The sequence below is a fragment of the Dermochelys coriacea genome, chromosome 1, assembly GCF_009764565.3.
Source record: "Dermochelys coriacea isolate rDerCor1 chromosome 1, rDerCor1.pri.v4, whole genome shotgun sequence".
NCBI classification, from domain to species: Eukaryota; Metazoa; Chordata; order Testudines; family Dermochelyidae; genus Dermochelys; species Dermochelys coriacea.
Window position 1 is genome coordinate 186,795,689 of NC_050068.2, and position 207,152 is coordinate 187,002,840.

Below are 207,152 nucleotides of genomic sequence, written 5' to 3' on the forward strand. Positions count from 1 at the left end.
ATGTATATTATGTACCTATTATTTTTCCGAGTCTCCTTTCCCCTTGCCTCTGTCTCCTTGTCTGTACTTAGAGTATGAGCCCCTTGGAGAAGGGACCATCTTTTCTCCATGTTTGGAAATCCCCTCACACACGCTGGGTGATACAGTAAATAAATATTAATGATGTTAGATTCTGTTTACACTACAAAATGGAACTATGTTGTAATCTGATTTGGTGGTGATTATAGAGTAAATAGACCCTAACCATCAGAAGAAAATAACTTGGTATTCACACCATTTGGAAGATTGTACATTGGCAATGGGGGGAGGAATAGGTCAGTGGTTTGAGCAAATGGCTTGCTAAACCCAGGGTTCTGAGTTTAATCCTTGAGGGGGCCATTTAGGGAGCTGGGGCAAAAATTGGGGATTGGTCCTGCTTTGAGCAGGGGGTTGAATTAAATGATCTCCTGAGGTCCCTCCCAACCCTGATATTCTATAATCACCTTTCTTCCCCACTGTTCAAAATATTTCCAGCCATTCAGAAAAGTGCACTAACAGCAGAATGTAGCCCAATTCAAGGTCTTGAATGCTGCTGCTGAGAGCAAAAAGATTTTTTTATAGAAATCTCTAGTTCAAAAGCATCCATTTTGTCTGAGCAAAATTTCATTACAGTGTTAGAACATGACAGGGATTCTTAACAACATTTCTGACAAAACAGACGGATGTCCAATATTTTTAAAGCTACTGTCAGCAATTAAAAAAATCTAACATGTAATTTCACATATTGGAATAATAGTAGCTGCTTTATGACGCTTTCCAACATTGATTACTGAAGCTGGCAGCCCCCCTGTCTGATAGGGAAGCATGATCCCCATTTTATAGATGGAGAAACTGAGGCACAGAATTTTTTTTCTTTATTTTTTGAAAGTATGTTTCCTCTTTATCAGCAGAATTGCCACATTATACAGAGAACACACACACTATTTTCATCCTTTTGAAACCACAGGTCTTGGTCACTCTAGAATTTGGATTGTGCTTGCCAGAATTATGAGTAGTGATAGCTGTTAAATATGACTATGTAATTAACTGTGCTTGACAACCATTTTCTAATCCAGTTGTGGTTAACATAGCTGTAGCAGTTTTCCAGTGCAGAGAGGGTTTTTTTCCTATGAATTATTCAGTGCTGCCAAATTTTTCCCTGTCATGACTCCATTACATCTCTCAGACCCACTTTGGCCTCTTATATGTATTTTATAACAAATAATAATAATATAGTTTTTTATTACATTAGCATCTAAATGCTCCAACTAAGAATCAGGACCTCATTGTGCTAGGCACTATCAAACTCATTATATAAACAGTTCCACAGCCATGACAATCCACTGTGCTGTCCCAGATCTTGAAGCCAGGCCTGTGAGTTTTCCTGCAGCCATCATATCCTGACCATCACCCACTGTCTGTTGAAACCTGGTGGGCTAAGGAGACAGTGGGACTACAGCCTCAGCCAGGGCACCACCCTTGGGAGCCCTGGCTGAAGGATTGCCCAACTTCACTGACTAGTCCAGTCATGCTATTGAAGCCAGAAGGAGGCACAGGAAGTTGTCTTAGCAACTAGATGGTAGCCTATTGCTGCTGCATCAGACACTGCTTGTGCCTATTTCCTGCATTCTGCTCCCAACCCTGTTCCTGACTCCTACTCCACTCCTGAACTGCTCCTGTCTCCTGTCTGACCCCTGCCTTCACTCTTAGTTCCCACCAGGCTCTTGATCTGTGTGTTCCTTGCCTTTCCTCCGGTTCCTACCCTTACACCATGTTTCCAACCATCTGTTACCAGTCCTGGCTCTGATTTCTTACTCATGCTCTGACCACTAGGCCAAACCCCCTATGTCCTGTTCCCTAACACCCATTTTGGTAGACCAGTGACAGTTTGTACAGTAGGCCTGTAGGCCAGATCATGTCATATGCACCAGTAAGATCCAGGAACACTGTGCCTGTCTTCTGCCTGGTCTGGCATTCTCAGTGTAAGTGGTAAGTGCTAGCACTTGATTGCAGGGATTGCAGTTTAGGCTGAAACCTGCTTGAGCTACACCCAGGATATCATCAATGGTAGTGCAATTCTTTGAAGGATAAGCCTTTCAAGTAATTTGCACACCCAGTTTAGCAAAGAGATGGAGTTATAACTTGCTGCAAGTCAGTGGTCTTTCCAGGGTGAGTGTTCTAACCACCAGGCTATAGAGTCATTCTCATGCTTCTCTCTCTCTCTGGACTGATAACTCATTATCTGTCCAAAGTGGAACAGCTTCAACAGGAGAGATGTGGAAGCCCACATCAGAATATCCCATAGTTCAGTAGATAGGGCATTCATCTGAGAGGCTGTGAATCACTGTTCATTCCATTCTTCTCATAAGGTTCAGGGGGACTTGAACCAGGGGTCTCTTACATCCCAGGTGAGTACCCTAACCATTGAGCTAAAAGTTATGAAGGAGCTGCTGTGGCCTCCGCATTGGTGGTAGCAGTGGCAGTGTTTGAGCTCACCTGCAGGGCCCAATCAGCACCTACTGGATCCAGCCCTACAGACAAGTGAGGGTGAGAAATGCTTATCTTCTCCGAATTCGTGCATTGCTCTCTGATTTAGAGGCAGATAGTCATCTGGACACCTAAAGTGAGGCAGCAGTGTTTGTGTCCGGAGGAAGAAACATAAGCACCTAGGGAACTTTTACAGTGGAAATTTAGGTGCCTAGTGAGTTTAGGTACCTACAGGGTTAGGCACAGGTTTTGCGTATTGCAATGGTGCAAAAACAGGCACTTAGGCACCGACATTTGGGATTTAAGTGCCTAACTCCTTTTGTGCATTTAGCCCTTAAACTCACCAAAGCTTCAGTTCCAGTGTTAGCCACCTCATCCCCATTCTCTCAAGATTCTAAGATTCCTGGCTCTCACATTCATCAATCTTGCTTGGAGATGTTTTATTTTTTCCTCAGCTGTGAACATGGCCTCGCAGATATAGGATGGCTTTTCCGGGAGTCTGTCATGTACTTTCATTTTAATTTGGACATGTTTAATGTGAATTTCATTGTGTGTAAAAGGTACTGGACTGACAGCACAGGAAACTGAAGTGCTCTCTGAGTCCTTTGAACCACAAGCTGTATAGACAATGACTGAGCAAACTTTTCCTCACCCCACCATATCACTATATTTCAACCCTGATCTGAATGGACCACTTGTAGAGATGAAGGGAATAGGTCAGTCTCCATGGCATTTTCAATCCTGGCCTCTTTGCTGGAATTGCCAGCAATGAAGCTAGTTGGTGCCAATTATAGTGAAAGTTTTGTAATGTGGACACCTTCTAACTGGCAACTGGACTGAGGTCACCAATTCATTTCACAAAGGCAACCAAACAGCCATTAGCTGGTAATGGTTTTCATTCTATACTGTCCTACCCAGCATTTGAACCAGTGGCTAACAAAGGATTCATCTAGCATTACCGAGACGCTGAGCTATCCAGTCATGTTAGGCAAGTTTTGTTTTGTTTTTTTGGAAACATTTTGGGATGTTCTGCTAATAACCTAGTAAAAGATACCATTGAGTAGATTTAGTGTTTGAATTAATGTCAGTTTAAATGATGGGCATACACTACAGTTGCCAAGTTGAAGGGCAGTACTGGTGGGATACTGCAAGATGAGATCTTCCTCCTATGTAAAATGGTAGTGGCATCCTCTCATAAAGTTACATCATCCCTTTAGAGCGACCAGGCAGGGTAACACATTGTCATCATATCACAATGTGATATCAAGGCACGGTATTGCAGTGGCATCACATCCCAATACCAGATCGCAATGTGATGTCATAGTGTTGGCTGGAACAGGAGGCTCATGGCAACTGCAGGTGAGGTTGGCCAAGTGGCAGATGAGAGCATTGCCAGGATTGATACAGCCAGGAATGCAGAATCATCAGTACCATTGTGTGGCATGTTACAATGGGCATATGGAAAGTTTTGCTGCTTCCCTTCTCCATATCACACAGGCTGATTTACATATTGATAAAAACATATTCCTTGCCAAGAGGGAGCAGATTAAGGCTTTATTTAGTTTAAATCCAACCTTGCTTGTGAATTTTCTTTGGGGAAAAAAATAAAAATAAAATCTGTTCCTTTTCTTATTTCTTTGCTTTTGTTACTTTTACCTTTTGAGCAGCTGATTTTGGTGATCCCCCTGTCAGGAGGATATTCATTAATTTGGCCCTGGTGGGTGTGTATCATAAGCTCTTTTAACATTTCAGGGTCCGATTGTGTCTTCTAGGTACTGTCCCATGTTGGGGGGCAGTGTGGAGCTGTAATACCCCAGGGAGAGTGACCAGAGGTATTGTACCTCTGGAGGCCCAAGAGCTGTGGGGAAGGATCCTTATACCCTACCTATCTTCTTTTGCACACATATGCAGGGGCCAGCCACAAATGAGCCAGAGGAATTATAGCCATGACTTCCCACTAATTTGAGGCAGATCATCAGCTGATGTAAATTAGCATAGCTCCATTAATGATGTTAGGCTATTTCAGTTTATACCAGATGGGGATCTGGCCCTTCCTTTACACAAAATCTGTCTGCCATTTGTTGAGCTTGACTGCTTCCATTATGTGAATGTAGGTTGACTACTATCCTAATAAAATCTTCCCTGCCCCATATGTTGCCCTAGCCTCTCCTTGACTAGTGATCCCAGTGTGTTCCCTACTGCTGACGTCAGGTGCACAGCTCTGTAATTTCCTAGCAACCCTTCTCAAATACTGGCTTTTAATTAGCTTCTTTCTGTTTTACTAGCACTTCCTCCGGTTCCCAGAGAGCCTTTGAAGCAATTTGGCTGTTGGTGCTCCCGCCCCACCATCCCTTTTTGTTGTTTCCTTGCACAATTCTAGGATAGAATTTCTTATTTTTTCAGAAGGTCTAATTTCTTGCTCTGTCGTGATCCTAATTTCCTTCAGGATTTCTTCTTCCTCTCCTGGGAAATTTGTCTCCATTTCTGGCATCTGTCCCTCCAAGCCCTCCCCTCTTTTTTTTCCCAAATACAGGAGGAAAAGAATCCATTTAATATTTTTCTGTAGTAACGTCTATCTCGTCTGTCAATAAATTACCCTTTGTCTTCTCTGGGAGACCCTCTTGTCTCCTTTCACTGACCTTATTCTGTACCTTGCCTGATTTTTTTTTTAAAGGGAGGATGCAATATCCGTGGGCTGTCATTCTGTGAAGAACAGCTGTCATTCCTCCCATTGTGTGTGTGTGTGCACGCGTGCGCATGTGTTTGGGGGATGGAGAGAATATGGGAAAGACAGGGAACTGCCATTGAGGAAGATGATGATTCTACTTACAGATGTGAATATTTTTTCATTCATTATATTCAGCTGGCAGTTCCTTCTCTGTCTCTCATTGGTTTCAGTCTGTCATCTGCTGATTAAAGGGGATCTAAAATGAGTCAGTTAGTTAAAATAACATGGGCAGCTCCAGGAATATTTATTAAATATAAATACATGTATTTCTAAAAATTTTTTTTCTATATTTGTCATTCCCTCACTATCTCCGTAACTAGGAATGTCAGAGTCCTCATCTGATGTTACAGGGACATATCTGAATGGCGAGGAAAACAGATGACTTTCAAGGTCTTTCTATTGTAAGACACTCAGATGCTCACTGATAGAGTTAAGGAGTGCTGCAGACTCTTCTGTGCAGCAACCCAGACAGATTCATGATGCTACCTACTACAATCTTTTCTTGCCCCTCCCTGTTCTTTTGGGGGCAATATGCAGTCCTAGGGACATCACTAGGGAATATTCCCTGTGCTCCTGTTACTGCAGAGGCTGCAATTCTACCTGGCCCTTATTCTGGACACTCAAACAGAGGGGCAGGCTCTTTATTCCTTTCCCCCACCTCCACTGCACACTCATAAGAAGGCAAGGCAGAATCTAGCTAATATTAAAGAATAATAATGATACCATTTTATAAAGGAAATTCTACTTTTTGATTAAATTAACCAATATTTTAAAAAGACAACAGAATCTCTCTAAAGTAACCCTAGTATCATAAGATCTAAGCACCTAACAGTCTTTCATATATTTACCCGCACAATGCCCAGGTGAGGTAGGGAAGTACTATTATCCTCGTTTTACAAATGGGGAGATGAGGCACAGGGAGACTAAGACTTATACAAAGTCATACAGGAAGTCTGGGGGTGGAGGGATCAGGGAATTAAAGCCGGCTCTTCCAAATCCTAGGCTAGTGCCCTGACCACTGGATCACTTCCTCTCAAAAGACTAAAGAACTTACTTTACAACAACTGTGAAAGTTTGGTGTCTATTGTACTAATATTTTGGGCCTGATTCTTGTTTACAACGTGGGGCTTTGGTGAAAACGAGAATCAGGCCCTTTGTACCGCAATACCACCTTTCATCGGAGGATCTTGGCATGCTTTAATTAAGCAAGCCTCACATACCTCATTTTACACATGAGTTAATTGAAGTACAGAAAGGTGAAGGACTTACCCAAGATTACACAGCAAGTCGGTAGCAGAGCTGAGTGACTCCCTGTCCTCTGCTCTAGCACTTTCCCTCTTATCTTACATCTGTGAAAGCGTTAAGGTTCTAGAAAAAGTGCCATGCCTATAGGGTTTGGTCAGTCAAAGGCTCTGTCTACACTTGCAAAGTTTTCTAAACATTTCCTACCATTACTAACACCAATTCCGCATTAGCAATGTTGCCAACCCTAGTAGAGGTTGGCTGCTACCATTTTTAAGACCATGTCACACAACTCTTCAGGTCTAATCAACATATATTAAAAGCACTTCTGGCAGCTGGCAAAATACCTATGATAGGGTTCAGAACCCTGCTAACACCACTGGAGCTAAACTAGGGATAGCAATGGTGAGAAATTTTCAGAGTGTAGACAGTCAACGACTTTGCCTTGATGTAATTATTTGTAACTTGATACCCTAGTGGAGCGCTGTTGTGTGCATGAAACATCTGTAGAAAAAGACAGAACAGGAATTTTCTCTTTTCTGTTCCTGGAGTTGAATTCTTCTTTCTTAAATAAATAAATAAACTAAACTAAACTCCTAAATTGTTATTACTCTTATTCTTTTTTACTCAGTTTTACGTCAGACACGTACATTTGGCAATGAAAGTAGGACTGAAGTGGGATCTGTATTCCCTGGTTCTGAGTCTTCATCTCAGAGTGTCGAACTGGCAGTTTTCTGATTGATGGTTAATTATTCATTCAGATTAGATCATATGTTTCTGAGTACTTTGCTTTTCTTTGTGATCAGAATATATATATTACATTGACATTTTTCTTGAAATTCTCATGATTTGGACCCCTTTCCAATGCCTGCCTGCAGAGGGAGACTCATGGCAAAAACTGGTTTCAGAGTAGTAGCCATGTTAGTCTGTATTCGCAAAAAGAAAAGGAGTACTTGTGGCACCTTAGAGACTAACAAATTTATTTGAGCATAAGCTTTCATGAGCTACAGCTCACTTCATCGGAGGCATCCGATGAAGTGAGCTGTAGTTCATGAAAGCTTATGCTCAAATAAATTTGTTAGTCTCTAAGGTGCCACAAGTACTCCTTTTCTTTATGGCAAAAACTGGCTCGCTTGGGCAGCTTTTCCTTCTGTATTTTTCACAATGTTTTCCCTGATGAGGCCCCAGGATTATTGCAAACCAGTCACAGGAAGAGCTGCTGCTCAATTAGGCGAGAAGAAACTTGAAGGAAAAAAAGAATAAAGCCAGTAAATTGCTTGAGATAACAATCTCCCCCCACCAGTGTTTCTCGGTAACTAAGAGGATTAGCTGAACTTTATGTGTCACACCAAAACTGACAATAAGCAACAGTGACTTTCCCCTGCTAGCGCTTGTACCTTCACATGTTTCATTTTCCTGCTGGTACTACAGCCTTGCCTCTTGCCCACTGACAAACTTGGAGGTGAATATCATGGCTCCTTTCCTTTCCTCCTTCTTAAAGATTTATGACTAAAAAACAAAGCCCAGCTGTTGCACTGACACTATGTATTTCTCCCCCTCTTCAGAAACATGCCTCTTTTCGGAGAGTGCAAGCTGGCAAGAAGAGGTATGGGGCTGCTGTATTCTTTTTGGCTTCAGCTAAGCTTACTGCTTTATGCCAGAGAGACAAAGACAGTGGCCCCAAATCTGCTCCTATGGAAGTCAATGGCAAAGCTTCCACTGGAACACGATCAATCCAGAAAGAGAGAGAAAAAGCAGAAGCCCAGTTGACACAGGACTCAACCAAGTTAAGACCCCATTTAGACATGGTTCCATACAAAGTAATTTAAGCACAATTTGGCCCCATCCATCCTGAACAGCCAAATATTTTTAGCTGGAACTGTGTTTAAACAGAATTTTAAGTCAGTTGAGCAGACTCTTTGAAACCCACTGTAGAGTTTGCCAGAGAAAGATTGGTCTGAGAGAAAGAATTGGAACGAGAGAGGGAGTATTTTCTCTCTTCCCTTTTAGTCATAGATACTATTTCTATGAAAACAGGTTAAAGCTAAGCTTCTTACAGGGTCCAGAGGAAAGGCAGCAAAAATGTGAAAGCAAAACATTACCAGTATCTGCAGGGCAGCATAGAGGCACATGAAGAAAGTAAGCAGCTGTACCCTCTGTAGCAGGAAGAGAGGCTGAGACATAAACCCTTGTATCAGAGGCCTGGTATGAGGCAGGACCTGCTCACAGAATTTGGCAAGGACAGGGCTGATATCTAACCACACTCTCTTAAGGAGATGGAGGAAGAAATGGATATAGCATGCAAGAGGGGCTGGGAGAGGGAGAACTGAGAGCTGGGTTCAGAGATACCAGAGATCTTTTTAGATTGATGTGAAACAAATACCAACACAAAACAATTTTTTTTAAATCACTGCTCTAAACAAGTTGGGATGTGGGACTCAGGTGATCATGGGCAGGGTTTGAGGTGAAATGTTTTGAGGATTGCAAAATTTGCAAGAGATATTGGTGATGTGTGATAAAATATAGGGAATTTTCCTGTTTTTGAAAGGTGTTTTATTGAAGCTGGATTTTGTGCTGGTCACACTCACATTGCTACACAACTCCTTGAATCTAAGGGCTTATCTATACTTGAAATGCTACAGTGGTGCAGCTGCACTGCTGCAGCTGTGCTGCTGTAGCGCTGTATTGTAGACACTGCCTATGTCGACAGGAGGGGTTCTCTCATCAGCCTAGCTAATCCACCTCCCCAAGAGGTGGTAGCTAGGTCGATGGAAGAAGTATTCTGTGGGCCAAGTGCTGTTTATACTGGGGGTTAGGTTGGCTTAACTATGCCGCTAGGGATATGGATTTTTCACACTCCTGAGAGACATAGTTAAGTCAACTTAATTTTCTAGTGTAGTCAAGGCCTTAGTCATATCATTGTGATGTTACTGACACTGTAAAATGGCACAAGCAGCTACACTCTGGCAACATAAATTCAGAATAGTAGCTGGGGGTTCCTTGCATAGCTTCACAGAGAGCAAAGTGTATGTGTTGCGGAGGAGAAATGCTTACACCTAGACTTGGACTTTTAACCCCAAAATATGTAGAGACTAGGACATTGTAAAAATGTCTGCTGTGCAGCCAAGGTTTAAGATGGCTTGTTACTCCACAGCAACTTCTGTCTATGATGTGTGCATCATTAGTTTTTGTTTAAAGGGGCCCTCATCCCATCCCTTTTTCCAATAGATATGAAATGGAACGTGTCTGCCTTTGAACTGCGCCCAGCAGCGCTGCAAGATTCAGTGAATGAAGGACACCATATCCAATTGAAATTACAGAGGAATTTGAGGTAGGCAGAATATACTTACCCAATTGGAATTTAAACTGTGAAATTAAAAGGGAATATTCAAGGATGATGGGGCAGAGAGATTTCCTAATCTCTACCCAGGCCCAGCTGTGTGTCAGAAAAGTCTGAAGAGGGAATAAGCAAAGAACCTGTACTGGAATAAAGCGTAGGGAGAGAATAAAGACAATGTTTTCAACAGCGCCCAGCTTCAGCTGCGTATTTGTTTCATAGGTTCTGTCCATACTAAGAAAATGACTTGTGGTTGATAAAAGGTGTCAAATGTATGTCCCTCCTGGCCCGAAAGGTCAAAAACAATTGGGTTACTAGTGTAAACAGGACCAAAGCATTTCCAGTGCCTCTAACAGAAAGTGTGTTAGATTTCTTGTGGAATTAGGGGTTCAGAACTCTTTTTGTAATAGGTGTGAAATACATTTTGGCCCTCTCTACAGTATCTATTTGGCCTCCGTTACTGTAGTATCTGAGAATCTCACAAACATTAATGAATTAATCCTCACAACAGTGTTTTGGGTGATGTCCCTTTGGTAGCTGGAGGAACAGAATGTTGGAAGCAGAAGGTTCTATGGCAGTTGGAAATGACAGTTGTGGACGACAATTTGAACTGGGCAGCTGGAGAAAATTGAATAACGTATGGTGACAGCTGCAGGAGCCCCCTCACCAGACAGACAAGGAACACGCAGGAAGAAAAAGTTAACAGAACACAATGAACAGTATGTGTGTGGATTCTGGTGAAAGCAATGACAGGGAGCTGAAGAAACCAATAGGAGGAAGGACAATCTTTGTGGTTAGTGCACAGAAAAGGGAGTCAGGCATAACAGACTCACAATGTGACTTTGGGCAAGTCCCTGAAATCTCTTGATGCCTCAGTTTCCCCCACTATAACATTGTGATAATGATATTTCCCTACCCAGTGTGGCTGGGGAGTTGTGAAGCATTCAGAGGCTACAGTGGTGATGACCATGGAAATGCTTATATATCAACAGAGCCAGAGAGGAAGTGAGAGCAGAGAATGAGAAGCAGATTGAAAAAACCCACGTGAAAAGATGTGTGTGCTCCTGATGATTACCTCTCCCTTTTCTGAGGCTGTGTGAAGGGTCTGAATTACTACCTGAATTGCCTCATTAAATATAAAAATAAAACCTCATGTTTCTTTTCCTACATGTTCTATTCCTTATCTCCAAAATAGGAGTTAGTTGGTTATAGTGAGGGGTAAAGGGTGCAGGGGTGATCTGCTGCACTGCAGTAGTTTCATCAGTCTGAGATCCAGAGTGTCAATCACAACTATCAGAATAAGGGAGTTTAGGTCATCCTTCCTCAAATGAGGAACAAGAGAGGGATGCAGGCAGAGAGCAAAGAAAGCGATCTGGTAAAAGGGAGCTGGAGAACTTGGAAGTGTATATTGAAAGCCAGAGAGGTGAGTAGGGAACTACAATGGAGTACATATGAAATGGATATTCTTTGCCTCTCTGCTGCTATGCACACAGCAGTCCAGATGTTGGGAGTGATGTCCTTTTAACAGGAAAGGGGGAGAATGTTGGAGTCAAAAGTGTGCATGAGGGTGTCAGCTTTTTGGAACAGAGGACTCCGGCTCATCCCACCGCAGCTATAGTAAAAATTAAAGAGGCATGTGGGGATTGGTGAGGGAGAGGAATGATGGTCTTGTGGTTAAATCACTGACTTTGGGACTCAGGAGATGTGGGTTTAATTCCTAATTCTGCCACAGGCTTCCTCTTTGACCTTGGCACATTACTTATGGGTAGGCTTGGCAGAATTCAATTTTTATATTTTTATAATCTCAGCAGATAATAGTGATGTTTATTTTTTAAACATTCATTCTATTTTGATCAATTTAAATTTCCACAGTTGCAGGAAATTATGAGGCATCAAACAACAGGGAGTATTCAGACAATAATAATTTAATGACAGTAAACACTGAGGTATAAAAAGTTAAAGCTTTATAACCATTAAAACACAAATTGTCAACATCACATGTCAAAATACACAAAGTAAATATCCTTAAATCAAACTTGAATAAGTTCTCAAGCAGCATCTTGATTACTTTGCCTATTTATAAATTTTGATAATTATCGATGGAAATATTTTTGGTTGGTTTGTGTGTGTATGGTGAAACTGACATTTGCCAACAACAATCTGATCCTTCCTAGTCTACTTATGGGCTTGCTTTGCAAGCTCTCTGCTCCTTACTTCCCCATCTGTAAAATGGGGATAATAATTCCTGCTTCCTCTCATGCTTTGCCTCTCTTCTCTTTAGATTGCAGACTCTTTGGGGCAGTGACTGTCTTTTATTATGACAGGTTTCAGAGTAGCAGCCATGTTAGTCTGTATTCGCAAAAAGAAAAGGAATACTTGTGGCACCTTAGAGACTAACAGATTTATTTGAGCATAAGCTTTCGTGAGCTACAGCTCACTTTATCGGATGCATCCGATGAAGTGAGCTGTAGCTCACAAAAGCTTATGCTCAAATAAATGTGTTAGTCTCTAAGGTGCCACAAGTACTCCTTTTCTTTTTGTCTTTATTATGTGTATATACAGCATCTAGTACAGATAGTGCCACAATCTCAGCTCAGATCTTGGTAAGAAGTGTGGATACTGCCTGTGCGAACTGGTGGGAAGCCAAAGAGAGAAGTGTTCAAAATGAGCCTGAATCATGAGAGAGTCAGACAGGTGAATGGTCTGGAAGTGAGAGGGGGATGTAAGAGGAAGGGGGCTACACAGAAGTGATATTTCTTTCCTCTGCTGCTGTGGTAATGGCAAGCAGAATGTTCAAAGGCTGATGCCTCATTAAGAGGAGAAAGGACAGAATGTTGGGACCATACGTTTCCATGGTAGTTGGGCGGGGGAGGGGGACAGTTTTAAACAGTGCATGAGAAGACCTAAGAAAGCATGGTGACAGGAGCAGCATCTCCTTGAGGAAGATAGGAACAGGCTGGAAAGAAAAATTAATTGGGAGGAAGGAAAATATGTGAAAAGAACAACATCAGGGACATTAGCACAAACTGCAGAAGGGAAATTTAATGGAGCAAAAGAAGAAGCCATGGAAAAAGTTAGAGCATAGAAACTGCCGGGGGGAGGGAGGGTGAAAGGGGAATCAGCTGAGGAAGCCCCTTCCAAAAATAGGTGCATAGTGCATACTTCTTAATTTCTCCCTGAACTAGGGCTGTGTGAAGGGTCGGATTTGCTGCCCAATCTGCCTTTTGATTATATATAATTATCTGTATTTCTTTTGCCCCCCAGTACAAAAAATTATTGTCTATAAAACAGTAATAAGTTAGAGCTGGTGATGGGTAGAGGCAATACTACTAGCATTGAAGATCTGGGGTCACAGACACAACTAGCAATACAGGGGATGGTAGGGCATCTAACCTCAATGACTGGAACAACCAGAGAGATGAGGGGAATTCTGAAAAGAGGCCAAAAGTAGGGATTGCGAATTAGACATGGGTCTATACTGTTAAAAAAAAAGAAAAAAGAAAAGAAAAGAAAAAGAATATTCAAGTGAATTTTTAAAAGAATTTCCATTGACTGAATGTATGCCCTTTTTGTAAGTGTTCATTTTGAATACTGCATTAAGTGAATTCACTGGCAGGAACATTAACCCAAATGGAGATTTTTGTAGAAAATGTTTAACTTACATGTGTAAGTATTCATACCAAAAACCTGATTCTATGAGTTGCACTTATCCAGTCAGGGAACAGAAACAAACTAGGGGCTCCATCCTGCAAGGGGCTAAGCACTCTGGGCCCAGATCAGTGAAGGACTTAAGCACATGCTTACCATCAAGCATGTGAACAGTCTCATTGACTTCAATAGGACAGTTTATGGCTAAAAATTATGCAAATGCTTAACTGTTTTGAGGAATTGGAGCCAGAGAGCTCAGTACCTTACAGAATTGAGCTATGTGTCACCTATGTGTCAAATCATCTTGATTTTCAAATAATCACAACAAATTGCTTGTGAATAAGACACAGGCCAAGAAGTATTTGGCAAATAATTTCAAGAAATAAACTTGAGAAAATTATGATCTGTTTGAAGACAATTCACAACAGAAATAGAGGCAAGATTTGTCCAATAAATTATTCATTACCAATGATTTGCCAAGCTTTACTGGATATATAGCCACAGAGACCTGTGTTACGCCTTGGGGAAAGAGCCAGAAAGAGATGTGTCAAAGTAAACCTGAGAGGAGAATGCAGATAGAGATCCAGAGAAGTCTCTGGAGAGGGAGCGAGAGAGGTTATGTGGGCAGATATAATAGAGTACAGAGAAAGTGCTGTTCTTTGCTGTTTACAGCTAGTCAAACGGGAACCATATTTTGGATGATATTCTTGAAGATTGTGGAAGGTTGCATCTTGGAATCACAGTTGGGGATGATAACTTGAATCAGGTAGATGCAAGAGCAAGAAAGAAGATTAAATGTGATTAAATAGGTTGTCCTTGAGATGAGAGAGAAGCATCGTTTAGAGAGGAAGGTAATCGGAAGCCACATACAGGTATGATGAGAGTGCAGGGATGAGATGAGAAACAACGGGAGAGGAGATTAAATGCATGCAAGGGTAGAGCTGTGTAGAGTCTTAAAGGTGCAGACAAAGGACCAGTTTCTTTGGTGTGATCACTTTGGCTGTACTGCTGATGTAATCTGGCCATAAAATTGGATTGGCTGGCCCATGGAGGACCAGCTACAGGCAAAATTGAAAAGTATGAAATCCAGTATGCTTCTGTTTTCATTTTCATTCTGGAGAGTCATCCATCCTTAGTTACAAATAGGTCCTCTGAATGACAAAGTATTTAATAAGTAGCATGGAATATCATCAAATTGAATGTAGATATGGAATCAATGTGATTAGAAGGCCTTTCTTTACCATTCCATAGCACAGTCAATTTCCACCAATATATTCTGGGATATTAGGAGACTTTACAAAAATCACATACTCTGAAGAACACTCCTAGGACTGTTTTCAAGAAAAAAATATTTCTGATGCAGCCCTTATGGGGCAGTTCTGCTCTAACCTTTCCTACGCCTCTCTTTTTTATATCCTCCAGTGTCTGCCTCTGCTGCTGCTCATAACTTTTTCCAGCAGCAGCATGCAAGATATGGTTCCTCCCAGTGTCACTGTTACCCAGAATTTTGAATATTGGCAGTGAAACTGATTGGAGTTTTATGTTGTTGTTTTGCGATCTGATCCAAAAAAAGTCTATTGAAGTCAATGGAAAGTCTCGTATTGGGCTTCAGATCAGGCCCTTAGTGAAAAATATTGCATAGACTCTCCTCAGTTTCTTCTTTTTCTTTATATGGGGTATGATATTCCTGGCCTTTGTGTGTAGATGCGTGCAACAAAATATTATAAGGAATCCGATTAAAGTTATTAATCATTTTAACTTAATTCTGCTGAATTTTTAAACTCAGCAACGTGACTGACCAGCAATGTTTTGTTTCAGAGTAGCAGCCGTGTTAGTCTGTATTCGCAGAAAGAAAAGCATTTATTTGAGCCTAAGCTTTCATGAGCTACAGCTCACTTCAACGCATCATCAAGGACAATGTTTTGTCACCTCCCCTGTTTAAGATTATTGTCCACCTTTCTTTATAAGGCTATGGAAGTTTTTAACATAAAGCCAATTTTAGCTGTAGACCCCAATATACACTGTCTACTTTTGATGAGTGAGGCACAAAGTCTGACTCTCTTTTCCTTTTAGGCCAGTCAAATTTGATGCAGAGTATGGAAGAGGTTAAAGTATTTGTTTGAGAGAGATCTCCCTGGAGTTTTGTGTTGTCCAAGACTGGAGATGTATTACGATGGGTTTCTTTAAAGAGAAAATTACTTTCCTGTAATTGTTCTTCTCTGAAGATATGAAAGACCACCACTCACACACCCTGCTCTGCACAGAAGTGAAGGTTCTGCTATTTTGTTTTCTTATTATTCAATTCCCTTTTATACATAGGGGATTAATTTCTCTTTGAGCTTGGGGAGTACCTGTCTTGAACATAACAGTTGTGATGGGTATTTTCGCAGAACATCACTTGCAGATTTTGCTTTTTTTGAGATGCTTCATCGGTCTAACCATTATATTTGAAAATGTTTTCATTTAGGATTATCTATTTTATTTACTGTGATTCCCTATTTATGCTACTCCCCAGCAGCTTGCTGGCAGTAAAATAGTTAATAAAAACTAAATCAGAATGTGCCACAAGCATTTCTTCTTTTAATGTGTCCGGTGTTCTTGTCATTTTTAACCCACCTTGGCCCTTATCTTGCTGCAAGCTTTGCATGAGTAGAAGGGGTCTCCTTTGATTGTCAGTTTTATAAATATATATATATATATATATATATATATATATATATCAAAACATTGTGCAACAGCCACATGCAGGTGCCTACTCCATGGGCTCAGCCTTAGGTGATAGGGACCAGTGTGGCCCCCGCCCCCCGCCCCCGCGCTTGCCTCCTTGTCTATCTGGCCATGCACATTGGACAATTTCTGTCCTTCAGACCCACTCCCAGCTGGAAATGTAATTAGCATGGATGGTTTTAATACCCTTGGACCCCCCCCGCCCCCCAGGATGACCAGATATCTTGATTTTATAAGGGCAGTCCCGATATTTAGGACTTTTTCTTATATAGGCTCCTATTACCCCCCACCCCCGTCCCGTTTTTTCACACTTGCTGTCTGGTGACCCTACTCAGAAGCGATCAATCCCATCACACAACAATACACCAATACGCCAACGTGTCAGTGGCACAATGCACCTCTGCTGGGGCGGGGCCGGCCCTGCTGCTCTCGAGCTGGAACGAGCCCCCAGAAAGCAGACAAGGAGCAATTAACAGCGCAGTCCCAGCCAATCACTCGCCCCGCCCAAGGGCGCACTCTCTAGTGGGGTGGTGGGCAACAGGGCAGCGCGCGCAGCGAGACCGATTAGATGTTAACGAAGGCTGGGGCAGAGGTGAATGGCAGGGGAAACGGCGCATGCGCAGAGGTGCCGGCAGGGTAAACACGGGGGTGGGGGTCGGGAGTAATGGACTAGCGAGAAGGCAGGGCGGATGGCGCAAGCGCGAAGCGGTCGCCCGCGAGAGAGGGCAGGGGCAGAACGCGCACGCGCCAAGGCCGTGTGCCAGAGTCAGGGCGGGGGAGAAGGCGAGGGGAGACGGCGGCTGCGCGATCGGGGCGGGCGGGGGGCAGGGAGCGAGGGAGGGTTTATCGGGCGGCCGATTTTGGTTAAAATATTCAAAATGGCGGACGGAGGAGCAGCGAGTCAAGATGAGAGTTCGGCGGCGGCGGTGGCGGCGGCGGCAGGTAATCATTACTGCGTTTTACATATTCATATTCATACTCGCGCGCGCGGCCCCCCCGCCCCGCTTAGCATAATTTATTAGTACTCCGGATTATTATAATTAACGGCACAGGGGGAAGCGGGGGCGGCGGCAGCGGCAGCCTTCCCGTGCGGGAAACACACACAGGGGCGCGGGGGCCACGGGGGCGCCTGCCCGCCCCCAAACCCGGCCAGAGGCCGCCGGGCCGGGCCGGCCGCGGCCGCGCGCCCACCATAAAGCCGCTTTACATATTCATGGCGGAGTGGGCCCGGCTCGGGCAGGGAGCTGGGGGGCGAGCACCCCGCATCCTCCCTCCCAAGAGCGAGGTCCCCTCCGCGCTGTTGCTCCGGGCGGGGAGCGGGTTGGGGCGTGGGGATTTTTGGGCCGGGGGTTTGGCTTCTCAGTCCACCCTCCTTTGGCAGCGTTATTTCCCCAGAGCCCCAGGCCTGCCTGCAGCGGGGGGCTGGGTGCGGAGGGCCCCGGGAGGGAGGGGAGCTTGGCGGGGGCCTCCCTCCGCCCCCCCCCCCACAGCGAAGGTGTCTCAACCCCGCTCGACTCTCTGGGGGGGGGGGCTCTCCCTGGCGGTGAAGGGCTGCGGGGGGGGGAGAGTCCGTTACCCAGGGGGCTGGGCCGCCCTGACATCTCCCCGTTTCCGTAGGAGTGAGGGAGCCCGAGCAGCGCAGTGCGGGGCGCCCCGGCACAGGTCCCCGGGGGTATCCAACAGCGATGCTCTGAGCCCCCCCCAGCGAGGGGTGCGTGGGGTGGCAGCGTTGGCGGGTGGGGTGGCAGGCTGGCTGCCAGGGGTGCGGGGCCGGGCTCGCTCTCCCTCTCTGTGTGTCTTTCTCATTTGAATAATGTCTAATTCGGGGAGGTTTATATTATTGAAATGGCCGCCTGAGTTTCCCCGCCTCTCATGTTTAGTAATTCAGATCTTTAATAACAGCCACTCAGAGCCCAAAGCCGTGTTTATATTTTACATTCGCCCCATGTGCTTGTGTGGTTCAATATGATTCTTCTTTCTTGCTCTCTCGCTTTTTTTTAAATTTTCTTGGCAACCCACAGGGCCCAGAGATCAAACCCAGGCTGTGTGGGGAGGGGAGGGAGGGAGGAAGAGGTAGGCCTTGACTCCTCTGGCAGACGGCTAGGCCTCACTCTCTGCTGCTTGATTTATTTACTAATAACCGAAATGACCCCCCCATCCCACCCCCGCGAGCAAAAACAAAACTCTCCTGGGGCCTGAGCAGCATCAGAACTGCTCACAGCTTCTCACACGCTCATGTCTTTTAAATAAAGGGCTTATTTTTAATTTATAGCAACACAAGACTGTAAAGCTGCCCCTTCCATAACTGCTTTTCAGTGAGTATTGAGCATTTTTCATCCCTTTGTCCCCGATTTACTTTTTTTTTTTTTAAGGAGTTGATTTTAATTTGTACTTCATGGGGTTGTGAGAATACTTTCAAAATCTAAAAAGCCTCCCTCCTACCCTCAGATACATAGAAGCTAATCTTGAATTTTTAATTTTGTAACACACTGGATCATACAATAGTAAATAAAATAAACCTCTTTCTCATCAGTGTTTAAAATGTGGATGCTGTATAGCAGTCCTATGTGTTCGAAGCTTTTGTCAGTGTCCCTGGCACTTCTGAGTTATTTTTAATTGAATTTGGGAGTAAAAGAGAAAACAAAAACAAGATAAGTTTTCTGTTTGTGTGCCATAGTTGGCTTAGTGAAAATTGAAAAATATCCCCTCCCCCCCGTAAATTGTCAAGGCTAACTATGTGTTTTAGCCAGACACCAGGCAATTTGACAACAAGCAAAATGGACTCCTTTTTCAAAGGAGGTAATGGAGTCATTTTATTTTAATGTAGCATTAGGGTTGATAAAACTGTGTGGTTTCTCAGTAGCGATCATTGTTTTCAACTGTGGAGGAAAAGGGCCTGATCGAAGGGTATCTTACCCTTGAAAGCTGTATCAGATTAGCATGTAAACATCTTTGAAGTATGGCTAAGAAGAGTTCATGTAATAGTGCAGTCAGCTTATTTTGTAGAGTTTCCTTTGAAGGTTAATTTGTTACAAAATACTAGACTTCAATTAATGAAAAGCATTTTAATTTTAAAATAATCAGTCTCGCTGCTACCTGTTTTCCCCCTGCTCATCCTTGGTAAAGACAGGCCTTGAATACTGCAAGAAAAGATCTGTAGAAGCTATAATGAGACTGTTCAGGTGACTGACTGCTTCACAGACCAACAGCACGAGGTTGGCTGGACAAAAAGCAGTAATATGATTTCATGCCTTAAATAGCATATGTTTTTGCACTCGCTTCGCAAGATGTGGTCAAACTGATGATGTAACCGGCCAGAGGACAAGGTGCAGTTAATTTGATTTATTGACCTGGGGTGAGGTGTAGCAGTGAAACCTTCTCATAGAGAAACCATTTATCTGAGGACAATTTCCTTTATAGCAGCAATTTAACCACTGCTGAGACTGTAGATATTTTATCCAAGATGATAAAAATGTACATAACATCTTGCAAACAAAAATTTGATTCTGACAATTTAGTAATTCTTAAAGGATGGATTGCTGGACTCTGGCCTTGTACTGTCACATGCCTGACCTGGGGTTTATGAACCCAGCATTTTGCCATTTACATGCTAAAACAAATCTGTCCACCTCCATCTGATGTTGTATACTTAAGGTTATGTCTTAAAATTTTACTGAACCCTCCCACATGATTAGAATGGACGGTGGCTCCACCAGTGCAAACCAGCAGCAACATCTGGACGAGAAGCTCATTCTCCCCTCCCTCCTCCCCAGCTGCAATTGCTATCAAGGTGCTTTCGGTGGATCTTGAGTGAGGTTCCATTTTTGATATCAGTCTCTGGCTAGTAGATGTCTGATAAACTTGAAACTTTATCCTGTTTTTTTTCCATGTGATGGAAGAGACAAAGAATTTTTCTCTTATCCCTCCAGAGTTTTCTGGTTTTCAGTGGCAGCAGAGTGAAGCTGACATGATTCTTGACAGTTTCACCTACCAAGAGGACTCTGACTTTCACAGGTGAAAATGACCAAAGGCTTGTTAGTTTTACTTTGTTGGTTAGGAGAGCTGTGAAATGCTGGCAGTAACTGCTGCTCCTCCTCTCTGCAGGCTCGGGAAGACAACAGTGTATTAGTTCACATTTGGAAGGTTATATTTGCAATTACAAAATCTAGAAGCTTGCTAACTTTTTAAATGAAAGGAAATAATCTTTTGGGCCCCCACCCTTTCTAGAGAAAGCTTTTCTCTTGCCACTAGTGACTGGATTTTTTTTTAAAAAAATCCTTTCTATAGTCCTAATTCAAGCAAATCTGAAGTCTTTAGGAAGCAAATGGTTAGATTTTGACACTTTCCTTGTTGAGTAGTGATGTTTACCACTGCTTGACTTGGTGTATATTTATGGGGAAATTGATGCAGTTTTCAAATCTGATCTCTAGCTATTAACTAGTTGTAGTTCTTATCTGACACAAGTTTAAATGTTCAGAAAAGCTTGATTGAATGGGGTGTCTAAATTTACATTTTTGTTATGATCTATCATTGTACCTTTTTTCCTGTAAAAGAAGTGGAATATTGTTCATCCTTTCCATAGGCCTTTCATTCTTCTTTGATTCTCCCCCCCCCCCCCCATCTCCTTGCCCAGTTTTGTGAAAAATTTGCAGTAATTAGTTGCCCTATTCAGTGGGTTGACCTTGATGTGCATAGCCATAACAAAATTTGGCATGCCCAGTGGAGTATGGCTGAGTTGTAGAGTTTGTGGGAAGTGGTAATTTTTCACTCACTTTCAGCAAGTCCTGATTCCTTTGTGAACTTCAAGGACTTTAAAAAAGAATTTACACTACTTAACATGCAAGTTTAAGTGAGGAGTTACTCTATACTCAATTACTTGAACATAGCTAAAACTGCATACCATCTTGAGAGAAGCAGTCACAGTTCTGGTCCTTGTAGATGACAAAGGTTTGTATGAGATGCATATTTCTAATCCGTGTAATACAAGTAAGTGCCATTTACATAGTTAATAAAAGCAGGATTGAACCTTTAAGCAAAATTAAGTTTAAAATGATTGCTCCAAACTTGATATTACTTGCTCTGTGTACAGAGCTGGTGTCCTGTGAATGCAGGACTCTTATGTCATTGTATAGACTTACATTACTGACTGGCTGCTTGATACTGCAGAGATTCTCTTCTGCATTAACAATTTTTATCACCATGTTCCTATTGTGATGTGTTGCAATACATTGCAGCCCAAGTGTGGCTTGCCTCACATTGAGTACAGCAGTAAAAATGGGGAGGGAATCACATAAATTTAATTTTATCCTGTAAGCTTTCCCTTTATGTTCCTGCATTAGTTATACTTCACTTGGAACCTGTCTAAATTCCACAGCTGCTAATTAAAGGAAGTTCTATAAATGTGACTATTTTTCCTTTTCACAGTTGGGTGCATTAACTTTATTAAGCCTTGAGGATAAGAGCCTCACAGACTCTAACACTTCATCATTTCTATTCCTAGAGAGAAAATACTTTAAAATTTCTGTGTTAATTCCTTTTCCTACCTTTGGTAGACTGCACAACTGTCTAGCAGAACTGGAGTTAGCTAATGTCCAAATTTGTTAGGTTATTTTTCAGTAGGTCTTCATTAGCATACTACAGATTTCTTGTGGGAAAGAGAATGTTAATGAATTGATAGTGGCTACTTGTATTAATGCATTTGACTGAGGCTACTGAGCATTATTGTTTAGTGATTAAGCAGTAGGTTGGGATCCAGGAGTTCCTGAGTTCCATTCCTGGCTTTGTCACTGAGTTGACTTGCTATGTGACCTTAGGCTACATCTGTAAAATGGGGATAATAAATACCAGTCTCTCAGAGGTGTTGTGGAATCAGAGAGGAGATAATTAGTTAATGTTTTGTACAGTGTTTTGAAGATTGAAGTGCTGTGTAAGTGCCAAGTTTTATTAATAGATGTTTGTAGCAGAGTTTTTGCCTTTCTACTTGAAGGGAGACCATCAAATTAGAAATTATATTTGTGTGGAAGTTTTTTGGCCGTTTTAACATTTCAATCCTCCCCTAAGATATATCTGTGAAGTTCAAGAAAAATCTTGCTCTGTTTTTTTCAGTTTGTTTACTTTGTGTATCTGACTACATTTTCTGTATAATCCGCTTCACCGTATCCCTTGTATATTCAGTTAAACTATATAGAAACTAAACTTTTTTCTTAAAAAGTCTCACCATTAATATCCCCTGTGCATCTCCACCAATGGTAGCAATAATGAGAGTGCTAGTATGAATAAGGTGCTGGTGGCTGTCAGAATTTTTAACTACAGTGTAATATGTGCACCTGTTTTAAGTAGGGTTAGACAAAACAGATATTCAAAGACAAATCTTTAGTGGCATCTTGGTTGCACTACAGCTACTAGTGGCAGGAATCTTTATGAAAAAAGGTCTGATGTAGACAAGGCTCTAATTGGCTTCCTGTGTGTGAACATCTTTCACACAGCAAATTGGAGAGAGAAATATTTTTTAATAAAAAAGGAAAATGAGCTTGCAAAAACCACAGGTGGGAAGTGGGGCTTAGACAGGTGTAGTTAGAATCTATTTCTTTAAAATGATTAGACAAAGTTGCTAGCTAGCTTGCTGCATTTAACCTATTTCAGAGGGTGATCTTGTTAATCTATAAATCATGCATCACCATTAAAGCTTTCACTCATGTGCTTTAGTTGGAATTTGAATTTACCTACTTGTACTGTATGTGAAGTAGCTCAGATTTTTTAAAAATTTTATTTTGAAATCACAAAATTTACACTGTAGGACTTAGAACAATGTTTTGGAGAAGAAAGATGTGTACAGATAATACCTTGAAATGGTAAGCATTGTAATATTCAGACTTCTTTTGAATGGACAAAATGCTGTTCATTGAGGTTGGAGCCCAATTTTGCTTGTCTTTCTCAGGTTAAAAGACTAGTATGAGGCACTGTCCTCCTTGCATCAAACTGCCTCACTATTTGTTCCTCCTCTGATTATTTTATTTCAAATAACATGTGATTTACTAATTTGTGCCTGACCATGCTAATGCAAAGTAGCAGGTTTGTACAACTTGGATTTTGTCAAGGGGAGGAGGATGTGATAATGGTAGAAATGACTAAAACGTCATGAATTAGTCATTTCTGTATTATTAGCTAATCATCTCTTGAATAAAAAAGGTGACTTAAGCTTATTCCAGGAATCCAATTGCAGCTGTGCCTTGCAAAGTGTATTTTAGTCACAATTCTGTTTCTTACCCTGCTGATCTCTAGCACCAATAAGGTTAAAAAGAAAAGGAGTACTTGTGGCACCTTAGAGACTTAACAAATTTATTTGAGCATAAGCTTTCATGAGCTACAGCTCACTTCATCGGATGAGCTGTAGCTCACGAAAGCTTATGCTCAAATAAATTTGTTAGTCTCTAAGGTGCCACAAGTCCTCCTTTTCTTTTTGCGAATACAGACTAACACGGCTGCTACTCTGAAACCAATAAGGGTATCATTTTCATTTTCATTTGTCTATTTCTTATGGAAGCTGAAACTATTAAAAAAACAACCTTGAATTCTATTTTTTAAGGCGATTTGGGGTATCTGAGGAGCCGCTACCACAGCTTGGTGGTGCCAGCAAACAACTTCACTGCAAATACTGTTCGCGCTGTCCCCCCTCCCCCACCTTTTTTTTCCTTTCTTTCCTCCTCCTACTTGTGTATTTCTTACGCTTACTCTTCCTGGTCTGGAAAGAAGGATAGACCATTTAAAAATGTGGGACTAGTCTACGGTACACCTTATTTCAAGACCAATGTAAAATTCACTAAGATGGAGCTGAAGTGCACAACTTAAACATTTATAACTGTTTGAATAGCTCAAGGGAATATAAATGAACAAATGGAGTTTACCAGTAGGTTTAGGTCATCCTTATATTGAAGTTTGGGCCTCTGCTATCATTGACTTATCATACTACTTCAGAGTGTTTTAGACCGCTGGTGGTGTGGGGGGAGGGATAGCTCAGTGGTTTGAGCATTGGCCTGATAAACCCAGGGTTGTGAGTTCAATCCTTGAGGGGGCCATTTAGGGATCCGGGGCAAAAATTGGGGATTGGTCCTACTTTGAGCAGTGGGTTGGACTAGATGACCTCCTGAGGTCCCTTCCAACCATGGTATTCTATTCTATGAGAAACCTTGGAATTCTGAGGCTTCAGGGCCATCTTTCAAGATTCTTCAGAATCTAAGCTCCAGTGTTCTTAACGCTGGGTTGGGAGCCAGGAGCTTCCAAATTTCATTGCCATTTCCACACACCATCTCCCTTTATGGCTCTGGGAAGTTGAGTATACACAAGCCCTTAAAAAACCCCAAAGCAAACAAGCCTCCCACTATTGCAGTACTGTTTGGTGCAGCTCCACCTATATTAGAGTGGATGTACTACAGCAGGGGTTCTCAGCCTTTTTCTTTCTGAGGTCCCCCTCAATCAACATGCTATCAAAACTCCAGTGCCCAGTGGGGATGGGGTGGGGGAGGACGACTCAGGGCTGGGGGTGGGCCCTCAGGCATAGGCATAGTTTGGCTTCTATTGGCGGAGGGGAGGCCGGTGCGGCTTGGATCAGCTCCGTACAGCAGGGTCCAGGAAGGCAGCACCATCTCCACCCCCAGACTCGCCTCAGGAGGCCATCCAGCCTGTCTGGGGGGGGGGTGTGTGTGTGTGTGGTTCAGCTCAAAACATTTGAAAACTGCTAGGGGCTGGGTGCGGGCAGGCGAGTAGCTCAGGGTGCAGGATGGGGTATACTAGGGGCTGTGTGCCAGGAAGGCTCCCCTGTGGTTACTGCTCCACAAGGGCTCTGCTGGCCACAGTATGGGGTCCCCCTGCCTAGGCCACTCTTACCTGCTGTGTGAGCTGAGGAGCAGCTGCAACCCTGGGCACCAGCAGCAGACGGGGGAATGCTGTGGCTGCCTGCTCCATGACACCAGCCAGAGCAGCAGCTGCCTGCACTGCCTGACTCCGAGTTTTCCACCTCCGATGTGCCCAGGGGGTAGGGCCTCGGAGCTGCCACCCCCTGCTCTGGCACTGCAGTGGGAGGAGGGCACTGGGGCTCTGGCTTTTGGCCTTGCAGCAGCGGGCGCTGGGGCTTGGGCTCTAGGTTTCAGCCGTGGGATCTCTTGGCCACCCAGGGGGTCGCGGATTCCCAGTTGAGACCTGCTGTATTAGAGTAAACAAGATTCCAATAGCTGCTATATTAAACCACCACATGTCATCTAGACCTTCTCTGGGCAGGATCTGATGTGATGGTAAAACAGTCTGTGGCCTGGCTGCGGAGGTGTTAGTGCAGAGCTTCCCCTCTCCAAAACAAGCTAGAGGGGAGACAGCATAAGGAACACAGTCAACCTGAAGTCTCTGCAGTTTTCATCAAACTAAATAAGAGCAATCTTGAAAAATATGCTTCCAAGTCCCCCACCAAATTAATTTTTTTGACCATGTCTTCCTGGCTTCTCAACGCACACAAATAGGAGCAACATACAGGGTTGGTAGGAGTCATTGTAGGTTGTGCACATTTTCCCCCGCCCCTTGAAACTGGATAACAGAAATTCTGTTCTGTTTAGGTTCTTATACTACGCTTATCCCTGAAATATCTGAGAATGTTCCAGTAGTGCATTAAGCAGTGTGATACATGTTTGTCACATGTTTGTATTCCTCTCTTCCCTAGGAATGCAGTGGAATGTCTTGTTTTGGTAGGGTTTTGTAAATATATATGGTTTGTTAGAGAAGACAAGGTCAAGGAAATGTGCCTTGCACTTGAAGCAGAAGGTGGCATTTCTCCCACTTATGCCTCCACTTCCAGCCAATTCCCAGGGCTCTCTTGGCCCTTTGTATAGGTCCTGGGATGTCACTCTTCATCGTCTACTGCCTAGTGTTCATCGGCTCTTATGTTGGGGTCCAAGGACGAAGACATCCATCCTCCACCCTGCCCATCTCCAGCTCCACTGAGGAATTGCAAGGTTTCCCTTCCCCCACCAACTGCTTCTTACCTACTTTGAAAAGGTGGTTAAAGGGGTGGAAACTCCATTTCCTGCTTTGGAAAGTTCTCCAGCCCTATGAAGAGGTGGGGGGGGGAGGGTTCAACCACCATTGCTGCTTCTGTCCCTATAGAAGAGACTTGTGGTGGAGACTCCAGACCCTGCTACATCTAGCTCCATGAAAGGACTCTGGGTTTTAAAAAAAGAAAAGGAGTACTTGTGGCACCTTAGAGACTAACAAATTTATTAGAGCATAAACTTTCGTGAGCTGCAGCTCACTTCATCGGATGCATTTGGTGGAAAAAACAGAGGGGAGATTTTTTCCACCAAATGCATCCGATGAAGTGAGCTGTAGCTCACGAAAGCTTATGCTCTGATAAATTTGTTAGTCTCTAAGGTGCCACAAGTACTCCTTTTCTTTTTGCGAATACAGACTAACACGGCTGCTACTCTGAAACCTGTGGGTTTTAAGTATGTATTGTGATACAATACAGTATGTCTGTAGGGCTTAGCACAATTCTAGAACACAAATATGTAAAGCTGTTTCCTCTTCTAATTGTGAGGATAACCTTGATACTGTAAAATGATGCACTTTGAGTCTGCAGATAGACTAAAATGACTCTGTCACTGAGAGGTAAGAGCTTCCTCAGTTTATCTCACTGTGATGTTGAATTTAGGTCTTAGTCTTTGTTGTGGAACCCAATTACCACATAGTAGTGCCTGTGTAGCTGGGGCTGATCTGTGTTCTGAAATTGTACTAAATCCCTGCTAAACTCCAATCTCATAACTCTATTTGTGAATCTGATTAAAACATATGTCCTCTCCATGTTGGAGAACTACAGCACTGTAACATTGTCCTCAACACGGTAGTTATAACTGCAGACTGGACCTAGCTATGGGTCTTGCAACCTGATTTAATATAAATATGTTTACACTAAAGCTTATTAGGTGTAGGTCTAAGTAAATGTTTTTTTCTGCCTGTGAACTAAGTTTTGAATAGTTATGGGAAGTAAACTTTGTAGCAACAAAAGGAATTAGTTTATGAAGCACAGAGTCACCCATCTTGTCTTACAACTCGTAGAAGGGTAGTCCTTCAGTAGTTAAGTTTTTGATTAGTGTTGTAAGCATGATTGTGAACCAATAAGCCTTTTCTAACTTGGTCAGATCTAAATCAATCTGCTTGAAACTTCTTGTGTGTGATCCTCAGTCAGCGGAAAAAATTGAGGGAAATGTTGAGGGCATCTTACCTGTGTAAAAAAATCAGTTATTTTTGGAGTAATATCTCAAAAATGACTTGACTCAGTTTACTAATCTGAAGATTGATGTTTTAAAGTATTATTTTAGGGAGATTCATTGGCTAGGTTTTGTTATTTGTAGGACCCTAACAAATTCACGGCCATGAAGAACATGTGTCAGGCCGTGAAATCTGGTATTTTGTCTGCTTTTACAGTATGCTATACACATTTCACGGGGGAGACCAGTCTTTCTCAAATTGCGGGTCCTGACCCAAAAGGGAGTTGCAGGGGAGTCACAAGGTTATTTTAGGGGGGTTGCGGTGTTGCCACCCTTACGACTATGCTGCCTTCAGAGCTGGGCAGCTGGAGAGCAGTGGCTGTTGGCCAGGTGCCCAACTCTGAAGGCAGCACCCCGCCAGCAGCAGCGCTGAAGTAAGTGTGGTAATACCATACTATGCCACCCTTACTTCTGTGCTGCTGCCTTCAGAGCTGGGCGGCCAGAGAGTGGCAGCTGCTGACTGAGGGCCCAGTTCTGCAGGCAGCAGTGCAGAAGTAAGGGTGGCAATACCATACCATGCCATCCTTCTGTTCTGCTGCTGGCTGCAGTTCTGCCTTCAGAACTGGGCTCCCGGCCAGCAGCCACCGCTCTCCAGCTGCTCAGGTCTGAAGGCAGCAGCAGCGCAGAAGTAAGGGTAGCAGTACCGCAACCCCCCATACAATAACCTGCCTCCCCCATCTCCTTTTTGGGTGAGGACCCAAACAATTACAACACTGTGAAATTTCAGATTTAAATAGCTGAAATCATGAAATTTACAATTTTAAAAATCCTATGACAGTGAAATTGACCAAAATGGACCATGCATTTGGTAGGGCCCTAGTTATTTGGTATAGTAAGCTCTACAGGGCAGGGACTGTCTCTCACTGTGTGTCTGTTCAGGTCTTAGCATGTAATGAATAATAATGATTGGTTTTGGTCAGCCTCTGAAAACATGCATGTACAAGATAGACTTCTGTCATCCTCCCCACTCCCATCATTTGTATTTGTGAAGGTGGGCACAGGTTAAATTATTTCACAATAAGACTAAATACTTAATTCATATGCAACAGGGAAGATTTACACAAGATTTGGATGCAGATTTTGGATGCAGCTTCCTTCATGTGAGATTAGTTAGATGATCCCATGAATAAGAGGGAGAAAAGTAAAGATGGTGGTTTTTATTGTAACTGGTTTCCAGGCTGTTTGTGTAGGTTTGAACTCCTGAGTTCACATCCTGAGTGCTTGACCTTCAAATGTTTGTTTTTTATTAACTGAAATGTTCAAACAGTGGTTTAAGTTGGTCTGTTTACTACCTTAACTGTATCCTGTTGGGGAGTTTTTGTTTTTGTTTTGGATGGGTGGGAAGCAAAGGATTCAAATACAAGTAGGGACAAGTACAAGAGAAAACAAAAATCTTTGTACAGCTTCTAGTTTTTTGAAGGGCTTGTGGGTGAGGGTACAGGAATACCTGCAGATCTTGCCAAAATTCATGGCAAATATTTGTAGTTCTTGCTGATACCTCTTAACCTCTGTGAAGCAGTAATTTACTCATTCTGAAGTTGAGGACTTAAAGAAAATTGTTATACCCAGAATCTTGTGAAGAGCTTCTCACTCAGCAACTACATTTTAACTTTTCTTTTACAAAGGACTCTTTTTTTAAATACTTGGTGTATGGAGGATGACTGATATATTTTCCCATGCATTGTGAGAAAAATCTCTTAATGCTTGTTGATGAGTTATTTGCCCAGTTAGTCTGTCCAACTCATTCAGATGTGAAAATGAAATGTAATATAGGCCTGGTCAAACCTTTTCACTGTCCACTTAGATGTTGATCTGAGGTTATCTGCCTGGTTCCTGGGCACAGAAATGGTGTATTGTTTTGTATACAGACACTTTAATTCTGAGAACGCCCAGGTAATGCTGTGCATATGAAATTTTTTTTGGGTGGAGGGGAGTGGGATTGGCTGTATCTCTGATATATCACATTACAGACTACATATCTGTGTAACACATAATTTACCTAAATCTTATGTATGATAGTGTATTCTCTTATTGAGAGACTATGCCAACTTCCTTTTCTTCTTTCTTGGATTATGACAGCTGCATTTTCTGCCACTTTGTCAGTATGTACAAATATACTTCAAAATGTGAGTTCTCACCACCACACAGGTCTTCCATTCCAGAGGCAGTAACTGCAGGAAAATACTTGGAAAGATATGTTTACTATTTCCCCTTCAGTGGGGGGAACCCAATTCAGACATTTCTGAATCTGTGTTCAGGTGGTTCTTAAGCACTTTTCATGTTGTGGACCACTTCTTAAATTAGAGATTTTCATGAGGACATCTTCCTTGCAGTGGCTGTAGTGCTTGATTATATGAAATATTTGGTTATGTGAAGTACTTGCAGAGTGTTGAACGTAAAAATGAAAGCAAGCTTTAAAGCAGTGGGGAACTGCTGCTGGCTACCATTTCTGTTCTCCAAATACCCCACTTACAGTTCTGTCCCAAAAATGTGTAATAGTACACCAATGAGAGGCTATAAACAGGATTTCCATTCATAAGGATAGTGTAGGCTGAGAGATCTGGTTGCTTTAGAGTTTGGTTCTGCCCTCCAGTTTTGGTGCAGTCAGTAAAGTTGATCACAGTTAAAGTGGCTGAAAACGGTATAATGTAGGGTGCTGAGAGGTGGTTTTTTTTATTTTTAAGTTTAATTGGTAAATAGCCTCTGGAAACCTGGATTGACCTGGACTGGTCACATCAGCTCAATATCTATGACCCCCTAGCAATGTTCCTTGGCCCAGCAATAATCCTTGGATCACTGTGAACCCCTGCTGTAGTAACAGTCTTGTAGTCTATCAGTAGATCTCAAAGCACATTACAAAAGAGGTGAATAAAAATATCCTGTTGTACAATGTTAAACATAGTTTTAAAAATATTTCAATTCTGTGATGCTGCTATTTAAAATACAGGAGTTACATAGGTGTAAGTAAGTGTAGGTGAAAGCCACACAGAGCTTCTGCTTCCTCACACTTGCTGAAAAATGTAGGATCTCATTTATTCAATTTTACTTTGATACACACCCTGAATTGAGCAAATGAACATCGGAATTCCTACATTTTTGTTGCTTTTCCCTTCATGAGCTGTGTAATGTGACTAGAATCAACAGACATCTGCGATTGCAATATCAAATGTGATTTTAGTTGTGTGTAAAACTAATATGTATCCTCTGATCAGAAACTTAACTGACTAGCTCTTATTCCTAAATATTATTCAGTCTAAACCAAAGCCCTAAGTATGATTCAAAAAGACTAATTCTCACTTTTACTTCAGGTGTTTGTAAATGTGAGAAATTGCTGGTAGGTATTTTACATGTGGCAAAAGAGGTGGCTGTACTTGGAAAACAGATTTTGGATGCAGATGAGAACTCTGCTTGAGCAATTCTCATAATCTTGCATATGTAATGTATTGTGCTAGGCAAGTGCTTTTTGAAAACATGTCTGCTATGTAAGGACCCTGCCATGGTCCAACTAAATAAAGGACTATGAGCTCTGAACCTTGAACATATGCTATATGGCAATCATAACTTTACATTTCATCTGTTGGATGTGTTGAAATACCCAAAAACTTGGAAAAGGTTTTTCTTTAAGTTCTTCATCTAAGATTCAAGTCTTATAAGGTACTTTTGAAAATGTGACTACGTTGACTTCCTTAGGAGCAAAGTGTAAGTAGAACTGTTCTTTTGTATTTTAATGAAAGTTGAACAGATGCACTCTTCAAAACACCTTCACTTTTGGAAAAACATCAATTTTTTTATTAGACCATTTTTCATTGTACAACAAACGTGTATATACACTTCAACAGGCCTTTTATATATGATTTGAGCATTTAAAAGGAGTCTCACGCTGGGCAAATGAAATAGGAGCTATACAAAAGGCAGCTTACCTTCAATAACATCTTATGTTCCCTGTTTTGTTGAAGATTTGTGTTTTGAATAAGAACATTTCTTCCATTGCAGCCCAGCTGCTTCTTGATTCTGCGGTGGAGACATTATATTGTGTTTGAGAATTATTAGTTGTTATGGAGACAGTTGTGATGTCACAAATTCAGTATTATGACTTCACTGCAGGGTCAAGTATTTATTTTTATTTATAGGCTTTTTTGCTGGGCTTATCACCAGAATCATATTCATTTCAACATATTTTTGTGGCTTATATATTTTAAAGGATTAAAACAGAAAACCTACCCTCAATCATCAGCCTCATTAAAAGGGAGTAAGATTATAAAATTAAAAAACAAACACAGTCATCCCATACCTTTAAACCCTCCTTGTAAGTATGAGAAAGTAGGAGTCCTGCATTGTGCCCTGAACATTAACAAGTTGGGGCTATTTCAGACCAAAGGGACATCAGAGTAGTTTACAAACGAGGAGAGAGAATACTTGGGACTCCCTTCATAATTCAAGTAGACAAGGATTGCCTGAGGTGACAGCAATCCAGGTATTGTTGAGGTTGTGAAAGAGTGCAGGGCACAGACCTGTTATCTTGCTCCTCCCAAGAGTTTCTTCACCGATATTTTGACACTCCTAATTCTGCTTTCTTCCTATCCAGTTCAAGAATCCTCCTAGTGCACCACAAGAGTTTGTATTAGTATAATTATGCCAATAAACTTCCTACATAGATAAGCCTTTAGCATTCTGTTGTTTTGTCTGTCCTCATACTTCAATTTTTTTACTGGATTTTACTCTTCCGTTTGCCATTTGCAGGCAGCAGAGCCAACTATGTAAAATGTGTCCTTTATCTTGCCGCCATCTCTGCTGCATGACGATTGTCACAGGAGAAGCATTTGCTGGACTTGTTCCCAATTTTTTTTTCTTTCAAGCTCTGGTCTAAATACAGAAGTTGTGCCTTTTTAAAAAAAAAAAAAAAAAAAAAATTAGGTTAGTTAGTACAATCCTCTGTGCTGAATGTCTCTGATAATAGCTGGGTTATTGGTTTAACTTGACCAGTGGAATTTCAGTGCGTAGACACAAGCTAAGTATATTGAAAGCCAAGAAGGGAGGAAATGCTTATTTCTTCTACAGCTAATCACTGCACAGTCTGTCTGCATGACCTGCATTGAGCAAGCATCTCCCATTTGGTGAGATTAGAACTAAATGACCTCATTCTACACACACTACCGGTTCTTATGGGGGAGGAGGACTTCCAGAAGCAACCAATACTGAATCTAAGAAGGCTATGGACAACCGGTGAATGAGATGAAATAGACTTAAGAGAAAAATTATAAAGAGTAAGGAGCTGCTTCTGTTGTGACTTCATTTGTGGAAGTAGAGAGAGAAAATGAGAGCAACTCCTTGCTTATGTTTATCTCTACTTGTCAGATATGATGAATATCCAGGAGAGAGTCAAATTCTGGCATGCTGGATCTGGAGTTAGAATATTGCAATTGAGGTTGCTCACCTGTAGAATGAGACAATATTGGTCTGCTTACAGGGCGCACTTCAAAACTCATCTATTTGGAAATGCCTTCCTGCCATATCTAAGGGCAAATCTGTTTTAGAATGTTTTGACGACATAGCTATGCCAAATAAAAAAGCCCTTGGTGTAATTATATCACTTTAAAAGTACTTATTCCAGTATATTTTATGCTGGTTGGGGAACTAGTAAATGCTATACTGATATAAGCACTCTTATACTGACACAACTGTGAGTATAGACTAGAATGGCTTTGCTGATACAGCTGTATTGGTATAGCTAAAGTGGGAGAGCCTCCTAATGGAGACATAGCTTATACTGGCATAAGGATATCTTTTGCTGGTATATGTACATCCCCTCTTTGAATGACATCATCTCTGTTGGCAAAAGGACTCTTGCTAGTATAGCTGCGTCTACTTGGAAGCGGGTGGGAGAGTTTGCCATCATAGTGACATAGCTACATTGATAAGGTTTTATAGTGTAGACCTGGTCTTACTCTATGTTAAGAGGATTTTGATGGTTTAATTATACTGGTATAGTTAAACTGGCAAAACTTGATAGTGTAGACTAGACCTTAGTGTTAAACAAACAAGTATTGCTTCCTGGCAACTAGGAAGGATGAAGAGCAGAATTCTCTATGAAGGTCGTTATAGTCTGTGTATTCAGATCTAATTTACCTTCTTAGTGTTTAGTTATGGGCATTAGAAAAAAAACAGGTGATTAAAGGTCATTAACTGTATATGCATCTCAGCATTATCAAAATTACTAAGTAAGAATTCTATTCACTATTCAATCCCACGAAGACTAAGATCTTTCAGTCACCATCAGTATTTGAATCTGGTGCTGCTGCACCTCATAAGTGACACTATGGCAGTTGGTGCAAAGACTGTTTGGGACCTGAAAGTTCTGGGCTGCATATGACTGAGCAATAAACAGTGCAGGTTGCTCCTAAGAATTCAAAAGGAGCACACAGAGGACTAGGTTATTGGAAGTATCGAGGTAGCACTGCAAGAAATTTGTAGGAAGATGGCCAGAGACATTGTGCAATGTTTGTTTGTAATAAGATGTTAGCAAAACACAAAATGAGAGGACCAAACTGGAAGAAGTGTGGAAAAAGCAGAGATTTACATTGTATGAACATGGGCTCCCACTCCATTAAAAAATAATCCCTTTTGGGAGGATTCTGTTTTAACTGCGTGTAGTTCAGAAATAGACATCACATTAGTCAGTGTTATGGGTGGGAAGGAAATATGCAGGATCAGTACAGACACAATCCCCTTTGGCTGTTAGGGGCATTTGGAAAGGAGAGTATTGAGGGCATCTGACACTTAAGCAAAGATTGCTTCCTTTCTTGATCAACAGCGCCAGCAGTAGGGAAACTAATTGATATGGTCGCGGTTTCAAACGGCTACTTGTGAAGCACAGTGTGAAGAAGTAATAGTACATCTGGAGCCTGTGGTCAGAAGAAGGGAGACGCACCTTGTTTGTGCAAGGAAAAACTAGAACCTGTATTACAGTTGCCACCAGTAGTGCAAATGCACCAATTAATAGCAATGGTTGTAAGTGCATGTCTCAGGGCTCATGCATTTTAACTGTTTTGTCAGATGAATCTAGTGGCAAATAAGATTTTCTTTACATGATGGTCAAAAATATCTGACCCCTATTGCCGATTAGTGCTAATATACCTGCATTGGTTCTACCAGCTGCTGCTTTGAAGATTCCTCCCCAGCCCCTGGAGCAGATCCACTGGAAGAGAGTGTAAGTGGAAAGAGCTGAGAGATGTCGGTGGAGATATGACTGACTTGCAATGACAGTACTTTAGAGTCCAGGATCAAGTTTGGTTGTTCTTCTCTATGTGAGCTAAAGTTGGAAACGCTGCCTGTGGGTCTCTCTCAGTCCCTGGAGGAGGGATATGTCTTGGCAGTTTTTCCACCAACTGACTGTGGAGAACTGAAGGAGCATAATTCTGAGGGAGGCAGCTCTAGCTCTCTTCAGCCACTTGAATGTATGATGTTTACCGGAGAGTGTTAAAAGGAGAAAGGCAAAGCTTGAAAAGTTACTGTATCCTACTAGCTGAAGGCCATTGTAAAGAATGATGGGATGGGAGTCATCAGTAAGGTCCAGAGGCAGTGCCTGGTGAGAATTCCCAGCCTCCAACTGAACCCTGCTCAGTGGTCTCTTCTTTCCTATCAGTCTCTTGTCCGTTTCACTGCTGACTACTAGTTTGAACATCAGCAACCAAATTGACCAGAGTCTTGTTAACTCTGCTTTGCTGCTTTTTGGGAAAGCTATGAGCAGTAACAGAGGTATTGGAGCTATCTCTGTAGGCTAGGGAGGACAATTTTTTTTGCTTTATAAGATTTAAATTTATTTTATATTTGGAAGGTTTTCACAAGCATTAAGGGTTAGAAACTGATATATTAACATTAAAGCTTAAATTCTGCACAAATTGATGCCATGTCTCTTTAGTCATCAGTGAAAGCTTCCTGTTTACCAGTGGCAATAGGTAAAACTCTAATTCAATAGTTGATTAAATTGGTAGTTGAAAAAATAGGGCACTGTATACCAAATTACCAGCAATGGTGTGAAAATAAAGATTTATTCTTTTCTCTGGTTTGACAGACAGAATAACTGACACTTATTTGATTCATAATGTTTTGTTGCCAGAATACATTTCTGACACATTTCTTGAGCTTAGCTGTCTAATGCAATGTCATAATTGTAGTGCAGCATATTACTTTTATTCTCTCATTATCTTTCACTGACCATGTCACCTAAGAGTGTTGCATGGGTACCTTGCTTATTGTCACTGTTTCAGTTTTGGTGTTGCATGAATTAGTAGTAGGGTGACCAAATATGTTTCGGTGATAAACATGAGACTAAAATTGCTACAGTCTGTTTGAATTTTGTATAAATTGAAGTCCCTATTTTAACACTAAAGCAGTACTTTGCTGCATTTCCAGATTTCCATGGAATGGAAAAGTTCATCTTGTGAGAAAAGTCAGTGATAGTTGAACACATTGATGTAGAGAGATGGTTTTTTTCCTACTGGCATTAAATGGTCCTTATTAAAACATAGCTTTATCATTTTCAATTGAAATTTAAGATGACAAATTTTCTGTATAGCAATGCATATTATACTGTTCCAAAGCACAGCAGTAGTAGAGCAGTTTCCCCTTGATGGTGTAATCTTCAAGGAAAAGCAGTGAGCTCTATACTAGAATGCCATCTATTGAAATAGAAAAGAGAGAGTTTCTGTTAAAATAAAACATGATGCACATGGAGAATGGGAGATATAACCCATGTTTGGACGAAGACTGTTTTTATGTAAGTGGGCTTTGGATAAATGAGGTTCTGTTGAGACCACAATTCCCTGAGGTACTCTGAACAAGTTTAAAAACAAATAAACTTTGCCTAAAGATAATAGAAAATATTTTTCCGCATAAATACTCAAATAGGATAATTTCTCAATTTAAAAGAAAAATCTTCCATAGTTTTCAGGAAAAAAAATGTGATAAAGCACCTACCTTACTTGAATAAATTTGAAAAATATCCCTAACTCTGATTTTCAGGACCTCTGAACACCTTTTCAACAAGAGAGCATGGCATGATTCCTTCATATCTGGATTTGGGATGAGGGAATATTTCCTAAATGGATAAAAAGTGTTCTAGTCCAGACATATCTGCTGGCCTACCCTTAATATGGTGGTGGTGCTAGTGATCAGGTTTGGCTGTATGTTACAGTTCATGTCATGCTATATTGGAATGTTTTTAGAAACTACTCTCTACTTGAAGGAATTAGATCACACTCGTTACTGAGAGAGATCATCACCATCGTCATCAGATCACCCAATGTCTGTGTTGCCAGCCTGGATCCTTCTTTCAGTGCAGTTAATCACACTGAAGCCATGTTAACAACTTGATCCTGAAATTGCCATGCACGCTACAATAGTATTCAATTTACCCGTCAGTGAAATATTCTTGAAAATTTGTATTACTGATTCAAGGCACAGTTCTCTTGCAATATTCTGTTTTCCTTGCATCCACCCCCCCCCCCCAAAAATCCATAAACTGCTTGGCCAAAGCGCATACCACAGAGTTTCCAACTTTCTTAGTTTAAAAAATAATCTGGGTGCTTGAATTCCGTTTTATGCTGCTGATGTGGCTGCAGATACCTTTTTCTTTTCAAAGTACTTCCACTCGGTTGGATCTGTATCTTTCTTCTGCAAATGAACTCCTCTTCAGTAAAATTGTTGATGATTTCTTCTCCTTGGTGTTGGCATGCAGTTCATCCAAGTATCAGTGCTATCCATAGTTGCATTTAATGTGTGATCAGAATTTTCTTATGATGGAAAAACTTCTGAAATTGATTTGAAAAGATTCACAAATCAAGCAAAAAATTATAAATTTCAGGCTTCCTTTGCCTTTTGATCATCCTGAGTGTTATACATTAAAAGGTGACCATCAAAGGAAAAAAGGGGGGATATGCTCTTCTTTCTTTCTTAAGATATAAAGGAAGCCTGACACTTTCTCCGCTCCCTCAAATTTTTTTCTTTATCACAGGAATTCCCCTTAACTTTTTTTATCTCTTGAGGACTTCCCTCTGACTCACTTAATGTACTCTGCCCATTTTCTTTATTATTTCTTAGGTTCTTTCCCATTTAAATACAATAATTTTTCTTTCAAAATCCAACCTCCATTCTAGCTGTTGTTGCTTTTGTTTGACTTTTTTGTTTTCTTTGAAAAGAAAAATAAAGATCTACATGCAATTTCTGTGAAGCTTTGGTGTAATTAACTGCCAAAAGTAAAACCATGCAATAAACATAAGACATGTAGCACAAGGTAGAGCCTATCGCAGGCCCACGTTTTTTTTTTTTCTGCTACTAAACTAATCAAGTAATGTAAAATGTGCACTAGATTTTTCCTTTCTTTGCTTCGCTTCCTTTTTCTTCATGCACTTCCAGCGATGTTATCTTTAACTTTACCTTTCACAACGTCTAAGGACTGAAACTGTTTCTACACATGGGATGAAGAAAATAAAAATGAAAACCATAAGGCTAATTAAACCAAATCTATAATGTTTACCTTGCTTGCCCAGCAAGAAAAAATACTCTAGAATCACAGGTGTTCAGAAAGTTCTCCAGCACTGTCCACTAGAGGTTGTACATGTGCCCTGCGTGCCCTCAAGCTCTCCCTCCTGAGGGCATGGCATAAAGGGCAGACTGACCTCCAATTGTCATTTGATTCTTTCTGACTGTATCTTGACAGAGCAATGGAGCAATATAGTGTCCCATCTTGTGTCTATTAGTTTATTAATGTAGTTATGGTAAATATTTTGTGTTTAGTTACTGGAGTTTTTAATGTTTTGGTTACCCATTGGTGCAAAAAAAGAATTTTTCTTAGTCTGTTAGTACCAGGGTTTAGCTGTCATACCTGAGTCTCATTCACCAAGGTTCAAGTCTTGTGCATGTGTAGAACTATTCCCCTAAAACAGTGGTTCTCAACCTTTCTTAGAGTTTGATTTGTCTTGTGTACGCCGGTTCACCTCTCTTAAACTACTTGCTTACAAAATCAAACATAAAAATACAAGTGTCACAGCACGCTATTACTGAAAAATTGCTTACTTTCTCATTTTACCATATAGTTATAAAATAAATTGATTGGAATATAAATGTTGTTGTACTTGCATTTCAGTGATATACTTCAGCCTGTTTTTTTTTTTTTTCTACTTGTGAGCTTTGTCTGAATCCAGAGCTCCGGCCGTCCAGGGCTGAAGCATGTAACTTAGTTTCATGGGGCCACGAGCAACTGCCCTGCTTGCCAGCCCTGCCCACTTGCGACCCCCTAAACCTGCCCTGCGACTTCCCTCCCCTCCCCCCCCCCCCCCCCCCCCCCGGAGTCACAATCCCTCTTGAGAAACACTGATCTAGATGAGTTGAGTACCAGCGTAAAACCTCTGTGTACCCTAAGGGGTATTGGTTGAGAACCACTGCCCTAAAGGATGAACGTGACAAGTGCTTATATTGTTTATGGGAGAGCCTTGTACCTTCTAAGTGTGTAGAAAATGCATACAGAAATGTTGAGATTCCATCAACAAAATGACTCAACCATATTGTGTATATATACACATAATACAACTAAATTCCAAAGGATGTGGATATTTTAGATGATTGGGCCAAGAGATGGGAAATGAATCTAAATGTGGACAAATATGTTAATTGGGAAGCAAAGAACAAAGGAGTATGATCTAAATTAAACAGTTCATTAAATTGATTGGGAAACAAATTAGTGACGTGACATTGGAAGACAGTGTAAGAAAATAGGTGTTAGAAGGACAGAATGCAAAAACAGTTAATGCTTTTATAAGATGCTCGTTGATTCCCCCACTAGAATACCATATTTACGCAGCATGATCTTGTGGTTGAAATCAGGGGTCTGGGAGTTAGCACTTCTGGGTTTTCTTCTAAGTTTTACCACTGCCTCCCTTTGTCATCTTGGACAAGTTTCCTAACCTCTGTATTCTTCAGTTTATCCACCTGGGTATTTTTTAAAAAAAAGTAAAATCCCTACTTCACAAGGCTATTGAGGTATAATGTTTGTAAAGTGCCTTAAGATCATTAGGTGAAAGGTGCTATGTCAATATGTAGCGATAGAAGGATAACAAAGATTATGACTAATTCTTTAAGTAATCTAATTTAAAAATGCTTGCTTGATTTCATCCCTGGTGCAACTCCAGTGACAGATTTTTTTTTTAAATTATTTTTTTTTCCTGTCCAGGAAATCAGAAATTCAACCTCTTAGACATCACCATCTTGAGATTCTACGCCTTTTTCTACACTTTTTCTGTGTATAATACAGTGCTCAATTTATATATTTCATAGAACACTATTCAGGCCGCAAGAACCTTTAGCAGCAGTTTACTTTTTTGGTGTGTCAGCTCTTCAAACTTAATTTTTTTCCTGCCTTTAGACGTTCCATAATCTAATATTTGGTTAGTATTGGATATTTCTTTATTGGACATCTTGGAGCCTATTTAAATGTGAAGGTCATGAATATTATAATCAAGCACCGTTGGTAGAGATCTAAATCTGAGTAATTTGTAGTGGAGTGTAAGATGTGGGCACTAGTGAAGAAATCTTAGTGAAAGGTGATTCAGTTCCTGTATGTTTCATTTCTGGTTCAGAATAAAGCCATGCAAAAACACCAACTCATTCTTGACCTAAAACATAGATATTATAGAAATAAATTGACAGTGCAGATTAAGCCAACAAAGATCACCCAGTGGTGAATAGGACTGGCTGACTGAGGAGTCACAGCAGTGTAGTGCCAAATATAATTGGGTCTGAGAAAGGTTTAGGGAAAGTTCATGAGTCAGCACCTGTTACTTTTTTCAGGTAGGGGATTTACAGTTTCTTCTCCCATTAAGCCATAATCCTATATTTTGACAGCACAATGATCTAGCCTTCTTTCCAGACCAGGAAGAGTAAGCGTAAGAAATACACAAGTAGGAGGAGGAAAGAAAGGAAATACCTGTGCAGATGGAAAAACCTCTCCAATTGGCATAGGTAGTGTCTCCACTGAAGCGCTATAGCAGTGCAACTACAGCAGTGCAGCTGTGCTGCTGAAGTGGTTTATGTGTAGACACACCCTAAGCCTTCCCCTACCCATCATTAAATCCAGACTATTCTCCAATCCCACCTCACTACTGAAAATTCCCATGGCAAGACCCCAGTACCTGGCTGATGGGAGGAGCGGAGAAGATGACTGGGATACAAAGTGGTTAATAGAAAAGGAGTACTTGTGGCACCTTAGAGACTAACAAATTTATTAGAGCATAAGCTTTCGTGAGCTACAGCTCACTTCATCAGATGCATTTGGTGGAAAAAACAGAGGAGAGATTTATATACACACACACAGAGAACATGAAACAATGGGTTTATCATACACACTGTAAGGAGAGTGATCACTTAAGATAAGCCATCACCAACAGCAGGGGGGGGAAGGAGGAAAACCTTTCATGGTGACAAGCAGGTAGGCTAATTCCAGCAGTTAACAAGAATATCAGAGGAACAGTGTGGGGTGGGGTGGGAGGGAGAAATACCATGGGGAAATAGTTTTACTTTGTGTAATGACTCATCCATTCCCAGTCTCTATTCAAGCCTAAGTTAATTGTATCCAGTTTGCAAATTAATTCCAATTCAGCAGTCTCTCGTTGGAGTCTGTTTTTGAAGCTTTTTTGTTGAAGTATAGCCACTCTTAGGTCTGTGATCGAGTGACCAGAGAGATTGAAGTGTTCTCCAACTGGTTTTTGAATGTTATAATTCTTGACGTCTGATTTGTGTCCATTCATTCTTTTACGTAGAGACTGTCCAGTTTGGCCAATGTACATGGCAGAGGGGCATTGCTGGCACATGATGGCATATATCACATTGGTAGATGCGCAGGTGAACGAGCCTCTGATAGTGTGGCTGATGTGATTAGGCCCTATGATGGTATCCCCTGAATAGATATGTGGACAGAGTTGGCAACGGGCTTTGTTGCAAGGATAGGTTCCTGGGTTAGTGGTTCTGTTGTGTGGTGTGTGGTTGCTGGTGAGTATTTGCTTCAGATTGGGGGGCTGTCTGGTGACAATGTATACCTTCAAATCAGCGGCACTGCGATGGGTACCCGCATGGCCCCACAGTATGCCAACATTTTTATGGCTGACTTAGAACAACGCTTCCTCAGCTCTCGTTCCCTAATGCCCCTACTCTACTTGCGCTACATTGATGACATCTTCATCATCTGGACCCATGGAAAAGAAGCTCTTGAGGAATTCCACCATGATTTCAACAATTTCCATCCCACCATCAACCTCAGCCTGGACCAGTCCACACAAGAGATCCACTTCCTGGACACTACGGTGCTAATAAGCGATGGTCACATAAACACCACCCTATATCGGAAACCTACTGACCGCTATTCCTACCTACATGCCTCTAGCTTTCATCCAGATCATACCACTCGATCCATTGTCTACAGCCAAGCGCTACGATATAACCGCATTTGCTCCAACCCCTCAGACAGAGACAAACACCTACAAGATCTCTATCATGCATTCCTACAACTACAGTACCCACCTGCTGAAGTGAAGAAACAGATTGACAGAGCCAGAAGAGTACCCAGAAGTCACCTACTACAGGACAGGCCCAACAAAGAAAACAACAGAACGCCACTAGCCATCACCTTCAGCCCCCAACTAAAACCCCTCCAACGCATCATCAAGGATCTACAACCTATCCTGAAGGACGAGCCATCGCTCTCTCAGATCTTGGGAGACAGACCAGTCCTTGCTTACAGACAGCCCCCCAATCTGAAGCAAATACTCACCAGCAACCACACACCACACAACAGAACCACTAACCCAGGAACCTATCCTTGCAACAAAGCCCGTTGCCAACTCTGTCCACATATCTATTCAGGGGATACCATCATAGGGCCTAATCACATCAGCCACACTATCAGAGGCTCGTTCACCTGCGCATCTACCAATGTGATATGTGCCAGCAATGCCCCTCTGCCATGTACATTGGCCAAACTGGACAGTCTCTACGTAAAAGAATGAATGGACACAAATCAGACGTCAAGAATTATAACATTCAAAAACCAGTTGGAGAACACTTCAATCTCTCTGGTCACTCGATCACAGACCTAAGAGTGGCTATACTTCAACAAAAAAGCTTCAAAAACAGACTCCAACGAGAGACTGCTGAATTGGAATTAATTTGCAAACTGGATACAATTAACTTAGGCTTGAATAGAGACTGGGAATGGATGAGTCATTACACAAAGTAAAACTATTTCCCCATGGTATTTCTCCCTCCCACCCCACCCCACACTGTTCCTCTGATATTCTTGTTAACTGCTGGAATTAGCCTACCTGCTTGTCACCATGAAAGGTTTTCCTCCTTCCCCCCCCCTGCTGTTGGTGATGGCTTATCTTAAGTGATCACTCTCCTTACAGTGTGTATGATAAACCCATTGTTTCATGTTCTCTGTGTGTGTGTGTGTATATAAATCTCTCCTCTGTTTTTTCCACCAAATGCATCCGATGAAGTGAGCTGTAGCTCACGAAAGCTTATGCTCTAATAAATTTGTTAGTCTCTAAGGTGCCACAAGTACTCCTTTTCTTTTTGCGAATACAGACTAACACGGCTGCTACTCTGAAAAGTGGTTAATGAAGTTTAGATGCCCCCTGTCACAATGAAAGCTGAATGAAAGCAAATTCAGAGGCGGTATTAACACAATAAACAGGTAAAATTATTTTTCACCTTCAAAATGTTTTCAATTTGAAACTATTCTTTACTGAGAAAGATCTTGCTACAGTGAATCTTTTGTGACCTGTGGGCTGCAGTAATGCAGCACACTTTATTTGGGCTGCTTTTATAAAGCATTCATAGATGGCTATTAGTGCAGAATGTTGTACATGACTACACCAAGGGTCTTTGCCCTCAAGAATCAGTGATGCCTGCACTCTGAATTGTTGCCTTTTGTTCAGCAGCACTACTTCCTTGGCTGTCTTGCATACATCATCTATACATTTGAAAATAATTTAGCATCAATCTATCTGAAGGCTCATTTTCTGACCCTATCACAGAACTCACAATCCTCAGATTTGAAACTATTTGTTCCAGTTTTATATGTTCTCTCATTGTGGCGTACCAAAGTACATAAGACATTCTTCTAGGTAGAAATAAGACTCAGATTAATTTTTAGTTTGTGATGTGTAGAATGTATTTATTATTGAGATTGTTGGCCTCTGAAGTAGAAGGGGCAGATATTTATATCAGTTGAGTTTCTGGTCATGTTACATAACAGAAATTTCATTTTTTTTTTTTTTTTTTTTTTAGTTTTGGTTTTTGAAATGTTCAAAGCTGTTTGGGTTAGAGCACCATACAAATAACTTCATCAATATGCTGCTCTACCGCTCTATTTTTACAAAATAGAATATCTTGTGAGAATTGTCAGAAACAGCTGGGTATCATCATATTCATAAACATTTGTTCATTTACTACTCCACTATTTTCCCAAGATCAAATCAGCTGTATCTATTCATAAAGGAAGAAACTGCCTCCAACGACTAGTTTTCTTCAGCTGCATGTTGAATGGGCAGTTTGTATGTGGGGAAGTAGAACCCTTTTTTTCTTACAAAGATATAATCCCTGCTTCCGCATCTGACAACCTTTTTTCATACCAAACAGAGACGGGTATTGGAGAGTGCTGATTTTAACAAGTAGGTCCCCAGAGGCTTTTAGGGATATGTGTAAATTAAAACTGGACCCTTGGGAGAAAAAAAAAAAAACCTTTTCCAGGGTATATTCATTTTTGAGGGGGAAGAGGGAACAGTTTCAGTAAAGATGGTAGAAAATTGCAGTTTAACTCATCTGCTTTTTCCCAAAGATCCGTAGATTAAAATTCATAGTAACATTCTTGAGTGCATCAAATTTCTGGTGCAATAGCTACTCATAATTAGTATTTTATAAGGACTTTAAACTGTCTGCTTAATAATAGCACTTACGTAGCACTTTCAATCTTCAAAGAGCTTTACAAACATTAATTAATCCTCAAGCACTCCTGATCAAAATACAAATAGAAAAAAACCTCTTTATTTTATCCTCAAACATTTCCTCGAACTACTCTATAGTAATCTAGGCTTTTCCTTCAAATAAATGTCTAAATACATGCGTGCACGCATACTGCTTGCAAAATTGTGGCTCATAGGTACAGTCTTCCCTTGTGCAGAATCCAACAAGAATTTTTTAGAAGTAGGGAGCCTTAGGAAAACATGGGTTTCACATGATTATGAACCAAGTTTATGATGAAGTCAAGACATCTATTTTATCCCTAATTTTTCCAGGGCATTAGATAGACCTCTGTCTAATTCAGGAGCAATTAAGGCCACATAATACAAGGCCACATAATATATTTTTGCTTTTTTCAGGATATGGTTCTCCAGTTCAGCAAAGCACTTAAGCAGATGCTTAAAGCCATTGATTTTGATGGAATTTAAGAGCATTGCATCTGTACTTTGCAGAATTGGAATGGGGGGGATATTCTGGTTGACAGGAAGGGTAGAAGTCTGATTTCAAGGAACACAGGTTCAGACAAAATATTTCATGTGTTGCCTACGTTTGTTTCTACTTTGTTTAGACATGTGGTTACTTAAAATTTGATGATGGGTGAGGGATAACTCTGTTTTAGTGCTCCAGGTCTATGAAGACATGTCTCATAAAAGTGACATTGAATGGAAGAATCTGAATAAATGCTTTCAGGTTTCAAAAGCCCTTAGCAGTTTGTATAGAGTCTAGGTAGATAACATGGACATCTGGTTTTTGGGTTCTATAGTGGATGTGGTGGCAATAGAGCAAGCAAATCTCTTTCCCGATAGAACAGGGGCATCCAAATTCTGCAACATCAGGGACTGTATTAAATAAATTTGCTGGAGGCTGAGTGTCTTCCTAATTTGCACATGAATTTGCTTATTGGTTTGCTTAATTTGCATAGCCTAATTTTGCTTTGGGTTTTTTACTAAAATGAACTTTAGTATGAACTTATTTCATTTCAGTGGTAGGTTAATCATAATACATAATTTTTAAAAGGAGATGCACTTTGTAGTGCATATTTTAAAGTATGTATGTTCCCAAAATGCATGATGATGAACATGAAAAGTGTTACAAAGTTTGAGTGCCCAATTTTTAGAAGTTTTGTGGGGATGAGGAGAACATCCTTTGTCAAGTAGAGAGCAGTAGCAAAAAAAAAAAACCAAAAAAACCCCCAAACACTGACATAGCTGAATTAAAAAAAAAAGTCACTTGACATCAAGTAGGAAAATTGTTATGTTTACATTTTCTGTACTCTGCCTGTTTTTCTGTTCTGGAAATAGCGAGGTCCTGCAGTTGAACATTCATTATTCTAGTGTAGATTATATTAATTAACCAGTAGATGGGATAATTATCTGAGGGACAACAAAAATAACCCAAGCACCCTAAGTATTAAAAAACACAAATGATTCATTATAGTAATTTGTATAAAATATTCCAAGACCCATACAATTGTATGTTTTGATACTGGTATTATGAGTATTTAAAACCTCACTTTATGCATTTCACACACAACATATTGCTGCACAATTAGTATAAAGTATATACTTAATACAGACAGATCTACATGTGTTGATGCATGGCACTGAGGTGATCTGTGGATTGTGTAAAATGAATGTGAAATGTACAGGTTGAATTCTTAGATGTCCATATCATTAACCAGATTAACAAATGCTATGGGTTATGGAATTTCTAAGAAGAGTGAGAGGGTAAATAGCATGTGAGTGAGAGAGAATGTTGAAAGTTGTGTTTTGTCTAGTTGTATGGAGCACACACAGGTATGATGCATTTTGTAGTCTTTACCAACTTGTGAGGACAAAGGTTGGGACCCTATTTCATATTCCCCACAAATTATTGAAACTGTACTATTAAGTTAGCCCATTTGAACATACACTCAAGAGTCAAACAGAAATTAATTACTTCAACTTGGTTAGAGGTTCCTAAAATTCAGAACTGGATGTTTTTCTTTTGTTAGCACTGGCAGCTTCTCTGTCACTTATCATACTAAAGTCTCATTGGATGTTTAATTTAATACTCGGTGCAAGCAAAATTTATCAGCTTTCATATTTCTGAAATTCACATTAAATACCAATAGAAAAGTTTGACTAGTGAGTTCATTTTAGTGAGTTTTAGAGAAATATACAATATTCATCCCTGAGTTCATCCTCCAGATGGCGCTGGTTATTTTGATTACAAAAAATGTAATTTTTTGTATGGGGAATCATTTGATTGATTGGACCATTCATAAAATGCATGTTTTCCAGGACGCCGCTGGAAACCAGATGTTTCACTGGTGGTATCTTAAATATTTTTATCCATACAAAATAAGAATAAATATGAAAATAAATGAAAAATACCCAGAGGTGAATAATGCTTTTGCCTGTTTTACTCCTTATTTCCCTGTTTTGCTACTGCCTTGTAGCTTCTTTAAGAGCTGGTGCAATTCATATTATTTAGTTGTGGAGATATTGTTTTCTGCCCCTTTCTGGTTCTGGAGCCTTCAGCAGCACAACTGAATTTTCAAAGGAAAACTCTTTTGAAGACCTTTTTTTTTTTCTTTTTCTTTGTCTTCCTCTCTCTCCATCCCCCCCCACCGTCTGTCAAGTTCAAGAGCAGCTCAGATGCCATGAATTAAGTGAAGCACAAAAGGGGAAAAGGAGACCCTTTTGAAGAACAAAGGCCTCCCATTAGGCTGCCGTGTTCTTTCTCTGACCAAAATCGCTCCCTACATGGTTTCTATTGCTGTCCACATGCCCTGCACATAAGGTAAATACAGTAGGACCCTCATTACCTCACACTCTTCCTCTTCCCCCTTCAGTAAATGTCTTGTCTTTGATGTTCATAGTAATTCTTAGAGATTGTTCCCACTCATAAAAACTCCAGGGGTAGCCATGGTAGTGGATAGTGTTAGATACTGTATAAATGCCTTCAGAAAAGGAGACAGCTGTGAGAAAAACTGCAGCCAAAGAACCTACTCCAGGTGGAAGAGACTAGGAGGGCAGTGCAGTTACTTTCTTTTAAATTGTTTCTAAATCCCATCTCAATTTATATTCACCAGAGAAGAATTAATTTTCCTTCCTGTTTATTCCAACAAAGTACCAGGCGAGTAGGAGTAAACTGAGGCTTTGAGGACACATTTTATAAGCTACCACGAGATGTTAAATCCATATAAATCGGCTCTCGTTCCTCTGAGTGATTTTTTTTGCCTGTGGTTTGTATGGCTAGTTTAATGTGGTGGCATTGTTTCTTTAAAAAAAAAAAAAAAGAAAAAAAAAAGAACGATTGACATATGATACAATGTAAATTGTCTTTTTCAGAGTTTGTATAAAATAATGGCTAAAATTTTCAAACATGATTGTCTAAAGTTAGATGCCTACTATAGATTTAGAAGCCTAGGTTAAAAATGGACTGATTTTTGAAAAAGTGCTGAGCATCTGCAAATCTCATTGAAGCCTACACATTCAGATTTGAAGATGTGGGCCAATGTAAAATACTATAAAGCAATTTTTAAAAGTTTAGACAAACTTTTCAAAGCTTTAGGTTGTGAACAGTATCTTTCTGGGTTTAAAATAAAATCTAGCAAAATATTGAAATAGCTTCTTTGAAAGATTGATGATTTGACAAATGTTTGGACATATGGAAGGAATTTTTGGGAAAACAAAAATTTACATGAAGAAATATGAATTGTGTCCACACTTCTTATAAGGATTGCAGATTCCAGACAGCCACTTCTTTAGTTTCCCTCTTCTTAACTTTATTCTGACTTTTTTCTTTTTTGCAATCCCTTCAATTTCAAGGACTTTCTTTTGATGTTTGTATATATCATCCCCCTCCATTGATTTTGCTGTTTGATTTACTAAATGTATATTTTTATTAATGTATATAATAGTCAAGCACTACAAAAATAAAACCACCCGTTAGTGTTATGATTCCTGCTTAAAGCCAGCAATTTATCTCGTGGAGTATGTATTTCTGTGAGCTATGAATCCTGTCAATCACAGAGAGTGAACATTGTTTTCCAAAGCCTGCTTAGGACAGTAAGAATGATTTCAATCAGCCTATGATTTTGTAAGCTATAAAGTAGGAAAAATCCACTTTGAAACCTTGATACCTTGACTGTGCTCTTTGACTCATTTTGCCTACTAATCGCCCAGGTCATAACTTTTTTTATTGGTCATAAGTGCTCTTTATAAAAGTTCTTGTCATTTTGTTTTCATTTTATGCAGAGAAATACCCATGTTATATCTCTCTCCCACTGTGAAGGGATTAATACTTATCCCCTTTGAAATTGTCCTATTTCACCTTACTTGCACTGTATTTTTACACTGGCATTTATGTACTTGCATTATTTAACTGGCTTGAGATTGGTCATTGATTAGTTTAGAGAGGCACAAGCTTGGAGTGAGGGCAAATCTTTAATATTTTATGTTATTGTACCTCAAATGTGTTTATAACACAGCCTGGTCTTCTCTGCGTAGATTGGGCCAAACTCTCTCACAGCCCTGTAAAGAATAGGGCCAAAACATGCTTAATCACTTACTGGTCCTGTCTAAAGATACGAAACCATGTTGTGGTGTTGGGGAAACATATTACAAAATTTACTGGATAGAACATTTCTAGATAACCTTTCCAACACACAAGAGTGAGGGACTATTGCAGATGATGCGGGAAAGAGAATTAACATTTTACTTTTTATCCCACCTCCCCCCCGCAAGGCATACACCATGATGCAAAAGTTGAAAATGTCCGTATTTTACCTCTTCTTCTAACCCACATACAGTTTATAGTGTATAAAAATTGCTATTGAACTTGAAGCAAAATTTCCTCTTTCAGTAGACTGACCGTATAAATCCCCACTCTTAAGAGCCCATTTGATCTCGGTGCGTGTTGGAACCTTGTGGGAAACCACACCCGTTGAAGCCAACTGCATGATCCCTTCCAGACCTCATTCACAGGGCCCAAATTCACAGTCCATTTTGGTCAATTTCACAGTCATAGGATTTTTAAAATTGTAAATTTCATGATTTCAGATATTTAAATCTGAAATTTCACAGTGTTATAACTGTGGAGGTCCTGACACAAAAGGGAGTTGTGGGGTCACAAGGTTAGTGTAGGAGAGGTCATGCTATTGCCACCTTGACTTCTGTGCTGCTACTTATGGTGGAGCCGCTTTCAGAGCTGGGTGGCCGGAGAGTGGCAGTTGCTGGCTGGGAACCCAGCTCTGAGGGCATCTCCAGCACCAGCAGAGGTAAGGATTGCATGGTAGGATATTGCCATCCTTCTGCGCTGCTGCCTTCAGAGCTGGGCCCTTGGCCAGTAGCTGCCATTCTCGTTTTTCATGGCCATGAATTTGGTAGGGTCCTACTCCTTCAGTCTCAAGGTTAAATAATGATCTAGAGCTCCAAATTAGTTTGTTTCCTATGATTATCTTTTTTCTTTTGTTATTTATTTTAAGTGTTTGTCTGGTTCTTGTTCTGGTCATCATTTTCAGGGAACCAGTCTGGTATGGATCATAAAATTTGGTGTGGGCACTTTGCCTTCAGTTACAGATGAGCATCTTTTGTTTCTTGTGCAGGCATATGCATCACAGATCTGCTCCACCTGCCTTTACCTTAAGAGTTCTTAGAGACTGTGAATACCAACATAAGGCCTCTTTGATGGAGGAAACTTTATCATAGATCTAATATTTTATGTTCAGAAGGGACCTTTATGATCACTTTCTGACCTTTTACGTAAAAAGTCATAGAAATTCATCCAGTAATTACTATATAAAACCCCATAACTTTTTACTGAACTAGAATGATTCTTTGAAAGACACCCAGTCTTGATTCTCTGTCAAGTGATAGAGAATTGTTCTAGTGGTCAATTTACCTTCACTTAAAAACGTGTACCTTATTTCCAGTACAAATTTGTTTAGCTCCAACTTCCAGGCATTAGATCTGAAGTCTTTGCTAAATTAAAGAGCCCTCTACTAGAAAATTCCTCAGACAACTCTTTTTAATCAATTGTCTATAGGTTATAAATTGATGTTGTCTTCAGAACCATATCAGGTTTCTACCTTGGCATCTGTTGCCTTTTAAGTATCTCTAAACAGGCAGGGAATCAGAGACCAGGATCCAAGTCCTGGTTTCTTACAGGATTGTAAGGACTGAGTACCTGAGTAGGATAGATGAAGAAGCACCATAGTCCTTATTGCTCCTCTGGCCTTCTCTTTGAAGCAAGGAGGTACAGTAGTCATGGAACTGCTGAGGCTTCAGAGTTGAGAGAAAATTCAGGGTTGACAGATATTGGTGTAGAGCAGTGGTTCTTAACCTTTACTGCAGCCTGCACCCTTTGGTTCTCAAAATATGTTCTTGCACACCTTATCAAAAATCGTTGAAGTAGGCAGTTATTTAAACCTAGATATGTATTATTTTGTATATTACAGTAATCGTTAAAGTATAATGTTAATACATAGGTTTTATGAAACAAAGTAGTTGTACTTGCGTGTCTATGCTTAATTTGTGTTTTCAATGATTTACCTTCTAAAAAAACTGGCGTGTCTCGCCCCCCCAAAAAGGGCATCTCGCACCCCCAGTTAAAAACCACTGGTGTAGAGGATATCTTGTGACAAAATCTCTGTGCCATTCTAGACTTCTCTTTCAGCACTGTTTGTTCCTTTATATGGTGCTTTTTGACTCTGAGCCATAGTAGCTCCCCAGGAAGAATCTTTCAGATTTGTTGGTGTTTCGCGTTACTTTATTGATAAAGAGAATGCTTTCTTTGCCCCAAGATGGATGAAAATTGATGACTTAAAACACTTTTCTTTTTTCAAAATAAACATTTAAATTTAAAACTGACAACTTATGTTAAAGCTTAAAATTATCTATTAAAATAATTTAAATTAAATAAATTATAGTCAAGCAGTACATGTTTGTTGCTGAAGTTTTAAAGAAAGCTGTACCACTGAACTGGTGGAAGTTGCTGGCTAAGCACCTAGAACTAGAGTTTGTTATAGGGGTAAACCAGTTTTTGCTGCCAGTAGCCTCTTATGCAGGTGGAGAGAATATTTGTGACTTTTATTGATGGGCAACAACTTTATACTCCTAGATATCAATAACTGTGTACAATTAGGAACTCGACATTATAGGAGAGCAGACAGCAAAATTAAACAAAACAGACTTAAAGAAATATCAATCTTCATTATTTTGCCCATTTTAAAAAATCTTGTGTACACAGAAGCATAAATGCAGTTTGAAATCTCTTAATAGCAATAAAGTTACAATCACTCATCTATATAGACTAACATTTTAACTCCAAATATTTGATCTGCCGTGTGTACTTAAGCAGTTTCTCATCACACAATTATTAAAACGTGTTTTTTTTTTTCCCCCTGTTAGGAACCAGCAACTCTGCATTTTGTACTTTTGTGCATTGTTTTGAAGCACAGAACCATTGTCTCCTGAAACACATTGGCTCATTTATCAAAAACTACTGAGGGAGCAGAGGGGTTTTTTTTAATTTAAGTAAAGATAAAACTTATTTTCACAGAAATCTACAAGTTTTGTTGCTGGTGCAGGGTTTTCTTCTAGTATGCAATTAAAGTGGGAATCAAATTCAAACCCCCTTTATCATCTTAGGATTCAGCATTAACTCAGAAATATTTTCTTTTCGTGATTCGTGAGATTCATTGCTCTTTTTGTTCATTTCAGTTTATTCAACTAGTTCAGTTCAGTGATCACTTAATTCACAGTTAAACCAGTTGGGAGGAGAGAAATCAGAAAAACTTGTTTTCCCTCTTTCAATGTGTGAATAAAAGCAAGGTGTGAGAGGATGTTCTAAAATCTTGAATAATAACAGCACTTCTATAGCCCCTTTCATCTGAAGCTCTCAAAACGCTTTACAAACACTTATGAAGTTGCACGATTCCTGCCTGAGGTAGAAAAGTAGTATTATCTTCATTTATCAGTGCTTTAAAGACATGGTGATCAGAACTATCAGTTCAATTCACTAACTATAGATAATACTACTTTTGTTTTGAATCATTTTAAAATCCAAAACATGTTTTGACAAACTTACTCTTTTTCCATTATGTATTCCACATTTTTAAGGTAGTTTTAACTGATAAAATAAATTAAAATGCTGTTTTATGCATTTAATTGAATTCAGTGTGATGGAGTACACTCACCTCTTGTGAGCGCCTCCTGTTAGTCTGGTGCAAACCTGCACTCACTCTCTCTGCTCCTGACACCCCTGGTCGGCTGTTAACCTCGTCAAACGGGTCTTCAGTGACTCAGCCCTCTGGTTCAGTCGAATGTAGTTTAATGCATAAACAAACAAACCCCTCCTGTGATAAAAGGTCCAACAGGGCCTGTCCCTTGTGCCCTTGTTACTGTTAGCCCTGTCTCTGGGCTCAGGTCTCAGTTCCTTCTGTGCCTTGTCTACCCTGGTACAGGCTTTCTCCTTGGAGACTGAAAGTCCTGCCCTTCACTTGAGCCTTCAAACAAGCCCTATCCTCTTCTAAGGGCTTAGGCCACTTCCCCATTGACCAGTGAGGGGACCCAGGCCTGCTCACTACTGTGTCCCAACCCAGGAACCCTACAAATAGCAGCCACATGCTGCTTCCTTTAATAATTGCTACTGCTATTCCCTGGGCCACCTCCCACATAGCCATTTCCTCTTCACCCTTACCTCAGGACTGAAGTTCTTCCTCATGGAATACCAGTGTCACCAGAACTCATCTTCTGGTTCTCCCTTGAGTTCCAGCAAGGAGCACCTTCTTTGCTCCTCTGGTCCCTGCCAGGAACAGACCTGCTCAGCCCCTGCAGCTCCTTTTATTTGAGCCTGCATCACTCTGATTGGCCATTTGCCTGCAGCCATTCTAGGCAGGGCTGGAGGACCCACCTTCACTGCTCCTTTAGCAGGGTAGGGTGTTAGTAAGACTGTGAGGCCTCCAAACGGGGGGACTCAAAGGGCACCCACTCGCATGCAATTTCCAAGCAAATAGAGCTTTTCCTCTCATCACAAACGTAAAAAAAAAAAAAAAAAATCCTTTGTAAATGTGAAAATCACCATTCACTATTTTCTAATATGAAAAATGTAAAAAATTAAGAAACTGAATAAAAGTTTAAGCTCTATAACTACTTAAATAAGTTTGTATAGATATATTAGATCTTCCTAGTTTGCAAAATGTACCAAATGTATTGTAAAGGCTATAAGTAGTTGCAAATGAACATTTTAATAGTTAGCAACCAATGAGACTCAACCACTCTAAGAAAATAACTAGAAACTACAAATGCAAAACCAGATTAAAATCAGTTATTTAAATTGAGGTTTCTTGCTTGCTAATTTAAATCATGATTAAAATTGGTGATTTAATCACTTTGATTTTAAATATTCCACCTGCTTTGACCATTACTTTTCCATGCTCTCAAGTTCCTAATACATCCTTGGTACCAGCCCAACTGCAGTCTTTGATGGAGCTTGAGGTCTCCACTGGGCATTATCAGCTCCAAAACCTTCCCCCTCTCTACCTTCTCTCCTAAAATCTAGAAGTAAGTCTTGTCTCCTACATCTGCAGGTAAAATTTTAGAAGGTCAGGGCTATCTCAGGGCAACTGTCTCTCCCTGGAATCCACATAGGCCAGGGAGTACAAGAGGCAATGTTCTGTGAGGTGAGTCCTCCAGAACAGAGATGACCTGAGACTCTTGATGGGGGGGGCACAATTTAAAGGTTTGAGTGGGATGTGACAGGCCCCCTCCCTCTGCACCTCCCACACCTGCTCAGAGCTGGCACCCCCTTAACTGCACAGCTCCTTCCTCACTTCTCACATCACCTTCCCATTGCTGGCACAGCGTAGGTCGGAGTGTGCTCTGGATACCTACTGCTTAGCAGGTAACTGCGGCTGTGCATGAAGAAGGGGTGGGACTCAGGGTTTCCCCGTGCTCCCTCTGGCAGGACTGTGCTGCCAGCCCCAACTCTCTTCCCTGTTCCGGGCACCTCCTAGCAGGGCTCAGTGAGAGTGCTAGGTGCTGGTACCTTTCCCAAGCACATCCCCCTCAGCCAGACTCAGCTTGACTCCCACCCTGGCAGAAATCAGGGGAGGGGCATGTTGACCCTGCACGTTTTCCCCCTCCCCATGTATTGCCTCTGCTGCAGAAGTAGGTCTCCTATGAAGACCTCAGAGAAACCTACTTCCTCAATCTCATTCTCCAGAGATTGCGGTAAGATCACTTGGCTGTATTGATGATCACATCTTCACCTTCAGTACTGATGTATTCTTACTTTCCAATGGAAGTGAGGATGACCCAGTGGAGTAGGAATGTAACCATACAGAGTCTTATTTATAGTCCCTACTCCTCTCCCACGATGCTAAATTGGAATCACCTTTCTTAAATGAATAATTTCAGGAGTTCCCAAGATGTGCTTAAAAGAGTGATGGAAGCTCTTCATATTGAACTTTTGATCATTCAGGAAGGATGCAGTTAGAGTTCTGAAACATCAAACAGGAGGGCACTATGATGATCCCAATAAATGAGTTCTCTGGGAGCCAGCTCAGGGTAAATGGCTTATTACTTCACCTGCTGTTTCCAAGAGGGCTGATGCCTTTTATCAGATCCCCATTACTGGCTTTGAGGCTCATAGTTACTCTGATATGCGCTATAGAAAACCCTAAAATAGATGAATTCTACTTTGACTTGAAGTGAATGTAGATTTCTTGCTTTTTATTCTCCGATAGGCTCCATGCACTTTGTAGCAAGCGGGGGCTAAGCTGTGTGGCAAATTCCTGGATTCTGGGGCACTGTTTTAATAGACTGGAAATTCTGCAGCAGCTTCATTTAAATTACAGTATTTTTAATGCATTAAATATGAAGGAATAATACAATAATTACCTCTATAGTTTATGCTGTTACCACAGTAAATAGCTTTTTCAAGTAGCAGCAACATGAAACTGACAAGATTCTTGGATGTTTCACAGCTGCTCAGAGAATTCTAAACTGTATCTGTGAAATTACCAGTCTTATTAATTTTACTCTGCAGCTGTGAGCAGAGCTATGATTGTCTCTTTGAAAACGCAGGATGACTGTACTGCCTGTATTCATGCTCACTTCACCTTTAGGAGCCTTTCTTTGCTAAAGGCAAAATGAAAAGTTAAGTTCTATAGAAATAGATGATTTAGTGCCATCCACCCAGCCCCACACAAATTCAACAAAGAGCTTACTACTGGTAGATGGAGTTTTCAAGCCTTGTAGTTTTGGCAGAGAACTGTATGTCACCTTCAGCATAGGCACCGACTCTGTGGGTGCTTGACAGCCAAGCTCCTCCTCCTCCCACCCTGCCCCTGAGTGCACCGCATCCATGCTCCTCCGCCTATCTCCCAGCATTTCCTGCCCAGCTGTCACCAAACAGCTGTTTGGCAGCATTAGCACACTGTGGGGGAAGGTGACATACTGCAGAGGGTGGGAGCGGGAATGTGGCATGCTCAGTGGAGGAGGCAGGGCTGAGGTGGGGATTTGGAGAATGAATTGGAATGTTGGCAGGGAGGGGGCGGAGTAGGGGCGAGGACTTTAGGGAAGGGGTTGGAATGGGGGTGGGGAAGGGGCCTCATAGAAGGGGTGGAGTGGGGGCAGGGGCAGAGGTCAAGCACCCATAGGAAAGAGTGGAAGTTAGTGCATATGACCTTCAGCATGACTGAGGGTCCCTACTGACCAGGCACTTGAAAATTACAGACTCTTAAACTTTCTGGGCAATTTGCAAGGGGGTAACTCAGTTCTTCTGTCTTTAGCCACGCTTATACCCAATGTGTTGGTATGAGCTGTGGTGTTCATATATATATCTAGAGGTCTGAAGTTAATTGGAATTCATCTAGTTTTCAAAATTTAAAATTGCACAGATTAGAGCAGAGTTATGATAAGCTTAACATGCACCACCACTGTGATACATTAGCCTTGGAGGGGACACTTTTATCCCCGACTACCATGTAAAGAGACTTTTTGGCTCTGACAGTGGGGTATTTTGAATCATATTCCTTATTAAATGGCAAAAAAATTAGTTAACACAGAGTTAAGGTTGCCTGGTGGTAGTATGTGACCTTCCAGAATATTGAGTTCAGCATCACTGAAACTTCTGAAAACCAGAAAATTGAATTATGGTAAATGCCCACACAGCCTGAACTCTGCTCCCTGGAGCTCGCTGTAGCCAATGGGAAATACCTGCTTGGTCTCCCTGCATTAGCTGTTACATATAGCTGTACTGAATACTCTAGTATCTAGGTGGGGGAGGTTGCTAGAGTTGTGTTTGTGATAGGAGGAGATCTTTGGAGTAGCTCGAGTATTCTGGGGTTGCAATTGTGATATGAGATCTGGGTCTGATTCCCCCAAACGTGTGATCAAAGGAAAGAGGTTTGTGTAACTTGAGGTTCCTGTCTGCATTATTTCAATTCAGAATTGTGTAGCTTTTGTCAATAACCAGGTACTGGGGTCTTGCCGTGGGAATTTTCAGTAGTGAGGTGGGATTGGAGAATAGACTGGATTTAATGATGGGGTAGGGGAAGGCTTAGGGTGTGTCTACACATAAACCATTTCAGCAGCACAGCTGCACTGCTGTAGTTGCACTGCTATAGCGCTTCAGTGGAGACACTACCTATGCCAATTGGAGAGGTTCTTCCATCTGCACAAGTATTCCACCTCCCCGAGAGGCAATAGTAAGGTCAACGGGAAAAATTGCCAATCAATCTAGTGCTGTCTACTCTGGGATTAGATCTGTTTAACTGCATTGATCAGGGGTGTGGATATTTCACATCAGCCGGGAGCAGGGTCCAGCTGCCCAGCTTTTGGAATCCAGCCATGAAATGGACAAGAGAGCTAACAGCCGATGTAAGTAACACAATGTCTACACAGACACTGCATCTCCTTAACTGCACCGAATAAGCCCTATGCCTCTTGTGGAGGTGGAGTTATGTCGGTATAGTAGGGCACTTACATCAGCGGGACAAGGCTGTAGTGTAGACATTGACATAATTAGGTCGATGTAAGATGCTTTACATCGGCTTAACTGTGTAGCATACACCGGGCTTCAGTGTTTTGGGGCATTATTCAAAGGGGTCAGAGTTAAGGTTGTTTGGGCATTTACCTTACTATTTCCAGAACTTTCAGAACTTTGAGTTTTGCTGAACTCAATGTTCTGGAACGGCATGAGCTATTACTGGCCAACCGTAACTCTACATTAAGTTCTAAGCTATTTAACTTCCTATCTTTTTTAAACAGACAGATACTTATTGGTAGGAATTAGTGATCATGTAGGCAGTTTTAGTTCTAACCTAGATTTGCAGTTGATACGCTATTGTGTCTAGGTAATAATCTAAAACCTAGGCTTTATAGAGTGCTTTTCTTTGGTACCTCTCAAAGAACATTACATCATTATGCCCATTTTACAGATGGGAAACTAAGACATAGAGAGATGAAGTGACTTGCCCAAAGGTCACCCAGCAGGCCAGTGGCAGAGTTAGGAATAGTCCCAGCCCAGTGGTATTTCCACTAGGCCACATGGTTGCTGTGTGATTCCTCAATGCTCCTTCCCCTCCCCCTCATACATTTTGTTGTTGTGGAATGGAAATAATGGTTGTACTTTGAAATGCTTGGAATGTAGTTAACAAGGTCAGTGAGAGAAATCTCATGCATGGTCTGTGTCCCAGAATCTTGAAAGTTTTTTAATACGTGGCACTTCCAGTAACTTTAAGCATGTGAGAGAAGACTGGTGTGTCTGTCCTCCTCCTCCATCCACACCACGCCATTCCCAGCAATATGTAGCTCCCCTGCTAACATTTCCAGCTCCTCCTCCCCTTCCTGTCCCATTAATCCATTAGTTGACATTGTAGAAGCCATGAACATGGAAGAAGTTTCTCCTTGCTGTCTCCTGCCCAGTGCTGCTGCGTACACACATTACAACCAGTAGCTTACTAGAGGGCCGCTCACTACCTAGGTTATGTAATTTCAGCCATACGCTGAGCTGGCTCCCTCACTCCTCGTACCCACCCCAAGCTGGGACTCCTGCTTTTGCTTCTGCCAGGCTTCCCTAGTCATGTCCTAGATCCAACCAGTGTGCCCGTTCTCTGAACCAGACTTCTCTTCCAAACACTCTTCCCCCACAAGTGTTGTGTGTCTTAATTATTCACGTTCTGGATTTCAAACGTTTAAATTTGTTACTTTCAGCACTCCCCCGCCTCCCCCCCCCCTCAGATATCAGCTTGCATGGAGGGACAGGAGACTGACTCAGACACAGCAGGATGAGCAGAATCCCCTAGATCCCAGAACACAGCAGGCAGGGAGAGCAATTCAGACTCCTGCTGAAGGAACCCCAGTTCCCAGCATATACAGAAGAGGCATATTCAGGACTGACAGGCCCTCCAACCCTAAAATCCCAGCTTCCTTAGCTACCCCTCACATTCTGCAACTCCTCCTGTCCTCTCCCCTGCCACCTCTTCCAATTTATCCACATTCCCCCCCCCCCCCCCTTACAAACCAAAACCCCTTTCCCTCTACTCTTTTACCCCTGGTAACACCTCCCTGCCCAGGGAGCACTTGCATATGTAATTTATTTTCTTTTCAAAAATAGTTACACCTTGACAGAGGCACACTTTTGCATTGTTTACAGTTCATTTTCGGATTTTTGCCCAGGGTTAGTTTCAAATTTCAAAGTTGCTAGAATCTGAATTTACTGAAATATTTTTTTTTAATCTCCCTCCCCTCCCCCCCGGTTGTGTATTTTGGGAACCCCTTGCTCAAATGACCCTCATTTGGATCACTCACCCCACCCTACTCTGCCATGATTCATAGCAAATTTCAAGACAATATGTGTAAGCATGTAAACAGCAAGGAGTCCGATGGCACCTTAAAGACTAACAGATTTATTTGAGCATTAGCTTTGTGGGTAAAAACCCCACTTCTTTAGATGCATGGAGTGAAAGTTACAGATGCAGCTATAAATGGGAGTGGCTGGCTCATTACAGAAGCAGCTTTGCCTCTCCTGTAATTGACACCACCTCATCTATTGTTCGGAGTGGACTACGTCCATCCTGATTGAATTGGCCCTGGTTCTCCACTTGTGAGGTAACTCCCTTCTCTTCATGTGTCAGTATATTTGTCTGCATCTGTAACTTTCACTCCATGCATCTGAAGAAGTGAGGTTTTTACCCACGGAAGCTTATGCTCGAATAAATCTGCTAGTCTTTAAGGTACCACCGGACTCCTTGTTGTTTTTGTGGATACAGACAAAACACTGCTACCCCCAATGCTTGTGTAAGGATGTGGATTTTTGAGCATTTAGAAGTCATCTGTTAAACAGGGAATGTATTCTCAATCTTGGCTAGAGCAAAACTGGCAGTCCACTATAATACTGTATGAAATTAGAGGGAGAATGAAGGGGAAGGGCTATACATATCCGTCAACTCAGAGAGGTGTTAATTGGCCTATTCATCTGAATTAGATGTTCTCAGCTGAAAGAGAATACCCAATGGGGATGAATACAGTCAGAAACAGATCTGAGATGTGTGAACTTCTGTATTCATGATATTTGTGGGTGTTCCCTCCTCCCCCACCCCAGTGTTGGAGTGTTTATGATGTGTGTCAAGAATGTGGGTCCTTGCCTCCTCACCCCACTCTTAGCAGTGTTCTCAGTGCATGTTCTGAGCATGCCTGCTCTTATGCCCACCCAGAGGGGCAGCAGAACTTTTCCCAGCTCCCATAAAAGATGCGGGGGTGGGGCTGGGGCTGGGCACCCGAGATTGTGGTGCACACCTAGGAGGGGAAAGAGGGACTGGAGTTTGCCGCTTCCCAGTGTCTCACCTCTTTCCCCATAATCCCACCTGCTCTTCTTCCCCTAATCACCCTTCCCAGTGGGCATTTGCTGTAGTTCATTTTCTTTTTTTTTTTTTTAAATAGCTTCAGTGTCTTCTGAATATTCTGCTATACTCAGATTACATTTTCCCAAAGTAAAAACAAAAACAAACAAACCTTTGACGGAGGCAGTTTGGAGCAAGATACTCCTTTTTTTATTTCAGATTTCTGCTCTGGGTTGGATTCATACTCTAAGTACCTAGTGTAGTGCTTGGATTTGATGAGCTTAACATACCCTCAGAGCCACACAGGTCCTATGATATAGAGGTATTTTTCCAGATGGTTAGACACTCTGTCTGTACATACAAAGTGTAATTAATTTGGCCTGTGAGCCCTTAGAACTTGGCATGCTTCTATCTGGATGTTTTCAAATAATATTTTAATTTGATTTTCCTCGAAGGGTTGGTGGGTACCGTGCACAGTTGAGGTGACCCTCAAGTACTAGACCATGACATGATGATCTAAACCTTGGTTTGGTCTCTATCTGTGTGCAAAAAAGCATTGTCAGAATAGGTCAACTTTAAAGAAACACTGGAGTGTGTGTGTGGGAGGGGGTGGGGTGGGGTGGGAGGAGGGTTGTATTTCAGGAATCCCTGAGCCAGAGAGTCCCAAATTTGGATCACTGGTCCTTCCTGAACCGCATCAGACACACAATTTAAAGGCAATCCAAGTAACCATATGGTTTTTAGAGCATTTAGTATAGTTACATTTTAAACAGAAAGCTGGTCTTAATCTTAAATATATATAGTAGAGCTACCACTGTGCTATAATAATGCCAGGCAAGAACAACATTTTAGCAGATTACTTGAGCCAGAGATAAAGTACTTAGTGCTCATGATGTCTGAAGGACTCCTTTGAAGGGGGAAGAACCCCCCAAATTAGATTTGTTTTCAACAAAGAGGAATGCATCCGATGAAGTGAGATGTAGCTCACGAAAGCTTATGCTCTAATAAATTTGTTAGTCTCTAAGGTGCCACAAGTACTCCTTTTCTTAAAGAGGAATGCAGTATCTTTCCTCCCATCCCCAAGGTGGTGGAGATATTAACTCCATGAGATGCCATTCTCCTGAACCAGAACAGAGGATTTTATTATGTCTTGTCTCATCACTTCTACCTCTGTTGCCAGGAGTCCTCAGGAAGATTAAACAAGACAAGCACTAGCCAGAAGACTCCTAGGTTTCTATTTCCCTCTCACTGACCTGCTATGTGACCACAGACAAATCACTTCAGCACTGTATTCCTCTTTTCTCCTTCTACCTTGTTTCTGTTGTGTGTATTGGGATTGTATACTTTTGGGGGCAGAGACTGCTTCTTTCTGTGATATAGTGCCTAGCACAATGGCTCCCCAATCTTATTTAGAGCCTGTAGGCACTACTGTAACACAAATAAGAGCTTCAGCCTGAGGCTTGTTAGGTCTGGTTCTCAGACCTCCTATCCGTTACATAAGAACCTTCACTTGCCTTTCAGATCTCTGGGTCATCATCTTTTTTTCATGTCTGAAGACCCCAAGTCTTTCAGGCTGATGGTATGTGGCTCTACCTCTAATTCAGATTTACATGAAGTCCATTGAGTCCTGAAAAATCATACATTTTCCACTAGGGAAACTTGTGTTTTAAAAAATAAGAGGTATTCACTGAGAGTCTCTTTCAAAGGATTTAATCCTTCAGCATCCACAGTTGGACTTTCTTGTTACTGAAGTGGTCTGGACAGTGCAATGATTAAAATCCATGAAGGCCTATCACACATTTGCAGCTATTTGTGAGCTGACTTCTTCCTGGCATTTGAACCAATCACTGTCTATCTTAGGCTATGTCTACAGTATCGCGTTAAGTCAACCTACCCTACGCAACTCCAGCTATGTGAATAACATAGCTGGAGTCAAGTTACTGAGGGGTCTACGCCATGGGGGGTCGACAGGAGAAAATCTGTTGACTTACCTTACTCTCTTCGTTGGAGGTAAAGTTCAGGGATCGACTGGAGAGCGATCTCTAGTCAATTTGGCGGGTCTTTACTAGACCCGCTAAATGGACTGCTGGTGGATCAATCTCAGAGCGTCAATCCCTGCCGTAGTGTAGACGTGCCCGTAGTCATTTATAAGGTCCCTCTCATTACAGTTTCTGAGTGCCTTACAATTGTTATAGTTATCATCAAAACATCCCTGTGAAGTAGGGAAGTATTATAATCCTCACTTTACTGATAGGGAAATGAGGCATGGAGCGACTGAATGACTTGCCCAGGATCACGCACAAACTTATGGTGGAGCGGGTAATTGAATCCAGGTTTTCCAAGTCCAAAGCTAGAACCTTAATCACTGGACTAGCCTTCCTCCCTTACTTGATGTACTGTTTTCAGCCTTTAAGAACGTTCTTGTACTATATCTCTATCAAGATTTCACTTCTAGAACTGAGAGCATCCGCGCACAGGATGGTGAGATCCAGGTCCTTATTTGACACTGTCCTCGCTCTTCGCCACCACACAGTACTCTGTAAGGATAAGGTGGAACTCCTCCTAACTAACCTGGATTCTGACTTACATTTTAACGAATCCATTAAGCTCCTGTTTCCATCTCAAACCTCACTTGTTACCAGGCAAGTTTGGTTACGTAGCTTGAATGTTAAGAGCTTGTAAGACCAGATTTTCAAAAGGGCTCAGTATTCATTTTCTCCCATTATTCACAATGGAAGATGTTGGGTGCTGAGCAGTCTTTAAGATCTGGTCCTATGTTATTAAGATTAAGATTTTTTCACGGTTATTTTTAGTAAACGTCAGGCAATAAACAAAAATTCACAGAAGCTTGTGACCTGTCTGCCTTTTACTAAAAATAATGGGGCAGAGCAGAGGCTGATGGGGACAACTGAAGTCTGAGCCCTGGACGGGGGGGAGAGGAGATGTGAGCCTAAGCCCCACTGCGGGAGAGAGGGGAGTCCAGGACCTGATGCTGCGGCAGCTGACAGCTCTGTAGCCCTGATGGCTTAGCGCTCCGGGAACCCCCCGCTGCCTGTAAGGTGGCTGATTGCTCTGGGGGCCTACCACCACCCGCAGGGTGGCTGATTGCTCCAGGGGCCAGCAGCTTGGGGCTCCGGGGGGCCCCTACAGCAGCTGAAGTGGAAATGTCATGCATGGCTCTGAAAGTAATGGAATCTGTGACCTCCATTACATAATCTTCTCCTTAGCTATTATCTAGAGATGAAAAATCACTTTGATGTAAACTATCTAGGTTTTCTATAGCCTGGGAAGAGACTGTTGGGTTCAGGCAAACGCTGTTTCTGCCCTGAAGTGCCCCTAACTGATCATCAAACTCTTGTATATAAATGTATTATGAACTTGCAGGTGTGTTGATGTATGATCTCCTTAGAATGTACTTTGCCAGGGTCCAAGGCATTGTTTTTAGTATACATTAGACATTCTTGAATTGTTGACATATATAGAGTTAAATGCATGCATTGATTCAACAGTACTCACCTGATTTGGCTTTCAGGACTAGTGTCCAATCTGAGGCAGCAGTTCCTTAGATGCCCCTGATTTGGAGGCATTAATGCTAATCACCCAAGAGAAGGGTACTGTGATGGTCAATACCTGAAGAGTGATTACTGAGTAAAACTATAGTTCTTTGAGTAAGTAGATCCACATTCCTCCATCTTTGAGTATTAGTACATATTCTGAATAAGCAGAAAGGAATTAGAGTTGTTTCACATCTTTGGCTCCTTATCAAGTTGTTAGGTCTGAATGCTCAGCTCTTTGAGGAAAGATGAGCCCTAATAGCCACTGTTTCCCAGAGGATTCCAATCTCTGTGCAAGAATACATGGGCTCCCAAGATTGGGAATCTGTTGTCAGTCTACTCAAATAATTATTTAATAGGTAAAGAACCCTTCTTTTGTCTTGTTACTGTTGGGAAGGCAGTTATACTGAATTTAGGATCTTGTACAGACCCAAGAGTAGTGAACTGTGTTGTCCAAATTTATTTCTGCTTTCAGGAAATATGTTTGTTTTTCTTAGTAGGTACAACATTTTGGTGGGGCTCTGGGGTTATAAGATAGCAACAGAATAAGAAGCAGAGTTTTTTGCTTTGTATTGTGTTTTGGAAATTACCCTTTCTGTTGTCTGTGCAGGTTTGTTCTAAGGATGCAGACTTGAAATCGCTGGGGAGAGAGAAAGAGACTTGCAGTTCTAATCTTTCCTTGTGTTGCCTCTGGTCAGCACTGGATTGTTTTTCTGTTTTTGATCCTCTGGGTGGCATCTGTTTTCAGGAAAAATCTCCTTGCAGCAAAGCACAGACTGCTTAACTGTGGCTGTTTCACTGTTGCTCCTTCTGGCTGTTAAGCTGAATTAATTACCTGAGCAGTTGTAGTATAGGTGCCTGAAAGGTTTGAGACTTGTTGGGGGAAGGAAGGAGGTGTTAAAAGAATTACTCCTCTTCTTCCTCATCTCTGCTTTTTCACTGGTTCCTGAATAACCTCTGTCTAATAAGATTCCATAGTTCACACATGCAGAATAGTTTTTGTGCTACTTGGCACGTGCTTTGTTTGTACTAGCATCCTCCTTTGTGGCCTTATGAGATTCATAGATTCCAAGACCAGAAGGGACTATTGTGGTCATCTAGTCTGACCTCATGTATAACACAGGACATAGAACTTCCCAGAAAATAATTCCTAGAGCATACCTTCAGGGGAGAAAACTATCTTGATTTAAAAAGTGCCAGTAATGGAGAATCCACAGTGATTCCTTGGTGCATTTTTTCCATTGGTTAATTACCCTCACTGTTATGGTGTAAATTGTTATTTCCAATCTGAATTTGTCTAGCTTCAACTTCCTGGCATTGGATCATGTTATACCTTTCTGTGCTAGATTGAAGAGCTCATTATTAAATATTTGTTACCCATGTAGGTACTTATAGACTGTAATCAAGTCACCCCTTTACCTTCTTTGTTATGCTAAATAGATTGAGCTTTGTGTTTCTCACTATAAGGCATGCTTTGTAATCCTTTAATCATTAACCTTTAACCACAAGAAGTCCACTTCCTAGACACTACAGTGCTAATAAGCGATGGTCACATAAATACCACCCTATACCTTAAACCGACTGACCTCTGTACTTACCTACATGCCTCCAGCTTTATCCAGACCACATTACATGATCCATTGTCTACAGCCAAGCTCTGAGATACATTTGCTCTGATCCCTCAGACAGAGACAAACACCTACAGAATCTCTATCAAGCATTCTTAAAACTGCAATACCGACCTGGTGAAGTGAAGAAACAGATTGACAGAGCCAGAAGGGTACTGAGAAGTCACCTACTACAAGACAGGCCCAACAAAGAAAGTAACAGAACACCACTAGCCATCACCTACAGCCCCCAACTAAAACCTCTCCAGTGCAACGTCAAGGATCTGCAACCTATCCTGAAGGACGATCCCTCACTCTCACAGACCTTGGGAAACATGCCAGTCCTTGCTTACAGACAGCCCCCCAACCTGAAGCAAATACTCACCAGCAACTACACACCACACAACAAAAACACCAATCCAGGAACCAAACCCTGCTACAAACCCCGGTGCCAGCTTTGTCCACATATCTATTCAAGGGATACCATCATAGGACCTAACCACATCAGCCACACAATCAAGGGCTCATTCACCTGCACATCTACCAATGTGATATGTCATCATGTGCCAGCAATGCCCCTCTACCATGTACATTGGCCAAACTGGACAGTCTGTACGCAAAAGAATAAATGGACACACATCTGACATCAGGAGTCATAACATTCAAAAACCAGTAGGAGAACACTCCAATCTCTCTGGTCATTCAACAACAGATCTAAAAATGGCAATTCTTCAACAAAAAAAACTTCAAAAACAGACTCCAGTGTGAAGCTGCAGAACTAGAATTAATTTGCAAACTGGATACCATCAAATTAGGCCTGAATAGAGACTGGGAGTGGTTGGGTCATTGCAAAACCTAAACTTAATTTCCCCAATACTAATTTCTCTCTACTGTTACTCACACTTTCTGGTCAACTGTCTGTAATGGGCCACTCTCTTACACTTTAAAAGTTTTTTCTCCTTTGGTATCTTCCTGTTAATTGATTTATCTTGTTAGACTGACCTCACACTTGGTAAAGCAGTCCCCATCCTTTCATGTATTTATACCTGCTCCTGTATTTTCACTCCATGCATCTGATGAAGTGGGTTCTAACCCACAAAAGCTTATGCCAAAATAAATTCGTTAGTCTCTAAAGTGCCACAAGGACTCCTCATTATTTTAGCCATTATCATGGCTCTTCTCTGAACACTTTACAATTTATTAACATCCTTCTTGAATTATGTACCTCAGAACTGTACACAGTATTCCAGCAGAGATCACACCTTATGAAATCTAGAAGTAAAATAACCTTTTTGCTCCTACTTGAGATTCCCTTGTTTATGTAGCCAAGAATCGCATTGGCCCTTTTTGGCCACAACATCGTACTGGGATCCCATGTTCAACTGACTGTCTACCATGACCCCCAAGTCACATTGTCTTTAGCATAAAAGTATTTCAAATATCTGTACACACTGAAACAAGGTTTTTCTTCAAGTCCCCAGTGGGTAGCTACCCAAGTATAATTTTACTTTCTTGTTCTATTTATCAGATGTACTTTGTTTCTTTAACTGTGTACAAAATGCTTTAAATAATATTGACCCATGTCACTTGGAGGACTCAACCTAAATTCCACTTTTAAAGGCCTCAATAAAATAACCATGCTAAACCTTGTCTAGATTAGGATAAAAGGGGTTTATTAAAAAACAAAAAGGGAGTGGGAGGTAGAGAACAGGTTTTAAAACCCTAGTGTAGACAGAGCAAGTTGTATTTCAACAAGTGCTCAGTCAATAGAAATGGCAGGTTTCAGAGTAGCAGGCGTGTTAGTCTGTATCCGCAAAAAGAAAAGGAGGACTTGTGGCACCTTAGAGACTAACAAATTTATTAGAGCATAAGCTTTTGTGAGCTACAGCTCACTTCATTGGATGCATACAGTGGAAAATATAGTGGGGAGATTTTATTTCCACAGAGAACATGAAACAGTGAGTGTTACCATTCAGAATGTAACAAGAGTGATCAGGAAAGGTGAGCTATTACTGGGGGGGAGGTGAGGTTGGGGGAGGGGGCTATTACCGGGGGGAGGGGAACCTTTTGTAGTGGTAATCAAGGTGGCCATTTCCAGCAGTTTACAAGAACAGTAGGAGAGGAAATAGAGTTTATGTAAAACTACTTCCCCTTGTTTATTACCCCTCCTACTGTTCTTGTAAACTGCTGGAAATTGCCCACCTGGATTATCACTACAAAAGGTGTCGTTGTCCCATTCTCCCCCCCCCCCCCCAGTAATAGCTCACCTTTCCTGATCACTCTTGTTACAGTCTGTATGGTAACACCCATTGTTTCATGTTCTCTGTGTATATAAAATCTCCCCACTATATTTTCCACTGTATGCATCCGATGAAGTGAGCTGTAGCTCACAAAAGCTTATGCTCTAATAAATTTGTTCGTCTCTAAGGTGCCACAAGTACTCCTTTTCTTTTTTTCAATAGAAATGAACTCTCTCTCTCAAAACAGTGGAGGGGAGTGATTTCCATGAGAAGTCCTTCACTGAGAATTCACTGCCAGCCACTCCCAACATTTGGACTATAAAGAGATTTTTGGTCAAACTCAATACCTCAAATTGCACTTGGAAACAGATTACAACCCAATATAGACTCTAGAACATGGACATCTTGTGTGAGACAATATTAAAATATGTTGCTGCACTCCATACTAGCTAAATTTTCTTTTGCTCTTCAGGTATAGTTCCATTGCAATAATCCAATCTGGAAAGAGCAGTGATGGAGGAGAGGGCTTTAAATGTTCACTTGCTTTTGGTGAATGGAAAGTTTCCCTCTCAGGTATATACACTTATGCCGTACTGTTCTGCAGAACATAAGCTTTCGTTTTAAAAAAAAAAAAATCTATCCCAGATGGTTGCAAACATAACCTTTTGAGCTATAAAATGAATGTGCACTGAAGCAGATTTGTCATGTTTTGTCTGCAGATACGCTACTTCAATGCCTCTACCACTGCTCACAACTTTGTCAGATAGTGGCAGAGTAAAGTTAATAAGACTTGTTAGTTTCATATTCAGAACCTTGTGGGGAGCAGAAAAACCATAAAGAATGTCAATTTCATTCTGCAGCCATTCTGGGCCTAGCACATTTTCAAATAACTCATAATTAGCACTGCTGGGAGCATAACAAAAGGTTGACTATGCACAGCAGAACCAAATGTTATTTTTAAAACTATAGGAAATACCTTTCAGTTTTCCTTAAGCCATAGCCATATGTTTGTATGTATGTATAGTTTATATACTGGGTAATGTAATCTGTCTTCAGTTACTAGCTACTGGAGTATTTCTCAAGGTAGGGCAAAATTAATTTGACTTACAATTGCAATGGAACAATGTCAATGGTGGAGCTTTTCTCCTTCTGGAGAATAGTGCCATTTATTAGTTTATGTAATCTGTACTGAAATCCAGACTTCATGGAAATGTGTGTTTTGAAGCTTAATACACTAATGTTTGTAATATGCTTTGAGCTCACCTGATGGAGGGTGCTTTAGAAGAGCCAACTACTATTGCTGTTTCAGATGAAAATTAAATGTCTGTATTTCAGCATGGTCCATTTAACAAGATGCATATTGCTCCAATTAAGGTTGGGGCGAGTTTCCCTGCTGGTCTATTTTGAGATTTTTTTTGCCCAAGGAAGAACTTTAAAAATTTACATTGAGTGGGGAAATTTTCGCATCTTCTCTGCAATGAAAAATACTTTCCCATGGAAGTTGGGAAAAGTCTGATTTCAAGACCTGCCTCTCAGCTGATAAAATTACTCTCCGGGTCATCAAGGCTACAGAGTGTACCATGGTGTCAAACGGACTCCATACTATAATTTTTTTTATTTTTTTTTCCTGCTCTATATAAAACTGATTCTTTGAAATTTGCCCTCCTAGTGCAGTGGTTTTCAAACTGTGGGTCATGACCCAGTACTGGGTCGCAATGGCTCTGGTCAGCACCACCAACTGGGCTGTTAAAAGTCCCATCAGCGGTGCTGCCTGGCTAAGGCAGGCTAGTCCCTACCTGTTCTGACACTGCACTGGTACCCGGAAGTGGCCAGCAGCAGGTCCAGCTCCTAGGTGATGGGGTCACAGGGCACTGTGCACTGCCCCAGCCCCGAGCACCAGCTCCGCACTCCCATTGGCCAGTTCCCGTCCATTGGGAGCTGGTGGGGTGGGATGGTGCCTGTGGGTGAGAGCCTTGCGGAGCCGCTTGCGCGCCTGTGCCTAGGAGCCAGACCTGCGGCTGGTTGCTTCTGGGGCGCAGTGCAGTCCGCAGTGTCAGGACAGACCAGAAGCCTGCCTCTGCACCCCTGCGGCACTGCTGACCGGGAGCCACCCGAGGTAAACCCATGCCCCAACCCTGTGACCCAATCTCCTACCCCAGCCCTGAGGGGCCCCCCCAAAATCTGGAGCCCCTTCCTGCACCCCAAATCCCTCATCCCCAGCCCCACCCTAGAGCCTGTACCCCCCAGCCGAGAGCCCTGAACCCCTCCCACATCCTGAACCGCTCATTCCCAGCCCTAGCCTTGAGCCCCTCCCACTCTCCAAACCCCTCATCCCCAGCTCTGTTGTGTCGTGGGCATCAACAATTTTCTTCAACTGTGTCGCGAAAGAAAAAGTTTGAAAACCACTGTCCTAGTGCATACTGTTTTAGCCCTTGTATCAAGCATTTCCGTCTGTGCTTTGTACCTCCTGTGAGCCCTAGAACTTTTTTTTTCTTTGCATTGACCTTGGTTGACTGCACATTTATGGTGCTAACAAGTTAGATTTCAGAGACACTGGGCTGTTCTTCAAGTTGAAGGTGAGATGCTGTGAAATAAGTGCCCAGTTTATTATGGGATGGCAGAGACAAGGAAAAGAGATTTGAGAGGAGGGAAATTGCTGTCTTTCCATATAGCCCTAACCAGCAAAGAAAGAAAAGAAAAAGTATGAAAAAGGCTTTGTTTGTTCTCCTTGGGAATACATTTTAGTTAATATTTCTATAGCTATTTACAAACATTAATTTAGGTAACTAGTTTTATTGCAGTATTGTGATGTACTAAACTCACTTTTTTATTAAATGCACAGTAGCTTGTCCGTATTTTTTTTTTCCTTCTGTGAAAGACAGAGTCCTGTTTCAGATTACTGCTCCTCAGAAACAGACAAATGGCATTTAAATCACTATTCTGTGATTTTTTTAAAACCATCCTATCAAGGAAATTTAAGGGATGTAATAACCACTATGTAAAACGACTGAGAGACTGAGGAAAAACAGCCTGACATTAACATGTCTTACCTGTTTTTGGCTATGAACCTTCCCCAAGTTGGTCCTGCATCAGATCTTGATCAACTTGATAGTAGGATGAGGTGGTTCTGGGAGCTGCTGAATGAGGAAAGACATTTTCGGGTATATGTGTAGGAGGAAGCTTGTACAAAAATAAAGATCTGTGGAGGAGGACCGTGATTGCTGATGGAAATAACCCAGAGATAATGGAAGGTTTTGAGTATGAAGGGGCATCTCCATCTATAGTGGGCTTATTGATAGCCACAGAAAAGGCAACTGAGTTCTATCATAGAACAGGAAGGGACCTCGAGAGGTTATCTCGTCCAGTCCCCTTCAATCAAGGCAGGACTAAGTATTGTTTAGACCATCCCTGACAGGTGTTTGTCCAACCTGCTCTTAAAAATCCCCAATGATGGAGATTCCACAAAGTTCCTAGGCAATTTAGTCCAGTGCTTAACCACTCTAACAGTTAGGAAGTTTTTCCTAATGTCCAACCTAAACCACCCTTGCTGCAATTTAAGCCCATTGCTTCTTGTCCTATCCTCAAGGTTAAGAAGAACAATTTTTCTACCTTCTCCTTGTAACAATCTTTTATGTACTTGAAAATTGTTATCATGTCCTCTCTGTCTTCTCTTCTCGAGACTAAACAAACCCAGTTTTTTAAATCTTCCCTCATAGATCATGTTTTCTAAATCTTTAATCATTTTTGTTGCTCTTCTCTGGACTTTCTCCAGTTTTGTCCACATCTTTCCTGAAATGTGGCACCCAGAACTGGACACAATACTCCAGTTGAGGGCTAATCAGCACGGAGTAGAGCGGAAGGATTACTTCTCATGTCTTGCTTACAATACTCCTGCTAATACATCCTAGAATGATGTTTGCTTTTTTTGCAACAGCATTACACTGTTGACTCATATTTATCTTGTGGTCCACTATGACTCCCAAACCCCTTCTGCAGTACTTCTTCTTAGGCAGTCATTTCCCATTTTGTATGTGTGCAATGGATTGTTCCTCAAGTACAGCAGTATATCAGCTAATGACTACTGATTTTTTTTCGTGCTGCAATTCTCTGATGGCCAGTTGCTGCATATTTCCATGGGCTAGCTGAACAGCTTTTTAAGAGCTCAGATCTATGAGAAGGAACAGTGACTGTAACTGGGTGTTCTAGCTCTTGAAGCCTTCTTAAGGGATCTCTTGGTATAGCACTACCCTATTCCAGAGTTTGCCTCTTTAAAAAATACCTTTATACCTGTGGCACAGGAGATGTTCACACTACAGGAGAAGATCTTGGGGAGATAATGTGCAGTTTGGAGAGAAACCTAGACTGCAGACTCTGGTTTTAAGGCTTGAGAACAAAGTCCCACAAGCTGTACTGATCAGGGTTGAGGATCATGGCTGGCTCAGATTAGTTCCCAGCTATTCTCTCTGTAATCCAGTGGAGCAAGATTGCTGGAAAATGTAGTTCCCTGACAGCCAGGTTGTAATCCTGGACTAGGGCAAGACATTTGGGGTAAATATGCTGGATTTGAACGCTCCCTATGCTTTCAGGTGGAGAGATCTGGAAGGAGGTAGATTGTGCAGAAACCTGAAACCTAGGGACAAATAAATCCACTTTGTTTTTGCTTTTGAATGGTTTTGAGGCAGATATCTTTTGAGGAGAATCTGAACTACTCCGTAAAAAAAAGACTTAATAGCTAGAGTTCCCATGTTTGGCAAACTTGAAACAAAGCCCTGGCTGAGGAAGTTATTTTGTATTTTTTAAATTCCATCAACATGGCTTCGGTCTTTAGCACAGGGATGCTCTTCTCACAACACACTCTGGACACTGACCTAAGTGTGTTCAAAAAGTGACTTGGTGAACTTCCTTAATTGATCCATTGTCTAGTAAAATGTAACCAGATTATTCCAACAGACAGGCATTCTTAAGCTACCTCTTCATGACAAATAACGGCTGAATGTGTCTTGGGGTGAGGTGGAAATGTCTACCTCGATTGCCCCGGATTTTGTTTTGACATCTTGCTTTTTGACAATATTTATGATAACTTGGGGAAGTTTTCTCTAGCAGAATGGGTTGAGGAGGTAGAAAGGGATACTACATTTCACAGTTTGAGATTTCTGGGATGTAGGAGTTACACTACTGTCATTACCAAGAAGGGTAATCAGGTAATGTACAATCATTGCCAGTAAAGTAGTAGCGAAGGAAAACTATTAACTGGCATCCATTGCTAACAGCTGCTGTGGCCAACAAATGTAGTGTACTAAATTACTCTAGTCACCAACTTCCCTACTTATGCATAGCATTTAACTATTATGTCATATTTTGTATGTTGGGGAACTTCGACAGTGTAATTATCAACTACTTTGTAGTACTTCCTTTTTGAAACTCTTTAATGCATTCCAGATATTATGCAGTTTCTTTAAGATGAGTAAAAATGGCCGGCTTTTCTAATGGAGACACAGTGAAGTTCAGGGAAGAAATACTGTATAAGTTAGCTGGGGTTGCTTGGTAAGGGTAGCCTATTTTGATGTGTGACGTCTGTGATTATGATGTACAGAGATCTATATTTTGCACCCTCCGATGCATGTGAGCAAAGGAAAGAGCTGCATGTGTATCTTCAGCATCAAGTATTTATAATTTCATTGTAGAATCATGTATGTTATATAATTATCAGGGTAGAAGTGTTTTATTACACAGGGTATTCTCAGGAGCAAGCTGGGTTATGAGAGCAGTCTATGCATTTATTATCTGCATGCACTGTAGGTAAAGTGAGTGGTCAGTGTGTAACTGTACTGAATGGTGGAGGCGGTAGAGGTGTGTCTGAGAGATTTGTGGATTACTTTGAGGTGTGTGTGACACATGACTGATATCTATATTTTCCACCCTTTTGTGTGAGAAAAGGGAAGAGGTGTATATGTACCTTCAGCATGCTGTATGCATCATTTCTGTATGGAGTTGTGCAGGTTATGTTAGCAGGACATAGATCTTTTAATATAAAAAGATCCTGTCTGCAATAAGGTGGAATATGAGAGGATTCTTAATTAATGATGGTTAAGTGAAAGTGAGATGGTATCCTGTCAGTAAGTGTAATGGAGTTGTAAAAGGCTGTGAAATGGTTCTTACATTGTATACATGTGGTATTCTTTCTGGGGAATTGGCAAACTGTGAGAGTGTACGCCAGGATCTGGAACCTCCTGAATCTTATAGCGCCAAGCGCCAGTGTGAGTATATGTTTGAGGCATTGCTTGAAGAGAGTAGGGGGTGACATGGGCAACTCCCCCCCCACTTTTAATGGGGTTCCCCAAGGATGTATGCTTGACCCAGTGCTTTAATAACTCTATCAGTGATCTGGAAGAAAATATAAAATCATTGCTGGTAAAGTTTGTAGATAACACACAGATTGGTGCAGTCCAGATTGCCTTGTTAGCTTGCCTTAATCTAATTTGCATTTCATTTCAGTCAAATTCAAATTTGTTTCTAGGAACAAAGAGCACAGATCCCACTTGCAGGATGGGGGATTCTATTCTAGAAAGTAACTACTCCAAAAGGATTTTGGAATTGTGTTGTATTCAGCAGGTAATTCAATCCACCCAGTTAGAGACAATGGCTGAGAGGGTTAGCATGAGTCTTGGATTATAAAGAGGGAGTATCAATTGGGATTAGAGAGTTGATTGGTGGTACAATACTACCACTGGTAAAACCATTACTGGAATACTGTGTCCAATTCTGGTATCCATACTTTAGGGAGGATGTTGACTTATTGGAGAGGTTTCAGAAAAGGCCAGAATAGTTTGGAAATCCTGCCTTACCAAGAGATAAATTTAAGAAGAGTAATCTATTTAGTTATGAAAGAACAGGTTGAGAGGTGGTTTGATCACAGTCTATAATTTCTTACACAAGGAGAAGCTTTCTGATAATGAAGAGCTATTTAATGTTGAAACAGACATTGCAAGATCCAACAGCTGGAAATCGAATTTGTGTAGTTAAAATCTGTAAATAAGGTATGCATTTTAAACAATGAGGGTAATTAACCATTAGAATCAAGGGAAATGGTTTTAAATCAAGAACCATTAGAATCAAGGTTTTAAATCAAGATTGGATTTCTTTCTGAAAGATATGCTCTAGTAAGGTTCAAACAAAGGCTAAGGCCTGTGTTATCAGGAGATGAGTCTAGATATGACCATAATGGTCACTTCTGGCCTTTAAAAATATATGAAAAATTTTCTCTTAAAATGTCACCATTGTTACGTCTTCCACCTTGTTTCTTTAGTTAATCTTTTATTGGATCAACTTCTGCTGGTGAAAGAGGCAACTACACCAAACTTTCAAACTACACAGAGCTTTTCTTCAGATCTGGGAAAGGTACTGATTGTGTCATAGCTAAAGGTGGAATGGATTCTTTATCATAAGTATTTAATGCATACTCTAAGGGACTATTAAAGGTGAAGTGGCCCATGAACTTCTCTGGAGTCGGGGGATGGGGTAAGGGGGTTAGTGCAATGGTCCCCAAACTGGGGCATGCCCCCCCTTGGGGAGTGCAGAGGAGCATTTGGAGGGGGTGCAGCGGGGCCCAGGCCAGCACCCATGGGGGGTGAGGAGGGAGTGCTACCCAGCCCTGCTTTGTCCCCAGCTCCACTCTGGCCCTGGCCTCGGGCCCCCACCACAGGTACTGCTCCCGGCCATGGCCCCAGCTGCAGCTCCAGCCTTGGCCCTCGCTCCCATCTCCACTCTCGGGGGAATAGGTGGGGAGGGGGCAGATTACATTACAGGTAAGGAGAGGCATGACCTAAAAAGTTTGGGGACCACTGGTTTAGTGGGTTACAGATTGTTGTAATAAACCATAAATCCAGTGTCTTTATTAAGACCTTGATTTTTTGTGTCAAGCAAAGTTATGAATTGAAGCTCCCAGGCACATCTTTTGAAAGTGTTGAGCTGATTTCTTTTGAGGATGAGGACTAAGAAGTCAAGTATGGATTGTTCGTCCATGGGTGATACGGCATCTTTGTCTTTTATCATTTTGCTGTGTGAGTGTTTTGTTTCACTCACATAGTTATAGGTGCATTTAGTACACTGGAGCAGTGTTAGTGGGCTACTTTACTTTGATTGGTCTGTTAGAATATGTTTACTTATGCTAAACAGTCTGTTCCACCTTGTATTTAGCTGTGACACTGAGTACCTTTCCCAGACTTGAAGAAGAGCTCTCTGTAGCTCAAAAGTTTCTTTCACCAGCAGAAGTTGGTCCAGTAAAAGATTTTTACCTCACCTACGTTGTCTCTAGTATCTGGTGACCAACATGGCTACAACAACACTACAAACAACACTGTTAAAACAACTTTTTCTTTGATATCCATGTTTTTAATACAGCTTTCATTATAGCTTAATTTGTAGTTTAATTTGATTAATTAAACAGAAACATCCCGATAATGTGATTATCTCCTGTATCTCTTCCGGTGCCTAAAGGCCCAAATGTCCTCTCTTTAGAGCCAAAATCTTCCTTTTCCATCCAACTACTACTTAAGAATTTCGTAAATGAATAGAGGTAGATATAGTGCTGGTGAAAGGTGCCAGATTAACAGCCCTGCCAAATGAAGTCCTCTCTTTGTCTACCGAATAGACCATGCATGATCACTTCCAGTGGAAGTGTCTCCATGTTGTCCACCCAGACCCATTCAATACTTGGTTCTTTTGAGACTGTCTACAAGGGAATAATTTAGTGCTATATTGATTTGTAATGGGTGGTTTGTTTTTTATCTGAACACCTGTCTACTAGGATTTGCTGAATGGAGTTTCTTCTCCTAAAACAAACCCAAAACTCACTTGATATAGGTTATTCAACACTTGGGTTGTAGTGACTTTTGATAACTATTGCCCTGGACTGTATTTGAGACAGTTACTCAGATAAAAAAGCTCCATAGTCAGTTACCACAGGTTGACATTGTAAAAAGAAAATATGATTTAGCTTTGGTAGGGTATCCAGAACCTTTTAAAAAACATTCCCATGCTTATCTTTGCTCTATTGATAAAGGAGCTCATTGTTGTATTTCTGGCTGTCTTCTGCCATTGTCTGATAGGTTAATCTTGTATGAAATCAGTCTCAACCATCTAAAGAATATGTCAGCACAATGCCATCTGTACACACCAAAGGTTTCTTTCTGAAGACTGAAGATAGTGACACACTTGTTCTTTGAAGTCCATATCTATCCACAGATCTGGAACATAGTTATGCTACCTGTTTGTTAGAAGTTTATTTTACCTCAGGTAAGTATCACATTAAAAATGTATTCTTCTTAGAGTGCTTGCTCATGTCGATTCCATTCTAGGTGTGCGTGTGCCCACGTACACAGTTGTCGGAGATTTTTGCCTTAGTGGTATCCGTAGGGTCGGCTGTGGTGCCTCCCGGAGTACTACGCTCGTGTTGGTATATCAGGTGCGACCGGCCATACGCCCCCTCAGTTCCTTCTTACTGCCGGAAACGGTAGGTTGGAGTGCCTTCCCCTAGCCTAGCTAGTGGATAGCGGTTCTTGCGTTCTTCATTTCTCAGTGCCCTGTAAATATTTTGTTTACTTATTAACTAACTAACTGTAGTTAAGTAGTGTAGCTAGGGAATTTAGAGTCCGGTCTCCAGGTTATAAGCCCTGTTTTTCCTGTAGTAGGCCTATACCTGTGAGTGACCCCCATAGAAGCTGCCTGAAGTGCTTGGGGGAATCACATGTGAAGGACAAGTGTTGGATTTGTAAAATCTTTAGTCTAAGACTCCAGAAGGAGCATGATATTCATTTGAGGGCCCTTCTAATGGAGGCTGCGCTCCGCCCGGCAACGGAGCCCTCCCAGCAGGACTCTACGCCTAGTGCCTCGGTGCATAGTGCACCCATGGCACTGCTCCCCCTTGCTGGTGCCCAAGAAGCGGTCAAAAAAGTGGGACTCCTCGGCACCGAGCAAAAAGGGTCAAGGGACACCAGGAAAAGAACCTAGTTCAGGCCGCCCACCTACCCCAGAGCTGCGTGGGGGTGCCTCTCTGATTGGACCACTAGTCCCCCCCAGGGATCCGCCACCGGCTCCCAGGATTGGCAGGGGACCCAGACTCACTATTGGGCTGCCATCTTCCTGGGCCCTACCAGGGAGCAGAGAGTCCCTCTGACGCGTTGGATCTGGCGAAGGCTCCCTATGAGGGCAAGCCAGCCGTGAGAGCCCCCCAGAGGGCTAGCGAATGCTGTAGGTCCCCAAAACTGAGGCAGAGTTCCGTGTCTCTGTGACAGACATCTCAGTCTGGACACTGGAGGTCTCCGGTTGACAGACCTAGATCACTGGAACTGCGTTCACAGTCTCAGTCAATTAGACACACGTTACCCAGAGGAAGACATTGATCACCGTATGTCCGGTGCCAGTTGTCCTGGGTGCCGACTCCACAATGCAGATCCCCGTCTCCCAGACTCCGAGAACAATCTCCGGGCAGTACTGTTCTCCTCACTACCAGCACTAATCCCCAGAAAAACAGTCCTATGTGAAGCACCGCTCACTTGCAGCGACAGTTAGCAGTCAAACTCAGTCATTGATGGCCCCACCATGGTCTCCAGAAGGAGATTCTTCCAGGTTAGATCAGAAGGCAGCAGTGGCCCATGTGGGCACAGAGACCGCATCGACCTCCGCAATGCCAACCTGGCAGCAGGATCAGTGGCCTGATTGGAATGTGTGGGGCATGCTGTTTATGCTGATACCCTTCTTGCACCACTCTTCAGTGACGCTTTGGAAAAACAGCCTCCAGCACTGATGGCACCAGGCTCGGTGTATGGAGTGGAATTGGACACTGGGTTGGAGGAGCGAATACCCACCCCTAAAGCACCTTCCCCACAAAGGAGGATGTGCCAGGCCCTCCCCTAGTTTCAGAGTAGCAGCCGTGTTAGACTGTATTTGCAAAAAGAAAAGGAGTACTTGTGGCACCTTAGAGACTAACAAATTTATTGGAGCATAAGCTTTCGTGAGCTACAGCTCACTTCATCGAATGCCCTCCCCTAGTGTTTCAGTCATCCTCTTCATCACCCGACTAGGCAATGGCTGGACCATCGCATGCAAAATCGCTGGACGATTTCCAAGAGCATCAAGCCCTGCTCCGAAGGGTGGCCACGAATTTGATCTTAGAGTGGAGGAGATGACTGAGTAGTCGGACACCTTGTTTAATGTGCTCTTGGCAGCAACCCCCCTTGAGTCATGTTGCCAGTACACGAAGGTGCCCTATAAATAGCTAAAGCCATCTGGCAAATTCCATCCTACATCCCTCCCACCTCCAAAAAGGCCGAAAAGAAGTATTTTGTCCTGGTGAAGGGGTTCTAGTACTTCTATACTCATCCGCCCCCAGATTCACGGCTGTCTCTGTGACCAACGAGGAGGACAGGCAGGGGCAGACCAGTTCTGTCCCTGCGAATAAAGCGGCCAAGAGGCTGGACCTTTTTGAAAGGAAGATTTATTCAATGGCCAGCCTTCAATTCAGGGTGGCAAACCACCAGGTGCTAGTGGGAAGATATAACTTTAATCTGTGGGATTTCCACAGAAAATTTAAGGACTCTCTACCCCAGGATTGTCCCAGGAGTTCATAGCCCTAGTAGAGGAGGGCATGACAGCAGCTAAATGTTCCCTCTAGATGGCCTGGGACACAGCTGACGCGCCGGCCAGGGTGATCGCATTGGCCATAGTTATGAGGCACAGTTCATGGGTTTAAACCGCAGGCCTGTAACAGGAGATGCAGTCCTTCTTTCAGGACCTCCCATTTGATGAGAACAGACTCTTTTTGCAGAGCAGATGGATGCGAGGCTGCATGGGCTCAGACCATGCTGTAGACGTCAAAACAATTCAGGCTGCCCTTGCCTCCTAGGCTTTGGCCAGCTTGCCAGGGCTCTGCAAGGAGAAGGGACAGACGCACAAATTTCAGTTATCGCCATCCCTCCACCTCCTGCTCACCAGCTTAACCTAGCCCAGCAAAACACCTGGGGGGCCAGAAGCGCTCTTTTTGATGGTACACTCGATGGTGCACCAGTCACTGTGGATCCACCTTACCTCTTTCTTGACCATTTACATCCCTTCCAACTGGCCTGGTCGCGAATCACATTGGACCATTGAGTGATAGAAATCATGTTTCTGGGCTACACCTTGCAGTTCATGGCTATACCCCCTTCCCACCCTCCTTCCCCATCCCTTTTCAGGGACCCTTCTTATGAGCTACTCCTTGTTCAGGAGGTCGAGAATCTCTTGCAGCTTGGGGCGGTGGAGGAGGTTCCTTGGGAAATGAGGGGGAAAGGGTTCTACTCCCACTGCTTTCTAATCCCAAAAGCCAAAGGGGGCCTAAAACCCATTCTGGACCTGCAGCAACTCAACAAATATCTCAAGAAGTTGAAGTTCTTCTTCAAGTGCCTGTTCACATCCATTCAACATTAGGTGTGCGTGCCGCGTGCACGAGTTGGAAACTTTTTCTCTTAGCGGCTCCCGGCGGGGCTCCCCAAGTGGCGCCACTGTGCCTTTCATATATACCCCTGCCGGCCCGACCTCCTCCAGTTCCTTCTTACCATCTGTGGTGGCGCTGGAACAACCTCTCTCTCTCTCTCTCTCTCTCTCTCTCTCGTAGAAGAGCCTTAGCCTTTTCCGAGTAGCTGTTATCAGTTAGTTAACATACTTTTATTGTGGACACTAAAGTGATTAGGTGCTTGGAGGCTTCCAGCCCCCGCCTCGGGCTGCGGTGCATGCCGCAGGGCCACAGCTTCAAGGCTTGCGCCATGTGCCGCAAACCTATGCCGGTTAGTGACCCCCACGACTCGTGACTACATTGCCTGGGGGGCGGACTTCAAACTGAGCGGAGTAGGATTTGCAAGACGTTTAGGCCAAGAACAAGGAAAGAAAGAGACTTTTGTTTAAAGCAGCTGTGGATGGAGGCTGCATTGCAGACAATGGGCTCAGAGTGCCCGACGTCAGCTTAGGCTTCCTCGGTGCGTAGTGCTCTGGAGCAGTTGAGAGACCCGGCACCGGTAAGCACCGTAAACTGTCGGCCCCAGAGCACCAGACTAGGCCCCAGCACCATCTGTCCTCCCTAGTGTGGCCGCCGGCTGAAAGGAAGGTTCGGTTGTTTCCCGCACAGGAGGCCAGCACCTCCCAAGGCCCCGAGCGCTGATAAGAGCAAGAAGGCCGCGGTACTGGTGCTGACACCGGCGGTCCTGACAGCACAATCCCCACCAGCCCCCCCCGAGCCCAGACCAAAGTGAGCTCAGGGCGGACGATGGGCTCGAGGGCATAACGGATCAGCCCTCCATGCCTGGCACCTTTGAGGCTGCAAAGGACCTCATCGAGCTGTTGGCGGTGAGTCCTCTCCCATATAGGGAGAACCCTTCGGCACCCCTGGCACGGGTGCTGTCAAGGGGTAAGCCAGCAATGGTGTGCCGCTCAAGGACACCATCCCGGCACCGCTCCCAGAGTTGGTCCCGGTCGATCTCCGACTCCGCGGACTCACAATTACCAGCGGCCCAGAAGGAGGTTGCGGCACCAGGAGTGGGTTGGTGCGAGAAAGCTCCGGAAAGGGCATACCGCTCTCTGGCACCAACCAGAGACCGGCATGGGAAGGAGTTGAGACGGCCCTCACCAGAGGGCTCCCGCAGATGGTCCTGGTCCAAGGAATGCCAGTCCCAGTTCCAGTCTAGATCCCGGTGCCAGGGATACTGTTACCGCTCCCGCTCAGCCAGGAGCCGCTCGTTCTCCCGCCAACGCAGATTGTTGGCACCGCCGTGGCCTTCATGATCGGCATCGCTGCAGTCCAGCACCGACTCTGGCCGCTATAACTAACTGCACCGGGCCCCAGACAGCAGGGACCCTCAGGTGGGCTGGCAACTCCAATGGGGGCCGCCAGGCCATTGGCGCTTCTTGACCCCCTGGGCCTATCAGGAGCACGTAGGGGCCCCATCCAGGGCAAGTTACTCGGTGCAGCGGTCCCGGTCCCTGCATTGATGCCAGACGGTGCCGGAGGCTACAGTATCCAGGCCTCCAGCATCCCCCCAGGATAAACTAGAGAGACAAGCACCTAGTCCGGTGCTATCCAATGGACTCCTGCCCCGGCCCTAGCCGGAGGCCCCTCCCACGGGAGAAGGGGAGCAGGAGGACCGGCCAGAGGGGGTCGAGCAGCAGCTAACCTCCTTGTCATCCCCGGATGAGGCGGTGGCGGGCACAGCGGTGTCCAGCCCTCCACCGATAGACCATAGAGCCCACCAGGAGTTGCTGTGCTGGGTCGCCCAGAACCTTGGGGTTGCAGGCCGAGGAAACGGTTGAGCAGGAGGACCCCATGGTGGACATTTTGAGCCCCGAAGGTCCATCCAGAATAGCGCTCCCACTCATTAAGACCATTCAGTCCAACTATAAGACCATATGGCAGACCCCGGCCTCCAGCGCTCCAACGGCCAAAGGACTGGAGTGTAAATACTTTGCCCCATCTAAGGGCTATGAGTTCCTGTTCTGCCATCCGAGTCCATGCTCCCTAGTGGTCTCAGCGGTAAACGAAAGGGAGCGCCATGGACAGCAGGCCCCGGCCTCTAAGGCCAAGGAGACGAAGCACCTGGACCTTTTTGGCAGAAAGGTGTACTCATCTGGGGGCCTTCAGTTGAGGATTGCGAACCAGCAGGCCATCCTCAACAGGCATAATTTCAAGTCCTGGGCGGTGGTGGGGAAGTTTAAGGACCTCCTGCAAGGTTCCTAACAGAAGGTCGCGGCCTTGGTGGATGAGGGCAAGGCAGTAGCCAAGACCTCTCTCCAGGCCTCCCTGGATTCAGCAGACGTGGCGGTTAGAACAATCGTCTCGGGTTGGTCATGAGGCACTTGGCGTGGCTCCAGGAGTCAGGCCGGCCACCTGAGGTCCAGAATACACTCCAGGATCTCCCCTTCAAAGGGTCCGGGCTCTTCTCTGACCAGACAGACACGAGGCTGCACAGCCTTAAGGACTCGTGAGCTACGCTTAAGTCGCTGGGTATGCACACCCCGGCGACCCAGAGGAAACCCTTTAAGCCACAGCCTCCCCCTCGACCCCAGTACCAGCCTCGCCATAGGCATGAGCCTTACCGTAGGCGAGGCAGGGATAACAGACAACAGCGCAACAACAGTAACAATAATGCGCCGGGCCAGAAACAAGGCCAGCACAAACCCCAGCCAGGCACTAAGCCAGGCTTTTGAAGGTGCAGTCGAGGACAACGTACCAGAACAGTCAACGGGTCCGTCCCTTTGTTTCCTGAACCGCCTGTACCGTTTCTCCTGTGCTTGGTCCAACATTACGTCAGACCGTTGGAGCTTACGCATGGTGCGGAACAGGTACTCGCTGCAATTTGCCTCCCTCCCACCCCCCTTCCCTGTCCCTCTTCAGGGACTTCTCTTACGAGCATCTCCTAGAGAAGGAAGTCTGCTCACTGCTAGAGGCGGGGGCGGTAGAGGTGGGGCCGTACAGCCTAAAGGGAAAGGGGTTTTACTCCTGGTACTTCCTCATCCCCAAGGCCAAAGGGGGCCTTCATCCCATCCTAGACCTGCGCGGGCTCAACAAGTTCCTGGTCAAGGTCCAGTTCCACTTGGTCTCTCTGGGCACCATCATCCCTTCCCTGGATCTGGGGGACTGGTGCGCTGCCCTCAACACGAAGAATGTGTACTTTCATATCGCCATCCACCCAGCAAATTGGCTGTTCCTATGCTTCACCATGGGCCAAGAACATTACCAGTTTACGGTTCTCCCATTCGGTCTAGCTGTGGCCCCATGGGTGTTCACAAAGTGCATGGCAGTAGTGGCGGCCTTCTTATGGAGGCAAAGAATCCAGGTGTACCTGTACCTTGACAACTGGCTCCTGGTGGGCTGATCTGAGGCGGAAGTGTGGGGCCACGTGGAGGTGGCCCTGAGATTGTTCCGCGAGCTGGGGCTCCTGGTCAACGTCCCCAAGTCCACGCTCGTATCCACACAGAGAGTGGAATTCATAGGGTCGGTCCTGGACGCGGTGCAGGCGAGAACAAGCCTTCCAGTATCCTGATTCCAGGCTATCCAGCAAGCGGTCACCTCCCTGCGCCAGTCTCCAGCGACAACGGCCAGGTGCTGCCTGCAGCTGCTTGGTCACATGGTGGCATGCACGCACGTGGTCAGGCATGCCAGACTGAGAGTCAGGACTCTGCAGGTGTGGCTCACTCCAGTGTACCGCCCAGGCAAGGATCCCCTGGACTTGGTAGTGACAGCCCCAAGGGATGTGCTGGACTCCCTGCGGTGGTGGCAGTCCCAGCCCATGGTTTGCAAAGGCATCCCCTTGGCCGCCCCACAGCCAGACCTGATGCTGGTGACAGATGCGTCAGACCAGGGATGGGGCTCACCTGGGGGACCTCATGACTCGGGTTGTTTTCTGGAGCAGAGCAGTCACTCCATATCAATGTGAAGAAACTCAAGGCGGTTCGTCTCGCCTGCCAGACGTTTCATGCCACTTTGAGTGATCACAGCGTGACAGTTCTGACAGACAACGCTACTGCCATGTTTTATATAAACAAACAGGGCGGGGCCCATTCCTCGAGGCTTTCCTCCTCTGGGACCTTTGCATAGCCCATGCAATTCACCTCGAGGCGTCCTATCTCATGAGGCTACGAAATGAGCTAGCAGACTCCTTCAGCAAGTCGTACCCCATGCACGAGTGGATGCTCAGGATGGATGTCGTGCTTTCGCTCTTCCACAGGTGGGGGTTTCCCCGGGTAGACCTGTTTGCCACCAGGGCCAATGCCCAGTGCCTGTGGTTCTGCTCGTTCCAGGGCCGCAGCCTGGGCTCGCTCACGGACGCGTTTGCGATCCCATGGAGAGGGGGGTTGATGTATGCCTTCCCCCCGCTTCCCTTGGTACACAATGTCCTACTCAAGGTGTGCAGGGACAGGGCGGCGGTGATCCTCATCACCCCAGCCTGGGCCCGCCAGCACTGGTACACATCGCTCCTAGAGCTGTCAGTAGAGGCCCCAGTATTCCTGCCCCTACACCAGGACCTCATTACGCAGGACGGCGGGTGGCTTCTCCACCCTGACCTACAGTCACTGCACCTGATGCCGTGGAGACTCTGTGGCTAAACGCCCTGGAGAGCCAGTGCTCCCTTCCAGTGCAGCAGATTCTGCTTGGCAGTAGAAAGCCCTCTACCAGGGCAACCTATGTGGCCAAATGGAAAAGGTTCTCGTGTTGGTGTGAACCCGACAGGTGTGGCCGTGCCAGGCCCTGGTGCAGGCCATCCTGGAGTACCTCCTGCACCTCAAGCAGCAAGGGCTAGCCCCATCCTCACTCGGTACACCTGGCAGCCATCTTCCATCCAGGGTTCTCGGGGGGCTCAGTGTTTTCCCACCCAGTGGTGGGACGGTTCCTTAAAGGGTTGGAGAGGGTGTTTCCATACTCCCTCCCCCCAGTCCCTCCATGAAACCTTAACCTGGTCCTCTTTAAACTCATGGGACCCCCTTTCGAACCCCTCGCTTCCTGTTCTCTCTTCGATCTTTCCTGGAAGGTGGCATTTCTTGTTGCCATTACCTCGGCCAGAACGGTGTCCGAACTGAGGGCCCTCACCTCTGAGCCACTGTTTACAGTATTTCACAAGGACAAGGTGCAGCTCTGGCCGCACCCCAAGTTCCTCCCTTAGGTCGTCTCCCAATTCCATTTGGGCTAGGACATTTGTCTGCCGGTGTTCTTCCGGAAACCCCATATGGACCTGAGTCACCGCAGCTTGCATGCCCTGGATGTGCGTCGAGCGCTGGCATTCTATTTGGAGCTCGCCAAGCCCTTTTGCAAATCCGCACAGCTGTTTGTGGCTGTAGCCGAGAGACTGAAAGGCCTCCCAGTGTCGGTGCAGTGGATTTTGTCTTGGATTACAAGCTGCATGCGGGCATGCTATGAGCTCGCAGGTGTTCTGGCCCCGGCGGTCACGGCCCACTCAACCATGGCACAGGCGACTTCCACGGAATTCCTGGTAGAGGTCCCGATCCAGGAGATCTGCAGAGCAGCAACCTGGTCCTTGGTGCACACCTTCACGACCCACTATGCAGTCAACCAACAGGCCAGAGAGGATGCGGCAGTTGGCAGAGCGGTCTTCCGAGCAGTTGTTCCGTGACTTCTACCCTCCTCTGGAGGTAAGCTTGTAATTCACCTAATGTGGAATGGACGTGAACAAGCACTCGAAGAAAAAATGGCTACTTACTTTCTTTTAACTGTTGTTCTTCGAGATGTGCTGTTCACGTCCATACCACCACCCACCCTCCTTATCCCTCTGTCAGAGTTGCCGGCAAGAAGGAACTGGAGGAGGTCGGGCCAGCAGAGGTATATATGCACAGCGCAGTGGCACCACTCGCGGGGGCCCCGATGGGAGCCACTAAGGGAAAAAGTTTCCAACGCTCATGCACGCAGCGTGTATACCTAATGTGGAATGGACGTGAACAACACATCTCGAAGAACAACAGTTATGAGAAAGTAACCGTTTTTTCTGCATGGTCTCCCTGGCCTCCTCCATTTTCCCCCCCTTGAGACTGGTATGCTGTTGTCTACCTCAAGGACGGTTATATTCGTATTTCCGTCTTCCACAGATATATTTCCGTCTTCCTTCATTTTTATGATGGGCCAGCGCCACTTCCAGTTTGTCACTACCCTTTAGTCTCTCATTGGTCCCACAGGTATTCACAAAATGCATGGCCCCAGTAGCTGCTTACCGGAGACATCGAGGGGTCCAGGTCTGTCTTTATCTTGACGATTGGCTCATCAAGGGCAGATCGTGGGATCAAGTGCAGAGGAATCTCTATCTGGTGCGCTTCACCTGTCTCGCTGGGCCTGTTAGTAAATGAAAAGAAATCAACCCTCATACCAGTGCAACAAATAGAATTCATAGTGGTGGTCCTGGCCATAGCCTTCCTTCCGGAGGCCCATTTTCAAGCCATGTCAGACTTGATCTTTCATATACAAGGGCACCTGTTCACCACCGTGTGGACCTGCCTGAGGTTATTAGGCCACATGGCAGCTTGCATTTATATGGTCTGTCATGCCCGGCTCAATCTCCAGCCCCTGCAATTGTGGCTGGCATCAGTCTACATCCCCAACAGGCATGATCTGGACCTGGTAGTCAGAGTACTGGTCCACATCCAGTCGTTACTGGAATGGTGGTTGGACCCCGCGTTGGTGTAGGAGTGAGTTCCCCTTGTGGCCCTGGCATCATCGCTGACCCTGGATTCTGACCTAGCCTGGAGAGCCCATCTGGGTGAGCTGAGCACACAAGGCCGCTGGTCGCGGGATGATCACTCCCTCCATATAAATGTCAGGGAGCTCAGAGTGGTTCGCTTGGCCTCCTGGGTTTCTGGTCCCACCTGGAGGGTGGTACAAGTCCTGACAGACAACACCACTGTGATGTTTTATATCAACAAGCAAGGCGGGGCCAGGTCATTGGCCCTTTTCCAGGAAGCTTTCTGGCTCTGGGACTTCTGTGTGCAGCATGCCATTCATCTCGTGACTGTGCACCTTTTGGGAACCAGGAATGTAGAAGCAGATCACCTCAGCAGAACAGTCTCATCTCACCATGAATGGTCAGTGTGATCTTCCAAAGGTGGGGATCTCCCCGAGTGGACTTGTTTGCGACTCGTCAGAACAGGAAATGCCATGTGTTCTGCTCTATTCTGGGGGCTTGACAGAGGCTCTCTTTCAGACGCTGCCTTACTCCCATGGTTGGGGGCTCTGATGTATGGCTTCCCACCAGTGCCATTAATCCACAGGGTCATCATGAAGATCAAGCAGGACAGGACGAAGGTAATCCTGATAGCCCCGGCTTGGCCTCGCCAACACTGGTTTGACACGCTGCTGGATCTTTTAGTGGCAGCCCTGTTGCAGCTGCCTCTCTGGCTGGTTCTTCTGTCCCAGAACCACGGCAGTCTCCTGCACCCGAACCTGGCAGCGGTGCACTTGACGACTTGGCTGCTGCATGGTTGAATGCGGAGGAGCGGGAGTGCTCAACCTGTACCACTAGGTCCTTTTGTGCAGCAGAAAGCCCTCCACCAGAGCAACCTGCCTGGCCAAAAGGAAACCTTTCACATGCTGGGCCTCAGACCAGGGTATTGGGCCTGAACAGACCTCTCTGCTGTCGATCCTGGACTTCCTTCTACATCTCAAACTCCAGGGTTTGTGCCTTTTTAAAGTCCACTTGGCCACGATATCGGCCTTTCACCCTCCATTCCATGGCAGGTTGATCTTCAATCATGGCATGACGGTCTGGTTTCTAAAAGTGACTCTACCCCCCGTCCCTTCTTGGGACCTGAATCTAGTGCTGACGTGGCTCATGGAGGGCCCCTTTCAAGCCATTGGCTTCCTGTTCTCTGCTTCTATTCTCCTGGAAGGTGTCTTTCCTGGTGGCGATATCGTCTGCCTGTAGGATCTCTGAGATCAGGGCACTTACCTCTGAGCCACTCTATACAGTGTTTTCCAAGGACAAGGTCCAGCTGCAACTTCACCTAGGTTTCCTCCCCAGGGTTTTTTCACAATTTCACATGAGCCAGGACATATTCTTGCCTGTCTTCTTTTCAAAGCCTCATAAGTCTGAGGAGGAGTGTAGCGTAGATTGCACTTTCTGGATGTCAGGAGAGCACTAGCCTTTTACATTGAAACGACTAAGCTGTTCCGTAAGTCAATGCAGCTGTTAGTTGCGGTGGCAGACAGAATGAAAGGTCATCCTGTGTCCACCCAGAAGATTTCATCATGGATCACCGCCTGCATCTGGTTTTTCTGTGAGCTGGCAAAAGTACCTCCACCAGCAGTTGTAACTGCCCACTTGACTAGGCCGCAAGCCTCCTTGGCAGCCTTCCTGGCCCAGGTGCCAATTCAAGATATCTGCAAGGCCGCTACCTGGTTGTCCATTCACACGTCCCACAACACACTTACCTGTCAAGCCCGACAGTATGTTGGCTTCGCTAGCACAGTACTGCAAGCCCACTTCCATGGATACCGCTTGAGTCACCTAGAATGGAATTGACATGAGCAAGCACTCAAAGAAGAAAAAATGGTTACCTACCTTTCATAACTGTTTGTTCTTCGAGATGTGTTGCTCATGTCCATTCTATTACCCTCCCTCCATACCCCTTTATTGGAGTTACCAACAAGAAGGAACTGAGACGGTCTAGGGCCGGCGGTGCTTGATATACCGACACATGAGCGCAACACTCCAGAGGGTCCCATAACCAATCCTACGGATACCACGAAGGCAAAAATCTACTACAACTGTGCACGTGGGCATGTACACACCTAGAATGAAATGGACATGACCAACACATCTCAAAGAACAACAGTTATGAAAGGTGGGTAATCATTTTTTAGTGGGGAAACCAAAATCTGAGTGAAATCCCAAAGAAAAATACGACACTCCTGAGCCTGTTGGTTGGTGATTCAGACTCCAAGTGGAATTGTTCTATTTCTTCCAACGTCCAAAAGGAGAACAAAAAGATGTTAAAACACATGTTTCCTGCCTCATATGCAAAGCTCCACGTATTTGAATAAGGTCCGTTGCAATTCCTACTGTATATAAATGTATGGCATACTGTATAGGGCACTACAGATGAGAGCCTTAATTTTTAATTTCCTGGCGGTTGTCAGTTTAAGATGTACCTTTAATGTTGTTGTAATTTGGTTCTGAGTGTTTGAATTATATCAGCCCTGTACCAAGGGGAATTAGTAATCTACTTTATCTAATGAATTGCAGAACTCTTTCTATTCAGTGGCCTTGCAGTCATCAGTTTTGACAGCATATGACATGTTTCACTTACCCAGTGGTTGTGCCCCATTAAATCTCTGTGTTTCTGGTCACTTTCTCACTAGCTCAGCTTTGAAGCGCTGCTGATTAGCCTGAAGGGAATGGAAAGAGTGAGTATAGTAGAAAATTAAAACTAAAACTCCTTTAGCAAATGTGCACCTTTCAAGGTAGTGATGGATTATGGGATTATGCCATAGGTGGGTAACAGATAAAGTGTGCCAGTTTTTAGTATTTTATTTGTATATGTGGCGATGTACAGAAAAAATTCATGGCTTATCCTAACGCATTAAATTCCTCTTATGCAAATAATTTATGCTTTTATAAATGAATAAATGCCTGTCAGTCTTTTTCTGTGTGAGTCAGGAGTTGGTGGCAGTCTTGTTTGTACAGTAACAAGTTTTGCACTGTGCATTTGCCCTACTGTTTTTGACAAGCGATCTGGCATCTGGTTAAGCCAATGATGTTCTGTGTATTCATTTTGGAAAGGAAGCTCAAGCACCACTTCCAGGTCACCAGTCCATTTTCGTTTTAATTTGTTTTAGCAGAGCGAAGTACAGTAGCTTGCTGGCTTTCACATTTGATCCATCTTGGGTTTGATTCTATAAATGTTAAAGTTAGTGTAGAAAGCAAATAGAGGGTGTCTAGTGAAAGAGTCCCTAGAACTTGACAGAATCATAGAATATCAGGGTTGGAAGGGACCCCAGAAGGTCATCTAGTCCAACCCCCTGCTCAAAGCAGGACCAAGTCCCAGTTAAATCATCCTAGCTAGGGCTTTGTCAAGCCTGACCTTAAAAACCTCCAAGGAAGGAGATTCTACCACCTCCCTAGGCAACGCATTCCAGTGTTTCACCACCCTCTTAGTGAAAAAGTTTTTCCTAATATCCAATCTAAACCTCCCCCATTGCAACTTGAGACCATTACTCCTCGTTCTGTCATCTGCTACCATTGAGAACAGTCTAGAGCCATCCTCTTTGAAACCCCCTTTCAGGTAGTTGAAAGCAGCTATCAAATCCCCCCTCATTCTTCTCTTCTGCAGACTAAACAATCCCAGCTCCCTCAGCCTCTCCTCGTAAGTCATGTGCTCTAGACCCCTAATCATTTTTGTTGCCCTTCGCTGTACTCTTTCCAATTTATCCACATCCTTCTTGTAGTGTGGGGCCCAAAACTGGACACAGTACTCCAGATGAGGCCTCACCAATGTCGAATAGAGGGGAACGATCACGTCCCTCGATCTGCTCGCTATGCCCCTACTTATACATCCCAAAATGCCATTGGCCTTCTTGGCAACAAGGGCACACTGCTGACTCATATCCAGCTTCTCGTCAACTGTCACCCCAAGGTCCTTTTCCGCAGAACTGCTGCCGAGCCATTCGGTCCCTAGTCTGTAGCGGTGCATTGGATTCTTCCATCCTAAGTGCAGGACCCTGCACTTATCCTTATTGAACCTCATTAGATTTCTTTTGGCCCAATCTTCCAATTTGTCTAGGTCCTTCTGTATCCTATCCCTCCCCTCCAGCGTATCTACCACTCCTCCCAGTTTAGTATCATCCGCAAATTTGCTGAGAGTGCAATCCACACCATCCTCCAGATCATTTATGAAGATATTGAACAAAACGGGCCCCAGGACCGACCCCTGGGGCACTCCACTTGACACCGGCTGCCAACTAGACATGGAGCCATTGATCACTACCCGTTGAGCCCGACAATCTAGCCAGCTTTCTACCCACCTTATAGTGCATTCATCCAGCCCATACTTCCTTAACTTGCTGACAAGAATGCTGTGGGAGACCGTGTCAAAAGCTTTGCTAAAGTCAAGAAACAATACATCCGCTGCTTTCCCTTCATCCACAGAACCAGTAATCTCATCATAAAAGGCGATTAGATTAGTCAGGCATGACCTTCCCTTGGTGAATCCATGCTGACTGTTCCTGATCACTTTCCTCTCCTCTAAGTGCTTCAGGATTGATTCTTTGAGGACCTGCTCCATGATTTTTCCAGGGACTGAGGTGAGGCTGACCGGCCTGTAGTTCCCAGGATCCTCCTTCTTCCCTTTTTTAAAGATGGGCACTACATTAGCCTTTTTCCAGTCATCCGGGACTTCCCCCGTTCGCCACGAGTTTTCAAAGATAATGGCCAAGGGTTCTGCAATCACAGCCGCCAATTCCCTCAGCACTCTCGGATGCAATTCGTCCGGCCCCATGGACTTGTGCACGTCCAGCTTTTCTAAATAGTCCCTAACCACCTCTATCTCTACAGAGGGCTGGCCATCTCTTCCCCATTTTGTGATGCCCAGCACAGCAGTCTGGGAGCTGACCTTGTTAGTGAAAACAGAGGCAAAAAAAGCATTGAGTACATTAGCTTTTTCCACATCCTCTGTCACTAGCTTGCCTCCCTCATTCAGTAAGGGGCCCACACTTTCCTTTCCACAGGAAATGCTAATATTAAAATACGTGGAATGCTTTGGTTTCTAACTCTCCTTCAGTCTCCTACGTAATTATGATTACATTTTATTGCTCCACAAGTATCTTCTAAACACAATAGATTCTTAAACTTCAATATTTGTATGGCACAAGTGCAAGCTACTTCTCTAGCAGCTAGTTTTCTCCTGTTCTGCTGACAAATAATCATTCTTTGTTAGACTGAGCAGTATACTCTTAGTTTTATTTTGCTATATTAGTCAAGGAAGGATGGATGGGTTTTTCATTAAATGTTTCTTTTACAAGATACTATAATTGGCATTTCACTCAGTGTTTAAACTTTCTAGCCAATCTGAGGCAGATGCAACCTCTTTCTTATCGCCAGCTGTGCATGTTGCTATGGGAACTCAGTGGGGACTATCTCCCGATTGCTGTTCTGGGGACCACACCTGGCTTATTTGCATTCAATTTAAGTTGTGGGAAATTCAAAAGAGAAAAAGGGGGAGCATAGACTAGCCATTCAGCAGCCAGAAAAGGCGTGTCATTTTGAGACTGTCGCATTGGACTTATTCATCTGAGTTCCTGTAAACCCACACGGGGGTTTGAATTTGGTAGACAGTTTGAGAAGATGTATGTGGATTTTGACCATGTGTTGACAGTGCTTTTGAGATTAAATTTGCTGCAGTTTCACATATTTCTGTACCATTCTCTCTCATTTCTTAAATCCTAGCAAACTTCATGATATGCTCTGCATTTTTAATAGGAGATTTTAGAATGGCAAGGAAGGACTGCAAAGTGAGCATGGATTACAGGTCTCTTCTTTCTTGTCTTTATGAAATTGCATTTCAGTCAACTCAGTACAACATTAGAATGTTAGTGTGATATCAAGTATTGCTTGGGAATTAAGGGGGAATCTTCTTTTATGTTTCTCTTCCCCTTTTACTGCTGAAATCCCTCCTTCCTCAATGGTGACCATTACTTCTTACTGAGAGGGCAGTGGAATGGTTCCAAGAGGTGCCAGTACCACTGCAGCCTATTTGAATGGTCAGCAGCTATGTTCAGACATTGATATTGCCTGACTCCAGACACCATACTATTTCTGTATGCAGAGAGGTGGTAGGTTGGCATCTCTGATTTGCTACTTTGATTCTTCTCCGGTCTTTCACAATCCTTTGCACGTTTGGCCTTCCAGTGCCAATTCTGGACTATATGAATTCCTTACTGACTGGTGGAGATTGGATTCAACTGAGCGTACTAACACTGTACATTGACTTGTTCTTTGTTTTTCCTGTGCTGATTTTTGTCTCTAGCGGGTGAAACTGCTGTTGCAGTCGTGCTGTAGGGTTGACAAGCTGGCTTAGTCCTTCACTGGAAGGTTGTCGTGTTGGAGACTTTTTAAAACACCAGATTCACAGGGCTGTAGGGCCTGGCGAAAGATCGGATATCCTCTCCATCTTTGCCAAACGTAAACTCCTGCTAGGCTTTGGAGGAAATTATTAGTTTGCCAGTACACGTTCTCTACCCTGCATCCTGAACTTTCTTTCTTATTGTTCTGATCAAATTTTGTTCCTGATTCCTCATAGGATTCAGACTTCAACTCTTAGTATCCCTATTGTAGAATTAAGTTGTTTTATTAGGATACATGTTCTCTGAAGACTTTTCAAGGTGATATTCCTGTCTAATTTGCTGTAGTTTGATCCATTGTGCAACTGTAGAGTTTTTAGTACCTGTTTTGAAATAATTCTATGTCATTCTTTGAATTCTCTGGAATCAGTCTCCTTTCTTAAGCCAAGTCTATGCTAGGAAAGGTTTGCTGATAATAACTATACCAGCAAACTCTCCTAACGTAGACACAGTTTATACACAAAAAAGTGCCTTTGTTGATATATTGGTTTCCCAAGCAAAAAAGGAAGATGTCAGCTAAAGCACATGTATGTTTGTATAACTGTATCAACAGTAGAGCTTTTGCTAGTTTAGAAATGTTGTTGCAGAAACATCACAATGCTAGCCAACCTTACCATATTTGTTCTGTAGCCCTGGCATGTAAATAGTGTGGAAAACTGTCCCTGAAAGAGAAGAAAACTGGGAGCTCAATGTAAAAATGACAAAAGTAGACAAGAGGAAAAGGGAAAAGGTAAACAAGTGATACCTAGGTATCTTTTATAGAAAGTTTTCTTTCATAATGTTATAAATAAAAAGGTGTGTGCATGGTGATGGGGCATGTGGTTACAACATGTTAGATCCTTGCTGTGCTGCAAAATAAAACTCTGATTTACTTCAGTCATGGGACAACTATGATCCCCTACATCAGTGTGTCAAACTCTGTTCTTTGGAGAGGTCTGAATTCCATTGTTAATTATGGTCCATAACTGGGGCATAAATTTAGGACTACGTTACCCTCAGGTTTCAGAGTAGCAGCTGTGTTAGTCTGTATTCGCAAAAAGAAAAGGGTACTTGTGGCACCTTAATACTAACAAATTTATTTGAGCATAAGCTTTCGTGAGCTACAGCTCACTTCATTGGATGCATTCGTTGGAAAATACAGTGGGGAGATTTATATACACGGACAGAGAACATGAAACAATGGGTTTTATCATAGATACTGTAGGAGAGTGATCACTTAAGATGAGCTACTACTAGCAGGAAGGAGTGCGGGAAGGAGGAAAACCTTTTGTGATAATCAAGGTGGGCCATTTCCAGCAGTTAACAAGAACATCTGAGGAACAGTGGGCAGTGGGGTGGGGGGAGAAATAACATAGGGAAATAATTTTACTTTATGTAATGACCCATCCACTCCCAGTCTCTATTCAAGCCTAAGTTAATTGTATCCAGTTTGCAAATTAATTCCAATTCAGCAGTCTCTCATTGGAGTCTGTTTTTGAAGTTTTTTTTGTTGAAGGATAGCCATTCTCAGGTCTGTAATCGTGTGACCGGAGAGATTGAAGTGTTCTCCGACTGGTTTTTGGATGTTATAATTCTTGACGTCTGATTTGTGTCCATTTATTCTTTTACGGAGAGTTTGTCCAGTCTGACCAATGTACATGGCAGAGGGGCATTGCTGGCACATGATGGCATATCTCACATTGGTAGATCTGCAGGTGAACGAGCCTCTGATAGTGTGGCTGATGTGATGAGGCCCTATGATGGTGTCCCCTGAATAAACATGCGGACAGAGTTGGCAACGGGCTTTGTTGCAAGGATAGGTTCCTGGGTTAGTGGTTCTGTTCTGTGGTGTGTGGTTGCTGGTGAGTATTTGTTTCAGGTTGGGGGGCTGTCTGTAAGCAAGGACTGGCCTGTCTCCCAAGATCTGCAAGAGTGATGGGTCGTCCTTCAGGATAGGTTGTAGATCCTTGATGATGCGTTGGAGAGGTTTTAGTTGGGGCTGAAGATGATGGCTAGTAGTGTTCTGTTATTTTTTTTTTGTCGGGCCTGTCCTGTAGTAGGTGACTTCTGGGTACTCTTCTGGCTCTGTCAATCTGTTTCTTCACTTCAGCAGATGGGTATTGTAGTTGTAAGAATGCATGATAGAGATCTTGTAGGTATTTGTCTCTGTCTGAGGGGTTGGAGCAAATGCGGTTATATCGTAGAGCTTGGCTGTAGACAATGGATCGTGTGGTGTGATCTGGATGAAAGCTAGAGGCATGTAGGTAGGAATAGCGGTCAGTAGGTTTCCGATATAGGGTGGTGTTTGTGACCATCGCTTATTAGCACCGTAGTGTCCAGGAAGTGGATCTCTTGTGTGGACTGGTCCAGGCTGAGGTTGATGGTGGGATGGAAATGGTTGAAATCCATGGTGGAATTCCTCAAGGGCTTCTTTTCCATGAGTCCAGATGATGAAGATGTCATCAATGTGGCGCAAGTAGAGTAGAGGCATTAGGGGACGAGAGCTGAGAAAGTGTTGTTCTAAGTCAGCCATAAAAACCACTTTCTACAAGCCATTACCCTCTGATCCCACTGAGAGTTACCAAAAGAAACTACAGCATTTGCTCAAGAAACTCCCTGAAAATGCACAAGAACAAATCCGCACAGACACACCCCTGGAACTCCGACCTGGGGTATTCTATCTGCTACCCAAGATCCATAAACCTGGAAATCCTGGACACCCCATCATCTCAGGCATTGGCACCCTGACAGCAGGATTGTCTGGCTATGTAGACTCCCTCCTCAGGCCCTACGCTACCAGCACTCCCAGCTATCTTTGAGACACCACTGACTTCCTGAGGAAACTACAATCCATCGGTGAGCTTCCTAAAAACACCATCCTAGCCACTATGGATATAGAAGTCCTTTACACCAACATTCCACACAAAGATGGACTACAAGCCATCAGGAACAGTATCCCCGACAATGTCACGGCTAACCTGGTGGCTGAACTTTGTGACTTTGTCCTCACCCATAACTATTTCACATTTGGGGACAATGTATACCTTCAAATCAGTGGCACTGCGATGGGTACCCACATGGCCCCACAGTATGCCAACATTTTTATAGCTGACTTAGAATAACTTCCTCAGCTCATCCCCTAATGCCCCTACTCTACTTGCGCTACATTGATGACATCTTCATCATCTGGACCCATGGAAAAGAAGCCCTTGAGGAATTCCACCATGATTTCAACAATTTCCATCCCACCATCAACCTCAGCCTGGACCAGTCCACACAAGAGATCCATTTCCTGGACACTACGGTGCTAATAAGTGATGGTCACATAAACACCACCCTATATCGCAAACCTACTGACCACTATTCCTACCTACATGCCTCTAGCTTTCATCCAGATCACACCACACGATCCATTGTCTACAGCCAAGCTCTACGATATAACCGCATTTGCTCCAACCCCTCAGACAGAGACAAATACCTACAAGATCTCTATCATGCATTCTTACAACTACAATACCCACCTGCTGAAGTGAAGAAACAGATTGACAGAGCCAGAAGAGTACCCAGAAGTCACCTACTACAGGACAGGCCCGACAAAGAAAATAACAGAACGCTACTGCCATCACATTCAGCCCCAACTAAAACCTCTCCAACGCATCATCAAGGATCTACAACCTATCCTGAAGGACGACCCATCACTCTTGCAGATCTTGGGAGACAGGCCAGTCCTTGCTTACAGACAGCCCCCCAACCTGAAACAAATACTCACCAGCAACCACACACCACAGAACAGAACCACTAACCCAGGAACCTATCCTTGCAACAAAGCGCGTTGCCAACTCTGTCCACATGTTTATTCAGGGGACACCATCATAGGGCCTCATCACATCAGCCACACTATCAGAGGCTCGTTCACCTGCGCATCTACCAATGTGATATATGCCATCATGTGCCAGCAATGCCCCTCTGCCATGTACATTGGTCAGACTGGACAGTCTCTACGTAAAAGAATAAATGGACACAAATCAGACGTCAAGAATTATAACTTTCAAAAACCAGTCAGAGAACACTTCAATCTCTCCGGTCACACGATTACAGACCTGAGAGTGGCTATCCTTCAACTAAAAAACTTCAGAAACAGACTCCAAGGAGAGACTGCTGAATTAGAATTAATTTGCAAACTGGATACAATTAACTTTAGGCTTGAATAGAGACTGGGAGTGGATGGGTCATTACACAAAGTAAAACTATTTCCCCATGTTATTTCCCCCCCCACTGTTCCTCTGACGTTCTTGTTAACTGCTGGAAATGGCCCACCTTGATTATCGCCATAAAAGGTTTTCCTCCTTCCCCCCCACCCCCCCCTCCTGCTGGTAATAGCTCATTTTAAGTGATCACTCTTCTTACAGTGTGTATGATAAAACCCATTGTTTCATGTTCTCTGTGTGTGTATATAAATCTCCCCAGTATATTTTCCACCGAATGCATCCGATGAAGTGAGCTGTAGCTCACAAAAGCTTATGCTCAAATAAATTTGTTAGTCTTTAAGGTGCCACAAGTACTCCTTTTCATGTTACCCTCAGGCCACAGTCAGTCGATCTGCTTATGTTAATGGGAGGTCTGCACAAAAATCAAGATGATAATATAGTTTAATGTAGTAACTAAATACTTTATTAGCTTTTTGGAATATCAATGTCTACTGACATTAAATAATTATCTGATACCCCCTTTTATTTTCCCACAAAGGTGAAAAATTAAATTGATAAAAATAGGAGGAAAAAAATTAAAACCATAATGTTGCCCATCTGAAAATTTAAATCAATAAAAATGTATATAAAAATATTTAAATATTCTTTGAGTGATTGCACATGTCCACTCCACTTAGGGTGTGTGTGAACCCTGTGCACTAGAGCCAGAGATGCTTTTCCCTTTGCTGTACTTGTGAGGGTGGTGCATGCACTTTTAAGAGACTCATGCTATTGACCGATGATATCAAGGGCAGAGCAGCCCCGACCCCTCTCAATTCCTTACTACCCATAACTGGTAGACTGAGATTGTGGACTTGTTTGTTCAAGTTTTTCCGCATTTATCACTGGTTTTTCTATATCTTTGTTTAGTGGTGCTCATTCTTATAGTGAGTAGTTTTTCTTTCATTCTTGGTTGTTTGGCATTGAGTCCCTTTTAATGGTGACTTGTTAATTCTTATACTGGGGCATACCTTGGTCTCCAGGCTTTAAGTCCTGTGCTGGTTCCAAGCAGTCTAGGCAGGTGTGACCTTCACTCCAGTTGTCTGACATGTCTGGATGAGAGCTATGTTCAAGACTGCTGCCAGTTCTGTAGAGAATTCCAGCCATGTACAAAAAAGGATAGGGAGGTATGTCTGTGTTTTGCTGGGCCACATGGCAGCATTGTACGTATGTCGACTGCCGTGCAAGGCTCGGAATGTGACCCTTGCAGCAGTGGCTGGCGACAATCTATTCCCAGTCCAGAGATCACCTGGACTAAGTCATTACCACCAGTGATACTTACCTCCCTGCAATGGTGGACCGACCCCAAGGCTGTCCTGGAAAGAGTTCCGTTTGACACCCCATGCCACTTGGCCGAACTGATATCAGGCACTTCAGACATCGGCTGGGGAGCGCAGCTAGGCGATCTACAGACCCAAGGGACGTGGTACCCAGAGGAGATGACGTTGCACATAAATGTCAAGGAGCTCAGAATGGTACGTTTGGCCTGCAGGGTCTTCCTACTGCATCTGTCAGGCAAAGTGGTGAGAGTGTTGACGGACAATACAGCCTCAATGTTCTAAATCAACAGGCAAGGCTCTCTCTCAATTGTGGGATTTCTGCATCAAGCATGTGATCCACCTGGAGGCCTGTAACCTCCCCGGCATCAGGAACCTGATAGTGGATCATCTCAGTAGGTCCTTTTTCTCTCACCATGAGTGGTTTTTCCATCCAGAGGTAGCCCAATAGCTTTTCCAGAGGTGGGGAACTCCCCAAGTGGACCTGTTCTCCATCAGACAGAACAGAAAATATATCCATTCTGTTCCCTGCAGAGCCTGGGCAAGGGCTCCCTCTCAGACACCTTTCTCCTTCCGGGGTCAGGGGACCTGATGTACGCGTTCCCGCTGATCCCGCTTTTCAGCAGAGTCCTGTCAAAGATCAAGAGAGACAAGGCCCAAGTCATTATGATTGCTGCGGTCTGGCCTTGCCAACATTGATTTGGCCTGTTGATGGACCTGGCGGTGACCGCTCCCTGGCCCCCTTCCCGACTGACTGGATCTGATTTCGCAAGATCACGAGTGCCTCTCACACCCCAACCTCGCCTCCCTCCATCTCACAGCATGGATGCTGCGTTGTTAAACCCGGAGGAATGGGCCTGCTGTAATGAGATCCAGCAAGTCCTCCTGGAAAGCAGGAAGTCTTCCACCAAGGCAACTTACGTGGCCAAGTGGACAAGGTTCTCCCACTGGGCATCTAAGCATAGCATCTCTCCTTTTGCGCTCCTCCTTACAATCTATTTTAGATTATCTACTTCATCTTAGGAACTAGGGGCTGGCCCTGTCTTCCATCAGGCACCTTGCAGCCATCTCTGCTTTTTACCCGTCGATCCAGCGTCAGATGGTGGTCTCACACAACATGTTGCTCAGATTCCTGAGATGCCTCGAGAGACTGTGGCTGCCAGTCCGGGCTCCTGCCCCACAGTGGGACCTTAATTTGGTTTTTTCCAAGCTCACGGGCTGCCCTTTGAACCTATGGCCGCCTGTTCCCTTTACCACCTTTCATCAGAGGTCACATTCCTTCTGGCAGTAACATCGCCGAGATGAGTGTTGGCGATTAAAGCCTTGACATTGGAACTGCTGTAAACAGTGTTCTACAAGGACAAAGTTCAACTGTGACCCCATTCGGCCTTTCTTCTAAAAACGGTGTCTTCCTTACACATCAATCAGGACATCTTCCTCCCGGTGTTTCGTCCCAAGCGGCAACCACTACTGAGGAAAGGAGGCTACATGCCATGGACGTCAGTCCTGCCCAGGCATTTTACCTGAAGCGTACCAAACCCTTCCGCAGGTCAACCCTGCTCTTCATTGTGACAGCGAACAGGATGAAGGTCCTTCTGGTATCTTCACAGAGGATTTCCAGCTGGATCACCTCCTGCATCCGGACCTGTTACAAGTTAGCACAGGTCCCACTGCTGCCAATTGAGGGCTCATTTGACCAGAACTCAGGCGTCCTCGGCGGCCTTCCTGGCTCACATTCCCATCCAGGACATTTGCAAAACCGTGACGTGATCTTCAGTTCACACATTCACTGTGCATTTTACCATCACTCAGCAGGCCAGAGACGACACTGGGCACGGCAAAGCTGTGCTGCGATCTACACGTCCATGAGCTCCTACCTGCCTACGTTGGTACTGCTTGGGAATCACCTAATATGGAATGGACATGAGCAAGCACTCGAAGAAAAGGCAGTTACCTGTTCCGTAACTGGTGTTCTTCAAGCTGTGTTGCTCATGTCCATTCCATGACCCTCCCTCCTTCCTCAATGTCGGAGTTTCCGGCAAGAAGGAATTGAGAGTGGGGGAGCTGTTGGCACCCCTTATACCGCAGCATGTGTGCGCCACTCCAGAAGGCGTCAGAGCCAGTCCTCTACAGATACCACTGAGGGGAAAACTTCCGGCACCAGTGCATGTGGCGAGCGCACACACCTAATATGGAATGGACATGAGCAACACATCTCAAAGAACACCAGCTATGGAACAGGTAACTGTCTTCTCTTAATCTTCTTGAAATATGGTATGTGCAAGAATTTTGAAGGAGATTTAACTACATGGAAAATTTGAAGTGAGTTTTGTTTGAGCTAATCGCGGGGGACAGAAAATTTAGACGCAGATAAATTTCAAATCATAGCAAGCTTGACCTGTAACTCTTAACAGATCAGTTTTATTTGACTTCTGCAGAAAACTGCTCTTTAGCCTTCAGAGTAAACTTAGGACTATGTCTATACTAAAAATGCTATGGCACTGCAGCTAAACCACTAACACTAGTGACCAATGGTCACCAACCCATATATCACGATCAACTGGTCAATCCTGGAGCTTCTGCCAGTCAACCGTGATCTCCAGCCACTAAAAGCATGGCTAAGGCAGGCTCCCTGTCTGCCCCAGCCCCACTCTGCTCCTGGAAGCGGCCAGCGCAGCCCCTGGAGGAGGAGGGGAGGGAGTTCCACGCGTGTTGGCCACTTCCAGTAGCGACATGCGGCTGGGGCAGGTAGGGAGCCCACTTAGCCCCACGGTGCCACCGCCTAGTGGGAGCCTGCACCCCATCCCTAAGCTCCCTCCGAGAGCCAGCAACCCATATCCCCCTCCTGCACCCCAACTCTCTGCCCCAGCCTGGAGACCCCTCCTGCACCCAAACTCTCCCAGAGCTTGCACCCCTCACATTCTCTTACACCCCTGCCCCAGGCTCAGCCCGGAGCCCCCTCCCACACTCCAAACTTCTTGGCCCCAAGCCAGAGTCCACACCCTCTCCCGAGCCCCAGCTCAGTGAAAGTGAGTGAGGGTAGAGAGAGCGCATGACAGAGGGAAGGGTGGGTGGAGTATGCAGGATGGAGCTTCGGGGAAGGGGTGGGGCCTGGGGAAGAGGTGGGGTAGATCCTGGGTTGCACTTAAATTCAAAAAGTGATCTTGTGCATAAAACGGTTGGAGACCATTGGTGTAGACATTTGCTGTAGCAATGGAAGGGGTTTTTCTTTCAGTGCAGGTAATTGATCCCCTCAGAGGTGGTAGCTAGGTTGACAGAAGAATTCCTAGTGGTGTCCTATGCTTAGGTCTGCTTAACTTGCGTATCTCAGGCTGAATTTTTCATGCTCCTGAGCGACGTAGCTAGGTTGACTAAGTTTTAGGTGTAGACCAGGACTTAGCAATTTTTAGATCCAACTAGTTTTGTGAACCAAAGCATGGGTTGGAGTTAAAATTAGAATGTATAATGGAACTTAGTTGTAATCTTAATTAAGAGCTAACATAAATAATGGTTTGTTTTGCTCATCAGAGTGTTCTGTTCACAATACTTTTCAAACAGAACCCCAATGTAACAGGAAATCTCATCATTTAATTTGAGGAATGGAGTTTGAGGACTCAAAATGTGGCGCTTTTTTGTATTCTGACGTGGTTTAGAGACTTGGGCAGGCTCCAACATATTACTCTTGGCTGATATGACCTACGGAAAGCATTCTTCCTCTGGCGATTTTCGGTGTTAGTTGTTGCAGTGTATACTTATCAGGGCTATTTTCAAAACTTGTGCTATCCAGTGTTTTGCATGGTTACTGAGAGATAAAACTGGGCCAGAGTTTGAGATACTAAGAAGGGAGGTATGTTATGGTTGATGCCATACTCCCTTTCACAATAGGATTCACAGTACCCTGCTCAGGAGTGAGACTAATGTACTATTAGTCTCAAGACTAATCTTTCAGTATTGGGGCAGAAAGTGTGCCTGGGAAGTTTGTAAAGGTCACACTTGTCAAATGGAGATACCTAATGGTAGAAACTTCCTAGCTGTCATTGAGGGCATGTAGTAAGTGACATTTTACTAATAGATTAAAATTTGTGTGAATAAAAATGAAGATTCTTTTCTCCCCGTAAAGCATGTGGGATGGGAGGCCTTTGATAATAACTTTGCCTTTAATTTTGCCAATAGTGTTTTGGATTTGTTCACTATAAGAACTAAAATGCCTTTTTTCTACTTTATAACAATCTTTTAAAAAAAAAAATTTACAGTGCCATTGAGGAGCGTATTGTTTTACAGTCTAAATTTGGCATAACAGATGGCAAGACAGGGTAAGGGAAGGATTAACCAGGAAAAAAATCATGATTTGTTTTGTGCAATGAAGTGAGATTGGAGAAGTTTACAGTTCTCAAGTTGAGAGAGAACCAGTCTTTGCAGCGATTATATATTGGAAATGATTTAAGGTATGTCTACACTAGGAAAAGTGGTGTACCTTTTCTCTTGGTGTAGACAAACCCTTAGAGGAAAGAGTGACAGGATTTTGCAAGGGTCATTTTATTTAGATCTAAATACCAAAGAAAAAAGAAAAGAGAAGAAAAGAAAAGGAGGAAAAAAAGGGCTATTTACAGCTCAGGACACCAGGAGAATTATTTAGAATGACAATCCATGCAGGAAGAACCACAGTATGGTGGGCAACTCAAATACAAAATTAAATGATCTTAATTGGCCCATAATTTTGAAGCAGTAAATTCTACAGTACCCCACCCCAATTCTCATCGCACTCAGGCTTTCAGTCCTCCCCCAAAACCTTAGTAAACAGAAGATTTTAGTAATGTGCCATAAAGGCAACTGATTCTGGTTATTTTGAATTAAGATTCCATTCTTGTGTGAAAGGGAAGGTTACTTTCACAGTAACAAAATTATCACTGGAGAATGGAGAGGTTTAGTAGAGACAATTTAGAAGGAAAGATGAGTTCTGTTTTTGACATGTTTAGTTTGAGGAGGAGATAACTGAGGGCTTGTTTTCACAAGTAAGTTAACACAAGGTTACAGCTCAAGTATTATTATCTTGACCCCTTGAACCTACACACAAACCCTTTGTGTGGTGGTAGTAATGCAAGTTGGCTAGCACAACTGGGAATATAGGGCAGACCTTGAGTGACCCTCCCTTGTCAACTGCCAACGTGTCATATCTGTAGCATGGATACAGTTAGCCTGTGACACAACAACTGAGGGGCACTAATCTTCCAGTGCCTTTCCACAATATGACAGGTACCCAACCCCTTGGTCTTTTCTTGTCATCTACTTATTCCCTGTTTACTGACCCTGGAGTCTTAGCATTCATTCCCCTTTTCACATGCAGCTTCCAGTATCAGCACTTGAACTCATCTGTCTCTGATACGGAACTCCATTCCTTGAGAATGGTCCCAAAGAGGGCATCTCACTGTGCTGGCTGCTGGCCAGAGGCTAGTAGGCACCAGGAATGGCTTGCTTTAATGAGTTGCTGGTGTCATGCCATTTCTGCCCAGGATCCCCAGATGGAGAATTCTCCCACAATATATGGCAAAAACATTCATAGAATAGTGCCATTTACTGAAACTCTCTGAACCATGGGATTTTCCCCCCAAAAGTCTTAGTGCTATATAGGAACAAGTAGAACACCACTGTTATAGCAATCCATCTAGCACTCAATTGTTACTTTGTAGTGTGGATGCTGTCCATTATAATTCTGAGGTGTGGGCATACCATGAGAGGTAGGCAGAGTTGTGAGCCTGAACGGAAAGAAGGAGAGGTCCAGAATGAAAATAAATTTGAGTCAATAGTACAGGAATTGGAAATCTTTTTTTTCTTTTCTCTTTGGTGTGCAGGGGTGGGATTTGAATTCCACTTCATAAAGGAGAGAGAAGAGCAACTAGTTAAAGAAGTGCCTTTCCCTCTGCAAATTCATATACATTTGTACCTTAAAGTGGTCACGACTGCATTCATCCAGTATTGACCATAGCTTCATTTATTCCTGTATAGAAAATAGGCTGCTGAGTTTTCACATCCAGGCTATGCATTTATCCCTTGAACCACGGAAACACGTACCTTGTTCTTGCTGTCTTGGAAATGGGATTTTGTATGTTTTATATCAGAGATTTTATTTAATAGAGCTGGTCTAAAATTGTGGTTCTCTGGTATGTTCATTCTGCAGACCACTTTATAAGAAATATCCTTTCATGGACCGCAACCACTCCCAATCTCCACTGCTTCTTTGCTTGGGTCTCAAAATGTTTAATTCCGTAGACTGCTGGGCAAGATTCTGCCAATCATTGGTGGTCCAAGGACCACAACCCTTATCTCAAGTATCCCCCTCCTGGAATCTGAGCTCCAGAGTAAGCTTTATTTAGCTCTCAGGTTACACTTGAAGAAGGGATTAGTAGTTTTTACTTGGAAATCATTTGAAAGTATAAAAATTATTTGCAACATCACATGGGATAGATTGATGGATGTCAAATGTTACACAATACTGGACATATACACTGCTGTTAATCTAGTGTTGCAAAGCGATTAGCAGATAATGAATCACCAGGCTTTTTTGAGCATTTAAAAAGAAGTGTGCTGATTCTCTGCCCCTAATGTTGCCTTCTGTTTTTGAGTGGGACCATCTTGTTACAGTTTGTATTAACATTTGGAAAACACCAGGTTGACATCTCTATGTTCAGCTCCTACCTTGCTAATTGTTTTCTTGGACTATTTGGATGGTATAGAAAGCTTTTTCCAAATCCCCTTTATTACTGAAGTTATTGTTGCCAGCAGGAATAAGATTAAAGGTGCTAAAGTCTGTAGAGTTGTTTCTGATTTGTATGTGTCATTTCAGTGGCATTTTAACAGAACTCTCTCCCTCCCTCCCTGCTCCATGAGTACTGTGCTTGAGTTAGGTCTGAGAAGCCAAGCTATTGGAAGAGATTTCATTTTGTTCCTTAATTATTATGCTGGCACTGGGGAGATAATTTTTCCCTTCATGCACTGCCAATTAATATGCAAATGAGCTGATAAATATTTATACCATGATTTAAATTATGCAGGGAACGCTTTCAGTGTACTCTGCAAATGAATTGTTCATGGACTTCAAAGTGCTGGCTGCTGTGCTAACGAGGGGAGATTTGCATAAGGCCCTAATCAGGCGCATACTGATTAAGCTTCATTATGGAAACTGCCAGCTGCAATCTTTGTTTCTGTTTTATTACAAAAAGGGGAACTTTTCACGCTTCAGTCGCCTTGACAATGTCAGACACAGCTAGTAGGAGAGACTAAAACTCCAAAGAGCAACTGAAGTTTCCCTGTTCAGTTGAAGATTGCTATGGTGTAACTGAAGTTGTATTTCTCCCCCTCACCCCCACTCCCTTTCTTGTTCTGTTGAGAGCAGTAGCATAAATTTGTTAGAAATAGTCTTCCTCTTTATTTCTTTCCTTGGACTATCTGAACCTGTAAAGGATTTCACAGCAATGCTCGACTGCAGTGACTACGTTTTAGGTGGGTACCAGCTCTGCTCTTTCTTATAAGCATTTAATATGGAAATAGAGGGTGAGAGATTGACTATGCATGGCGGCTTAATCATATATGCAGAATCTGCAGAAAGGATTTTAAAGGTGAAGCTCGCCAGTGAATCAACAGCAAGTGCCACCCTGCTATTCCAGTTTTTTCCTGGTTCAGGAGAATTCTGTTGTTTGGCATTGGAAAAAATAGATTTGCTCTTGGGTTTGGGTGATATTTAATACAGAACTTTTTGCTTTTGGGATTTTATTCTGAGAAGCATTTGACTTCTGACAGACTTGAATTGCAGATCCATATACTCTTTTTTTTTTTTAAATATTTTTAAAAACAAAACAACAATTTCAAACCATTTACTCATATCAACTCTTTACATAGCCTATAGATTGTGTGTGTGTATATATGTTTTTCTGACATAATAGCAAGGTTTCTTCTTGTGTAATGGAAAATCGGGTGGAGGTCACAGTTGCCATTGATGTTGATGCAGGCTATGCTTAAGGTACTGGGATAAGGTATTTACATTAGCAGCCTGTCAGTCCTGTGCTCATATTTCTTCCCTTTTCTGTATATTAAAAGTTATTTGTAATAATTGTTTGTTGGTTTTGCAATAGGTAATGTGTTTTCAGAGCTCTGAATTCCACACATGGAGCCTAAGAGTATTTCCTTTTTGGTTCTTTAATAAAAGGTATAACTGGACCATCGATAGTTTGATGTTTGTTTTTAAGCAGACATCTGAACATGCATATTTCCAGATATGCAGCAGTTACTTATGAATCTTTGACTTAAACTTGCAAGTGACCCATTTGGTGTTTTGCTGGCATTGAGGAATCCCTGTGAGCTATGTTTCCCAGGGAATTATTTATGCTGGTTCTGATAGAGTATTGGGGTGGTTTCCCTTGAATGGGTGTGAGGGGAAACAGTGTGTAAAATTCTATATTAAGATGATTTTACATGTACACATTGCTTAATTTGCAATTTAGCTATCACTCCAGTCTTGGCCATTCTCTGCTTTTTATTTTTTTCTGAATATCTTTTGAAATATCAGAGGGGCAGTGAAAGCCTGGCACAGTAGTGCCTTGTCACACTCAAACTCTGCTATCAGAGTAACAAGAATGAATGTAAAAGCTCCTCTGAGTTTGATTTCAGTCATGCACCTGCTGCTTTCGATCCTTCCTTCTGTGCTTGAGGTTTGTTTTTAGGTGCTATTGACAGAAATTTGCAGCCCAGCCTTTATTTAAAACTCAAGAGAAGTCTAAAGAGGAAAAAAGTGTTGGAGGAAAAGAAGGCGTTAACACCCTTATTTTTTTTTAATTGCAAAAGAAAATTATTTTGAGTATCTACAAAACAAATCAATTACATTATTGTAGGTCTTTGTGCCCTACAGATTTTGTTCATAATTTTGTTTTGTGCCCTACAGATTTTGTTCATAACAGTATTGTGCTTCAGATGTATGTGATATTTGCAATAGAAACACTATAAAGTGCTTGACCCTTTCTGTGCAAAATAAACATAGAACATCACTCTCCACACACACATCAAGCTGCTGAAGTAGTAATGGAGGTTTATCCTTCTTTGGGTTCAAAGCAGTTCTGACAGGAAGTTTTTACAGCGGGTTATCTGTTTACTTGTGATGGTGTTTGGGATTTGATGGAAGGCAGAACATTGCAAATATGTTGCTGCCAGAGGTGAATCTTAATAGTAAAATATTCTTACTGCAAGCACATTTTACTACCTGCCTAAATTCCCCATATACATCTAACACTAAACAACAACTAAAAACCTCTTTCTGAAACCTTGATTTCCCAGTGCAGTCTAGCAAAAACTATTCTTGTTGCTCTGTGGAATGGTATTTGCAGCTTCATTAAAGACAAACTACTGATCATCCAATAGGTGTGGAGCAAAATATTTTCAAAGGTTTGCTGCATGAGCTTTTGTCAAAAGAGAGGGAAAATGTCCACTATATTCTGCAGTGCTCTGTACCCCATTTATTTTCTTCAATAGCTTCAATAATAACAATTTATTCATAATAACATGCCATTAGAGGCCCCAATCGGGATCAGGGCCCCAGTGCTTTAGTCTCTGTAATAAAGCCCTGTGAGAAGCACAGTGCTATTTTCTTCATGCAGAGGCTCAATCCTTTTTCAAAGTGTGGACCACAGCTTAACAGAGAAATGATCTTATGGCCTCTGCCCCTTCCACTTGTGATCATGCTAACCAACTTCTTTCCCATTCATGAACTCATAACATCCCCTGTATTCAGGGCTTGAAAAACTTAACCAAAACCTACTAGCCCAAGGCTGCCACTAGGCTGAAATACACTGATATCCCAAGTCCTCTTGCTTAGTCATCTACAGGTCATGCATTCATCATTACATGGATCAAGCCTCCAGTCTCTTGCTGGCTAAAATCGGAGCCTGCAATTAATGCCAGTTGCCACTTCCAATGCTTTCCCTCAACAAATTTAGTGCTGGGTAGTGCCTCGTCCAAGTAAATCCATGTATGCTGGTCCTACACACAGATCCATCTGCGAGAGGTGGGCGGGACGGGGAGCATACAAACAGCTCTTTGCTATGGTGTCAGTGAACAGAGGTTTCCCTCTTCCAGAAACTGACACTTTTTCTCCCTGGGGAGTTACAGCCTTGAGGAACCAGGCCCCAGCCAATTTAAAGACCAGTGGCAGTAGACCCTCTCCTGGCCACCTAGCTGAGGGCTGTTTTATTGGGATGGAGACCTTGTTGACAGTACTTCCCATCCATACAGCCATCAACTTGGTGAAGGGGCTTGAAGGAACCCTCCAATCACATCCCATAGACCAGTGATGGGCGAACTTTTCGGCCTGAGGGCTACATCTGGGAATAGAAATTGTATGGCGGGTCATGAATGCTCACAAAATTGGGGTTGGGGTGCGGGATGGGTTGAGGGCTCTCGTTTGGGCTGTGGGTCAGAAATGAGGTGTTCAGGGTGCAGGAGGGGGCTCCGGGTTGGGGAGTGGACTGTGTGTGTGGGGTGGGGGGTGAGGACTCTGTGGTGGGACTGGGGATGAGGAGTTTGGGGTGTAGGAGGGTGTTCTAGGCTGGGACTGAGGGGTTTGACAGGCAGGAGGGGAATCGGGGTTGGGGTTCAGGAAGGGGTCCAGGCTCTGGCTGGGTGTGCGGGCTCTGGGGTGGGGCTGGAGATGAGGGGTTTGGGATGCAGGAGCGTGCTCCGGGCTGGGATCGAGGGGTTGGGAGGGAGGGAGGGGGATTAGTACTGGGGTGTGGGGAGAGGCTCAGGGGTGCAGGCTCTGGGCGGCGCTTACCTCAAGTGGCTCCCAGAAGCACTGGCATGTCCCTTCTCCATTGAAGCACTGGAGGGGGCTATTGGAGTGGGGCCATTGGAGCATGTATGAGCCAGAGAGGGGCCATGCCGCTACTTCCGGGAGCCAAGTGGAGTGGCCCCCGACCCTGCTCCCTGGCTGGAGCGCTGGAGGGGGGGGCCATGCTGTGGCTTCTGGGAGCTGCATGGAGCGGCCCCCGACCCTCCTCCCCCTCTGGAGTGCCAGAGCAGGGCAAGCCCCAGACTCCGCTCCCCAGCAGGAGCTCGAGGGCCAGCTTAAAACAGCTGGTGGGCTAGATCCAGCCCGCGAGCCGAAGTTTGCCCACCCCTGCCACAGACCCTTCTATTGGGATAGTTGACTAAATAGCCCTCTGCTGGAGTGTTTTCTCTCCTCGTGCCCATTACGGCAAAAGTGGGACTGACGTATTCCTGTTTCAAGAGATGGGGGATGGTGCAAGACACACTCTCACCTACTCAAGGTCCCTACTCCTTGACAGTGGCAGCCAGGCCTCTCCTGGATTCTCTAAGAGGCAGTGCCACCTCCCACACCCTTCAATGACATTGGCTGTGGATGTGTGTCGGCCAGCTCAGGCAGACATCAGCGTATCCATTACAGTTGGCTCACATTTGAAAGGTTTAATCTCAGCCATATAGGCTAGAATATTCTCTTCCCTCCTGCCCCCAACAAACAAACTGACGAACATTGAGATTCTTAAAAACTGGTGCCCCTCACTTGGGAAAGGTTCCTACTTGTTATAGGTGACAGGATTTTTCAAGCCATACATAAGTGAACTACATCTGTTATTTACATGGAAAAGTTACATCAGGAAAGTTATTGATGTATTTTTAACTGAATTCATGACTTTTGATTTAACAAACTACTCACTCACTTTTTTTTGGTCTTCACTGGACTTCCTCCTTCCTATCTCTTCCCCTCCATTCCTGCATGTGCTTCTCTGCTTCCTGGTCTGCTTGTTTTCCTTTCTTCCCACACAGGCTTTCCTGTGGCTGGTTCCCTTCTTCCCTACTTAGCTGGACATGCTGTCCGGCTCTGATCATTCTTTCTCTTGCGCCTCTTGGCATACCTTTCCTTTTGCTGGTTGTCATTTTCAGTACCAATGGTGGTTGTGGTATCTGAGGGTGGCTCCAGTTTCATCGGCTATTTAGTAGCTGATATGAGTAGAGACAGGCTGGCTTCTTTTCATTGTTTCCAGTTGCTTTTTCAGTCCACTAGGCAACAAAGATCCTGGATGCCTGGAGAAGCAACTGGAACAAGCTAGAGCAGGTAATGGCAGTGGTCAGCCCTCTGCAGACCATTGATCATTGGATCAGAGTTTTGGAACTGCTGCTTTAATGAAAACCAGTTAGAGGAGCAACCCTCTTAACACCCATCAAAAGAACACCCTGCATCAAAAGTTTTATGCTGAGCTAATGAGGATGGAAGATGTGTTTGAGGATTTGTCTGTTTTTCTCTGTACAAATTATTCTGCTTAACCACTTGACATAGTCTGTCTTGTCTTGTGTCTATGGTAATGTGAGATGCTGCGATTACCAGCAAGACATGAGAAGGCCTGAGTTAGAGTTGATACTGTGCTGACAACAGCTGTTAGATACTCGAAACTGTATTCTCTCTCTGCCACCTGGGAAGGCTCTCTGCTTTCACTATATTTAAGCTTGGCAGGATATTTATTGATAAATATCAATAAATGTAAATTTCACCATACACACAAACTGATGAAAAAATATTTCCATTGATAGTAGTTGAAATTTACAGATAGGCAAGGTAAGAAAAATGCTGCTTGAGAACTTATTTGAGCTTGATTTTAAGGATATTTACTTTTTATGTTTTGATGTGGTGATCACAAATTGTGCTTAAATAGTTATAAAGCTTTAACTTTTTCAGTCTCAATATCTACTGTCATTAAATAATTGTCTGACCACTTCTGAAAGCTCCCCCCATAATATCTGAAACTGTGAAAATTTAAATTAATAAAAATAAAAAAGCTTTATAATAAATCTGTTTGTCAAATTTATAAAATAAAATTAAAAATCAAATTCTGCCAAGCCTAGCCATATTAAACTGACAAACTTGAAAATCAGGAGAACACACTTGGAGATTGAACCACAGGGAGACCATTAAAAATAATTTAACACTGACGACATTCTTATCAAGTAAAAATGCAGGACTAGATAAATGATATTTCTCTTTGTGATGACTGAATTTCCTTATTTATGAAAAACAAAATATATTTAGACATAGCATAAACCAGCATTTTTGGTTTATTGGTTGATCATAGGATGACTGAGCTGCCAATGTGATATGACTGTGAAAAAAGCTAATGCGGTTTTGGGATGCATCAGGAGAGGCATTTCCAGTAGGGATAAGGAGGTTTTAGTACCATTATACAAGGCACTGGTGAGACCTCACCTAGAATATTGTGTGCAGTTCTGGTCTCCCATGTTTAAAAAGGATGAATTCAAACTGGAGCAGGTACAGAGAAGGGCTACTAGGATGATCCGAGGAATGGAAAACTTATCTTATGAAAGGAGACTTAAGGAGCTTGGCTTGTTTAGCCTAACTAAAAGAAGGTTGAGGGGAGATATGATTGCTCTCTATAAATATATCAGAGGGATAAATACAGGAGAGGAATTATTTCAGCTCAGCACCAATGTGGACACAAGAACAAATGGGTATAAACTGGCCACCAGGAAGTTTAGACTTGAAATTAGATGAAGGTTTTAACCATCAGAGGAGTGAAGTTTTGGAATAGCCTTCCAAGGGAAGCAGTGGGGGCAAAAGATCTATCTGGTTTTAAGATTCTACTCAATAAGTTTATGGAGGAGATGGTATGATGGGATAATGTGATTTTGGTAAGTAATTGATCTTTAAATATTCAGGGTAAATAGGACTAATTCCCTGAGATGGGATAATTAGATGGATGGGATCTGAGTTACTACAGAAAATTCTTTCCTGGGTATCTGGCTGGTGAATCTTGCCCATATGCTCAGGGTTTAGCTGATCGCCATATTTGGGGTCGGGAAGGAATTTTCCTCCAGGGCAGATTGGAGAGGCCCTGGAGGTTTTTCGCCTTCCTCTGTAGCATGGGGCACGAGTCACTTGAGGGAGGATTCTCTGCTCCTTGAAGTCTTTAAACCACGATTTGAGGACTTCAATAGCTCAGACACAGGTGAGGTTTTTTGTAGGAGTGGGTGGGTGAGATTCTGTGGCCTGCGTTGTGCAGGAGGTCGGACTAGATGATCAGAATGGTCCCTTCTGACCTTAATATCTATTAATCTATTTTTGAACCTATAAATTGCTGCTTTTTTCACCAGACCTTTTGCTTCTATAATTTTCACAGTATTGGGCACCTTTGCCCTGTTGAATACTTTCTGTTATTCTCTCAGCATTTTCTTGTTTTGTGTGTGTGGCTGCTGAGGTTTATCCTTTAAAACAATGGCCCAGTCTATGATGGGAAGACTCACCATTGCATCCTTTGGGTTCTGCCCCAGCTCAGGGACATAGCTAAGTACTTGAAGTTCCTTCCAAACCTACATTTCTGTGCTCCCATCCCTGATCATCATCATTGTATGCGAGATATATGCCATTCAGGCTTGTAATATTTTATACTTAGTTTGTTAGAAAAGACAGCATTAGTATTTTCCACTTTTATTACTTTATATCTCTTTACGTCTCTTTTAATGCAGACTCAAGAATGAACAATCCGTCAGAAACCAGTAAACCACCAATGGAGACTGGGGATGGGAACACAGGTAAGAAATGAACATTTAGCCTTTTGGGAGAATTGAATGGCTTTAAAAGGGAGAATCTCCTTTATTTGTGTATAAATACGTGGGCTGTTTTGTGTACATTTCTTACGGGTTTTTTAGTCTTAGGGTGTGTCTACACTGCAATTAGACACCGGCGGCTGGTCTGTGCCAGCTGACTCAGGCTCGCGGAGCTCAGGCTGAAGGGCTGTTTAACTGTGGTGTAGATGTGTGGGTTTGGGCTGTGGTCTGAGCTCTGGGACCCTGTGAGGTTGGAAGGGTCCCTGAGTTCGGGCAGCAGCCCAAGCCCACACATCTACACCACAGTTAAACATCCCTTTAGCCCAAGTCAGCGACATGGACCAGCCACGGGTGTCTCACTGCAGTGTAATCATATGCTTGCCATTTAATATATTAACAGTATGTTTAACTGTTCATTTATGCAGATCTTTGTCTCTTCACACACAATAATAATTTTTTTCCCATTCTTGCAACATGTCACCTCTATAGAGAGCTAGGGTTGCTGATGAGAGCTGATGTAGGCTTTGACACCTATTAGGTTCTTCTCTGTTTTCCCTAATACCACAATCCTAGGACACTTTTATATAAGAGTTCCCTAAAGAGCTGCCTGTAGGTGATGGAGAGTAAATCATTATGTATTTTAAAATTGTATTAAAAACATAATTCATGTTTTTACCTTTAGTTAGATTTTAAAAAATACTATTTTGTGCTACTAGTTCCTTTCTAGATGCCATTTAATATACTAATTCTTTTTGGAAACAAGGAGTAGAAATGAGAACTCAAATGAAAAAGTAAATAGGATGAAATAACTCAGAGTTAGCCTCTCTCTGTACATAAGTCCAGATTATGAGTTAGAGGAAATTTTAATTGTAAGAAGTCATTTCTCATTGCTTTTAGCGAAGTCTGGGTTCACTGTATGGGATAAACAATAATTCTTTCACTTCACTTTCCTCAGTAACAATAATAAGACTATTCTTCCTTTATTTCAACTCTAGAAACTGTAATGAACCTGGCAATTTGCAGCATTTTATGCTGTTGATTCGCTCCATGTTCTTTGTGCAGGGCTTTAATAACAATGCATCTAAGGACAATTGAGTGTTCCTTGTACTAATCAAAGGTTGATGGATGTTTTCCTGTCAATAGGTGGAGCCAGTCAGATTTTTTCAGCTCATTCACATCTGTTCCCTGCTACTGCCTTTTCAGTTTTTGTAACGTCTACAGTAGCGGCAATGCCAAGAGTGAGGGCTTGTCTACACTGGCAATTTACAGCGCTGCAACTTTCTCGCTCAGGAATGTGAAAAAACACTCCCCTGAGCGCAGCAAGTTTCAGCGCTGTAAAGCAGCAGTGTAAACAGTGCACCAGCGCTGGGAGCCATGCCCCTCATGGAGGTGGGGTTTTTTGGAGCGCTGGGAGAGCTCTCTCCCAGTGCTCTGCCGTGACTGCACAAGCCATGTTAAAGCACTGCCGCGACTGCGCTTTAACATTGCCAGTGTAAACTAGCTGAGTCTTAAGAGTTTTTTGTTTTTCTGTACATAAAAATAATCCATTATGAATTTAAAAGACTCTCCAGTGTGGTTTAGAAGTTCTAATCCCTTTTAGATCCTCTCAGGTTGCCCTACTTTGGAATTGTGTAGGCTTTCTCAGGAGGACAGTGGTTCTAACTCTCCCTTTCTCCTCCAGAAGCACTGAAGCTGGAGATGTGTGAAAGCCCTGAGGAAAATTTGGTTTCTACTTTAGGCACAGCAGCTTCCTTCCTATAGCACAGCCTCAGAGTAGGAACAGAACACAGAAGTGTGGTGGATAAGATACACTGAAGGGAATGCACTGCCATCTGGCAGTGTATTCAGTGTGACTTTATGCTATAAACAATTATCATGCCACTTTTTGACTAAAGTATGCAGCCAAAGAGGATGACATGGTTTGTACATGGGCTGTTCTTCCTCTCATATATAGCTGTTTCAGCAACACCCTAGCTCAGTTGTAGAACAGGCAGAGGCAAATAGGTGATCAGCTCTGGAGTGGTTAGATCTTAAGGTAACCTGCTGATTTATGGAGATGTTATGGATGTCTTTGCAACAACACAGGGCTATAATTTCTGTGACTTCCTCATTTATGTTCCCTAATGATGAGAATCACTGTATTGTATGAGGCTGAACTTTTAGATTTTGTAGTGCCATGTGTTTGGACCTTTATAAATATAATCTCTAGTAAATTAAAATATTCCCTGAGATGTTCATTTTAGGCTCTTAATTTATAAACTCAATAGGCAAGATGATGGAACCCAGAATTTTGGAGGGCTCTCTGTATTTATTGTATTAGGTCTCATTGTATTTATGCTCACAAACCAGTGAAGCTAGTAATAAGTAACATTTATGAACATTCTATGGTTCAAACACTTTACAGGCAGCTGGCAGATGTTAATCTCAGAGAATTTTATTTGTATCACTTTCAGGGCTAAAAGAAGTTACAAACTCTGCTGGTTTCCCAGTGGCGCTTGTAACTCACATGAGTCTCTCATGTATACACTGCCAGCAGATCTCTTAACCTCAATGAATCATTGCTGTTTTTCTCTCTTTGAATCATCTGTGTATCAAAATTCTATGAACTGATGGAGCTTGTAAATTTTATGACAGAAATAGCTAAGGTGTATGGAATTTACATTTGGCAGAGATTGTAACTTCAGAAAAAATGCAATCATTGTTGGTAAAGTTAACATACCTTGCAAGTTCTATGAGACTAGTAGCTAAGGTTCATGGAAGTTAGAGAAGTATTGTAGGTAGAAATTAGACAAATTGCAGTTCATGATACATTAAACCTTTGGAACTTAAGTCAGGTCCCCTGCAGAGACTATCGTCTCAACAGAATACATAAAATAGATTACAGCTTTTGGGGATCTCATGCAGGTTAGTGTCAGCAATGTGCCTGAATGGAACTGTAACTTTTAGTAGAGATCTCATACAAGTTTCTCAGGCACAAAAGGAGCTAGTTGCTGCTGAAGTCCTGGAACTTGTGATGGTCACTTGCCCTCTGACTAGGAGTCCTCCCTACCCTAAACAAAACTCTGCAAACTTTTTCTCAACTCCCACTTCTTAAACCCAGTCTTGGCCGGGAAGGCCAACTGGATGTCCCCTGGAGGCACTGAAGGATAGAAAGTATAGCAAGCCTCTGGACATCTCTCTGAACCTCTATCCAGGCACCCAATGGTAAATTGGGAGCTTCTTTTTGTCCTATAAAGAGTGAGAGTATGGCATAAAATTTACCTGATGTCTTCAGTACAATTTACTGCTTTAACTAATGCCCTTAATTCCCCAACGTCTGCTCTTTTGAAATAAAAAATCACAGTTGATAACTTGGTTTTGATTCTCCTTCCATTTAATTTAAATTGAATCAACTCCTGATCACTCATTCCAAAGCTATTTCCTATGACCAATCCTGGTGATTTTGTTTTTTGATTTGCGTTTTTTTTGCAGTGTAGACATGTGCAGTCAAGCACATTAGACCTACATTAGCATTTATGTGGCATTTTCCCCAGCCCCGTATCCGCTGCCACTTTTCACACACACTGACCAAGATGGCATGGAGTCATTGAGAGTTTGACCCCCGCACACCATAGGACTATCCTCTCTCTCCAACCACACGTAACTGCTATTGTTCAGAAGAATTGGGCCCCATGTCTGCTGTCTTTAAGTAGCATGAGTTTTCCATGTTTAGCTCCTAAGCACAATATAGGAGTTGGGACTCTCTGATCCCTTCATGCCCCTTGGTCTCTTGATCTTCAAAATCCATGCCAGCTGCAGTTTCATCTCAACAGCTCTCATGAACTTCTTGAGGTTCACAGGAGCGGAGCCCCACTTCTGAGCACCTTAGGAGCAAGGTCCTGTGTACTGTACAAACTGGATTTAAAATCTAAGGCGAGGCCCCACTCCCCCTTAACCCCCCCCACCCCAACCCTCTACGCCACCCCACCCTCTCTGTTTCTGTGGCAAATTGGAAATTCAGTAGTAGACTCAAGTAAGGTCCTAGTGTTCTTCCTGAAACCAAAACTGCATTCTAAGGGTAGGAGAAACAAAAGTCTATACCCTGGATTTAAAGAGTTCTTCCAGTTTTTATTTGAATAGGACTAAGGCATTTAGAAAGTTAGTAAGACTTTCTGTAGCCTTTTGAGGATCGCTATCAAGGAAATGCCATTTCTGCTCTGCACCTGTCTAAATGGAGTAAGCCATGTATTGAGACATGTTGTATATTAGCTAGGGAGTCAGTACCTAAGAGTCTTGGTGCTCACTCTACCAGAGCTTCAGGCAGCATTAATGGGATGCCTCCGTAATGATTTCATCTTAGAAAGCTGTAGGGTTGCTACCTGGAGTCCTGTATACACATTTACACAACAGTTCTCTCCTAACATGAAAAGAAAAGGAGTACTTGTGGCACCTTAGAGACTAACAAATCTTGATTTGATGCTTTCTTTGGGAGGGGACAGTTAATTAGAATGCCTCATCCCACCTTCCTGGGAATATATTGCCAGGTAGAGCCTCACAAGAGGGAATATGCAAGATGATACCTTAAGGAAGAAAAAATGGTTTATTTAATTACAATAGTGGTTTGTCAGGAGTGTTTCCTGTATATATTCACGCTTACCTAACCACCTTTTCCTCTTCCTTGGAGCTCTACTCTCATAGGATTGTGCGGTTTAGTGGAAAGAACTGAAACAATTGGGGATGTCTTGCATCCTTTACTGGAGGAGCCTCTATCTACCATCTGCAAAGATGGCTGCAGTCCCCCATTGTTTCCAGTGGGACTGAACCAGGTTGCCCTCAAAGTGACTGCTCACTGCTGTCATAAGGTAGGGAGGGTGACTATGGACTTTTTGTTGAGCACATGTAGACTGGTCTGTTCCCAAAGAAAAATAGAACTTGCATACAATTTGAATAATCTGTAATTCATCTTTAACCAGGATTATACATTCTAAGCAAAGCTATTTTATATATGCACACATTGACAAATCTATTAATCTTGCTTCATTATCAAGTAAGCTTAATCATTTATGCAACAGCTCACATAAAGCATAACCAGGCAGCAAAGTTGGATAACTCTGCTGGATTTCCAAATATAAGACTGAGGTCTGGTCATTTTATAACACACTTTTAATAAGTTATATTTATGAAGCTTTAGAACAGAGGAGTCAGCGAGATTGGTTGTTTTTCTAAAAAATATATGCTATAGTATTTATTTTCGGGAAGTTCTATGGCCTGTGTTATAATAGAAGGTCCGACTAGATGATCGCACCTGGTCCCTTCTGGCCTTGGAATCTGTGTCCATCGTCCAGGCTGGAGGTGAAGGCACTTAACTGTATTTGCTATAAAGAAATTATGCTCAGGAAATTGTGTTGTCTGATATGCCTAGAGCATTGAGAAAGTGTGGAGGGATTTGTATTTTAAGAAACTAAAGCCAAACACTCATGCCTTATAGACTTGTAAGAATTCTAAAAACAGATCTGAAATTTCAAAGGTCAGCTGAGTGCAGTTTTTAGATGGTCATATAATGATATGGGGAATTTTCTCTACCATCCTTCCCTCCCAGAGGGGAAACTGAACAAACATGAAGGTTAAAAGGCAAGGTAGACCCCAAGCTCATTCCAGCCTAGACTGTTTGACAAACAGGAAAGTTCTGGTTTAGAGGTCTAGCAGAGGTCCTTGAAGAAAGGCTTGAAGAAAAGAGCAGGTGAGCATTAAAAATAAGTTCATTTTGCTGCTGTTGTACTAGTTGTTTTGATGGCCATGCTTAATGTTAGTAACATAAATTAAGGCTTAATTCAAAGTCCTTCAAGTCAATAGAAAGACTGTCATCAGACCCCTAGTCTTTAAACTTCATAGCTCATTGAAGTAAATTATTTCAGAGCGGTTAAGATTTTAATATTTTAAGTTGTCTCCTAGGCCTTTGAACATAACAAACGTTTTTTTTTTTAATTGCTACCACTGTTTGTCCAGAAACTGTTTTCTGATTCATGCTTTCCATGGTATCTCTGCAGTGGAGAGTACTATAAAAGCTTTGTTATGTTTGAATAAATGTTTTAAATTTGTAGAAAAGAGAAAAATTGCAAAATCCATAATCTTCTTGCAACTACAATTTTCCGGTGTTCCTGGATGCTAGTCTATTGTATCTGTGTATTATAAGAGAGATGCAAGTAGAAAGGAGACAGCATATTCGGTGTCTAGAGCATGAGAAGGAGAATCAGACGTCCTGATTCTATAAATGAACTGCTGTGTAATCTTAGGCTACTTTCTGTATCTAAGTTTTTCCTATCTGTAAAAGAGTGATTGTATTTGTACACCTTTTGTAAAACTTTTCCTTCTATTGAAAGGCACTAAACAGATGCATAGTATAATAATTATTCCTGGTATAAGTCTCTTCAATATCCACCAATGATCTTTCATTGCTAACTCTGGGAGTATCCGAGTGACTGCCATTCATGTCTCGTATCGTGGTTTGATTAATGCAGCAATGTATGTGATGGAGGGAATAGATCAGTCTGTTGTTCGGCATTGAAGATGGTGCCAAAGTGGCCGAAGACCACAATGACCTCGGCTTTTTAGAGGTAGATTCCCTGCCTGGTGAGCCCTGGGCACAGTCCTTGGAGGACTTATTAGAGGAGTTTTGTGGTCTTCCTTTTAGAGGCCCTGGAGATTTGGGGCTCTGATATAGTGGAGACTGGTTTGCTCGGAGACTGGTGTACAGTCCCTTAGCCTGGATCAGAAGTCAGGCTTGGCGAGCTCTCTCCATCATGAGAAGATGAAGTTTTATCTCCCTGTTTTTTCTGGCTCTGGACTTCAGTGTCAGACAGAAGGTGCGCTTCTTGGCAACGTGCAGTTACCTGAGGCAACGGATGCAGTGGGAGTGCCTATCGCTTACTAGGATCGCCTCCCTGTACAACAGACTTTTGAAGCCGGGAGAACGGGACAGAACCTCCCAGTGAACAAGAACTAGTATCTGTATATGAGAGAATTTTTTTTATTTTTTTTAAACTATAAAGCTAAAATTATTGCTACTTACTGACTATTTGTAGTAGTATTACTCTAACTACTAGAATAAGAAATGAGGACAACATTGAAGAAATCTCAACGGGTACAACTGTCAGAGCTCTGTCTCAGGCCGAGGTGACTGAGAAGGAACCGAGGACAGTTTGCCCATGCAGTGTTGTTCCTTGGGCTCACCAGGTAGGGAATCTACCTCTAAAAAGCCGAGGTTGTCAGTGTCTTCAGCCACTTTGGCACAATCTGTTCTTCAGTCAAGTACCCATGAGGCTGCTGGTTCCTCAGGTACCCAGGGTACTGCTAGACAGAGAGACTGCAAAGCCTCAGGCCCGGAGAGATAATTGGTACAGTTGGCAGACTGAGGCAGCAAGGAAAGCTCTTCCTCTGCTTCCTTGGTACCAAAGAAGCTGGTTTGGGCTCCGACCACACTTCCCTCAGAGTGCTGGAGACCCACGGAACCATCAGTGCCTTCGATCATCATCACCTCGATGCAGACCACGGACTTGAACCGATAAGACACTCAGTACCCCAGGAGTTCTGTTTTCCCCGGGACCTGGCTGTATCTGAGACACCTAGTTCTCTGCTGTTTGGCTCTGATGTGCTGTCAGTACTAAGAACATCGATCTCCTGAAGTTCACCGGGTACTGATGGTTTCACTTCAGTTCTCTCCAGTTGCCCCACCATTCCAGAGTGATTTATAAGAAGAGGATTCTAATGAAGACCTTGCCTCTGTGTCTCAAATATCAATTCAGTGTTCTCCTCATCACTCCTATGGAGGCCCCTTTCCAGAAGTGTCTGAAACTATAACTACTTGTGGCACAAAATTGCTATCAACATCTCCTTTGATGAGCAGGAAGCTAGAGCCAGTAAGGAGGTCCCTCCTGTGGCCAACATCTCTTTTTCAACTCCGGATGAAGCTGTTGTGCCTCCTCTGCCATCCTGGGCAGATGATTTAAAGCAGTTCCAGGATCTGGTCAAGAGAATTTGCTGACTCCTTACAGATCTCTCTTGAGGAGGTTAAAGAACCTCATCATAAGCTGCTTAATATCCTCCATTCACCTCATTTACCTGCATAGCTTTGCCCATAAACAAAGCCCTTCTGGACCCAGCAAAGGTCCTCTGGCACACTCCAGCTACTATTCTGCCTATGTGCAAGAGAGCGGGTAAGAAATATTATGTCCCAGCAAAGGACTCCAAATTTTTATTTTCTCATCCCTCACCCAACTCCTTGGTATTCAATGCAGTTAATGACAGATTTCAGAGTAGCAGCCGTGTTAGTCTGTATTCGCAAAAAGAAAAGGAGGACTTGTGGCACCAATTTATTTGTGCATAAGCTTTCATGAGGCATCCGATGAAGTGAGCTGTAGCTCACGAAAGCTTATGCTCAAATAAATTTGTTTAGTCTCTAAGGTGCCACAGGTACTCCTTTTCTTTTTGCGAATGCAGTTAATGAACGTGGAAAGTAGCACAAGTGTCTGGACCTACTGGGTAGGAAATCGTATTCCTCAGCTTCCTTACAATTTAGAATCACCAGTTACCACATACTAATGGCAAAATTTTATCACGTAAACTATACCAAACTGAACTCTTTTGTTGACCACTTACTGGCAGAACACGGAGCAATTCCAGGCACTTATTACAGAGGGACAATTACTTGCCAGGACATTTCTATAAGCCTGTGTTGATGCTGCTGATATTGCCTCCCATTCGATCACGACAGCAGTAGTTATGAGAGGGGCTTCCTCATTCCAACTCTCCGGATTTCCAAAAAAGGTCCAGAATACAATGGGGGTCCTGCCTTTTGATGGGTCTGAGTTGGTTTTGGACAACATGGATGAATCTCTGCAAATGTTAAAGGACTCTAGGGCTGCCTTGCATTGTATTGGTATCTATATACACACACACCTACAAAAAGAAGCTCAGCAAGTCCCAGATGGCTCTGAGAGCCTGCTCTGCTCAATTTCTTACCTCCCAGGAGCCATGTGAACTGCATCAAAAGAGACCCAGATTTCAGAGAAGGAAATCGTCCACTTCTCAGCCTTCCACCTTGCACCCTTCCACCTCCAAGCAGCAATTTTGATGGGCTAGTCGAGGGCCTGAATTACCGTCGTCCTCATCTGCACCAATCCACCTGCCTTCTTCCCTTTTGCAATAGCCGTTACCACTTCTGGCGGGCTTGGGAGACAATCACTGTAGATAAGTGGGTTTTGGAGATCATCTCCACAGGATACACCATCTACTTTACTACGCTTCCACTACAAATCCCCCTTCACTGTCCTCCTTTAGGGATCCCTCTCATAAGACCTTGCTTCATCAAAAAATAGACTCTTATGCATGGGAGCTATAGAACCAATCCCCTTGCAGCACAGGGGGCAGGGGTATTTATTCAAGGTATTTCCTGATACCAAAAAAGAGTGGAGTTTGGAGACCCAGCCTAGATTTGAGGCTACTCAACACCTATGTGAAGACACAAAAATTCAAAATAGTGACTCTTGCAGTGATGATAGAGCTAGGGGGTTGGTTCTTAGCCCTCAATCTTCAAGATGCGTATTGCGATCCCTATTATCCCACAAACAATATCTGTTTCACTGTTGGTCAGGGACACTTTCAATACCAAGTGCTCCCCTTTGACCTGTCGTCTGCCCCGAGGATCTTTAGAAAATCATGTCAGTAGTAGCAGCACAGCTCAACAGGAAAGATAGTATTCCCTTACCTGGACAATTGGCTGCTGAAAGGCTGCTCCTTGGAACTGACGCCTTGGGCAACTTCTGAGGCCACAGATTTCTTCCTTGAATTGGCCTTCAATTAAACTTTCAAAAATCCACTCTGACCCCTGTGCAAAACTTAGGGTTAATAGGGGCACATCTCAATTCAGTAACAGCAAGAGCCTACCTTCCTCTGCATAGATTTGTGGCTCTTTCTAGCATAGACAACACAATTCAGCTCAGTCCCCAAACTCTGATAAAGAACTGTCTTCAGTTGCTAGGGCACATGGCAGCCAGCACCTTCATCATAGAACATGCAAGACTCCGAATGTGCTGCATTCCAGTGTGGCTCAGAACTGTTTATTCACCAGACACAGTTTAAATATGCTTCTTTCCATACCCACCTGTATAAAACAATCCCTCAGCTGATGGAAAGACCATCACAACATGTGTGCAAAAGTCCCATTTGTGTATCCTCCCCCCAACAGTCATCACAGAATCATAGAATTGGAAGGGACCTCAAGAGCAGTGGCATAGCCTGGTGGAGAAAACGGGGAGCGGAGATAAAGGCACTATCAGCTGGCACTCACCCGGTGGTGCTCCGGGTCTTCAGTAGCACTTCACTCGCTCCGGTCTTCGGCGGCACTGAAGGACACCCCCACCCCACCCCCCGCTACCGCAATGCTGCCAAAGACCGGAGCAAGTGAAGGTCCCGATGCCAAAGGGCTGCTGAAGACCTGGAGCACCACCTGACCCACCGCTGAAAATCTGGAGCGCCGTCGGGTGAGTCAAAATTGAGAAGGCACCAAGGAATTAAAAAGGTGCCACTTCTGCTCAGTGAGGGAGTGGCCACTGCCCCGCTCCCCCCCCAGCTACGCTACTGTTCAAGAGGTCATCTAGTCCAGTCCCCTGCACTCGTGGCAGGACTAATTATCTAGACCAGATGTTTGTCTAACCTGCTCTTAAAAAATCTCCGATGGTGGAGATTCAACAGCCTCCCTAGGCAATTTATTCTAGTGCTTAACCACCCAGACAGTTATGAAGTTTTTCCTAATGTCCAACCCAAACTTCTCTTGCTGCAATTTAAGCCCATTGCTTCTTATCCTGTCCTCAGAGGTTAAGAAAAATTTTTTCTCCCTGCTCCGTTTAACAGCCTTTGACATACTTGAAAACTCTGATCATGTCCCCTCTCAGTCTTCTCTTCTCCAGACTAACCCAATTTTTTCAATCTTCCTTCATAGGTCATATTTTCTAGACCTTTAATCATTTTTGTTACTCTTCTCTGGGCTCTCTCCAGTTTGTCCACATCCACATCCTTGCTGAAATGTGGCGCCCAGAGCTGGACACGCTACTCCAGTTGAGGCCTAATGAGTGCAGAGCGGAAGAATTACTTCTCGTGTCTTGCTTACAGATATTTACCGATAAAATCGAATCCTCCCAAGCCTAACTATTTGCCTGCTTGATTTTCCTGAAAATAAGACATAATTGCTTTCATGGATTTTTAAAGTGATGCCTAAGTCCGCTGATATAACAACTGCATCGCTTTCACTTAGTCGATAACCCAGGTTTGCTAGCCATAATTTTTAATCTAAATAAAATGGGGGTCAGGAGAGGGTGTTCAGTGGTAGTGTAGCTGTGTCGGTCCCAGGATATTAGAGAGACATGGTGGGCGAGGTAATATCTTTTATTGGACCAACTTCTGTTGGTGAGAGAGACCAGCTTTCAAGCTACACAGAACCCTTCAGCTAAATACAAGGTCGAACAGATTAGCATAAGTAGTTAGCACTTATTCTAAGGGACCATTCAAGGTGAAGTGGCCTGTTAATATCACTGTAGTCATAGGACAGTAAGGAGGCTAGTGGGTTAGGGATTGTTATAATAAGCCATGGGCAGTCATGAATTAGTTGAGCACCTGTCCATCCCTGGAGACAAAATCTGATAGCTTTTAGGATGAAGCAGTAAAGTGATCCTACTGAAATTTCCTCCAAATCTAAGCACATTGTTTTTTTTCTCATTTTAGTCACCCCATTTCTTAGAAGATTAGGATAATTATAGACCTGTCATTCTCATATCGATCCTAGGCAAGATAATGGAGCAGCTGATATGGGATTCGATTAATAAAGAATTAAAGGAGGATAATATACTTAATGTCAATCAACATGGGTTTATGGAAAATAGATCCTTTGAGACTAACTTCATATCTTTTTTTATGAGATAAGTTTGGTTGATAAAGGTAATAGTATTGATGTAATATACTTAGACTCCTTAAGATGTTTGACTTGGTACCGCACCTCGTTTTGATTGAAAAAAATCTAAAAAGGTATAAAATCAACATGATGTACTTTAAATACATTAAAACTGGCTAGCTGATAGGTCTCAAAATGTAATTGTAAATGAGGAATCACATCAAGTGGGTATGTTTCTCGGAGTCCCACAAGGATCGACTCTTGGCCTTACACTATTCAACATTTTTATCAGTTACCTGGAAGAAAACATAAAAGTATGACTGATAAAGTTTGCAGATGACACACAGATTGGAGTGGTAAATAAGGAAGAGGACAGGTCACTGATACAGAGCGATCACTCAGTAAGCTGGGCTCAAGAAAACAATATGCATTTGAATAACCTAAATGTAAATGTATACCTTTAGGAACAAAGAATGTAGGCTATATTTCACAAGATGGGGGACTCCGTCTTGGGAAGCAGGGATTCTGAGAAAGATTTGGTGGTCAAGGTGGATAATAAGGTAAACATGAGCTCCTAGTGTGATGCTGTTGCCAAAAAGGGCTAATGCAATCCTTGGATGTATAAACAGGGGAATCTTGAGTAAGAGTAGAGAGGTTATTTTACTTCTGTATTTGGCACTGGTGCAACTGCTGCTAGAATGCTGTGTCCAGTTCTGGTGCAACAGTTCAAGAAGGATGTCAATAATTTGGAGAGGGTTCTGAGAAGAGCTATGAGAATGATTAAAAGATTAGAAAAATATGCTTTAAATAGTAATAGTTGCAAAGACATCAATCAAAGAGAAGATTAATTGGTGATTTGATTAGTCTGTAAGTTCCTACATGGGGAGCAGATATTTGATAATGGACTCTTCAGTCTAGTAGAGAAAGGTAACATGAGCTGATGCCTGGAATTTGAAGCTAGTTAAATTCAGACTGGAAATAAGGTGTACATTTTAAACAGTGAGAGTAATTAACCATTAGAACAATGTAGCAAGGGTCCTAGTGGATTCTCCATCACTGGCAATTTTTAAATCAAGACTGGATTTTTAGAAAAAGATATGCACTAGGAATTTGTGAAAAATCTATGACCCATGTTATACAGGAGGGCAGATTCAATGATCACAGTGGTTCCTTCTGGCCTTGGAATCTGCTACAGAACATGGGAGCAGTTTTATAAACTGGAAATATCCCTTGCCATATTCACCAATAGTCAAGGAGGATTTGTAGTGGGTGGTAATGATACCAACAATGTACTAAAACAGTTGTCTACAATACTTATTCTAGTGCCTTCACGTAACAAATCATTCCTGAAACCATGGTGTAGCTGTTTTTTTAGCAGAAGAGAAATCTTTGACAATATCTTGGAAAATGTTTCCAATACTTTTCATTTCTCTCAACCAGTTGTGCCAGCATTAGCTTTTGGGCTTTCCCTTCTTCTAGGCCTTCTGGGGGAGGGGAGGGGAGAGGGGGCGGGCGGGGGGGAAGGGAGGGGAGAGTGCAAAGAGGCAATCGGTTCTAATTTATTTTAAAGTGGATAAAAGGTCATAGAACAAGAGCAATCTAGAGTAACAAGACTCTGCACAAACATTCATCAGAACACTGGTATATAGTTGTCAGAAGGACTATGTCCCCATGTTCTAATGCAGATGTGGCACTACCATTTCCCTGTTGCCTTCTCCCCTCACCCTTCGCTTTCTTGAAAAGAATGCTTTTTTACCTTAAATACATTTAAACATGAAGCGCTTTGAGATCTGCTGATGAAAAAGAAGTAGGTATTGTGTGGTGTTACCACTGTGATCCTTGTTTTTCGCAGAAGTCTAAACTTCAAAATTGCCATCAGCAGCAAGCTATTAGGTAGAGGGTACTTGCAAAACTGAACTATGAGCTTAACCCTAGGCACATACAGTTACAGAGCATCCTCTTGTGAAACCATTGTCAGCACTGATAGAGCAGGGGTGATCAAGATGATAAGCATTAAGGGGGCTGTGAAATTGCTCATGTTTAGCTGGCTCATAGTATATATTAATTGCTGGGAGTGACAGTGCTGCTTTCATTTCTGGGGAGACTCAAACCTTTGTTGTTATTGGAGGACGTTTCATGGAATTAAGAGTTAGAAGTCCAGAGTAGCAGGAGACTCCAGTAAGAATTAATTTAAAATTTCTTAATATTTCTTTTTGAGTCCTTTTCAACAGTTTTGTGATTTCTTCTGCCTCTTCAGGCACACAGACAAATGGCTTGGACTTTCAGAAGCAGCCTGTGCCCGTTGGAGGGGCAATCTCTACAGCCCAGGCTCAGGCCTTCCTTGGACACCTTCATCAGGTAAAACCAAGACACACTCCACACTGGAGGTGGTTTGGGAAAGAAATGGATGGGAAAATTTTTTTTTTTTCTGTACAGTTGGCAACTAAATCTGAGGAGTGCAGGGGAGCACTGTCATCCTGAGTAGGATGTGAGATTTTTTTTTTCTACCTGCTAAACGTTGGAGGCTAGTCATGAATTATTGTACTGATCTGTAGCCTCAAATACTCTGAGAATTATTATTGGGGAAATAGCTCTTTGGGGAACTTTTAGATAACAGATGCCACCACAGAGCCATATTACAGATGAAAGTACCTATAATTAAAACACCATATGCCTTTCAGTGTTTCAAAAATCTGGTGAAGGGCGTAGGAAATGAATACTCCGGAACTGAACAGGCCACTAGGATTTAATGTTTACTCTAATGGAATGTGTCCATTAGAATCACAGGTGTCCAAAGACAAGGCCAGACTTGGTTTCTTCTCTTAAGAATATTTGCCCAATAACTGTCCCAACTTGGACCTGGAACTTGTCAATGCCTAGTTGAAGAAAGGAGAAGTGGTAGTGAGGGCTACCAGTACAGAGTTCAAATCCTCCTGTAGCTTTCCAGGCTCAAGGAAAGCTTAAAATAATGGAACTAGGCAAGCATATGTTTCTACAAATTTTTGAGTGATTTTTAGGAAGTTTTATTTCATGGAGGAGTTTTCCTTAGGATATTCAGGCTTCTATTTCCCTTCATCGCTTCTCTACAGCCCCTATTCTTATGGAGTCAAAGCTATACTTCAGAGGTAGGGTGTCTGATCACACTTAGGGTCTGAGAACAAATATCTTTCTCTTCCCTGGCACCAGGTTTAAACTTAAAATTACTGGAGCTAATTGGCTGACCCCATGTGTTCAGGGTCTGGGGTTACACAATTGTTATAGTATAATTGAGGTACTCAGGCTTTTATGTTCACTTTTAAGAGCGCAGAGCTGCCATTTTATTGAGCATTCAGTACTTTTTTTTGTCACAAAATAATTTTCCAGGGGATAGAGGTTTACCTAGGACCCATGGAATAACAGTGTGAATGTTTGAGTACACTGAACCAATAGGCTGTTTGAGAATGCCTTTCTTGCACACTTCGCTCTCGGCACCCTGAATGTGCGTGTCAATAATGTATGCAAATTCAGGAGCTCTGAAGGTCTTTTGTGTTTCCAATACAGCTTGTTTTAATGTTCATTTGTCAGGTGAACTTGTCTGAAATCAATAACTTTTTTTATCAGTACAGTATTTTGTCACCTTGCCCTGAAAATTATTTTTAAAAAGTTGCTAGGACCATAACTTTTTTTGTGGTGGTGGTGGTGATGATGATGTATGCTGCATTTCTTGAATCTCTAGTTTCAAGAAATCTCCAAGCCTTCTTTTGATGCATCTGGCAATGGCCAGTGACAGACTGGCTGCCACCTTAGATATGAACTATTAGTGTCTTCCAGTATAGGAATTCTTAGTGGTGACAGCTATGATTTCTCTCAAGATGGAGTGCTTTACACCTGACCAATGCCAAATACAATACAATTTGCCATTCAGATACAGTCTTATAAAATACTCTAATAGGAAAGTGTGTGCATAGGAGGGGGGGGGCAGGGGAGAGAGAGAACAGGGTCTATGTTCAGGTGTGTGCTGGCTGCACTTAAGAGACCTAAGTTTGTACGGTCAACCTTTAGTGCTGAGAAAGGTAAAAATAATTCTCTCCAGGCTATTTCACTAGGACAGCAGTTTATGATTATGCTGTTTGGGCTATTTTATGTTTTTGAAATCTCAGAACACAACAGGCGAGGCAAATTAAACTTAACTGCAACCGTTTGAGGGTGAGGGGCTTTTCTAGAGAGATTTTGCTTGGCGACAGAGGAAATGCAGAAAATCTTGTAGAATCCCACTCAGGAAGGCAGGAAATATTTCAAGAGATGGCTCTGCATGGTGAGAGCTGCCTCGGCTTGGAATTTTTGTATCTGGATCTGAACTAAAGCTCCCCAATCCACATAGAGCCAACAGGAAAGCAAGTAAAGTTAAATGTTATTGCTCTCATGCAACACATCTAAGTGTAGGGATGTCTTCTTTTTTCTTAAAGGACAGCATACCACATTTGATCTTTTTTTTTTTCTTGTACTCATTATGTGTTTCCTGGTTCCCAGTAGAGCAGTGGATTTCAAGCATGGTCAGTGATGAAATATTCTACAGGCTATAATCCTGCCCTTTGGAAGAATTGGCAATTACGTAACATTCTTCCTTCATAGTAGTAGGAATGATGCTGATGATGGTAACATGAAGAGGGTTGTTGAAGCTGACTACAGTGTATGAACATATAAGTTATGTGGTAACAGGAGAGAGAATCATTTTCCTGTTCATAATATTTTTGTCTTCATCTTGCTCTTAAAAATCCCAAGTTCTGGAATGTTGCTTTCATTTCACTTTCCTGCCCCCCGCCTCTCCCCGAATGCTTTCTTGGGAGTATTGGACCAGGTAATCAATCTCAAAAGTTGAATTTGAGTTTGAGTACGCTTCAGTCAATGCTCCCCTTGTTTAAGGGTATCCCGTCCTCCATATGCAATTTATTTTTGCAATGTTTAGAGACAGTGAGAGAGCTTGGGTGGTGGATTGATGTGTGAGAACAGTTTTTATGGGTATATGAGGTTCCAGCAGCATGTGTTAATTCCCATTGTGTGATGTAAGGAACATGGTGAATGCAGCATGCATATTTGGGGTAATGCCTGTTCTGAAGTTAGGAAGATGATTAATACGGTTTTTGTTTTAAAAACTTAGGCAATTTCTGCATAAAAAGTATATTTCCCAAAGAAGACTCATCCATCCAAAAATGGTCCATTCAGAGTCAGATTCACATCAACACCCAGAGGTCCTAAACTGACAGAACCTTTTCTCAGTAAGAGGTGGACAGATAACACTGTGCAAGGTCCATATGGATTTGTCTAATATTTCTTAGCACTACCCCTACTTTCAGCTACTGCAGAATGCTTTAGGGGGTCTGTTATATCTTTCAAAGCTTTATATGACTGTTACTCCACTTCATCTCAGTTCTTTGCACTGTGTTGTAGGTCCAGCTCGCTGGAACAAGTTTACAGGCTGCTGCTCAGTCCTTAAATGTACAGGTAAGGACTGCCCCTCCTTCTCCCATTCTCCATCAAGTATCTGTTTCATTAAAGATAGTTTTCAGGCTGCAAGCTGTCCCATTCTAATTATGTTTGTTTGGGTTTGTAAAATAAAAGAGAAGTTGAGTAGTAGTAGTAGTAGTAGTTTCACAGCTGCAGACCAGATTGGGTGACAGTCAGCAGTAGGAGCTGGTTAATGCATTGGTGCTAATAATTTTGTGTCATAGGTTAGTGAGCTGTTGTAAATAGTTCTCATGCTACATTACAAACTCCAATAATCTCGCATGTTCCTTGATTCCAGCCTTATTTTAATGATAGATTACTTTGCAAACTGTTTTTGGAAGCTGAACATAGGGGGCTGATATAGCATTGATTTTTAAGGTTGCTGTTGTGTATCACTTGGGTTTCCTACAGCATCAAGTAAATTATACCTAGTAATTTAAAAATAAGATGGGCTACTTGCTCCTCATTGATCTGCATGGTATAGCAAAGCATTCAAACTTTGAGTGATGCAGAATGCTCCATAGCATTTCAATCAACCTACTGCTTCCTTTCAATACAATATTCAAGCAACATGCCGAAAGGGGAAAGGGATGTAGTTTTATTGAAAACTGGTTTCAATATTGCAATATACTAAAGAACTGGGATAGTGCATTCCATGAAGTCAAATAGAACATGGACCCAGTTACATGTGATGATGCTTTAGAAAGAAGGGGAGATACAGTGATGTTCCTTTTTAAGAGAAAGGAGGCAGAAAATTGCCTTGGTTGCCATGGTAAACTTCCATTCCTGAGAGAGATGTTGGCAAACAGGCTGTATCACTAGCGCAGAATGTTTACAGTCCTATGCTGTAATTATCTCTCAGTGACTGGCAGAATTAATCAGAGGCTTTATGTTAATTAGCCTGCTCTGCAGTCCCCAAAACAGGTGGTGGAAAATATGCAAATCTATGCAGAATTTTAATGCTCTGCATAACCAGTTTTAATTACCATAAAACCCTCTTTCCTCTTCAGACACTTTCTTGCATTTCCTTCCTCCTGGCTGCCGTATTCTCTTCTCCATTTTTTTTTTTTTTTAAAAACTGATTTTAAATAAAATGCACTGCACAACTATATAAATGCTACACTTTTTATTTTAAGACAATTTGTGTTTGGCTTCTTGCTAGATTTAGTGAAGCATCTGAGGGCATTTCAAGCCAGTCCCCTGTTTAGCTAGCATTCTGTTGACTTAATGTCCTTAATGCAGATGTTTGAAAAACATATACTCCCTTCACTCCATTGTTCTAGATTGTAGTCCGTGAATAATTTTAAGTGCTTTGTGGTGGGCAAATATTTTTTTTTTGTGGTAAAAAGTAGCATCAACTTCAACGATGCTGCGGCAAACAAAGTGATATCTGAAAATATTTCAGGTACAAAAGAACTGGGTGTTTTGTTTTGTTTTGTTTTAACCCTAAACTGTGTTAGCTACACATGTTAGAGCAGTCATAGCTGAGATGGTGGGCAAAAAGAGCCATTTCTTAAACTTGCTCTTAAAATGAACCCAAGGGCTTTTTGTATGCAGATGAAAGGTTTTGATGTACAGTGTAGAGATAGTAGTGTACACATTAACATCTGTTTTACACTATAAAGAGTTATATTTTTTTCCTAGTCTAAATCTAATGAAGAATCTGGGGACACCCAGCAGCCAAGCCAGCCTTCCCAGCAGCCTTCAGTGCAGGCGGCCATACCCCAGACCCAGCTCATGCTGGCCGGAGGACAGATCACCGGGGTAAGGTTTACTCAAGAGAATTGTAGTAAGCCTCCTGTCTGGCAGTACTGTCATAATTTGCCATCCAATTAGAATCACCTACCAAACAGATAGTAGAGTGGCTGTTCAAGGTTACTGTCATTTCATTAAAGAAGAACTTTCATACAGGTGGCAAGGGGAGCAAGAACATTTTTATATAAAAAGCAGTCTGCTTGTCAGTAGTTCTTAGTGCCTGATGTTTGTTGGAGAAATTTGTATTACAATATTGGAATTTCTTGGTTCCTGTTGTTTTCTCCTACTTGACCCTGCAATGAAATCAAAACTTTAGGTTTGACATTAGCCTGTTGTAGAAGTCATAGATATCGGAAAGTCAATGTCTTGACTTCAGTGCGGGTCCATACAGAAGCATAAGAGGGAAACAACATGTCAAAATTCTGGTACATGTGTAGCAAAAGTGATGGGAACTTCATTACAGTTTATATCCCCTAACTTTTTTAATATTTTGCAACGGGCATAAAGTTTGTATTCTCTGAGCAACTTGATCTTTAGATATCATCAGCCTTTTTGCTTATGCCTCACAGAATTCAGCCCCTCCATTTTACCTGTTAGGCTTGAATTTTCTAGAGTTTTTTGTTTGTTTTAAATCGTAAAGTTTTGGGGATGTGGAAGTTTGGTGTTTTTTTTTTTTTTAAAGGGTAGTTGTGTTTGTGAAATTGTTGCAACTCCCAGAAGTGTTTAAAATTAATTATAAAAACAAACTTGAGAGTGGATTGGTTTGGTTGGAGAGGTTATTTCAGATTGAGGTTTTTGCCCATGAATGGGGAATTAGGAAGTTATTCCATCAATGCATTGGGTCTATGAATTAAATTGTTGGGTGATGTCACCTGCAAACTTGAACAGTGCCATGTCTAATTCAGTCCCGTTTGCTGCGGAATCCTCAAAGTAGAATAGCTGTGTAAATTATCCAGGCCCACTTTTAATGGGTTTTGTTTAATTTAATTTAATTTAATTTAATTTATATTTTACTATTTTAAAGTACATTTGCTTTCAACAACAACAAAAATTATATGGTGGAAGAAAGTTATTAAAACCTATTTTAAATAAGTCATTTTTGTTTTGTCTGATGAATGTCTGTGGTACTGAGACATTCCAGACTCCAGGTTTGTGTGGATGGGGATTATATTAAATGTGGATATCAGGATTCATTTACGTGTAAAGGAGAGACTAGCCACCTGTTTCATAGAGATAATATTTGTTTGAAAGATGAAGGGATGTAAACTTGCCAACTCTATTCTGTTAATAATAATAATAATAATAATGATGATGATAAAACAAAAAGGCAGATGGGAGGAGAGACTTGGAGTGAAACAAATGGAGCTCATGTTCTTCACTTATATCTTAGGGCATAATGGAAATGATGGAATATGGCAGGGATTCATGCTAATGTGAAGCAGCTGGGGTGTTATCAGTTCATTCAGTAGCCACAGCCAGCACTGCTGCTTTTCTTTCATCTGGCTAATCACTTGCTGTTCTGTTCGGTGTACATTTCCTTTCAAATTCTGTCAGGGCTGATTCTTTTTGCCTGCTGGTTAATTACCTTTTTGCATGAACCTTGTAGTAGAACTGTGGAGAAGCTTACATGATTCCTCAGGTTCTGATTGCAGCGTAAAACTTAAAGTTTCAATGCTTCTACCAAAATTGTGCTGTAGGTTGATTGCTATGTTATGTTGAGTAGCCAGCTGCCCTTACATACGGTATTTAGGTTAGCCAATGTCTGTTACCTGATTAATAGCTGGTAGTTTGTAATGGGAACAATTCTTTCTGCTGTTAATGACTGTTTGTTCTAATTGTTTCTAGCTCACGTTGACGCCAGCCCAGCAGCAATTATTATTACAACAGGCACAGGCACAGTTGCTGGCGGCTGCAGTGCAGCATTCAGCCAGTCAGCAGCACAGCGCTGCAGGTGCCACCATCTCGGCCTCCGCTGCGACGCCGATGACGCAGATTCCTCTTTCTCAGCCAATACAGATTGCACAGGTGAGCACCGGGGCTTGTGTGGGTTGAGGGTAGGAGATTTAACCTGAAAAAACACATCCACTTGTTCTTCAAGTGACTTCTATATATTTTCACTTGGGGGATCAAAGGCACCTGTGCCATAGGCTTCCAGAACCTTCTGTTGAGCAGTATCCGCTGGGATCACTCATTCCTCACTTTTCCTCACGCCTTCATGGAGGACTTCAGGGGGTCTAAAAAGGTGTCCCCAACTACCCCTCAGTTCTATTTCACTGCTTATGGTGCCACAAACTTTTATCACACACCTTGTCCTCAACACTTCCCTCGTTTTTCACTTTCTTCCCTTTTCGGGCCTATTTTTGTTTGTAGTTAGTTATCTTTTCTTTTTAAAAAAAGGGGGGGAACGATGCCCATATGGAATGGGAATTGTAGGACCAACAGGAGCAGGAGGGTGGCCTTGTACCCCCACTGACCTGGAAGGCTCTTCATGCCAAGTCAACTATGTGCTGGACTTAACTCACCACACCGGCTCTGTGCTTCATGCCAGTGTCTCTAAGGTTCCTGGATCCATCCTGGTGCATCAGGTCCAGCATCAGAGATCCAACACCCTTTGTCACTGGAGAACTGCTTGCCAAAATGATTCTGGTGCCTGGATCCACCCAGGTTGAAGTCTTGTACTAAGGGTCTGGCTCCCTTACTTCTGAAGAACTCCTAGCCAAAGTGAGTATGTGCCTGACAGGAGGGCAGTGCAGTCCTTGGATCTGCCCAGGTAGACATAATCTACTGTGGAGAACCAGGCACCATTGATTCTGTGCTTAACATGTACCGCGTGGAGGTCTCTAGATCTGTCCAGACACGAGTAACCAAATGTGGATCACAAAGTTCTCTAATGAAACCTGTCGCTGGCCTCATCTTCAACATGGAGGCCCAGTCTCCTGGAAATAAAAGTTCCTAGCATGCAATATTCTATCTTGATCTGAATAACCTGTCTGCGTCCTATAGTTTCCACACGCTGTACTGGCTGCTAGCACCACTTATTGTGCAGCTGTTTCTGAGACCAGGTTTAAAATTTTTTGGTGACCTTTTCTTTGAGAATCCATAGCTCCCCCATGCTTCGGAGCCAGGGCTTTAAATTTGGAAGTGGGGTCATAGTTGTGTTTTGTTTTTTGTTTGTTTGTTTTGTTTGTTTTTGCTGCCTCTGTGAAAATCTGTCAACATTTGGGCAAGTTATCCCTGTTTTAAAAAATTGTAGTTCTGACATGCTCAGTAGACTTCTTAGATTTTAGCAGTTCAGTTCCCAAGAGATTCTATCCACACTTGACAAATGCCAACCTGGGGCTGGGCAGGACTTTCCCTACAATTGCAGCTCTGGACTGCACTAGACTATCTTGGGTGTAGTCTGGGTAACTGGAACTGAGAGCCCAGAGACTTCTCTCCTATGCTTTCAATCACTCCCTGCTGAAGATGGAGGAGGAAGCTGCCTGATTTGAATGCAGAGAGGACAAGAGCCAGCCCTGCGGGAGGAGTGGAGGGAGTAATTTGGACAAAGCCTGATTGAGGTGGAAGGGGAACACTGGGATTGGAGGCTGGCCAAAGGGTTTTGGGGAGAGAGACTGGGCCTAGGAGCCTGGTATGGAGACCGGGCCTGTCTGCTGCAGGGACTGGGAGTGGTTAGGCATGGAGACTTAGACTGTGAATGAGTAGAGTGGGGGAAAGGAGATCTGCAAAGAGCTGGGGTGAATTGGAACTGTGTGGGCAAAGAGACTGAGACAAGAAGTTTTGGGTTGGCAGATGAACAGGACACTAGATAGGATGAGGAGTCTAGTGAGAAAATTGGGGATAGGGAATGTGGGGGAGGGGAGATTGGAGGACAGGTGGTGAAGACAAACAGATCAGGTGAGCCAGGAAGGAGCAGGTAGGGGATTGAGACTGACTGAGTAAGGAGACAAGAAAAAGAGCTGGGGGTTGGGTGGGAACTGGGAATGGCTGAGTGAGGAGACTGGGACTAGGAGTCTGGATGGGTCAGACTAGGATTTGATGGGCAAGGAGAATGCGACTGGGATGAAAAACTTGAGGAGTGGATATTGGGACTGACTAGGTGAGAAAGAAGAGTCAGGTTGGAGGGGACTAGGTAGAAGAGGTTACACTTGCGAATAATGGGCAGAAGATTTTGTGCCAACTACAGCATGCTCCTCTCCCCACCACAGAGTGGGATCCAAGATTCCTGACACTCACCATTCCTCTGCTGTCAGCAAATATCTGTGAAACCCACTGACAAAGTGTCCTATCCTCTTCTAGTACTGGTTCACATAGAGGATGAGAACCTACTACTGCTATCAGTTAAACCATAATCTGAAGTGGCAAAGGTCTGTGCAACGGACCTAAATGTTGCAACCCTGCTGATGACCCATGTGGGTGTCAATATGATGCCACAGGATGGAATTTGTTTTTTTCAGTGTAAGTTCAGAAACTTGCATACAAAACTATGTTAAAAGAACATTATTAAGATTGCAAAAATAAACACTCAGAAATTAGGGAGTGCCAGTATTAAGCTTGCCTCTGTGTCATAATCATTATGATCTAGTTTTTAATTACATGATTGCATACCACTTATTCTGCAGGACCCCTGTCTCATTCAATGCCCAGGATAGAACTGCTCTGGGGATGACTCAAGGTTGCGTAATAAAGATGTCTGCTGTCTGAATGACCCCTGCTTCATTTGTTGCAGAAGCTGGAAGGTGGCGGATAGTGAATGAGGGAGGAGATTGCAGGAAGAGAAAGGACAATGTAATGGTTAGGGAAGCTGAATGCTCCCCTGCAGAACTGAATTCTAAAGTCTATCCTTGCCTCTGCCACAAGTTCCTATGTGATTCTGGGCAAGTCACTTAAACCAAATTTTTTGCAGATCACTAACTGTTTCTCATTTTGTGGGTGCTGAACTTGCGATCATGGGGGCTGATTTGTAGAAGTGCTGAGTACTTCCATTAACAACTGCAACTCTGAACTGTGCTTTGAACATATGAAGTGCTATATAATGCTAGATACTCTTAAAAAAAAATCGGTTTTAAAATTGGGCATCAAAAATTGATGGGTACCTTTTTACCTTACTTACCTTTACTTTGTTCCTCAGTTTCCCATCTATAAATGTAGATAATACCACCAACTCATTTTACAGGGGTGCTATAAAAATTCAAGTTTGTGAAGTGCTTAAATGCTATAGTGATGAGCACAATACAAAAGCCCCCGTAGAAATTAATTCTGTGTCTAGAGGAGGATTTGAATAGTGTGCAGTAAATAAGACCTTCAGCCACACACTGACTAAGGAGGAAACAAAATATTGAATAGCTGCTCATCAATCAAGCCTGGTCCATCTTGTGCACTGAATAAGGCCGCAGTCCTATAGAAGAAGTAGTATGTGATCATGCAAGTAAAGACTGTATCATAACACACATACACAAAGGGACTGAATTTGGATTGCACAGACAATCTTAATTCTGGCATTTCCTGACTGTTGACTTTACAATTAGTGTTCTTTTAACATAGATTTTTTGGTATGTAATTATAAATTTACTGCATTCTATCCTCTTTATGAAATGTAGGTGTGGCCCTTGGCTTCTTGGTAAGATGAAAGTGCAACCCTGTGTTGGGCATAGTTGAGAGAGACTGTGGAAAACTTGTATCCTCTACAGTTGTAGATGGATGAGACCAGGCTCTCCAATCCATCTTGACACTGATCTGTAAACAGCACACCGGTTTGCTTATTTGCATTGCTGTTGTAAACACAGAGCTGATTACCCAAATAGCCAACTGTTTGTTTTAATTGATGATTCTTGAATAATTGATTAACTGGCAGATTTCTGCAGCAGGCGGATTACCATATTTACTTTAATTAACTAATTGCACAAGCATGGCTTCTTTAATGTGCTTTGCAGTCAACACAAGCAATCTACTGCGGAGATGTGGGTAAGATTGTTGGTGCTGTTGCTGAACTGATGCAGTTTTGAGGTCTCTAGATACTGGGCCTTTTGTTCATCTTCTGTTGAGATCTGTGGTAAACATTTGAATGAAATAAATTTCAAAGAGGGAGAGAAATATTTAGGTTAGTACATGGGTTATAAGTAGGAGTAATGGTATGGAGCTAAGAGAACTTTAGATGGAATAGCTTCATCATTCCACGTAGTCATGGAATAGTCTCCTGAAGGAAGTGCTGGAAGTCTCTTCAGATTTGACAAAATATCATAAATTGTATATTCTACAAACAGTTGTGTTGTCTGGCTGGATAGACCAGATGACCTACTAAGTGTTTTTCCTATCTAATTTCTGTTGTTCTTGTGCTGATGTAATACAAGCTTCTCATAGAGAAAAATGAGATCTGAATAGGAAAACATGATCAATGGTAGTTTACTTAGTCATTAAAGTGAGAATTATTGTAGTACTATAATTACCTGAAAAATAAAACATACTTGCCTTAGGAATAGACATAAATAATAGAATCTGAATGAGTCGGAGAGGCACATCTCTTCAGCAAGCTCTTCCAACCAGCATTACCAGCAACATAGCTAGAGTGAGGTTCCCAGTTCAAAGAAGACTCAGCCAAGATGTTAGTTACCAAGATGAAGATGGGGAGAATGGTGCTGATTATATCAAGTTTCTGTCTTTTCAGCTAAGATGACTCAAAGCAAGACCATTTCTTACCTATGCTCGCCTAACCCTCTGGTGGTTTGCAAGGGTACTGCCTGTCCTGGATTTATGATAGCTGGTTCTTTATGCCATTCCCATGATGTAGAGCTGCAGCAGAGTGGCTCCAGTAGTATATGACAAACTTGTCAAGTATTATAATAAATAAATAATCACTACTTTGTGTTTGAGCAGAGAGAGAAAAGAATAGAACAATACTACAAATGGCAGAGTCCTGTGGCACCTTATAGACTAACAGACGTATTGGAGCATAAGCTTTCGTGGGTGAATACCCACTTCGTTGGACTCATGTAGTAGAAATTTCCAGAGGCAGGTTTAAATCCCTAGCCTGATTCTTGCTTGCATATTTATACCTGCCTCTGGAAATTTCCACTACATGTATCTGACGGAGTGGGTATTCACCCACGAAAGCTTGTGCTCCAATATGTCTGTTAGTCTATAAGGTGCCACAGGACTCTTTGCCGCTTTTACAGATCCAGACTAACACGGCTACCCCTCTGATACTTAATACTACAAATGACATACTTCAGTGCAACTTCTGACATTGCAACATTGGCCACTGACATGATTTGTTTGGTGCAGCTTCCAGATTTTGTGCCAGTTCAAATGTTACTATGTAAACTGATTTCCAAACTGTTAAATTAAAGAAAACCTGTTTTAATGCAACTTTAAGTTAGCACAATTAAACATTCAAAAGTGGTGAAATGTGGAAATTACTATTGAAAGGGCAACCTTAACTCTTCCTCCTGGCATTATAATGTAGCCTTAAATTACCTGAGTTCATACTATAAAATAGTTCATACATTTTCTGTCCCATCCTTAAATTCATTTATTTCTGAGATAAATTTATAAATATTGTAGAGAGTTTAAATGCCAAGGATGGAGAGGAATTATTTAGAGTGAGACCTGGAACTAGCATGATAGATGAGGCTAGACTGGGAATGAGATTTAATTGTCAATGGGAAAATTTATGCCAATTATCAAACTCTCTGGCATAAAGTTTATTAGGCTTTGGAAGCCCCGTTGTGTGGAACTTTTAAAGCTATATTGGAAAAATAGAGTATATGCTGTAGGGAACAATCCTGCACTTGCAGAGAAAGAGATTGCATGACCTAATAGGTCTTTTCCAAGATCGTAGCCAGCCAAAAAAAGGTAGGTGACTACTATAGACACTGTGAGGAGGTGCAAAGAAGAGTCAGTCACAGGCTCCCAAATATCCTAATATATTTTCTCATGAGATGAACATAGGAAATATAATTGGGTCCCATATACAGTTGCAAAATTAAACTCTGTTAATCCACGTTCCCAGGGTACAGTAGTCTAGTTGAAGGGTGTAGGGCAGTTTGAGAACAAGATGAGCTTGAGTCCTGTCTGATTTATATTTGTGTATGAAAAGTAACTCCACTGACATCTGTAGAGTTACACTGGGGTAAAACTGATGCGAGTTCAGAATCAGATCTGTAGTTTAAACACTGCTTACTCCCTTCATTGAGACTCAACAGTGTTTTAAGTTAACCATGTCAACAGGAGCTTCCATATTTTAACTGTCTCACACTTGCTAGATTTCATAGCATAGGCAAGAAATAAATCTACGTTTTCCTACCTCTCTGCCTCTTGGATTCAGTGCTGTCTGCCTTGTTCTCTTCCTTCCCACTCTTTCCTTAAATGTAGTGCTCTCCCCACTTCTGAGATCTCTGTTCTTGGTTCTTCCCCAACTCCCCTGAGGTGGACTACCTGTTCTCTTTTCTGGTGTTTCCCCTCACTCCTTTGTCCACATCCCCTTCTCTAGATTGTCTTTCCAGCATCCCTTTTTGAGGGTCCAGTTTCTCTCTCAGTTCCCAGGTCCTCGCATCCTTTGGTCTCTCTTGATTTCTATTTCCCCTGGAGTGTCTTTTCCCAAGAGTTTTTGGCTTTCTGCATCGCCCTGTAACTCCTCACTTCCTTCTTCCCCTGCATCTGGTCCTTACACGCAAGTGGTCGTGAGGCTCTCTCCATGGTGGTGATTTGTTCAGAAGTTGTCTATTTCTTTCTGTAACAGTAACCAATGGAGTACTGGATACTGATCCCTGCCATGTGGCAAAGGTTTAACCTTATGTTATCCTGACCCTTATCATATGTTTGGGTCCAAAAAATAAAGTTGTTTTTTACCAGCACTCCTTGATGTCATAGCCTTATTAAATGAGAACAGAAATAAACTGAATCTCTGGCAAAATTGGAACAAGCAAACTTGACAGAGAACTGGAGGAGATGATTGCAGTGATTCCAGAATTTCCTGAAAGCAAGTGGTGAAAATGGGATCACAATTTAAATACTGAAGTAAAAGTCTACAGTTGTATAACAGGCATCATTCAGTCAGTGTCTACCTCACTGGTAAATTGCATACTTGCTGGCTTACCAAGAACAAGCTGGCCAAATGATGGCTAGGATGTATTTGTAATGTAGACTAGGAACTCATTTCCATGTGTGCACATGTATATAACCTTTATAAGTGCACAGTTGACAAAATATCTGTAAGAACTCTTGTTCCTTCGTCCCCCAAATTGTGATTGTAATTTGGTATGATTTTGTTTCATTTTTAATTTAATAATTTTCAATTAATGTTATACACTGGTGTGGGCAAAGGGACAATAAGAAGGCTGGCCAGGAAGTGGGAGGTGGCAGTTTTGGAACATGCGCATTTCCTGAGTTTTGAACACCCACACATAGCATGTGTTTTTAAAGTGCATACTTCTCAGTTTAATGATAAATTTTATTTTGCATGGTCAATACTCAATTTTTAAATGTTCTTAAGTTTGTGCAATCAAAAACAAATTGTTTTCAAGCTCAGCAAAAGCACTAACCCTTAAAAGGCAGTCTAGTAATGATGAGATTAGTAACAGAGATCATTTAGAAGGTCAGCACTATACCTTTTGGCTATCTGCATGCCAGGCTTCAACTTTCTAACTTCAGTTGCTTTTAGTGTCTGACTGTTGAAATAAAAGAGAAAATGAGGCTAGAATTTTTTTAAAAGCAGCTATATTGTGTGTTTTCACACTCCAGCTCAAAACAAGAGGTATTCCTCAAATTCCTGTTCAGGAAGAGACTAAGCAGCAAAATCTTCACCCTGCAAAATGAATGAGTAAATGAAAACACAGGAATCATAATAGTTGAAAGTGTTTTTCTTGAGCCTTAACTACAGGTATGTCTATCATACCTGCTATAGTAACCTAAGCAATTTTGTTTTAAACTACTCAAATAGATTAGTCCACTTTATGAATTAACTCTGTCCAATATTTAACAATCAAAGTGCAAACTAACAAATTCTATTTTTGTTTTCTTTTTGCCTTCCTGTAGCTCAAAAAAATAGCCATTCTAGATTTCTTAAAATGTGTGGTTTAAAAACTAAACAACCCCCTACACCACAAAATACCCCACCAGTTCCAAGGCTAAACCTTTATTTCATCTTTCAGTGATGGTAGATTCTGCAAACCTCAGAACAGCAGAAATTTGACAATGGAAATGCTGACAGACCCATAACCTTATATAAATGCCACTAATTTTTTACTGTGTTGGAAGTCCTTTACTGGGGCACTTAGTAAACTGTGTTGTGTGCAGTTCCACGTATGCCAATGAAGCACTTGTAATGGTTACTCTGTTTTAGAAATGAAAGAATAATCTAAGTTATTCAATAGCAAGCATGCTGGTGCTAGATCTCCTTTCATCTCCCAGTGCTAGGAGAAAGGTCCTAGATATTTCAAATGTTTCAGGAGTTGTGACTGATTTGAATGATTAATGCACACCTCTTTATTTTATTAAGGATTTGCAGCACCTGCAGCAGCTCCAACAGCAGAATCTCAACCTGCAACAGTTTGTGTTGGTGCATCCAACAACCAACTTGCAGCCAGCACAGTTTATCATCTCACAAACGCCGCAGGGGCAGCAGGGTGAGTGTGACCTTTCTGGGAGAAATTCAGAGCTGGGTTCAGTAAGAATAGTCACAGGGGTCCTTTTTGTGTCTTCCCCCAATGTTGACATTCCTTAATGGAAATAGCAGTGTTGGGTTTAGGGAGAGTGTCACGGCATGAGCCTGGCCCTTTTAAAGAATTTGAGGTTCAGCCTCACCTGTACTACATGTATCCTGCCTTCCCAGGTGAAAGGAATGAGTCAAGGGGTCATATGATGGGAGTCATGTTACTAAAAGCTGGGCCTGTTGGGGAATATGAAAGCAGCCTGTGTTCAGTCAGAAAGGGTTCAAGGAGAGAGAGAGAGCCTGATGAGAAGAGGACAGGTGATGACTCCCCAGAGCTCATAGGCAGAAGGCCTAGGAGAGACTGGCAAGGATTGGGGCCTGTTGATGGATAAGATGCAGCTGAAATACCTACAAGGAGCAGGACCCTGCTGGGTGAGAAGCCAAGCTATATGGGTTGCAAAGGACTGCAGACTGGAGGCGGGGCTATAAGGAAGGGGAAGCTTTGCTAAAGGACTGGAAAGTATTTTGAGCCTAAAAGGAGGGCTATGTGGATACTGAAGCCCACTGTAGATTGAAAGAACTGATTGATCCTGAGGAAGAGGGCTGGAAGTTTGAGTATTGTTTTTATGCTTATAAACCAAATCAGAAGCAGAGGTGTTTTGTGAAAACATCAGATGCAGTTTTTATTTGCAAGACAGAAGGTAAACTGAGATAGTGGTAGAGCCTGAAGCCAGACTAGGTAAACCCTGCTACATGGGCACTGTTCAGAGAACATACGGCACAGAATTTGAGTTACCTTAGAACTTCCAAAATTTGGTTCAAGGGAGCCTCAGAATCCAAATAATCTTTCTTTTAAGAGGAAAATATCCACAAAACCACTGCTTTTAGAGATTTTTTTTTAAATGTCACTGTTTATATAGGCCTACAGTTTTCATGTGGCTTTTGATGCCTTCATAATAGCAATGAATAAATCTCTTTAAGTGGTTCACAAACAAGGAATCTAATCAAATGTTATGTTGACTTCTAGAAATATGGGAAGAGTTTGAAATGAATTGTTTGCCACATGTTTCTGGAACTTCCATCAGAAAATAATTTGTATTGTCTTTTCAAGAAAATCAAAATAAGTTTCTTCACAAGCCACTCATCTTCAGTTAAGGTTCTGTTTGTTATCTGTGACCCTGTAAATAAACACACACACATTTAAGTATTGACCTGCAGCCTAGACCACAGAACTACTTCAAAAACACAAGATTTATATTCTCTCTTTAAATCTTCAGCCGTTTAGTGTGATATAGTTAATAACTGAAATACTTGAACATGTTTACCACTGACTGCTCATGGAAATAAATTAAAGTAACATGCATGCCATAAATATTCCCTTTATCTCATATTTTTGGCGTGGCTTTTGCAGGGTTTCAGGGTTAAAGCTGCAGTTTGAACATCTCAAACACTGGTTCACCGATTGTGCGGGAAGGCAGACTCAGAAACTGCCTTTTGCCAAGCTGGGTTTTCTGTGTTCTAATCTTATTGCTCCATCAGGAAATTTCTTAACACAAAATTAAAGTTACTTCTGAGGTCGTTAACACAGAGGTGATTCAGAGCTTTCGTTAAAGCAAGCTGAAAGCAACTTCAGTGGATAATCCTTCACTATCTGGAGTTGTACTTCAACACAGTGACAGGCATCTTAGACACAATTTAGTGCAGTATGCAGAGATTCTCTTTTTGTCTCATAAAAAGCTAATGGAATATTTCTGCTCTGAATGCCGAGGACTAATTACAGAAGCTGTCTTTAGTTTCTTCAGAGAAACCCCTATTGCATTTTGTGTGTGTGTGTGTATATATGTGTGTGTATATATGTGTGTGTATATATATATATATCCACCCCTTTAGTAACAACAGAATAACTTTAGATTTATGTAAAGCACTTTCTGTCCATGAGAAAATTATGCTTTATAAGCTGTGTGTGTGTGTGTGTGTGTGTAAATAAAATATATCATGTAGCCACTATGAAGAGAAACATGGCAGCTATTCTGTGTTGTTGATACTACTTGCAATAGGCGAGAGAGTGAAAAATAACTTCTCAAAGCAAAACTTACTGGGGAATCTGTACACCAAAGGTAACACGTTTACTCTTGGAAAAAAGTGCAATAGCATCATCAGTGACCCAACTGGGCTATTCAGTCTATCCGTTCAAACTGAACCGCATGACTTGGTTTTGGAGAAACTCAGATTTCTATTTTTTAAGTTTTTTTTACGAGATCTAGAGCCTTGTAAAAAATATTCAGTCTAATTTTATTAGGCTTTGTATTTTTCAACTCCCCCAACATGCAACAGATGAGAAATTTTCTATATAAAATCATTGCCGTGTATCTAATATAATCAACAGATTAATTTCTGTCTGATTACTGTTAATTGGGTGGTTTATATGAAACAAGTTTTTTTGTGTAGTTTTTTTCTCTAATAGACAGGTGAATACATCATAGATGTATCCATTCTCAAAAGATGAGCCAAAGATTGAGTGGAAATGGAAATTTGGAATACTCTTATCCATGGAGGTTATTTATCCAGATCTTTATTGAAGCACACTGGTAGGGCAATGTGATGGTATTTTACAGAGTCTTTGCACATTCTGTGACTCTTCTGTTAGTAATAGACGATTTCCATCTTTGGAATTGTCAGTATGCTAGCTTTCACTATCACTAAAATTCTCTTTAAAAATAATAAAAATTTGTATCTCCCATTGTGATGAGCTTTCATCCACTTTTATACCAAAAAGATTTGATTGCATGAAAGTCTCTCTCTAGGTTTACAGTAATAGTCTGAGCAGAAGGGGGATATTGTGCTGTCTTTCATCTAATGGAGTTTAGTGTAATCCAGCAAGCAAAGGTTGACAAGGCATGGGGAAAGTAACACCACAGAGAAGACTAATTGCCTTTGGACAAAACTTGCATACTATTTTGATAAAGCATGGTTTTAATATCTATATAGACAGGTGATGGGGGCTTGCAATTGTAAGCCTTAAATACACTATAATCAGGCTGATCTCCAGAAACAGTCACTTATTGCCAAAGATATCATTATCTCCCAGTTGTTAATCTCTCTTTATAAAGTAATTGAGATGGTGATGGCAGGTCAAATCCAGTAACATCCTCTTTCAATATTCTAGACCCTTTCCAATTCTTTTACAGACCTGGAAGCAGTACGAAGGCTTCATTTGTAGCTCTGAAAAATTTTCTTTAGGACAATGGATAGAGATCAAACATCCATCCATACTCATACTGGTGTATAAATCGGGGACCTTCAGTATCGTCAAACATACTCATAGACTTTAAAGTCGGAAGGGACCATCTTGTCTGACCTGCAATTTCAGGTCACAGAACCTCATCCACCCACTCCTGTAATAGACCCCAGTCTCTGGTTGAGTTACTGAAGACTCAAATCGTGGTTTAAAGACTTCAAGTTACAGAGAATCCACCATTTACACTAGTTTAAATCTGCAAGTGACCCAAGCCCCAGGCTGCAGAGGAAGGGGGAAAAAAAAAAACCAAGGGTCTCTGCCAATTTAACCTGAGGGAAAATTCCTTTTCGACCCCAAATAGATCTTTCAGTTAGAACCTGAGCATGTGATCAAGAACCATGAGCCAGACACCTGGGAAAGAATTCTCTGTAGAAACTCAGAGCCCTCCCCATCTAGTGTCCCATCACCGGCCGTTGGAGATATTTGCTGCTAGCTGTTGCAAATTGGCTACATGCCATTGTTACATGAAGTGCTATAGAACATGGCAGGAATGAAAAAAGGCATTTTAAGCTGTCTGTTCATTTTGCTCAGCTGTGTCAGAGTTGTGATGGACAGCTACCCTTCTGAGAGCCTGCACCTGCAGAGTCCCATGGGGCTCAGTCTTATTTTACTATTAATATATATGTGAGCCTGCTGAAAGTAAATAAAAACTATAGAGTTCGGTGCCCTCAATATGCAGAGGAGACTATCCAGATCTTTCACCTCACCAAACTTTTAATGCTTTTTATTTGCTAAAACAGCAAATGAGTGGGAACCTGGATGAAAAGTAGTAGCTCAAGCTCATTACAAGTAAAATGAAGGAGGAGTTAAATGGAAAGAGGAAGCACTTGGAAGAAATTGCTTAAATTGTGAGCTCTTCTATTGGTGAAGGTGCCTATCTTCAAGCAGGGTGGATTGATTTAAATTAGAGCAATTTAAAATCATCAATTTCAGTCATGATTTAAATCAGCAAGTGAGAAATCTTAATTTAAAGCATCACTTTTAATCTTGTTTTTCATTTATACTCTTTAGTTACTTTCCTAGAGAGGTTGACTTCTGATTGGATCTGCAACCATTAAAACATATTGATTTTACACTAGATTTGATGCTTCTTTTTGCTAACCAGGAGGATATGCTATAGCTATATACACTTAAGCAATTATATAGCTTAATTTACATTTATTCAGATTCTTAATTTTTACATTGTTTGTTATGTTAGAAGATCATTTATTTACTAGATTATTTTTTTACTTGTGATTTGTCAAGCTCTTATTAGATGAAAATTCAGATTCAATTAAAAATGCACAAAACTGGCATCTTAAAATTTGACTTTTATTAGCTAAATAAAACTCCCTTAAATGTCCTGGATGCATAAGAAAAAAAGTATGAGTTCATCAAAACCTGATTTGCATTTAAAACTAATTAGTTTATTAAACAAAGGACTTATTTTTTTGTAGTTAGGAAGTTGAACTGATTATTTCTGGTCACCATGTTGTCAAGGTTTTAGAACTAGTAGATCTCATTCTCTCACACCTAGTTTTTTATTCATAGATTGGAAGAGGAAAACAAGCTTTTCTGCTTTTTCAACTGCCAGTTTAATTTTGTATGAATTAGTCATTGAACTGAACTAGTTGAATAAATTGAAATGAAGAAAACAGTCTCTCTGTTCTTGCAGAAGAGGCTTCTGCTAGCAAAAGCTGGCTTAGTGCTTCAACTAACTAGTTGTAGTTGCTTAGCCAGTGACTAAGATGCCAAGTCAGCGCATTCCATCTCAAAAACTGAGGCCAAATGTGAACTCAACATCAGAGGGCTTGATAAGAAACTTACTTATTCCATAAATCCTGAATACCTTGATGTTGTTCTTAACCCACATACTGTTTAGAGCTCACACTGAGAAAACTGAAGCGAAGGTTAGCATACCAAACAACATTCTCAGCATGTTGTTTACATAAAAGTGAGGTGCGGACATGTCCAAGCTGATCCAACAGCATTGCCACTTTGCTGCTTCTCTGCTGAATATGCCTTTGCAATGTGGGCAAGATCCCCTCACTCAAAGAAACTAGACCCTCTACTTGACATTGTCTGCTTCTATATTACAGGATGCCTTAAGCCTACTCACATCAACAGCCTATACATCCTCGTAAGCGTTACTCCTCCTGATATACACCAGGAAGTTGTTACTAGCGTGGAGCTTAGAAGGTATTGCATAGATCCAAGACATACGGCATATGATATAACACTGACTGAGTCAGTTGAAGTCTTGGCAAAGTTTTCTTGCCACCATTAAATACCTAATATTGTCACCCACAAAGGATCAGTTATGGTAAACGAGTAGAGAATGATACTGTAGCTTGTGCACTCTGGCTCTTGCCTGTTGAGCACATACCACCCGGTGCAGATCAACCCTGGACTACATGGTGTTGCCTAAATCAGCTCTGTACTGGAGTTGGTTGATGACACGATGAACAAGTGGGGCTACACCACTGGCCCCAATACCTGTGATTGTAGCAGAGACCCTCAAAATGTGAAGTATTTCATTCAATGCCAAGTGCTTGAGCATGAGTACTCTTCCCATGACATGCTGGAGTTCAAGATTGGGCAATCACATGTGCACAGATGTGGCAGGAAGCTGTCTGAGAACACAACAAGAAGAAGCCAGTGATCTCTACCAGTTCAGTAGTTTGACTTTCTTTAAAACTTGTTAGCAAAGATGCACTGCTTAATATTTTACTATAATGTATTAAATCATTTAAATAAGTTTTAGGTCTTTAACATAGGTTGTCATAATTTCAAATTCAATTTTAATTTATTTTTAAAAAATCTGTATTTAATTTAAATAAAAATATCGGATAAATTTAAATTAAAAAACAAATTTTTTTTTAGGTGCTTTTTTATCACCTTGCCTCAAGTCTTCAAAGAGGTGCTCAGTGTTGGAGTCCTGTTGGAATCCTCACTGCTTCTAGGCTTTCACATTGCATCAGTGGCTATAAATGCTGCATTTCATCTTAGATTAGCAATACAACTTCTCCCTTTGCATTGTATTTGGGTCTCCATTAGAACAGTTTTTCATCTTTGGGCTGGACTGCTGCAACACATTCTGCCAGGATCTGATCCTAAAGGACACTTGTAAACAGGAAATGGTGCAGCATGTAATAGTTTGTCAACTCAGTGGAGCAGATTGATGGGAACACATCAGATCAGTACTCTGCTCCTCTGTCTGGCTCGCAATACAGTCCCAGATATGGTTGTTCAAGGATCTGGCCCTAATCTTGAAATACCTTAATGGAACAGGGAACCTAGATAGAGCAAAGACCACTACTTTCTTCAACCCTCTTCCCCCTGAAACACAACTACAATCAGCAGAGATGCTTCAGATAAGTGTTTAATGTATAAAGAGTACTACAGAACTCCTTTTCCCACCAGATATTTCCCAATTTTGTTGTGAATCAATCTCACAATGCTGTCTTGAAAATCTAGTGGCTTTACACAGTAAGGAGGAGGGGATTTTTTTCTTTTTAGATGGAAAATATCCCTCTGTTATGAGATCAGTTAGATATGTGAATTATATATTACACATCTTGGCTACCTTTTAAAAAATGACTCTATGAAAGTCTATACAAGAATGAGTTTAATTTTCCTGTGTTAATTTTAGACAGTAACAACTGAGTTTCAGATTGTTCCTTGGGGATTGCTGGCTGGCAGGGAGAGTTTTTGCCTTGCGCTATTAATTCCCATTGGTCATTAACGGTTCCAGGAAATTTTGTGAGCTGAGGTAGGTAAATTTGTTTTAATTCTTTTAAAATGAAAAGTAAGGATCTCTCAAATACCCTTACCTTCCCAAACACATTCATTCTATTAGAGCACCATATGTATTATGATGGGCATTGCTACTGTAATGGCAATCACACCATCATGCTCTTAACATCTGTGGCGAGAACTAATCAAAAATGGTTTGTTTCTAATCTTATGTTAGAGTTAAAGTATTCATTTTTAAGTGAAAAGCCTAATGATGTGTCTTTGAAAATCTTAATTTGCTCTTCTCCTGGGAAGATTTTTTCCTACTTTTAAACTACCTAAAGCATACAGAAGGGTTTGAAATGCACAAAATCATGTGCATACACAATTTTGTGCATACACAAAATACATAAAAGGTATGTTTTGTACATACATTAGCTCTAAAAGATTAAATAAATCATACAGTCAAATAAGCTGACTGAAAACTTATGTGGATCCAAAAGACAAACCACCAACAATGTGACACAAGAACAAATGGATATAAACTGGTCATTGGGAAGTTTAGACCTGAAATTAGACGAAGGTTTTTAACCATTAGAGGAGTGAAGTTTTGGAATAGCCTTCCAAGGGAAGCAGTGGGGGCAAAAGACCTATCTGGCTTTAAGATTAAACTTGATAAGTTTATGGTGGAGATGGTATGATGAGATAACATGATTTTGGTAATTAATTGATCTTTAATTATTCACAATAAATAGGCCCAATGGCCTGTGATGGTATGGTAGATGGGGTGGGATCTGAGTTACTACAGAGAATTCTTTCCTGGGTATCTGGCTGGTGAATCTTGCCCATATACTCAGGGTTTAGCTGATCGCCATATTTGGAGTCGGGAAGGAATTTTCCTCCAGGGCAGATTGGAAGAGGCCATGGAGGTTTTTCGCCTTCCTCTGTAGCATGGGGCACGGGGTCACTTGCTGGAGGATTCTCTGCTCCTTGAAGTATTTTTAAACCATGATTTGAATACTTCAGTAGCTCAGACATAGGTGAGAGGTTTTTCGCAGGAGTGGGTGGGTGAGATTCTGTGGCCTGCGTTGTGCAGGAGGTCGGACTAGATGATCATAATGGTTCCTTCTGACCTTAGTATCTATGAAACACACATACATTTAAAATAACCTGATTCCCTGAAATTTCCAGAGTGTACTACTACTAGTAATATTTTGTACATAATTAAATGCCATTCATTAGAGAATCTGAATGCTTGACAAACATCTTGTTTGTTTTGGTTTCAACAAATGACATAAGGCTCTAGATCCTTACAAATGCTTTAAAATGCAAACTGCAACAAAAACAAAAATAGTAGCAGATGAGCTGCCAGTCATAAAAAGCAAAACATCTACAAAACTGCTCCCAGAAAGCCCAGTACTTCACACACAGAATATCAGGGTTGGAAGGGACCTCAGGAGATCATCTAGTCCAACCCCCTGCTCAAAGCAGGACCAATCCCCAACTAAATCATCCCAGCTAGGTCTTTGTGAATCCTAACTTTAAAAACCGTCTAAGGAAAGAGATTCCACCACCTCCCTAGGTAAACCATTGCAGTGCTTCACCACCCTCCTAGTGAAAAAGTTTTTCCTAATATCCAACCTAAACCTTCCCCATGGCAACTTGAGACCATTAGTCCTTGTTCTGTCATCTGCTACCGCTGAGAACAGTCTAGATCCATCCTCACTGGAACCCCCTTTCAGGTAGTTGAAAACAGCTATCAAATCCCCCCTCATTCTTCTCTTTTGCAGACTGAATAATCCCAGTCCCCTCAGCCTCTCCTCATAAGTCATGTGCTCCAGCCCCCTAATCATTTTTGTTGCCCTCCGTTGGACTCTTTCCAATTTTTTCACATCCTTCTTATAGTGTGGGGCCCAAAACTGAACACAGTACTCCAGATGAGGCCTCACCAATGCTGAATAGAGGGGAATGATCACGTGAGCCCTCGATCTGCTGGCAGTGCCCCTACTTATACAGCCCAAAAAGCCGTTAGCTTTCTTGGCAACGACGGCACACTGTTGACTTTTATCCAGTTTGTTGTCCACTGTAATCCCTAGGTCCTTTTGTGCAGAACTGCTGCTTAGCCACTTGGTCACTAGTCTGTAGCAGTGCATGGGATTTTTCCATCTGAAGTGCAGGACTCTGCACTTGTCCTTGTTAAACCTCATCAGATTTCTTTTGGCCCAGTCCTCTAATTGGTCTGAAATGGCGTACAGGATACAGAGGGACCTAGACCAAAGTGGGAAGTGAATTTCAATGTTGAAAGGCCCTCCTGGAGAATGCCGTGCTAGCAGCTCACTCTTCAGATCAGAGGGGCTGAGCTCTTGAGTCTCTGCTGATTGCAAAAAGGAACGAGGAGTACTTGTGGCACCTTAGAGACTAACACATTTATTTGAGCATAAGCTTTCATGGGCTAAAGCCCACTTCATCAGATGCATGCAATGGAAAATACAGTAGGAAGATAGATATATACAGAGAACATGGAAAAATGGGGATTGCCATACCAACTCTTAACGAGACCAATCGATTAAGGTGGGCTATTATCAGCAGGATTGCAAGTAAGGCAGTATTGTGTAAAGAGATGCCAGTCTCACAAGCAGACATGTCCTAGTCTATTTTGTCTTTATAGGTCAAGACAGAACTTTAAACGCCAGAAATCAACCGGTATTTAGTTCTGATCCTGCAGTACTGGTACAGTTACTGTTCATGGCAAGATGCTCCAGTTAACAAGTACAGTGTCACCTTCTGCTCAGTTTCAGGTTCTGAATGGCTTTTAGGTGTAGCTCTGTGCAGAATGTGTTGCAATAGTCTAATCTCAAGGTAATAAAGGACTGGATTGATGGTAGTGAGGTCAATATCTGAAAGACTAGTTAGTTTCCTGGCCAGAGACTCTTAACAAGACCCCCAAATTGCTAATTCATGACAACTGCTTGAAAGATCCTCAGTCAAAGGGACAGGTATAATCTTTTTCTATATTCTTTGGTTTCTTCCCCCATTCTACCATTATTTCTTTAGTCTTATCCAGACTGAGCTTCAACCAGCTTGCTCTCTCTCATTCTCCATCTCTACCAGAAACAAACAAATGCTTGATCACATGTTTTGGGTTGGATAAAATGAATATAGAAAGCTTGGGTGTACTCAGTATGCTCAAAACATTCAGTTCATGCCTCCTCACTAACTCTTCTAACACATGCACATAAGAACAAGATGAGGGAGAGAGTGGCATTGTGTTGAACTCTGCAGTAGAAAGTCCTTGAAGCAGAAAAGATATTGCCCAAAACCAGCCTTGTCTACACTACAGAGATTTGTCAATGCAAGTTGTGTTGCCTGATTTTAGGAGGTTAATATTATTTTGGATAATATGGATTATAGGCTCACCAATTTATCTGACCAGAAGATAAGGTTCTTGACCCAGAATTAGGCTACACAGAGTTGTCAAGGACCCTTGGGATGTATGACAAGGACATGTATGACAAATGTAGCCTTAAAGACTTTTATTAAGATAAATGGTAAAATAATCAGAGTTACAAAGGTGGTAGTAATGTTCTAGAAGTACATGTGATATTATGTACAATAAAGCTTTTCATTAATATACTCATACCCTTGATAACTTGGTGGTAAGAGACAAAGGACCAGCTTCGCCTCTGGCATGCCAGAAGGGTTCAGGTTCATGTTCCTCAATTCTTGAGTGGGAGATGCAGAGCCTAGGTGATGCTGAAGAGCTAAAAGCTAAAGAAGCTAACTTAGAGTTTTACTTAACTAATTAACTTAAACTTACAATTAAGTAGTAATAGACTAGTAAACTAAGAACTAAGACCAAAGAAGCTCAGAAGCTTAGAAAACTGAAGCTTCCTTCAGTTGGCATAGTGGGTCTTATAGAGCGTAAGCACTTGAGCCCTCCTTCTGTGTCCAGACTTACTTGTCTCACCCACAAAATGTTAGAGTACACTTACTCCATAGGCTGGTGTGTTTGTACATATTGATGACATATTCATACATATTAATGACATTGGCTTATTCTCACATGTGTTATTTCTGTCCTAATAGGTTATTTTGGTTCTTTCCTTGTGTACCTGTTAGTTTAAAGAGGGTATGAACTTAGTAAGCCCCCTATGCTACCCTGCTTCAACGCATCCTATATCTATCTGTGTTAAAGGTCGCAGTTATATATGGACCTTGTGGTTTAGCTCATCACCACCTATTTAAATGAAATGTCCCAAACATATGCACATTAACTTTGCCTTAGCTCAACATCTAGGTTGTGGCCTGTAGGTCCCTTGCGTTACAGCCAAAACATACTCTAATATAAGCCTGTTACAATAAAATAAATAAACCCATAAGAAAATAAGAAACGGATAAGAAAAGATATATAAGCAAGCAGGCTAGCCCTATAAGGCTATATATGCCTACGATCAAATACCGCTATAATTACATCGTTGATGCATGTTCACACAACACTCTTCTGTCGGCAGAGTGAGTCCATGCTTGGTGCTCTATCATCGGCAGAGAGAGCAGTGCACTGTGGATAGCTATCCCACTGTGCTACTCACCACCTTCTGTAGCTAAGAGTTGTGGGAAGGCAGAATAGATTGCAGTGCCTCATGGGTGCTGACTCAACATCTCATGATGCAGTTTTTTCCATCCCCATCATTCCACAGTCTTCTGACTGCATTTTGCCGCATTTTTGAATGATCCCTGTTTACTGTGCACCCGCTTCTCTGTCTGGAAGGATGAATCCTGCACTGCTGTCTTTTGTGGTCACTGTTATGAACACATCATGGCTAGTCATGCAGTATATTATGGGCACCCAATATGAACAGGAAGCAGAGGTGCCTGACTTTCTATGTGCCATGGAAAAAACAACACCAGATTACTTTTGGCATTCACGGAGCAGCTGAACACGGTGGATCATTGCTTTTGGGCTCACAAAACAAGCAATGAGTTGTGGGATCACATTATTGTGCAGGTCTGGGATGATGAGCAATGGCTGCAGAACTTTCAGATATGGAAAGCCACCTTCCTGGAACTGTGTGTGGCGCTCGCTCCAGCACTGTGGTGCAAGGACACCACAATGAGAGCTGCCCTCTTGGTGGAGAAGCGCATGGCAATCGCTGCATGGAAGCTGACACCTCCAGATTGCTACCAGTCAATCATGAATCAGTTTGGAGTCAGGAAGACCACTGTTGGGGCTGCATTAATGCAAGTGTGCAGAGCCATTAATCAAATTCTGCTGTGAAGAACTGAGATTCAGCAATGTGCATGAAATAGTGGATGGCTTTGAGGCAATGATATTCCCTAACGGAGGCGGGGCGATAGATGGCATGCATATCCCAATTTTGGTCCCGCACCATCTTCCAATGGAGCACATCAATAGAAAGGGGTACTTCTCTGTGGTATTGCACATGCTTGTGGATCACCATAGTCATTTCAGGGACATCAGAGCGGGATGGTCCGAGAAGGTTCATGACGCACACAACTTCAGGAATACTGGTCTCTATAGAAAGTTGCAAGTAGGGACTTCCTTTTCAGAACAGAAGATTCCAATTGGGGATGTTGAAATGTACATCCTGGGAGACCCAGTGTACCTCTTACTCCCATGACTCATGAAGTCTTACATGGGAAACCTGGACAGCAGCAAGGAGCACTTCAACCATAGACTGAGCAGGTGCAGAATGATCATAGAATGTGCCTTTGGCAGATTAAAAGCACAATGGCACTGCCTTTATCACAGGTTAGACCTAAATGAGGAAATTACTGCCATGATCATAGCAGCCCGTTGCGTGCTCCATAATATTTGTGAGGCTAAGGGTGAAGAGTTTCCCTCGGGATGGAGTGTGGATCGTCTGGCGGCTGATTTTTAGCAGCCAGAACAAGGGCTATTAGAGGGGCACAATGGAGGGCTATTTGAATCAGGAAGGCTTTGAGACACCATTTTGACAGTGAGCTCCAGTAATATGTCTTTCTATACAGCACTCTCTCATGCTTTAATTGCCACCTTGTATGAAAATTTTGATGATTCCTGACTGTGATTTGTACTCAGCAAATAATCAAATTGCCACTGTGTATTCATTCCATTAGCATCCGCTGTGTGTAGGAGACAAATAAAGATAGGTTCTCTTTCAGAGAGTATATTTTTATTAAATACCAATTAACAACACACACAAGAGGCTTGGTGGGAAGGGAGATAACAATGAAGGGCAGTGTCTGCTCTTATAGCTGTGTGTAAGTCCAGTTATCATTTTGGAAGCTGTACAAAGGGGTGAAGTGAATGGGATACCAAGATGGGCTGGGAAGTTGCAAGGAATGTGTAGGAGCAATTTGGGGAGGACATGGAAAGCAGTTCTGTATCGGCTGCAGGGGGCACTGAGCTCACATGAATTCAGCCTGCAGCATTGTTAGGGACTTCAACATTTCCATTTGCTCCTCCATCACTTTTATCATCCTCTCCTGGCCCATTAAAATTTGCTCCTGGCTTTCCTTTTTCTCCTGCCTGTCTGTCTATAATTTTATTTTAAAATCTCTGTCTCTCCACACCCTGTGTTCTTGGTTTTCAGCCTTTGAGGATTGGAGCACCTCTCGAAACATATCCTCCTTGTTCACTTCCTTATCTGGCGGAGGCACTCTGCCATTGTGTAGGGGGTTCCCCTGAAGGCCATATCTGCAGAAGCACAAGAAACAATAAACAGAAGCATGATTGTTAGTGCATGCACAGCATCAACTATTATAATAAAATGCACCTTTTTAAAAACACAAATCAGTTTCTCACTGTCCCTTGGCAAGCACAGAGCTCGACGAACGCCCTAAAGATGGTGAGTTAGGCCTGGGAAGCACTCAAAATGGGGCAAAAGATATCAGATTTTTTTATGGGGATCACTGCAGGCAACTAGGGATAATACAGTAAATTCTGCCACCCTTTTCCACTGGTGGGGGTCACTGAAGCTGATACGTCACTCCTGAGGGTAAGCAAGGATGCAAATGTGTATCTCCTGCATGTGTGTGGCTTCAGACCAGATCCCTATACTGCTCGCCTGTGTGTCGCTCTAATCCCTGCATAAGTAATTGCCAATTGGCATGGGAAAGTTTCCTGCAATGGGGGAAGGAACAAAATAGCTCTGCCAAAGAACCTTAGGCAGAGGATTGGAGCGTACCTCCAGAAAGTTTCCTAGAGATCTTTCTGGAGGATTCTTGTGAAATCTTGGTGTGCATTAACACGCTGTTCCGCTGCACAGCTTAGCTGCACGGGGGAATGTGAAGTACATGTAATCACAGCTAGTCTTGTACATTTCTATCCCATCATCCACTTCTAGAATATACAAAGCAAAGGACAGCTCTACCTCATAACCGAGCAGCATCAACTCAAAAAGATCACTTACCAGAGCTCTCTTCTCCTGCATTATACACACCAGAGACTGACTGACTGGGATTGACTAGACCCTTCCGGAGTGGAAAAGAGGTCCTGACTCGCCCCACCAGCAGGTGACCCTGACGTGTGTCCACATCATCCTCCAACTCGACCTCCTTGTCCACAACTTCGTCCTTGGGGTTGAGTCCACTGTCTCGAGACCCACCAAAGTATCCATGAGGCTCTTGGCAACGTAGGTGAAGTCGCCGCTGAGAATGATGTCCAGCTCCTTATAGAAGGCAGGTCTTCAGCGCAGCACCAGAGTGATGGGTTTGACTACCTTGCCTTCTGGTATGCCTGCCTCAGCTCCTTTATCTCTGCATGGCACTGATGTGTGTCCCATTCATAGTTCTTATCCACGGTGCCATGAGAAATCTGACCATAGGTTTTGAAGATCCTATGCCTGGAGCTGAGCTGGGACTTAACAGCCTCCTCTCTCCACAGTGCTAGCAGATCCAAGAACTCAGGTGCGCTCGAAGCAGGCAAGCGTTTGCTGCGTGGAACTGCCATGGTTACCTGGGAAGATGTGATGTGAGCTGTCCACGCCAAGCAAACAGGAAGTAACATTTCAAATATTCCTGGGCCTTAATAGGGGGAGGAGTAGAAGCCTATGTACTGGGTGCAGGGCAGCGGAGTTTGAACTGCTGATCAGAGTGATCAGGATGGGCATTTTGGGACAACTCCTGGAGGCCATTTACAGCGACACAGCCAAGCGCAGTGTCTACATTGACACTTTGTCTATATAACTTTTGCCACAAAAAGCTCTGCGTCTCTTGTCAAGGTGGTTTTGTTTTGTCAGTGAAATATTGTAATGTGTACACCCCCACTGTTTTGTCAATGAAAGCTGATGTTTGTCGACAAAACTCTGTAGTGTAGACAAGGCCTAATCCCCAGGATTTGTTTTGAGAGAAAATAACAATCACCAAAACACAAATACAATCTACTTCTGCAGTCATCAGATGCGTAAAAGCCTCATGATTAGGATGGAGTGAATAATTGCTTTGTTTTTGTTGTTGTTTGGGGGCTGAACCAAAAATCTGAGGGGGTAGAGGGAAACCAGCTACCTTGTTTTGTATCTAAACCAAAACTGATTTTTTTTTTTTTTTTTAGTTGCTGAAATTGAAAAAAATCAAAAACGTTTTGGGATGAACAAAACATTTAATTTAACCCAAAATTAATTTTTTCAGTGGGTCATTTCAGGTTGGTTTTGGGTGTGTTTTACCCTAGCTTTGTTTTTAAATTAGCTACATTTTAAAAGAAAACATTCAGAATTTTTGTCACCAAAATTTTTGCCAAATTGAACCTTAATTTGTGAATAGCTTTGGTGCTCTGAAAAATGCATTTTTCAGCAAATTATATATTCACAAATTTTTTTTGCCAACTTTACTCATGATCAGTGGTGTTAAAGGTAGTTGAGAGATCTGATGACATCGGCATGGACACCTAATTTTTATTCGTCATCAGTATATCACCAGGTGGCATCACCAGACCAGTCTGAGCCTTTCATCTTTAGGTCACCAGTTGGAATTCATTGCAGGTCAGTAAAAATGAAAAGTACATTACTGTCAGCTGGCTGAGTGAAACTCCAGTTGCAATTAATAAATCAATCAAATTTTTAGACAGATGTCCATGTCATAGAAACCACCACCACAATTAGAGCTAATTGGACAGTCTCAACAAAGGCATGATGGATTAATTATGCCCTCTTGCTCTCAGTGGTCCTTGCGGGGCAGGGTTGAAGCACATTGACTAAGTGTGGGGAAGTTTGGATCGCTACTGCCTATGCTGAACCTCTTCTATGCATAAACAGAGGGCTTTGTTCTCCATGAATATCAACCCTGAACATTTCATCGCCACTATATTTTATTTCTAAAATGTTTTAATTAACAAATTAAATATTCTCCAATTAACTTTTTTAAAATGAAAATGTTTCTTTCCCACTTGGGGATTTCCCCCCATCCCCCAAAAAGTGTGGGATTATTTCCAGGGTTCAAAATCTGTTTCCTGCCCTCGCTCCTTTACAGTGAGCGACAAACATCAGTGGTACCTCTGCTGCCTGGGAGAGGTTCATATTTTTGCGAAGTGCAGCATCCGCCGCTCTTTTCTTCCCAGAGCTCATAAAAGTCAGGAACTGAGACTCAGAAAACACCTCATGGAGAAGGCGATGAAGCCTCAGTCAGATCAGGGCTGGGGACCCCGCCCGGTGCATTATTCTCACCAGGCTGGCAGTGCCCCTCTGAGCATGAGCTCAGGAACAGAGACTAAGACTGTTACACCTAAGAAGGCTTCACATCACAGCAAAGGTCACTTTCATAGATATAAGGGCAAGGCATCTTCATCTAAAACTGCTTCAAAAGAGAGAGGATCCCTCCTTGACCCCATCAGAATCAGGAGAGCATATGGGCACTAAAACCTTAATCATGAGTAAATCTTCTCAACAGGAACAGGAGGCACTCAAAGGTATGAATCCAGTGATTCTGACATCTGCTCTAATGGTGAAGGCTTGGGATAAACAGCTCCTGATGTTTCCATCTCTTTCTAGTGCCAATGTAGTACTAGTAGCAACCCTGCCCTGGAGGGGGCCAACTGCTACAGTGACCAAGGAAGCTCCACATCTGACAGCTCCACCAATGGACTCTTCTCATACCTCAGGATGATCAGAGACCTGCTTACCTCCCTCCCCCGAAGACATCTTGGTCTTTTCTGTCTACATTCATCCCTCCTAGACAGTCTTTATTCCAGAACATTAATACATCAAAATAAAGGAATCTCCCAACGAGACAGTCATTCTCCTATCCCACCTCCCAGTCTTGAGGCGCAACCAACAGTACATCGGTTCTTCCAGAGATAAGGGATCCGGCTTTCACTTCAGATGAGTCTGAGGCCCCTGCAGGAGTATCTTCAGCATCGTGCAGAGGTGATATGAGAAGATCAGGGTTCCAACCTCCAACCAAATACAGTTGGCCAAGAGAGAGGTGGTACCCTATGCCAAGGGGTCCATCCTCCCTAGCTAATCCATTCTAGTGACACCTAGGATTCATGCAGGAGTTCTATTTGCCATCGCCTGGACGTCCACAGCCAACCCCACTGGAATATTTGGAAGGGGAAGGTGAGTCAGGTCCAACAGTTCTGGGAGCAGTCTCATCATCTTCACCAAATGGTGTGGTTACTCTGTCTTCTCCGTCCCGTCCAGGTGACTTTAAACAGTATCAAGAGCTCCTGCCTAGGGTGGCTGCAGAACTACAGATTCTGCTTGAGGAAGTCCAGGAGCCTCACCACAGTTTGTTAGACATTCTGCAGCCTTCCAGTTCCAGTTGAGTGGCCCTCCCCATCAGCAAGGCCATCATGGACCTGGTAAAGAGGGTTTGACGCACACCTGCTTCTTGTGCTCCCACCCCTAAGAGAGTTGAGAAGGTTGAGATGGAGGCCGATTCTCGATATGAGACAGTTGAACAGGTTCATTCAGAAACTAAAATTCCACATATCCGTGGCATCAATAATTTCCTTGTTGGAGAACACACTGTTTGTTGCTACATGAAGGATACATATTTTCTCACAGACATCAAGCCAGCCCACTGGAGGTGGTTCTTCAATCAAGAGCTTTACCAATTCATAATCCTCTTTATTGGTCTAGCAAGGGTCTTTACAACAGTTTTTTCAGTAGTGTCAGCTTTGATGAGAAGAGAGGGATTTATAGTCTTCCCTTACCTCAACAACTGGCTTCTGATGGGCAGTTCGTACAAGACAGTCCAGAGAGCAACCAGTGTTCTGCTCAGTCTTCTGCCTCCCTGGGGTATCTGTCAATCATGAAAAATCCACATTGACCACCAGGAGATTCATACATTTTATAGGGTGAAGTTGAATTCGACTACAGAAAGAGCCTATCTACCTCTTGAGAGGTTTCATGCCATTAGCACTCTCATGCATCAGGTCACTGTCAGACCTAGGACGTCAATCAGAACTTGCCTTTCGCTCCTCGGCCACTTGGCCTCATGCACACATGACACCATTTGCCAGGCTTTATCTTAGCTGCCTACAAGCCTAGCTTCTCTCTGTGTACTCACCAGAGAAGTTCAAAATAAACAGCAAAGTGACCGTTCTGCCCAAAGTTTTAGACTCTCTCATCCAATGAACAAAACTGGAGAAGATTAGTCTGGAATTGGTGCATCAGCCGTCACGTAACCCTGTCAGCAGCATATTTATCAGAGATGCAAAACTCCTTAGACTGCCAAAGCAGACATTTTTCTTTAAATCTGGAATGGGAGATACATAATTTGGTTCTCGATGATGCCTTCACCCAATGGGGTACACCAGCCTGGGACCTTTTTGCCTTGTGGGAGAACAGGAAACTTCCTTGGCATTGCTCCAGAGCTGCCCTGGGCAAAGGCACAATGGGAAATGCCCTGCTAGTGTCCTGGAAGGGTTGCCCGGGATATGCCTTCCCTCCCATCCCATTGATACTACAAGTTCTATGGAATATCCACTGAGGCTGAGCTTGAGTCATCCTGATTGCATCAACTGGCCAAGGCAGTTCTGGTTTACAGATCTGTTGACGCTCTCCGTTCATGTTGCTGGACCTTCTAACACCGCACAAGGGCAGGTTCAAGCATGTCAGTCCAGGACCACTGCAACTCAAGGCCTGGTTTTTGGGTGGGTATCACAAATAGAGCACTCGTGTTGTAAAAGGGTGGAATACTTAACCAAAGCAGAAAAGTCTCTACAAGGAGCTGTTAGTCAGCAAAATGAAAATGTTTCTCCTCTTGGGCTCACCAATGCAGCTGTCTCCAGAATCCACCAGGATCCCTATCATCTTAGAGTATTTACTTACCCGTACATCTTTGGTTCTCACACGCAGTTCTCTGCAAGTATATTTAGCAGAGATCAGCACTTTCCATCCTCCTGTGGATAATGGTACAATATTCACTCATGCTGTCACATTTAGATTTCTGATGCAGGTTCTCAGATCCTTTACACCATTTGTGAAGTTCACATCTCAGTGGAACCTCAATTTATATTATCATTGTTCACTAAACTCCCCTTTGAGCCTCCAGCCATATGATCTATGGCCCATCTATCCATGAAGATGGCCTTTCTAATAGCCACAATGTCAGCCAGAGGAATCAGTGAGCTAGGCACGCTCATGGTGGTCCCACCATATACTATATTCTCTAAAGAAAAGGTGTCATTACAGCTCTGCCCTAGATTCATTCCTAAAGTAGTTTCTGAGTTTCATATAAGTCATTTAATCCACTTATAAGTATTTTTCCCAAACCACGTGCCTCAGATGGAGAGACGGGCAGATTCTAGATGTGTGAAGGGCTTCAGACTTTTATCTGCAAAGAAAAAAAGATGTTAGAAGACACCTTAAACCATTTGTTTCCATAGCAGAGTGATCAAGGGATCGAGCTGTATTGGCACAGAGACTTTCAAAATGGATATGAGCTAGTTTGTTACCAACTAGCTCATATCTTCCCCCCCCCCCACACACACACACACCTGAGGGACTCATTCCATTAGAGGGCAAGCTACTTAGACTGCATAGCTGAGAGACTTACCTCTCCTAGAGATGTATAGGGCAGCTACTTGGGAACTCTTTATATACCTTCACAAGATATTACACTCTGGTCCAGTCCTCAACTGTGAATATAGCTGTGGGGACAGCAGTGCTACGATCAGCTATCACTTCTGTGTCCTCGTACCCACCCCCTGTTGACTGTTGCTTGTTGATCTCCCACATGTGGAATACACATAGGGACCTTAACTCAAAGGAGAAGTGGAGGTTATATATCTGTAACTGTGGACATTCTTTGAGATATGTGGTCCCTATCTGTATTCCAATACACACCCTCCATCTCCTCTGCTGCGGATTGTTTGAACAGTGGTAAGTTTGGGAAACTGGAGAGGCATCAGCCCATGCCATCTTTTATGCCCTTGGTTCAGTGCATGAGGAGAGCTATGGTGCATGTATGGGCCAATGGACACTATTTGCAAAATACTCTCAACTCAGGCTAATGGTGCATGTGCGTATCCCACCTGTGAAATACAGATAGGGCCCACACATCTCGAAGAACCTCCAGTTACAGGTAAGTACAGTAACTCCTCACTTAAAGTCATCCCAGTTAACGTTGTTTCATTGTTACGTTGCTGATCAATTAGGGAACATGCTCGTTTAAAGTTGTGCAATGCTCTCTTATAACAGTCGTTCGGCAGCCGCCTGCTTTGTCCACTGCTTGCAGGAAGAGCATCCCATTGAAGCTAGCTGGTGGGGGCTTGGAACCAAGGTGGACTGGCAGCCCCCTATCAGCTCCCTGCTCCTCTAAGTTCCCTGTGCAGCAGCAGCCCAGCAGGCTATCAGTTGCTGACAGTTCAGCTGTCCCTCCCCGCACTGCCATGTGTTGTTCCTGCCCTCTGTCTTGGAGGTGCTCTCCAGAGCCTCCTGCTTGATGGGGGGGCTAATATCCGGGTGTCCCGCTCCCCCCTGCTCCAGCACCCCGCTTACCCCATCTCCATAGAACAGGGGACATACACAACAAGGCTCAGGACTGAGGGACCTTCTGGGGTCTCAGCTTACTGATTAACTTAACAAGGTAGTGTACTTAAGAGTGGTATCAGCGTACTTAAAGGGGAAATGCGCATCTCTGTCTCTCTGATACACAGGGTGTGTGTCTGTCTGCCATCCTGTCTCCCCTCCTTCCATTCGTGCTGCCTTGTAGAGTGTGAGGCTACATTAACAACGAGTTAACCCTTGAGGGCTCAGCCAATTGCTAGTTCATCATTTAGCAGTAAGGCATTTCCTGGGAAACATCCCACCCTCTGACTTCACCACCTCAACCAAGCTTCACAATCATCATCACTGTGTACAGTATTAAATTGTTTGTTTAAAACTTATACTGTATGTGTGTATGTATGTATAGTCTTTTGTCTGGCAAAAAGAAAAAATTCTCTGGAACCTAATTCTCCCCCCCTCCCCCATTTACATTAATTCTTATGGGGAAATTGGATTCGCTTAACATCGTTTTGCTTAAAGTCGTTTTTTTCAGGAACATAACTACAACATTAAGTGAGGAATTACTGTAACCTCAATTTTTGTGGTGCAACCTAAAGAATGTTCAGTACCTTATCTAACATTTGAGATATAATTACTCCGTTCTAAAGATTGTCTTTCTCTGTTTTATATTTGCAAGTGATTGGATATATTTCTTCTGTTTGTTATACTACTTTAGACTGCTAAAGCCATTTAATTCTTCATACATTCTAAAGGGATGTTCCAACAGCTGAAATGTATTGTGCAGAGTGTAACATTTAATCACCTTCATCAGTGGCTTCATTTTATTTTTACTTGGCTCTTCAACCCTCAGCTGTCTACTAACTGTTTAAGTACCATACCAGAAAGGGAAGGCCAGTTGACACCTCCAAGGCATTAAGCTGATAGAACTGTCATTAGATGAAACACTTCCTACATATAATATAAGCGCAGCCCCAGTCAGCACTTATTGTGTCTGCATCACAGCCAAAGTAACGCTGCATTTCCCTATGCTTTAGAAAAACAACAAGGAGTCCGGTGGCACCTTAAAGACTAACAGATTTATTTGGGCATAAGCTTTGGTGGGTAAAAAACCACTTCTTCAGATGCATGGATTGAAAATTACAGGTGCAAGCATTATATAATGACACATGAAGGGAAGTGAGTTACCTCACAAGTGGAGAACCAGTGTTGACAGGGCCAATTCGATCAGGGTGGATGTAGTCCACTCCCAATAATACATGAGGAGGTGTCAATTCCAGGAGAGGCAAAACTGCTTTTGTAATGAGCCAGCCACTCCCAGTCCCTATTCAAGCCCAAATTAATGGTGTTACATTTGCAACATCATTTGCAAACTAGGGACACCATCAGAGGACACAACCACATCAACCATACCATCAGAGGCTCATTTACCTGCTCGTTTACTAATATATATGCCATCATGTGCCAGCAATGCCCCTCTGCCATGTACATTGGCCAAACAGGACAGTCCCTATGTAAAAGAATAAATAGACACAAATCGGACGTCAGGAACGGTAACATACAAAAGCCAGTAGGCGAACACTTCAATCTTCCTGGGCATTCTATAACAGATTTAAAAGTAGCTATACTTGAATAAAAAAACTTCAGAAACAGACTTCAAAGAGAAACAGCAGAACTAACACTCATTTGCAGATTTAATACCAATGCTTTGGGCTTGAATAGAGACTGGGAGTGGCTGGCTCATTACAAAAGCAGCTTTGCGTCTCCTGGAATTGACACCTCCTCATGTATTATTGGGAGTGGACTACATCCACCCTGATCGAATTGGCCCTGTCAACACTGGTTCTCCACTTGTGAGGTAACTCCCTTCTCTTCACGTGTCATTATGTAATGCTTGCATATGTGATTTTCACTCCATGCATCTGAAGTGCTTTTTTACCCACGAAAGCTTATGCCCAAATAAATCTGTTAGTCTTTCAGGTGCCACCGGACTCCTTGTTGTTTTTGTGAATACAGACTAACATGGCTACCCCCTGATACTTGACCCTATGCTTTAGAGGAATGCAGGGAATTGTGGACTGAGAATTAAAGACATTGGAGATGTCAGCCTCTCATCTATCTTCTTTTTTTTTTTTTTTTTTTTTAACTGCTTCATTTCAGTCAGCTTCTAAAGTTTCTGAAACTGTTTGCCAAACCACCTCTTTTCAGGTCTCCTGCAAGCGCAGAATCTCTTAACGCAACTACCTCAGCAAAGCCAAGCCAACCTCCTGCAGTCTCAGCCAAGCATCACCCTCACCTCACAGGTCAGTTTTCTTCCTGCAGCTTTTCACCAGTTCTTTGGGGCACTCAAACTAATGTGCAAGAGGGGCTCATATATGTTTGTTGCAAGAATGGAAGTTGAGCTACTTAGTCTTTTCACTTTTCTAGCTGGCTACAATACAACAGAAGTGCCAGCTCCAGTTAGTTATCTGTATATTAAGGCTGCATAATAGTTTCCCTTTAAATTTTCCTGTTTTCTTTCACTCATAATTTACCAAAATGTTTCATTTTTGGACTGATATTATACATGCTTGGCCTTTTCCTAAAGGTGGAAGTTTTTAGTAGTTTGAACAAAAATGGTTGAGTCAATTTTGAGTACAAGTAGAGTGGTGGAACAATACCCTTTTCCCATTATATTAAATATTTTTTCAACCTTGTTTTTAATAGATTTAAAATCTAAACGGCTGTATGTTGATATTTGGCATGGAAATAGCCCTCATTGAGTAAAAGTGCCTTTAATTGTTCTAGTAAAAAATATTTTTGATTTGACAGAATTATAAGATTGAAGACTTCATGTTATATAGATAATTTTTTTTTGTAATTTTTTAATATACTTTACACAACTAAAAGAGGCTATACTATTCAGGAGTGTGCAGTTAATTTAGCTGCTTAATTGGCAGATGTGTGGGGCTTAAGGCAACATGTAGATAGGAACATTTGCATCAATTCCTCCATTTCTTTATAAGGTTCTCAGAGTTCCTAAAACTTACAGGAAAAGGGCTGAGGGCTTCCTAAAGTGTGCAGGAAAGGGTTTCTCTCCTGGAAGTTTTCCAAAGATCCTGGGGCAAAGTGGTCTATTTTCTAGCCAAAGAGTTCTATATTGTTGCCAATCTTTTGCAAGTCAGCAGAAGAGTAAAACTAATTTTTAACTGTTTTTCCATGATCTGTTTCTTTAAAAAAAAAAAAAAAAACAGAAACATTTAAAAACATGGTTTTTAGAGACTATTAAAGCTCTACGGTTAAGCTTTGAAAACTCTGGAAAAGTAATGTTAAAGTGCCTGCAGCTTTAACTCTGCTTGCTTGTGTTTGTGTTACAATAACCTCTAATTATATGATCACATATTATTTCTGAAAAACAGACTATCACATAATGTTTTTCTTTTAAGGCAGGTAGTATTTTGTAGCACATACTATTGCGTCCTTTACAGTCTGTGAAAGTGCCATATATGAAAAGTACATAGTACCTATACTTGTATTGCTTACATTTTCTATATGCAATGTAGAATAGTGGAAATTAGCTATTCTAGTTCACAGCTAGGGGAGTTTCACATATTCCTAACAAAGATTTTCTCTAATATGTAACGGGAAAAAAAGAACTTTAATAAAAATTGAAGTCAAATGCGTTTCTATAGTCCAATATAGTTTAAGTAAGTTTTAAATATTGGGGGAGGGGGGAAGTGTGTGAAATATGTATCTACAGTTCTTGAAAATATTGTATATTATTTGAGCAATAATATGTGATCATGTAATTAAAGACAGTGGGCTAAATCCTGCCCCCCCAAACCACCTGCTCTGCTTTGCAAAATATCACTATCACTAACCAAGTAGAAAGCCAACTTAGTGAGCCAGTTGGAGGTTTACTATTGTAGGAGATATGGCTGTCGCACTGAAGTGCTATGGAATGGCTGTTTGGAGATTTTTTTAGCAACCACCGCAATTTAGAGAGGTCTTGAGGCTTCTCTCTGTTGCATTGGGGGCATAAACAGCGTCAGAATTGGGCCGAGGACATAAAAATGGCACAAAACCATCTTTGCCCAAGCCCCTCAGCTGCAGTGAACAGAATTTGGCCAAAGAAGAGGATTCAGCTCTGCATTTTAACAATGCATACACCCAAGGAGGTGGAGTAAAGCACTCAAAGCTCAGGAAATTCCAACATTCAGATTGTGTGCAAAACCTTAACTGTGAAACACAGATGTTCTCTTAATATATTTTGATTGTGTGAAACCTAGCCTAACTGTGGTTTCCATAGTACACAGACATATCTCAGGCTCTTACTGAGGCCCTGTATTTCTATTTTTATATTGGGAAATGATCTTTATAGGCTAATTGTCAGGAATAGCAAACTTTTCAGTAGTTTCCTAGGAAACTGTGTTTATGCTGGGAAAATCAGAGACCTAAAAGAAATTCCTTTCTGTGAGTTATTTTTTAAGAGGAATTATTGCCATATAATGTCTCCATTATAAATACTCTTCTTGTTAGCAGTCTCAACAGAGGTGCCAAGGAGAGCAAACTGCTCTCTCCCCACCCCGGAAGTGGTCTCTCTGGGACGAGGTTGTGTCACATTCACAAGGGGAAATGTTAAGGATATTTGTGCTGCTGCTGCTTCTGCTAAGCTTGTTCTGAGGAAAAATAGAGGATTTGAGTCTGTAGAGCTGTCAACTGCACCCACAGTAAATTGAATTTTAAAATAATTAAAGGGGATGAATGCCAAACTCTCCAAAAGTATTGAAAAATATTAAGAGTAACGTTGAATTGTTCTTGGAGCAGGCAGAAGGCATTAGTAAACCGGTACAGTGTATCTTTTGTTTTTCCTTGGCTGGTTTTGACAGAGTCCTTCTTGAAAGACTGTATACTAATACAGTACAGTGGATTGTGATGGCCTTTATTTGAGCAATGTCAATAAATTTGAGAACACTTTGGAATTTATTAGAAATGGTAGATATATTAGTATCCAACCTGTCTCCTGTGGGAATCTGGACTCCTGAGTGAGATTTATTTCCACTATTTTGTGTTTTTAAAAAAATCTTTTTTTTTCTCTCTCCTGCCCAAAACAGCCAGCAACCCCAACACGCACAATAGCAGCAACCCCCATTCAGCCACTTCCACAGAGCCAATCAACACCAAAGCGAATTGAGACTCCCAGCTTGGAGGAGCCCAGTGACCTTGAGGAGCTTGAGCAGTTTGCCAAGACTTTCAAACAAAGACGGATCAAACTTGGATTCACTCAGGTAAAATTGAGTAACCCTATACCTCCCAGTATAGGGTTAAATCAGTTTTCAGCTTTGGAGGTTGGGGACAATAGCACCCCTTCTTAGCACTGCCTTCTTAAATAGAATTAAGCTCTTGTTTTTCCCTTCTGTATAAGAAAAGAATGGAAAAGGCCATATACATCTTACTTGCTCCCTTGTTGGTTTTAAAAGGTAGCCATTTTCCCAGCAGGTGCATGAATTTACCAGCTCAGGCTGGCATTGAATGTGCACTGTTCAGCCTAGAAGATTTAAAAAGAATAGGTCAAAACACTTTAAAAGCTACTCTCAGAAATGCAACCTCTCAAGTCATTTAACCGTTCTAAGTATTTAAAGATGGTGTCAAAACTGTGATGAAGCTGCTTTATATGTTGAAGGGTTTTATCATTTGAACACATTTTCCTATTAAATATTAGTGATTCTGTATTTGAGGTTTAAGGCTTGCAATGGTCCGCAAATGAGAACTCAAATGGTAGAGGAGAAATCTTAAAAAGATGATCCAGAAATAAGTTTTGAAAAGACAAGTTGAATAAGAAAATAGTAAACTTGAAGAAAGCGTATGAGGTTTGATCACCACTCTGGAATAGTGTCCACATTGAATATGCTGAAGACAAGCTTATCAATCATCTTTCTTTCACCAGGTTCATATGTAAATAATTGATGATAAGAAAGGAACTGTTTTAGAGTTAGAGCAAGGAAGTAGGTGCCCGGACTCCTGAGTTCTAAAAAAAAACCCAAACAAAAACAAAACCCACTTTTGCCATTAAGTATTTAGCAATGTTTAAGTAAAGATAGAGGAGCAAAATTAAGGGAAAGCAACTCCCATCCTATAGGGCTCACTAGAGCAAAGGTTCACTAGTCTACTTACCTAAAACCTAATGGTGAAATCCGTTTAGGTGGGTGGAGTCAGAGCACAAGAACCCATAAGGATGAGGCTGAAGAAAGTAATTTTGAATACTGTATATTGAATATTGTTGGTTGAAAGGTGCTATTAGTAGTACTAAGTATGATTTATATGTTCTATTATCCTGTTGCTGAGTGAAGCTGTGCTTGGATCCAGGAGTTCCTTCTTGAAAAAAATCAAAATTAAATGTTTTTTTTCCCCTTAAAAATTAAAATCCTCTGTCCCTAGCAAGAAGTCTGGTAGCATGCTGTTAAGCATTAGCATGTTTTGCTAGAAGGAGCAAACAAAAATCAGAAGTCTGAACTCAAAGCAGCCAATCCAATTTTTTGTGAATTCAGAATAAGTGAACCCGCTGTAGCTGAATGCATATGTCCATGGTCAGATTTATTTTTCCGATAACGTTCTAAATGCCTGAAAAATCAGGGTTCATAACACAAGTTCCTGCCAGAATCTTAATTACTGCACAAGAACAGGTTGTTCTTAGTAAGATGAGTGTTTTGTTGGCACGAGCATGCTTCAGTCTCTCCCTCATGAGGTGAAGGAGTTACTCATATATTATGGTGATAAGCATGGTATAAGAACCTGTATTGAATAGAATAGTGTTACTTAACTGAAGATTTCTAGTTTATGCTCATCACAGTTGTGACAATTAGCCTGCCTTGCTGTGTCACTGTGAAATGATTATTCAACAGAAATCAGGATTTTTAAGTTAAGGGTTAACTCTTTACTGACACTGTCCTTAATTTGTACTGTGGAGGAAAAAGCAGACACAATAACTCAAGGATTCTATTACCAGCCCTTGCTTTTGAGCTTAGTATCACAATCCCAGTATAATACAAAGGCAGCTTTTTGTATTAAATTTCCCTTTATTTAAAAAAAAACAACAAAAAAACCTGTTCTAAATGGCATAGTATTTACTTGATTGATCCATTCTTATTCTTTGAGTAAATAAGTACATAATTTAGGCAGTTTTTAATAACTATTACCTAATTACATAATTGTATAGTAATTAAGAATCTTATTAAGGTTTCCTATAGCCACATAATTAGATTACATGCCAAAGGATAACAGAAATATTCATTGCCAATGATGTAGGTTATTTTCAAATTCATCAGATTTACTTTTGTTCTTTTCAAAAATAATTACAAGGATCTAGTTTGCATTGTATTCTAATTGCCTATTACATTCCATTTGGGGGGTAATATAATAAGCTGGTTTTTACTTGCGATAGTTCATCATTTTAAAGTAAGTGTCCAAAACAGATTAATTGCGGGGTTTTATATAATTTAATTTCTTTAAAAACAGCTGCATGTTTGACCCATTTAAATCCAAGCAAAGTATTCCATCTGAGATAGCTGATAATCCTGGAAATACTGTACCTGGATTTACCTACATCCACACTGACTAGTTTGAGATATGTTCCTACTATGGGAACTTGTGATTTGACATGTTATAATATCTTGTGATGTAATACAAACAAATGGGAATATTATCTCTTGTCACCTCCCTTCTGGCACAAATGATGCTATTGTAATGAAGTAGAACTGCTCATATTGTGCTCCATATTTGTTTTCATTGGTCTGTAAGAGGATTCAGTCATTCTACGAAGTGGATCGAACTTGTTTACTGCGAAGTGTCTTTATCCTCTACTTCAGTGGTGTGTGACTGACTCTTCACTAATTCCCATACACTAATGCCTTCACCTATCACTGAAATGATACCATCTTTGGGGGAAAATGTTCACAAAGAAATGAATAACTACTACTTCAAGGAGTATCCCTATGGGTGCTCCACTTCAGGATGTGTGCTTACACGTGCACTCATGATTGGAGATTGTCTGTACCCTAGATATCCCTCTGCTCCAGCGTGAGGATATTCGGGGAAGCAGAGTCGCCACCACTGCTGGTCCTTCTCAACTGCCTACAGCTTGAGAGAGAGTGTTGTAGAGTCTGTTAGCTTGCCAAGCTGCTTGCTATTTCTCTTGCTTATTTTTTCTTATTCTGTTAGTAATTTATTTATTTTTCTGTTATTTAGCACAGACTGTATATGGGGGGGGGAGTCAGCCTTCCATTCTCATTTGTTTTTCTCAGGCCTCAGTTCATGGTCTTGAGTAACAGGTTATGCCCATGGTCCTGGGCTTCAAGCCCTGCCACACATGCCATAGGTCTTTTTCTCTGCAGCAACAGATCTTCTGCCTCCGCTGCCATGTGATGTTGATGGAATAATTGACCATTATTGAGAATAGTTTAACTTTTCTTCTGCTTCTGAAACAGATATGCTGGAGAGGCTCAGTTTGAACCTCAAAATATAAAATCCAGTAAAAGTTGAGATGAGCACCTTGGCTTATGGACAAATCTAATCCTCTCACCATCTCCAAGATGTTACACTGAATTGTTGCCCTGAAATAATTAGTATTTCCCAATTCTTTTATTTGAATTTCTCTTCTTTGGGATTAAGTAGAAACGTCTTCAATTCTGCTCTCAAGAGTTAGTGTTTGCTGTAAATGCCTGAATTAATATTTGGTGGGATGTGGTGCTCAGTGTTAATGTGGAGACCAAGCCAAAGACTCCTGAGATATTCTGGAAAGAGTTCAGATTAAAGAGTGAGAGACTTGGAAAGACTGAATCTTTTTTATCATCATCCGGATTGGCATGAACCTATTAGCACTGAGCAATTTCTGTGAACCTGAAGCCTTATGTAGAAGTGGTGTCACCAAAAGGACCCACAGATGTGTTGGTTTCAGTTAGTGCTTTGTGTCCTCTGTGTGATAGAAGAGACTTCTATAGTAAAGAGTCATATGTTAATGAATTCCTCTCTCTCTCTCTCGCTCTCTCTCTGTGCAGGGTGATGTTGGGCTCGCTATGGGCAAACTCTATGGAAATGACTTCAGCCAAACTACCATCTCCCGCTTTGAAGCCTTGAACCTCAGCTTTAAAAACATGTGCAAGTTAAAGCCACTTCTGGAAAAGTGGCTCAATGATGCAGGTGAATGAATCTGTGAACTTTTTCACAATCCCACCACAAATCCAGTGGGATTCTAAAAAATTGCTTTACTCTTCTGTTTGGTTTGGGCCTTAAGTCACTTGTTACAAAATCCATCAAGCTTCCCTATTTCTTCTTGGGATAGGTAATCCACAAGGATAAAAGTAATAATAGCATTAGTCCAAGAGTCGACAGGCCTTCGAAGCAATTCCCATATAGCTTTTGGATATGTGCTATACAGTCAGTGGAATCACTGGCTGGCATGAGGGAAAAGTGTATACCACATGCTGTGTGTGTGTGTGTGTGTGTGTGTGTGTGTGTGTGTGTGTGCACGCACATACAACTTCTAACTGTCCTCTAGATTCCTTTCCCAGTTGGGTAGTTACAAGAGGGTTGCACGCTTCGTAGCTAGTGCAGGCCAAGCTCACTGCATACACCAGCAGCTCTCAAGATTCATCCAGTCCCTCCACAAGCTCCCTGTGTGCCACCCTCCTTTCCATGCCATGGACTCTGTGCCCCTTCCATTTCTCCCTCTCTCCATGCTAGGGGCTCTGTGTGCGCCCCCTCCAGCCCCCTCCCCCATATGTTCCTATCCACAACATAACATTATTTATGCTTTTCTTTCTCTATGGGAGATAAGTCATTCGGGATGTTGACATTTTAAACTCAGACAATGAGCAGAGCTCAATGGGGCCATTGTTATGCTTCAAGTTGTTAATGGCTGCCATCAACAGATTAGTTCTTTAATCTGTTCCATGCCATGGACCATAACAGACCTGGTTGAAGCTGAGAGGTTTTCTAACCATTTGTTCCCCATTTCCTCCTAGTTTTTCAATTTTCACCAAAATCGATGGAGTTCTACTCACTCATGCCTAGAACATTACTTGAAATTTTGGAATTGATTGAATGCAGTGTTCAAAATCTATTGCATTGCAGACAAACAAAAATGCATCCAGTTTAACGTAGGGCCTCACTTCGCTTGGCCAACAAAGAAATGTCAGCAAAAAGTTTCTGGCTGGTTCTGTAGCATCCAACACCAAGGTTTCTCAGAGGGTATTCCACGCCCCTAGGAAAGTGGTTCCCAAACTGTGGGTTGTGGCCCCAAATGGGGTCACACCATTAGCAGATGGGGTTGCAGCAATCCTGAGTGTGCAGATGATGCCATTTTGTTCCACAGAGCATGGCCTTGCACATACGGTGCATGCAAGGTCACGGTGCACAGAGGATGCTATTTTGCTCTAGAAAACAGCATCCTCTGTGTAGTGTGACCTCATGTGCACCATACATATAAGGTCACACTGTGTGGAGGATGCCAATTTGCTCTACAAAATGGCATCCTCCATGGGGCTTGATCTTGCACACACAAGACGTGTGAGGTCACGCTATGCAGGGAATGCTATTTTGTAAAGCAAAATGGTGTCCTCCATGTTGTCTGGGCAGGAAATATTTCATTAAAATGGGGTCATGCCAGCAAAAAGTTTGGGAACCCCTGCATTAGAATTTTATCCAGCTACAATTAAAGTCAGTTGAAAGACTCCCATTGACTTCAGTAATTTAATTGGAACATAAGTAGAAGTACATAGAAGGGTGTAGCATCTCAGCCAGGGCCTTGTGTCTTCCATGATTGTGGAACTTGCTACAAAATTGTACTCCAGGATTTCAGCTTTCATTTTAAAAAAAAGGAAGTTTCTGGCCCTCCTGGTTGCAAAGATAATCTTGGAAACGTGAACTGAATGTAATTGATGCCCATCTGAGTGTGCAAGGAACCTAGAACAGTAGTTCTGAGTGGTGTGAACTGTCCTTTTAATCTCACTCAAAGTTTGTGGACTCCATGATTTTGCAGCTGAATTCATTATTTTTTATTCCAGCATTTTGCTTCCTATCTGACCTGACCTTCTTGTTCTGCACCCTTTCCAAAAAGGGGAAATTAACTGGATTACAGTGCATGTTTCCTTCACTGTTCTATAGAATCAGATGGAGGATAGGTTGGTCAGGGAGCCAGAGCTCAAGTCCAGCTTTCCGTGAGGGAAGGAGAGAGCCAGAAGTGTGTGATGGCCATCTGGGCTGTCTAGGGCAGCGGTTCTCAGCCAGGGGTCCTTGGCCCCCTGGGCGTCCACGAGCCCTTTCAGGGGGGCCGCAGAACCCTGTGGCTAAAACCTGGTTCCTCCAAGCCCCAGCACTTAACTTGAGCAGAGTTGGTTCGAGCCCTCCCAGCCCTTGCCCCCTTCCCAATAGAGGTAAAACTATGCCTATGCCCAAGGGTCCCTCCCTCTGGCCTGGAGCCCCGCGCTGTCCCCGCCCTCTGGGCTCTGGCATTTTTCATAGTATGTTGAGGGGGACCTCAGCAAGAAAAAGTTTGAGAACCCCTGGTCTAGAGAATATAGCATCAGACAACACCTTGTAGCTGAGATGAGCCACTGAAGCTGACTACTAGTTCCCTCCTTCCCAGGCACACGTGGAGCAGGGGAAGGAGATTCTGTGCTAGGCTGCTCAGACAACTGCTGAAGCTCATAGAGCTGGGCTGTCTGGGGAATAGTGAAAAAAAATCCATAATTAACAAGGATTATTGCTGAAAATAATCATTGATGAATTGTATATCAATAAATATTTTAGCTGTGCCATAGTAATGTGTTTGAAGCATGAGGGATGGGAATGAAGGGTATTTCATGGAGATGCAATGAATTAACATTGCTGTGGAATGTAGGGTTTTTCTTCAAGTAATGTACCTACAGGTGTTCTGCTCTAGGTACAATAGCACCCCCTGTGCTGTCAATCAGAGATTTTTAATAGCGATGTCTGTTCGGCCTACGTGTGCATTAGTCTTGTGCCCCGTCCTATTGTTATAGCATTGCACAGGCAAACCACTCTCAGTTCCTTCTCAATCACCTTGGCCCAAGACTGACCTCTAGTAGTTGTCCCTTCAAATCTCCTCAACCTTACTGTTAGTTAGTGGTTGTGTTAATATTAATGTTACTTCATCGTAGTCAATCATTTCCTTTATTCTAGCTTCTTTCCTTTCTTAAAAAAAAATCTCTTTTCTACACTCTATTTATTTAGATAAATTTTAGATGATTGGACATTTTCTGTCTGCATGGCGATGCCTGGTTCTCCGGGCTTTAAATGCTGTTTATCATGCCAGGAGGCGATCCTAGTTAGCATCAGACATTCACGATGTATCCGGTGCCTTGGTGTGTCGCACATCACTCAAAAGTGTAACTTTTGCCTGGCGTTGAAATCAAGAGCCAGGAAAAACAGGAAATTAAGCTTCTCCTTCATATGATGGGGAGCTCTCTACGTCCAGCCTCTGATCCAGGTCAAGGAACTCCCACTGTACACCAGTCCCCAGGTAAGTCTGCTGTCTTGGAGCACCACACTTTCAGGATGCCCAAGAGGAAGATACAGGACTTCTCTCACAAGCTCTCGAAGGAATATGCCCCAGGTTCGCCAGGTAGAGAGTCTACCTCTAAAAAGCCAAGGTTGTTGCTATCTTGGCACCACCAGCTTTCCAGTTAGGTACTAACGAGGATCCTGGTTCCACCGGTACCCAGAGCGCAGCTAGCCTGCGTGGCAGCAGGGCTTCAGCTTCAGACACCCCCTCAGTACCAGCATCAGACAAAGGCAGAAAGAAGATCTCTTCCTATGCTCCCTCAGTACTGAAGAAGTACTCGGGCTCCAACTGCACCTCCCTCAGAGTGCATGAAGCACTTGGCACCATCAAAGTCTACAGCACTGGCAACACCGCCAGCCACAACTACTGTACTAGACTTGTCAACCTCTGAACTGATGCCCTCGCAGTACCTCAGGAGTTTCATGTTCCTTGGGACCTGCTTATATCAGAGACTGCTCAGCTCTGACGTGCTCTCGATATCGAGGACATGCAGATCACCTGAGGTGTTCCTGGTACCAATTATTTCACCTCAGATTTCTCTAGGTGCGCCATCATTCCTGAGCGAACCAGAGGAAAAGGCTTCTGTTGACAACCTCACCTCGGTATGACAAGTGTCGATCCAGGGCTCTCTTCCTCACTCCTTCAGAGGTCCCTTTCCAGAGGTTGACTGAAGCTGCGACTGTCCACGGCCCATGATTACCACCAGTGCCTTACTGGTACAAGCACCCTTGGGTGCCTCCACCAATGCCTTATGCTTCTCCTCCTTTGCCATATTGGGACTTAGGGCTGTTTATAGTCAACAATTCTCTAGGACATCCAGTAATACCCACCATGGGCAAGAACAGTTGGCATTACCTGCTCCCCCCAGAAGACCTGACCCTTGGGGAATCTTTTGAGGAGCAGGAGGCTAGAGCTGATGAAGAGGTTTCGCCAGGTTGAAGCAGTTATGTCTCCCCTCTCGTTCCTGGTGGATGGTTTTAAACACTTCTAGGATCTGATCAAGAGACTTGCAGACTCCTTACAGATTCTACTGGGGGAGGTTACGGATGGTGGAAGGCCAGCTATTGGCCAGAGCTGCCTCATAAGCTGCTCGATATCCTCCATTAACCATCCGTGGCCTGTATAGATAATGAGGCTTTTACATCCAGCAAAGATTGTTTGGCACACACCAGTACAGTGTCCATTCTGCCTACATGTAAAAGAACAGACAAGAAATGTTATGTCCCAGCAAAGCACTTGGAGTTTTCATTTTCCCACCCCTGACCTAACTCCCTGGTGGTAGATGTGGTGAATGAAAGCTTTAGGCAGCACCACACTAAATCAACACCTCACAATAAAGACCGCAAGCATCTAGGCCTATTTGGGAGAAAGTCTTACTCCTCAGCCTCACTTCAATTCAGAATTGCCAATTATCAGGCCTTAATGGCAAAATATAACAATATCAACTACACCAAACTCATGTCCTTTGTTGACCACCTATCTGCAAAACCCAGGGAGCAGTTTCAAGCGATCATGGTGGAAGGCCAGCTATTGGCCAGAAAAATGTTGCAAGCCTCCCTCGATGCTGCTGACACCACTGCTTGTTCGATGGCCAAAGCGTTGGTAATGAGAAGAGTCTCCTGGCTCCAGCTCTCTCATTTCCCTAAGGAGGTTCAGATCACAGTCAAGGACCTTCATTTCAACAGTTCTAAATTGTTCACAGATCGATGGATGAGTCTCTGCAAACATTGAAGGATTCCAGAGTGACTTTGCATTCTCTTTACATTTATGCCCCTTCATATAAGACCAAACTCAGCAAGTCCCAGACAGCCCAGAGATCCCCCCCCACACACACACCGAATTCCTCCTCCCTCAGAAGGCATATGAACCACACCAAAGAAGGCAAAGATTCCAGAGAAGGAAACTATCCGCTTCTCAGCCTTCTGCCTTGGACCCGTCCATCTCCAAGCAGCAATTTTGACATGTTGGTCAAGAGTCTAAATTACGATTACCATCCTCATCCTCTCCCATTACAGCTGCCCCTCCCTTCGGTGAGTGCCTTCACCACTTCATGCAGTCTTGGGAGTTGATCACTATGGACAGGTGGGTCTTGGAGATTTATCTCCACAGATTACGCAATCCACTTCACTTCCACCAACTACCCCCTCTCCCCCCGCCCCCATTCCTCATCCCTCTGCAGGGACCCCGCTCATGAGAGCGTACTGTGCCAAGAAATAGGCACTCTCTTATGTTGGGGAGCTCTAGAACCAGTCCCCATGCAGCACAGAGGTTTTGTTCAAGGTACTTCCTGGTACCAAAAACGTGGAGGCTGGAGACCCATCCTAGACCTGAGACTACTCCACACTTATGTAAAGGTGTAGAAATTCAAAATGGTGATGCCCAAGGTAGAGGATAATTCCCTCTCTAGAGGAAGGGGATTGAGTTTCAGTCCTCGACACTCAAGATGCGTATTTCCACATTGCTGTCCACCCATCTCACAAATGATTTCTCCGTTTTATTATTGGCCAGAATCACTTCCAATATTGAGTGTTCCCCTTAGGTCTGTCACCTGCCCTATGGTCTTTTCGAAGGTCATGTTGGTGGTAGCAGCCCAACTCCACAAGAAAGATATTTTACTATTCCCTTGCCTGGATAATTGGTTACTAAAAGGCTGCTCCATGGAGATGACATCCTGGGTAACTTCCAAGGCCATAGACCTCTTCCTCGAATTGAGTCTACAACTGAATATACATAAATCCACATTGACCCCAGTACAGAGCCTAGAGTTCACAGGGGCACATCTCGATTCAGTGACAGCAAGACCCTACCTTCCTTAGCACAGGTTCATGGCCCTCTCCAACATAGTGAACATGATTCAACTTAGTCCACAAACCATAGTCGGGAACTGCATTCTATTACTGGGCCACACTGCGGCCATGACCTTCGTGACAGAGCACGCCTGACTTAGAATATGCTGCCTCCATGGATGGCTCAGAACCATTTATTCGCCCACCAAACACAGTCTACATATGCTCCTTTGTGTACCTGCCTTCGTGAAACAATACCTCGATTGGTGAAAGAACCATCACAGCGTTCTGTTCTGTTCTGTTCACATATCCTTCCCCTACGGTCATTATAATGACAGACGCCTCTCTGCTAGGGTGGGGAGTGCATCTAGACACTTACGTGATCCAAGGCAAATGGATGTCGCCGGAGACGATGCTACCTATCAATCTCCTGGAACGCAAGACAGTCAGATATGCTTACCTCTGATTCCTACTACTAATAAACGGAAAGCACATAAAAATCATGATGGACAGTATATCATGCATATTTTACATCAGCTGCCTGAGAGGCGCCAGATCTCCTTCCTTTTATACTGAGGCACTCAAACTTTGGAACTGGTGCATACAAACCCAGATTACTGTCACAGCAGCCTGTCTCTCAGGTATCCAGATTGTGACTGCTGATACACTCAGCAGACAGTTTTTCCAAGACTGTGAGTGGGAAATAGATCCCACATATTCCACCAATGGGGCACCTCCCAGATAGATCTTTTTGCCACAGAAACAAACAAAAAATGCACCCACTTCTGCTCTAAGGCAGACTGGGTCACCAATCCTTAGGGGATGTTTTTCAACTTCAGTGACAGTCAAACCTACTATGTGCATGCCCTCCAACTCCTCTAATAGCCAAGACAATGCTCAGGATAGAGCAAGACAGGGCCAGAGTCATTCTAATAGCCCCCCCATGGCCAGACAAATGTTGTTTTCTTACTTCCTACAGCTACCTTCCTTGCCTTCCAATCATTCTTCGCAACACTCCCCACCTCCTCTCCCATGAGCACGGAAGGATTCTTCACCCCAATCTCAAGACATTTCATCTCAAAGCATGGTTAATTTGATGGCTCACAGTGATAGAGACAACCTGTTCAGACAATGTAAAAAGAGTGCTAATACTCAGCGGGAAACAACCTGCTTGCTACACATATTGTCAGAAATGATCTCCTGTTGCCTGTTGATGTGGCTGTAGACAGCTTTCACCAATGACTGCATCACTTTCAGATATACTAGACTACCCCTAAGCCCTAACCATTTTCGGTTTATCATTGAGCTCAATAAGAGTCCACCTGGCTGCCATCATGACCCTTCACTCCTCTATAGAGGGCTATTCTATCTTTATTCACCCGACCATAACAAGGTTCCTCAAAGGGCTGGGAAACCTCTCCCCACCAGTCCAATGTCCATCTCCAATATGAGGCCTCAACCTAGTGCATAAATGTCTCACAAGATCACTCTTTGAACCTCTTGCCTTCTTGCTTGGTACTCCATTTGTCTATGAAGACAACATTCCTGATAACCATTATGTCAGTACAATGGGTTGGTGAACTAGGGACCCTGATGGCATACAGCCCCTTCATAGTATTTTTTTAAGGATAAGGTCACGCTTTGACCTCTCTCCAAATGCTTACCTAAGATCTCCTCTTCTGCATTTTACATCAGTCAGACCATTCACTTCCCTGACTTCTACCCCTAACAGCATATGAATCAGCAAGACGCAGTACTATATACCCTGTATGTCAGAAGAGCTCTGACTTCCTATCTAGACAGAACAAAACTCTTCAGAAAGACCAACAAGGTATTCGTCTTGATTGCACACACATCAAAGGGCTCTGCAATCTCCAGCCAGAAACTTTCCCAATGGATTTCAGACTGCATTAACTCTTATTACCAATCTCATAACATTGAGCCACTCTCACTCATACACACCATTTGGCAAGGTCCACTGCCATTTCCACAGCCTTCCTCAAAAGCGTACCGATCATTGAAATAAGTAAAGCTGCCACTTGGACTTCTGTGCATACGTTCTCCAAACACTATGCAATCACGCACAACTCTGCCTCTGATGTGATATCTGGCTTGACTGTACTCTCTGCTGTACCGGATTAGACTCCAAAGCCCCTTCCACCTTAGATGGTACTGCTCGGTAACCACCTATAGTGGTTTCAGAGTAGCAGCCGTGTTAGTCTGTATTCGCAAAAAGAAAAGGAGTACTTGTGGCACCTTAGAGACTAACAAATTTATTTGAGCATAAGCTTTCGTGAGCTACAGCTCACTTCATCGGATGCATCCGATGAACTGAGCTGTAGCTCACGAAAGCTTATGCTCAAATAAATTTGTTAGTCTCTAAGGTGCCACAAGTACTCCTTTTCTTTTCACCTATAGTGGTGCACCCTTGGGGACACTATTCCAAGAAGAAGAAATGGGTTACTCACCCTGTGCAATAACTGTGGTTCTTTGAGATGTGTCCCCCTATAGGTTCTCCACCACCTGCCCTCCTTCCCCTCTGCTTCAGAGTTCTCTGCTATAGGGCTTCATTGTGGAGAAGGAACTGAGAGTGGTTCACCCGTACAGTGCTATATAACAACGGGATGGGGCACAAGACTGACTGTCATGCAAGCATAGGCCAAACAGACTCTGCTATGAGAACTCTCTAATCCAAGGTGTGGGAGGCTCTGTCACACCTAGAGTGGAGCACCCATAGAGGGACACATCTCGAAGAACCACAGTTACTGCACAAGGTGAGCAGCCATTTTTTGTTTGTCACAAAGGACACTGGGACCTATTTATAGCTTGTAAATTGCAGGTATAAATGGTAATACCAGGTTAATACCTCTGCTGTGAAGGAGCCCACCCAGGTCTGGAATGAATCTGGGGTACATTCTGCCATCTCTTACACTGGTAGAATGTGTGGGATCCTTTAATTCGATTGCAGTGCACTGACACTCTTACTGATACATGCTGTGTTCTGTTCTCTTTCAGAAAATCTCTCATCTGATTCAGCTCTCTCCAGCCCAAGTGCCCTGAATTCCCCGGGGCTGGGGATGAGGGCTTGAACCGTAGGAGGAAGAAACGCACCAGCATAGAGACCAACATACGTGTGGCCTTAGAGAAGAGTTTTCTGGAGGTCAGTGAATCAGTTGCTCTGCTCAGCCAATTTGTAATAAAGTAGAATAGTGGCTTTGCTCAAGAACATGTCCATTAAGGTGAAAAGAATTCTGCAGCTGGGAGCTGCACTAAGCAGACTTTGTAAGATATGCAATGATTGTTGTGGATACAATATAAGAAATAATATATTGAAGATGCATATTAAACATAATAGACATTAAATATTTAAAGTAGTATATTTTCAGTCTGTGTCTGTCATCTAGTTATTGGAACAGGGGACTGGGAGTCAGAACTCCGCAATTCTCATCCCTCATGTTCTGTCACAGATTTGCTGAGATACCTTAGGCAAATCATATAATCGCTCTGCCTCTGTTTCCTCAGATATAAAACAAGGTTTGTAGAATCCTCAACTGAAAAGCACAATACAAATTCGTTATGTGTATGTGCTGATATCTTTAGCTGTGTTGGTCTGTGCGCTCATACATTTGCAGGTGTATCAATCTGTATGTTGTGGGCAGATTGTTGCTGTCAAAGGGTGGGGAAATCTGTAGTGACTTGTGAAAGTGTATTGCAAAACAGTTACAACATATCTGTCACAGGGTGTACTTGCCCTATAGCACTTCCACTGGCCAAGTGTGGTGCTGTAGTTGCTCCCTCAGTTTCTCCTAATGTCATCAACAAGTTCAATGAAGCTTTACATATGGAACAATACCCCTACTGAGAGGTCTGTTTATTAACCAAAGGCTCAATGAAAATACAAGCAAAACTTCACCCCAGCGTCTTAGCTGGGAGACAGTTTGAGTTTCTGTTTTCATCTGGGTCCACCATTCCCCTACAGCAAGGTTCTGTTGGCTCAGTTCCTTTCCCTGGAGTTAGACTTCTTGCCACTGTCTGGGAATAATCCTTCCCCAGAGCCAGAGGTCTGTGGCTATCTATCAGCTGCACCTCTCTTCTGGGGCAACATGTAGTTGGGCTTCCTGCCACTGTTTAGGAGTTCCCTGTCCCTCAGACCATGCCTTCCAGGCCCCTGATTCTGTTGAGCTCTCATGAGAGCTACTTTCCTCAGAAATTTTCTGTCTCTAGGAGCCAACCCTTTATCGTGCTCATTAATTAGCTGCCAACCAACCACCAAGGGACTTAATTACTTACAAGTAACTAAATTGGCTCATTCTCCCTTACAGGAGCTTGTCATGAGTAGTCTGGTCCCTGACTTCCTTTAAAGGCCCAGCCCCCAGGAGAGTATAATTTCATGAGGCTCAGAGAGGGCCATACTTAGGCAATCTTTCAATCCACTTAGTAAAGTATATGTACCAAGGAAGGGGGAATAGTAAATATTGTACCAAGCAGAATGATCTGTATTCACCTAATTTAATAAATGAAAAAATGTAAGTGCTGTCCCACTGGTTCTTGACAGCTCTGTTTCCCCTTAGTTTCTTAGTCAAGGATATCAATCAGTAGATTAAGGAGTGATATTGTGCACACCAGGAAGGAGAAAAGAAAAGGAAATAAGCGTCTGTGCACTTGGGGAAGGTGGAAAGAGAACCAAACATCATTTATGTTTAGACTCTTAGTTGACTGTGTGTAACTTTGGTAATTTAAGTACTGTAGTCACAAGTGCAGGATAAATTAGAGTCCAAGGCCCATCTCTGCAGGGGGCCTCCTGAACATCATTTTGTTGTGCTCTCAGTGCTGACAACTTGCAGATCATCTGATCATCACTGGTGCTAGCTCTTTTTACCTCCCCCTTTCCCATGAGGTGATGAAAGAATCTCCCCTTCCTGCAAAGTCTCAGGCTTCATACCTGGCTTTCTGCCTTGCAGAAATTATGATTATTCCCTTCTCTCTGAAAAGAACACATGAGCTTTAACTCCCTTATCCAGCTACACTGAACACAGCTTCTGCTAATGTTTCTTGTGACCAGAAAGATGGAGGTGGGGGCCAGATTCTGTTCACACATGACCTGTCGAGAATTGTCCTGAGGGAAGGGAACTTTCAAGTGGCACAGAGCCAGCACAGCCATTTCTAACACCAGCCACACCCCAGTTTCGGGGACATGTTGCGCATAGCAGAGCTTTGCTTTGCTGGACCTCCTCTGGCCCAGGGTCACTTAGAAACCCTAGGCAAGTGTAGGTTAGTGCAGGTGTAGGTTAGTGCAGGCCCAAGGCATCTCGCACTAACAATGGGGCCAGCACAGACCAGCCCCCATGTCAGGGAGCAGTAAGTGGCACCCTGTCTGCTTGAACACAAAAGAGAATCTAGCTCAGGAAGTGCTATAGGAAACATCCATGTTCAGTAGCAGTCATGTTGGGAAAGTGTAGTAAGGAGGCATTTCAGGGAGAGGGCTTACCTCTGACAAAGCAGAAGAGATTTTGGGGGCAACTTAGAAGAAGGAGCATTTGGGGAGCTGGGAGAGAACTGTAAAATGACAAACTTGGGATTTGGCAGCTAGGAAGAAAAAAGGATCTGTTTAGTTGGGGAGGGGCTGGATGAGAAGAAGAGAGTTCTGAGTGTTTGGGATGCTGAACAGGAAGAAGTGTCCATCTGAGGTTAGGGGATTGGGAGGATGGTCCATCAGATCCCACTTTTGCTTAATCTGTTCCTGACAACATCTGCTTTGCTAAAACAGGAAGGCCTATTCCAGCTATATGTTGTTCCTTCCTCCAGCCCTTTAGTTTAGAATCCTGCTATGCTAGACCCATAATGCAGCACTCACCGAAGTAATTTCCATGATTTTCAGATATTTCTCATTTTTCAGAACCAAAAGCCTACCTCGGAGGAGATCACCCTGATAGCTGACCAGCTGAACATGGAGAAGGAGGTGATCCGCGTTTGGTTCTGTAACCGGCGCCAGAAGGAGAAAAGGATCAATCCACCCAGTAGTGGTGGAACCAGCAGCTCTCCCATCAAAGCAATTTTCCCTTGCCCAACCTCACTGGTAAGAATCAAGAAATGAAGATAGCTCAGCACATTGGAAAAGATCTGTCACTTCTCTCCTCCTGGCAATAATGGGAATTACACACATTTTTCACCTGCTCTGTGCAGCAGACTTATGCTCACAAATGTAACTGAGATACTGAATTGGCATTTTCAATACTATATTTACTGGTTCCAACTGTGTACTATAAACAAAAAGTAAATCTTACAAATCAGCCAGTGTGAATGCATTATTTAAATACGCAAACTGAACTCCTAACTTGATCTGGCAGTAATTCACAGCTGACTGAATACCACCCCCAAAGATGCAGTTTATATTACTGCTTTGGACATATTCTAAGAAATCATAATTCACATCTGAATTCTTTTCCAGATCTGTGTACTCATCCCAAACCCTTTCTTTAAAAGGAAAAAAAATGCTACCCAGTTCCATCCTTTCCATCTTGTTCCTATCAGTTTTTAGGCAGTAGTTGGCAGACTGTCACCCAAACCTGATTCTACTATTTTTGTCCCTTTGTGGCAGGGTTAATGTATATCAAAGTGAAAAAACACTTAGGTAATCTTTGTAACTCATTTTCTAAACCTTATATTTGACTAAGGTAAACACAAACTTACTGAAACATAGATAAACAAAGTGCACTCCTTGAACTCCACTCCACCATTGTTCAGGGAGAGCTGTGTGTTATCTAGACATGGTAGCTGTGCTTCTGATTATATGAAAGTCTGGGATTTCATGTACCTGTAGCTAGTCTATTCATATATGATTTTAAAATGCCCTCATCACTGTTGTAATCTGAGCACCATACCAGTATGTGATTAAATGTCATGACTAACATCTGTCATGTGTGTTTGTTCTTTCTTCATCCTCTCCTCAGGATGAAATTGTGTGTGTGCAGTGTAGTGTTTTGGTTTTAGAAGGGGTTTTCTTCTGGTTTTTGTACATGTTGCTGTGTATTTGTTAGAGAAGGCAAGGTTGAAGAAGTGCATGTTGCACTTGGAGCAGAAGGTGGTGAGGTTTGTGATGGTTTTAAATTCTGTGGGAGTTCATTCCACAGTCTCGGACAAGCCCTTGAGAAATTCTGTCACCTGCAACCACAAGTTTACCTTATGGTGTAAAGTTACTTTATGCCTAAGGAGCAGAGGCGCCAACCCTGGTTTTTCATCTGGGAGTTTTAGGCACTATTGCAGCTATTTTTGGCCCAGGCGATTGAGAGCCTTGAAGATAAGGACCAAGACCTTGAACTTGACTCTGTGTTCTATAGGAATCCAGTATAAAGCATGGTGGACAGGTTTAATGTGCTCGCAGTAGCCTGTGTTGATGAGGAGATGTGCTGCAGCTCTAGCTCTTGTTCATAGAGTGTTAGAGCAAAATGCTAACAGGTTCATCCTTCTCCAACCTAGTTTTAAACACGTCAAGCGACAGTCATCACTTCCTTTAAGAGAATATTCAGCAATCTTACAGATTTCCCTATTAGAAAGATTTCTGATAATTTACATACATTTTCTTTTGTTTAGTGCTATCCCTTATACTTATTTGGGTTGTCCAAGAGGGTATAACTGATAACTTTTTCATTGATGTATATATGCTTCATATATTTATAGACAATTAGCATGTCTTGGAGGTACATACAGAACTTCTAGTCCTTGATATGGATATTTAATTTTGAGTCTTTCCTAATAAATCAAGTCCCTTCAGCCCATGAATCATGTTGGTTTGAATTTTCTGTGAATGCCCTTCAGTTTATTATAGCTTTCTTCTATTAAGTTGTCCAGAGTTAAGGCAGTTCATTTCTTGAATGCTCCGAAGACGGTTCTGCAAACCAAGGAAACACACAAAAGTTGACAGTTCACATAATTGGTTGATAAGGTGAAACAAGACCTAAAACCTAAGTTTAACAATGGTAAAACACCTATCTGACAAATTAGATTAGGATGGCAATTGGTGCGCTGGAGTGCCTTCAACCAGAGGAAGTGGATTGGAGCTTAAGAAGTAATCAGAAAAAGCATGTACAAAGAATTGTTTTATTGGTCCCTAAGTTCCTCGTGGTCTGAGAAAGTCTGCCGGGAACACGTGCCTCTTGGTTAAATGATGAGAATTGGAAATCCTGAGATGCTGGATATTGATGGTTAGTTCCTGATGAACCACCACTAAGCTATTGGGACAGTATGTGTGTGGTGGGTTTGCTGCTGTTTGTTGTCAGGTCCATGAGTGGAGCAAATCTCACTAATGTGGTCCCAGACTCTGCCTGTTAAAGTACTAAAGCAATTGAATGAATTTAAAAAAATGTGTAGGATTTCCCATCCTTATCTTTGGTTGAGGATGAGAAGATAAGAACGCAAGTCAGGTAACTCTTTTCCTTCTTATGAGTTGTACAGTTATGTTCTCTTCTGACCTCTAGGTGGCAACCACGCCAAGCCTTGTGACAAGCAGTGCAGCTACTACCCTGACTGTCAACCCTGTGCTCCCTCTAACTAGTGCTGCTGTAACTAGTCTGTCAGTCACAGGTAAGATACAACCTAAGCTGTATCAGCACAGAAGGTTTTTCAGAAAACCACTGCAGTCAGGGATAACTAATTCAAATAATAGAATGGAAGTCCAGTGGATTATTGGTGGTGTCTACATATCAAACAGATAAAGATTTTAGGTGAACAATATTTTGAGGATGTTTGGTGCTCCTGTGTTGCAGTCTAAAATCTCCGTAGAAACTGGCTCTTGGATTTGTGGTACGCATTCTTGTAAGCCATTTGTGTAGGAGTCCTCAGAGGCCCATAAACCTTCCTAGCTGAAGGTAAAAACTATAGAACAAAAGGAGTGGCTTTGGGGGGAGCAAAGGATTCTCCTGAGGAGCTTCACAAAATATAGCTTAGGTATATACAGGTGCAAAGACACAATATGGGAGGATTTTCCCCTTCTCATCTGCCAGATACTCATTTGACTTCAGGCTGATGTTTCCTTCCTCTACATCAGCTAACCCCACGTTGCCTGTTTAAAAATTTTTAATTACAAAGCCATTCAGTGGTTGATGGAGAGGCTCTTAGGCCTGACTGTCTTTAGAGAGTGAAGTCCTCTGTTTTGCCCACAGAAATGAAAGTGTGGGCAACTGCCGTGCAAGCCTTCCCTTACACTGACCTGCCAATGTGCCTCAGTCCTATGTTGGAGTAATTCATTTTTCATGGCTGTTCAGTCTGGCCTCTCTGCTGAGACCGGCACCCCTGGTCACCTAGAAGAAAAAGGCACTCCTGTTACCAACCTGAGCCACCCAGCCTCCTCCTGAAGAGACAGTTTGATCTGAGATCCACACTCACCAGTCCCCCTCTCTTGAATTCACTGTGCCCTTCAGTCCAACAGAGACATGTCTGTCTCAGTTCCTCTTCCCTATGCTGTCCAGTCCAGGTGCTAGGGGTTTCTATTCAAGCATGCCTGTGCTTTGGACTGTTCTAACTGGAATCCTCTTTCCAGGCACAACAGAAACCACCTCCAACAACACAGCAACCGTGATCTCTACAGCACCTCCAGCTTCCTCAGCAGTGACTTCACCCTCTCTGAGTCCTTCCCCTTCTGCCTCAGCCTCCACTTCTGAGGCATCCAGTGCCAGTGAGACCAGCACAACACAGACAACCTCTACTCCCTTGTCCTCCCCTCTTGGGACCAGCCAGGTGATGGTGACGGCATCAGGGTTGCAAACAGCGGCAGCAGCTGCACTACAAGGTGCTGCACAGTTGCCTGCAAATGCAAGTCTCGCTGCCATGGCTGCTGCAGCGGGACTAAACCCAGGCTTGATGGCACCCTCACAGTTTGCAGCTGGGTAAGCATTGTCTTTGCATTCTAAATGATAAATGAAGAAAATAGCAATACTTGGAATTATTTACAGGGGCTCTATTCATCATGATTTTTTAATACTATGTTTTTCACCTACACCTCTCAAAGGGTTTACAAATACTAATAGATTAAGCCCTACAACACTCCTATAGGGGTGTTATCCCCATTTTATAGATGAGGAAGCTGAAAGGTTTAGTGACTTGATCAGTCATACATTAAGTCAGTGGCCGAGCTGGGTGTAGAGCCAAGGAGCTCTGACTACTATTTCCTTGCTGTAACAATTAAACTACACTACCCATGTTGCTAACTTTAAATTGAATTGGCATCTTAGATTCCCTTCATTCCCCTAAAAGAAAAGGAGTACTTGTGGCACCTTAGAGACTAACAAATTTATTAGAGCATAAGCTTTCGTGAGCTACAGCTCACTTCATCGGATGCATTTGGTGGAAAAAACAGAGGAGAGATTTATATACACACACACAGAGAACATGAAACAATGGGTTTATCATACACACTGTAAGGAGAGTGATCACTTAAGATAAGCCATCACCCACAGCAGAGGGGGGAAAGGAGGAAAACCTTCCATGGTGACAAGCAGGTAGGCTAATTCCAGCAGTTAACAAGAATATCAGAGGAACAGTGGGGGGTGGGGTGGGGGGGAGAAATACCATGGGGAAATAGTTTTACTTTGTGTAATGACTCATCCATTCCCAGTCTCTATTCAAGCCTAAGTTAATTGTATCCAGTTTGCAAATTAATTCCAATTCAGCAGTCTCTCGTTGGAGTCTGTTTTTGAAGCTTTTTTGTTGAAGTATAGCCACTCTTAGGTCTGTGATCGAGTGACCAGAGAGATTGAAGTGTTCTCCAACTGGTTTTGAATGTTATAATTCTTGACGTCTGATTTGTGTCCATTCATTCTTTTACGTAGAGACTGTCCAGTTTGGCCAATGTACATGGCAGAGGGGCATTGCTGGCACATATCACATTGGTAGATGCGCAGGTGAACGAGCCTCTGATAGTGTGGCTGATGTGATTAGGCCCTATGATGGTATCCCTGAATAGATATGTGGACAGAGTTGGCAACGGGCTTTGTTGCAAGGATAGGTTCCTGGGTTAGTGGTTCTGTTGTGTGGTGTGTGGTTGCTGGTGAGTATTTGCTTCAGATTGGGGGGCTGTCTGTAAGCAAGGACTGGTCTATCTCCCAAGATCTGAGAGAGCGATGGCTCGTCCTTCAGGATAGGTTGTAGATCCTTGATGATGCGTTGGAGAGGTTTTAGTTGGGTGCTGAAGGTGATGGCTAGTGGCGTTCTGTTGTTTTCTTTGTTGGGCCTGTCCTGTAGTAGGTGACTTCTGGGTACTCTTCTGGCTGTGTCAATCTGTTTCTTCACTTCAGCAGGTGGGTATTGTAGTTGTAGGAATGCATGAAAGCTTCATTCCCCTGTGTTCAGTTCTGTTCCTTTGGACCCAGAGCGAGATGGAGAGCACCTGAATATTTATTGGAAATCATTCTGTTGATGCTGTGTGACTAAAAAAAATATTGCTGTAGATGCGTTGTAGTTCTTTCAGTTTCTCTTTATTCTCATTTCCTTCCGATAGCTCTCTAAAGAGTTGCAGTGTCCCAGGAAGTCACTGTGAGTGTAATTCACAGCAGTAATAACTACAACTTGTGCTTTTTGGGTGCCTGTTCTTCAGGCTTGTTGTTAAGCACAGTGTTGAAGGGCAGCTGTGAAGACCACATTGTGGTATGGGAGAAATTAAAATACTACAGGAAAGTGTTTGTTTGTTTTTTGTTTTTTGTTTTTTTTTTGTTTTTGTTTTTAAATCAGACCCTTGAATTCTACCTTCTTTCTCTATATGATGGTCTCTGAATAGTAACACAACCTCCCTTGATCTCTCCCCTGTCCTGTTTTCTTGATATCACAGAGGTGCCTTACTCAGTCTCAATCCAGGGACGCTAGGTGGTGCTCTCAGCCCAGCTCTGATGAGCAACAGTACACTGGCAACTATTCAAGGTTAGTAAACTTCCTTTTAATATATAACTGATTTTGTTACTTGTGTGTTTTACTTGCCAAAAAAAAGAGAGGCAACAATCTTCAACTCCAAAATTCAGTAGTCAGGAACAGAAGCTTTACAAAGATGACACACAGGTTTTTTTTGTTTGTTTGTTTTTGTTTTTTTTAGAATTGTGAATGGTAAAATACAAACTTGGTAGGCAGGTTAGGACAGCATACAATCTCAGGGATTTAGTGATAAGGAAGAATGTGGTACTGGGTGTGGTGGGGGAGGGACTGCATTCATTTTGCTCCCCTCCCTCAGTGGACATGGAGGGACAATTTTAACAGGCTGTTTAGAGATCTACTTTTTACAGCTCATTTAGCAGATGCTTTAGTATATTTGTCTTGATCAAGGCTGATAGCAGAACAGTTCAGAGAACAAGAAACCTGAACACACAGATCCAAGATCAAGATTTTCAAAATGTGTATCTAAAGTCCTTATTTAGGAGCTATAAATCCATAAAATAAGGAGTTAATTCTTTATTTAAATGTCTAAATGAGTGGCCTGATTTTTTCTTGTGTGTGGAGCATCCAGCAATTTCCATTGACTTTACTGAGAACAATTTGGGTTCTCATCACCTCTGAAAATCAGGCCAGTTAATTATAAAATTTAACTATTCAGTTAAAAAAAAAAAATCTTGTACCAAGTACACAAAGAGCAAAGAAGAATGTTATTCTGAGGGCAGATCTCATGGCAAATTGAACCCTGGGTAGATTTTTGAGGTAGTATGTAACTATTAAAGTGCATCACAATTTAAAAAGGCTTTACTCAAACAAATTAAGTGACCTTCATATTGTAGTGGCTCCCATTCTGTGTGAATACGTGTTACACCCCTTTTCGCTTCTAGGTTCCTTGAATAGGCCTTTTTCTGGCCAGTAGGATGGAGCAATATGTCCCCACTAAGGTCCTGATCCAAAGCACATTGAAGTCAGTGGAAAGACTCCCTTCAGTTTCAGTTGGTTTTGGATCAGTCCCTTAGAGCCATTTCAGTTTCTGCAAAAACTTATCCAGTGCTCTCAGGGAGCTTTCTCTCAATAAGTACTGGCTCCTGTTATAGGGTGACAGAACAGTGGAGGGCAGTTTCCCTGGTGCCAGACATTTCACCCTGTGCTGAGGCTTTAAGAACATTCAGATGGGAAATTCTGAGAACAATCAGATGACTTGGGATCAGGTTTATATTTTTAAGATTTGAAAATACCTGGCGAGATGCCTTTAATTTGTATTCTAGATCGGAACTTTTATTTTTATATTTTACAAACTTAAAAACAGCTTGTGCTTAGCTTCAGCTGCTCAGCCTTTGCCAGCCAAAACCCAACCAGGTGGCAACTGAAGCTGATCTGGGTAATGTGAAGTGATGCTCCAAAGACATCAGGTACCACATGGTTGAATTATGCCACATGCTTGCGCAATTACTTAGCTGCATGAGGTTGACAACATACAGTTACCGTAGGACAGATCCTGGTTTTCCAGAAGCAGATAAAAGCAGTTTTTTGCAGATAGTTTGAAAATGAGTTAGGATTATACACTATATAATGCATTAAAATATTTCATAACCTCTATTCTTTTCTTTTATGTGACATATCTTGTTAAAACAAGCTCTGGATTCCTTTAGATAGACACGTGTTAGGGAGATATAGGTAAAAATGAAGAGCAAAAAACTTCTTTTCGACCTTTCTCTATTCTTTGGAATAGTGAGAGGATCCTCCCTCTTACACGCTTAGTTCTACCAGCCTCGATAAAGCCAAATCCCATTTTCAACTGATTTGTGAATCTTTTTATGTTGCATTTAAGTAAGAGGAAGGAATTTTTAGTCATGGGAAGAAGGCTATGCTCATAGGAGGGAAGACTGAAGTTCTGTTGCACTTTGCTGCATTCCTCTGTGCTGTTAATGCTAATGTTCTCTTCCCTGCACTTTTCTCCCTTTTTAGCTCTTGCATCTGGTGGTCCTCTTCCAATAACATCACTGGATGCAACTGGGAACTTGGTGTTTGCCAATGCTGGAGGTACTCCTAACATCGTTACTGCCCCGTTGTTCCTGAACCCTCAGAACCTTTCTCTGCTCACCAGCAACCCAGTTAGCTTGGTCTCTGCAGCTGCCGCTTCCGCAGGGGCCTCTGGACCAGTCGCCAGCCTTCATGCCACCTCCACCTCAGCTGAGTCCATCCAGAACTCTCTCTTCACAGTGGCCTCTGCCAGTGGGGCCACTTCCACCACCACTACTGCCTCCAAGGCACAGTGAGCCGGGCTGAGCTGTGCTACCACCAGCCTGTTTCACTCTGCAGTGGGATTGGCTGCCAGCTAGGTTTATAAACTGAAAAGTGTGATCGGCTTCCTCTCGCCATGTTACTGGGGACAAGGGAGAGACGGAAAAATATAAAAACAGGAAGGATTTAAAGCTGGGACAGACATTTGCCTAATTTTATAATAAACACTGTCTTTTCAGGATCGCTTCATGGATCAGAGAGCTTTCTAACCAAAAATGTAAAAAAACAAAAAACAAAAAAACAAAAAAAAAAAAAGTGAAAGGACTACTTATCATTTCCAGCAGTCACAATGACAAGTTAAGGTGGGTTATCAATTCAAACATAGGAAGGGGATTTCTTTAGTTCTTTTGGTATAAATATCTTTTTTTTTTTTTTTTTTTTTTTTTTTTTTAAATCATCATTTTATAGGTCTGTTGTACAGGCCGTTATGTCATACAAGGTGTTTATAATCGTATCAATCGTGTTGGGGGTTCCTTTCTTAACTGGTACAATTTAGGCAGGCCTGTATTACTGGTGTATCTCTATTATTATTATGGTTATTATTATTATTATTATTATTTTATATATGTGGTTTGGACGCATTTGTCTTTGCTCCTGGATCGTTTTCAGTGAGCTCCCACGCCATGAGGACGGGGGAGAGAAAGAGGGAAACATGGGGAGGCTTCCTGTCCTAATCTCCTGGGAGCATTCCTCACAGTTTCCTCATCCTTGAACTTGTTTTACAGTGACTTATACAGAGGTATCGAGAGAGAGAGATTATTTTCACCACTTTGCAGGAAGCTCAATGTAAAGGCAGCAAGTTGTGTGCAAACTTCCAGGATAGTCTGTGCTTTATGGTGAGGGAGGTAGAAATAACTTCTATACTACAGCTCTCCTTCACCCAACTACTTAGGCTAAAGGGCCAAATTTTGCTCTGAGTTGCATGAGCAGGATTGGCACTTAGAGCCAAGACTATTTCAGACACCTGTTTTGGTGGTTTTACTGTATAGTTAGGATTTTGCCCCTTTAAAAAAAAAAAAAAAAAAATCCTAGAAATGCAAAGTTACCTGAGGATGCCAATATCACTAATATCTAAAGGCATCCACAGTCCAAGCTTCCTACCAAATGACTTGGCACAGGATTTTGAAAAGTGAAACTGGCTTCTCTAATCAAAGGAATATTCCTTTGCATGTTTTTTGTTGTGTACAGGGAGCTGCACTGGAACAGTTTTCCACTGGCAAGTACTTCTATCTACAGGGATAGATGTCAGGTCTATTGGAACAGAAGTTGCTGCCAATTTCATGCCAACACAACCGTAAGAAAGCACTCTCGGCTTCCTTGTGCCCTTTCCGTTTTAAATAGCTTGTAGGGTTTTTTTTCTGCACCACCCTGCTTGGTGCATTGGAAATAGGAGACAGTGACCAATCAGCTGGAATTGTCCAGCATGATGTGGGAAATAGCACCAGAGTATCTAGTCAACACTGGGACTTTGCACACATCTTGGTGTTCTTGCGTGGTCTCTGAGGAGTGATGTTGCTACCTTGATCAAAATGGCAATAAGCATCTCTGACTAGAGGCTCAGTGTTGGCTTGCTGACATAGCTGTGTCTCTAGGGTTGTTTCCAATCCACATAACAAGGAGCATCTGAGAACAGAGAGCTTATGAGAATGGATGAGGAAGAATAGTAGGTTTCCAGAGGTTAGTGCTGTATATTCTTTAATATACCAATCGAGCTTCTGAACCAAAAGATTTCTAAAGAGAAGACTGGATCTCTGCAATGCAGTTCACTTTGAACTTTCCATTCCTGTTGGATTTAAAGTTTCTGCCATGTGTTTAAAACACATTTACACTCAGGGAGAGTGTCATGAGCACCCCCTCTGTGGTTGGTTTTGGTTTGGGGGGGGGAGTGTCACCAGGGAGTTTTAAGATGGCAAGTTTATGTAGTTAAGTTCGCTTTTGCTGATCATCAAGAGGGATCTTGGAATCTCGCACCACCTGAGATCAATAAGACAGCAACTTAAACCCAACATACACTTTGGTCTGTGACCCAAGTGTGTGGGATTTATATTCAAATGGCAGAAACTCTTATCACTTCTTCCCCTCACTCACGTTTTTCTTTGTTCATGTCTTACTCTCTCTCCTTTCCTGTTTCACAGATTATTAAAATAATTATCCATAAAATTTCAAAACTAGTGAACTGCAAGCGGGGAAACTAACAAATGTCCGTCCACCATTTGTAATGTGTTCTTGATTTTTTTGTTTGTTTTTTAAAACTAAGCTTGAACCAAAGTCAATTTCTAGCAAGCTGCTGTACTAATGGACTAGTTTGTATAAGTGCAGTTCAGACGCAGAGAGGCGATAGATGCTACTGACAATTTCTTTTTCATTTGTCTTGTTTTTATTTATATAAAAGTTGCTGCTTGGTTTTAATTTTTTTTGGGGGGGGACTGATAATTTGTATATCCTTGGGGCAGACTCTTAACTTGGTTTTTTTTTAACTAGGTTTGTTTGTTTGTTTGTTTGTTTGTTTGTTTGTTTGTTTGTTTGTTTGTTTGTTTGTTTGTTTGTTTGGTGTGTAAATAGAATGGCAATGTCAGGTGATTACTAATCCAAGTGGTCCCCCACTCCTCCACCCTGCCAGTTAAATAAATTTAAATATTCTGGTATGACTGAAGTCTCTGTGACTTCAGTCTGTTCAGAAGATTTTAGGGCTATGAATAATATAGAATATAAATTGCCCATAGTATAACAGCTTTGGAGCAGTAAAAGGTATAGATGGGTATGATTCAGGGAGGGAGAAGTGGAAGAGGAGATGCTGGTTACCCACTATGTTGGTCTAGAGGCCATAGAATTGACTATAGTTTCTACCAAAGGAAATATCAGTCCCATGGGACTTGTAGTCAGCCAAGTAAGAGGGTAGGAAACACTGCAGCTACAATGCTTGCACTTGGGTCTGAAAATTCCCAGTCACCTCCCCGGCACTCTTAAAAGTAAAATTTACCAAGAGCCTTTTTGTTAAAGGGCATTCGGATGATATCCTCTCCACTGTATCCTCTGTTTCTGATGGATCTGGGGTTTGGGATGAGTCCTGTGCATTTATCTAGGAAATACAAAGAATGTGGGCCTTAAATCAGCATAAAAACCTCTCTCCACAGTTCAAAGGGACTGTGCCATCAGTTATCTGGATGATTTTTAACTTCCCATTCTTGTTGGTTTGTGGCTGAGAGCGGGGTGTGATGCATACATATCTGGAACACTAATGCAGCTTGGATGGTTATTTATTATAAAAAAAATTGATTTTTCCTGATTCCTTTTGCATTGGTCACATGGCTTTGGGTGTGAGCACCTTAAACTTTCCCTCCCTCATCCTTTGCTAACCAATCACCCTGTAAGGGGCCCAGACTCCAGGGAGCTTCTTAGTGGTCTCTTCTGAAAGAAATTGGAAACTTTAAGTAGCCACATATCCAGGGAGGTTTGGCTGATATGCACTTCTTTTTGCCCTGGGAACTGGCAGTAGATTGTCCTATCCTACCACACCTTCCACTCCCCGTTGGCTCAAGCCCAGTGTGTTTTTATTTCCTATCATAGAACATGTCAACGTCTGATTGTAGACCTGTTGTTCAGTAGATTTGCCTGGACCCTGCTCATCATTGATAGTATTGTTCCCTCTTGTGGACGTTGGTCACCTCTACTATTTTAGTTAAAGGACAGAGGAGAAGAACCCAGAGATGAGGTTGCAGTGGCATTATATTTGCGTAGTAAGACTGCACATGCACACTCTTTCATAACTTGAGATGGATGAATGATCGGGTATTGGAATGTGGTAGAAATTGCTGTTTTAAAACCTTAATCATGGCTACAACAGAAACTGAAGTGTCTGCAAGGAGATTCAATAGTGATTAGTGAATTAGAGACTGAGGATTTAAGGATTGGAGTGGAAAAGTATTGTCCCACAGATTCAAAATTAGCCAACAGCGGCTGAGAGCATTATTTTGCAGTTGAGGTTACTTTTCCACACAAAAGATGATAGTTTACTCTTTATAATCCAAAAATACAAGTCAATATAGATGTCTTACTACAAATGGTTTTCTGTTGCCCACAAATGTCATAGTTTTGTCTTAAATCCATCACTGAGTGAACAGACTGTTCCTTGTTGTTTTATGGGATTATCTCTGAGAATTTTGAATTCAATAGACTTTCATGCGCGTGCACACGCGCGCACACATATAATAAATAATAAATAAATAAAATCAGGTTTCATTGGCCAGGGCCAGAAGAAATTCCTTAAAGCCCTTGTACATGGAAGGAAAATTGCAAGTTATCTAGTGCATCTTTCTGTACCACAACTCCATAAAATTCCATATACGTATGTGTCTGGGCTTGTTTTCTCATTTCCAAGCATATCTTATGGCAGGTAAAAGCTAGTGGGATAGACCGATTCACTTTATCATCTCCAAGGACAATTAGGATCTGTATAGTAGGCCTGGGAAGGGACATATGTATGAAGAAACACAAGAATAAACAGCCTCCCCAAAAGATATGGAGAAGGGGAGATACGCAAATGTTTCTTCAGGAAAAAGTCTTAAAAGGGTGTTGGTCATGTGATTTTGGTAGAGACTCATTCAGGTTTGGTTCAGACAAATCTGAACCACTCAGTTGACCTCTGCCCCAGTAGTTAGGGGATGAAAGATTCATGTACTGTTCAGACACCTGCACATACTCACCCTTAGATGGAGTCTCCTGACAAATGTGAATTTTGTGAGGAATCCTAAGCCAGTTAAAAAAGAATATTAGTTTATTTACTGACTTGTTACCTAGTGTATATACAGGGAATGCTATATATAACATGCATGTGTATGTATGTATACTCACGCACTATACCAGTTAGTACTGAGATATACTCCCTACATAAGAAAAATCCTGGTTTATAATAGTTTTGTATCGTGCTCAGAGCCTAAGTACAATATAGTTTACATTTTAAAAAATTGTTTTAATTGGGAGACTCATGACAACACATCATTGCCCCCAGACCTACTCAACAAATCCTCTGCCTTCAATAAGTAAAGTAACACAAATTAATTAAAAGCCATATCAAACCCAAAAACCACTTTGCCATGAAGTCCATAACATTTGGGCTCTGATGCACTATCAGTGGGGAACACAATGGAAAGCAGAGGGTCCTCGTATGAAAATGCTCTGCTGGTAATACTGGACAGCTGTGTTGAAGTCACTAATAAGACCATCCACCAGATTTTAACAGTTGTGATAGAACCGAGAAATGGAGACATTCTCTTCAGGAATTTGAATCACATACCCTTGTAGGCTTCAAAATTCCATCTTTGAATTTCACCTGGAAGTGAACTGGCTGTTATGGCTATAATGGAGAGATTTCTAAAGAAAACATTTAACATATGTATTATTACATACATCCTGACTTACTTGGAAATGCATTTCATCATTTGTTGCCCCTTTTGGGGTAACAAATCTTGATATTAATCTCAACAGAAGTAGGAACAATATATGAACTCACATGGTATCATGACCTTCCCTTTGTGCTAATTGAGCATTCTGCTGCCCCTCCACCCTCATCCCTTTCTTGATCTTCTTCCCCGTACAGCATGGGAGGAGGTTATTTTAGTCTATCGATTACATGAAACAAAATGTAACTTGGATATATTGGTGATGTCTTTCCAATGGACTTTCTTAAAAATCAAATAACTTAAAAAAAAATCAACTTAAAAGAAAAAAAAAAAGGAGTAAGAGACTCTCGTTATGCTCAGGGGCAGCAGAGGAGTGTCTGTTACCAAAACAACTTGAGAGAATTCTCCCTGCATGTCAGTAACAATGATTAGGTCAGTGATAGTGATTTACTGTTTTCTCTGAGATCACACAGCATAAAGCATAGGTTCATCCATACCTTTAAGTTGTGGCCTCTGAAAATAAGTAGCTACTCTTATAAATAACATCACTTAAGAGTTAGGTTTTGTTGTTCCTCTCTTGGTTAAGTAGAAAATACCCAGCAGTCCACTGGAGCATATTCCATTTTCCTCCTGGTTGAGGCGTTTGAAAGTGCAGGAGTGCTAAGTCCTCTATAAAGCATATTCTTGGTGTAGAGTAAACATTCAATAAAACAAAAAGACCATTTTTTTCATAAAAGAACAGAACATCTTAGCTCCATTGCAGCTGGAGCCGTATAATGGAGGCACAATTAAACAACTTCCAATTTACCTTAATTTTCAACACCTAATATTTTGCTAAATAAATTGTTTTCTTCCCAATTTGAAACCATACTTTACAAAATTGTCAGAAAGGAGCTCTTTTTGTAATGGAAATAGAGGCTTTGGGACAGACTAAATACTGCATCAAGAGACTAGGTATTGATGACATTTGGTTCAAAAAAATAGCATTCCAAGTATCTTCTTGTTATCTTGGCAAAATCTGAAATGTAACTCTTAACATGTCCATTTAACTGTGATATGCCAGTTAAATTGAACTCTACTGTCTTGAGGAAGAATAGGATATCTTCAGTTTGTATGTACATGTGTGTGTAAACACCACACACCACACACAACACACACACACATTCAGAATAAATTCAGTTACTGTCTGTTATATACTCTCTCTCTTATAGATTAGACATTATTAAAGGAGGAATCTGACTGGTTGATGAATGCATCCATTATATAATTATCCATCTGTAACTAGCCTGCTCTGGATTTGTTAGCCAGTTTTACAAAAATATGAACCAGAAAGTTGTTAAAACAATTCACACTTCAAGAAGTGCAGTTGCACTCGTTCTGCTCCTTAGAAGAGTCAAAATCAACTCCCATTGATGTCAGTAGGAGTCTCATTGCCTTCAGTGGGAGTTGGATCAGATCATAGAGTATCTTAGACACTTGACAATGGATCTCCTATCTTACAGAGCATTTAGCGTGCAAATGTCTTTGGTACAACCACCCTTCTTTTTGTGTACTGTTAAGATACAGGCATTGCATGTGGGACATAGTGTCATCTGCTCTTTTTTCTAATCTAATGCAAATCTGCTGTTTGTTGACTCATGATTTGCAAATTATTAATTATTAATGTGTTGAGTATCTTGTGTATTGCCACCCATCTGAATAGGATCAGATTCCATAAACCTAAAAGCAGTTTACGTAAAAGAGCAATGAAAGGAAGGAAATGTGTTTACACATGCATGCACCCATATAGCTCTACACTCGGACAGTACAATATAAAATATGATTGTTCTCTTCTGACTTTTATCATCAATGAGGAGGATAAGTGGAATAATTACCACTTGCCACGTGACTCTATCCTGCCTATAATTAAGGTTGTGATAGAGTTGAGCCTTCTTGTATTCTTCCTATCAGTTTGGTATGTACACACATTCCTGCTTTCATCCCTAGCCAGTAAATCCAGATGTCAATCTGATTGCATACTTGTGCCAGTCCAACTCTGTCCTCTTTTTTCTTTCTCTCATATGCATACCCATACCCTGAATGAACAGACTACTCTGAGCTTTCATTCCCTTGGGACTCGATCTGGAGGGTTTTAGAGACTGCTGTGGAACTACAAATAATGTTATCCTTGGGGAGAAGAGAGTATGTGGTACAGAATAGATTGGTGTGGTCAGGTACGTCAAATGCACCAGATATGGCTTTTCTGACTAAATTCCTATTCATGGAGCATCTCTTGGGCTTTATGCCAGTACTCCCTGCAAAGCATGCTTCGCTTGGGTGAATCTCCTTGGAAGACATTTCAGTTCCTGTCCCTGAGTAAGTGGAGGGTCCCCAACTGGAATAATCTGGGTCCCACTCCTTCCCTTCCCTCCCCCTCCTTCAGTAAGAGGTAGCACCACAGAGCTGTGAGAACAATGCTTGTGGGTAGCAGCTGGCTTCTGGCACCTTCATAAAATACCTCAGCATAGCTTAGCATTGTCACAGAACTGAAAAATCAGAAGAGAAAAACAAACTTTATAAATAGTGGAGATAATTCTAGCTGTAGAGTTTAGTTGAACTGATGTTTATTATGATTGATAAACATGATTATGCTGTATGTATTCGAGATCCTGTTGATAGGTTTACAACTTTATAGGGTTGGGTGGGGGGGGGTGGATGTTGGGGGGGGGGGGGAGTGAAGGATTTGACTCTGTTAGAAGAAAATGTTGCTCATGATTTTTTTTTTTTCCTTGTATCTGTCTTGCCAAGGAAACATTTTGTTGCTCCTGGGCTTGGGATTGTTGTTTGGTTGGTTTATCTGTGGTCTAATCTGCAGCACAGCACATGATGGCATGCAGGTTACTGATTGGGTGGCTGTTCAGGGTCCTTTAGGTGCACACATGGCTTTCCCCTCCCTCCATGCCTTTTCCTTATGAATAATAAGGGCCTTTGTAGGGATCTAAAGATTAGGCAAGGTGTGTATATATTGGGAGCTTGGGGGAGAGGAGATGGATATATTGGGTCAGATTCAGCCCAGGTATACATCCATTTTAGCCAGTGGAGTTGCACCAGGGCTGAATTGGGGCCACGGCATTTAAGTTTGGGAAAGAGAACAGTCGTTGCGTCTTAATCTGAGAGAGGCAAAAATGAAACAGGTTCCTTTTATCCCCCTTGTCTTGTTACTGAATGTAGGGCTTGTAGTGCTTGATAATAGGTTGAAAACTTTTTAAACACTTCCTTTTCTAATAGCAATGCTAATCCTGTCTAAACCAAAACTACAAAAGAAAAAACCAAACTGAGAAGTGAAAGCTAACCTGCTCCTAGCACCCTGGCTGGTGTACCTGAAAGGATCGAAAATACTGTGAGTCAGTCTGAGGGGAGGGGTGTTTGGGGAGGAGAGAGGTGCATTGTTCTCATGGTGTTTGTCTGACTTTGGGGTGGGAGTACTGGGGGAAGTGGTGATGACTTGGGAGGGATTCCTAGCCTCTTCCATCCTGACTTCAAGGCATCCCTTCCATTCTTCCAACTTCCCCAAAGAGGGGTGAGGGTGAGGAGGTGCGTGAGCGAGTGAGTTTTTGAGTGGTTGTGTGGATCTAAAGAGGTGAATTTCTAAGGAGCTCAGAGCTCCTTTGGGATGGGAGAATTTCCAATGGCTTGGTAGGGAACCAAAGGCACTGATAAGTCGTCAAATCTGCTGCTGTCAGAGCAGATAAGAGGAAAAGCTGGGCCTTTTTCGCGCTTTGGGTGGATGTCCCTTTCTGCAAGGATCTCGCCTCCTGTAGGTGTTGCCGCCTTTTTGTGCACAGGGATGTTTTGGCTCTGTGAGGACAAATTGCACATGGGGATTACTCAGTGCGGCAGCGTAGGTCTCAGCTGCTGCTGGAAATAGGAAAAACTGTTCTTCCCTTCAAATATGGAAGCAGGGTTACCAAGGTCAGAGTCCCTTCCAACATCCTGCATGTGTTGTCTTTCTCTTCTAAAGATGGGGGACCCAGGAGACCTCCTTTCTTTACTCCCCAAAATAGCCATGTACATTATGTATTGTGCTATTGGGTTGAGTTGTTTTATCAGTGAACCTGGCGAACGCTTGTGAAGAAAGGGAAAGGGTGGAAAATAGATTGTCCAGCTACTCTTCCTCCGGAAACCAATCGGGTTGCAGAACTTCACTGAAAGCTTTACTAATAGAATTGTTGTTCTGACATTATGTAAAAGTGGTATTAATATTGTGTGACTTTTCAAAGAGCTAGATAGATTTATAGGTAGGTAATAGGGATATTGAAGAAATGACTTCTCAATTATAAGAGCACTTGGAACAAAAGATCTGGAAAACAAGTGTGCTTTAAGGTAAACAAATCTGAGGAAGGAAATGAAACAGCCTGGGCGAGGGAAGGGAGGATGATATCCTTTGGGATTCCTCAGTGCTACTGAGTTGTTCTGCCCCAGACTGGAGCACCCCCTCTGCCTTATTTCATCTCTCTACCAAACAAGACATTGTCAAGTAGCTCAGGCCAAAAATGTAATTTACCTTAAAATTGTTCTAGTCTGCTGGGGAATTTTTCCCTCCAGAGTTTTATATAGACCATAAAATAATGTTAATCCTCCACACTGTCCCAAAAACTAACCTCTTCCTTCCCCTCAAAAAAATTCTCAATCTAATATTGTGGGACCCACTAAAATTATTGCCCCCTGCTGATTTTTATAGCAGCATCTAGTTAACAAACATTATTCTCTGAGCTGTGCTAATGTTATGGATGGTGCTGGCATGCTATGGTGCTATAGAAATCCTAAATTATTAAACAAAGAGGATCCTGTTTTGGCTCCATCCAGGTCACTGGAAATTATTTATGCCAAGTCATAAACCATGGCAATCACACAGCCCCCTTCAGAAATGAAAGTTCTTATAAAAATCAAACAAAGCATCCTTGATAGTGTCCTTCAGAACAAGGCAGATTAGATTTAAAACAAAACAAAAATCAGTCCTTTCCATGGTCTCCCTCACTATGTTGGTCCTGGTGCCTTCTTTGCACAAGTGAGCTGAAGGATGAAATCTCAGCAAGCTGAGACACCCATACAGACTCGTAGCCCAGCTCTGCTACCGTTTGAGAACTGGGAGCAGGATTGGACCCTCATTTTGCAATAGGGAGAGGAAAGGGCATTGCAGAACTGCCTGCCATTGGTTTGGAGTAATGTGAATAGGGCAGTTCTGGTGGGGGGCAAGTGCTGATCACCTTGGAGAGCATCACATGCCCACTGTCTGTCGGAAGGATCAGTGCAGTAGCCAACCCCATGCCTGCCAGTGCTGCTGTTGTTCCATTTCCTTCCTCGGCAGTGGTGTCTAAGGCTAGGTGTGAGTAGGTGTGGGGTGTTTATCCGCCACAGGTACAGGAGCTGTCGTATACCTCATTTCTAACTCGTAACTGAGTAACTTGCTTTAACTTTCTCCAAACCCTACAGAGTTGCCAAGTCTGCCCTCCCTCCCTTGATTAACGTTGAACTCTGGCATATAGCAGCCCGTGACCTGCAACCTGGGGAGTGACCCCCTAAAGCCTCTGAATGTCGCTGCTTAAAAGCTACTGCAAAATGAGGGCAATTGCAATCTTATACTATTCTTTTGGTTACAAGGGGTCCTCTCGATTAGTCTGTGAATATCCAAAGGCACCCTCCCTCCAATCTGTACATGAAACTTCCACAACTGCCTTTCCCCGTTCTCCTGGTGTCAGGAATTACACTGAAACTCCAGGGCCAGGCAAGTCCCTGAAGGCTTCTTTCAGCTGAGTGCTGCGCACACACTACTCATCCTTTATTCTTTTTTTTTCTCTTTTTAAAAAAAAAGGACCAAAAAAGAAAATTTCCAAATATTTAATTTTCTTCTTTATATTTGACAATCTTGTATCCTCCGGGCTGTCCAGAAGCTGCATCCTTGATCCCTTCCACCTTTACTTTGAATGTAGTTCCTCCACCCCCATGGGAAAGAGAAGCTTGACAGGTCACGATGCGCTGCTATAAGCCGGGGGGGGGGGGGCGGTTTCTTTGTTTTGTTTTGTTCTTTTAAAATTTCCAGCCAAAACCAAAGATTTCCTAATGATTGTATAAACTCAAAACAAACAAACAAACCAAAGACAAAGGGGCGTCTTCAGCAATCCCATCTGTGAGGCCAGCCCTGGTAGAGGAGGAGGGGTTCCCAGCAGGCTGCTAAAGTGGAAAGACTGGCTTCCCATGGCCCGATACTCTGTGGCTCTTCCACAGCAAAGTGGACTCAACCTGAGCCAGGCGATTCCATCCCACCCTTTGCTAATGTGTTGCGGAGGTAAACTTGCTCTTAAACTCGCAAAAACCCAGGGTGCAGCCACTAGGGGAGGTGGGTTGGAGAGCAGAAGGGTTGCTGCAGCCAATGGGACTCCTCAGATTGGTTGAGAAGCTGAAGACATTGGTGCATGATTGGCTGCTCTGATAGGTGCTTTACCCTTTGGGGGCTGGGTGATGTTGATTAATACACGCTGAGGTGCACTTCTGAGCTTTTTTCCCTACCACCCCCCACCCCCTCCATAACTGCTGGGAAGAGGCTGTCCTGTTGTGAGAAATCTCTGAAAGAAGAAAAACTTTTCATTTCTCCTCTAGTTTCTTTTTTCCTATATTTTTATTATTTTTGCAGCACCACTGTGCAACTATGCATTGTATTTCTCAACCTTTTATGCTAGGTAGATGCCTGTGACTTTTAACTTTTGGGGGGGGGATTGCAAATGAAGGAACTTTATACATGGATCTTTTAATCTCAGTTGATTGGGGGGGTGTTTTGGTTCTAGGGGTCATACAAGCTCTATCCCAAAGCAAAATCCAAATGTATAATATTAGCCTGATGCAGATACCAAAGATAATTTCTTTCCTGCAGAACCTTAGACTTGTGTATTAAGTACGATTACCCAGCACTTGCATTAGTCTAACCTCAGTAATTCCAAAGCTTAGATGTATATTTGGTATATTTCTGGGGATATTAAAAAAATTGTCGTTAAAATTCTTGTTTGTTTCAGTGTAATGCTCTTAAAGTCATAGCATGGAGATAACTGAACTGTCCTATTCTTAGTAGTTTGAAATAATAGTATTTTGTATGTTTTGGGTGTGTCTATGTATGTATTACATAACAGTTTCACTGCCTAGGTGTTCATAATTAAAAAAAAAGAACTAAAAAGTTCTAAAGTGTACATAATATTCCATGATGAACTTCCACCAGACTGTCAATTTGGATTGCATTTTCACTGATTTGCCATTCCCCAGCTGGGATTCCTTATTTCTTTTTTAAGGAGACAGCATCCTTAAAGACCTGAATTTACTTTTTACATAACCTGGGTCAAAGGGTGTTTTCCATTATTTTGGAGGGCGGGGGGGAGTTAGAAAGTGGCCCAAGATTTATTTAAGAAAAATCTTGGAAGCACGTTAGGTTTGAAAACTATCAGTTTCTCGTTGAGTGAAAAGTTGGAATTTGGGGAAAGACCCTTTCTGCTGAGCTGGCCAATAGCTTGTAGTGAAGCAATGAGCTGTGAATAGTCTGTGAGGAGTCCTTTTATGCTTCTCTTCAGCCAAAGATCAATTTGCAGTCTGGGTGTTAAAACCCTTTTTCTCACCTCTCCTCCTATACTATCATTTGTACACCTGGGGTCAGCTGAACACTTGAAGTCAGAGACCTTAATGCGATACTTGTACCCAGATGAAATACAATTCTCATCTGGTCTTGAGACTGAAATGTTGTGAAAGACCCCTATGATTTGAAACTGGTATCTTTTTCCTGATGGGGAGATAAACGGGATGCTGTTTCTTTAAAGATGTCCTCCCCCTTCCCCCCCCCCCCCCAGTGGCTGCCTG

General features: G+C 42.5%; 1 protein-coding gene across 1 annotated transcript; it reads left to right on the forward strand.

Annotated features, from left to right (window-relative positions):
- Window positions 1–17,034: 17,034 nt before the first annotated feature.
- Window positions 17,035–196,391, forward strand: POU2F1 (POU class 2 homeobox 1). The gene is given in 17 exon segments (XM_038416058.2): window positions 17,035–17,129; window positions 113,474–113,539; window positions 127,732–127,832; window positions 130,902–130,955; window positions 132,603–132,722; window positions 134,559–134,738; window positions 143,209–143,335; window positions 166,528–166,622; window positions 169,413–169,586; window positions 173,352–173,493; window positions 182,680–182,738; window positions 182,741–182,824; window positions 185,561–185,740; window positions 188,139–188,244; window positions 189,200–189,545; window positions 191,483–191,571; window positions 193,543–196,391. Coding segments are annotated over 17 exon segments (2,298 nt in total). The 5' UTR covers window positions 17,035–17,065; the 3' UTR covers window positions 193,854–196,391.
- Window positions 196,392–207,152: the final 10,761 nt, after the last annotated feature.